Raw genomic sequence first — 255,308 nt, 5'->3', positions numbered from 1 at the left:
GCATTTGTCAAGCTGTCCAAATTAACACAGTCAGCAGGTACTAAGGTTTATATTAGCACTAAATCATCTCATGTTTCTCCACCCCTCTAAGCTCCCCAAATAGTTCACTCCTCATTGTGTGTATAAACACCTACTCAGGGAGCTAAACCACCTGGCTTAACCCTAGTTTAGACTTACAGGCTCAGGCTTACTTTATGTGTGAGCTTCAATAGTGATTCAGTAAGTGTGTTTTTAGTTCTGTAGTTGCATGTGGCAGAGATGAAAGCTGCAGTTCTTCAGTGTGGTTTTATAGAAACTTGAAATTAGATATAAAGAAAAGCTTAACATCTTTACTTTCAGAGACTTTTTCTGGTCTTTGTTGTTTTCTCTGCCACATTAAATGCTTGTTTTCAGGTTTCAACATTAATTAAATTGAATCCTGACCCTTCTTAAGATAATATTTTGGCTGTTAGGAGGAAATTCAGGTTATTGTTCCGCTCTATTTACACTGTGTGGATTTCAGATTCAGTTTACACTCTTGTACTAACCTGAGTGTTGTGATAAAAAGTTAAACTGGAAAATATTTTTTTTGTTCAGTTTAACTAAAGTAATCTGAGCAAATGAAATATTTTCTGAAGACATGTGTCCCACTTTTTTTTTTTTTCCTGTACTGGGTCCAGCTAGTGGGCATCATAGACCCCATCGTCATGAGCCTGGAGCAAACTGGAGTGATGATGTAACCCCCACACTCCTCTTCCTCCCCCTGCCCAGCCACACTCAAGCAGAGCAGTCAGAAGAGAAAACGAACCCCGGGCCTAACAAATACATGAAGGTTTTGGTTGAACTAAATCCCACAGATAATGGCTACTGTGTCAAAGACTAAAGATAGCGGGAGGGGCGGTGGTGGTAGATGGAGGGGGAGATTACTCTGGTGTTTTGCATCAGTTGCTTTCTGCTGGGTGGCCCTGCTTGTCAAAAAAAAAAAAAAAGACAGGAGAGATGGATGGAAAAGAGAGGGAGAGAAAAGCATTTAACACAGCACATTGAGAAGAAGAGGGCTCTTAATGCCATCAAAGCAAGGGGAGAAATCAGCCATTAATTTATTCTGGCCTTCTCACACACACACACACACACACACACATATGTATGCTAGGACACACACTATGAGGTTCTGTTGTTTCCTCCATTTGTTGATTATTTCAGTAACTTCTGGTTCACGGCAGTCCTGGAAATCCCACCAGGACCCGCACTGACTAACTGATCCCCTTTCTGTGTGTGTGTTTGCACCTTACATGGTTTGTGTGTGGACTGAATTATAGCCCTGAAGTGAAGAGAAAATTTTTACCCTAAGATTCAGGAGGAGGAGCAGATGACTACGCTATTCATTGGCTGATAAGAACTGATGGAGAGGTTAATAAGCTACACACCCAGGTCATCACAGGCTTTTTACTGGGCTACAGAGGAGAAAGGAGAATGATGATGAGAATGTCTGTTGGAGGAGGTGATGGAGCTGGAAGGAGTGCTCCTCTTGAATCTCTGTATGTTTAACATGCCTTAAAAGGTCTGTCAAGCTTCTTTCTGTCGCACTGAATGACAGAAGTTCTGTGTTTTGCAAGCAGGAAGGTGTGTGTGGTGCAGAGAAACACAACCAGTCTATTAAATTACTTTTTATATTTGCATCTGTTTATCAAGTACCAGAATATCAAAATCTCATATTTGTTCCCTAAATATAGACACTATATGATCCCCTAATTGATTCCCAGTCATTTAATTTGCCAAATTCATTCCAGTCATAATTACACCTGCTTCTTATTTCACATTCATTTAGAAAAAGGAATTTTTTTACTGAACATTAGCTAGCTCAAGCAAGTGTATTTTTATCTCACACTCTATACACTAAAGTGATGATTTATCCTTTATATAACTAGGAGGATAAAATTAAGAAAACAGTACAAGAAAGAAGAAAAAGTATCATACACTAAAACAAAGAACAGAAGGAGTTATGAAAATCTACTTTGTGTAAACGGTAAACATTTAATGTTCACAGCTCTGATTTAACTGAGCTGACAGGCATCAAATATCTTGATCCACAGGTGGGAAGCATAAAAATTAAAAGCTTTTCTTTTTCTTTTCTTAGTTTAGTTCCTGGGAGCCCAGAATTAACCTGTCTCAGGTGTCCTGAGGAGTCTGGATGCTTCGTAATATGCATGTTAATTAGAGTTTTATTTAGTCCCAAGACCATTTAGCAGGGTTTTAAACCCTCCCTTCAGAATTTGGCCTTAAGTGTCTCTGTGTTTGAGTTTGTATGTTTATTGATAAAACAGCTGCAGGATAAGCTTCAGTCTGTTACCAACATCTCATATTTCTACATCAGCTACAGAAAAGTGTTTGCAAATGAAAAAGTTTTACAGTAATTATAGCTCATGTACAGAAGTAATGATTATAAAACATATAATCTGTCAGTATTTCTCTTTAGCAGCAAACACATAGCCATGTTGGGCTTTGCTGTCATTTACAAATACAGCTCAGGCTGCTTTTATATCCCACAATTCCCTTGTGTAACCCGAGGCAATAGGCAAGCACCCCCACTGAGCCGAAGACAAAACACTTGAACTGAAAAAACAGACTAAACTCTCATTCTCCCCCCTCACAGAGCTGCTGGATACTCACTAAAAACTGCTGTAAGTCTACAACTGAAGCCAGCAGAAGAACCAGGCTCAGATAGGGGACTGTACATCCTTTTTTATCAGTATCAGTCAGTACATGTACATGAATTTCTAATTAGTATACACACACACATTTGTTTTGACCATGGTGAATCCATTGACACAATGCATTCTCCAACTCCTCACCCTAACATGAAACCATAACAGCCTGCCTAAGCCTAATTTTTAAATCAAATCAAATCAGCATGATTATCATTGTGTTGCCCATCAGGGAGTTGGACTGTGATCATTTTGAGCCTTTGAAGTTCAACCTGCGTCCAATATGAATGAGTCGGTGCTTTTTTGTAGTTTTTCTGATCATATATGATAGAAAAGTCTACTGTAATCCCGTAAAGTGGTCTTGGTAATAATTCTCTAGACTTTCTGAAAGTCTTCCAAGGTTTTTGTTTGGATGTTGGCTGCTTTTTACTCATTTCCAGTCCAGTTCTTGTACCTGACCATTTTCATTGTCTTTATTTACTTACTTTTGTATGTAGTTAGTTAGAAGCAACTTAAAGATAGCCTAAATGAAGTTGGCAAAGAACTGATATTAAATTGTATCTTTATTAATTTTGTTAGATAACAGTTTGACAGAGACAAGATTATATTTTTGTAACACCCAAGTGACTCCCAAAAAGTTAGGCAAAAACTGGGAACTGTCCTACTTTATTGGGACCCTATTTTTGGGGTCCCACTCTTACTTTTTTTGACTGTAAAGGATGGATCGATAAGATGTTTAAATACACTGGGGCCTTTTTTGTTGAAACCACATGCCAAGAAAAAATAACACAAGCTCCTGGATGTCCACCATTCTCCTTCTGTCACATTCTTCATCGTTATAATTCAAGGACGGCGTTGTGCCACTATGACGTCACGTTATTACATAGCTGTCGCATCTGTCGCTCTCTGGCTGTTACCCTACCTACCAGGTAGGGGTACAGTTGGCTGTGGAAACCCAGCAGAGAACTGGACCGCTTGTTGGAAACTGGTGTGCACTGTGTCCTTAAAAATTTTGAGGAAACTGAGGGACAAAGGAAGAAAACGTGTCAGGCCAATAAAACTGTCTATAGCAAGTGAACAGTATCTGAAAGTGATGTTCTTAAGAAATAAGGGGGGGGGAGTCCAACAAAAAACAACCCATGACCTGAGAAATGCTTGTTAGAAATTAAACAGTTTTTGCCTTTTCCTTTATTTTCATTTATGTTTGCACACATCAATAAACATCTGCAGACATTTCCTGTTTTCTTTGCAATATATAAAGCGCAGAGCTGGTAGCCTTATAACCAGAGCTATAAACCGTATATTCCTTCAGAGCTGATCCCTGACATGCATTACATTTGAGGTGAAACCAGGATGTTTTCCCAGTGATCATCACCACTGGTATTGTGGTTGTTGATAGAAGAATCTCAACCACTTTGTTGTGACCTAACAGACGTCATCCCCAAAGGGCCATGTAAAAGCTCTTCTTCTGAAAACAGAAAAAAAAACTCCAAACAGGACCTTAGCATGGGGTCTCTCCTCTCTTCTCTATCCTCTCATACCTACTCTTGTCCCAGAGCTAATAGGGAGGCGCCAGGCGCCTTTCCTTCTCACCCACTCACCTTAATAATAAAAGAGAGCCCCCTGTGGAAAGGAGCTAGCAGGAGCTGGTGAAGATCACGCCAGTAATAGGATGATGCCTTTTTGCCTTTTGTCATGAGATTATGAACGGGGATAGCCTCTCCTCTGCCCCTCCACTTCTCTTTACTCTTCCCACACACAGCTACAGACGTCCTGGAGGGCCCTGTCGACTTGGAGTGGAGACAGGCGTAACCGAGGCTTTGTTGTGCTGCTTGTATGGTAAAAGGCTCGCTAATGAAATACCTTTTAGGGGGTATCGGCAGGTGAGCTCCCCAATCAGGCATTTCAGCAAAAACACACATAGACGTCCGTACGCTCACATATTCCCCATCTCCTTTTCTGCCCCCTCTCACTATATTAATTACCTGAAGTACCCTGGCCTTGCTAAAAAAAAAAAAAAAAAGCTCTTGATTCTGCCGCTCTCCTTCCTCTCTTCATCCAAAACGACAGCTAGCTTAAAGTGGGGGTGCAGCAGAAAGAAATGATAATAGTGGTAATGAACACGGGTGACAATAATGAGAAAGGTAATTGAGAAATGGCGTATGGCAAGGCCTCTGATTTTCCTTTTCCAGCCCCAAGCTAAGTGGGGACAGGTTGAAAATCATCTTATTTAGAGCTCTGTTAAATGGTTTGTGTAGAGTGTTGGGGGAGAGAGAGAGAGCGCAGGAGTTTCAGACGCTGAGGCTAAAGTGAGCTGACAGCCATATAGAGGTGATACAGAGGCCTAATGTGTGAGAGAGTTTAAAGTCACTGTTAACTTCAGACTCATTTCTTTTAATTTCATAATTCTGTGCAGTTATTAAAGACTTGACTGTGATTTATTTTTTCCAAGTGTCTTTATGTCTGTGTTAAAGATCACACTCTGCAGGCTGGTGCATGCTCCAGACACCTGCTGTATGATTGTGTAGCATGCCTGTGTGTAATTATGGCAGTTTATTTTTTACGTTTTCAGACTCTCGGTTTTTCTCTCATGTGTGTGTTCTGTTTTTCTCCTGGCCTTCTCACCCAGCCTGTGATAGAGACAGGGCGGTCTGGGCTTTAACAGACAGAGGCTGCCTCCACTAGCCCATAGTCTGCCACTCTCTGATAATGTTTATTGATTTGTAGCAAAAACACAATTTGATGGAGCAGGGGGGAGGGGGGAGGAGTATATGTGTGATTGTTACGGCTTGACTGGTTCTGTTAGACAAATAGAAAAATACTCCAGGAGTCAGAGTGGTGTGTTTGCTTTCTTCAAATCCAACCAGGTTCATTTTTTCTTTTTCTTTTTTTTTTAAATAACGTTAGAAAATTAAATGATCAAGTTTAAAACAAACATTTAATTGAAATGGCTGAATGGGAAAAAAGAGACATTGACATAAATGTCTTGTGTAAATACACACTTCATCCTTCTATTTAAGTAAGAGAAAATGTGTGTGTTTCTGTTTGAAACTCCATCTCCAGAGTCAGCCCCCCACCCCTCTTAGCCTCTGAGGTGGGGGAATGAGAGGTGTCTGGAGGTTGATCTACTGTTAGCTCTAAGGTCAGATGTGTTTGCTCAGTGGTGTGTGTGTGTGTGTGTGTGTGTGTGTGCGCTCTTCTGTTTCTGTGGAAGAGTCTGCAGTGATCACGGCTGCATGATTTCTACTGAAACTTTAACATTTGTTACCTTTGCAGTCTTAAATATCAATCACAACCGCTAGGCCCTCTCTCAGATAACAGATTTGTCCCCAAGATGAAGTAGATTTTATGTGTTTGTAAGAGTAGATGCAGCTTAAAGTAGGAGACTATTTATTTATTCATCTATTGCCAGTTTAATAAAGTTCTGCTTTGCTTGATCAATGCATGGAGGGGAGTGGTAGCCTAGTGGATACAGCAGTGTGATTTGTGAAATGCATACTGACAAAGATTACTTCTTCTTCTTTAATGCAGTCTCTTAAGAAAACTTGTAACGTGGTTATCTCCAAAATTCATCCAAGATTATAATTTGTGGCAGCATATCTGTGGGTCATCGTCCACAAGATCCATATGAGTAGTAACGTTCTAAGAGGTTTTAAAATATGTAAACCTTAACCACGTATGTGTATTTTTTACCCCTGCCAATTTGGAAGTGAGAGTTAATTAGTAAGTTGAAAGGACTATTAAACGTGACTCCTTCACATTAATACTCAGCGATCAGCTGTGTCAAAAGTGCGTGCAGTCATTTAGAGACGTGTGATTGTCGTCACGTGGAGAGAACATCCTGAGACACTGAATGTGGACGTTGTGATGTCCTGACCCATCAGCTGCATCTCTGCAGTGCAAAGTCAGAAAAACATGGTCATTTTGTCAGATTTCATAGTGAAACTGCAACATTTCAGGTTGGCGTTTTCCTCTTATTTAAACCCCAGTTGTTCATTTTTACATACTTCCAACTTCAGTTATAAATGGTTGTACATGTTGTAAATAAGCTTGTTTACAGAAACTTTTTGACTTGTAAAAAGAAAAATGACATGAAGGAAATTATGTCAATGATGGCTCAGTTCTATTAAATATTCCAGGTAACTGTAAGGCTAACAAGGTGTAAAATGCACCCTGCAGGCAGAGAAAATAAAATGTCACATGGGCATGATCCAACAGAGCAGCCATGTTTTGCGCTAAGCGAATAAATGAATAGATATTTAAAAACTTACTGAATTTATTTAGTTTGTGAATTGTAAATTCATTGTACTCAAATATGACTACAATGAAAAATGAAAAAATGGTGGTAAGAAATCATTTTCTGCTAAATTTTGCCCTGATTTTTTTCTTCATTTCCACTTTCCTATGTCAGACTTGCCTCCTAAAAGTAGTGTCTATGTGGAGCGAAGCATGTACGAGGTATGCATATTCTAACTCCTTTCTCCTCATTACTGTTAAAAAATATATATATATATGTGGTTTCTGTTTGTCTGATTCCTTCATTTATTCATCCATTTATTGTTATTAAACCTTTATTTAACTGGGCAAGTCATGAAGAACTAATTCTTCTCTACAATGGTGGCCTGGCTACAGACAAAGACTTGATCACATTGTGTTAAGACAGTTAAGACAAAAGTACTAGTTATAAACTCATTTAAAACACCCACTGCTTTCTTACAGTTACAATAAACATTGTTAAGTGACAAAAATGTGGAAATAGTAAAGTAGGTCAAGCAAAAAGATGTACTGTTAATGCACTAACCTGCTGGTGTGTAAGTTTATCTGTCTCAGTTCAGACCGGTGATGCCTCATTCCTCTGTTGTCTTTCAAATGATCAGTTTGTCTACATGTCTGGAGTATTAGTACATTTATTTATTCAAGAATGAGCAGCTAAAACAGTTGTTGTAAAATGTTTCTTGATATTTTTGGCCTGTACAGGTAGATTAAACTTCTTTTTCATGTTGGAATCTTTTTCATTTTTCACAATTTTATACAGAAAACATAAGAAAACTACACAGACAGAAATAAATATATATTGTTAAATAAATAATTATGCAGCCCCTTTTATAATAATAAAAAATGAATTAATTGATTTTGTTTTCTCCAAATTTCTCTGTCACTGCCCGCCCTCATGTCTCCTGCTCTCTCCACTACCTCCACCTCCTTTGTGAGTTGTAAAGCAAGCAGTGGTTGACAAATGACACCAGTGGAAAAGGCACTCATTGTACCACAGTGTGAGAGTAGTTTTCTTTTATTTCCCCCCCTCCCTTTCTTTTTTTCTCGTATTTTACTTTTCTCCTTTTTCTGTCTGGGGGAGGAAGGGGGTGAGGTGAGAGCGTGAATCGGGTAATGTGCTCCATTCAGGAGACATTATACACAGATTCAATAAAGCAGGAATCTGCTCTATACGCTGCAACCATTGTGCCATTGAGGACGAGTAAAAAGGCCTCGTCCAAGACTCCCTGAAAAAAAAGCCCTCAGCACCACTTCAGGAGAGAGCAGCAAAGAATAGGAGAGAGCAGGAGGAATCACAAGTAATGTAGACAAAACGGAGTTTTATTATTGCACACCTCATGAGTGAAATAATGTTGTCGTGAATCGCTGAGCATTGCTTTGATCCAGACTTTTAGCAGGTAGAAAGAGTGACGGGTTAAGCTGTTCAATCTGATTTACTTAAAATAAAAATCTCCAGATTTAAAGGGTTTTAATTATTTCTTTTTTCATGACCAGAGATGAATCTGAGAGCTTCTTAATCTTTGTTGCTCTGAGTCTTTCTGTTCTCATCCTAACAAAACACTCACATTAATTAAATCGAGTCTTCATCAGGCTGCTTACACCCCCCCCTCTCTCTCTGATTAGGCCGGCCCCCGTCATGCATATTCACATCGCTGCAGTGACAGCCTTTTAACGAGCTCTTACCTAATCACAGGAAACAATGTTCATCCTGTTCTTTTTATTCCTCCTTTTCTCATGTCCTTTCATGTGTCTTTGGCTTTCATCTTCCTGATCCCCGCTGATAGCAGACGGCCCGGCCTTCGGATGAAGGAAATGTTTGGAGAGACACAAGTGCGGCTCGGGCCTTAAATAAACCGCAATTGAGAAAGTGACTTGAGCACAGAAAGAGAAGTTCGGCTCTATCTCCTCCCTTTTTCCTCCTCCTCGCATGTCTCCTCCTCCTCCCCGCCTTTATTCATGTCCGATAGACAAATTGGATTAGCAGCTATTGGATTAAAAAGACAAAATGGTGGGATAAGAAATGAGATGAATGTGCTGTGATCACAGCTTTTAATGCGTTTCTGTTTCATTCATTTTCTTTTGTTATCCGCGATCACTCCTTCAAGGCACAGAGAGGGGACGGATGAAGCTTCTCCGGTTCATCCAGTTACTGTAATTCATTGTATTTAAACTAATGAATGTGGATAATCAGTTGTCACATGGTCATATCTTAAAATAGCTGATTCGAAACTAAAAGACCACGTTAAAATGTTACTGATCTCAGGTTTTCTTTCAGCTTAGAAGATGCACAACTTTTTAAACTTGCATGTCAAATAAATAACAGCTTGCTGTTAACTTGCTCTGTTCATATATCCTAAAATATTAAAAGGTTGATTAATATTTATGAAGAAAACGTCTGTATTCATGTGTTTAGTGAGATCTTTTTTCAAAGCACAAAACCAGAGCAGCAGCAGCCGCAGTTTGACCACCTCAGGGTGGGTTTCATTATTCCTATCTACACTGAATGGAACAGTGGCCCAGATGGCTATCTTAATCTTATTTGGCTACAGAGGCTCACTCTGGTTTTTCCCCCCTTTCTTTTTTCCCTTTCTTTCTTTAATTCTCTCCTTTACTATCTCTCCTTTGGATTCACACAAACCCTGACTGACCTGTGCTAACCAGCCTTTTCTTTATGCCTTAAGGATCTCCCTCCGCTTGTCGCAGTTTGTGTTCATGGGTGAGACGGAGTGAAACAAGAGAAGAGGGAGACAAGCAATCAGATAGAGGGGTTGTTGGAATATGTCTATCAGTTGTATCTTACCTCTGTGTGTGTGTCTGAGCTGATTATATCAGCTGTTTCTCACCACCACAGCCACATTGATAGCTGAGGTAACACTAAACATGATATTAATGACGATAAAGTTTCCTGTAGGTGAGGAAACCCCATGTATCTCCATCAGGCATATTTCGCTTACCCTTTGATGTCCTGATCAAACATTGTATCAGTGCCAAATTTATTGCTTCAGCCTCAGTAGAGTTTGGCCTGCTTTCGCTCTGTGTTGAACATTGAGAAGTGGCGTGTAAGGCGAGCAGCAAGACCCAGAACACAACCTGCCAAACTGCCAGATGCTTTGATCCAAGATGGCCCCCTGAGAGCCAGCATGGCTCCACAGCATCGCCGAGCCAAGGCTGGGTTCACAGACACAGTATCAGAGCTGCTTGCCAGGGATATTTACACCATTTGTTTTCACATAACATTCAGCATTTTTTTTTCTTCCTCTGTTGCTGCTTTGAACATATGGAAACCCTCATTACTGCCAAGCAAGTAAATACATAAAAAGGTGTTTCAGTTGGACTTAAACCTCCAGTCTGGATTAGCGCTTCAGCTACAAAACTAAAACAACCAACTTAACTAGTTTTAGTAGATGTTGTGTAATTTAGCTTTAACTAACTTATTAGCTAAAATATTGAAATACTTGATTTAATAATTTAAGAACCAGGTTCTTAAATAACTAGATATTTCTCATACCCTTTTAATGTCACACAAAGAAAAAGTAATGGAAAAATTATCATTTTATAACTTTCCTTGGATCAATGATTTTAGATGGTAGATCAGGCTGTTAAAGGGTTCATTTGAACATATAAGATTAAAGAGATGGAAGATGAGTGTCATCTCTCAGTATGTTTGCTCAGTAAATGGTGGAATAATGATTTTTTTAGTCTACTTGTACGTATCATTTGACACAGAATATCATAATACCACACTTGCTTTTACCTATTGTAAAAATTGTACTTTTAGTTCACTTAAATTGAAGTATGGATATAAATAAAGCTGCTTGTCTGTTAAATAAATCTCAATCTCTTTAAGATTCAGGTGGCATCTGGAGGTCAGAGTTCAGCTCTGGAGAGGTTGACTGAAGGGAGGATGCTGAGCAGCTGTTGAGAGTCCCAAAACCACTTTTCCTCCTTCTGTCCCCGTCCCTCCTCGCCCCTTTCTCCTTCTTGTTACCCTTTCTTTACCTCCTTTTCTCTCCCCCCCCTCGTCTCCTTTATCTTACCTTTCCTCTGACCTCCCTGCCTTTCTCCTTCTCTCCTCCTTTCCTCTCCCTCCCTTCCACCCTTTCATGAAATGCGGCTGCTGGCTGGCTAACGGTGGGGGATATAGCTTTATAATCCCTCCTCGTCTTCCAACCCGCCTCGCCACAATGTCACAGGAGCTTAATATTTGCCATTATTATTTGCTTGTTTTATTTGACTTGGAGGCAGCACAATGACCTGTCAGCACAGGCTTTATCCCTCCTCCGAGTGTCGTCCATTTCAAAGTTGACTACAGTAATCCACGAGCCCCGATTCTGCTAAATCCCGAAGCTTCTTTTCATTCGCTCGTTTTTCTTTCCTCTCACCCCCCCTCCCCACTTCCACCTCCTAAATGAAATTACATACATCTGCTGGCTCAGAGTATCACAAATGTCCACACACTCACCGGTGTCCACACACATCCACGCGTCTGCCTTTTGTCATCCGTGAACCAATACTCCCTGTGCTCAGTGTGTGTGGATTCCACAGATTACGTTCTGATAAATCACTCATTTGTTTACAGGTTGTCATCATATTCAAAGTTTCTTTTATCCTGAATGTGTCAAAGTTAAATCAGCTTGACTCTGAATTCTTAAAAAATAAATTGTATAGGGGTATGATGCACAAGGCCTAGGTGTATTTATTTATTTTTATTTTTTTTTTTTGTGTGTGTGTGTGTGTTAATTCTGTTATGATCCCTGTTGTAGTTTCCCAGCTACTGAACCGTCGTCTAAATAAAGGAAACAAAAACCAGCAAGAGATAATAACTTAAGCCCCAAAAACAATCCTGCATCTCTCAGTTTCTTCTCTTCACAGACGTACTGAGTGGCGGATTAAAGATGCTGTCGCTGGTTAACTGACCTCAAGTGCTGCAAAGCTCTTGTGCCAATTCTACACAAACACAGAGCTGCATGATCTGACCACAGAGGAATTCATTCATGCACAAAATACCCTACTACTCCTGGTTTAAAGATTCAATTGCATTTAAGTTTCTAATCTGATTCATGTGAGATGAAAGTGGACAAAACAAACCAAACAGATGGAAAATGACATGTGACCAACATTTAACCTACTGCTGCTGCTCAGCATTTACATACAGTTTTAAAGGACTGATCCTGTTGTTTTAGCTGAATACAACTGATAGACATTGAGAAATATTGAGGACTAGTATGGATTAAAAGTACTGCTTTTTATTCTTGTTCCTTTTTTTTTCTTTTTAGTATGAGCAATTTCACAACTTAAACAACGCAGATTTATTCATCTCGTGCCTGTTCTGCATTAGAAGACCTTCAGATCTCTTTGGGCTTGAACCCAGATCTTAATCTATTAACAAGTTTTGAACCATTTAAGTACAGATGGATAATCTATTTTTATAAATCCTCATGATAATCTGAATTTGGTGTACTGAGGCCAGTATGACTCTAACTATGGGTCAGACATGATTTTTTTTTCTAACATTTGATGATTTCATCGGATGTGCTCGGTCTGTATCAGCTGTGTGCGTTCCGTTGTACCGTGTAAGCAAGTTAGAGCACAGAGCTTTAACCCCAGGTTTGCATTAGCCATGCATCTGAGCCTTGCTAGCGCTGTGTTGGACAGCTTTTTTTTTTTTCTGAAGCCCGCTGAGTGATTGGTTGGATATGTATTGCCCTACAGTGAAATGCTTCACTGTGTAAAGGTGCACAAAGTAATCGCTGAGTTAATCCCGCCCTGGTTGAAGCCGTATTGACGTTGTGAAGACAAGCCATGAAGTATGTGAATGTTTACACAAAGACTATAGCAGAGGGGTGTATTTACACACACGCACACACATAAATATCAGGCATGCTGACTCTGCAGTGGCACAGAGTTGTCTTTCATGCGTGTTTCATCTACCTTTTGATATTGGAGAATTTAACGTGGTATGTTATTGATGATGTTTTTTGATCCTTTTCTAGGCAACAACAAGGAGGAAGAGGAGGCCATGATGCAGGAGTGGTTCATGCTGGTCAACAAGAAGAATGCCCTCATTAGGAGACAGAATCAGCTCTCACTGCTGTATGTATAGTTTTTCTCTCTTTCTGTTCATTATTTCGTTCCCTTGTACTAAATTAAAGAAGTTTGAATCTGTGGGAAGCTTCTCTTAGCACCTGCTTGTGTTTGTGAGACACTAAAATCCTGGAAAACATCTCTTCAGTCTTCAAGCATCGGGTCAAACTCGTTGAAGCCACACAGGGCGGAGTGTCCTCACCACTCCATTCACCCCCTCTGTCTATACACTCATTGATTTACTTGTGGAAGGGATATGAAATCAATAGAAATGTGACGATCGCTACTCTATCTCTAGTTTCTTTGTATGTGGTCAGCTGCGACAGGTGGAGACACACACACACACTGCCTTTTTCTTCATTTGCGGCTGTCGGGATTTCAAAGCGCACGAGTGGAGGAGAGATTGAAGTATTCATAATCACATTATATCGTGGGAAAGGGGAGGCTTTTAAAGTGGCCAATTGACAGAAGGGCTGATTATTAGCCCTTTCTGTTCTCTCTTTGTGGAGGCGAGGAGAAAAGGCGCCTGTGAAGGACAAATTCTATTAGAGACCAAATTAGTTCATTTTTTAATATGGCTGAAAGAGGAAAGAATTCAATTTGCGCTGCGTACAGGCACACAAACCTCACAGAACACGGATACATGCAGGGCCACAGAGACTCGCATCCGTGGGTACACAATTATTCTGTTTGAATGCATTTTCACCTTTCTTTGAATATTCTTTTCTGTCCTCATGCACAAACACACCGGTTCAGTCAGGGCTGTGTGAGCGCACTATGAGTATCAGTTATGTGCAGTAGATTAATGTGAAGCAGTAGAAGGTTCAGGCGAGTGGCTGAATCGATGTTTATTGCAGGTTTCTTTAAGTACTTAATGATTTAGTCATTAACATATTGATGAACTTTGGTGTGTGTGTGTGTTTTTCTCTAACTTGCCACAGGGAGAAAGAGCACGATCTGGAGAGACGATTCGAACTGCTGAACAGAGAGCTGAGAGCCATGCTGGCTATCGAGGGTGAGTTAAATTAGAGTATGTTGAGTCAAACCTTTAACATGTTGCTGTGCAGTTTGACATCACTTTTGAGTTGATAATGTTAATGATTGCTAACCATCTGTAAAGAAATCTCTTTTTATTTTGCATATCAAGTTCATTTTGTTCTCTGGTGGACGTCTCGCCACTAGATACATATTTAAGAGCCAAAATGGCTGCTAAAAGAGAAAGCAACCTCTGGACAGTTGTTGTGAGTCTTACTCAGATTTGTGCAGCTGTTGTCTGCTGATCAGCCTTCATCAAGGGCCTGAAGCAGGATGATTTGAATTCTGCATCTGCTTCTTGATGAGGATTAAGATGCGAGCTTGTGAAGGATTTTGCTTCCTGATACATCATCAATACTATCTGTTTCCCAGCCAGACCCAACTAGCTGAAGCCTGATTTGAAATCTAGCCACAGCTGCATTAAGGAGGTTTGTGAAGTTTTAAAAAAAAAAAAACCTGCAGTTTTATTATCAAAAGCTTGTTAATGACACGGCAGCCGGTAAAGCAGCCATTGTGTCGTATCAAAGTTGTCGGAGGGCGGGGAAAGTTTAATCTCCTTCGACTACGTCCTCTTTGGCAAAATGAACCTTTTGCCAATCAATGCTAATTGATTTTGCTATTCGACATTGACCACCACCCCCTCCTTCTCACAAACCCTCCTTTTCCTCCCAGCCTTCGGACAGCCATTGTCATTTCACCTGATAAGCTACCTGGTCCATAATAAATCAATTGTAATTAGCAAGTAGGTGGACCAAGCAGAGCGGGGGTCGATGAGGGGGGAGCAGACCTGCATAGCTGAGCAGGAGCTGCTAACAGGTTGATTTCCTGTTTTCTCTGGTAACGTCAAACAGATGGATTTTAATTTTTTTTGCCGTGTTTGTTTTGAATGTGCTTTAGTTTTGTGTATAATCTTTGTCTTTTTAAATGTGTGTTATTTTTACGTGTGGCCGTGGGTCTCCCTGTGAGCACACTCTTCTTTATACATTGGATTTATTTGATGTGTCTGCCTGCTCACCTGCATGTGTGTGTGAGAGAGCAGAGATAGTATGTGAGCTGAGGTGGAGAGGTGGTGTGTGTCGTGTCACTGCGTTCCTCTCTGCCTTCATGTGGACTTGTTGGATTTGCAGCTGACTAACTTATCAGTCAGCCTTATTTTCCTCCCTAAGGGAGGCACTTAACATTCACAGGCTCTTCCTTTCTGTAGCAGCCACAGATAGTTCTGAGCTGCTGGGAGGAGAGCTGCTGGTGTGTGTGTGTGTGGATGTGTGGATGTGTGTGTGTCAGGATCTGTCTGCATCTGTGTGTTTACACCTCATAGGTGTGTTTGTGTGTCCACCTGTGTGTCTGTCTTTTTCTGTGTGTGTGTGTGTATGTGTGAGCACACAGGTGTGTAGCCCCCATTTGGTGCTTGGGCAGGTCTATTGAGCGATGGTCGGAGTGCGAGTAATTGCTGATTTGGTTGGCCAGTCAATGACACAGACAGACAGAGATGAGAGAAAAAAACTCGCATCACTGTGATTCAACTGCCCTGACACACACACACACACCCTGCTGAGAAAAATATATACCTGCAGTCAGTCAAACACACCACTCCATCTGTCCCATCCTTTCAGTCAACCTGCAGTCACACACAGACAGTCCAGGTCAGTGTGCTGCAAAGCTCACAGACTAAAAAATAAACCAAAACAAGAAATCATTCAGAAAGAGCTTCTCTTTAATTATCTGAGCTTTCTAAGCATTGATGAAAAGTTTCCTGCTTTGCTTCATGTACATGACACCAGAAAAGAAAACTAAATATTGCATTAGTCAGACACATTTAAACAACTAAAACAATATTTAATCAAACGTCTCCAATCTAAACGAGCTAAAGCAACTTAAAAGATCAAATCTTCAGTGAATTCAGCTACACAAGCAGGAACGATGATCTCACAGAGAAAAGCAGCAGAAAGTCTTGAACATCTCGTCGTAGACCACAGTGTTGCAGCATCAACCGTACTTCGATCAGTAACTTGATTAGATGTGTCTAATTAAACAGGTTGAGCTGCAACTCTAACTGGACTCAACATGCAGTGTGTTTATGCTGCAGACTGAAGTCAAACACGTGCCTCCGGGATGCCTAAGTAGCATAAGTATTTTGTCCATACTTGTCTTGCTAACTTGAATGGCAGACACAAAATCAACTTTGAAGCTTAGATCAGGTACTTTAGCTGTAAAATCTGTTTTACAGACGGCAGCATAGGTATTTACTATTTTTGCTGTTGACTGTGGCTGATGAAATACCTTTATGTGGCTAAATTTTTTCTGAGTTTACATTAAAAAAAAAAGATTATTACAGACATAAAATGCATCTCAAAAAAATTAAATCTATGACGAAGATTAAATCACACGATTACAGGTTTAAATTTGGGATCAGTCTGACTATCAGACAGAAGATAATATTGGAAATAAAGTAGTGGACAAGATCAGACAAGTCATGACTCAGAGACTGTTTCCATGCCAACATCATCATGAGCATCACATACAAGTCATCTTTAAAGAAAAACATTTTAGATCTGATTTGGTTTAAAACAATCAGATTTAACATGGAAGAATAAATAATTTAAGAACGAGTGGAGACTTTCAGGGCGGTGTTGATGTTCGTTATGAGCATGCTCAGTGATAACCACCTCCTTGTACTGTCCTGGTGTAATGCCAGGTGGGAAAATGCCATCTATATGCCACACTCTCATCTCCCTGCCACAAAATTGATCCACTATGCCCTCTTTATCTGCTTGCCGATTCACACCTATGTATGCGCACACACAAAACTGTGTCTTGGCTCACTTCAAGGGCCTGTGAGTGTGTGCGCGTGTGTGTGTGTGCGCGCGTGTTTTAAAGTGGACGCCCTCTCGCCTTCTAAAAGGGATTTATGCATAGCCGGGTCTCCGAGTTTTCCCTGTTACGGTTTGATATGATAAGCTTTTTTATATGTTTAAAATCAATATGTAATCCTATGCAGGAGCTTATCCCTCTCCACACCCACGACACACACACACACATCATTTGTAAATCTATTTGGGCTTTGTAACACATCGGGGCGGTGCGCTACAAACCCTGATTGATTAGGTGCACTCTGCAATCCTATCACATGGGCAACTTTTGATGATGTCGTCGACTCTTTCAGAGCGGCAGGTTGACTGGAACAAACGATAACAAGTGTCTTTTGGAGAAGTCAGGAAATCAGGGTCCCATGCAGAGCGGATGTTTCTGCTGATTTTCAGGCTGTTTTTGTCTCCACTCGGTGATCATTAGCCATGTGCTAAAAAGTCTGACGTTACATAGGTTATTTCATTTAAAACAGACCTGGTCGGTATGGGATACAAATAAATTGCTTGAGATTTTAAAAGAACTTAAAATTATTAAGTGGGGACATCATATAATCAGTAAGTCAATAATCAATATGTACATGGAGTGTTTGCACCATTTCTTCTTCTTCTACTGCAGTTTCCAGAAAGCCAGACAGATGTTTTGCAGATGTGTAAAAATTATTTCAAACATTTAATCAGAAATCTCAAATTCTGGTTCTCGAGATCCACAGTCCTGCAGGTTTTTGATGTTTTCCTGCTCCAACAGACCTGATTCAAATCAAATGAATCCAACAGCTTGTTATCAAGTTCTGCAGTGACCCATTAATTTGAGTTAGTTGCGTTGAAGCAGGGAAACGTGTAAAACCTCAAAGATTAGAGATTGAGATCCCTGATGTAAACAGACTTCGGAATAACTTTTTCAGGGTCAATGTGAGCAGGTCTGATCAGAGTTATAACCCGATTGAAGAAATGTTGTGCATATAAACATGACTAATGAACACGGTGGAGAATCTTTGGTTTTCATCTATCAGCCGTTTTTTCCCTGAACTTTCTTCTGGTGCCACTTTTTGTCTCTTGATACTACTATTACTACTTGGACTTGTGCCAAAACCAACTTTCAGGGGCCTTTTGCAGAAGAACAAGAGGCGGAGAGAGCAGTGGAAACGTCTTCGGTTATTGTGATCTATCAGTTCATGAAACTGGACCAGATGCTTTAATGCCCCGCCGTCGTATTTGGCGGAAAACAGAGAAGGAAGACGTGCAGATGCATGTCGGACGCTCTCGCCTGGCTTTGAGGGGGCTGCAGCTTTGGACCAGTTTGCACTCTTGAATAAATTTAGCTTTGGAGAGCGCGGGCTGGTGGCTGAGGGAGGGTTCATGGGGATTTGAACCAGCACATTCTTGTGTGCCTTGGGCAGACTCACATGGTTACCGTTGGTTTGCACGGTGAGGTTTATCTGAATACCATGTGAGTTGTACACACTCCACTAAGTCTTTAACCCCTCTCTCCCTCTCTCCCTCTCTCTCTGATCGAGGGGGCGTGGCTTATGTGAGGGGGGCTGAGAGTGGCTGCAGGGTGTTTTGTTTGTTCCTGCGTCTCTGGTTACCCAGCCTGCCCCACTCTGGTGTTGCCTGGTCACGTCTCTCATCGGCTCTTTTTATTGTTTACCTTCCTAATGAGGGGGGCGGGGCTTTGCCACATGTGATTGACAGCAGTGCACACCCCTCCACCCCCTCTTCTCCCTGCTCCGGATCCAGGACTTTGGCTTTTTGGCTGAAAGGTACTCTGAAGGAGGAAGAGGACAGATTTTTTATTTTATTTTATACCTTTATACCTCTCTGTGTTTTGTTTTGTTTTTTGTTTTTTTTTTTGAGGAAGGGGGGTATTTTCTAATTTTCTGTTGTAGTCCTGTTTTGTGAAAAGGAAAATTGTGGGAGAGTTATGACGGATGTGGCTGCACACATTCCTGTCTCACAATTATTCAAACCTGACTCACATGATGATTCATCCACTTTTCTTCTTCACAGCTTGGCTCGGTTCCTCAGTAATCTAGATTGTTTAGAAAAAGGAAACAACCAGCGTTCAGAAGCAGGTTTGGTGACATTTAGTGGTTTTGAAGTGTTTGTTGCCTCCCACGCAAAACCAGAGGGAGGGTAAATTTGCTTCTCTGCGAAGGAAAAAAGAAGAAGGGAGTAAGGAACGTACAGGGCCAAATATTGGGACTGTGTTCATTTCGCTCTGTGGTCGACTTCAAAGGGACGAGCGGGGCCAATGAAGAGAGTGCAGACCTTTCAGGACAAACACACTGGGCCCAGCGTGACACGCTAACACACACACAGTCTGACTGCCACAATTTGACTCAATGAGGAGGGGGGGAATATTTATTTTTAATAAAGCCACACTTATTTTGGGGCTGACATTTTACAACATTGCTTTTATTCTGGAATCAATAGCCGGTTAAATATTGATAGAGGCCTGACGATGCCTACAGAAGTCAGCTGTGTTTGAATTCTCTCTGGGACGAAGCAGTTTTTTTTAAGAAACGAAGGAGGGTTTGGAGGGGGACACGTTCTCACACTGAGCTGAGAAGAAGCTGGAGATTTCCCTCCTTTCAGCCGTGAGACAGCAGAATGAATCTGCACGCTGACCTGTTCATGCTTTTCATCTGAACCTTTCCAACAGATGAGCAGAGGCAGTTTTTTTTTCCTTTTTTTATATATATATAACTAATGAAGTTAAATTAAAAAGTTGGTGCAGGGCGTGTCGTTCTGAAATAAATAGTTTACATGGAGCATCGATGCTGTGATGACATTAACGTTGAGTTTTGAGGAGGGAGGGAGGAAGTGCTGCGCTGCTGTTGGCTGAATGTGGAGCTGAGGGCGCCAGGCGGATATTTGAGCCCCAGGGGGACTGAGTGCTCTCCTGTGGGCAGCCCCCCCTCCTCCAAGGGGAGGCTGAGGGGATTTGGATCAGGGTCCCACCTGGACCCTGTGGGGCCCCTTCCTGGAAAGACCCTGGAGAACTGAGAGACTATAGTCAGGGGCTCACCTGCTTGTTTGTTTGTTTATTTAGCTCAAGAATTGAGGAACCTGTTTGTCTCTGAGGTGACGTTCAGGTGATAGAAATCACTTAGATGTTTCTGAGAAAGACTGAGTGAGGTGACTTTTATTCCTAAATTATTCTTTTATTTTTAAAAGTTGGGTGAAAAATGAAACGATGTCAGGCTTTTTAAGGTACAGATGAACTTCACAGGAGTAGCATTGTCTTGTAGGAATGTAGCCATGTCATGAAGCTCCACAAAAACATGACAGTATGCTTCACGTGTGTTTGCTCAGGACTCTGCATCATCACTGAGCACACACGCAACCTGATGGAGTGTGTTTACACATCACATTCACACACTGGAGATCAGAGCAGCTCTGGGTCTCCATCTTGTTTTTCTTCTGCAGGATGAGAGGATGAACTTTCATCGAACTGTTCCTCTTTCCAAATACCAACAATCTGAAGCTGTTGAAGCGTTCAGTGAGGAAGCTCCAAAGTTTTCAGGTCACAAACAAGTGTCCTGTGATGAAAATGATTTTAAAACTCTTAAATCAGAAGTGTTTGTTGTGCAGAAACGTCTGCATCAGTCTGAACATTCAGCAGTTTTCCCAACACAACACAAATTAAACTTTTCCTTCAGGTTTTTAAAATGTGAAAAAAATAAAAGGTTCTCCATTTGTCCAGCTCTGAAGGATTTTGTTCCTCCGGTGTTTTTGCAGACTGGCAGAAAACCGAGGCCCAGAAGAGACGGGAGCAGCTGCTGCTGGATGAGCTGGTCATACTGGTCAACAAACGAGATGCATTGGTCAGGGACCTGGATGCCCAGGAGAAACAGTAAGTAGAAATAAGTCTCAGTCAAAAATACAAAATTATGAAAACACACAGAGGTCCAGCTGTCTTCGGTGGGTTGTGGGGGTGGCCTGCTTTTCCTGAAGTTCCTCAGCAGCAGCAGTGAAACATGCCGTCAGGCCCGTAGTGTTCCAGCCGGCCTGCAGCACCCCCCCGCAGAGGCGGGATCCCTTCCAGATTGGCGGCACCGTCCGCCAACAGGGTGCCAGGCAGGTGAAAGGTCAGAGCCTGGCCCCTGGCACGAAGCCACTCCACAGGTGCCGCAGCAACCGTAGCCATGGCACCGACAGTATTACCTGTGTATCTCCCTCTATCTCCTTCCCCCCACCCTTCAAGACATCTGACCTTTTGACGTTTTCCGTCCGCAGGGCCGAGGAGGAGGACGAGCACCTGGAGAGGACGCTGGAGCAGAACAAAGGCAAGATGGCCAAGAAAGAGGAGAAGTGTGTCCTTCAATGATTGTCAGAAAAACACAACCAACAAATGTAGCCGATAAAAGAAATGTATCATGATTATTATTCAGATTTTCTATTAAAAATATTATTTGATAGAAGCTTTTAGAATTTCTGTCAGTCGTTGAAATCCTGACGCGGTTTATGTTTGGGGCGGATTAACTGAGACTTCAACTTTATACTGACTCTCTGTCCCACTTACATATTTTAAAATGTTAATTCTGTTTGACTTTACTGAGAACGGTACCTGGATGTAATATAAATACACTATATGAGACGAGAGCAGGTCAAGCCCTGACAAAGAGTTTGATATTTGTTTGTAATGATGATGCAGCACAGCCTCTGTCTGAATGTGTTCGCCAGTCAGTTTGAGGTACAGCACAATAGGGTTTAATGAGGGGAATTTTACCTTTTTATTCTTTCCTTCATCATGTTGAGAAAATGATGAAGACCTTTGTTTTTTTTTTAAGGAAAAAAAGAGTGACATCAGACTTTTCACGCTACTTAATTACTTGACTGTGTACTTTTAATTACTTCACTTTTTACTTGTAAAGGATCTTAACTGCTTTACTGTTCGTAAATCTTGCATAAATCTTTCCTATTGCTTTTTTTAAATGGCTTGGCTTGAAAGCAGTTTACCAAAAGATCACGTTAAAAAAAAAAACACACTGTTGTATATTTCAGTCACTGCTCTGACCCATAGCTTCCCAAATCCTCCTTTATACTCAGCAGTCAGAAACAACAAATATGTATATTATTTATTTCCGTTTGTCCTATAAGCTGCTTGGAACTGAATCTGCCATCACATATCATGTGCATTTTGCTCAACAACTTTTGGTTTCTATTTATTGTATTCAGAAGAGGATAAATATGCTTCCATAGCATCTCTTAGAACTCCAGACCTGGTGCAGATGTCCTTTATGTGTGAACATTTATCTGATTATTTATTCCAGTGTCATAACCCAAGTCTTCAGTAATAAAGTCTTTATGATTTCATACACCATGAGGCAGAGTGTGGCTGGTTTTTTAATCCTCAGACACTAGACAGATATTTAAAACTTTACTGACACAGTTTTGTTATTGTGTTAACATTTGAGATTGAATTTTAATCCAGTTGTAGCTTTCATTGAGATTTTTTCTTTTTCTGTTTCATAGCTGTACATAAAAAACTACAGTCTGGTTTACTTTCAGACTCACTTGATCCAAATCTATGACTTATTTTTTTTTTCCTTGTCACATTATTTTAAAGTTATTTTAATGTATGCACGCCTTTGGCAGCAGCACTGCACATAAGTGGCCCCTATCAGCGCCTCCACCAGCCCGCGCTCCGTTTAGCGATGCTTATTATTCCGGGATCTGTTCAATTCCCCCGTGCGTGTTTATAAATTAAAATTGGCGTTAGGGTCTTTCTTTTTTCTCCCCCCTCTTTTTTTTTTTTTTTTTCTTCTCCTCTCTTTCTTTTCTTATGGTGAGGTTTGTGTCGAGCAGGAGAAACCACCTTGTCCGGAGCGATGTTTCCTCTGAGCGCCGGAGACCAGGGGAGCGGAGCTGGAGAAGCTCCGGGGAAACTTGTTCATTTTGAGCTTTCTAAAAAAAATTCTATATATATACATATATATATTATACTCTTTAATTTGAAGTTATTAAAATGCACTAATTCGCTGACGGATAAGAAATATGGATAAATTATTAATGGGAAAAATCCTATCCGCGCGGTTTAACCCTCCGCTCCGTCTCTGCAGGCGGCCTCCTGTCCCCGATTTTGCAGTAAAATCGGTTGTGACAGCAGACGTCCTCCCCCGACTCTCTAATACTTTCCCATTAATTTGCTGATTCGTTTCTTATCTGCTTGGAATTGACTGTAGACGCAAATTACGCACATTACGTCCCCCGAGGCGCTTTGTTTTAGTTTACACTAAAGAAGAGAATGAAAACATATAAACAAGTCAGGACGTTTTTTTATAGATATATACATTATTTCTAAAAATCACACCTGTACAAGTTATTTAATATTTAGTCATATAAAGTCTGTTTTATTTTGTCCTAACGGAGCAGCTCGTGCGTCAAATTGAACTTTTCTTAATGCTGCAGAATTAGTTCCGAAGTTTTGTAGCTCCGGTTTAAAATCCACTTTAGTTTTTTTTTCCGTTTTCATTAGTCCAGATACAGAAAACCCACTCCAAGGCTAAATTCTAAAAGTCATTGCAGATGATTATTCAGATGTTTTAACGTGTTATTGAAACAGAAAATCTGCTCCGTCTTACCTCTGCAGCATCACTCGGGTTTCTTTAATGTTTCCAGCAGAAAGGAGTGAAAAACATCTGGAGTCGGTTTCCTTTTTTTCTCTCTTCTTCTTCTTTCTTTATTTTCGGTGAATAAGAGCGACGCGGTGGCTCGGCGCTGCTGTGCAGCTGAGGATCCTTCAGCTGAATGGATTATCTCCTGAGCTTTGATGTCTCCTGGCCTCACCTCACAGGTGCCGCGCGCCGCTCGGCCTTCTTCGCTGCTACACCTGAGGGAGAGCGGTCTCTGCGTGCAGCGCCGGAGCTACAAACTCTGTGTTTTATGCATCATCGTTTTAATAAGCACCGACATCCCCGCAGATCCCCGCTTTCAATCCTGCCGGCTGAAGGGACAAAACTTTTCCCCCTCCTCTCCTCGCCGCCTAATCCCAGGCTTTACCAGCTCAGCATTAAGAAAATTCAACTGCAATTTGGGATTAGACAAAATACTCTTATTACAAAAGGTTGGTGCAACTTGATAACTTGATACTTGTTCAGGGGTTTATCTCGAGGTCTCACATCGAGAGAGGAAGAAGGAAAAAAAACATAAATGCTGGGAAATGTCAGTATAACCCGTTTCTTTTGTGTTGTGTGGGCCATATTTGTTGAATGGCCTTTTTGCATAATTTAACGGAGCCTGTGTGAGTGTGCGTGTGTGCTTGTGAGCAGGAGGGGTGGTGGTATTTGGGTTTTTACCGGCCCTCTGACTGCTCGGACCTCAGATGTGAGAATTAAAAACAGAATACTCAAATAAAAGGTGTGTGACCTCTCGAAAAACACACCACACCGCCTCTTCTCTCGCTGCACATCCTCTATGTCTGATTTCGACCTAAAAACACGGATTTACTTCATTCCTGAGCACAGGGTTGCGTTCAGGCACTTCCACTGACTACTTAACAATCAACATCACTGCAGGCATCCAACATTTCTCCAAGTTTCTCTGTCAAAGTTATTTAGTCAATGACTTAAGTCCCATCAGCCTCGACTCTGATACCCCTCCTCCTCCTCACGCACACGTAAAAATGTCATTTCTATCCCTGCTTCCTCTCAGACTCTCAGACTTACATTTGATTTTTTTTAACAGATCCACAGCGTGTTTTTAACCGCATCCCCCACAACCCTCACCACCATTTACACCAAAACATGCGGCTTGTTTATGAGTGTGATTGACTAAAAAAGAAAAAACATCAGCATGCTGCTGGATTTCATTCACTGACCGCAGTTTCTGCTGCTGACTGAGTTGAGGTCTTTCCCTATTAAACTTTACGTCAACCATCCTCAAATGTAATTCTAAATGGGGATTAAACCTCATTAATATTCATGAGATTTGTGTGTGTGTGTGAGAGAGAGAGAGGGGAAAAAAGAGGAGGGAAGGGGGTATCACAATAAAAATCAAAATGGATAAATCTAACTTTTCTTCTCCTGTTTTTATTACTCTCAGGTCACGTTCATCCAAAAAGGGATGAAAAGGCATAAAAGGAAAGAACAGAAATAAAAACTGCTGAAGCTTTGACGGCCTTCCCTCAAAATATGTTACTACAAAAGCTTTTCCGCATCAAAACAACAACTTTATCTCTGTACTACCCTTTTTTCCTCTTTCAAACATCCTCTTTATTCAAGGTGAAACTAACAGACCCCAAGAATAAAAATGGATTTTTTTAAATGGAAGAAAAGTCCGCAGGTTTAAGTTTTATTTGCTCCCAGAGTCCCTTCCTTGCATGCAAGTCACAAGTCCTCTAAATTCAGTTGACTCCTTTGCGCACTTTGGCGCACGGCTTTGCGCAGGCCGCTCTGTCCTGCAGGCCTGTGAATCGTTTCCATCTTTTTAAAACCGCTCCGTCTGGTCTTGGGACCAAGAGGAGGAAGAGAAGGAGGGGAGAAGGAGGAAGAGAGGGAGGAAGGGGTCGTCAATAGGAGTGGGGTCCCCCGGCTGCCTTTTAATGTTGATAGGCCGCCTGCGCCGTCCGTCAAACCGCCGCAGCGCTGCGATTGGCTTCGGGAGGCGGATCCGCAGGTGATCCTCCGCTCATAGAGGCGCGGGGCGGAGAGAAGGTGATCAATCCTCCATCCGTCTCCATTAGAAATCACCTTAACAGTCTGACAGACAACGACAAGCCCCCTGAAAGCAAATGAGTTTGATTTGTTTGGCCGTAAAAACGCCTGGAACTGCAGCGAGGACGCGGTTTACGCCCGTGTGCTGCTGACCTGTTTGCAAGTTCCTCCGTGATGTTGCTCGATTCGCGCGCGGTTGTTTGTTTTTGAGAAAGTTCCTGCTCGACTTTTGTGCCTGCAGACTCCTTACTACTGGATAATTTTACTCGCCTCTTGTGGTCCGAGGGCTCTGGAGAAGGTTTGGAGGAGAAAAAGCTAAGCTAAACAAAAACAAGGTAAAGTTTCTTAATTGTTTTTCTCTCGTGAATTTAAAAGGGTCGGTTTCTGCGCATTATTACTCTAAACTATAACAGTGTTTAAAAAAAAAAAAAAAAAAAAAAAAATCAAACATGTTTAAAAAGTAAACAGAAAAAAATGCATTTTAAAGTATTTAATTGTTAAACTACGATGCGCCTCATTTCGATTTGCGCCGCTGCAGGTTTGTGTGAAATTTTTGTGCAGATTTCAATTAATCCGCACCGCGGAGGACTTCAGCTCCAAACGAATAAATTGAACCAACTTCTTTCAGAGTAGGCTACATCATTTTCATATTTCTATTCCAGTTACTCCCTGTCAGGTTTTGAGAGCAATTGGCCATTAAAGCGTTTGAAGCACTTAGTAGATAATTGGAGAGGCGTGTTTTGGTTTTTGTTAATTTATTTTGCTGATAAGAGCCCTTCTGAAACGCTCTCTCCCCGGAGGTCTAATCTAAATTCTAATTGAGTTCATTTGCACCGAGATCTCGCCTTTTCACTCCGGCCTGGCAGAGCTGGAAATGCGCTTTAAAGAGCCGCTGGAATACACGTTTGGTTTGCTGGGTTTTTAGGTTTGGAGCTCATTGTTAAAATGATCTCACTAATTTAATTCTCACTTTTCACACTTCACGGCTGCGCGTTACAATCAAACTTTCATCAGCTACCACAGTAAATTATTTAGTGAGGGTAAGGCTGCAGATTACTTTAATGTTGGTAAGATTACCTTATTTATTTACTTTAATTAAAAGCTGGCATATATAAATAAGAAAACTGTTTATTATTTAAAAAAATAACATATGAGATCATTTTAAAAGAATAAAAAGAGCTTGCTGTCCGGACAAAATGATTCCCTGTATGGTGGATTTTAATTCAGCTGGCCTCAGCCGTGGACTGAGGATCCACAGGGATCCTGGTTCTGGTCAAAATACACACAAAGTGCGACGACCCGAAACAAACAGGAGTGACCGACTACAGAAAGGCTTCAGCTGTGATTTTTATAGATTATCAAACCACATCCATAATCCATCTTTTTATGTATGTGTGAGTGTGAGAAGGTGCCGGCAAACACACACACCAAACACACTTTAATAACTCAGCAGGCTGCAGTTTTAATCTCAAAAGTTGGCTCATGAATTTAAAAACAAGCCATGAATAAGGAAGCAAACAACTAAATTTGTCTTTTTAGTTTTTGAAAGTTTCAATAAGCTGTATTAATATATTAATCCTATATAGTTTTGGACAATAGGCAATAAATGTCACTGCATTATCTGTAATAAATTGCTCAGATTTTACATTTTAAAGTTAATATCACAAAAGAGCGCGTTTCGATTATATATTTTAAAATATATAATTACTGAGCGGTTCATGTTCATTCATAAAGACCAGCATGTGTGAGCTCTTGTAGACCACGACCGGATTTATAATAACTGTTTTTTATTTATACAGAACTTCTTTTGTTTGTCTTTTGTCAGTGTAGCTCTCGGTTTTTATATTGAGAATAAATCCTGCTTTGCTGAGACATATAATTTCCTTCCCTCGGCTGGGGTTTTAAGGCAGGTTTTAGCAGCCGTTTGACCCCCGTTATCCTCCCTGAGAAAAACCTCAGACTGCTGAAGGGTTTTTTTTTTTTTTTTTTTTTTTTTTGCTTTATATATATATAATTAAATATGAGAAGTCCATCCCACATTAACCCACGGTTTTATATCCCACTGCCACTGAATAATTACAGTATCGATTTGTTGTGAGTTTGACGTAATGTTTGAGTTTGAATACATCTGCAACAAAACGAAGTGGATTTGTAAAGTAAAAATAATAAAAATGGGCAGGATGCTAATCAACGTTTCAGTATATGTAATTTCTCCCCTGATTAATTTAATCTGTCAAGTCCCGCTTTCTGAAAAGCTTTCTGGCCTAATTTTCTTTCTGAACTCAGGTGTTTATAATATTTTCTCTCGGTTCCGTGTGTGTACAGTGACTTGGATCGGTCCCCTGTCCCGTCAAGCTGCAGCATCGGGGGAAACCGAACCACTGGCCTGAGCTGGGTGGAGCAGTGACCGCCTGTAGCATGATGTCCTACCTCAAACAGCCCCCCTATGGCGTCAATGGCCTGGGGCTCAGCGGCGCTGCTATGGACCTGCTGCACCCCTCGGTGGGCTACCCAGGTAGGCGCCTGAAACACTCACACGCGTGTGTAACTTTCATACACACTTTTAACACGAGTTTGGAACATTAATGCACTTTTTTTTGTCATATAAAACTTAATGCCAGTTTGAGTCGCAATATTATCTTCATTATGTCGGTTGTTACAACTAAATAACTTAAACATTTTAATTGTTATTATTTGAATGGGAATAAATACGTAACGCTAAATATTCTTCAGTTGGTGTATAATTTCCCTCCTTTCTCATATATTTCCAGAGCTCATTTTAACACACAGGGATCAGGCTCATGGCTCCTGGAGTATGCTATTTTCAGTGTTATATACCACTTTCACTTTTCTTTTTTGACGTCCTTTCGTGTCGTTTCTTTGCCCGCAGCGACTCCCAGGAAGCAACGGCGGGAGCGGACTACCTTCACCCGCTCGCAGCTCGACGTCCTGGAGGCTCTTTTCGCCAAAACCCGGTACCCGGACATCTTCATGCGAGAGGAGGTGGCTTTAAAAATCAACCTGCCTGAGTCCAGAGTCCAGGTAAAAAGATGCGGCATTTTAATCTCTTCCTCCGACTGGTGCACATTAACCTTCGCTATTTTTATTTATTTTTTAACGCAAATTGTCTGACCCACAAGGGAAAATTTCTGTCTTCAGTTTTAGCTCCTAATTACCGTTAGTAGGCCTATTCGCTTTTAAAATTACGTCTTTTAATTCTGGAGCCGTCTTTGTTTTCAATTAGAGGGCAGAAATAAATGAGTAAAGTTCAACATTTCGACCGTTAGTGACGTCACGCGTGTTAATTAACAGTTACTATAAGCTAGCTAGCAAGCTATTAACTACTTTAATGATTTATAATTTATTTATTTTTGTCTGTTTATGCTATTTCGATTGTTTAGCATTCTTAAAGCAAATATTTAAAAAAATGGGATATGAAGTAAAATTTGGGCATATTTGAGAAATTTCTGGACTTTGAGAGTCTCTTGATAAGTCTTTTAAATTGGTAATGCTTTCATTTTAATTATTTTAAAACATTACTCGGAAAGTAACTCCAGTAATTTTGTTAAACAGGAGCATTTTTATGTTAATCTCATTTTATCCACCTTTTGTTTGAGGTTTAGCTCAGTTGACTGGTTCAGTTTGCCTTCTTCAGTCACACACTGACAAAATTCAATTTATGTTATCCTATTAATTTTAAACAAAACTTTTCAGATGATCGGTCATAAATTACATTTGTGTTGGTTTTATTATTTGATGCAACCCAAATGCAATTTGGTCAGAAATATAATGAACAGGCCAGAAGTTTCCCTGTAAACACAGCTGTATAGTGTTGAACTAGTAAGCCATGGGGGGAAACCAAGGCAGGTCTCTCTCTCTCACAGTTTAAGTTATTTTCAGAATGTGTGTGAAACAAAATGCTCTACAAAATCCTACCCTCTTGATGCTCTAGAGTTACCCTACTGTGTGGTGAAACTCAATAGCCTGTTATCTTAGAGCCGTCTACCAGGTATGAAATTAGACCCCTGGCTGATCCAAGCCAAGGGGCCGGGGTGGAAATGAACCTTGATGGATAATAACCCTCAATTTTCTTCCATAATGTACTCCCAGCATGTCCCAGGAGTTTCTTTTTTTTTCCGTGAAAAGATGAGATCGTGTACCGTTGCTAACCTCTGTCTGGTGTTTTTGGTCATAGGTGTGGTTCAAAAACAGGAGAGCCAAGTGTCGCCAGCAGCAGCAGAGCGGCAGCAGTGCCAAAGCCAGGCCGCCCAAGAAGAAGTCTTCTCCGGCCCGGGAGAGCACTGGATCGGAGAGCAGTGGCCAGTTTACGCCTCCTGCCGTCTCCAGCACGGGCTCTTCTTCATCTTCATCTTCATCCACAAATCACACAGGCCCTGCAGCGCTTAGCAGCACCTCTACCTCCATCAGTACCGTCTCCTCCATATGGAGCCCAGCTATCTCCCCCGGAAATGCCCCTGCTCCTGCTGTGGCCCCACTCCCTGAGCCTGGACCCCCATCTAATGCCTCTTGTATGCAGCGTTCAATGTCAGGCTCGGCTGCCGCTGCCACCTCCTACCCTATGTCCTATAACCAGACGCCAGGCTATGGCCAAGGTTACCCCACCCCATCCAGCTCCTACTTCAGTGGTGTGGACTGCGGCTCCTATCTAGCCCCGATGCACTCCCACCACCACCCCCATCAGCTCAGCCCCATGACAGCCTCCTCTATGTCAGGCCACCCGCATCACCACATCAGCCAGTCGTCAGGGCACCACCATCACCACCACCACCAGGCCTATGGTGGCACCGGCCTGGCCTTCAACTCTTCTGACTGCCTGGATTACAAAGAGCAGACTGCAGCTTCCTCATGGAAGCTCAACTTTAACACCACAGACTGCTTGGACTACAAAGACCAGGCCTCCTGGAGGTTCCAAGTCTTGTGATCAGCCTTTTTTTTTATATAGCCCCTTCCCTGCTCGCCTGCTCCCTCTTTTTATTTGCCAGATTAGCTTGTTGCTTGTTTTTTAAGACAAAAGAGTTTATGAACCATAACGTAACACGATAGCAGCAGGAATGCACAGAAATCGGACTGTTTTTTGCCTCCCTTTCGTCCTCTTCGGCTTAAACAGAGAAAGAAAAAAACCCTTCAAGTCCCGTAAAGCATCAGGAACAGTTTCCTGATGACGAAGAGAGGGTTTTTTAATCTTGGAAGAGCTTAACAAAACTGTTTTTAAAAAATGACAAAAAAAAAGTCATTTCAACCAAACTCCTTTGACCACCAGCTGTCTGGATGGGAGGAATATTTTCCCTCTGATGCACCGACAGGAACTGCCTGCAGTGCCCTTTTACCTCCAACCCAATCAAATCCTGTACAGTTTTTATTTCTGAAATTTGTTATTTTAGGATGACAGAGATTTTTAGTCAGCTGCACTGAGGAGCTGAAATATGTAAATATGTATTTGGGTCAGTTACAGTGACCATGTTTAGTTGGTGTTTTTTCTGAATTTGAAAATTGTTTATTACCACTTTGGGAGAAAAAAAAAATAGAAAAAAAAGAAACTGTATGTAACTCTTTTCCAAAATTCCAAAGAGAACAAATTGGCCATAAAGTTCAGCTTTTATACATTGTTTTACTCAGAAAATAAAAAAATGGGCAATTTGAGATGTCTTTTTGGGAGGGGGGGTGGGATCTAAAACATAGATGCAGAAATGTTCTGGGTATCTTTCCAGGATCCAGGTATTATTATAATTATTATTATAGCCTCTACATTTTCCAACCAAACCTCCTCCTCTCTTGGGCTTTGTCGTGATTTATTGGACATGTTTGAACCACAGCACTTGGCTTGATAATGGAGTCAAAAGCATTTTTCTTTTTTTTTCTTTTTTTTTTTTTTTCTTTTTTTTTTCTGGAGAGGAGAGAGGAAATGTGGATTTATAGCTCCAAAATGACAGTGAGATGTTGAATGTATCTTTAAGGCTACCACCCTTACATACATGTTCATCCAATAAAGATCCGTTAAGTCATTTATTTTTCTACAGTGGATTCTGTCTGTTTGACTCTCATCTGGGAGTCAATTTTATTATTTATTTATATTAGATGCATGTACCAGCAAATTACAAACTCAATATAGCTGTTTTTCTCTCATTTGAACAAGTCACACTTTTATTTAAAGGCTTGTTTATTCTGTTTCTCTCTAATTATAGCAGGGTAAATGCAAATTAGTCCCTAATTAAAACAAGCCGTGAACGCATGTAGGCCTGCATTTCCATTTTAGAGAGCAGCCGTTTAATCCTCTCCGTCTCTGCCTTAAATTGAAATACTAACATCTCTCCTTGCTTTGGGGAGGCGAAGTGTTTTATTTATTTATGTTTTATATTTTTTTAGACTCCGACATTAAAGTGTTGAGCCGAGAGACATTTGATCGAGGCGTAATTGAATGCAGCGCTGTAATGGCGTGATAATTACTCCAGCGCCCTGAGTTGGTTTCTCCAAAATAACCTGCAGGAATTTCACCGCCTCTGATGCGGTAATTACGTAGGTGGGGCCAGGTTAGAGGGTCGCATGTAAAGCGTGTGTGTGTGTTTTGTGTAAGTGTTTAATGCGTTTATGCCTGCGAGCATGAGCGCATTATAAAAGACAGGGAAGTTAAATAAAATGCACCGCGTCAGTTCGCCAGCTGCAACGAGGGTGCGTGAAGGCCGCACCGGGAGCTGAAGAGGCAATAAAATCAGGATTCACGCTAATGATTGCGTCACTAAAACGCTCCTTTTTTTTTAAAATCAGCTTTTTCTTTTTTATTATTCCTATTTTAATAGCAGCAGTGTTTGTGGCTTTTTATACTCTGTGTTGATCTTCATGTTTTCCCCCGTAAAACACACACACATTATTATCCAAGTTTCCCTGTAAAATGTGGAAGATTATTAAAAAATAATAATAATAATAATAATAATAATAGGCATAAAAACTGTGCAGTTGCTTTGTTTTCTAATAGAATTTCTGCTGGGATATTGGGCAGTTTGCCTCCTGATTTCTTGAATCCGCTTGATTTCTATTTATTTTAAGTGGCGCCAAACTTAAAATAAAAACGGTGGAATAAATCCTTTTTGCAATCGGCCTGATCAGATCCACATCCTAATCGATACCGGCTCCCTGTGCAGAGTTTCAGCTGCAGCCGCCTCTGTTGTCTCTCTGTTTATGTAAATTAATCTCACAGCAGCTGAACAAATATCTGCCAACCAGGACATTAAACATGTTTGCGCCAAGACGCGCAAACAGCGCAGCGAGTGTCCACCAACAGCGGCGGATTTGTTCGGATTTGCATCAAACAAACATTTGCGACCAATCTTGCGCGATTGTTTGAAGGAGCCACAGGTCTCGTGAGGCAGCTGCGACAGCGTCGAGAAGATCCGCGCGAGAGTCCCTGATAAAAAAAAAGAGGAGATCCGTTATGAAGTGTTTCCTGTGAGCATGTGGAGCCGCAGACGTCCAGGAGACGCTTGTCTGCAGCCTTTAGGTTTAATAATTAAACAGCTGCACGTGGGGTAAAAAAAGATGGAAATCAAAGTAGAAAACGCAAAGAAACGACTTTAATCAGAGTTAGAATGAACATGGAAGGGATTAAAATCAGAGGTGAGAGCAGTTGTGGTCTTTGGGGCTTAAATATCCTGCAAATATAGTTAATTTAGCTCAATGTCAGGAAGGAAAATGGGACAAAAATTGTTGACAACCTCAAAACTAAACCAAACACGAAACAATGTCTTGATTTAATCATGAAATTAAATTATTTTAATATTTTTTTTAACTAATATAAAAGCTAATTTCAACAATATTTCACTTTGCTTCTTCAGTAGGTGGATGTTTCTTTTTTATTTGAGGTAAAATAAAATAGCAAGATGTTATGAGATTATAAATATATTCAGATGTTTTTTTTAAAAAAAATATTTAAAAGCTTAATTTCACCAAACAAATTAAGAATTATATGTTTAACAAGGAAGTAGCAGAAATGATTTTAACTATGCCAACTTTATCACATTGATTTACGTTTTTTTTTTTTTTTTTTTTTTTCACAGTAATTTTGTTGGTTTAATGTAAAAAAAAAAAAAAAAAAAAAAAATCAAACACACTGGATAGAAAACCTTCCTCCAACCTTCAAATGATCTCATACAAATATAAACAGTGCATACAAATAATCGACTCTATTGGATGGAAATGATTATTCAAAAAACAAGAATACATTTAAAAACAAATGATTTAAAAAATGTCTTGAAGCATAATTTAAATGACTTGTTTTCATCTCACTAGATTACATTTTTCTCATACTGCTTTCATAGAATTCACCTCTGAAACGCATTTAAAAGAAAAAACAGAAAAGCAAATTATGTTGATAGCAAAGTGTCTCCAAACATGGCCTCATCTGAACTGTGACAAGCCTCACGAGTGAAGGAGTAAGAACAAAAACAACCTTTACACTTCCAAAAGGTTCAGGCGATCCAGCTGATGATGCCATCAAGTCAAACAGTTTCTCTCTTGGCTCTAAATGCATGTTTTGCAATCAGCATCCAAATTCTTTTAGTGCTTTGGGAGGATTTTAGGTAGACATGAGCCTGGGGGTTTTTGAGGACACTATTTATTTGACTGATGACCATCTCCACCTTTACCTCTAAATGAAAGCCTTAAAAGCTCTCTGAATAAATGTTAAAAGAGGGGAGAGTTCCCAGCAGCTGCACCACAGAGAGCCAAAACACTTATTGAACCAGATGTGTGTGTGATCTGTGTTTTAGCCTGAGCCGAAGGTCTGACACCTTCGTACTCTGTCCAATAGTGAGATCGACTGCGCCACAACATCGCCTGTCAACCGTTTGACCTCTTGGCCTCTCGTCTGCTCTGGTGAAAGTGTGTGAATGTGGGTGGACTAGAAACGGTTGACATTTGGTTCACACTTTGTCCAGGAAATGAACTGGAACAACACTGGACTGTTTTTGCATGAGTGCTTGCGATTTACATTGAAGAGAGAGATAAAGACAGAAACCGGCCTGATCCTCCAGTATTTATTTTGTGAGACCTCACAGGCCTTGATAAGTCAGCGTGTGTGTAAGAGAGAAAGAGATTCGAAGGACCAGGAGATGCACTGATAGCAGCCTGCATGCTGGGGCTGTTTTCTTCCATTTCCATGCAGGATGAGAAAAAAAAAACACCATGATGCACTTGTCTTTCATTGGCTGTTGATTGTCGCCAGACCTTGGCATCTTACTGTGTTTATAGGCTGAGCAGAGACAGGTGATACAGAGGAGGATTATATTTACCTGAGAGGTTAATTTGAGGTCAACTTTACAGTGGCATGAATGTAGTTTAGGCCATGGTCTCTGGTTTCTCTGCTTTGCCATGTGAGGCATCTGTTTTCTCACTTTTCCTCATGCATCTTACTCTGCTTAACATCAAGTCTGAGCAAGTATTTTTTTGCCTCCATTTGACCCATTTTGTGATTTTCAAAGCATTCAACAAAGCCACTAACAACTTCTTGAATCCAATCCGTCATCCAAACTCAAAGAATCTGGGAGTACCAGTGGTCTCTATGAAGGGATTTCACAGCCGAGTCCAACATGGCTGAGCTGGTGGAGTGAACGCAGCTTAGACACCCTTTAGCACTGAGAGCATTCATGGCATTCCTCATAGGTTTGGATACAGGGCGTGTAGTTGAGAAAACGTCCTTTTTCTTTAGCTGGGTGGAATTACAGAAGCGCACTGGTTACCTGATCCTAAAGTGTGCAGGGAAATTTGGTCACCTCTACTTAAGTCAGGTAGAGTGGTCACTTTGTTGGCTAGAGCTTGTAGCTGATTAGTTTCCACATGATGAGACAGTGAAGAACTTAACAATTCCAATATCCATCCCATCACGTGCAGAAGCTCAGTCAGGATTACCTCTGCATAGTTTTTAAACATGAAGCAGAGTCAAACGTCTGGAACGGAAGTCCTTCTATGAAACAGATGCCGTGTGGTTGCGGCCAAAAGTTCCCACTGATGTTGTCACTCTCTCAGGATGCACAACACGCAAAACAAAGAATATACATCAACTATACTTAACATATACATAACAAAAAAGGAGTGCAACAAACTCCAGAAACGTCTGTCTGTCTTGTTGTTGTGGTACTTCTAAAAACACTGTTTCGTATCTTCAAACCTTTGTCCAATCAAGACCTGAGTTTAACATGACAGTGTTTCCCTAAAGTGTGATGTTTCTCAACCTACATATATTTTTATTAATTACTCCTCAGTTCCCCCATAACCCCTCCAATTCTCCAAATGTGGACATATAGGTTCTTACCCTGCAAGATGGAGATGTAGATCATGATGACATATGATGGTAAAGAGGTCCCTGCTGTCTTAAAATGTGACACCACTGGTTGATCAGTTAGCTTTTTTAGCTGGATGATTAGTTGATTCTGAGCTGAGCTTAAAGCTGGTAGGTTGGTTAAGATCTATGTCAGCTATTAAAAAAAATAACAGTTTAAATGGAAACTAAGTTTAAAAACAAAGTACTTTCAGCAGCAACAAAGTATGATCATTGTCAAAAACCAAAGTTTTATCAGAGCAAACACAGAAGTTCACAGAATTCAGTCTTCTGAAAATGTCAACCTTATAGTCTTAGTCTTGCTACAGCTGCGATTGTCAAAGGAAGTTTTTCGCAAGTATAAAATCTTCAGGTGCCAGTGTAATGAAAGGTGTTGCTCAAGTCTCAAAAAAAAAAACAAAAAAAAAAAACAGCAACACTGCCTCTGGAGTGAAACACAGCATCAACATATTATGCTAACTTTTTGGCTCCTCTGAGCGATTGTTTAAAGTGCTATTAAAATTAAGAAAAGTCAGGTAAATGTCAGTGATTACAGTCCATCCACTACTTATTGTAATATTTTACCATTTATTCAACTATATGATCAGTAGAGTACCATGGGTCCTTATATTTGGGAAATGTTAACTGCTAACATTGAAGATTAAAATTTAGCATGCATGTTAGCTAGCGCTGCCAGAGTAAATCCTAGATGACCTCCTTGTGGCAGTAAAAACTCCACAAGGGGAAATCTGAACTCCACTGAGGTTCTTGAATGGCAATAATTAAATGATTTGAGGCTTTCTGAGGTCAGTGGAGCAGTCAAACTACTTTCTTTCTTCCTTCCTCTACTTCAAAGCAGCTGATGGTAAATCAGACAAGTCTTGGCAGTTTCTGCAGAGCAGAGGACTCCTTCATATCTGACTTTAGACGACTGTTAACACGTTTTGGCGACATCCTTGCTTCCTCTTTCCCTCCTTGCAGATCAATTTTGTCACAGACAAGTGGGATGGATTAGAAAGGTATTTGAGGTGAATTATCTCATCTGCAAAGGATGCAGCAGACCATCGTCCCAACTTGTCTTCACGCTCCAGACCTGGGCGAGCTTAATGGAGGCCTGCAGGCTTCAGCATTTCCCACACTCAGATTGTCGTCTCCGTTTTACAACTGATTGCTGCCTGACACGTTGGCCACATTTCCCTTTTCATTTAGTTTGTTCTTCATTGACGAATTTCTCTTCGTATACAGAAGCAGAAGGGGGCAAATGAGGAAATGATCTAAAATCAAACCCTATTTGTGACCTTTAACCTTAGAAACTTGAGAGATAATCACAGTTGTTTGCTTCTTGTAAACAAAGCATGCAGATAGTAAAGCATTATCTATGATGCCTGCAAAGTTAGCTAAAGCAGTGGCTCCTAACATGGGGTCCCCAAAGACCGCCTAGGTATGCAAGGTTTTGACTATACAGAGCCTGTGTGATTGTTAAAATGAAGGTCATGTTCAGAGATGAGTTGATGTGTATCCACCCCCCCATCAGCCCCCTTCACGCGGAGTCTGAAAACACAGATTTTTAAAACCCACTTTTATGCATTATAGGAATAAATAGGAGTCTTCAAAATCTGCTGTACAAGAACATTTTAAACCATACTCTGCCTGGCCAAAAAAAACAGTCACTACCTAGATTTAACTACGCATATTGGATAATTACTGCATGGGCCATTATCTTTCGGTGGGCATTAAGTTATTTAACCCCAACTGATGCAGTAACTAGCTTCTCATTTCTCAAACAACACAACTCGTGGTCATGGAAAATATGTTTGTCTGTTTAAGAAGGGTGAAATCAAGCAGAGAAAACAACTAAGGCGATTGCAGAAAATATTAACACTGGGTTTGGAACTGTCCAATACATTATTAAAAACGGGAAAGATAGTAGGGAACCTTCTTCTTTGAGGAAGAAAAGTGGTCGGGAAAAAAAAACCTGAATAATCTTGATCGGTTGTCATATTTCAAGAAAACCAACAGTAGAACTTAGGGCTATGTTTAATAGTGAAAGTAAGAACATTTCCACACTCATAATGTAGTGATATAGCTGTGTAATGATAAGAAAATCACTTATCAGTGAGGCTATCCAGAGAAAAGGGCTTCATTTTTCTAGGGAGCATAAAATTGGACTCTGGAGCAATGGAAGAAGGTCATGTGGTCTGATGAGTCCAGATTTACTCTGTTCCAGAGTGATGGGAGCATCAGGGTAAGAAGAGAGGCAGATGAAGTGATGCAGCCATCATGCCGAGTGCCTACTGTACAAGCCTGTGGGGGCAGTGCTAAAGGCAGTCCAACGAAATATTAAGAGTGTTTGCCTTTTTGTTTTAGTGGCGACTTTGTCAGGTAGTATACCCTTTGTCAAAAATAAAGAAACTACTCAGTAGGCCAAGGTTATTCAGGTAACCTTGATTTGTCTTGCACCATTTCATTAATAAAACATTCCTGAGAAACCACTGTGCAGATGATTTGTCCCTATTTCAAATAAAACAAAACTAAGTATGGCTATATGTTAGGTACCTAAACTTTGGTTTTTATCAAAGGATGGGCATTCAAAAAAACAATTTAAGAGCTAAAAAGTCATTTAGAGATCTATAAACTTGAAGACACTGTTCAAATAAAGTAATAATAAAAATCTTAGCTGGTCTTTTTCTGTAGTTAAACAGATCCCAGTTCTCCAGAGAAGGAACGTTGGTGTTTCGTATATTTGTTGACTTAAAGATGCACTATGTAACTTTACGACCTTAAAACATCTCGCTTCTGATTTATTTCTGGAGTCATCGCAATGCACACTTGTCGCTGCGTGACATTACAGTTAAGTTTTACTTTACGCACCGCGACACACGCTAGCAGGCTGATATCAACACACTGCCTGTTCAGAACGCGCATTATGGCTGATTCAGCAAACCTCAGTTGGAGGAACATTAGAGGAAATATTTACATACTTTGTGTGTTGGAGGCTATAAACCCAATGTAAGCATTTTCCTGATGAATTCATTCAAATGTGATTATTGTGCAAAGTCCTGCTCATTTACTGACTTAAGGACTGAGAAAATCTAACATTTCTGCTCCAAAAACTCATAGTCGTTAGTTAAATGTCTCTCTGATGGTCAAATTTCTCTGATATTTTAGGGGTTTGACTTGTGCAGATCAGAAACAAATCTATAAATCAAAACCCCCTCTCACCCCTCGGGAGAGATGGTATCAGTCCAATCAGGGTCATCATTAGATGTGATCTGCAGAAAGTGCACAGCTGTTGCACCGAGGAGAACAAAATAGTGATTGCTGGAGGCTTGATTAATTTCCAAAATGTTAACAAGGCCGTTTCACAGCTTCAGCACCCAGCGCTGTATGTTAATACCACTAATAAGCCTATCTCTGCAAGTCATCTCGGATAGTGAAGATTTGAGGCGGTGTTATACAACAAAAGCTGCCAGACACGTTTTAAATGAAGCATTTGTGATTTCACAAAGCCGACATAATTGCTTAAAGGGTAACTGAGGATGGCGTTTGGTCTCATAGTTTGTTTTGTGTATTATCAAAATTTCTTTTTATGAGATTTGCCTGTTTGCGTGTCAAAAATGCGACTGTGTCGGGGGCATCGGGGAGATGGGAGGAACCCATACTGCCTTTTTAGGCAATTTTGCAGCTTTTTCTTCAAGCTGTCAAGTCAAACAATCAGGAGATAATGCAGTCTTGGTTTTTAAATTATGAACGTGTCAAGAGATGCACTAAAGGCAATGACAGATGCCACTTATCTGGAGCTGCCTCTGCAGTGTGACTGTATCATCAGAGGGGAAATGTAACATTCTGATGTTTACATAAGAGAAGTATTAGTATCAGTCAGAAATGTAATTCCTTTCACCCATCCCTCTCACAGGGGATTGACTGCCCAAAAAACATACAATGATTTTTTTTTTAAAGCTAACAAAACAACAACAAAAAAAGGAGCAGAAAAGCATCCTCGCTGATCTTCTGTCCATTTCCAACATCGCTTCTTGTATATTTTTTGGTGGAAATCCTCTTAGAATGCAAAGTAAATAGATTACGATACAGTGAGGGATTAGAGCTCGCGCGGCGCTGTCAGATTAGTTGGTGAGCGCAGCGCGTCGACAGCTCTGACACGGCTATGGCTGCTGTTCAGGAAAGGGGCTCCGCGCGATGCTTTAAAGTCGCTGGTTGGCTCATGTTCATGAATAAAAACTCTGGCCCGTAATCTCTGCCAACACACACACATCTGCACACCGCACACACGTGCACAAGAACCCTGCAACATCCCATATCAGTGTGATAAAAGTCTTTATTTTTTCAGGCTGATTAATGGCAGACTTAAAGCGTTTTCTGTCATGTTTTTAATAGCAGAACCTGCTGTAACTGTTTCTTTTTAAGGCTCAACCTGAATTCACATCCAGTGAATTTCACAGATACACTGTGACAAGTCTGAAAAACAAAGGCTTTGGTTTCTATTTGCACGTTTACATTTGTGGTGTACAGTATAAGTTTTCTAGATTCTTCGCAGATAACAATTCAGGTGAGTAACCAGTCTAGAGATAAAAATATCTGTAAATGACCATCTCATTAGTTAAGTCTCCCATCGCTTGTCACCTGTTGGGATAAATGAAGTCCATTTGTCAAACCATTCCTAAATGAACCACATGCAGCATCCCGAGATCTTCATCATCCTGAAAGTAAACAAACAGAACATTCTGATTTATAAACGTTTATGCTACATAAACACAACACATAGTTATCTCTCTCTGCCCTCAGAAGCGTCAAAACGTGAATATTATTTCAACCTTTATTGGACTATTACTCCATGTGGCAAAACATCTAAAGGAATGTCCATAATTTCTCCGTTTTCACCGATTAATGGTTAAATATGAACGACATATCTCATTTTATGTTGTCTACAAGGAAAACCCTGATCAAATTCTCATGTTTAAAAAGCTGTAACTTAATTTCCAGATGTGTTTATATAAACCACACACAATGTTAAAAAAGAATGCACTGATGAGCAAATCATATAAAGCATCAGCTGTAAATAGTGCAACATATCAATGTGAAAACTAGGACAACAAAATAATGGAAAATGTGTGAAGCACTAAAACACAAGAAATAGTGGTGAAGCAACACATGAACTAGCTTGTTAATTAGCAACAGCTTGAAAAGAGTGTTTCATCATCTCATTAAGATTTAGAGAATCCAGAAATTGTAACTGTGTTGGATCAGCATATGCAGTAAAACAGACCGTTTTCAGGTAAGATTCAAAGTTATATTTTACAACAGTGTGGCTTATAGTATCATTACATAATAATCCACAACATTTTAACCGTTTTGCAGCAACACATGCTGAAAATAGATGTTTTTAAAGGAAAATCCTGCTGATTTCAGCAAGAGTAAAAGTCTACAACATATTACAGCAGCGGGGCCTTGCAGTCCTGCTGCAGTCCAGACCTGTCACCCAGAGACAACAGTGGGAATATCATGAATTTGAAAATTTGACAAATAAGACCTAAAACTGCTTCAAATCTACAGCTACTGGTTGCTTTGGTTCTCAAACATTTACAGAGAATAAACAACACAGCAGTAAATGCCCCAGACTCAGTCTTTCTTAACGCTCCATGTTGTATGCTCATGCATCAAATTCAGAGGTAAGTAAGTAAGGAAGTAAATAAATAAAGACATATTATCTTATATATAATATGCATATTACTGCATCCTATTTATAGTCGCGTTACACGATAAAATTGCTGCAGATGTATTCACATAATGAATGACAGGACTCATTTAGTGGCCGCTTTGTTAGTTCCAGCAACTCAAACAACTACTTGCTATGTACATTTAACATATTATTTATTTAATTTAATTTTATATTTATTAGTGAAATCATAGCACGTAGCATCCCTGTTATTATGTTTATTTAGTCATTCTATGTATATGACCACAGTTTATGTATCACAAACAATTAAATCTTTAACAATAACTGCATTTAAAAGTTTCTATATCTGCTCATAAACACATTATAGTGCCTTGCAAGTCATTAATAAGATTGAAGTTGTTCTACTTTTCCCAGGACTTGGATCAACTTGGATCAACTGTACCGTACCTACCTACATTAACTCATGGTCAGTTTTTGGTGATTTTCTGATATGATCTGTTAGACTTCTTCATCTGATCCATAAAGTTAATCAACTTACACTCCTTGTGTCTCTGTCACCTCCGCGGCTTCCTGCTGAACGAAATGAAACCACAGAGTGATGCTCATGTTAACCAGCTCTGACACTTCAACATCCAAACATTAGACATGCACAATCACACAGCACAGCCCTACAGCACATAAACACACAGGCAACTGAATGCCTGAGCAGGTTATATGCTCGCTCAGTAGGTCGGACACATTGCCTTTTCTGGGTTTTTAACGAATGTAAACTGTTGTCACTCATAGCAATCTCTCTGGCTCTGAGCTCTGCGTTAATAAGGTTGTGATTGACATTAAAACCCCGGCGTGCCTTAAACAGATATTTAAGTCGCTGATGCAAATTCCCCTCAATAGCCTACAGTCCGGATTATTAAATGACAATGCGATTTGGTGCCGAGACAATTGTTAATCACATGAAAAATGGAATAATTACGGCGGAAAGAGCAGGAAAGAGGAGAGGAAGAAGCAGAGAAGAAGAAGTGGCTGTGTTTTCTTAATGGAGAGTTTTCCTTAATGACCAGTTAGTCATCTCGGACATCTGAGACGGAGAGAGCACTCAGGCTACGTTCAGAGAATAAAACAGAAAGAATGTCGCCTGAGAATTGCTGCCGGGCTTAAACTGCAGCCCTGAAATGACATGTTGGACATTATTAGCTGTGACTTGTTATAAGACACTGACTTTTTCAATCAGCTGTAGCCTTCTGAGTCATCAATTTTCAGTTTTGGAGAAGAAATTAGTTCAACTCATGAGGAAGAAAAGCAGCAATTTCTGCTAATCTTGAATCAAACAATAAAAGATAAATAAGAGAAAATATGAGAAATTACACATGTAAATAATTAAACAGGATTCATATTTCTAAATAGACATTTCTAATTCTTTGACCTACAGAGTATTAATCTCTACCTGTTTGTCTCAGTGTCCTGAGCAGAGCTGGGCTGATGGTCACACGTATGGGCTTGGCCTGTGGTCTCCTCTCGTTGGCTCTTTCATCAGTCCTGAAGAACAAAAAGAGAACAAAGGAAAACTTGCTGTAGATGAATGGATAACATGCTCATAAGCTGGACCACAGAAGACCTCAGCAGCAGATCCCTTAGCTGTCTGAAACATCCCGGTGGTTCGTGGATATATTTCACTCATTTCACTCATCCAACACACTGGCTTCAAGATCCAACTATTCACTTAATGTTTTGCTTCAGTCTGACTACTCTGCAGCAGAAAGTCTGAACAGAAACTCATTTCTCTAAAACAGAAACTCAAAACTCTAAAGCTTTTCATGCAACTGGTTTTCTATATCCAATGCATAATGAAGTTTCTATTTCCAAGAATACATTTGGAGAAAACTTGTAAAAATGTAAATTAGGAATAAAAAATAGCTTAATCAGATAGTCAGACCTACATATGCACCATTTAATGGTTTACTTGGGAAATTGTGATCAGGGAACTGAGTTTAACTGTCCACCATCTGTTGTGAATCCTGTGCATTTATTTTTTTATTCAACCAAATTAGTTTCTACACTTATTTTAGGCATCAACAACAAGAGCGACATCAAGTCTGACTAAAACAAATTAAGGAGTTTGAATGGGGGAAAAACTGCTTTAGAATGAAGCAGACAAAAAACATGTATTTACAGTTACAAGCAGCTCTAATAATACAGAAGATAAGTTAAAGTTTATTTAAAGGCAAAAAGCAGGTTACATACTTTAAAAAAAAAGCTCCACCAGACCACCCAGATTATGATTTACAATAAAGAAATATTAATAAAATCATGCATGTCATCCTGTTTACATCCTCTGATTTTAATAGCAGAGTTAACTTCCGATTTTGTTTGCTAATCTGTTTTTCTAAATCCATAAAAACATGATAGTAAACTGTCAGATGTGAATCAGTGGCTCCTTGTTGGTAGTAAAGCATCACATTAACTTTGGCCTCCACTAATGAGAAAAGAAAATCTCCTCTGTTCTCCTTACTCTACTGACAGAGGAGTGTGTGATGAGCAAGAGGCCAGCAGCCATCAAAAGAAGGTTGGGATGCTTCCCAGATTTGCGTCTCGTTGTCTCTCACGACTCCATGAGCAGATTCGGATTTGAGAATGCAGGAATCTGCGAGGAGCCCCCAAACTGCCATTGTACTCGCCTCCCTCTCTTTCTCTGCTCTTTTCTCAGCGAGCCAAACGGGAGAACGCCCGCGCTATAATGCCTCCCCTACTCCATCTCGCCTAAGCTGCCACTGGCTTCACATGAGAAACAATGAAACTTCATTGGAGACCAGATTACAAAAGGGGAGGGGGGGGGCTCAATATAAAAATTATTCTAAAGAAGGAGGGGGTTGAATTGTGAAATCAAAAAGCAGAGGCTTTGTCTCTTCCGCTCCGTGGCTGTTATCTTTGGGGAGGTTTGCTTTCTTAGCTTGTGTCAGCGGTGCAGAGGAAGACCTGGGGTAGTAGGACCAGGCTTTTGGCTGCCAAATCGCCCTAACCCTCTTTACTACTTTTTTTCCCTCTTCTCATTCCTTTTACTGTTTTTAAAAAGAGCTTAGGACACAGCATCTCTCTTGTCTCACCCACCCTCCCTTCTTCTCCCCTGTCTCTGGACCTAGCTTGTTTAAATTGGCCGATAGAAAGGGATTTAGGATGGATGGAGGGGGCTTAGAGAAACGCAGAGTTGAGGGGTTGGAGGTGGAGGGGTGCAGAGAGTCATCAGTGTTACAGTCAAACAGCCATGAAAAGCCTATGAGGATGGAAAGAACAAGAGCACATTTTTATCTAATGCACACAAATCCCATATAAATACTCCAGTATGTTAGTTGGGGTATGACAAGGAATGCCCCCCCCATCCATCCCACAATAATAGAGACATGGATGGCTATATTTATACGTATCTGTTTGTGTGTGCATGAATAGAGGGATGCTTTCAGTGTGTTTTTAGTCACAGTGTTTCAACATGTCATTCAAGTCTACGATTGTGTTAAACAATCGCTCTGAAACAGTCAGTTTGGTCTGAGCTCTGGAGGCTGAACGCTGCTGAAAATGGACCCTGGTGGCACTTTAAATCTGGCTCGAGGTCCCAACGAGGGGATCACTGGAAGCGTAAGACCCGGAACTGATGCGGTTTTGACATTTGAAATGTCGCAGGGAAGCGAAGCCTTTCAGGCTGCGGCTCGGTCATTCGGCCATAGACGCCCTCATATGATTCATAACCAGAAAAGGTGAAATCGGAGAGTGAGAAGAAGCACACACAAATGTGTCTGGAGGCCATATTTATAGGAAGTGGAACCAAATGCTTTGTTTGCCTTAAATAAATAGTTTTTAAATTATGATGTGTGAAATGAGGATGAGAAAAGTGACAAATATATTAAAGAATGTGAAGCTCTACCGCACTCAAATAATTTTATGTTTGTTGTACATCTCTTTGATCCATAAATGGATTGTTTTTGTACATCCTGACTAAAGTTAAAGATAAAAACACCACAGCTGAAGGCTACAGTTATAGAACCCACCTTGTATGGGAGCTAATAATTTTTCTGTTGACTAATTTGTCTGATAAGATGGAAGAATTTCCAAACTATAATTAGAAATTACATATTTCTCCAGTAATTTGTGGAAAGATTACTTTTCTAATCCATGACACTTCCACCTCCGTGCTTAACAGATGGAGAGGTGCTCCTTTTATTAAATCTTAAACTATTTTCATCATTACTGATTATAGTTTTCTCATTTGCAACAACTGATGTTGAATATCATGGGATGTCTTCTCCATACAAACAGGTGTGTTTGTCAGGCCTAGGATTCATTATGATCCACAGCTGCTGCAGATGCTGCTCTTTAGTGCTAATGTTTGGTACTGTTCTTGACTGAATACTGGACACACTTTTCACTTCATATTAAACTCTAAAAAGAGTATTTATTTTACAAAAATCCCACTTAATTCTTTTGGTTAGTGATAATTGGTGCTTTTTGGTATTTGATATTTGGTTGGTGATAGTATTGGTTTGGCATCACTGTGGGCCCTGAGCAAGGCTATTAACCCCCCAACCAGGCTGCTGACATATGGCAGCTGATTGCTCGCTACTAAATTTAATAAATGGGTACAACGCAGAGCCTAATTTCATAATCAGGATTAATAAGGTAAGAATTAATATCATAATTATTAAAACAATTTACTTTGATGAAATTAAGTTAAAATCAAGAGAAGTGTAGAACCTACTTAAATTAATTGCTTCCATTTGCAAGAAGTGATTGAATTAAGTTAATCCAAGTTCATTTATAAAATTAGTTCAACTTGGCAGTCAGACCTACTCGTATAATTTAAAACGAGTTGTGCAAAGATTGCAAAGACTTATGAGAAATTAATATATGGGAGGAATTTAATAATTTTGTAATTACTATTTTATAAATTTTTATGTGCTTTACTTACTTTGTTATGTTTACTCTTAAACAATGTTGTTGGACAGTGCATGGATCGACACCCACTGTCACTTACAACTGGTCACTGAGTTGCTCCAGCAGCAGAAATCAAGCTGATGACTGACATAATGTCACTGCTGTGTCTCAATAATTCTTACTGCAATAAAAAAAGGTGAAAGTATAAAATTAGAATACTTTATTTTCATGCTATATTATCAAGTATAATTTAAATATTAAGTTACTTTGGGATAAGTCAAATATTTCATTTGGAACAAATAGAATTTTTTAGTTGACTTTCCATGAAATTGAGTAATTTAGTTTGTTTATTTGAAAGAAACTAAATGATTTGAGTAAGTCTGACTCATAACTGTCAGTTTGCATGAACTTAAGCTGGATGAACCCAATTCAATACTTGTTACCAATGGAAACAATTCATTTAAGTTGGTTCAACTATTCTTTTTACAATGTGGATCATACATATAATGGAATATATTTCCTTTGAAGAAAGAAGGTTTTGGTTAAAATACAAACTATTATTTAAAAAAAAAAAAAAAAAATCCTTTTTGCAACAAACTGCCGAGGATGAAGCTCCATTGAGGTCTGTGGTGTAGCATGGACTGAAATATCTGAATGCATTAATTATTAACGGACTATTATTTTACCCTTGAGGTGCTATAGCATTTTTACATTCTTTACTTCATATTTATTTATTTATTTATCATTTAAATCTATTTATTTTTCCTTTGCTGTTGATGGAAGGATTGTTTATGTTGGTGTGGGGACAAAACAAGCATGTGTGGATATAATATAAGGATTATATGATTGTATGTATGACTGTACCTTCTTTGGTTTGTTAAAAAACAATAACAAAAAGACCTGACACAAAATTTACTTTAGTTATCAACCAATGCACGTGTCACATCAACATAATCAAGACAGATGAATGATTTATCATTATACAGTACCAGTCCAAAGATTGGACACACTTTCTTATTAAATTTAATGGGAAAGTGTGTCCAATCGTTGGACTGGTACTGTATAAAATAAAAATATAATAAAAACTAGAAACACTCAGAAGTGCAGACCTTGTATTTTTTATTTATTTGTTTTTTGCCAATGATTATGGGCATTAGTTTTTGAGTTAGAAGCTCTCAAGGCAAAATTAGGCCTATCTCCCTAAAGGGCAGGCACAAACCAACGTCACAACCCAGTGGTCATGTGACCATGCACAGCTTGCTGTTGAAACCAAACCCTGCGTCATACCAGCTTCCGTGTTGGACAGGTTGGTTCAGATAAATAGGCCATTAACTGGCTTATACAGAACTTGAAGATAATCTGTTGAGGAGATCCATTTAATTAAAATCTAGCGTGTTAAAACAGGAAACATCTAAAACCTGCATGGCTGCGGCCCCTAAAGACCAAAGATGAAGAGCCCTGCCTTAGGTTATAAAGTGTTATCTGATCAGTCTCTGACCTCAGACGTCCAAACTTTTGCATGCTGCTCCTTCACTGTGAAATTGCAAGAAAAGCAACAAATTATATGCCAATTTTACTTAAACTGCAAAAATTAAAAGTTTTATCTCAAACTGTCTAGCAATTTAGATCAAAATTTGGGTAACAGGATTAGGGAATAAACTAATGACAGGACACAAAAGCAGAAAGCTTACACAAACAAGCGTTATTTGAAAGACAACATTCACATGTACATATGCACATACAACACATGCAACTTACCGTGTTGTGAGGTTGTCTGAGTGTGAGCTGCCTGTTGTACTCTGGTTCCTCTCTGCTTGTCTGCCATTGAAGCTGGACCCACGCACATTATTTCTGCCTCTCAGAAGCTCCTCTGAGACACAAACATGAAAACACAAAGATAAGGAAGACATGCATACCCTGCACATGAGAGTACAACCCAAACAGAGTCAAACTCCTATAAAGTATAAGTATTAGTTTTAGATCAGAATTTTAACATTGAAGTCGCCGTTTGAGCATTTTTATGCTTCTAAGCTTTATAATTTTCCCTTATATAATGTTGGTATTAACTGATATAAGCATGTGAGTGCAAGTTAACACTGAGAAAAATTTCTGAATTGAGACAAGAAGTCAAACAGTAACGGAGGATGTGCGAACAAAGCCGCCAAGGAGAGCTGAGAAGGGAGTAGAAACAAACGCCGCTTTCCTTCAACGCACACCGGAGCTAACAGGCTTTCACCAGAACGACAAAGAAGAGATAGAAAGGCAGGGAGGAGGTGGAGAAGTGAATCTTCAGATAAAGCTCTCGTCTCTGCCCGTTGAAAGGCCCTGCAGTCACATCAGCCTTTGTGAGGGGGAGACACAACGATCAGCAAACCAAGTTGGCTTCTCCTCCTGGCACTCGAAAAAAAAAAAGATAGAAGGGAAGAGAAACAGGCCTTCCCTCGCACTTGTTCGCTGCTCTGCCTCTCACAGCACCATATCAATCCAAATCAGCACACTTGTCAGCCAGACAGCTATAAGCGATTTCCAACGTTATGAAAGGAGCCTTTTCTAAGCTGAGATCTGTGTTTTCTATTGTCTGTTTATGTGTGTGTACAAGCAACAGCAGAATCTCTGTTCATCTGGATTTACAACAGATACACATACATATGAGAAGAGGTGCATAGAAATATACGTTGTCCGTGTTCAATCTGATTCCAAGTCTAACGCTGAGATCCACCTTAAACAACCACTCAATTTAGTATGGTGTTTTTTTGTTTTTTTTTTTGGAAAACATTTGACAAATCATCCAAAAAACAGCAAGAGACATGTTTCTTCTTGCCGTTTCCTCTTTTAAATGTAAATCAGCTTACTTGTTTTATGTTTTATGTAAAATGAAATAACACAACGGCAGCGTTTTAGATCGACTGCTGTTAGTCCCTGCGCCACAGGGAAAAAAACAGTCTCCATTTTCAGTTCAACCAGTCCGGTCGCTGCAGATGGCTCCAGGTATAAAAGCTGCCTCCGGTTATACATGCAAACCAATAAAACAGTGATTAATGGTTTATTAAACATCTGGACAAGGAACAACAAGTGAGACTTGACCTTTTGGCTGACAATGACACACAATGATGTTGATTAATGTGCATTAATCTAGAAAAGATATTGATAAATGTAAGTAAACAAGTAAACACAACCAAACATCCAGATTTACTGTTTTGTCAGTCAAAATTGGGAAACATCCTCTCTGACAACTACTACACCCCATGGAGCCGCATTCAATTACTGCTGACTCAGCAAAACTATTCAGTGGTTGTTGGAACTCCCACAATCCAGACGAGTAGCTCGGAGCTCCATCTTGAACATATCTGCACTCCCTTTTCTTCTGATTTAAGCTGGAATTATGAAGTTATTTAGATGCATCTAAGGCTATGTTCACACTGCAGGCAAAAGTATCCAAATTCAACTTTTTTGCCATTTTCTTTTACTCACTCAGACTCTTCACACTGGAGTCTGATGATGGTTCAAATAAATTATAATAATCAGCAATCATGCAAACAATGTTATCTTAGCAAAAATGTTATCTGAGTATTATGATCTGCAGTGTATAAGAGCAATAATTGTCTCCAGCAGGCGTTTAATGGTGAACTCAAACTGGAGCAAAATTCATTCCTCTAAAAGTCATCGTACAGATTCCCACTGAGACTAAAACTTTGAGTTATCAACTTAATGAAGGACTAAACTTTGGCAGATTTTCTCATAGAGGAGCCGGTTAATTCGGATCCATCTTGCATCCTACCTGTACTCTGAGCTCAAAGAGTAAAAATCAGTCCATGTTGACTCTTGTCTTATCTCTTGCCCTTTTTCTTTTTCTCTCATCCTCTAATAATGTCTTCTCGCGACTGCTTGATGAATCAGCCACAATATACATTCAAAACAGCTGCCATGTTGATATCCAGTTGCTAGCATTTTGACGGTGTCTGTAAATTGAATCTTAGCTGTAATGAGATGCTCCAAGCTGAAACACAAAGTTGTGAATAGCTCAGCCTCAGGATGCTGCTATAACAACAGCTCCAAGATGGTCCATTGTAAATGTCACTGTACCATCAAAATAATTCAGAAAGACATCATTTTAAGGTCAGAAGAAGTTTTTTTGTTTTTTATTGATCAGTTATTTAACAACCTATGAATCATTCATTGAGAACTGAGAATTGCATCTTGAGGCACTTTGTAACATATAATTTGTTTTTGTCTCTTAGTGGTATCTATGGAAAAAGTTAACAGTTTGAAACATCCATCCATCCATCCATCCATCCATCCATCCATCCATCCATCCCTGCTTATTCTATTCTATTGATTTACACAGTATGTGGAGGGCACTGACATTCACTGTTTTTTTGGTGTTTTGTTTAGTTTTTTTTCTGATATTGATTTATGTCTTGTTGTTCTTTTCCTTGTGTGTTTGTAAATATGTAATCATGGTATTTCTGAACAAAAATCACCAGGTTGCTGCAGTCTGCAGATACATGTCAATCAAAGGTCAGCAGAGAAATTTGCTGAGAAATGGGGAGGGGGAGCTCATGCTTCTACTCCTTTTCAGACAGGATGTGATTGTAATGTTTTTCTTACTGACTTGTAAAGTGTTTTTCTTCATGTATATATATTAACATGTTTGAAATGTTCTTTAAAACTAAACAAACTATTCTGTCATGAAAAAACGTCTTTCCCACTTAAAAGCAGAATGCACTTGTAGAACTACGAGGAACTGTAAGGGCATGAAAGGAGTTTCAAAACTCTACATGCACACGCATGCTAATCCATGTGTAAATGTATGCTGATTTGTGCACATCATGTGCAGACACTTAACAGCTATACACACACGAAGCTTCTTGCACATTAAAATTATGGCATCTGTTAAGCTGAGGGTGAAATCTCTATGTTAAATATTAATGTCTGTGCAGTTTGTAATGTGTGCATGTGTGAAGTTGTAGGTGAATTCAAACACACATTTGCACCCAAAATGACATTTTTAACCATTCAGAAACTATGTTCACCCCATACGATTACATCAGACTCAGAGTGTAAACATAAGAAGAGGGGCATGATCTTTCCTGCAGTCTTGTTGACTGTTGTAGCCTGTGGACATGACATGAAGTATCTTGCCGTCTGCAGTTACATGTCAATCAAAACCCAAAGATGCTGGCTATAGTTTGAAATCACCATAAAAACATGTTTAAGTCTTAAAAGTATAAAAGAGCAAAGAACTGGACTGTGTTAATGAAAAAAGACCATATTTAATGTGAAAACATGAATTTGTGAGGGCCTGTCAGTGGGTGTTTAAAAGGGTTCAATAGAATTTTTCACAACTTGCAGAAAAGCTGGATGTGCAAACAATAAATACAGGTTTGCAGTGAATTCTGTTCTGTGTAGCATATTAAAAATATGCATCTGAAAACAAATATCTCTCACTAAAACTCAAATCTTCACACCAGTAAATCGCATCGTCTTCTCTTCTGTGTGTTTAAACCTAAAATGCTTTAGGCTGCTCATTTAGCTCACCACAGCTTATGTTGCTAATGATAAATGTGTGTAAGGGCATTCTGGGTGCATTTGTATGTGTGTAAAGTGAGACATCTGTTCACTGGAGGCCTCTGCTTGAAGCGAGTCACTCATTATTAATGACTTGCCTTTTATGTGTGGTTAATATGCACTGTCTGCCTGTCTACACATTAACACACAAGTGGACAACAAACACATGCACAGATGTACACACACTTAAAAACACACAGACACTTAAGAGAGGGATCAGTTTAGCTATTGTCAGCGATGGCTCAGTCATGTAGGATACTGATGACTAGTACTGTACTGACTCAAAATACTTCACTGAGAAGGGAATATTTGGTTTTTCTACAATATTTTGTGCCGTTTCAGTCTTTCAGTCTCCTGCTTTTTCTCAAATATCTAAAAAGTGCCTGAGGCGTTCCACCACAGTTTGAAACAGCTTGATTTCTGTTTTTGAAGCAGATGTGAAAAGATCAACTCCCCCAAACAGAGCTAGGATCAGGTGGTTATTGTTTACTAGTCAGAATATGTCAGTATATACAGGAGAAGGAGCTGTTAAATACCAGCAGCTACTGCAGAAACATTTGGCATTAGATCGAATGCTGACTTTATTCTTGCCAACAAGACAAAATCCAGTTATCAGTGAGTGAAAAGAGCCAAAGTGTGTCTGACGAAAGCATAAGCTTACAACAAAATAACATGCTTAGAATTTATATAAAAATGTTTTTAGTTTGTGTAGCTCATTTGCCATTTTGTATTAGTGAGGGCTGGGCAATATGGCAAAAAAAGATTATATTACTTTCTATATATACTGATCTACCTCGGTTTTAATCACAATTTAGTTTGTGAATGCTGTCAATTTTAAAAGTATACTCAAATTGACTGCAACATAAGACAACTATAGCAAAACTTTACCCTCTTCTTGACTAGAGCCCCCTGCACAGGTGGCAATATGAGATAAGCCCAGTAAAGAAGATCTTTGCACATTCTAGGAAGCACTGATCCTAACATGTAGCATACCAAAATCAAGGTGAGAAACTCAGCTAAAAGGCTTTACCCAAACATTGCCCCCCAAACAGTTCAAACCCCAAGCAAAAACACGAGAACATCACTGTCCACTTTAGAGCTTCTACTAATTTCTCCACTTCAAGCAAACCATACAAACAAGGTGTCATATGAAAACTGAGGCTCTGATGATGTCTGTCTCATCACAAAAGCTCTGGGAGCTAGCAGCCAGAGTCAGAAATCATGTTTTCCTTTTGTGTTTTGTGGTCAAAAGTTTTATTTTTTGTTGCATTCTGGCAAAATTTAATTTATTTGGTCTGTTGAAGTAAACCCTTTTTCTGGTGAAGTATTTATGCCATTAGCGAAGATGCAGAGGTTACATGCGTCAGATAACTAGCGGCTGACAAGCAGCGCTTCTGCTGTTGTGTTGTGTTTCGTTGGCCTATGAAGATCCACATCTGTGTGTGTCATTGTAAAGTTTCACTGCCCACTAGAGGCCTGGCATGCGCACCACATCATTTCTGGTCCTTTTTGGGTTTTCTCCTGCAAACGCAAAGGAGCATCAAAGGTGCGTTACGTTCACCTTCTTCAAATCCCGTTTTAAAACAGACCTTTTTAGCCAGGCATTATCTCTTTAATTCCAGGGGCTGGAATGACGTCAATGTTGCATTTATATTATTTTCTTTATTATATTGCTTTATTATATTTTCTTATATGGTATTATGTTTTTTATTGCTATTTACAATGTTACGCTATATGATTTCGATTCTCTTATCTTTTGTACAATGATTTTGAGCGTTCTGAAAGCCGCCTATAAATAAAATGTATCATTACAACTAGTGGAGTGTGCTGAGGGACACATTACTGGTTCTGTAGTTGTGTCAACAACATATTTAAAAATGTTTTATTTTCTTAATAAAAATGACAAACAACACCTCTGTCAACATCCTCTTTCCAGCAAACAAGAAAGTAACATTTGTCTTTAACACATTTGAAATGATATATCTAAAATTTCAGCTTAGATTTTTTACCTTTATAGCTAGATAGTCTTTATTTTTATTGTTTGTTCATAATAAAAACAGAAATGGGCCCACCTTTACAGCATAATTGAAATTTTTGATGAAGAGCAGAAGTCAAAGACAATAAATTAACACATGGACATTTCTTTGTTCTCTTTACTCATTCATTTTTAAGATTTCTCCTTTCTTACTATTTAATTCTTTCCTTCCACCACCTCTTCCCTCTTTTCCTGCTGCCATCCCTCCTTCTCTGTCTCTCATCTGTCCCTTCCTCACGCTTTCTCTGCAGCACTGTTGTCCAAGGATAGGACATGCTGCAGGTGATGAAGGTAAATCATCGAGGACATAATTAAGGGGCTTATGAGGAGGAGGGCGCGTGCTGGGCATCACATTAGGAGAGAAAAAAATACAGGAAAAAATACATGCAAACAGGCTTCACAGTTACACAAATGCTCATTTTCATTCACGGCCACATACACAGACACTCAGCCTCGGGGGTTTGACCTTATACAGTGGAGTTAAATACCTCTCTTGCCTCATTTGGTTGTCTGTGAACACACAAATGCGTTCGCACAGCCTTCTGGTGCATTTTAAGCACCAATGAAGGACTCATCCGACATGTTCATCTAGTTCCCTCACAAATTTGAATGTTTTCTGCTAACCCGCTGGCCCTTGAAACCTCTGTGAAGACTTGTGTGTGTGTGTGTTTGCGAAAATGTGTGTGTGTGTAATCAGGAACTCGGCTTGATCCCCTCTGGTATGTGCTTTTGGGAGTGTTTGTCAAAGGGCAGCAGCACATTCTGGGAACGACAAAAAAACTGGCCTTTGGCAGGGTTTCCTCCCAAAGAAACATACTTTTTTCTGTTTATTTGTTGTTGTTGTTTTACCTTTAGACCTTCACATTTTTTATTACAAAGGTTTTTTTTATTAAAGTTAAGAGAAAACATTCAAAAATCTGTAGTGTCAAACTGTAATTTGCCTATATTTTTATTATCTAAAGGTTTGTATCACCTTTCTCCTCTTCCACTTTCCATACTTCATTTTAAAAACATGTATAGTCATAAAAAAGACCATCTGTTATGTTATGTTTTAGCTGGATATTTCTCTATCAGACATGATCAGATTTAATTCCCCTTGGTGCTTTTAAATGAGGGTTAAAGCCTGAGAAAAAAAATGGTCTTAGATGTGAGAAAAGTGTGTCACAGTGGGTGAGTTCGAGGGTTATCATGCACCCACCTCCCATTTCAGATGTAAAGAGAAACGAGTTGCATTTGGTGTCTTTTTGGTTTGACATGTGATTATTTTCTTACCATTGCCTGCGATGGCCTCGGCCTCGATTTCATTAGCTTTCCTCTTGGCCACATCTGCTAGCACCACCTCGCCCTTATCACTGGCGACATAATGGAGGTCCTTTGAAGGTAATGCAAGAAAGAAAGAAACGTGAAAGTTAATCTAAAATGAATCTAGGCTCAGATGACAATAGTTTTTTTCCCCCCATTTTTTAGAGTGGTGGTAGGCGGTGGTGTGGGGTATTTTGGCAGGAGGAGGAAGAAAAAGATGAAATGAGTCGTTTGAAGCCGAACATCAGAAAGAGCACCGGTTTGGATGAAATGCCAGTTCCTCAAAAAACTTTGAAATCAGCCTTCTTGCTGCTTGCATCCCCCAAACCACGCCCACTCACACACATGCACACACACCCACTTGTCTCTGGCGTTTTGAACTGGGGAGGATGTTATCTGTCACATTTCAAAAGTGGGAGAGAAGATGAGGGAGTGTTCACCTTTCAGAGACGCTGGTATTCTCTCTTTACAGAAAAACACATCCAGCTGAGCATATTACTCTATCAGCCTGGGACAATATTGGAAACAGCATGTATCCTCTGTATCTCTCTGTTTGAGTCTCACATGGTAATAAAAAGAGATAATACGGCTAAATGATGTCTGAGGGTGGCCGATTAAAAACTCAAGGCTGCCATATATTCATTAGTGATCATACTGCTTCAGATGCCTGATCCTGTTTAAGCCTTAACTCTGAAAGCAAAATTAAAGTCTATCTTCTGTCCAAACTGCTGGAAAATACTAACCATACAATAAAAAAAGAGGCTTGATTTTCTTATTTTTTTATCAGATGGCTGTTAGTGTAGATTCTCAGTTATTTTATCAGTCATGGTAATCCTAACAGCTTAACTAAACCCAACTGAACTTTTTTTTCTTGGTCCATTTGCTTTAGTTCAAGCTCTTAGAGTAAGAGAAAATAAATGTTCTGAAAATGGTTCAAAAATAAAAAAAAATGTTTTTTTTATTATTATTATTTATTTTTGATTGTGCGTTCTTACAACAGCACTACTGAACTTAGACAGATTTTCTGACTTTTGCGACCCCAACAATGGCTAATATAGCATTTGTCTTGCATCCTGTCTCTTCTCTGAGCTCTCTCCAGCCAGTAAAACTCAGTCCTATGTTGGTTCGTCTTATCTTTTGCTGTCTATTTCTGTCTTTCTTGTCGTCACTTCCTCTAATACTCTCCTTCTGGATTTATTGGCTGATGTGAAGTGCACAATGTGTTGATATCCAGTTGATGGCCTGTGACACGGTGCCATTAAAGTGACACAAAATGCAGGGGTCACATGCTGATCAGGCTGGAAAAATAAGATGTTAAGTGCTAGTTGAATCTGGGCTTATGAATGAGGTGGGACAGCTTCACTCTTCCAATTTAATCTCAAATTCAAGTGTAGTGTAAATGCTGAAAGGAATGTCCATGATGCATAACAAGAACTGAAGATTACATTAACACTTAAAACAACATTAATAACTAGTGATGGTTCTACACTTTTGTAGTAAAATGACAAGACACTGTTTTCCAATCTTTAGATAAAAGAAATTAAATGATCAAATGTCCAGAGCAGCTCAGCGTGATTGTTTCAGTCTGACATGGAAGCATTAATGTGCTAAAAGGAACAAATATGTATGTTATTAGAAAAAAGAAAAAAAAAAAAAACAAGCTGAGAATGAATCCAACCCTCGTTCTGACACTCAACAAGGGGCTCCTCAGGGCCGTAGGGTTTCCCTGGGCAGAGCGCAGGGCCTGAGGGGCCATCAAAGGGTACAATGTGTTAAGGAAAGTCTTCCGCCTCAGTAACATCACAGGACATCACTGCCACGACTCAGGTCTCGGCATGGATAACCCTCAGCTGGCTAAAGCCAGCCCCCAGCTGAGCCTGCACCCGGCCCTAATACCCCCATATTATAACCCTGCTTTTGTAGCTCCAGAGGAAGAAAAAAAAAAAAAAAAAGAAGGGGGAGTGGGGGGGCTGGTTTCCAAAAGAGGTGGGATTGAGGCAGGAGAATGAGAGAGGGAGAGGTGCTGAAATTGAGGAGAATGAATGGGAACAGATTGGGTAATTATAGTGTGGTGCCTGCCCTCTGTGGAGAAGAGTTAGGAGGAAATGTGAAAATGGCCGACAACAAAATGGCCTCAAAAGAACCTAAATCGGCTCCCAGGACTGAGATGGCTGATTCAGCCTCTACGAAGAAGGACGCAGCCCCTCAATTAGATATGAGTGAGGGTCCTTAATTGATAACAAACAGAGCAGCAGAGGATTAAACCGACGAGAAGGAGAGAAGGCAGCACAGAAAAATGACAGTGAGGGTAGAAAAAGGAAGGAGTATAGCAAGAGAAAGAGGCTACATTTACGACGAGGAGAAAGAGTCTGTATGACGGACAGAACAGAACAATATGAAGATTTGATGCTGGGGCACTTTATTCCAGCTTAGCTCCTGATAATACTGTCTGAATCTGGAGAAAGAGACCCTGAGAAAGAATCAACGACTAAACAAATGTGAAATGAGAGAGAGAGAGGAGTATCAACACGACTAAGAAGGGATAACAATAATACGGCATATAAAACCATCAGATATTACACCTCTTATTCCCCAACGCTCAAACGCGACACTAATCTTATTTATATAAGAGCTTTAGGGGTTGCAGTGAGCCAGCTAACTGTGCTGATAAAGAGGGGCGTTTTAGAGGGCCATTTTTGGGGAATAGAGGGGAGGGAGGTGGTGGACGCTAAGAGCCCGATATTGACTGATATTTGGGTTACCTCCAAATAAATGAGGGATTAGATTAAACTGGCACACAGCAGCGCTTACAGCATATTAACCAACAGGCTCATGTCTGAATGTCTGCAGTCTGCCTTGGCTGCAGATTCCTGTCAAACAGAACTGATGGAAGCACATATGTGAACGTACATTCTGCACACAGGAGCGTGTTACACAGCGATTAAGCTCATATCTACAGAGACTGAAAGATGCATGTAATCATGGGAAATTTGCAAAGTTTTAGGACAATTTGCAGACTTTGAGGCTTAATTAAGTCATTTTTAGTGCGTTCCTTGGGCTGTTTCCTGATTTCTGGCTTTGATGTTTTAAGCCTGCCAGTGCATCTACAACTCTGTCCTTTGATATATCCCATAAAATGGTAGGCAACTTGTTGCATGTGGTGCAGAACAGAATAGGAGTTGTGGCAGTTAAATAATCCAATGTCGGATTAATGTTGAAACAATTATTTATCTTGTGGCTGTACTGCATGCATATGTATTAGCTCTATCTCTTATGTAAAACCAAAAGCAGCCTGTTTGCAACATAATACTTCAAACCAGCATATTTACTGTTCACATGCACGGTAAAATAAAACAAATTGGTCTAATTACAGAAAAATATGTGAACTTGTTGCCTCAAAAAATGTTTTAGAAACTTGAGTTACTGGAACAATTTATGTTAGAACTTAATAATTTGAAAACTCAAATAGTTCTTTCAGTGTAGTGTAGACGTGGTTTGTTGCCACCTTAATGTAAGACCACCGGCCTCTCTGTTAGGGAGCAGCAGCAGCCTGTTCAGTTGTTTTAAACACATTAAAAGTTATCCAGCACTAACTTGAGACACTCCCAAATCAGGATTAATAATAATAATAAAAACAACACTAATTTTCCTCATAAATTAACTTTATAACAGGTAAACAGAACCTTTTAGGCCTATAACTCATTAATTGCCTGCTCAATTGTTTGGTAGAGCAAATTTTTTCAGCAACTATAATGAATGAAATGTGTGGCGTAAACCTGTAGTCATGTCTACCACTTGGTTTGTGTAGCGCCTAAAGTAAGTGTTACACTGAGGCTTTCGGTGAAGCCTCATTGTCGGGCGTGCACCACGGCTTCCCACGTCACATGCACATTTATTAGTGCATGTAGTGCAGTCAAAAATATGGTTACTACAAGAAAAACAAAAAACTCTGCTACTACTGTATGCAGCTTGTTAAATCAGAAACAGGGGTGGAAAATTCTTTTAACAACCACAAAGGGAAGCATATAAAGTGTTTGTTGAAGCTCACAGCACACAACAAACAAACAATGCTGCTGTCCACGGTGCTAAACGGATCACCTGCACCGTTTGGTTGGGAAGATTTAACTAACTCAATTAAATAAATGAATAAACACACAAAGCTGACAAATTATTGCTATTCTTTTAAAAAATATCAGGAACTATATTAAAAAATTAAAAGTAACCTAAAAGTGGACTATTTTAGGGCTCCCCCTTCAAGTATCAGCTGAATGTATGTAGGGGAGCTTCTCTGCCTTTCAGGGGAGCTGAGCTCCCCTTAGCTCCCCTATAATTCAAACCCTGTTTGTTATCCCATTAGTGTATTAAATGTTGACCATTCCACTATTGTTTCTGTATTATTAAATGTTTTCTCAACCATTTGTTAAAAAAGTATTTAATCTAATTATTTTTTCAAAGGAAAATAAAACACTAAAATTATGGTAAACGGTGGATTATTGTTGATATGAGGTCAATATTGTGACCAAAAACCCCTTTTCATGTCTGTTTTGCTGAGAACTGTTTTCCTCACACAAGGAGCTTTGGAGGTAGAGAAGGAGGGGATGAAATACATGCTTCTTTTTTTACATTTTATTCTTCCAAAGTAACTCTGTTTTATGCATCAAGATACAACAATGAGAAAAAAGAAAAACAAAGAAAACCAAACAAAACTAACTTTGGGACATTTTAGTTTGTATAATTGGAAAATGGACATGAAATGAAGTTTATTTAAAAATGTTTAGCTCTCACCAAAATCCTTAGAAACTTTTTCTTTTGTGAATTATTATTATTTTCTCCATCCATCCATCCCTGCTTATTCTAATGCAGGGGGCAGGAGTTTGTCCCAGCAGGTACGAGGAGACAGACAGGTACACCTTAAACAGGTTGCCAGTCCATTGAATAGTCATTATTGATCAATCAAACTTAAAAAAAGAAAAAATACAGTACTTAGAAAAATCAGGGTGATTTAAATAGTTATTTAGCTACCAATTTGTTGTGCTTAAACAAAAGTCAGCTATCATATTTTTCACATACTTATCAATTATTAATTAATTCATTGTCACCGAAATCATTACATTGATTCAACTTCAGTATAATTATTTATTCAACTATTTGTTCTTCAAAGTACATCTGACTTATTTAAGATACATGTTTATACCAACTTTATTAAATGAAGTTCTATCCACATTTAAATCCATGATTTATAACATTTCCACATATTTCAATATTACATTACAAGTTAATCTCTCAATAAAGTTTATTTAATTTAGAAAAGAGCTCAAATATCACCATTATTATGTGAGGTTTCTTACCCTTTAAAAAATGTGTAAATAATAGTTTTGCACCTGGAATACACCTGTGAGCAAAATCTGAAACCCATGATCGTTTATAAGTGTGTGAAATTTCAATATGAAGGGATTAGTGAATGAGTAGATTATGGGCAAAGCCTTTAGTCTTTGATTCTGTGGAACTGGCAGAAAATCCTGATGATTACTTATCAAGGTATAAGACTCATTGCAGCAACTGAAAAATACCTAAAGTGTTGTCGTAAATCTTTTTTATTCTCGGTGACACCAGAAATACATAGCTAACAATTCGTTTCACAAAGTCAAACTCAAGAAAAAGTATCTTTTTTTTGTTGCTTTTTTTCCTTAATCAAATATTTAAGGGTAGAATTTTCCTTTAATGGTTGCCAATGTTGACAGTTCCACATAACAAGCACAAGGATGCAAACATGAAAATACAGATTTACAAATCACCATAATTACTTTCACACTTGTTTTCTGCCACTTGGTATCCAAAAGTCTTAAATTAGAAAGGTGTTAAATACTTTTTTAAAAAAAGGTTAATTACTCATCTGAGTAAAAACAGACTTATTGCCAAAGATGAGCAACACCTCCGCCTTTCTCCACTCCTTTGGCATCACTGAGCTTGGCATAAGATAGGCGAGGAAGATAGGGAGTTGAGCCCAACAGAAGCAGTGTATCAGACAAGAAACAAGCACAAGCCCTCTTTGGGGAACACAAGAGTCAGCATCAGATTCAGCTATCACACATTTTGATTTAATTAACAAGCTATATCAAGAGCCAAAGACTGAGAGAAGAAGAAAAGGGGAGGGAAGTGTTAAAAAAAAACTTGGCTGACAAATGACCTAATTGGTTACATTATCAACTCATTATCAAAGGCTAATTAGGGAGCTACAGAAGAGCACCAGTTATGTAAAAAAAAAAAAAAAAAGAAAAAAGAAAACGACTTGGTAACCCCCTACCACTAAACCTCCACCTCCACCAAAACACCCCCCTACCATCAGTGCCACCTCCCCCTCAATTTAGCCCGACACTAAAGTGTTGCATTTTAACAAAAGCTTTCTTTTTTGGGGGAGCAAAGGCTTGAAGGGCCTCTATTGTTAGTTGGAAAACAATGGGGCTAGAGGGGTGTGTGTGTGTGTGTGTGTGCGTGTGTGTGTGGGGGTATCATGCTGAGCATTTCTTGAAGAGGTGAGGGGCATGCATGTTATCTGCAAATGTGTGTGTGTGTGTGCATTTTATCAAGTCGACGGTGCGTTATTGAGTTCTGTGGGCACATTTGTAAGTTACAAAGAGTTTTGGCGAGGGTGGGGGTTGCCCTCATTAACCCCCTTCACCTCAAACCAATCAGCCAACCAGCAGGTTAAAGCAACAACACAACCTAATTAGACCGAAGGACAGAGTGAGGGGTGAAATGTCAACATCCCCCTTTTTCTTCCTCTCTTCTATTTTTGCCTCTTTTCAGACAATGACTTGCTGCTCTCTTGGTCGCTGCTTGACACAGCTCGTTGTGAAAGAGCATTAACTTTGTTACAAATCTGGGATGACGAGGATTTAAGAGTATTTGTTGTTTTCGTTATTTATGTGGAGTTTTCACCTCACGGCCACAGAAGGACTCGGCTAATTCTTGTATATTAATTTACAAAGAAGGTGAAAAGATGTATGATTAATAAATGTGTGTTTTTTAGTCTTTAATGGTGGTTTAAGTGTGAGAAGAGCTCAGAAAGGTCTTACCTGTAGAACATCTATACCACATGTGTTTTAACGACTGTTCATGTGTAGCATTTGGACAACAGGAGAGCATGAGATACAATTCTTAAACAGTGAAACGGATGAGTGAACTGGCTCCATAATAGGAAACCTTTCATACTTTGTGGTCAGTCAGACACTGGATAACGACATACCAGAGATGGACAACACACAAGCTTTAAACAAAGAAACTTATTTCAGTTTTGCACCTAAAATTGAATTTTAGTTTACATTCTTGTGAACGCCAGACAAAGCTCTCATTATGGTTATTACCAGCAGGTTTAGAAATCTAAAGATTAAGTATGAAGCTGGGAAGATTTACAACCAGCCCACAGTTCTGAAAGCTGACAGGATGCTAACATTTTTAATCAAGTCAGAAATTAATCAATGACAATGAAACTTTCCAATAAGCAGCTCCTGCAGGGAAGCCAGTACAGAGGAGTGGATTTAGTCAAAGTTTATATCTGCAGCACATTTAAAAATGACCAAATTTGACCAAAACTACTCTGCAATTCATTTAATTATAGATAAAATAATCACTATAACTGCAGTTTCCATTAACTTACTGGTGCTGGTGAGGATGTTACGTGGAACAGTTTTATGTCTGTAAATAAGGTGATATGACGTAGATGTTCATGGATTTATGTCCTTGTGATTTTTATATTTAGATTTACATTTGCCAAATTCTGTCTGTATATGTGTGTGCTTTCTACCAAATATAGCCAAACCAACTAACTTTATTTATAAAGCACTTTAAAAACAGACCAAGGGACTATACAGTAAGAATACAAAAAACATTTAAAAGACATAAAATAACAAACATAGGCGTATATTATTTTCTATCAAATTTTTGTGATTTATATTAAATTGCCCCTCATCAAATGAATTTTAATTAAATAACTTCTTGTTATTTAAAAGTAGGGATTTTGCCTTTATGTCCTGTCTCATGGTCAGTAACTTAATTCAGAAGAATTTCTTAATATTTTATTCTTTTCATTCATTACTATAGGCTAGAACACCTAATAAAAAAACAACAAAACCCAAAACAAAATAAAATAAAAATAACATATATATAAAATAACATCACATATATTTGTAGTAGAGCTTAAGGATGTATCTATGATGTTCTGTCTGTTTTTTTTAATCCCTACTTTGTAGAGAGTTCAGGATTGTCCTGATGTAACCGACTCCTCTTACTGAAGCCAGTTCAAATCCCACAGTTGGATTTATTTGCAATGACTCCAGATTTTTCCCTCTAAATTTAAATTTTAACACCTCCAAAGTGACAATGCAGAGATTTGTTTCCTCTTAATCCCACTTTTTATATTTTTACCTTTTTTTTTATTTTTCATTTCACTGCCCATTTACACCATGATCCCTCCACCCCACCTCTTCCCCAAGCCGCCTCTTTCCTTTGCACTCTTTCAAGGTTCACAGGCTCGACTCCACCTTTTCAATTCAGCTTCCCAGCAGCACTACTAAGTGGGGAGGGAAATGGAACCAGTGGTATCAGTGTGATTGAGCAGCCCTGTGTGTGTGTGTGTGTTTGTGTTGATGAAGCGTAGAGCAAAGCGGGCCCCATGAAAAAGGGATTCAGACCCTACAAGCTACATACAACTTGTGAAAAGACAGGGGCCCATACTGAGATCACACCTGCTCTCTGACATGAAACACACATATAAATGTACACACATACACACACACACACACACACACACTTGTATGGGTTACAAGTCATGTGCAAATTAAAGTAAAGATGGTTCAAAAGTGAATGAACAACTAAAACAGGTTGTAGAGCACAAAGAAGCCTGCAGTACAACTAAAGAACAATTTGTGAGAGCAAACAACCAGCTCCCTGAAGTATATAAAAATGAATTAATAAATCATCTATAATATTTATTAGGAAAAAAAATTATATATATATATATGTGTATATATATATATATATGTGTGTGTGTGTGTGTGTGTGTGTGTGTGTGTGTGTGTGTGTGTGTGTGTGTGTGTGTGTGTGTGTGTGTGTGTAAACAACATTACAGTTTTACTTCCTACAATGCATTGCAGTGTTAGGGTGAGTAAATAGCGAAACAATATTTTCACATCGCATCACTGACCTGTTATAATTGGGGGCTGGATACTACTCTCTGTCCACAACTAAAGTCACCACCAGGATTTAATGAAGCAACCTGGTAAGGGCCTCCCGTTGGATAATTACTGCATAGATTATGTTGCAGCTGGCAACAAATTGTTTAATCCAGTAGCTTCACATTTCTTCAACTAAAGTGGTTTGAGTGGTCAAAATGTGACTAGAAAAGTGCTATATAAGTACAGTCCATTAACCATTGTTTACTGTTAGCTCCCTAACGCTAACGCTAGGTAAAGCTTCCCTTTGCTAAAGTTGATCGGAAGCTCTGAGTTTTTCTCTCTTCTTGCTCAAAGAACCAAGTTAATGTATAGTTTGAATATTATTGACGGTATTGATCTGTTAGTATGGTGTAAGCAATAATTCTGCTTCAGAAGCAGAATTATTCATAAATTAATTCATAACCCATATCTCAGCTCAGTTCCAAGTAAAATAATTCTATTTGTCATGAATAAACCAAGTAACACAACTTATCTGCAAAACATCCTGTTCTCCAGCATAATCTTATCCCTGGAGCAGCCATCTTGGTGAGTTTAAAAGACTTCAGGCGCATGTGCAGTTTGTGGAATCGATTTATCTCCGTGGATAATATATGTGACCCCATGACGTATTTTTGACAGTTGCATCCCAGCTGTGGTTCGTCAGTTCATAATGGAAAAAACTGTAATCATGAATTACATTTTGTATTTGTAGTTTTTGAAGTTGTAGCTTTTTAAATTGTATTCTCACAGACTAAATACACAATAAACATTATACGTGTGATTTTACACAGACAAAAATTTACAAATTTGTATTTATGCACAACTTTAGATGAATATGCACAGATGTGTACTTGTGCACACAGATCCTAATTGACAGCTTTCTAACACCATATGTTAGATGTTAATAAATGCATGATTATAATTTTAGAATCCTGTAGTAAGCCTGGGTGCCGTCATGCTGTGTGCCTGAGCTCAATTCGTTGGGAGAAATTGGTGAGCATGATGATCATGAAGAGACGGAGACGTGTCGTTACTGCAACCATAGTATGTAAAACAGTTTGCATTCACTGGATATTTATACCCAGTATTATTATCATTACCTCTTTCAAGGTCATGTATTCTGTTTGTCTGTTAGTAAAAATATTAAAAAAAGTTATAGATGGATTTTTATTACATTTTCAGGAAATCTCAGACATGGACTAAAGGAACAAGTAATTACATTTTGGGGTGATCTGGATCATTGCCTGCATCCAGGAATTTTTCAAAGGATTCTTTACTATAGGAGAATGGGATAATTTTGTCATTTGTGCTTCTAACTCAAAAATAATGCACACAGTCATCGGCAAATAAAAAATTACAATGTACTGGCGGAGGTCTGCGCTCTCTGAATGCTTCTAGTTACAATAATGTTTTTCAGTAAGTAGTGTTTTTTTCTTTTTGTCTTTTTCTCAAATTACTTCATTATTGCTTAATGTACTACTTAACCTGTGTTATGTTTATTATTTTTGTTATTACCATACTGTTGAACATTTTTTCCTAAAAACACAAATGTTTACTTTTGAATTTGTATTATGTAATCTCATGATATATCTTCATATTTTGATACGTAGATTATTCTGATGAAAGGTCATTCTGCTTAAAAGAAGGACAATGGAGGTGAAAGAAGTGTAAGGTTGGGCCCTTAACCTGGACAAGAACTGGTTTACTGACTACTGCAGCTGAAACCAATGCCTTGACATGAAGAAACAACCTGTAACATGGACACTGAAAGCTTTAGGTAAACAAAACTGCTTGAGATGTTGATCATAACTATACACTTAAATGCATTTATAACCTACTTTCTTTCAGTTTCATCTTTTTTCATACAAGTCGGTAATTTGTCTTTACGTGACTGTAAATTTGTAGCTAGAAAAACATGCAATGTCTCCATGGTACATTTCATGTCAAAATACTTTTTGCTCAGACAATAACATAAACAAATTTCTTCCTACTCACCATGAATAAATCTCTGTCCTCTAAATCTACAGCGAGGAGGAAGGCCTTTTCAAAACGTTGATGCCTGCAGAGAAAACAGTCAACAAAAACAGAAGTGAAGACAAAAGCCAGACCAAAACCAAATCTAAGAAAATACACGCTTTGGATGCATATTTTGGCTAGATAAGTCTGAGACACATTTGCTTCCTTGCCACACTTTGCACACAGACACATACATAAATCCACAAAAATGCACATACACGTCTGCATACAAAACTGTCAATAACTAAGCAAAAATGAGTGAGCTCTTTTCTTATTATCCAGAATTAAAGCTGGAAGGGAGAGCTGCGTCCCCCAGTACAAAACACTTTAACTTTAGCTGTCTACAGCAAACATGAAACAAACAAGCAAGCAAAGAGGAGAGGTGCGGGAAGGGTGCTTCCTTCATTTGATGTTGATGGAGAGAAAAAGAATGCAGGTAGGTGATAAGAGAGGAAGAGGAGGAGGGATGCCAAACAACGCTCCAGCTCTGCTACAGGGGAGGAAAAAGAAAAGGGAGAGAGGGGGAACGGGAGGTAATTGCCGGATGGAGAGCAGCAAGCAGCAGTGTGTGGGAACAACAGGGTCTATTTCAGTCAAACAGGCATTTCAAAAGGCTCTCATGGCAAAAGGGAAAATGTAACAACAGTCTAAACAGGTCTATGTGTGGTGCTTTGCCTTATGAATGACTCAAAGCTGCATCAGAGTGTATGTGTGCAAGATGAAATTCAAAAGCCATTTCCTTTTTAGATATTTTTAAATAGCAAGTGTGAGAGGGAAATAAGCAGTGTTAAATTGTTTCTTCAATGCATGTCATTTTATCAAAGGCGTTTTTGGACAGCTCATATTCTGATTCTCCACTCGACATTGATAAAATGACAAAATGTTCCAGCAGCAACTTAAAAATAGCCCATAAATGTGTGTATGAAGACTTATATAACAATTTACATTACTGATCTGGAGCCTGATTGAGAAACATACCCTTGATATATATATTTTTACCCCAAAAGAGGCTGATCCCTTGAAGATGTGCATAAAGCAAAGTTCTCATCAAATTATGACCATAGCAACAGCAATGGAGTGTGTTGTTACCTGAGGAGGTGGTGAAAAAAGCGTCGGGCATACTTGCTTACTGGCTCCCTGTATTCCAGTATCACTGAATCAGAAAGAGGGGCAGGTGGGGCATAAAAAACACCCAGAGCTGCTTCCAGCTGGGCTGCAGACAGAAAAGCACAAATAGTATAATTAAACTAAATAATATTCATCAGGTTTAGTAGAAAAGACATTGTAGCTTTACCACATATTAGAGTGCTTCCTTGAATATATTCAACTACTATAAAAAAATATCCTAAATATCCTAAAAAAATTCTAAAAATCTGGATTTAATGACCACAAGTGTTTGATCCAGAACCCACCTTCCCTTTCTGCATTCAGCTGCAGCCTCAGCAGATGGTTGGTGACCGAACTCAGGCCTCGGTAGCACTCAACCCCCATGGTGCTCCAGTCCATGGCCTCCAGGATGCCCAGCGCCTCTCCAGTCTGACCACAACGCAGCCTCTGCTGGAGCAGCTCCCCCAGACTCAGCTGGCCCTCTGTAAGAGCTCCTGCCACATGGAGTCAGTTTTGGTAAAGTTTATCATAAAATCCATCAGCACATAAAAAAGTCTCCTGATTAATAATAAGTTTGATGAAAACATTTTACATTTACTGCACATATATATACATTGGAGTGGTGCACCTAATTTTTGACCACACAAGCACTTGTGCAAGTATGGAGAAAGCCTGTATCATGCAGTGTTGCTAACTTAGAGATTCTATCGCTATGTTTAGTGGGTATACAGACCCCCTAGCATCTCTCTTTCTTTTTTTAAAGGGACTGGCAACAAATTTAGCAACATTTTTCTTTCCAGATTCAGTCAAAAGCAGGAAATGTTTACCTCTGCATCACACCCAGACAGAAAATTAAACGTGCATGAACTTTGTGTTCATCACTGTTATAAAAGAAGAAAATGGAAAAGTCAAGTTCAGATCTGGTTTTAGTTTGGGTGATGTATCAGGACTTAGTATTTAAAGGAAACATACACTCCCTGGCCAAACAAAAAAAAAAAAAAAAATGAAGTTGCCACCAAAAAAGAAAAAAAGGACACACTATTTTGTTCGACCAGCATTAGCTTTGATTATGACATGCATTTGTTGTGGCATTGTTTTGATTCGCTCCTGCAGTGTCACAACATGTATTGCCATCAAGTGTTGCATTATTTTTTTTTTACAATATTTTGTATTGATGATGGGGGATTCCAACCACTGCCAAAAGCCTTCTCCAGTGTTACGACCCACCCTTCAGGGGTATGAGGAAGGGTGTAACAAAGAATAAAAACATTGAGGACAGATGGTTATTTAAAATAAGCACATTTTATTAAAACTCGTGAACAGTGAATGAAACCTGTAACGGAAATTACACAAAGTAAACAAGTGCTGGGGTTAGCGGACCTGCTGAAAGAAACAAACAAAACCCTATACCAAACACACACCGAGTGCAAACGAAACACAACCGCCACTCGGTGGTGAAACTAAAAACCAAACAAAAAGCAGCAGATCCATAAACTAAGGTGACCGTCGTCACAACATAACACGCTAACCTAGCCCAACACAGAACTAACCACAATTAAACTTAAACACCACAACACACACCCAGTGCACAACATTCCAAATATTCTTTTTGGGGTTCAGGTCTGGATTCTGTGGAGGTCAATCCATGTGTGAAAATGATGTCTAATGCTCCCTGAACCACTCCTTCACAGTCTAAACCCTGGCATTGTCATCTTGGAATATACCTGTACCATCAGGGAAGATGGAATAACCTGTTCATTCGGAATATTAAGGTAGTCAGCTGTCCTTATGAACTTTAGCTCCCTAGCAAATTAAACCCTTTTTCTCCAGTTAGCACCACTCATTAGTGGTTTTCTTATGGACACACAGCTGTTCTGTCTCAATCTCTTGAGTTCCCTTTACATTGTGCATGTGGAAACTGCCCTCTAGAGGGAATTCAGAACAGTTCTTAATTTCAATATTAAACACAGCCCTACATTCTACTGTTGTTTTTCTTTGATTTGATTTCACCAAATGTTTAAGTGATCACCAACTGCCATTGTTTTTCCAACCACATTTCTTCCTGGTAGACAATGGTTCCCCACTTTCCTTCCAGTTTTTAAAAATGCTTTGGACAGTTCTTAACCCAATTTTAGTATTTTCTGCAATCTCCTTAGATGTTTTCTCTCCTAGATGCCCATGAGTTGACCGTTCGTAAACAGAATAACATCTCTTCCACGACCACGGGATGTCTTTACATGTGGTTGTTTAAGAAATGAGAACCTACTCATTGCAACAGTTGGGGTTAAATAACTTGTTGCCAGCTGGAAGATAATGGCCCATGCAGTAATTATCCAATAGGAAGCTACTACCTATTTGCCTAGCTAAATTATTTCCCTTAATGAAAAGTCTGTGGCATGGTTAAAAAAATAATTGTATATATAAATTCTGACTTAACTCCACTCTGCCCCTCGGTTTCTGACTTTTGCTTTAGTTTTATTCTTATTTTTTAGTTTCTGTTGTCTTTGAATCTAATTTGGTTTCTTGTCTTATTTTGTGGTCATGCCCTTGTATGTACTGTTTTCTTTACTTCCTGTTTAGTACACACCTGGTCTTACTTTGCTGATTGATTCACCTACTTGTCCTTTAGTTATTCCTCCTCCTCTGTGTATAAATACTCATTGGTTTCTTTTTTTCTCTGCCAAGTGGTCATTGTTGCTTTGTCTTACTTTCATTGTCTTCACAAGTTTTACCTCAGTCCAGTTAGTTTCTCTGTTTATTCATACAATTTGTTTTGTGTTCCTATAACCTGCGGTAGCACTGCCTTTTGTTGTGGATCATTACACTGCTGATGCATTCATCTGCTTTCCTAATGCCTGCTTCCATATTTGGGTCCTGTCCCCAAACCCACACCAAACCGCGAGACAGGGTCTGCCTCTTTTGAGATCTGTAGCACCCAGTAACCCTCGAAGCATGTTATTATAATTTATTAGTTAAAAAAGTTATTACAGTTATTATTATCTGCGATGGACTGGCAACCTGGCCGAGTTTACCCTGCCTTACACCTATTAATTGCTGGAATAGGCTTCAGCACCCCGTGACCCTGAACTGGAAGAAGCGGTATAGAAGTTGGATGGATGGATGGATGGATGGATGGATGGATGAATGAATAATAATAATAATGGATTAGATTTATATAGCGCTTTTCAAGGCACCCAAAGCGCTTTACATTGTGTGAATCCATTATTCATCCACTCCTCACTCATACCTGGTGATGGTAAGCTACGTGTGTAGCCACAGCTGCCCTGGGGCAAGCTGACGGAAACGTGGCTGCCAGTCTGCGCCTACGGCCTCTCCGACCATCACCGAACATTCATCCACACATTCATACACCAGCGATGCCAACACTGGAGGCAAGGAGGGTTAAGTGTCTTGCCCAAGGACACAACGACAGATGACTGCGGGAGCGGGAATCGAACCACCGACCTTCCGATCATTGGACGACCTGCTCTACCGCCTGAGCCACTGCCGCCCCGAATGGAGGGATGGATGGATGTAGAAAATGAATTAATTAATAATCATTATATGGAAGAAAATCTGAAAACCACATAATAGAAGTGAATTTCTTCCAAATGAAAAGACAAAACTAAATTGTACTGAACTGTGAAGTTAGATCATTAAACAGTTGCTTATTGGGTTTTCCTTGGTTGATTGGTTTTGTGCAAAGCCACACTAATAGAAAGATGAGGATCTCCATCAACCCCTCCGTTAATATGGCAAGGCTGATTTTCTCTGGCCAAGGTCTTGCATGGTCAGCAGGAAATGCCAGCTAATGAGTGTGCAAAAATGCAGCTGCAACACTTGAAATTCCCCTTAATATAGAAAAAGCTTAAAAAAAAACACTGGTGCTTCTCAATCATACAATAATATCCCGGAGCACTTACCTGAGAATCTAGTGGATCAGCCTGAACTCTGAGGCAGCACTAAATTGGTTGGACTGGAATAGACTTCTTAATTAATTAGCCCAGAAGTCCCCTCAGTGATATGCACTTTGTGTTATGAGGGATTGTGTGCAGATGCAAAATGATGTAATCACTGGCTATTTACACACATCAGGAAATAAGACTTTACATTCTTTTATCATCATAAGATTGATAATATGTTATTACAATAATTTACTCATACATCTGAATAATATTCAGATGTTCGAGTAAATTTTTATAGAAGTGACATATGGGAAGTGATGGTGTTGGATGCCAGGGTTAATGGTGGTCCATTGTAACTTAATCACAGCAGGACAAAGTAGAAGGGACAGATAATTAACTGGCTTGCTTTGAGAGAAGCTAATGTGATTTGTTTCCATAAAATTTGCTTTGACTGAAACTGGTCTCACTGGAGTTTACAATGCTGTAAACACCAACCTGAATCATGAAAAATCTATCTAAATGCTAAGATGTTTTCACAAACATACAGCTGCATACAAGTACACAGTGATGTAGTTAGGCTAATGTAACTACTTAAAATTATGTAGTTATGTCAGTAGCACAGTTAAGGCAAAGTCACCACTCTTATTTAATAAATGAAGGTGTGTGTGTCCGTGTGTGTGTATAGGTAGGGTGGGGGTGGTACAGGCAATTAAAATGACAAGCTGGCAATTAGCAAAACCCCAAATCCCCTAAAGACAGGGCTAATGTGGCCAATACATCGCCTGAGCAGCCTGTGTGTGTTTTTGGGTGCTTCATGTGCATCACTGTGCAAGGGTCCTGGAGTTTGGACATTTAACTAATTCTGAGCACAGACAATGGATCATTGTAGTGCTAAGGGTATGTTCATTCGCTACCACACCTGTCTACACCAACTTATTTGACAAGCTCGGTTCAATGTCACTGTCGGACACAAAAACAACAGCCAAGAGGAGCGAGAGTTCACTTTCTGATTTAAATGACAAAACTATTGGTGAAAGTTCAACTCAGAGGATAATTAAAGTAGGTTATAATATGAAATTAGAAATTGCTCCAAAGTGTGCAGTTGTTCAGTAAATAACCATTCTTCAGAAGGACAAATATGAAAACTAGTCACGTAGTTTGTCTAATTGGTAGGCACAATGAGGGAAAGTAAGCTTTCTTCAACTGACACACTGCCACTTTTTCCAAGGAGACACTGATAATGTTGCTTTGGAGTACAAATAAAAGTTACAGATAGTTGAGAACCGCATGAAACAAAACAGAGATAAAGTGAAAAGTAGAATGTTTTTTTTTCTTTCTTTTGTTTGTTTAAGAAAGTGAGATAGAGGTATACACAGGGCTTCCCTGCAAAATGCTGGAAAGTCGAGGAGGATTCCTAACGTGACCATGATCAAGTCGAGCTGAGTGGCAAAAACTTGGAGTGAAAAATAATCCAGTGTTGAAGTAACTTGAGGTTCTCTCATTTCAACTATGTTACAACTTTAAAATATGTATTATTTTAAGCAGGGATATTTGGAGTGACAGCAGGGGGACATAACTGATACACTGATAGAAAATTATACTGGATGCAAACCAGTGAGTATTTTACAAGAATGTCCATATTCTTTTTCATGGCTTGTGGTTCAGACACACCATAAGAAAGATAAAGATATATTGATCCTAAAGAAATACTACATATGCTTCTGATCAGGCTTTTAAACAATGTGAACAGCATTTGACAATTATTACTTATCACTTCTAATCTTTTAATGCTGTGGTCCTCTTGATGACCTGCAGATCTGTTCCTGTGACCTGATTTGTTGCACTGACTCATCTTGAATGTTTGTGGTTATGTTATTGTTTTATCTTTCTTTAATTTAGAGTCAATTGTCTGTCAGGGATTAAAAAGAGTTGTTTGAATTGAAATCGAATTGAATTGACCTTAAAGGTCCGTGCTTTTGATTAATTTTGATGGCACAGTGATATTCATTATGCACATTCCTGGTCTCATCGTTGCCTTACACCATCCTGAGGCTGAGAACCTGAACTTCACAAACTGGTTTTTTTTCTAGGCATCACGGGACAGCTATGTTTTGCTTCACAGCAGTGCTTTACATTGAAGCAAATGGATATCAACATATTTGCCTTTTGAACGTGCACCGTAGCTGATTCAGTACAGAGAGGTATGAGGAAGAAAAGAAAGAGAAAAGAAAGCGAGAAAGTGACAGAGAAAGAGACAAGAGTCAACATTGGACTCACTTTTTCGGGCTTCAGAGAGCTCAGAGAAGAGACGGGAGGCAAATGGATGCTGAATTAGATGTCGTTAGGGGCTGCCAAAGTGTGAAAATCTGCCAAAATTTTGTTTTAAAAGGGTAAGGATGACATTACAAACTAATCCCAACAATTCCTCAATCTATTCTATTCTTGCTGGATCCAGTTCAAAACTGTGGAACACTGGAGCCCATCCCAGCTGACACGGGGTCAGAGACAGGTTACATCCTGGTTCATCAGAGGATTACCCATTTCTGAGACTAAAATAGTTTCTTTTTGACCTAATATACTTTTTCTATTATCTTGATGAAGTCCAACTTGTTTTGTAATTACCGACACATCAGCTTGGACTCTTAATTTAAACTGAACAATAACCTTGTTATTCTTGTGATATTTTACAACATTTCCATCTCAACCAGAAAATGTTGTCTTTTTCTTGCACTGCGTGTGGCACATTCCCCGGTCTGCGCCTTCACAGCCTGTTCCGGTGCAGGCCCAGCCGCGGCCAACGTGTGCCCAGATGAGATAACACGGTGCAGGCGGGGGTGTGGGTGTGTGGGGGCACCAGGGAGACCTGCCTCCTATGGAAAAAAGAGAACTTGGAGCTCGGCCAAGTCTTTCTTCCTCACCGCCTTCCGACTCTCTCCTTCTGCCATGTAGCGGGCCGTATGAAACAAGTCAATACAGAAAAGCAGCACAAGCAAACAAACAAATGAGTTGGAGAGAGAGTGTGTTTGTGTGCATAGACACACTGAAATAGAGTGTATATGTGTGTGTGTGTGTGTGTAGGGTGGGGGGAGAATTATCATAGAGAAAAGACGTGCAGTGACTTTCTTCATCAAAAACCTTGGCAGACGATCAGAGGAGCGTAAGCTATTGTTGGAAGACACCCTCCCCTTTCCCTGTGCACACAAGCAAACACTGTGGAATACACACAGTCAGACACACACATCTCCAACCTTCCACTCTCCACCCCCACACTCCTGCTTTCAAACTTCAGCAGAGTTGCATCCCACTGTCACATCTTCCCTCCAAAGTCACAGTTCAAGATGCTGGATGTGTGTATGAGTGCTTGTGTGTATGTGTGGATGTGTTGGGAGGGCAGGTGGCTGCTTCAGAAAAAAAAAAAAGTTTGATTGGCAAACTTTATCAGAGGGGCCCAAGGGACTGCGCAGCCACTGTAAACGATTTATCGGAAAAATGCATCCCAGAATGCACCTGGGGGGCCCGTGCCCTGGGGCGATTATTGAATGACCTCTGAGAGAGTGACTCCTGCTAACCTTCCCGCCCATCAACAAATTAACTTCCTTTAGCAGTGAAGAGGTAGCAGGGCGACCCGCTCAGCAGCCATATTTACACAGCCGGGATGTGACACGTGTCAGACCCAAAACAGAGGGAAAAGGGGGGGGTTCGACCAGCATTATGAAGAGGTGACTGTGACGGTGTGCAAGTCCTGGAAATTATTTTCTATATAGAAAAACGTCATGTGATGCTAAAATGATAGAACTGTAACATGTAACATGCACATTTTTTAAGGTTGTTTATTTGAAGATGAATAGTATATTTTCTAAAGTTTTGAGTAAAAAAAAAAAAAAAACTAAATGGTTTTGGAGACTGATATAACTATATGTTGCTTATAGTTTTATTAATAAAAGAATTTAATTATTATGCCTTTATTTTGCTGCAAGAACTTCAGCAAAAACTGATATATTTTATCCTAGGAATTGAACAATTAAAACAAATTAGCCCATATCTTTGGACTCAAATGTCAAATGGCAATTTTTAATCGTTTACCTACCTAGTTTTAACTTCAAGGCAGCTAGTGGTCCCCCATTAAAGGTCAATGTCAGCACATCTGTTCCCTCCGGAACTCCATCTAGCCCAGTTCCCCACTGCAGTCCAATCAGGCCTCCGGAGCAGTGCAGGTACTGAGTTAGTCTTAACGTTGCTGTTGGAGCTGCCTCTTCTGCAACCAGTGCCATGCTTACAGGTGCCAAGCCCACATCAAAGCACATCAGCTCCTCCTGTCCTCCTGCTACCATGACAACAGCACCAGCAGGGTGCCAGGCAAGGAGAGTGGGTGGCACAGGGCAGGAGGCCAGAAGCGAGACTCCCCGTCTTTGGTCGTAAAGGACTAAGGAGGAGTCACTTAAGCCCAGGAGAAGCATGGTGTCAAAAGGGTGACGGGAGCAGGAGATGGGATGTGATGGTAGCGGGATGTGGGTCACTAACAGGCGGTGCAGTCGCCCTCGAGCATATTCATACACGCAGGTGTCAGCCCAGGAGCCTTCTCTGGAGCCTGGAGGTCCGGCAGGTAATTCCACTGTTAGCATCTGGTGGGGCTGAAGTTGGCTGAAGTGACAGTCCAAGGGGCTGCCTTCGGTCCGGACAGAGCTGAGGATCTAAAGGATTGAAGGTAGAAAATAGAGGATGTATCCAGTTAGTTCAGCTGATGCAAACTTGAGCTTCTGCTATCTGATCCGCAACAGCTGAAATCAGAAGATTCTTACAGAGGTTTTCTTAAAGTCATTAGCTCTGTGAAATTTATAAATAACATTTTATTCATGAAACATCAAAATAGTTTAAGGAAAAGCAATACTGAGTCCACTTACTTATCTCACCACGTATTAAATACACAGCCATGAAATTAAGGGTATAATTTCGGCTCTGACTTTTCTTAACACAACATCAGGTCTTCATGTTATTTTTTAAGATTCAAGATCTTTAATGTCATTATGCAAGCACAACAACATATTAAGAAAATTTTAATTCTCCTCCTCCTCAGCTGATCTTTAAGTTCACTGCTATGTTTAGACACCAGTATGCTAAACAAAATTTGACAGATGATATTTTCTTATGGTATTTGTGGTGGAAAATTAAAGATGCATTATGTAGAATTCTACAATCAGTAAAATGTGGAGGTTTTGTTTGAGAAGTGTGTGCACCAATATGTTTCAGATCATGATGCAAATAAATTCCACTTTTGCATCGATACGTTAGGTATCCACTAAGGTTCCTAGTTAAATAAAGGTTTAATAAATCAAAATAAAGATTGCTCAGCAAGCACACGCAGCAGTATGAAGCAGCAACTTTTGCCAGCTCACACTGACTTCATGATGCCCTCGAGCAACAGCATCTAAGTCCAAAATGAACAGATATATTGATAAAAACAAAAACCGACACCAACTTGTACTTAAACACTGTGGTTTTTTCAGTGAATAAAAACTTAGAACCTTGCTCACTCTGTGCTACGCAGCTAATGAATGCACAGGGTCGGACCGGCTTATACAGCACAGGACACATAGGTACAAATTACAGAACATAAAAAAAAAACAATCAACTCCTGGGAAGATCATCACACCCCTATATCTTCAAATACACACACACAAACACACACACACACACACACACAAAAAAAAGAATTTCCTGTTCATTAAGATTCACTTTTACTTTTAACTTTTAAAGTAGTACTAAACATTACTCCAAACATAAGGTATAATGAATCCACAGTTTAAATTTTCAGTCATTTATTAACTAAATTACACTAAAATGTGTGTTAGTGTCACTAAACACTTTATCAACACAACCAGACCTTTTTCATGTGGTTGTTTCTTTAACATGTTCTTTCTAACTAGCAAATTTAGACTTGTGCTAATATTTTTTTAAATATTCTGTTTCTGAATAAATAAAATAAACAAATATAAAGCAAAGGAGAAAATCAGTGAGGAAAACAGAGATACAAATAAATGACACCATGGCAGCAGCCCCAAACCCCCTGGAGAGGAGGGAAATTGGGTCTTCCACATTGCTCATAAGCACACAGCTGTCAATCAAGACAACTAATGATAAGAGTTTCATTTTGACTCAAGGTCAACAACATGTTCTCCCTAAGCATGCCACAGCTTGGCACCCCATGATAAACAACCTCCACTGTTTACCTGTGGAAGGAGCCCAGGAGCTCATCACTCGGGAATGTCAAGAAGCAAGGCTCTTCTATGACATAAGAGGGAATCTTAGAATTATTTGACCAAAAAGGTTAAATACAGAATGTAGATTATTTGCTCCTGGCCTATGACCAGTTGGTGGGCACACAGGCCCTGTCACAAGCAGTGACAGTAAAAGAGATACGCGGGTGGTACTGTTGATAAAACACCCACATCTAACAGGGACAGAAAGTGGGATGACAGAGACAGCAGTCTGTGGTAAACAGCAGTCAAACAGTTCCACAGTTACTAACAGAGCTTTTTTTAGAAAGGATTTCACCTTACCAAAGCCTCTATCAGAGCCTTACATTGACCGTGGCAGCTTTGGCTAAATGAGCCCATTTCTTTTTGCCATGTAGACAGAAAGGGGGATCGGCTGCCTGCCCGCCTTCTTTCCTTTTGCAAAGCTGCTCGGCCCAGTTTTTTTGGCACGCATTGCCAAAAAGGGACTTAGAGGGAGGAAGGCATTTTTTTTTGTCTGCCCATGGTCTACAGCAGGAGAGAAGCAGATGACTGTCCTCCTGAAAGCTTTTTTTCTTCTCTGTAATCCCCCAGAGCTAGCTCCTGCTGCTCCCCAGGGGGTGGATGCTGTGTGTGAATGTGTGTGTTTATTTGAGGTAGCAGACAAGAGGCGCTCGACTCAGGTAAAAGGTGGCAAAACCTTGGGATAGCTACATTTCTGCAGTAACAATCAGACACATGCATTAAATTAGATGGCACACAAGCACATATCAGAAGAGGGTCCATCAAGTCCGGCCTGCAGAACGCTGTCAGAGGAATCACACGACCCACTTTGGTAACACAAACCATGACCCCCTCCCCTCTCCCCACTCTAAACCACATTGCATCCCCTCAGCTTTTCATCCCATGCCCGGCCTGCTGGTCCACACAGCCCACTGTCCCAGCATGCCAACATGGCACAGTCAGGGGGAAGAGGTGCAGCTGATTCAGCCATGTGTCCACTGACAGGTGACCCTCAAAGGAAAGGAAGAAGAAGGACAAGATCAGCAGTTATACTGCCCTGACTGTACAATGCATGACAGCAAGTTTTCCAGAAGTTTTGAGATGTTCTGAGATCATCCTATGGCTTGAGTTTAGATAGGTATTAACTTATTTTTTCCGTATGATTCTGATACATTTAAAATTTTAGGTTATTTTCCTATTAATGTAATTATCAGTACCATAGCATTAATGGACATGAAATATTATTTTTGGAGATACATTATATTACAGCTGATTTATATCTGCAATGGGAAGTATTAATGGTATAATAAGTCATTTGATTATGACTTATCTGACCGACACTAAATCTTTCAGATTTAAATGTTCGGCCTTACAATCTGAAGCTAGATGGGGACTCAAATAAGACACAGGAGGTCTGATGATAAATTTTAGAGTTAAACTTACAAAACAGAAGAAGAAGAACAAAAGACTGGAAGAAGAATAAAAAAGATCAAGTGCCAGGATGGAACAAAAGCGCGTGTGAACAAGAGAAAACAAGTGGTGACAATAATGATGAGGATCATACAATAGATAAAGGAAAGAAAGGAGAAGATACATCAAGAGAAGTGATGACAAATGTAATGAGAGTGAGCAATTATAAGTAAACTCAGAGCAGGCGAGTAAGGAGATTTTTTATTTATTTAATTATGGCTGCCTGGTTGTATAAGGGTGCATTCACACTGGCACTGTGTGGTCCGCATTAAACAAACTCTGTCTGGAGCAGTGTGAATGTCCACTGTAACTCTGCTGCACATCAAAGAAGCAAACTCTGTTCCAGTTCTAAACCGGCGGTCTCACTTCACTTGACCGAGGAGGGTCAGAGCTCCCCTGTGTAAGCGTAAAAGATACAAAAACTCCTTGATTCCTTTATCAGTTTAACTTTTAAATGATCAAACGGGAAATGTGGTATGCTTTTATTGATTATTTATTGACTTTGTGTAATTGTTGTGGAATTTGTTCTGTGTTGATTGTATTCTATGTTGATGGGGTGTGAAGTGCAGTAAGCCTCTCCCATACTAATCTCTCCCATGGGAAAAAAATGAAGTGACCTTTGACCTTTGAAAGCAAATCCTGGTGCAATTTGCTTGCAGTGTGAAACAGACCACCAACTGAACCTAAAAGAGGAACATAGAGCAAGTTGTTGCAGAACATCAGATAACTTGCTGCCTCTCCTGCTGCTCATACCAGACAGATTATAGTGAAAAATGCATTAGGTTTTAACACCAAAGTAAAAACAGAAACCCCAAGACTGCATAAACTTGGTGCTGCTCCATTGTTTACTTGCAGTAAATGACCCGTTTTTCTGTCCTGACCAATAAATGAGCCATATTGTCTTCTTTCTTCTTGATCAGCGATTGTTTTGGGAATATCGCTCCAAGAGCGCAGTTGTTGTAGCTGCGTGACGTTGTCCTGATGTGACTGTTCGCCAGCTGTTGACTGTGTTCTGCAAACGCACACTCTCGGTTACCTTTATGAATTTTGCAGCAAAGCAACCTATCTGATAAAAAATGTTAAGTATTATACATAAACGAAAACACTTAACCTAGTATCAATGAAAGAATCTGCTTAGCTTGTCTAAAACATATCTATGCACCCCAATAATAGCATTCATGCGATTGTAAAATTTATTCACAAAGTTCTGCAATCTCTGTGAAGTTTATTGTAGCATGTAAATGTAAGTTGGCCACAATTCTGGTAGCATAAAATAGAAAATAATGAACAGGGTTAGATGAAGGAGTGAGAACAGTGAAAGAAATGGATGCAGACAGATGGGAATATGCACAAAAGATGATGAGAATGAGTGGAAGTGGGAAATAAATGGATGGAGCATAGGGCGAGAAAAAAAGGGAAATGGGAGTGGAGGCATGGAGAGAAAGATGCAAAGAGAGCAGAGACAGGGAGAGAGGGAGACAGAGAGAGAGACCTCAAGTAAGTAGCTTTCTCCTGGTTATTGGTTTCAGTGACTGGTCAAAACTATTCTTCTCCATTCTTCTCTTCTCTCTCTCGCCGGCACCTTTTTTCTCCCTCCATGGCGTGAAAGATAAAGCGGACGGGCCCAACTGTGTGGCTGGCCCTTGTTCACAGCAGTGGCCTTTTGAAGCCAATTTTCCAGCTCACGGAGCAGAGAAAGACAGGGAGAGACGGATAGAGAGAGAGATGGAGGGACTTGGAGAGTAGAGGGATGAGGGCTGTTGAAAGAGGAGAGGGAGGGGGGGCTGCTGTGTGGGACTGGGAAGTTTTAGGCATGTGAATTAGGGTTAAGCTGGATTTATACTCGTGCGGTGTCTGCGTAAGGTTGGTTATGGCGTCACCAGCGTAGGTCCGTGGAGGCTTGACGCACACCTCTTCCAGGCCTGACGTACACCTCTGCTACGCAAAACGGTAACGTGGAAGTACTCCCTTGTGATTGGTCAGTTTGTGATTACGTGTTTCCGGATTTTCTCACTGAATTTGTGCGGTAACTGCCATTTTTAAAAACAACACACTTCTCATTTTATTTGCGGTGTAAAATTTTTTAACAGAAGAATTATTTTTTTGCTTGCTTCCAAAGCTTGTGAAGACAGTGCACCATGCTGGCCACCATTTTTGTCCAAAAACAGGAAATCCCTGCCACAACTGAAGTGAACCATCCAAAGAACCACCCTGTTTACCAGCCGATACCAGCCCTACTGCCACCTTCAGATTTTGGAGAGAGACTGCAACACAACGCCGTAACCCTATGCTTGAGTGTGAGAGGACATTTCAGAAAATGCATGTGCACAGTGGGATTAGAGTCCAAAATATTCCTCACACCTCCACTGCTGAACACAGAAGAGGAGCCAAAACTATGCAAGCAGTGATTCCAGTGTGATTTTTTCAAGGCAGTAGAGGTGGTGGTGAGTGGTGGTTGTGGCAATGAGGGGGTAAAATCTGCAATTTGGATTTCACACTCGACCCTTTCGTGGTCCAGGTTATTTTGCAATGCACTGTATTAAATTTAATTTTACATCTTCATATTAAGATTACATGTTTACATGTTGTAGAAGTAAATTACAGCATTAATTTAGCTTAAAAGCACCTCTTCCCATACTCATTGGCTTCTAAAGGAAGGAATGGAGATTACAGATTTTTTTTTAACTTCTGTTTAATTGTATATACACATAATCTGTTCTTAAAGAATCTGTTATTAAAAGACAGCAGAAATGACAAATACCAATCAAACAAACAACAAACGGTAAGGGGATAGATAACAGGATGTCACACGGTTTATAAACAGAAAAAGTGTGTTCACAAAAACACAAACAAACGCAAAAAAAAAAGACTCTTGAATTTGAAAAAAGTGAATTAAGATGAGTAAATTACAGCAAATGGCATGTTTGTTGGGGGGGGTATGAAGGAAAAATTATTAAAAATGTTAACTGCCCGCATAAAACTGCATGTCCCCGTCCCCCCCCCCCATACCCCTGCATGCAGTGGCTCCATTTATCAGCGTGAGGAGGATGAAGAGGGGAGGGGGGGTATGAATTAAGACCACATAGGGAAAGAAATCAGACTTTTTTAAATGCCGAGAGACTGGCTAGAAAATTGGCTTAGTGCGGCAGATAGCGAACTGAACAAAAGGAACATATATATGAGCTTGAAGTGATTGAAGTAGCTGGCGTCGCCCGATGTGTGCCCGACGTTTGATTCCCCGCTACGGCTCTTACATAAACTGCTCGCTTAATTTCACACCGCGCATCTGAAAAATGACAACAAACGCTTTCATTAGAGCGCAATGCCGTAGCCCTGCAAAGAGACTTTAATGTTCTTGAAGCAAGGAGGGAAAAGAAGGAGGAGAGGAGGATGGAGGGGAAGGGGAGGCGGGGTGTTTGGAGGAGACAGAGAAACTTAAACTAGGTGAAGGAGTGTGATAAATGTGAAGAGCGTTCCAAAAACAAGAAGCAGAAAAGGCAGCAAACAACATCTGCTTTGATTATTATAAAATTCATGCCCCCTCCTTCCTCCAATCCCTCCCTCATTCTCTCCTGCGTGAATTTGTTTTCCTAGCATGCAATTGGTAACGCTCATCTTTCCTCCCTCTTGCAAATTCTCCTTCTCTCTCTGCTGTGGTGAATATTTTGCATATGTTTATGGAGGTAAAGACACGAGGAGTGGAGTTAAGCTTGGTTTGGTAATTTGGGATCTTTCATCTGATTTCGGCAGGAGGCCAATCCCACGTTGACAGAGAATAAGGAGTTGGTTAGGGTTTTGCCACAGGCCACGAGGATGTGTGTGTGTGTGTGTGTTAGAGAGAGAGAGTGGGAACATGTAGGCGTTGAACCACAGCTTAGCTCTCCAGCTTATTTCATATGGTGATGCATGAAGGTGCAACACTGAGGTACCACCCTTGAGGTGACTAACACACCATCCCCAATCCTATCCATACAACACAGGTCTCCACTCAGCAGCTTTGTTGCCTTTTTCACTGTGTGTCTGGTGTGTGCCTCAGAGTTTGTAGGTAAATGCAAACAAAATGGAGATAATAAAAATAAACAGCTGAAGTAATATTTTATGTGGCTGACTTTAAGGCTTCAAACGACACGCAAAGGTATTAAAAACGTTTAAAGTCAAGAACTTTCGTCACGGAAACTCGTGTAATTTTATGCTTCTTTCAAGCTTAAGGCTTTACTTGTTTTGTTGTTGCTGTGTTTAATTATTTGTTAAAGTTAGATTTAGCATAGCTTTTACTTACATTTCTGTGCCAATGTAAAAATAGGCTGTTTCATACAAAAAAGCATCTATGCCTATCAAGTTACCAACTACTTAAAAAGACAAGAAAAGAGGCTAATATAATTACAGAAGGGATTCCCTCAGTAACTTCTTTTTTAATTATGAAAAATGCTACAGTGAGTTGTATAGATTTTGAAAAATCCCGTATTGGGCAAAATGAATAAGACGTCTGGAAGAAAAAGTCCTGCTATTCTCAACATGACACAATGGAAACACATGAAAGGACCAAACATATTTCAACACAACCAATTAAGTTTAGATGCATCTAAACACATATTACTGTCATTTATCCAGGTTTGAGGTATGCAGGGAAGTATGAGATCTTCAAGCCAGATTAAATATTAAATACTTACAGTGTGATTTGAGTTAAGAGATCTCAAACTAATCTGAAAAAATAGAAATAAGTCAAAAGGAGGTGTATAGGAGACATCCTAATCAGACGCCTTTCAGCAGGAAAAAACAAGCGCTGTATTTTGAACATGTACGCTTATCACTACCTATGAATCTTCTGTAGCAGCAAATTTTGATTGCTGGACTCAAGAATCTCATTCACTCTCTCCTGAAAGCTCATGCTACATCTGCGTCAAAATAACATCTCCATGCAGTGCAACTAATGGACTAATACACCCCACAGGTTGATCTCAGTTTATGTTTTACAGTTAGTTGAGTACAAGACACTTACTACACTTCAATAGGGGAAGTAACTCACTCTGAAAAAGAGACAAAACCAACCTTTTCTGTAAATTTGTGATTAAACTAGGAGCAATTGATTTACTCCTGAGAATAGTCTAAAATACATTAATTCATTTTAATTACCGCTTATTCTAATTCAGGGTTGCAGGGAAGCTGGAGTCCATCCCAGCAATTAGGGAGTGACAGACTTAATAAATAACCACAGCTGGATTTTGTTGACATTCCAGCAGTAACTTCAAAGGAGCTTTTGGACAAAAGGAGCTTCTTTTTTTAGTTAAATATTACTGTTGCAGGAGGTTCTCTCTCTTTATGTCCATATTTAGGTAACAGTGGAAAATCATAGTTTTATTTTTATTCTTTTACAGATGATCTCAAAGAATTGTAAATGTGAATTTAACAGAGGAAACATGACAGAATATTGATCATTTCTATCATCTGCTGGCTGAAAAATATGCATGTTATTCAAAAGTTCCTATTAGTTGCACAAATACAAGCAGACAAAAAGACGTTAAAGGAATTGTTGTCCTCTTGGTGGGGTTTCACATTCCCCCAGTACTCAAAGGTAATCCTTAACACCACTTTAGTCAAACAGCACCTCATGAAAACTACATCATAAACATTTGCCAAGTCAACAAAATCTCAAAATAACATCCAACATCCATCAATCCTCTAGTATCGTTAGTTATTTCCTTACCCTTTCAAACCGTCTTTGTATTCTATTAAATATGAGCACATGCCTTAGCTGATCAATATATGTCTCATGTTTTTCTCTTAAACAGTGCCAGATGAACTAACAATTATTGGACTATTGTCCTCGTGTGGTTGCTGATTTGTGGCGTTTTCTGCTGTAAAACTGAGAGGAGACCCTTTCAAGCACCAAAGAAGAAGCTGGGCCCTTTATGTTTTTAAGATATGTTGGTGGCATGCAAGCTTTTTACTGGGAAACGTGGTCAGTAAGCAGCCTGCATGTGTACCTTGAGGCCTTCAATAGGTGAGAGGCTGATAAGAACCAGGTTGTTTCTGTTTGTTTCTGTGGGAGTCCATGGCCACAGGTCCTCGCCAGGCTCATCCAGGTTCCACCAACAGATCGCCACATCCTGGAGATGGTTGAGACGGACGTTTCTGTGGATCCTTCGACCCCACCCACCCACCTCCACACACTCCACCTGCACACAGAAATACACACAATAAGGTGCACTGACAAGAGGGTGGAAATAGGCAAGGAGTTGAGAAGCGAGAGTGCGCCCCATAAATTTAAAACATATCTCATCAAGATGGGGAAGTTATTAGACTACATTAATGATTATTCTATTTGGATTCACCCTTCTGGCCGGTTTCAGCCCCTGAAGGTTCACAAACACTCACATCTGTAACCCCCTATGTCTTCCTTGTCCTTCCCAGATTCTGTTTTTGTTGATGTCTAAGGTTGTTTTTTATCTTCCATTATTAATGTCTGTGTGGGTTTTGTTCTATCGGGCTTGTTGTTTCAGTGATGTGCATATTTTTGGGAAGGTCCGCCACGCTCTACAGGCCACAACAAAGAGACGCACAGTAATGAGCTCTCGTGGCGCTTTGAGTGGTGGTGGGGGGGTGCACACCCACACAGACACACATGCATGAGTTTCTACAAGTATGTACGTACACAAACACAAGTGCATATACAAGCAGAGGCAGTGATATAAAACTCTTTTATAGATAAAAAAAAGAGCAGGCACACACAGTATTAAAGCACTTTTAAAGGAGGTGAAATTACAGGTCTTACACTTTGACTCAACCCTTTCACACACTACAGCTCATTCCCTCTTCATACACACATGCATGGACTCTCACACCCAGTACCATATTCATACAGGCCTTTCATACACTCTTTATCTTGCACTCACACTCACCAACATAAAAAGAGTTGATGGCTCTCTCAAACACATATACATCCATGATAATATCATGATGCAGAAGACTGGAAGATAGAGGAGGTCAGATGAGAAGGAGAGAAAAGACAGAAGAATAAAAGGTGATAATGAGGTAAGAAGCTGATTGTTTGGGTTTGAAAAGAGGGGCAAGATATAACAGCTGCTTTTATGCACGATAGCCTTGGGGAAATGGGAAGAGGAATAAAACATGCTTGAATTAATGAATGAATGAAGGACAAAACTATGTACACAAACAGAGGAAAAAAATCTAGAATTATTGGAATTTTGTAATAGATCAATGACAGGTTTTGAACCAAAAACAAAATCAAGGAAAAGAGCAGTCAGTCGTAACATCAAAATCCAACTAACCAGACATGTTGTGAGGAGCACGAATACGGGGATGTTTCTTTATAATGTGTCAGTACAAAAAAAAATTAAATAAAATAAAAAATCAGGTTTAAAAGCTCAGGAACTGATTAAAATTGGTCAATTGACAAGCTTTGCTATATGAGTAGAGGAGATTCGAGATTCAGTGGTCCATGCCAGTCCTCCTTGCCCCCCTTTGAAGAGGGAAATTTGCTTTGGACACAAAATATGCCTGAAAATGATGGAAGTACATGTGATGATAAAGGGAACAAAGAGTTTCCCCAAACAGCTGAACAGGAGATCACTGACAGATTAGAAATGGAAAGGAAAGAAGAAAAAAAAAATCTGAAAATCACTGGGTTAATAACACACTCTATCTCTTCCCCATGTGCCCCCTCCACCCCTCCATCCCAACCCATCTCTTCACTCTTTTTTACTGCTGGCGTTTGCTGGTCAGCAATAATCAAAAACCACTTTCTGTGGGCCGGATTAGTTTAGCCCCCCCTCAACGCCCCCTACTCTCCCTTCTCCAGCTTAGCCCACTGGACCAGGGCGATGTGTATATGCGTTTGTGCATGTGTGTGTTTGTTGTCGGGGGGATGGGTGGTTGATTGTGCGACACACGTGTGTACGTTGCAGGTTGCATGCATGCATGTGCATGTACACTGACAGAGGTAGGTGCAGTATGGAGTGGCGGTAGCGGTGATGAAGGGGGTGTCTTATCAGCGCTTTGCTTCTGGAAACAGACGCACGGCAGGAACGATTGCTTTCACACACACCACCACGCACGCGCCCACACACACGTACCTCAACAAAAGGGCCTGGCAGTAATGTGATAATGCCAGGGTTAGCGGTTAGCCAGCTAGAGAAGGAGGACACAGTGTAGTGCTGTTGTGAAGGAATATCAGGACCCTGCATGATCAGATCTATTACTAACATCTACAAACACCTCCAGATCAGACGCAGCGACACACGTCTAAATGAATAGACATGAACAATAAAAGCTACAGAGAATCTGGCAGCTTGGACACAGTTTAGCTTAAAGTTCCCATGAAATAAAATCTTTTAAGTCAGGGTTTGTCATTTACTAGAAAATGTTCAAAAATATTGACCAGTCATTCTGCACTTTATGGCATACACTAATGTAAAAAGAAAACATTTTCCTAATTCTTAAATTTCATCAGAGCTGCTGTGGATTGGTAGGCCGTGGCTAATTAAAACCACTTGATCTGACCAGGCTAGACTTTGTAGGGCAAGGACAACCTCTATAACTTCTGTTTTTACACGTAATAATGATCTTTTTACTTTTTTTTTTTTTTTTATTAAATAATAATCTTTATTTGGAGATAAAAACGCAGCAGAAACTAGTTACTACATAAGCACCAGTACCATAACCACTGGTAAAATTAGGGACATAAATAATAAAGAAGTCATTTACAATATGATGATGAAAACTTGGTCAGGCGTAATGGTAATAATAAGGATTTCAAAGCTGCGCTACTGAACTTTAGCAGATTTGGCACCCCCTAAAAAAGGCTAATTCAGCATCAATCTGGTATCCTCTCTCTTCTCTTTTTCTCTCCAGCAAGTAGAAATACCTCCAACGTTGACTTTAGTCTCATCTTGCTGTCACTTTCCTCTTGGGTTTCTTTGCTGAATCAGCCATGGTGTGTGTTTGAAATGGCCACCGTGTTGAAATTTAATTGCAGGCCTGTGGCGTGGTGCCATAAAGCATAATGCAGCTGTCATGTGATACTCCAGGATGGAAAACAAAGTTGTGAAGTATGGTTTCTCAGTCCTGGATTGCTGCTGGGAAATGATAGCCCCAGTAAGGACTGAATATTCAACCCTGAAGCCAGGCAAGTAATTGTTGAGAGGTATCCCTGGTCATGTTATTAGAACGTTAAAGACTAAATCTACGTACATAAACTGTATGATCGTTGTTGGAATTCAGAGATACGTGTGGACTAAGAAATCCACATGTAAATAGATTCTGTTTGTGGTTAGCTATAGTAACTAGTTATCAGCTGAACTGAAGTAACATCCTTCCTGATGTAAAGCTAGCTTTTGTAGCATAATACAGATAAATGATTGCAGAAAAGTGAAGGTTTTAAAGTATGCATATATTTAGTTAAAATTTAGTACTGTATGCAAACTATCCTACTTGGTGTGATCTTTTTTATCTGCTATTAGAAGGTCAATAGCAAAGCAATATAACTAGAGGTCATATGAGAAACTCTTCAGAAACAAAAACCTCCAGCTTTGTCCAGGACAGTCACTGTGTCACATGGTTGTCATTAAAGACCCGCCCCTTCAGGAAACTAACAGCTGGTCTATTAAGAAACTCTGACTGATTCTTTGCCCCATGAAATCAGAAGGAAATATTCTGCACATTTTAAGCTCATCTGACACTTTTTTTTTTTTTTTTTTGCTTTTTGCTGCTTTTTTTTAACAGTGTTTTTCTTATGGGGATCCTGTGTGCCAGGAGATATGCCTGCTCAGTCTGCCGGGTTACTGCCGTGGTAATCACCCTTGTCTGGGTGGTTAAGGGGTCCTGCACTGCAGCCCAATGGTCGAGGTGTGGGCCCCAACCAGCCCTGATCTTGACGGTTCCTGTGGTGGCGGCCTCTGTGGTCCTGGGAGGAATGACCCAGTGTGTACATATCTCTAAGATATCGCTTCCTAACAGCAGCGTCAAGCCAGATGTCAGGGATTGAAGTTATGTTTGTGCAAAATGGAATTTTTAGATAGCAAAAATGGTTGTTTTATAATGTAAAGATCTTTATGCTGCTTTTTGGTATGAAAAGTGCTTTATAAATAAAATTTGGTTTGATTGGATTTGATTTGAAGAGCCATTTTTCGTCCCAAAAGTGAAAATAAACTTTGCTCAAATCCCATCCGTCTCACAGTACACTCTCAGGTCTGGCAAAGGAAAATTTAAATATCTAAACTGGACAATTTTAATTCAGTTAAAGATGTCATGCAAACCTCTTGCACCTCTCTCACGTCAGAGATTCAACATCTGTAAAATTACATGCGATTAACCAAACCTTTTTTATATATTTAATTTTATCTTTTATTGGGTTTTACAACATGTGATACAGCTGTGTTTTTAGTATGACTTCTGATACATCCATTATTGTATGTATTTTACATTTCAGTCCTTACTGCTTCCTTCTCTATAAAAAAACTGAGATTTTCTTGTTGGATGAAGACATTTAATGACAGAAAAGAGCCTAGTAATATAAAAGCAACTGAAAAAATGATGTATGAGCAAAGTAAATGGCAAACATAACTTAGATCAACATCAAAACAGATTTCTTGGAGTAAATTGTCAATTTGACCCCATCCCCCATCTTATTACTGAATATGATCTATGATGTTGTAATGGTACCGTTTGACAGATTAATAACTGAATTCTGCTTTGCATCTTAAATTTTAGTGACCTGATTTCATGTGACACTAATCAAAGAATTGCTGCAGATTAGGTGGAATGAAGAAAGAAACTGGGCAGTGATGCAGGACTATGTGTTAACACTTTTTTTCTACTACTGCTTTGTTTTGGTCTCTTTCTTTATACTAATTTCTCCCTCACAACCACCAACCTAAAAATCACACATGCACTACACATGCACTGCACACAGCATCAATGTGCTCTACCATACCTTGATTTCAGAGGGTGACAATTTGACTGTTCGCTTGCCAGTCTCCGGGGAATCCTGGTTCTTTTTGTTCAGGTAGACTGCAGCCACTTGGCTCTGCTCCAGGAAGGACAGCAAAATCAGCCGGTCACTCAGAACAGCTGGGGGATGACATCACCACATTTAATGTCATGATTAAAAGCAAAAAATACAACAACAGCTCCATACTGTTGGTATGGAATTTAAAGAGTCTGCTATCTTCTCACATAACCAGGTACTGTGTGCTGGTATATACTTTTTTAAAAAATAATTGGAATGAATGGAGAGAAGCTAAAATTAGTAACGACAATGATTAGTAAAATGACAAGTCAGGTGATTTATGATGTATTTTTAGAAAACTTCTAAGCTTAAAAAAAAACATTAAAGACATGAATAGGTTGATTTGGTACTCAGAGGTAGCTATAACAGCTTCATAAACAGCTTCACAGTCTCAGAGATTTTAACATTACAAGTGTTTTTAATACTTTCATTGATGTAAAGAAGGTTTTAGTAGGTTTCCATTCAATTAATAATTTCAAACTGATGCTCTAGTTCATGGGGTTGTTTTTTTCCTCATGTTCTAGCAAACTTTCTGAGAACAGCATCTTTAACTGAGTGTCATTCTGTCATTCGAAAACTGAAGACAATTTTGTTGGTTTATTTGTACCTACTGTTAAATGACCTGTTATTCAGCTTACGGCATTGTCTTTTGGTAAGTAAAATGAAAAGAAAAAACAAAAAATTTTAAACTCTTGTTGAACTTCTGCCAGCAATGTATTGAACATAACATTTAGTTTTTCCCCTATGTTCTCAACTTTGTCTTTTACAGCAGTTTGGTGCTTTTCTCCTACGTTTTCCTTTACACCTAGTTTACTCTTTCCCTTCCCAACACCTTCTGTCTTCTTTGTATCTCTTTGCTTCCCGTCAGTGTGCTGAAGGCTGTGAGGCCTGTTTTTGTGGTTAGAAGAACACACTTGATCCTGTTCAACTCTTCAGGAGCCGCATGGAAACGCTGATTAGCAATTAAGCCCCTCTCTCCTTCAAATTAATCTGTTTATGAAACCAATTAAATGGAAAAGAGGGGGTTGTTACACATGTCTCTCAGATATCCTGTTTTGAGTTAAACGAGTGAAGCTGTGAAGATTTACAAAAAAGAAAAAAAAAATCTTACCAGCAATTAACCATGCCGTGTGTGTATTAATAAACAGGAGGGTATTGGAATGATTACACTTTAAATTATCTTGTTGTGTGAAAATTTTAAATTAATATGCAAATATTTGGGAGTAAGGAGAGAAACATCTCGAAATACAGAAAAACTAGCATCCTAAATCAGGTCAATTGAGCTAGTCTGTCGGAGTTGCATTATAAAGCATTTGTAATGAAAACTGGTTCAAAGCTTAAAAAAAAACCATACAGCCATTAACAAAGCCTTAGCTTTCTGAAACAACGTTTAATGCAATAGTAAGCGTCTTTGTCATAGATTACAGACAAATCAAGTTAAATGCAGTTTAGTATTGATCTCTATGGGTGTCTATAAACGGGATTAGGATTAATCCCATTCTTTTCCAAATGGAGTGGATCCGAAACCAGTCTGTGGCCCAATCTGGGACCAGGTGGCTGATTTAGTATTAAGGGCCAGATCTGCAAGACCCACCCCGAAACCACCCTCAGACACCCAAACACAGAGGAGCATGTATACATGTAAAGTACCCAAAGAGACACATGCACAGATAGCTACATATGCATTAATACATGCCTGCAACCACATTTTATGCATTCACATTTACACACACCAACACATGTACAAATGCATTCACGCCCACATGCAGAAAGCAAAGAGTTTTTCACCACATACAAAAACACACACAGAGTCCCCTAAATCCATTTAATGCCATCTCTTCCGCAGCATGTTGACATAAGAGGCCAATGAGCTTAAGCAAAGCACATTTAAACATGGGTAAATGAAACCAGCTATGAAAAATCACTTAAGGATGCTTAATCGCAAAGCATATGCGCAGCTTGGCCCAGCCATCGGCTAAAAGGAAGCCGGTAATACTTTGATGGTGTAAAATATTTGTAATCTGCCGCTCGGCATGATGCAATCAGAGCTCACGGTAGAAACCCAATGGTAACTGGCATCCAGGTTGTAAAGTTGAACGCAGAACAGTAAGCCTGCTTCCCGAAACAAAAGCAAACCTGGCTGCAGCTGCTTCTTGTCTCAAATATACAAAACAAACTAGGCCTGACATTTAGTTGAATCCATGCAAATCAGAAAAGGGATTTTCTCCTGCATTCAAATGCTCACAAACCTCTTTCTGCTTTAAAAAGTTGTCAAATCCTGTTCCGAAAATGAAAATGAATTCTGTCATTACACAGCAGCTTACAGTTTAATTTAAGATTCGACTGGAGCTGCAATGTTTCGTCATTTAATTGCTTGAGAAAAAAATATGAATATGCAACTGCTCTGATCATTTTTCAAATAATAGAGTTTAATATTTGTTGTGTTGGACCTCTTGAGCCTATTTTTATTAGCCTATTAGATTTTTTCATATTTATATACAACATGACTAATACACACACACGCACACACACACATATAAATATATTATTTTTATTTATTTTTTCTTAGTATGAAGAGTTTCTTTGACAAATTTTGGAAAATATTTTTTATGTTTTTGTATGTTTTTTTTTTTTTTTAGGTTAATCAGTAATGGGTAATCGGACATGTCTGAGAGTAAATATACAGGCAATTAAACAATAATAATTTATTCCAATCAGACATATGTGACAGAACACACACAAACACACACATTACAACTTGACTATAATTATAAACTGTTTCTGTAATTGTGGATTGTAAATGTATTGGATGGTGTGATCTGGTCTGGCTCTCTACTCTAATTGTCTCAGGCTAATTTAACAAGTGGCAGATGTGAGAACCTCTAGCCTCCTACAAACCCCCCCACCCCCCCAACGTTCACACACAATCCCCGGAACCCGCCCTCTCACAACCATTACTCTAATAATTAGTGCCTCTGAGGCTTTGAATAGAGCGCAGCAGGAGGTGACTGTGTACCTGTGTGTCTGTATGTGTGTGTGTCATCTTGCATGCAAGCGTGTGCATGTTAGTTCTTTTTGTGTGTATGTGTGTGTGTTTCTAAAGGTGAGCAAACCTACAGTAAGTGTTTGTTCGTTTGTATTTTTTTTATGTGCCTTAGTAATTACATACAAATGTGTGCATGTTTGTATGTAAGAAAGTGTGTGCTTGTGTGTGTCTGTGCACTATGGGGGCTTTATCAAGTGTCTGGAGACCCCGGGTGGAAGTAGGGAGGGCGGTGTTATGAACAAATAATTGATACAGAAAGAAAGAAATAATTAGCAGATTTGGGCTAGTGTCCACGGCCTCTTATTCTCTCCTGCCAGGTCTGCAGAGCGAGACAGTGCAGCGCGAAGGGGGCGGTGCTCCCTGGAGGAACGTGCGATGGAGGAAAAACACTGATGGATGCTCTTAAGGGAAGGCCCCTGGACACACGCAGCACAAAAGGATTTGCCCGCAATTAGCTAGCAGAGTCGCTTGGCTCACCTGTGGCACCTGTTATGTTGGTGAGAGAGTGTTTGCGTGACAAAGTGTTGAGGAGAGTTTGGTGTGTGTGTGTCTGGAGGCTCCATGTGGGATGAGCAGGTGTAAACAGTGCTGTTAGAAGAAGAGAAAGTGCGTGGCAGTATGACGTCATATCTTTTGAAACACTAAACATTTAAATGCAAATGTCTTAAATGAGTTTGTAGGTTTGTTTATGTGAGGCTGTGGGCAGACGTTAGTCAGCTCTTGTGGCAGAAGCAGTGATGAAATCTGTTTTAACTGCAATGAGCATATGACTCATACATAAACCATCATTTATTTTAGTGAAAATTTTTAGCCATACAAGGGAATTTTTAACTGAGGTGATGAGCATGTTAGTTGCATCAGCTCTGATAAGCATGAACAGAAATAAGCACATTTACAATTTTCTTATAAATCATAATGCATACTAAAGAGTAAAGAAGAGCCTTCTGATGAATCATTCAAAGACTAATCAGACAGTTTTTTAATAACCTTATCATGTCCAGCATCATAGCAAGCAGAATGACAGTCTGGCTGCTGGTTGAGCTGAACAAATGTGCTTTACCAAGACGGAGCTTATTTGATATAAAGAGAACAAAGCTTTGTGGATATAAGGTTCCCCTTGACATTTGAGTGTTGTTTCTTTTTTTTTAATTTGGTTATTGCTAAATTACATAATAATGCTGTACTTAATGGGGAACAAAAGAAGGAGGAGCATGAGAAGAGGAGAGAAAGAGAGTGAAGAAAAGAAAAAAGGACACAAACATAAAAAAAAAGTTAGAAAACAACAACTGTACATTCAAAATCTAAAACAGAAAAACCAGACAAACAGCAGCTACAGCTTATAGAAACTTAAACATCTTAAGGCTGCTGTAAGAAAACAAAGCAGAGAACCATCAGGAGTACCTAAAAGAAGACTAACTGTGAAAAACGTGAACAAACATAACTGTAGCTATCAGAGATTAAACCTGCAGTACAAACGAGTGACTAAAACATGGGTGTTAGTGAATGAGTGAGTATAAAATATAAGAAATTTGTTGTGTTTAATGATGAGCATGAAATGCAACCCCTTTTAAATCAGTGTTTAGAAAAATATTGTAGAAACTAGTTTAATTAAAAACACACTTTTAAATATGCTATTAAATACTTCTCGAGTCATTTGGGAGAAAATTTGACTTCTGTGACTGTAAACGCAGCACCAGAAGTGATGTAGGAAGATGGAGAGCGGTCAGCTTGGCCAACAGAAAACAATAGGTCCTAATGTCGGTTCTGACACCAAAAAACAATTTAAATGTGTAACTATACATATGATGCACCACAATATTTAGAAAACACACAACATTTGGTCATTGTGACTTAAAAATGTGTTTAAATAGAAATGCGTGACTGTTTGAGGTTCAAACTTTGGAAGTAAAACCTTTACAAAAACTTTGTTTTAGGGTTAAAGCCAAGTTAGAGTTAGGCTAGTGTTCCACAAGCAGCTGGGATGTAAAGGTTAGATGGAAAGAAAGATTCTTTGGTCTCTGTCTTTATACTAATTTTCTCCCTCACAACCACCAACCTAAAAAACACACATGCACTCACACATGCACTGCACACAGTTTCACCACTTGTTTAAGATATTTCTCACTTCTCTAAAGCCAAGATATTTTTTCTTATTTCGGGAAATATTACCAAGTGCAATTATCTTACTGTGCTGGCAGATTATTTCACTTGATTATACTCTGAATCTTCTCAAGTTGTTTGTTTTTGTCTTTATAATAATATAGCTAATTTTTGCAGTGAAGGTAGAAATAAACATGTCTTTAACTCACCATCAGTCACTGTGTTGGCTGGTAGTCGGCCCACTAATGTGCGGTCTATACACACTTGTTCAAGCTGAGGTCCACTGAGAGTAAGGGTCACCAGGACTCCACTGCTCATCACCATCTAGAAAACACCAGCAGTTAATGTCTGTTCCACTCATATCTAAAGATTATTTAAAAATGGAGATCAGAGTCAGAGGGATGTTATAGGGCAGGATTTTTATCAGAACTACAAAATGCCGGTTCAGCTACATAAGTTTTTAAGCGGAAACTTGAACCATGTTTTACAGTAAGGAGTGATAAGGAATACTTTTGCAATTATTATTATTATTTTTTAACTAAATTTAATTTTTTTTAATCACTTTTCCAATAAAAAAAAGAGGCATAAATGTCTTAAATTATTATTGAAATTGAATTGTAGGACTTCATAAAGTTGGAATTAGTCAATGACTCTAAGGTCCTGAACTGGGTTTTTGATGCTGAACAGATGTTAAAGTACTTTGAGAAAGTTTTATTTGTGATGTTGGTTAATGAAACAATGATTCTTTAAAATCTTCTGTGTTTCACAAGTTACAAAGACACAGCTGAAAGTTTGAATGCAGCTTTATTCAAGCTCTAGGGTTGGATATAGAACCCATGAAATCATTTGATAGAGTTCCTATCCAGTCCTAGACAAATATAATTGTAATGGTTACATAGGGCTGTAATGAATCACATGATTTTCATATAGAACTGATTCATTTCTAACTTGTCTACTTGTAACTTTTTATCCTTAGTGCTGGTATCCTGCTTAAAATAACATAGCAGTTAACATATATTTCCTGTCATACATGTTTACAGGTAAATAAAGCCTCTCTGCACCTGCTGCAGCTGCTTTCTATTATTTCTATTATTTGTGCAGAGGCGCTTACATGCACATACACAACAAAACAGTTCGTATGCATGAAAAAGATTTTTTTTAGACATATTTATACACAGACATCTGTTTTTATATGGGTCAGAAACATAATAATTAGAAAAACTGATTGTTTGAGATGTTTCTTTAGCTTAAATTATTTAATAAATGATATTACATCCTGGGGACTGGTCTGGACTAGCTAAGACGTTTTGTGATTGTGCGTTTGTGTCTATCTGTACATTGTAGGTTGCTGGGTGGGGAGGGTGTGTACCTGGCAGCAGTACTTGTTTCTCCATCTGGTGTGAATACAAGTGTTGCTCTGCAACAGCTCCTGAATGAACACGATGGAAACAGATGAAGAGACAAAGATCAACAATACAACTTCTAACAAGAACACACAGCTGTTGCAGTTTTGTTAGATAAAAACAGAAATGAGACATTTAAAAGAGACATGACTTTTTCAAGTCAAATCAAGTTATTTTTAAGCATGTTTAAGAACAACAGTGTTGACCAAAGTGCTGTACAATTAGAAAAACAACAAGTGACCAACACAAAAACATATATGGACAAATAGCAAAACTGTGTCAGCTTATTCCACAAGCTGACACAGTTCTTGAGATCTTAATAAAATGTCTTTTACATATGTTGGTCCAAATAACAGACACTGCAGCAGCTCCTTCCTCCTCCATTAATTTACACCTCTATTCAAGAAGATCATTTCTGGTATGGTGAGTGACCCACAGCTCTAATGTGTCCCTACCTTCCTCAGGGTCTGCCTCTTTTGAGAACTGTAGTAAGTAAACCTGTAAAGCATGTTACAATGTCTGAGAAAGCATACAATAAACAGTCTCAGAGATCAGACCACACAGCAAACTGATTCTCTTTCTCAAATTCTAACATTTCCATCTACAGCTGGACTGTGAACAATTGGAAGACTTTGGATCTACCTTTTAGTCCTGGTATTATTTTGAGTCCTGTGTTGAACTGACCCAAGTTATTAAAGCAGTTATCAATGTCACTATAACTTCTCCATGACACATTGGCTCCATAAACTTTGGACTTCATTTTTGCTCCATTCCTCTGTATTTAAGTTTTTTAACTTTACGACTATAAAACTCTGTGTTTCTAAAGCTGTCATTTGCCTGCAGCGTCCTGAGACTGAGAAGCTGCATTTCACAACTTTTTTCCATCCTGAAGGATCACTTTACAGACACATTATGCTTCATGGCAGTGCATCACGCAGTAGCGACTGACGATCAACACAGTGGCCGTTTTGAACGAGCACCATGGCTGATTTTGCAAAGAAACCCAAGGGGATATTACTAGAAGAAGCAAGGAAAAGAAAGAGAAAGGGACAGAGCAAGAAATAAGAGTCAAACCCGCACTGACTTTTACTGAATGCAGAGAGCTCAGAGAAGAGACAGGACACAGAAAAAGGATGCTGAATTAGCCATTGTTATAGGGCACTTCAGTGAGAAAATATGCCAAAGTTTGGTAGTTGGGTTTTAAAAACTGTTGCTTATATCAGTATTTCTCAATCCTGGTAGTGAGGACCCACTGCCCTGCATGTTTTAGAGGTAACCCTACTTTACCACACCTAATGAAATGAATGGCTTGTTCACAGGCTGGCTGAACTTAATGAGGAAGTTCATTCATCTAAATTAGGTGTGTTGGAGTAGGAGCACAACTAAAACATGCAGGGTAGTTGGTCCTGAGGCCCTGGATTGCAAAACACCAGCTTATTTGGTTATATGGTCCAGGTTAAAAACATTTCTTTTCTCATGCATGAAATCTGCACGGAAACTTTTTAACTTATCTTGCTTTTAATCATTTTAATGTAATTTATTATTTTATTGTGAATATGTGTTGATGCCTTTTACTATTTATAAATATCTGTAATGCTTTTGTTTTATGTAAAGCACTTTGAATTGTCCTGTACATGAAATGTGCTCTTCAAATAAACTGCCTTGCCTTGCCTTGCCTTGCCTAATGTGGCCGATGCTGTTTTTGTAAGAGCAGTTACTGGTTCCATACTGGTAATGCTGTACTTATAACACTTATGGCTATTAAACACTTATCTGTTTAATAGCAAATTGGATCATTCAACTTCCTACAGGTAAAACATTAATAAATGCCAATTAGAGGTCTGATTTCCTTGGTAGAGCATTATTAGCCACTTGATTACTTTAACCCTCTGGTGCATGAGTTATTACAAAACAAATAAAATATTTTACTTCTACAGACATGCACATTGATGTTTTTCTTTTTTTATCTTATTTTAACTTTTACTCAGTGTATTGATTTTTCTATATGCTCTATGAAAACATTTATAAAATTATATCTTGTCATATTAATATAATATAAATTTTCTATGAAAACACCTGGATCATTTTCTTGTCCTGTTAATCACTGAGGCAAACTTGGTAATTACAATGTATGTATATATATACTGTATCAAATGTATTTATTCTTTATACATGGCAGAGTATTGGTGACTCACTAATGTCCAGTGAAGTTGCTAATGTACGATCCACACCCATGCATACATTTAAAAAACAGACTTTAAATATGTGTCCTCTGTAGTGGACACTATGCACCAAAGGGTTAATTTATTGAATGACAGCTAATCATTGGAACTGGTGATAATAACGCAAAACGTAAGATTAATGGAGTTTCTGTTTCCCATTTTGGAGGTACAATGAATGCAGAAGCATCTGAAGCTAAAGTTAGGGGGAGGTACTGAGGGAGGAGGCTGAATAACTTTGTAGAGCATTTCAACTTTACACTGCAAATCTGAATGGCTCAGTTAATGTTACATTTTCAGATATAGCAAGTCCCCAGACAAAGTGCCAGAGCTGTGCTTGTGCACACTCAATGCACAACTCTGGCAAGTTGTGAGTTTTTGAGTTGGCAATTACTTCAGGCACCCAGATAAGTGCTCTCCAACATTTAAGAAGTAATTTTCAAATGATTTGTCACCTATACATAAATAAACATGGTATCAGCTTGTGTCTAAAAAGGCTATAAAAAGAATGAGGAAAAAATGTAGTTTCCACAGCTACCCGTGGTTGTGTAAGTTTGTGTAGTACGCAGTAGTAGACACTTTCCACCACAGGTGGTCACTGCAGCAGCTCCTCCTCAGAGAGAGGTGGGAGGGACTTGGAAAAGGATGCAGGTAAGCAGCACTGGTGTGTGTGTGTGTGTGTGTGTGTAAGTGTAAGGTCAGTCATTCCTGCCACATTCCAAACCCAGCTGGAGCGATTGGATGGGAGGAGAGAAGGACGGAGGAGGAGGAGGAGGGTGGGGTGTGGAGGTGAGCTGGGGTGTTTCTGGTTTCAGACAATGGTTACGGGTGAGAGGAGGGAGGTGGATGGGTGGGGAGCGTGTGCATGTGTGTGTGTAACAGCCATAGACAGGTTCCAGCAAACAAAGCTAGGTCTGTATTGCCACAAGTACAGAGGGGAAGAGAGCGTGGGGGGGAGTGAGGGAAGGAGGGGGAAGAGAAGGAGGGAGGAAAAGAGAGGATGGAGGAGGAGGAGAGCCTGCAGCCCCCTGATCCCCTCAAATATCCCCTTCGATGACAGAGTTCGGCCGAAAGAGAGGTGATGAGAGAGCAGAGGGAGAGAGGAGAACAAACGGGAACGATAGGGAGAGTAAAGGGAGAGGGAGAGTGGCAGAGAATGCCCCTATTTGTTAATCAATCGGCCGTTTCGGAAAGGGAAAACTCCAAAAATCCCCAGAGGGAGGAAGAAGCCAGGAGGGATGGTGGAGTGTGTGGAGGAGATGGGGGTGGGGGTGCACCTAAGAAGGCGGTTACCTCCAACTCCTTCAGCGAATCACGTAGCTTTTCTGGTCGGCGGTTCCTGGGGGTCCACAAATAGCCTCGAGCTACCGAGAAAAAAAACAGCTGAAGAGTCAGAAGCTCATGTGACTTAACACTGACATAAGAGAAAATATCCTTTTAAAAAGGCACTCGTGGGAATTCACAGGAATGTGAGAGTAGATAAAAAAAGAGTAGACTGTCCAAACTTTATATCTTTGCTGAGATTTAAGTTTTAAAAATGGATTAAAGGTCACATAGAATGAAGAGATGCAGGTACATGAGGCAGGTGCCCCAAAGTGCTGGTAATCTGACCAAATGGAAAAAATTCCAACTTCCAATTAATGCCGAAATGTCCAGCATAAATCAGTAAGTTGAGGACTGTTTGTTCAGTTTGAACAATCTACTCACTGTTTTTTGACAGTTAGACAAAACAACTAACTTAAAAACTATAATTTTACCAGACTGTTATTCAGCTTGCTATGATGCTGGACAGGACAGGCTTAAAAAATAAAAAAAACAAAAAACAAAAATTTTGTCTGTAATGTTTTTACTCATTCCTGCTAATTAAAAATATAAAAATAACATTTTCTGTTCTACTGATTAGAATAATGACTAAGAAAATACTAATTTAAAGTTCTTAAAAATTCTTAAACATTAATTAAATTTCAACACTTTTCATTGGAAAGACTACATGAACAGTGTTATACAGCAACCTTCACAGTATGGGACAGTGCTAGTTGATAAAATGGTCTCAAAATTAGATTGTGATTAAATTTACATCAATCTTGAAGAGTCTTCTTTTAAGCCAGCTATGTATCCCTCAGTACACTCCAGTCCACTAGTCAGCAGTAACGCACCTTCATGCTAGTTGATAACTGCTAACAAAACCTAAAAGAGGAAAATGCTGGCGAAGATTCTCAGTGATCCAGATAATGATAACCATAAGAGCTTGAATAAAGTAAACTGGACTTCTGTTTCTTAGTTCTATAAGACGCCTCCCTTCTTCATCACAGAACAAGCCTTTTGAATGAGAGACGAAACATCTTCAAGAACCAAAAAATTGAAGTCCACTTTACCTTATTTAAGCTTTTTTGACCAAACAGGTAAAAAGAAACAAATAAACAATAAAAATACAAATGACCTGCCAGCAGACTGAGGAAGGAAAGTGAGCAGAAATGTTAGAGAGAATGAGTTTAGCTGAAGACCTACAATGAACTCATGCAATCTTCTCAAACTCTCAAAGCAGTTGACAACATCAGCCCCACTAGGTGAGCAATATAGAAGTGTGTGTATTCAGTAAAACTGAAAACAGAATTATACCATGTGCAAACTTGTTGATGAACACCAAAACAGGAAATGCAGCAATTGTGTTTAATTGCTTGAAAAGGCATCACCACAGTGACTACGCAAATACGGCCAATGCAACGCTCTGACTTTGCAACAAAGTTCTTGTAGCGCAAGCATCAAACAGAAATGCATCATCTTATCATTTGTGGCTGTGAAGACTGAGAACGATCAGTATAGAAATAACATTGTGATAGTGTGTTCTGCCATATTGCCCAGTCCTTTTATAGGATGTGCTTCCCCTCCTTAAAGTAGCACTATGTAACTTTCTAACCTTAACCCTTTAAGGCCCGAGCCATACAAAAATGTCTAGAAAAGTCAATTTTTTTTTTAAATATGAGGGCTTTATTTGGCCCTTTAACAAAATGTAACAAAAAAAATATAAACATATGTTTTGGGGGGGATGTCTACCATTTATTACCATGTGATATTTTAAAAATATTATAATGTGGTTTTCTGCTTCTGGGTATTTATTAGGGGGCACAAGACAAGTATTAGATTGTGTTCAACAGGATTTTGAGCAACATTTTAACCATAAAGTGAAGCGAAATGTCTCAGAAACTATCAAACAAATCTGTCACATCAGGCTCTTATGGGTTCACAATATGTGTTTCTGACTAGTCTGATGGTACAGTGATATTTAGTAAGTACATTCCTGGAGCCATTATTACCCAGCAGCATCCAAAGGCTGAGAAACTGCATTTCACAGCTTTTTCTTCCAGGATAATGCATCACTTTACGGCTGCATTAGGTCATAGTGGGTTAAAAACTGTTGCAACATGGCTTTAAAATACCTCCAGGCATTATACAACATACTAAAAAGTTAAGAAATTTAAGGTGAAAGTCCAAAGTCATTTAACCAGGAACTTTACTGCAAAGCATGTTTGATGAAAAGACAGCGATGGTGACCATTTTTCTTTGATGTCATGATTGCACAAGAATTTAATTGACATCAGTTAGTAGAAGCACATAAAGCCTGATGCTTATTTCTGTGTAAGTTTATGACTCAACCACTGCTTACCCTTGTTACCAACAGTTATGAGACTTTTTCATTTTTTATTTGTAAAGCCAAATATTCCACTGAAAGCAAAATGTCACTTCAAAACACACAACCCGATCCTTAAGGAGAAGCAAATATTTAATCGTGAGGACTTGTGGCGCTTTTGAGTTATCTCCCAAATGCAACCAGAGTTTGCAGCACATATCTCAACACAAACCACACCAAGGCCCCATCATTTTAATTTCTCAGCCCTCCATTCCCCTTTCATCAATCTCTAGTGGTTCAACAGAGTGAAGGAAGCATATATATAAATAAAAAAATAAAAAAAACAGCTAATTGAATTTGTGCATCTGCCCACGCATATACAAGAACTTAGGTGGGAGGAAAAATGAAGAGGAAGGGAAAAGCTGCTGCTTTAAACGTGGTGCAATCACTCTCCTATCTGTTTATTTCAGTCTCTCTCTTCATCCTTACAGAAACACGAACCATTAAGGAGTAGAGTTCTCTATTAAGAATGAGTGGGAAGATGAGGTAAACAAATGCATGCAAATGAGGGTGTGGAGGGTGGGTTGGTAGGGGGGGTCAGAGGAGAAAGGAGGGAGGGGAGGGCAGGGGGATGAGTGTTTGTCTCCTGATAAGGCTGTTTGTGTTCCACTACTGGGTGAAATGCAGAGAGAGGGAGGGAGTGAACAGAGGAAGCAGGACAGTTGAGTGACTTGGGCAGTGATTTCTGGAAGATGGTCATCCACTAGTGAGATGATTAGGGCTCAAACTCACACAAAGCTGGTGGATAAGAAGGGGGAAAAAAGAAAAAGGAGTCAATCAGTCTTTGGGTTTCTGTGTTGGAAACTTACCTTCACAGAACTGGAGTTTCTCCTTGTAGTAGTGATGCTCCAGGGAATTTGCTGGGGGGGGAGAATAAAGGGGCCAAATGAATGGATTCGTTTGAATACATAGAAACAACACAGCTCAGATAAATGAGCCTGGTCTCTTTTTGTGATGTAGATAAGTAAAAAAAAAAAAAAAAAACAAAAACTGAAAACTAAGCTGGAGCTCAAACATCCCCTTAGGTCCAGGGGGGCCATGTTGGCAAAGTGCAACCCATAACTGTGCCTCGTGGCCTGGCCGCCCCAAGCAAGAAAGTGGCCAGTCTGGTGGCTGGCCTCTCTGGCAGGCAGGAACACCTCCAGGATTAGTAGTATTAATCAGATAAGGGGGTGAAGGGCTAGACAGGCCCAGACATGGGCACCTGCTCTGGGGCTGGATGAACAGGGCCAGGAGGGGTGGCGGAGGAAAAGGAGGAGGAGGAAAAGGAGGAGGAGGATGGGGGTGTTGTTGGCTGCTGGGGACCCCCGGAGCCACTCCAGTAAGTCTAGGTCTCCCTCTAGTGGGGGCAGGTGGAAGAAAGATTTAACCTTTCAGATGAGTAAACATAAATATCAGCGGAAGCTGATATAAAAAGATAAAATCAATACAGTCTCACTGACACACACAATGTTTCATGTAGCTTTCAGCATGAAACTAATTTTCATCTGGATGTTCCCTAAACATCAAAATACGGCAAATATGTAGAAATAAACAGGAAGTGTAGAGGTCTGATTCAGGATTTGTTTTCTCCCTATTTAAATGTAGTCAAACCATCCCCTCACACTTCTTATAGAGATTTTTAGAGAAACTAAACATATACAGGGATGACATTTCAATCTTGAAAATGTGTAAAGCTAAGATTTTAGAAGCTTTAAGTGCTAAATAGCCTCTTTTTCTTTTTTTAATAAGAAAAACCCAGATTATTACTGTCTGAGCACACTGCAGTTTAGTATACTTTGTAATCTACTGTATATGGAATCACATCATGACCCAAACTGTTGTTATACTGCTGTGTGTGTGTGTGTTATGATACTTTTGGATTCTGATTCTGCTCTCCTTGCCCTTCCTCTCTTTCCTCTCCTCCTCCTCCCCGTTCTCCTCCCTCTACTCTGATATCAAGCCACACTTTAGTAATCCTCCAAATGAAAGGATTTGGGAGCAAGAGCATCGTTTCTGTACTGAAGATTGGAATGAAAGAGAAGGCAGCTTCTCGGATGAGAGAGAAGGGAGAGAACCCTGTGATGAGAGAAACGGGATGAGACGGGGAGACTCACGGTACACAAAATGAGAGAGAATTAAATAAACATGGTGGGAGAATTAAAAAAGAATGGAGAAAAGGAAAGGGAAACTAATGGAAGAGAGAAACAGAGTATCATAGAGGCAGAGTTAATGGAAAACATGCAGATGGTAAGAAAAATGCAATAAAAAGCACTGATTAAATAAATATATTTATATTTTGCATTATGAAGAAATTTTGCCACAAATTCTCATAGACTCAAATAATTTTGTCTAAATTAAACTTCTTTATTAATATAAGTGTTTCTTATTTTAATTACTCACTTGATTTCAATCCACATAAGTTACATCAGGAAGAATTTAGAACGGGTAAATATATAAGGGCCAAACATAACACAGCTTAAAATGTAATTTAGTCATTATGTTGCATTACCCTCAATGAGACACATAAATAAAGATGAAAGCTGTCTTTACTATTTCCTCACAGATTTATTTCCTAAGAAAAAACACTGCATTTGATTGCGTCAAACTAAAGAATTTTGAAAAAAAAAAAAAACAAAAACAAAACTTTAACTGCACTGTACTTAGTTTTGTTCAGTGTTTAATGATTTTAGTTTACATTTAGTTTTAGTGCATTTTTACAGAAGCATAGAGCTGTAACCTCAATCAAAACCATATTCGGACTTTATCACGTCATAACGTGATACGTTCACGCTTTTACAATTACCTCATATTTCCACAGGGTCCGTGTGCGTCGCGTTCCGGCTGCGCCACATTTTTGTTCCGTTTACATGGTTCAGTGAGCACAAATCTGCACGGGGGCTTATATTTAGAAAATTACCAGAGGCTTTTACACTGTCCCTGTGTCTGATTTCCTGTCCGGCCCAATCGGAAATGCTGAGCTTGATGTGTTCGTGCTCTGTCAAAAGTAAACTGGGCGCACACGCACCCGGTGGAAATTGCAGGTAAAACTTTCACGTCATGACGTGATTAAGGTCCAAATTTTTATTTATTTATTTATTTTTTGGGTGACAGCTCTATGCTTATGCACATTTTCTGTTTTCTATTAAGCATTCAAACTCTAATGTTGTGTAATTGTGGTTTATACACATATTTCCCATGGAAGTCGAGAGTGGTGATTTTTTCAATGATTTTTTTTTTTTCATGTTGTTATCTTGAGATAACGAAGCTCGTTTTCACATGATAAGTTACATTTTCTGGTTATCTTGAGAAACAGGCATTTCCTCAAGAGCATGAAATAATGAAACTAGTAACTAGTTTTGTTTCCTTGAGATTTGATCATTAAAAGTTAGTAGTTATCTCCAAATTTAATTGGTAATTGTTGCAGGTTATCTGAATCTGTAACAATAATTTGAAGCAAGTATGGGTTATTCAGTATGCCTACTGACAATGTCTTTTAACAAATTTAACAAATACCCTTGTTTTTTCACAGTTTTTAAAAATAATTAAGTATTTACCTCAAGATAGCTTTACTAATTGTTCTTGCCAAAAAAAAGCAATGTTCAAAAAATGTTCAAGCACAGCCGTTTCCAGCTTCCGTAATTTCCATTTGTTTCTATAAAATAAAGGAGTTTGGCAAAATCATCAGTAATAAAGGAACTAAATTAAATACTTTCTCCCGTAATTAAATTTGTAGTGAAAATGTAATAGACCTGCATTTGAACCAGTGTTTGGTTTTTTCATGCTAGGCTATGGCAATTGGGCAACCTGTGGCATCGCTGGTCATATATCTCTTTACAATTTAAAATTTTATGTAATTCTACATAAATGACAAAAGGTTTCCTTCTGAAAACTGAGTCCTGATATTTTTGGTGGAAAAAAACTAGAAGTGGACAAATTTTACAGATGTTTTCAGACAGGAGGGAGCAGAAGCTGGAGCTGAGCCTGAAAAGTTCACCACAGGACATGGTTAGATACTGAGCATATGACAAAAATTCTTTGGTCTGTAAATCTGTGCAGATATTGACTTTATGTTCATACAGATCCATTCATACAATTAATTTACATTTCTAACATCTGAAAAAAAAAATCATAATTCTGAAGGTATGTTTTTTTTACTTTACAGTGATGATGCCCATAATCATTTATGCTGATGAAAACCTGAACACATTCGGCTTCATGTTAGCATAAAGAACATACTTGGGAGGCTGAATAGGTTAAGTTAACATAACAAGCCAGCAACTCCAAAAAGCAAGTTATCAGTAACCAAGCTCCTGATCTTATTCCACAATACTGAATTCTTGATCCTCAGTGTTGCTTCTGAACAACTCCGCCAACTACTGCTCAATTACTGTTTTCGGATGCGTATTTTACTACCTGCAGTTTGTAATCTGCAGAATAGGATTTTATTCTTGGGGGTATTTTGCTTGTGTCCAATCTTTCTCAGTTGTCTTTAAATTATACGTTTAAGTTCCAGGACCAGCCAAACTATGAAAAAATAGTGTGACTTACAGTAACGGAAAATATGGTAGACATAGCATATATATATATACATATATATATATATATATATATATATATATATATATATATATATATATATATATATATATATTTGGACTGCTATATAAAAGTACTATAGACACATACAGAAAGGGATTGGGGGGGAGCAAAAGAGGCTGTGTAGCCTGGATTTATGCTGCAAGGACTGCTGGGAAACGATCTGAGTACTTCCTGATTGTAAGGGAAGCCTCCTGGCCTCAGGCAATATGAGGCTGGACTGCATGGGGCCTCTTGCTATGTGATCTAGGAGAAAGTCAACAGTTTAGTTTTCCTATCACTGTGTGGCAGGACCCTGGGGTCAACAAGAACACAGGGAGTGTAAGAGATAGAATTGCACAGGCCTTATAATCTGTGTGTGTGGTATGTGCATAAGGTTTTAGGGTGTAAATCCTTCATACTAATAGCCTCTGTGTGGATAAGTATATATATATGGTTAGTGGGTGTAAGACAATGAAAGGCCCTGGACCGACAGTCTCTGTATCAGCAGGCATCAAAAAACCCTTCTTTATATATGAGGAATTCACATACATTCCAAAAACAAGACAAATTCATCTCATCTTAAATACAAACAGACATCCAATAAAAACAGTATTTACCTGGCTCTCCTTTATCGTAGTACTGATAGGTGCCAATATCTGTATCTGTGGGGTGAGAGAGAGAAAGAGATGAACATCTTGCTGTCAGGGAAAAGCAGAAGACAGATCAGCAATTTCGAACCGTAGGATAAACAATCGCTATCAGCCAGTGGCTTGTCCTGTCTGCCAGCACCTCAGTTTAGATAAGACTCTGTGTAGGAAGAGGGGGGTCCAAGCCAGAATGGAGGTGGCATGCTGAGGGGTATTAATAAAGACGAGGAGTGCATCCCATCCCGGCCCACCTGAGGGACAAACTCTGATTTGCAAACATGCAACACACACATTTAAAAGTAGATGTGCAGAAATCTGCGAGCAGGTACAGAAACACTCAGCATGCAACAAGCAGAAATACACACTGATAGATATGCACACAAACACACAAACTGCTGAGCTGAGGCTTTTTCTCTTTTTTTTTTTTTTTTTAATGTGTTATTTCTGCAGGCCCAAAACCATAAGCAGCCAGGCTCGGATTCGCACAACACATCGTTTCTTTATCACTGCACTACTGTTGCTGCCTCTGCACCAGCTCCTGAGGCCAGGTCACACTAATACAACAGGAGAGCTGTCAGTAGACACACACACATACACACTTCATATATGGAAACAGATAAAGCTACTCCTCTACAAGTTACTTTTGTCTGATGTTACTGAGAATTTTAGCAAGCAAACACCATCTGTGGAAAATAAAAATAATTAGTTAGTTAATGAGGCAGCATTAGTTAAAGAAAAATTAATTTTATTTCTTAAATTGAAAGTTCTCGAGAACCTGCATTAAACCAGTAAAATATTAAGAACATCATTATCACTAACATTAGCATCAGCAACATCACCATGACATGACATCTGATAGGCTAACATGATCATGTGACAAAGAAAACGTGAAAGACATGGAGGAGCTACACCAGGGATGATTTTCGCATATAATATTATGGCCTAAAACTCTCTGAAATGAAAACAAATTGCATGTTATGCATTAACACAGTTGTATTGTGATATTTAAAAATGTACAGAATCCAATATTTTGACTGACAGATATCAAAGCATCAATTCCACAGTATTTATATGCCCATACCTAACTGCAGCCTCCCCTGTTCTGTGTGTAGATACCCAGACACACAATCATCCCTCAGCAAATCATAAAACTAAAATCTAGAAGTTATACTTTATTTTCTAGATTAACTCCTCTGTTCTGTGATCGTGCCTTCAGAACCAATCATATTGGCAGAAATGTAGCCAAGAAAAAGGGGGAGATGAAATTCATTTGTAGGCCAGATGGACACATACAGAACATATGGTTGTTGATTTAAATAGAGGACGACCCAGACATCTTATAGGAGCTAAAGCTAACGAACAGTCCTGGAGGGATCAAAATAATTAATGATGGGTGTGAAAAACTCCTTGTTTTTTCTTCTTTACATCTACACTGTAACATTATGTCTAACACTGACAATTAAGTTGTTTTTTTTAAATATTTTGTATCTTTTTATTTCCACTGTGTTAGCGATTTTATTGAGACTTGAGTGGCAGTAAATCACATATCTGTAATCACATATCAGCATAGCAGAATATGGATCCTATGTACATGTTTACCTGTCTTATGATACATGTTATCAGCCAATCATGCTTACACTTTGTGATGATGAGCTTGTCAACTCATGACGTGAAGACTGCGGGAAACATCACAACACTGCAAAATATACAGCGGAAACTTTGATATGAATTACATTTGAAAAGTAGATCGAAGCAGCTTGTCCTATGTCCTTAAGAATGCCCTTCAAAATTTGATGATTTTAAATATGAGATATGACACCTAAAACATTTCTTATCTGGCAATGCTAATGACCCTTGCCTGTTTCTTCAATCATTTTCCTCACAACACAAGGTTTTCTTGTTGAAAGCTGTTAGTTCTGCACATCTTTGTCTGTTCCTAGTCCCTCTGACACCTGGTCGGCTCATAACACTACAGTTAAGGTCCATAATTTGAGCATTAAAATAAATATATTACCTCTTCACAGCAAAAACTGAGTAGTATTTTTATTTCTTTATTAAACTTGACTTAGCACATCTCATTGATTACATCATGACCAAGAAACATTATTTAAGGGCAAAATGTATTTGGCACAGTTTTTTAAAATTAGTTTAAATTATCCACCAGTAGTCTCCGACAAGTTGTAATTAGCTTTTTTAACCCTTTAACCTACTGGCACCAGACATCCTGTGAGGAGGATGAAAAATGAGTATGTATTTTACTCAGTCTAACTTTCAATACCTATACGTTATACACCATTGGAAAGCTAAGATTCTTGAAATACGAATGATGTACACTATTCCAGGCTACAATCATAACTAGATTCAGTAGACATTTATGTCAGGCCAGTTGCAAATCATTTTTATGCCTGCAACAAAACAATCCCGGTAAATCAGCAATAGTCTAAAAGTAATCCAGTAAAACCGTTTTCTACCATTTTGTAGAATAAAATTTTCAGTGACTATAATGAATTTTATTCACATTTTGTGGAAATAAACCTCCCCAAGCCATCTTTGCCACTTGTTTTAGGTATGTAATGCCCAATATAATCTGATTGGATGCATCTACACGCTCTTCTAAAACGCAATATTTAAAAACTCCTTGTCTACATTTTTATAGGGTTTCTTTATGTATGTACAAGCGCAGCAATATAATTTATTATTTTCAAAACATCCAGTCTTTGTTGAATATGCCCAGTTTTGTCATTGGCAGCTAATGAGGGAGCTAAAAAACCTGTAAAATAGTTTTTTTCTTTTGTGTACTGTCCATGTTGTGAGTTAGCTTCCATTAAAAAGACGCAAGTGAGTCTTTTGCACATGCACAGATTTAGAAAAATTAAATAATTCAGATATACAAGTCTAAACATGGAGAGTATTGGGAAGAAATCTAGAGTCTGTTAATGCGATTTTACATTATCACATAAAACAGATAAGGTTTTGCTGTCTACATGAATAATCTGATAACTCCAGAAATTGGATAATGATCAGATTTTTGTTGTACATGTAAACAGGCTCATTGATTATCATTTTTATTTTTTCTTGCTTTTTTCTTATTGTGAAATTAAAAGGGCTAAATTGTATTCAAACATTAAATTCTCCAATATAAATACCCTAATGAATAATGTCCACTAACACTCAATTTCCTCAATATTATAAGCCCAGACTAGCTCATTTCATCCCAGCCTGACCATTCAGGGATTTTTCTGAATACACAATTCAGAAAAAGCAAACGTAGCATAGAATAGTTTCTGATGAATAAATAATTCACTCAATTTTAATTTGGTTTTCTTTAACTATACTGCTTTGATTCTTATCAGCATTTTCTGCCGAATATATTAATATTTCTTTTCAAATTTCAGAGATTATCATCCTATTCAGAGATTTTGGTTTGTAAAAAAAAAGGTTGAACTTTAAATTTCTGCCTGAAATTATCCTCTATATTCAAATAAAAAAAAAACCAAAAGAACCAAAGAAAAAACAAAACAAAAAAAAAACAAAACAAAACAACAGCTTCACATCACTGCACCAGTTCAGCATCCTGATTAATGAATGAATGATGTCTGCCTGTAATCACGTCTGGTGACATCTCTTTCATTTTTAACACATTTAGACAACATCCCCTGACGTTACATTGTAGAGGCTGCTTCCTTCAATCTATCATTTTTGTTTTTAGGTGGATGTGTAATGTGAGGAAGGTGATGACAGGGAGAGTCACACCTCAGTGACCAGGTCTTTTTTCCTCAGACATATCCATCCACATTCTTTGGAGATATCAGACAACACACACACATACACAACAGAAAAAAAAACAACAAACAAATAAGGATATGTCACCTTCACCTAAGATATATGCCCTCTCCTACCTTTGTGTATACACATGACATCACACGCATACATGTATACACACACACACACACACAGACAGCCTATGAGAGACACTATCTTCTTTAAAAACTCAACAGACTGTGAAAGACAAGTCAGAATGGAAGGGAGGAGAAAACAAGAAAACGGAGAAACAGAGCATTTCCGTCTGACAGAGGAGATGGACTGATAGGTGGCGAGCAGAGACACACACACAAACTGCCAAAAAAGTCTAAATAAAACTACACTCGGTCTGACAAGGAAGTAGTTTCTCGATGCTTGATGAGGATGATAGGTTTTGGAGAGTACTGCTGCATATGAAAAACATTTAACTTTTCTTGGAGATACACAAGTTTTTTCAGTTAGTTTGGTTAAATTTTTTCAGTCACAGTTTGATTCATCGTCAGATCAAACTTGTGAGGCAGCTGTGGGACGGGCACATTTGTTTTTTTCTTTTTACAACACATAAATGTACAAGATGATCAGATCATTAATTTTCTCTCTTTTTTACTGCTAGCATAGAGTTAGATTGGGCCACATTTTGACATCATCCAACTTAATGGCTTACTTTCATTTTTAATTTAGGGTTTTCAGGCCCAAGTCAGATGAAGGATTTTGGTCCCTATTCTATCCTCTTTGTCAGTGGCTCAAATCTAATCTTACAACTGAAATTCTTAAACTTTTTAATGGACAAATATGAACTATTTCTTAGTTATTTGTTTATCTAAGCAAACCAGGGCTATCTAGACGAGGGGATCTCAATGTGTATCTCAGTTTGTACTTCCTGGTTCAATAAAGGAAATATGGCAACACTTTACAAAATGGGCCAAATATTAGTTTAGTTACTCAGTGAATGATGAGGAACAAATCTGAGACTAATGGTTCATTAATGATTACATAATCTTTACATTCTTGTGAACTTTAATGAAATATCTAATAATTAATAATAATGCTTACTTAATAGTACATTAATAATAAAATTATAAAAGAATCAGTAATTAATTGCTAATTGTTGAATCTCATTTACTTCTGCCAAATACAATCAAATAGGTAACTATTAGTTCATGATTTCTTAATGATTAGTTAAATGTTAAATGAGTGACAGTTTAACCAGGGATAAAGCTGGGACTGCACCATCACTAAATCAGTTATACTCCCATATTCAATGGATTAGGAAGAAAATGGCTCATATTTTTTAAATATGAACTGCTAAAACAGACTTGATTTGGTGTGAAAGGCCCCCACCTTATGGGACCTTTCTTAAATAAGTCCTTTTGGACATGGCCAAGAAGGGTCTGCTTACTATTCCATGATAAAGCCTCATGTTGGAATATACTATCTGTTTAGTTCATTTGGGAAAGTGACATGGGGCTGCCATTCACAAAAGCAAACTGGCATAGAATATTGAGAAATGTGGAAAAAAGATTTAGAGAGAACTCCAAAGTAGACTGATTCAATTAAAAATTCTTAACAGAGTTTATTGGACTCCATCTAATCTGAACAGAGGTGGCCTGGCAGACAGCTCATAGTGCTGGAGGTGCCACGTTGAAGGTGGTACCTTTGTGCATATGTTCTAGGGCTGCTCTAAAATTTAGCAGTTTTGGTTGACCATACACGCCACAGTCAAATAAAATATAGGTTGCACTATCCCCTTTACTCCTAATCTGTTTATTCTGGGTGATCCTGCTGCATTATATCACCTGTTCCCACTTGGCGGACTCCACTTGTGGGCGCTCCGCACCTGACACGCTCCCAGTGTGGATTGACCATGTCAGGGGCAGGACATATGTCCCTGTGTCCACTCAGAGATATGAACACCATGACAATTCTCCAATCAGTCCTAAAAACCTGGATGAGATCATTGGACATCTGAAAACCACCACTTGCTGTCTTGATGTCCTGCCTACTGTTTTTTTTAAAAGAATGCTTAAGAACACGTGGTCTTAGATATCTTACAGATTGTAAACACATCTCTGCTTTCAGGTGTTTTCCCACAGACCCTAAAAACAGCTGTCATTAAGTCACTACTGAAAAAGAAAAATCTAGACTCGTCACTCATGAGCAGCTACAAGCCAATATTAAACTTCACCTTTCTTAGTAAGATTATAGAAAAAGTTGTATTTTAACAGCTACACATAACTAAATAACTGTTTTGATGTCCACCAGTCAGGTTTTTTGGCCACACCACAGCACTGAGACTGTTCTAGTTAAGGTCTTTGATGACATCTGTTTAAGCACAGATAGCAGAAGGTCTCAGTGTTGCATTTGACACGTTCGACCATAACATCTTACTAGACCGGCTAAATGAATTGTGCAAGACTTTCTGGCACTGCAATAAATTGGTTTAAGTCCTATTTAAAAGACAGGGACTACTTTGTGTCTATAGGTAACTATGAATCTGAGTGCACCAAAAAAACCTGTGGAGTTCCCCAAAGCTCCATCCAGGGGCCACTGCTGTTCAACATCTACAACTGCCACTCGCTCACATTATAAAAATCAACAACATATGTTACCACAGTTGTGCTGATTCAGGATCTTCTGGGTCATTATGAACCAACCAGATCCCTCAGGTCAACAGGGTCAAATCTACTTTCTGCTCCCAGAGTCAGAGCTAAACATGGAAAAGCAGCATTCAGCTTTTATGCTCCTCACCTGTGGAACAAACTCCCAGAAAACTGCTGAAACTCAGCAGTTTTAAATCTGAGTTAAAAACATTTTTTAAAAAAAAAAAAAAAAAGCTAGGACTGTTTCTTTGTTCCAGTCCAGCCCTGTATGTGTGGTCTGAAATAAAAACTACATAGATCACATTGTTGTTTTGGGAGATGCTTGTTTAAAAGAATGACAGTTTAAAATTTCAAAAGAACATCAAATTTAATATGATGAACAGACATGGAAAGTGTTGGAAAGTGAAAACAGATGTGGTGAGAATGGATGTTGACTAGAAGTCAGATTGTTGAAGCAGATATAGGCAGGGAGGAGAAGGTGTGAAAACAAAGTGAGTGTTGACAGAAATGGCGAGAAGAAGACAGAGTGAGGAGAAAAAGAAAGGGAACAAGGAGAGACTTCGTGAGGGGGCAGGAGATTGAACGCGGTGATAAGTGGTACCTTTAACTTGGAGTGAGCTCTTGGTGGACCACAAGTGCAGTTCAGCCAGGCAGAACGCCATCTGACGGAGGAGTGTAACCCGAGTCTGCAGAAAGGGACAAGAGAGAAATGAAAGTTGGGGAGAGAAACAGGGCAGACCAAACATGAGCACAGATGAATATCTTGATGAGGTGACAAATAACCAGGGGTCTCATTTATAACCGTTGCGTACGCACAAAATGGGGCCTGAAACTGGCGTACGCCTCTTTTCACGCAAAGGTTGTGATTTATAAAAAACAAACTTGACGTGAAAATGTGCGGTCTTTCACGGCAGCTCGGACCCATGCGTACGCTGGTTTTGGAGGCTGGGGGAATTGGCGACACAGATGGAGAGGTGGGGAATTAACAACACACTGCATCCAGAGTTCTCTTGTGGCAGTGTGGGGTCCTGTCACCATGTCTCCAATTAATTTTGCGCTCTGGCTGTATGACCGCAGATGTGATTTCGGCTCACTGGTCAGCGTGCATGACTTCAACCCGGCAAGAGTTCATAACCCGTCTCCGCTGTCTATGCGTCCTGCTACACTCTTCCACATCTAATTTCCCTAAATATCAAATATTAATAGATAGAGAATAGATATACTTTAAAGTATAAGAAGGATTCATAACAGCAGTGTTATATGCTGCACAGATGAGCTATAACCACACAGCCTAAGGACCTTCCAAATAAATAGAAAGCTAAGAAAAATAAATCTCCTATCAACATATAATCAATTTGCCCACCAACGCATTCTCCTCCCCAGTGATCACCAAGGCTCTGTCCCGCTCACAGAGTTAACTGAGGTAACTATGTGTTGCCACTCACGACACTTACTCTTATTTGTCACGCCACTACTGTGGCTACCAAACAAAATAATTTTTCGACTCTCCACCTCACTCACTAATGCATCGATTTCTGCCTCTGTGAAGTTGCGTTTTTTGGTCGCTTCCCTGCGGTTGCCATTGTTCATGGATCACAACATGGATCAGCTGGCTCATTTTAATACACGCTGAGGTACTTTGCATTGACCATTTATGGTGGAAAGTGGGTGTGTAGTGGGCGGAACATGAGCCAAATTCACCTGAGCAAACTTCAAGGACGAGTGTGATTTATAAAGGAGAAATTGCTTGCACCTGTGCGTACGCACGGTTTTATAATTCAGAATATTTTATGGCGTACGCCAACTTCCGGTTTTGGGCGTAAGTACACTTTTAGTAAGAATCCTACGCACAGTTTTATAAATGAGACCCCAGGTCTGTTTAAGTCAAAGAGGTCAAGCAGAGCATGCAGGACAGAACGCATGCTCACAAATATTAAAATTTGGGGCTTCTAACTGTTGTCTAATCAGACAACAGGTGTCTCGATATAATTAATGTAATTCAAATTTGCAGGCTCAGATTTAAGTCTTCCTTTAATGATGGCAACTGTAGACATGGTTGTTTTTGAAGTTGTTACTAAAATAACTTGCATCAGCAGACCATGAGTAGAAGTACTGGTATTTGTAGTAACTTTAGTCAAGGGTGTGATTTAAAGTATAATATGACAAATAGCCTGCAACATAATACTCTTCTGCCTCTTTTACGTGTTAGACCTGTATTACAAGTAAGAAGGAAAACACGGTAATAGCTACTCAGCAGGTAAAAATGTGTGAATCAACTGCCAGACGTGAACTCAGACTGACACTGACACAAGGTCACAAGCGGTGATGCTAGGGCCATCATTCACATATCACAGGCGGGCAGTGATGGACACCCAGTTTGGAGCTGACAACTCAGACAAAGCGGCCGGCATTCCTCATATCAGCTAATGAATGCAGAGCTGGTCTGACAGCTGCTGCTGTCTCTGCGTCTTTATTACACACTTTCCTCTGCAGCCAGTTCCCCCTCTCTTCCTGGAGGGATAAGCTGCCTTCTTCCAGTCCACTCTGTGGGGTTTCCCCTGAAGTATTGATGGTTTGTTAACATTGCTGGAGTATTTCACTGTGTTCCCACTGTGCTTTTTTTGAACTACGTATTGAACCACTTGAAGGGCTTCTGTGATAAAAAACAGACTCTCCCATTCAGAAATCAATAAAATGTTTGAACTGCTATTACTACTTTTCCTACAACCAGAACCCATACTGTTCTAAATGCAACGACTCACATCTTAGCTACTGCTATTACCATACATACAACTTCTGCTAATACAAGAACATTATAACCACCAATGTTTTTCTTCAGTATATGAAGCCTAAAAAAATTATTCATTTTTCTTTTCTATTTTGTTCTATTAAAACCAGTAATTTAGATGAAAATCTTTTGAATATGACATAACTGATCTAAAGATAAAAATAGAAAATTTGGTGTGCATCTATGCCTTCTTCCACTATCCTAAATTAAATCAATTATGTTAAGAAATGACATAATTAGTAAAACTTACTAAAGAAACCAGGAGGGCTCTAATCAGAGACCAAAGGTAATGAATATGTCTGTTTATAGGACCTCTTAAAAATAAACCTTATTAAGCTAGACTTTAAAGAGCAGTGACAAAAAAGAAAGTGGAAAAACAAACAAAAAACATAGTTGGACTATGTTTGCAAACCCTCAATGTGCCGTCATCCTGAGGACCCCCATCCTCATAGTGAAACATGGTGGAAGCAACATCATGATGTGAGGCAGCATTTTTCCACTAGAATGACCATAAAAACTATTGAGATTTAAATAAATGAATTGTCACATTTTTCTGAGAAAAAATCTTTTTCCGTCTTCTAGAGAATTTAGATCTGCAAATATAAGATACTTTTTCAATCCCAAAGGTACTATCCCAATTCTAAAAAAGTTGGGACACTATGTAAATCAAATATAAATATATAAATAAAAACAGAATGAAATTTGCCAATTTCATAAACCCAAATTTTATTCTGAATAAATAAACAATATATCAAATGTTGAATCTGAGACATTTTACTATTTCACGAAAAGTATTTTTCTAAAATTGTCCTGCAATTTTCAGACAGTTTGTTGAGATTGCTTAACCTCTACCCATCTTTACATCTGAAAGGCTGTACTCTATGAAATGGTCCCTTTTAAACTCCGTCATGTGACTGACCTGTTGACAATTTAACTAATTAGTTGTCTAATTCTCCTTTAACTGTTTTAGATTGGTGTTTGATTACCAACTTTTTGTTCAAATGTTTTTGAGATGTGTTGCTGCCATCAAATTCAAACTGAGCTCATATTGTCCATGAAATGGTCATTTGTCTTAGTTTCAACATCTGATATGTTGGTTATGTTCTATTGAAATAAAAAAAATGGATTTATGTGGCTTGTGATGCATCGCATTCTAGTTTTATTTACATTTTACACAGCATACCAACTTTTTTTGGAATATATAAAAAATCTACACACACACAGACCCTTTACCAGGGTTGAACCAAGGTAAGCATAGAGGAATATCAAGGATCTCAGCACAGTGTAGCAAAGGTGTAGCACTAATGCTGTGTTAGCTCTTCATTTTTCTGCTGTGCAGTAAAAACTCTCGCTCTCTCCCTCTCTCTTTCTCTTATTTTCTCTTATTAATGCTGAGAGGGGACCCTCTTATCTTTACCTCTTGCTCTTCTTTAGGGGAGAAAAAAAAAATAATTTTGCTACTCAAGTCCCAAAACCACAAGTCACAACAAAAATACACATAGATAACAGTGGGTGCCATGGAAACGCTGGGGCTAGCCTGGCATGACAGTGATGGCGTAACGAGCTTCCTGACATGAGAGGATTCTTTCATTCCCTCATAACCAGCCTTTTTTTAGAGGAAGTCAGCCCTTTTAGAGTGAAATCCTCACTTTAGCCAGCTTTCATTCAGTTATTGCCAGTCCAGCTGGTCTAAAAGTTCTGGAGACATTGTTCAGGGAGCTGTCGGGGTATGGGGGCTGGCAGAGAATCGGAAAACAATAGAGAAAATGTGTGAGTGTATGCTGGACAAGAAAGACATTTCAGTGAGCACTGAGGTCACAGAAACAACATTAAAATAGTCTGCTTAATATCATGTAGATCCCGTTTGTTCCAACTAAACAGGTATGTCCTATTGGGTACACACCCTCTGGGTTGGCCAGTCTGGAACCAGGACGTTGGCAATGGGGCCTTTTGGTTCTCTGAGTTAGCCTTAGCTTGGAACCTGTAAGCATGGTATTTACTTTATATAGTTTTATGAAGCAATGTTTTATATTAGTACATTAGTTATAAATCACAGGGGAATAGAGTTTTTTCAGTGTATTTAATTAAAGCTTGATTGAAGTTGGAGGGAGATGGAGGCCAGGGGCATCATTTATCAAACTGTGCGTAGCAAAGCAAACTACAGGTGGCGTCTGCAGCACAAAAAGGAAATACGGCGCACTTCAACTTTCAGATATAGGGGTTGAGGTTTTTATTAATATCATCTCCCTTTTTCTTGAAACTCCTGTTTTTTTTTCCCCCGAGTGTGCACTCTTGAGAGAATTAATATTGAACGTGCCTTGTTATTCATTTCTGCATACAGCTTTAGTATATAACATGTGGTGTGAAAGGTAATAGTGGATTGTGCACAAATGTCTCAAATTTCACAGCATTTCCTTGATTTTTCAAGATTATGTGCGTATGCCTGGGTCAGAGTTGCTTGGAGGTAGGAATATTTTCCCGTCAACTTTGGTTTTCAGAAATCCCAAATGCTGACTATGTTTGGTGTCCGCCGGTTTTTGTTCCTGCACCAGGTTGATAAATGAGGCCCCTGGCTACTGCTTTTGGCCTTTTGTTTCCTGGCAGACTACAAAACTCAGCAGACCTGAGATTTGTCACAACTGTGTTACATTTAAAAGTTTCACTATTTCCAAAAATAAAAAAAAGTTTCCATCTGTGGACTTGATCTTATGTCGGTCTGTAAATGGCTTTTTCTTTAGACAATACACTTTTTCCTTTTTTTCTCTTATTTATATTTTTAACATATTTCAACAACAGTAAAAGAAAAATAAAATTAGCTGAATAAAATTAGCCTGTCTTGACTTTTTTAAGAAAATCATACATGAATAATTAGAGAGCAACACTAGCAGTAACACCCATTCAAGCTTGAGTGGTAATTCAATGACAAACCTGCTATTTAAAGAATGCAAACTAACCTACAGAGACATGTGTGCATACACAACATCACATGCTCATTTGCACACTTCAATTATACACATCAAGATAACAGGGAGTTCCCGGATTTATAATCTGATGACACTGACATACAGTACAATATCATGCTGAGGTCTTGATGGTAAGAGTCGCTTGTCATTTTGAAAAAATTGATGGCTGCATGAGTGATGGATATACGACTGCTCAAGTATAGGAGCCAAACTGAAGCATGCTGGCTTGAACAAAAACACACATGAACACACGGCATACTGAACAGGTGCTGGATGCTGCCATGCTCATTCTGATTTCTGGCTAGAGTTGCTGTTGGTTACCTGTCCCCCTGCAGAGCTTTGTAGGCATGTACAGAGGTGGGCAGTGTAAAAAGGGCTGGGTGAAAGGTTGGAGGGGTGAATGGGGGGTTATTGTATCCTGTCTTTACACTGGTAAAGAGACAGCTTTAACATCAAAGCACAGGAGGGAAAACATGCGACTCGGTTTTCAAAGACAGTCCACAGGAACTACGACCTTGTCTGCTCTGCATCTCTTTCTCTGCTCTTCTTTCTCTGTCCCCTCTGGGTGGATACTGAGTGTGGGAACGCCTATCTGCATGTTTGAAAGCAATTGCGACAGAAAGAAAAAGTCCACTACAGCATTTTTCTGAATAAAAGAGAGAAACTATCAAGCTTTTCTAAGATATCAGAACTGTAGTACTATTTCAGTCACAGCTGTTCCCTAAAGTGAGAACTAAAAGAATTATAATACTGGGTTAGATTTATATAGCACTTTTCTGGGCATTAAAGCAGTTGAGAGTGAGTTCATGCCACATTCATACTTGGTGATGGTAAGCTACATGTGTAGCTACACCCTGGGGCTGACTGACAAAAACGTTGCAGCAAATACACACTAATGGCCTCTCTGACCACCAATGAACATTCATATACATTCATACATGGAGGAAAGCTGGGTGAAGTGTCTTTTGCAAGGACACAAGGGCAGATTGACTAGGATGAAGCAGGCTTTGAACCACCAACCTTCCAGCTATTGGACAACCTACACTACCACCTGAGCCACCACTTAAGAAAATATGCTTTATCTTTAAATGGTTAGTAAAGACTGGTTCTGAAGAACAATTTTCAAATGGAAGTATGGCCGTTATACTTTTCTTTTAGCGGGTATTTGCCACATTTATTTCTAGAAGTCTCTAGAAGTTCATGGCTTCTCTCATGATTAAAAGGTTTTCTACTGTGAAGCAACGCAACATAAGTTTCTGACCAGAAAACTTTTACTTTCTGACTTGTGATGGCACAGTGACCTTTATTAGGCGCATTAATAGAGCCATAGTTCCCCTGCAGTGTCACAAAACCGAGAAACAACTTTTCACAACTTTATGTTTCATTCCAGAGAATCAGGTGACGGTACCGTCTCACATGCCAGTAACTGGGTATCAACACACTGGACATTTTGGTCATGCACCATGGCTGATTGTTATGACCCGGGGCGATCTAGGGGATCTGGGTCCCTAACAAAACAAAGTCAGACACCTTGCTAAAATAATAATGTTTATTACAATTCCCAGGTTCAAGGGTAAAGAAACAACAAAACAAACAACAAAACAAAAGAATGAACTAAAGGAGTCCGTCTAGTACGGTTTAAACAGTAATACCAAAATAAACTAAAAATGTCCGTCTTGAGGTATAAAGTTACTAATAATTACAAAAAGGAAACTTAACCAAAATCTCTGCAACAAGGAATAACGTAAAGCGACTCACAAAAGGTGAGCGTCTATCTAAATCCAAACACAAAGGAAACTTAACACAAACAGAAGGTGAGAGCTTCTCCGCTCGTTATCACCCGTGAACTCTCTGTTCACAGTTCCAAAGTTCTAGCTCCAAGAGCATCCAACTCCAATACTAAGCATGCACGAAGACCGATCTCTAAACCACCACAAATCCCAGCCTGACACACTGTGATCCTGAAAGAACACAGCTGCCTCGATTGCTGTATTCCCCTCCCTTTTGAAGTCCGGGCAGGAGTGACGGATTGGCTGGCGGAGAGGGGAGGCGGGATCATCGCAGCTGACCAGGTGTAGAGGGAGCCTAATCAGGATGCAGCCAGAAGGGCGTGAGCGGGTGGAGCTGCCATCTCTTGTTGAGGACGCTGCTGTTAACCATACGACTTCGGCCAGCAGGCCTGGGATCGTAACACTGATTTAGTAAAGAAACCCAGGAGGATATTATCATGGGAAACAAGAAAAAAAAAAGAGAGAAAGCAACAGAGCAAGAAACTAGACAAGTATCAACATAGGACTGACTTTTACTGGTTGGAGAGAGCTCAGAGAAGACACAAGATGCAAGACTGATTTACACTTAATTAGGGAATTACACTTCGTTAGGGAGCACTAAAGTGCAAAAATTAGCCAAAGTTTAGTACTGTTGCTTTGCTTTGATTTTATCTCTCTTCATTAGCAACAATTCTTTTTTGAAAAAGGCCAAAAAGAAAAAACAACTTAAGTGCGAAATAATACTTGCTTTTAATTTAGCATATGCATGATGCTCATGGCTGCTGTATGCTGACGGTTTATTTTGCTTAATATTTTTGTCTTTTATACATTTATGTTGTGTGTGAATGACTGAATGATCAGGTGGGTGTTTTTAAAATTGTTATTGTGTTTTTATGTAGAACATTTTGTGCTACTTTTTGTATGTTATATTGATAAAGTGCTTTATAAATAAAATTTGATTGGATTTGATAATAAGTGTTAGATTAAATAGCAAATGAGTAAATCTAAGAGAGCACAAGGAAATATGTCCAAAACTAAGGCAGACATTTTGTCTGACATCTCAAGAATCTGACAGGGGAGCAGTCCTTCTCTTCACACACACTCACACCCCAGAGGCAGTGCTTTCAACCTGTGCAGTGGTTCGATCAGTGCTAGAGGAGTGATGTGATAAATTACAGGGTCACAAAGCTGCCATAGGGTGACTGACACATCACAGGCTTGTCTCATTCCCTCGCTGTGAAACACACACAACCTTTCACTTAACATCACACACTCATACCATTCTCTCACCTGCCTCGCTTTGTGTACATTTGTCTGTCCCTTTTCTTCTCAGTTGAACTTCTTTTTTTGTGTGCACCTTCACTTATCATCCCACTATGTACTTTTCTCTTACCTTTTCTTTCTGTCTTGTCTCATGTTTCTCTGACGTACATCTTATTATAAACGAATTAAGCTTTCTGACCCTGACTACAAGCATCTACTCTCTATTTGTGGTCATTTTTTTCCCCATTTCTTTATGCAGTCACTCTCATATGACTGTATTTCAGTGTTAAAATTTGTGTAAAATTTACTGCTCTCAGCTACTGTGTTGTCGTGTTTTGGCTCTGGGAAAAAATATTTGGTAAACATGAGCTCCATACAAAGAAAGACCAGAGTGTACAACCCCAAATAAAAATCTGTAGAGTAACAGTAATATTGTCCATTCTAAGCAGGCTTGTTTCCACCGTGTCTTGTTTCAGTAACACACTGCATGAAGTAAACACACTCTGGCATTTAGATCAGTCCTAGGTTGCATGCTCTCCAATCTCTCACAGCCTCGATATGTCAATTCACACATAATACAAGCATCTCTGCATACATTTACATACATATGGTAAATACACATGGTATGGCATCTTCAGCATATCCATGTGGGGCAAGTGTTTGAGTTAGCAGGGTCATGTCAGAGCAAGGAAAGGTGGGCAAAGATCTGGCATCAACATGTTCTGAAAAAAAAGCAATATAATCAGTAGTAAGAAGCAGACAAAAGAAAAACATAATATACATGACAGGCTATGACTATTGTTATGGTCTGTGGGATAAAGAAGAGACTTGTGTAAACTCAAAAGTGGATAGGGATATAAAAAGGAAGCAGAATAATGTGGGCTACACATGTTTCTTGTTTTTCATCAATATTTGTTTTGATGAGAGCAAGTAAGCAACATCTGAAGTGAGCTGAATTAGCTACTACACATTTGTGAGGTATAACCTGTTTAAGAAAAAAAAAAACGAAATGTGAATAAAAATATTAGTGAGAGGGACAATATTCCTTATCGCAACAGCTAATATCTTAGATGTAGGTTTGGGCCTTGTTATTTAGAGGTGAAGTGCAGGTTTGAATTGGCAGCCTTATTAGTATACTATAATCCAACAATTGGAGATACCAAATACTTGTTGCTGGTAACAAGCCTACTAAACCTAGGTAACAGCCAAAGTAATGTTTTTTTTTTCCAGCTTTGGGTAATACATTATAAGAACTCATATATTTTTTTCTTTCTAAACAGAGGAAAGGAACAGCCTAAACAAAATGTGAGCAGAGAATAGGCGGATGAAGTGAGGATCATTTTACTCAAGACTCATTAGCCTGCTGTATGTGTAATAACATATTTAAACTCAGTGTGATGTACAGACACTGACCCCAAACATCTGAAAACTAGACCAAATATGTGTTTTGTTTTGTTTGAACCCATTTTAACTGAGCCTGTTTAAAATGGACAGCGGCAGCCAGGGAAACCAGCACCAGAACAGGAATAGTTCCCCCGCTGATCAGACACAGATCCAGCCATTTACAAGCAGACAAGAACTGGAAGACAGACTTTGACCCAGAGTTTATGTCAAAAGAAAATATTACAGATTGTCCTTCTATTCCAAAAAGTTGTTTGTCTGTACCTGCAAGTGGGATGTAATACACATTGTAGCCTCTAGATGTCACTAATGTGGCCTCCAAGGTTTAGTCATGTTCATGTCAAGTACTATTCTTTTTTTGTGTTGTTTTGTTCCTTCTGTCTGTCTTTCTATAAGTCACTCTACGTTTTGTTGAGGACCTGAGGCATTAAAGAACTCGACCCACTGTGAAGTCTACACTCCCACTGTGAAGACGACGTTCTTCGGAGTGGTAGTGCTGTGAAAGCCTTGCGGCAGACATACACCACAACCCAAGAACAAGTACAGTGTATCTTCTCAACTATCCTAAAGAGTGTTTGGTTGAGGGTGGGCAAAGTGGCGCCAGGCAGCAGGCCCCAAAACCTTCTATTCACACACATACAAAATCCCACAGGAGTCCATTGAGTTGTCCCAAGAAGAAGAATGGAGGTGATGGACAGGTAGAACAAAATGAGGCAAAGGTAATTCTATTCAAAAGAGATGACAGGTACAGTATGTATGCATGTGTATATATGTGTGTTTTGCAGAACATGTCAATCAGTGGGAAAATGAATCTAGAATGACATGACTGCCGGGCAACCTCAGTGTTAAGTGAGTGTGTGCAACGGTGCATGCAGAAGAAGCCAGAAAATCACTGGGAGCACCAGTTTATGACTGAAGGGCATGGAGAGGTGAGCAGTTGAAAAGTTCAGCAGAGAAACTGCAAGAATGTTTCTCCTTGAATGGAAGCAAACCAAACAATAAGGCAGCAACACAAAATTAGATACATAAAAGGCACAAGCAGAAGAAATATGAGAAGACAAACAAAACCCATGCACAGCACTTACTTTTCCATGAGCTTTATGAAAAGAAAAAAAAATACAACACACTAGACATGCTTCTGAGTGGAAAGATGTTGTGCAGCTATTTGCCTCAATTGTAATCTGTTCATCTTCCAGTAAATAAAAGAGGAGCCACTGTATGACTTAAGTCCGTTACAGATAGGAAAAAGAAATTTGTTCTTTGGGTAGAAAAAAAAAGAAGGGTAATTTTATTCTTCTTCTTCTTCACAACTTGTTCTCAACATATCATCTGGGCACACATTTTTTCTCCTGTGGTGTCTGAGTGGGTGTGGTTCCTGTGGCAAAGCATGAAGCAGGAACTTGTTTAAATGCTGAATTCTGCATTATTATGCATAAAAAGACATCAGTAGGATAGAAGTAAACTCTGTTAATAGAGAAAAATCACAATGAAGTTAAAACTTTTTATTTTGAACCAGGGACCTACACTTACACTTTCCAAGAACAAAGAAACTTGTTATTTTTCTTAAGGTGAGAACACCTTCCACCCCCTCGCCTCCCCCCTCCACAGATGATTTGTCAGGAACATGTGGCTACGAGAACTCCCTAACCAGGACTGCAAAATGAGATCACCTTGGTCTTAACACCTTCAGAACAAGAACAAATTTGTCTGTTAACAGCCTTAAGACTCTGCATTTTCAGAAATCCTAAGCAGAAATCTATAACAGAATTCTGTATATCCAAAAAGATTATGAGATACAATAATTTTAGGAAATTTTTGGCCAAATTAACTGATAAAAAAACTTGTGAAAATCTTTGAAGATGACTCTTCTGTCCAAAGTCCAAGGTTTAAGGTTCTTTATTTGTCATTCTTAACATTAAACATGAAAAAATGAAAATTGTTTCTCAAGTCAAAATGTTGTTTATAGTCAGTTAGCTATAAATGGTATCTTCAACTTGAAAAGTAAAAACAGCAAGACTATTACAAAAGTGGATAATACAGTATAATCAATCCAGTTATCTTTGGATCCACAGATAAGATAAAGTCTTTTCTACTCTTCATGAGACCCTTATTCTCTTAAATTCATTTTCAGAAAAGCACATTAAACCTAAAAATCTTCAAATCATGTTCCATATGAACAGTAACTCCTTGCTCCTTGAAAGAGAATTTAAAACTACTTTATTGTCTGTTGTTAGGCAGCGAGTGTATACATTTCTGAATAGTATGGATATATTGAAATCAGGGAGATATCAAGTAAGCAGTCAAAGTGTAAAGAGTATAATTTAACTTATCTTGGAACCTCTGTGTGTTCTCTGTGCTTGTGTGTGCATCTGCAGGCAAGTCAGAGAGAGAAGGAGGGACACAAGGAGATAGAGATGAGATGAGGCTCTTCTAAGCAGATGTGTAAACGTCATTAGAAGAGGTAATGGAGGGAGGAAGGTGGGAAGTGGGGGGAACCTACTCCAGAAGAGGTATTTACCCAACGCCTAGAGCAGAAACACAAACAGCACCAGTAATGACTGAGACAGAGCGGCAGCAAAAGACTGAGGGGGAAAAAAATGTTTGATGGAAAATGTGCAATCAGGTCTTGATTGGGCAGGGAAATTGCTAGAAAAGAAACACTTTAAATTAAGACTTTAAAATATTTCACCAATCCAATATTACTGCATTTAGTCAGGATTCCAATAAACCTGCACTCATTTCCTTCTACTCCTGTTCAGCTAATAACCCTAATCTAGGCAAGAGTTTCACTAAAAGCTTAGTGTATCTGCCCTGCAGCAATGCCCAGGGCCAGGAAAGGGAATACTTCCAAACCAGCAGCACAATTGCTGACTAACTTGAAGGAGCTTCTCAGATGAGACACGCCTCTTCTGTGTCTGTTCCCTTACACAGAAGGTGAGTTGTAACCCACTCACTGCGGTTTTATGTACATTGTTGGACATTTTCTTTTCATAACAGAGTTTGAAAACAGAGTTTGAACAGAAATAATGGCATATCCGTGTGGAGACACATATGAAAAAAGTCATTGTAAATTTTTTAATTTTGTCTTTTAAATTATTATTATTAAATTATTATTTTAACTCCTTTTTAATTCCTTTTTCTTTGTGTGTAAAGTGACTTTCGGTGTGGAAAGGCACCAAGAAAGAAAATGTATTGTTATTATTATTATTATTATTATGCAGTGTGTTAACACTATATTCATTCAGTGCAATAATTTCTTAAACATACCACTTAGCAAGTTGAAATATTGCTTAAACATATTTAAGGTGCATTTTCACTACTTTGAAGCAAAAAAAACTGGGCTGCAGATTCTTTCATGTTCGTGACTATTAGCAGCGCTTATTAATGATGATTGATATGACTAGTTATGTCAGTAAAATGTTTGCTAAATCAGAACTTATTTACAGAAAAACATTTCTATCAGGGTCAGACAAGTTGGATTCAAGGAGTGCAGAGCCAGATAGTGGATTGGTGAAAAAACTGGTGTTTTATTCACAACAAAATTCCCACCAAAAACTAAAATAGCTGTGAGGGAAGGAAGACAATAGGACATAGATGAAGACAGTTAAGCAGGGAGGGAATGACAGGAGGGAATCAAACAGGATGTGGGGATGACAAGCAACCCTTTCAAAATAAAAAAGCCTTACAAAGACTAAAAAGGTACCAGGTCCTGACAGTTTCCATCTCACATTATGCACTATGCACTACATTACTGCAGCTGTGAGGGTTTTTTCATTTTTTCTTTACACACATCTTAATGTGTGTACAGACTTAAAGGTATAGCTTTCTTAAAGACACCCTGACTACAGCTGAGCACTTTACAGTGCAGGTTCACACTTCAGGTAAAAGTGACTCAAATCTGACTTTTTTGCCCATATGTGACCCATATCGGATCTTTTTGGTACAGTCTGAACAGCACAGATCTGATTTTTTCAAATCTGACCCAGGAAACTTTCATATGTGGTACTAGATTGGATACATATCTGATCTTTTTCAAAGCAACCTCAGTTAGAATGGCCTTATTGCATTTCATCTGACTTTTACGTTACTGACGTGAGACAAATAGCACAATTCTGCACAGGAGGAAGTTGAACACGACATGATCCAATGTAAAAAATGGGCGGAATATTGTTATATCATAACTTTTCCGGCTCTGACTGCACAACTTCGAACTGATTCATTAAGACATATTCATTACAGAAATATGTGGGGTAAAGTTTGGTAACATCACTGTATACAATGTCTCTTTATTACTGTTCTGTCAGATTGCTGCACTATATTGAAAAAGCTTAACGGAAGACATTTAGCCAACATACTGCTAGATACGGCTGAAACCTTAGCAACCATTTCATGTCATTACCCAGAAAATATTGCAACCTAATGAGTAATAACAATAGAACAGAACTTTATTGTCATTGCAACAAGTGCAACGAAATTACAAATGTCAGATTACAATCTGACATACAATCTACTGTATTTTTAAGCACAAGTTTATCAAACAAGGTCGAATTATTCCTCCAGTTTAGGGTTCTTTTTAAAGCTTTCCTTGTGTACGCAACTAGAAACAGGTACACACAAACACACCTGTCAAGGGCTTAAGGCGATGAAGCTTGTTAAAGTTGTGGTCAGATGTACAGGGTGAGATGGACCCTGGCAAAACGAAAGGTCACGATGAACGTCCCCTAAAACTCTCAGTGGTCTTATTTACCCGTCATACACACACACACATGCTGTCTGTCACCTCCCAGACGAGGATATGACACCTTGCACACCTCTCTGCGGGCAGAGCCTAATGCTGCCTATCTGTGTCTTGGACAGGTTGACATGGCACAGAGCGGTCGCACGTCGATGGCACCTGGACCAAGAGGTTTGTTTTCTCTGGTGTGACCTCAGATATGGATGCTGGTCTCATATCTCTGCTTTCCTCTTTCTGCAGTACCCTCCTTTTTGGAAGGTGAAATAAAATCCTTTCTGGCATCTACTCTCAGCTCTTCTTCTCTTTACCTGACAGCTATCTGTCATGCTTCATCACTGTAGGGTCAAACAGTCAAACATCCTGAAGGCAATCGATTGATGATGGGATTAAATCCTCAAGTTTAAAAGGTGTTTGATAATTTACCTGAAAAAAAGGACTAAAGGATTCATCATATGTTGTACTATCTTTGCACAACAGCAAACATTTTAAACTACTTTATTAGAAGAAAAACACTAACTACTAACATAAATGACTTTTGCCTTCAATTTGACTTTAAATAGAAACCTGTAAAGTTCCACATGTTTTATCATAGTAAAGTATCTTACTGAAGACACCTGCTTTGGCAAAGACTACAACCAAGAAATACTGCCTCTGATAAACCTGCAGATCTTTTTGATTCTGGAGTGTATACTCATGTACGAGCAACCAAATGCCTGGAGGTGGAGGTGGAGAAAGTCACAAGACCCATGAACATAAAACCAATTTTTTTTATGTTGTTGCTAAAATTAATGAGATCTAAAGATAGAATAGAATAAATTTTAATTTATTTATTTATTTGACAGGGACATGCGCAACCTTATTTTGACCACAAAAGTAAATGTGTTTTTGTGCAAGCTTTAGCCAAGCTGTAAATTTTCTCCTGCAGTCCCTGGACAGGCAAATGTTGAAACACTCACTAAAATTTAAAATATTATCCACAATGCATTCAGAAGCATCCTAATGTATTGTATTTTGAAGAACTGTACATTAATAAATTCAAGAATGCCTACAACTGTAAATAACAGAAAAAGCAGCATCTTTTTAGTACAAGTGTTTAGGTGGTGTCTGTGTGTACCATAAATATGAACTGGTTGACACAAAAGTCCATAAAGTTTTACTTTATCACTGCATTTCTACATCAATGTAGAATCCTATGGGTCTACGTCGTAATGCATCCTAGGTCGTATTTACACTTAGTAGTCCACTAGACTAGGTATGATTGTTGACTCAGAAACCCAGTTTTTGTGTAATTTAAATTTTAGTAGAGGTCCAATTGAGATATTAATGGGATTCAATCCCTGATTACTGTATGAAGTGGTGGTGAGAGCCAAGAATTCTTTGGTATTGGGATTCATTGATCTTGTCAGAAGTGTAAAGATATGTAGCCACAGTAAAAGTAAATGTAAGGGTTTGAAATAATTTTTAACGGATAAATCTGGATGCAGGGTTCTGATTAATTTATTAACTTTTATTCAGTTTCCAGACACTGAGAAACATTAGGAAAGTTCTTCCTTTCTCTTTCAACATTTATCACAGACTGTAAGGAGCTTATTCAAGCTGGTGCTGAGGTTTGTAATCAGTTGAAAGCAAGTGCAAAATAATATAACTGTGAATGTGTGCACAAGCAAACAAGCACACACACACACATCTGGCTATTCTCCACCTGTCAGAAAGCCCAAACATCCATCCAGGCGTGAAAACAGCCATGCCCTGTCCAAGCCTCGTCCTCTGAGAGTACAGTCATTATGGAACTGAATGAACACAAGCACTTGCACTGTTTATGTTGGTGTTGAGCTTTGTTTGTCCCAAAGAAGTCCCTTTTCACTTCACTGTGACTCCTAAGTACACACATAAACACACTCTCCACAGATGGGGAAATTCTCCAATACTGATTTCTGCTCTGAATTCAGGATAATAGCAGGACTCTGGTTCAAGACACGTCTTGTCAAGAAGACCCTGTATCCTCTTTCCACTGAGTCTGACTATTATGAGGACCATAGGGGCCAGTACCAGGCCCCATGTTAAATCTGTCTGACATCAAGAATGCAGGCTCACCTTACATTTACAATTCAAATAAAACTCATCACCTTTAGTGTCAGACTTGTCTATTTTGTCTCTCCTTCTTTCCTGCACTCTATAGTTTGTTTTTTTTTCTCTCTACATTGATTTATTTTCATTACAGCCTGTCAAGCACTTGAAAGATTAGCCGTTAAAACAACACACAGCATTAAATCGTCACCTGGAAGGGTAAAAGATATTTCTCACACAGCAAAGTCAGGGTTTTACCAAAGGATATGCTACCTAAGTGTGAAGTTATACCAACAACACAAGCTGTTACAACAGTTTTTTCAGTGTCACGTGTAGCTCCAGCAGAAATGAAGCATATTTTAATAATTGTGACCACCAATGGACTGGATATTGCTTGGCCTAGATGCTCTGCTTTACAGTCACACACTCCCAACTTAAAAAACACCAGCAGGCCAGAGCAACTCTTCAGCTTTTTAAGTATGCATGCATGTTTGTGAAGATGATCACAGAAAAGTGTGCAGATGAATTAGCGTGTGACTACTGTGAGAAATTTTCCCACTGCTTTCCTCTTTAATGTGTGACAAGTCCTTCTTTTGCCCACAGCTCCCACCCCCTCACCCTTCGCTCCCCATACATGTACATAGGCTTAACGTTGTCTGTGCGGGCCAATCCTGCCACCTCGCCGTCGGCACGGCAACAAGCACTATCCTTGCTAACATCTGCTGCACGACCCAGGGCCACTCAGAATGGGCTTTAATCCCCACACAACCTTGTTGTGGGGGAAAACATTCTTTCCTTTTAGACAGTGCAGACAAACAGGGACAAGCGGTGTTGCTGGTAACCTGCAGGCAACCGGCCTCTTGGAAAGACCTGGAATGTTGTCGGTTATGTGGCCCCCCAATTGTGCCACAGACCATTATGGCTGTGCAGAGGGGTGTGACCGCCAGCATCGGCAGCGAGTTGCCATCACTGATCCAGTTGGATGGATTTGGGTTTTCAAGTTAATGAAAGGTGGTGCGAGACAGCTCGCTGGGGTGAGTCAGGGGGAGTTTGTCAGCCAGTGTTGTTATGTTTTAACAACAGTTGCACTAATAATAATAATAATAATAATAATAATAATAACATTCTGCATTCTTCTATGTCGATATTTTCTGCCACATCAACTGACTGTGGATGCAGGAGACTGCTGTAGCTGCATTTCTAACCATCCTAGTGAGTTTTAGTGTGTTGGCTGCTTTCAGTCAGAATAGTTGCAGAATATAATCGTGTAACAGTGTGGTGCCCTCTGGTGGCCGCAACAAAAAAAACACTGACAAAAGAGGACAGAATACACCTTAAAACACACACAAGTCAAGAATCCTTCAAAGTCATAACACAACAAGAGAACATCCCTCCTCTCCTCTCCTCTCCTCTCCTCTCCTCTCCTCTCCTCTCTAAAACAAGTCAAGCCATGATCCTTTATATTACTGTTTCTGATAAAGAGCTTCTTTGGGGGTGAAGCTCAGAGAAAATGAAGATGCAGTCCCATCAATCAGTCCATTGACTGCTATGAAATATGTATTTGTTTTAATATGAAGTTTGATCCCATCTAACCCATTTCACGGACCATTTCCCTATGCAAACCCGTCTGGGTAAATAAAGATGGAGAGAGAGTTGTAGAGTACAGATGAGGCTTGAAATGAGGAACAGACAAAACGCTGAGAATGGCTCAGTGTGTGTACATTATGAGATTTAATTGAATAGTTCTGCATCAGTACCAAAAAAATCAGTGTGTTTGCAGATGTCTGTGTTCTTTCTGATTGAGGGTTTTTTTTCTGCCCCCCTTAACAATTTACCAGCACTTGGCTAGAAACAAAGTCATTCTCCAGTTTCAGTCATAGACAGATTGTTAGAGGTAGTAGGTACACTAAGGCAGACTGGAAACATTTGAATGCCTTCCGGCCATGTGCTAAAAGAGCCAAAGCCATCCAATGAGTACAGCTCAAACAGATCTGCAGGGTATTTCTGGAAACACTTAATTGGTGATATCTCAGCTAAAAAGAAAGATCTATTTAGTAAGGATGGGTGTGTCCATTCTCTGGAATCAATACTTCAATATCTGCCAGTCAAAATATTGGATTTGAAGATGTTTTTAAATATGGAAGTACAACTGTGCTAATAAAAACGTGCTATTTGTTTTCACTTTATGAGATTTTAGCCAATAAATTTGGGTGGAAAGACATTCCCACTGTAATGGGCATGATTATGTAGCCTATCAGATGTCATGATGATGATGAGGGGTGGGAATCTATAGGCACATCACTATTCAATTAGAATTCAGATGGCCATGATACAATTTCACAAGCATTTCTTTCAAGTATTTAAATGCAGTCAGTATCAGTTTAATTCACATTTCATATTGCCCCTGCAATAAAGATATTACTGCACACTGTACAATCATGTGATTTTCCGTTAAAGGGCAAAAAGTATCAGTGTTGATATCAATGAAAAAGTACCATAAACTAATTGTATCATATTGACAAGATGAATATTGATAAATGGAAAATATCCAGTACTTAGTGCTTTTCTAGTCTTTTTGAGCACACTAAACACTTTTGCATTACAAGCCACATTCACCCATTGTATCGCTCATCGCTGCTATTTAATAAATATGCAGTCAACCATTTTGGCATAGAATTATTTACATTTCCTTATTTTTCCCCCTCTTTACTTCTATCAACCCTCTGAAATCATTGGAAAAATGTCTTTAAAAGCTAGCATAAGGCTTCATGTGTGCCAGATGATTTCTTTCCTAATTATTTATCTTTTCAAATATTCAATTTTCCGCTGCTTGATTTGCAGGTTGAGGCTTAGATACATACATATTTGGGATTATAATAAATTTCACCTTTCCCATGTCAGAGAAAAATATGCTTCAGCCTTTAGTAGATGCAGAAGTATTCCAGATAGCTTAATATTGATGTTGCTATGCCATTGATATTTTGTTAAACAAAGCAAAAACCTGTCAAAATCCCTTGTTTTGACATAGTTATCACATTTCAGCATAAGGTTTTGAACTGACACTTTCCCCTCATAATCCAAGCTGTGAAAGGTAAGACCTCTGCTTCAGCAACAAGTGATTTTGGCGCTTTTTCAATACAAATCCATCAACACCCCTTTCCGATTGCTTTTGTGAAGTGACATCCAGGTAAGGCTGCTCAGCAACAGCCATATACTGACATCTACAGTGTTATTATTGTTACTGCAAATAGGAGAGAAGCGACAGGATGAGGACATGCAGATGTATTCTGCACAACTACCGTCTACATTACTACTCAGATTAAAAGAAAAAACAAAAAGAAAAAACTTCACCATGTGATCTAAAGCTTCAACTAATCTAAGACAGGGACATGACACTGCTACCACACAAATATGCTACAAAGTACAAAAGATGGTGGCACAGGGAGACAGAGGTGAGTATGATGAGAGATAATAGTGATGATGATGCATTTGTGTGCTGCTTATGTGTGCTTGTGTGTGAACGAATCCTGCTATCTCACTGTGTGCTGGTACTCTGTGAGGGCTATTTGGTCTAGCAAAGTAGATAAGAGGGCGATACTGAGGCCGGTGGGTGTGCTGACGCTGGCTATCTGCTTCTCAGCTGCCATTGTAACAGGGTCACTCAGGTGCACTCTGCGGTTACAAGTGGAGAAGCAAAATACAAGGAGATAAAGTAGGAGAGGGCGGAAATGAGGGAGGTGAAATGATGAAGGAACAAAAAAGTGGAGATAGAGTGGACTAAGGGCATGCCATCAAAGTCATCGCAGCTCAGAGCATACGTATGCACATGTATGTGCAAACTCCAGTCAATATTGAGCTTTAGGGATCTTTAATACCACAGAATTGTATATGTGCACACGTGCGAGTGGCCTAGGATTTGGCCATGTGTGAACTTTGCCCACTTCCCTTGCCTCTGTGCACAGGGCTCCAGGTTTTGCCTAATGGGTGGGATAAAACATCCACAATGCTGATTGTTTTCACAGAACACACACAGAGGATCAGGCCAGCGTGCAAACTGGCACCAGATATTATCATGTGTCCCGCTGCTGTTTTTGGTTTCATTCCGATTTTCTTTTTACAAAGACAAAGTATGCCTAATCCCCCCATGTCAACCTGACTGTGGAGGCTGCCAGAGAAGAAAATAAACACTGGAGTCTGACAATCGTCACAGGCCATTTTTATCTTAAAAAAGGGGGGGGCTTTCAGCGATTTTGTTGAATATGCACGTTCATGGCTGCTCCCTTGTGGGCTGAAAAAATTTGTTGACAAACAATTCTTACAGAGTAAAGGTTGTGCTAAAAATAAGAATACAAAGGGACTTAAAATAAATGATCCCCATTTTAATCAGGTAAAAGAGATCATTTAAAAAATTTGCTACAACAAGATATGGTTTACTGCAGTGGTTCCCAATCTGGGGTTTAGGACCCCCCCAATAGAGGGTCCCTGAAGCTTTGAACATTTGGAGCCATTGTGATTAATGTCCACATATCGTCAATATTTTAAGAAATAAAAGTAAGGCTATATGCTGTTAATTTAACTTTGGCTTTATTGGAGAATAGGACTCAGCCAGATTACATTATTTATGGAGAGAATCTCACTTTTGAAAGCGTAAAACCAAGCATGCTTACAGCACGGGGTGGGGCACGGAGTCCATGGCTTTTTAGTAATTGCATTAAGGGGGTCCCCAAGAAAAATAGGTTGAGAATTAACCTCTGTGTAGATATATACATGTAAACCCACATGCACTCATCTTGTTATTCATTTTAAGAACTAGATCCCAGTTCAAAATATAAAAAATGTGTCACGAAACAGTCGTATTTTTTACATAATTAACAGCAGGTCAACTCGGCCAACACAAACAGCTGATAAGCCAATCACATGGTAGCAACCGGTCACAATGACTTGCTGAAGTTTAGACTGAATATCAGAATGGGAAAGAAAGAGGACTAAAGTGACTTTAAACGTGGCATGATTGTTAGTGATAAATAGGCTGGTCTGGAAACTGCTGATCTACTGGAATGTTCATGCACAACCATCTTCAGGTTTTACCGAGAATGGTCAAAAAAGGTGAAATATCCAGTAAGCAGCAGTTGTCTGGACCAAAATGCCTTGTTGATACAGAAAAAAGAGGAGAATGGGCAGACTGAGTGGAAATGATAGAAAGCTAAAAGAGATTCAAATAACCACTGATTACAACCAAGGTACGCAGAATAACATGCGCTACATGTTGAGCCTTGAAGCAGATGGGCTACAGCAGCAGAAGACCACACAGGTGTCACTCCTGTCAGCTAAGAACAGGAAACTGAGGCTACAATTCACACACCAAAGCTGGGCAATCAAAGATGGAAAAATATTGTCTAGTCTACAACATTCAGATGGTAGGGTCAGAATTTGGTGGATACAACATGAATACATGAATCAATCCTGCCTTGAATCAACAGTTCAGGCTGCTGGTGTAATAATGTCAGGAATATTTCCTTGGCACACTTTGGGTCCCTTAGTACCAAATAAGCACTGTTTAGGCATCACAGCCAACCTGAGTATTGCTGCTGACCATGTCCATCCCTTTATGACCACAGTGTACCATCTTCTGACAGCTACTTCCAGAAAGATGTACAAACTGGTTTCTTGAACATGGCAATGACTTTAGTGCACTCCGATGGCCTCCGCAGTCACCAGATCTCAATCCAATAGAGCATCTTTAGGATGTGGTGGAACGGGAGATTTTCATCATAGATGTGCAGCCGACAAATCTCCAGCAACTGTGTGATGCTATCATGGTATCATGCTACATGGAGCAAAATCTCTTAGGAATGTTTCAAATACCTTGCTAAATCTATGCCATCAAGAATTAAGTTAGTTTTAAAGAAAAAGGGGGTCCAACCTGGTGCTAGTGAGGTGTACCTAATAAGGGTATAATCCAAGGTGTATAATCCAATACTAAATATTGACAATGCAACAACATCAATAAGCTATATACAGAATAATAACACAACATATTATAAATACCTACTATATGCTACTATCACATAAATAACTACTTGATATACATAACTATCTGGGGAGTGGACAAAAAGTTTAACTTATTTTACAAAATAGATTTACATTAGAAAAAAACATGTCTGTTTTGTCAAAAGAGGTAAACTAACATTCTTCAAATTAGCATCACACACCCACAGTGTGACCACACAGCAGCAGTATGCCACAGACAGTTGTGAACACCCGTTTCTCTTATACCAAAACCCATGAAAAACACAAGTGTATGTCACACAGAGGGGTAAAATGATAACAAGAGCTGAGAGGAGCACTGACAGGTTGCAGCAGCTGCTTCAAACAGCTATGAATTCAGCTATCAAACGCAGGGCCTTTTTAAAAGAGATGCATCTATGTAAGCCCCTTTCAGTGGCAGATGAGCACATAAAAAACCAGGGCCAGTTTTTGGCCTCACATGATTTCTTTGCAATTTGTTAAAAACAAACAAAAAAAAAACAGCAGGGGAAAAAAGATTTAGCGCCACTGTGTATTCTTAGCAAAATATTGAGGAAAATAAAAACACAAACTAAAAAAATATTGTTTTACCTGGACTTGAGGACAATGATAATACATATAGAAGGCTGTGATTTAGAGTGCTGGTTACTGGTGCCTTCAGATATAGTTTAATCTAAACCATACATACATTGTTTTTGTTTCCTAAAATAGAGCAATGGCTAGGGGATTTAAAAGAACAACAATTAGCTAAACTTGATGCCCAAGTTTTAAGGTTAATCTGGAGTGAAGCTGACCATTTAACAGTGCTAAATACTGAACTGGGGATAAAAGTGTTCACTTATGCACAGTCTTGAGTCAAATGTATTCCTAATTATGTATTCATGTGTTCAAATAATAATAATAATAATAATAATAATAATAATAGAATGTGTGAAATGAAGAACAAGTTGAGAGAGAAGCTCACATCCTGTTTACTTTCCTGACCTCCACATGTGCTGTATGCGCTTGCATGTGGGATTGCCAGTTTTGGAAATGTAGGAATTGTTGTAGACAGCCCCCTACAATCCTGTCCTCAGAAAGGTGTGGAGGAGGGGAGTTTTACGCAAATTCCTGATCACTTTAGTTCACACTGACACTACACAAAATCGTTCACTCTATCTTAAAAATCAGTCCTAAACCAAACTATGATTGATTTTCTTTTTAAATACCAACTTCAATTTAGATGTTATTTGAGCTTTCTATCTTGAAAAACAGGATCCTGTTAAAATCCTAAAACATGTCCACATTCAGTCAAGCCAAACCAGTTCAAATCTGGTTGAAACTATAACAAAAATCTGGTGCAGTGTTCTAAACATCCAGTCACAGTCAGGTTATTCCAGAGTTGGATAGCCATTTAAAACCAGTGTAACCCCATCTTACATGCTGTTTGTTCAAGTCATGTAATGAGACTGTAATGACATGAAATTTTGATGACCACGTTCGTTTACAGTGGGGTTTGTCTACTGTCCACTCAACTACAAACAAAATATTAGAAAGAAACATACAATCACAAATCAGTAATAACTGAAAGCCTATGTATGCACAACTCGTGCACAATTTTGGGATTCACACATACAGATACAGTAAAGGAAATGAGAAAGAAACCGACAAGATGCTAAAAATCTGTCCTCACGTTACCTTATCTGTTTCAGTGCTGAGCGATGCGACAGTCTTCTGCTCTCAGATTCAGATTTCTTTCACTTAATTTCACAGGTCGACCATTTGGTTAAGATACAGATGTGAACATCTTTAGTCGCTCCGGGTAGTTAGCTTGCATTATCAAAACTTATCCTGCTTTTCACTTAAGACGTTTCCATTTAGACAGTTTAATCTCATATGAACAACCTGTATTATAGTAATTGGTTAGCCTATTCTTACTGCACACGCCCGACTTCAGCTAATCTTTATGCCATGTAGCTGAGTAACAAACTAATTGTTACTAACTAGCTAGTTTGTGCTATTGGAAGCAGGTCGCTAAGCAACCACTAGCGGTTCCTTGTGGGCTAATGCTAACAAGATAGCTCATTAGCGACGCCTTAAGAGCAACCAACTAGCTCCTTATAAACAAGATATAGATGCAGTTTAACAGCACCGATAAGCGCATTTTCATATATATATATATAAATATGTATGACAACTGATAAAATAAGCTATGACACTACATAAGGAACTACACGTGTGATTTAAAACTACATTTACATGGATACCCAATCTGCCGTGTTTCCGTTGCAAGTGTCGTAATGAACTAAGGACTTAAATACGAGTGGACCTCCGGCTTGAGCCAGACGTGGGGGAGAACAGTCCGAGTAGTCGTGTCAACATGGTGAGTAAAGCTAGCGACTGGCCACTGTTATGATAGGTCACTGTCAGACCAGTTGGTCTAATTAGAAGTTGACAAAGTTGAGCGAAGTTTGTCAAACTTCGCTTTGTAAATTAATTTTAATGGTTTACGGTTGGATGTAAGCAATTCAGAGATCCCTATTTGTAGAAATTTTGTGCTGGTGTCCATAAAACGCTTTTTAAAAGTATTTATTTATTTATTTATTACTTGTTTATTTAACTGGCTGAATGAATGATAAAGATGGCGATGAACTTGATAACCTTAGTAAACCCTGCTTTTGTTATGTAACAGTGTGTTATTAATGGACTTTATGAGGTCTATTTTTGAACTGACCCCCTGCTCTAGTAAATCCTGTTGACAAGAATAGACACCCAGCCCAAGTGCATTGCATAATTTTACTGCTTCTGTCATACTCAGTGAAATCAATATTAATAGTACTAACGGCTGTCTTCTTTGCCTCTTATCTTGCAGTCTGAGCCTATTAGAGTTCTGGTGACTGGCGCTGCGGGGCAGATTGCCTATTCCTTGTTGTTCAGCATTGCCAAGGGAGATGTCTTTGGCAAAGATCAGGTAAAGAAGGGCTTTGTCTTACTCTTATAACACACTCAGTTTCCCGATCTTATTAGGAAGTGTAACGGCTGTGCATAAAGCTGAAAGATATTGACAGCTACCAGTGAGCAGCTGTGAATGTCATGAATCTTACATGCCATATCTGGAGGAACACTGAACATTATCCCTGTGGAAGTTGATCAGATTGCACTTGCTTGTCCATGTGGCCTTGGACGAGCCAGGATTGTCCTTGAAGTCAAGGAAGTGGATCTTGTGCCAAGAGTCTTAGTCCATCTTTAAAACCACTTGATCCACTTGGCACATGCTGTTGTCAGTGAGCCTTATGGCTTAGGCGTTTCACACACAGCCTCAGCAACAACCTTGTTTCTTAATGGCATGATTTTATAAATCAGAATTGTTATCCACAATTAACTGACATGGCTTCAACATGTGTCATTCATCTTACTCCATTATCACAATGCCTTTCCCTTTTTTCTGCCAGCCAATCATCTTGCTGCTTTTGGACATAACACCCATGTTGCCAGTTCTGGAAGGTGTTGTCATGGAGCTGCAGGACTGTGCCCTCCCACTTCTGAAAGGTAAACATTTTAATATGTGTTTAGGTAACTGAAACGATAACACTGGTGTCAAATATAACTCATTTAACACAAGAGTATAGACCATGAAATTTTAAAAATAGTCTGTTTTTTAATACAAAGATATCCAAAGAACTAATTAGTTATATGTATTACTCCTCTAAAACATATGGGCTCTATAGGGCCATCTTTTTGTCAATTTATAGCCTTTTTATATTGATTTTACACTTCATCTGTGAACCTACAAATAATTCACCATTCACCTCTTGAATCTACAACTCTAAACTTTCTTAAATATACAGCCTCTAGCTGCTTAATAGTATCTAAATTATTCTTCATTTAAAATTCTAGCAAATTATCACCAGTTTATGCTCAATTTAGTTGCCAACTTAGGGCTATGAAGTTGGTCGGATCTCACTCACTGTGGGAGTGGATGTATATCGCTTTCATGCCATTGTGTTTCACAAAATTATCTTGGAGTGCTTTTAGTCTACATACATACCATGTACATGTATTTTATGCAGGCTTAATCTCAGAGAATTAGAGCTATATTTTAGCATAATTCTGTCTTTTTTAAATTGCATTCTGTGCAGAGAATAAAGATTTTTTTTATGTAATCTTCCACAGCGCCCCTGTGTCAGTCATTATGCATGCATCACATTCGGATGCATTACTAATAATCTAATATAAAAAGTTATGAAGAGAAGTCAGTTTATTTACAGCTTGGTGTAAATAGTTGTTTTTTTCATTCAATCTACACAGTTTTGTCAATTAAGATCAGCTGATATCAATAAAGAAGCCTATTTTTATTCATTATCAACATTGAATTAAACCGCATATATTTCTAAACATGTCAGTTATATTTCCCAGCCATTGGGAGCTGATAATATCAGCTGTGGAGTAATGTCAATGCTGGAAGAGATAGTTTTATTTTGTTTTTTCTTTTTACTTTACCGCTTCAAATACTTTTTTAGGACTTATTATCTATTTTGAAGCACTTGACTCTACTTTCTAGTAGTCTTTTTTGCGTCATCATCACAACTTCTGCCATAAGTCGTGAGGCGGCGGCACCATTACGAGCCATCTCCATTGTGACCTGGAATTTTTCCTATGAAATGGTGCTGTCCCTTGTTTTGTTTTGACAGGGGCTGTGAGAGGCCCCAGTATTAACCAGCTACAGTGCAAAGACAGCGCCTCGTGCATGAGATAGGCTCAGCTACATACAATGCTGGCTGGGCAAGGGATGCGTCCAAAGTTTAGAGTCAGACAGACAACTTCATTAACCCCAACAGCCAGTTTATTTGTAGCTTTTCAGTTTTTGTAAAAAGGACCAACCAAAGCTTTTCTTGGGAGCGTATGTGTGTATGGGTTTGTGTGGGATGGAGGAAAAGATAATTAGTTAAAATTAATTTAAAAGGACCAGTGTCCTTTTAAGTAAGGTATGGTTCAGGAATCCCCTGTATTAGAGTTGTGCTCCCCGCTGCCAAATGACAGCATTAATTTTGGCACACTACCTACCCAAGGCTTAATTTTGCGTGCATACTTCTGGCTTTATTACACTTAAATATTGTAAAAATTGGCTGCTTAGAGATTGTGTCAAATGCTCTTATCCATGTTTAATTCCTCCTTTGTAGACAAAACTATAAAACCTGAGCGCCCAAAATCATCTCAAGCTTTTATTGTTAAATAGTTAAAACAGAATGCAACAACCTAAAAGTAATTCATTTTTTTCTTTCACAGAGGTTGTCCCCACTGATAAGGAGGAGGTGGGCTTTAAAGACCTGGATGCAGCTATCCTGGTGGGCTCCATGCCCAGGAAGGATGGGATGGAGAGGAAGGACTTGCTCAAAGCCAATGTGGCCATCTTTAAGAGCCAAGGAGCTGCCCTGGATAAGTATGCTAAGAAGTCTGTCAAGGTAATGATGTGCATATTTTCTGAGGCATCTGCTCTGCTTCTTTCTTCTTTAACAAGAATGAAGGAAACTCTTTTGTTTCTAGACAAAATGAATGAGTTATATTTTTCTTACAAGTTGTTAATGTTGGCATACCACTACATTTCACAAAAGTGGGATTTCATTTCAAGATGGTTTCACTTAATGAGATAAATATTTACTCTGTAAATTTTACAGATATTATTGGTGGGTTGTTAATACCTTGATGGATTTACAATGCAATAGATCAGATCAGTCCCCAAGATTGTGTTTTGATGTGTATTTTACAGGTGCTGGTTGTGGGAAACCCTGCCAACACCAACTGTCTGATTGCAGCCAAGTCTGCTCCCTCTATCCCCAAAGAGAACTTCTCCTGCCTCACCCGTCTGGACCACAACAGGGCTTGCTCTCAGGTTTATTCCTTTTAAGGTTCATCTCTGCACATGCTGCACACTCAGACTTTTAGCAGCTAGAAGCCTTAATTTCCTCTCGGTCCTGCAGGTGGCAATGCGTTGTGGTGTTCCTGCCACTCATGTGAAAAATGTTATCATCTGGGGCAACCACTCGTCCACCCAATACCCAGACGTGCACCACTGTGTGGTCAACATGTCTGGCAGTGAGCTCGCCTGCTTTGATGCAGTGAAGGATGATGTTTGGCTCAAAGGAGATTTCATAGCTGTGAGTTGATTACTTTTCTTTAAAATGCAAAATTATAAATTTTTTAAACTATGGAAAATTATATATGCAATAAAATTGTTGCATTTTCTAAATTTTTTAGCTAAATTAGCATTTAAATTCTGTGTATGAATGAAAGTGTTAAAATGTGCAATGAGTTCTTTTTTTTTTTTCAAGCAATATTTCAGAGAAAATGGCCACCGACATTTGAGCCTTAGACTTTGTGTCCAGTTCTTTTGCTCCCAGTTTTTTTTTTTTTTTTTTTTTTTTTTTTTTTAAAGTAATCTAATGGTCTTTGGTCCTTCTTTACAGACAGTGCAACAAAGAGGCGCTGCAGTCATTAAGGCCCGCAAGCTGTCCAGCGCCATGTCTGCAGCCAAGGCCATCTGCGATCACATGAGGGACCTCTGGTCAGGCACCCCCTCGGTAAACAATATGTTCTTTTCTTGTATATTTATGATCTGGGAATGTTTACCTGGTTCTCTCCTTCAGACTTGAAGTAGCTGTTATGTAATTAGACTCAAAATCCTTAATTTTCACTTTAATGATCATGTCAAAATAAAAATAAAGAGCCAAATAAGAGCATCTTGCTACACATTAAATAATTAAGAGGATGGATATTAAAAGTATATTTAAAAAGTAGCTTTCGAGAGTTGCCTATCATTTGTTACTTTTGGAGAGATAAACTGACTTGCTTGTTCATAAATGTGGTTAACACCGGTATTTCTGTTGCTTCTACACTGGTTCCTCTACATCATTATCATGACATCGTACTTCCTCACATCTCTGATTGGCTTTGATTATGTCTTCCTGTTTCAGCAGACCTGATTAAGGCATTAAAAGAATCAGAACACTGTATCTAGACACTAAAACACATTGAACCGTTCTGGGGTTGCATGAGCAGTGAGTGTCTACATGCAGCTACAGTGAGGCAAAAAAGTATTCAGTCAGCCCCCCAATTGTGCAAGTTCTCCCACTTAAAAAGGTGAGGAAGGCCTGTAATTTTCATCATAGGTATAACTCAACTATGAGAGACAAAATGAAAAAAAAAAAAAAAAAAAAAAAAAATTTATTTTTAAAAAAATTGCAATTTATGGTGGAAAATAAGTATTTGGTCAATAAAAGTTCATAAAGTTCATCTCGATACTTTGTTACATACCCATTGTTGGCAATGACAGATGTTTTCTGTAAGTCTTCACAAGGTTTTCACACACGGTTGCTGGTATTTTGGCCCATTCCTCCATGCAGATCTCCTCTAGAGTAATTATGGTTTGGGGCTGTTGCTGGGCAACACGGACTTTCAACTCCCTCCAAAGATTTTCTATGGGGTTGAGGTCTGGAGGCTGACCAGGCTACTCCAGGACCTTGAAATGCTTCTTACGAAGCCACTCCTTCGTTGTCCGGGCGGTGTGTTTGGGATCATTGTCATGCTGAAAGACCCAGCCACGTTTCATCTTCAATGCCCTTGCTGATGGAAGGAGGTTTTCACTCAAAATCTCACGATACATGGCCCCATTCATTCTTTGCTTTACACAGATCAGTCGTCCTGGTCTCTTTACAGAAAAACAGCCCCAAAGCATGATGTTTCCACCCCCATGCTTCACAGTAGGTATGGTTTTCTTCGGATGCAAATCAGCATTCTTTTTCCTCCAAACACGACAGGTTGAGTTTTTACCGAAAAGTTCTATTTATGTTGCATTTGACCATATGACATTCTCCCAATCCTTTTCTGGATCAAACAAATGCTCTCTAGCAAACTTCAGACGGACCTGGGACATGTACCGGCTTAAGCAGGGGGACACGTCTGGCACTGCAGGATTTGAGTCCCTGGCGGCGTAGTGTGTTGCTGATGGTAGCCTTTGTTACTTTGGTCCCAGCTCTCTGCAGGTCATTCACTAGGTCCCTCCGTGTGGTTCTGGGATTTTTGCTCACCGCTCTGTTGTAGAAAAATTACCAAGAGTCTGGAATGGGTAAAAGTATATAAGGTTTATTTACAGGAGAAGTATTGAAAAAAGAATTACTTGCAAGTAAGAGAGTGATCGTCCCAACTCGCATGAAATCGGGAGAGACTCTGATGATTCATCAGAGAGAAACAGTTTTATTCAGCTGGTTCCCAGCTGAAGGTCAAACAGCAAAATAATAATATGAGGAATAGAAGACTTAGTGGCACCACTTTCTTCCAGTTTTTTAGACAAAGCCCACATACCACAACAAGCTGATATCCTAAACAACTATTGCTATCTAGCAGGTGCGAAAACCAGTCTCAACTCTACCATATCAGAGTTCTGGGAAGAAAGTGGTCAGTCTGACCTCACACACGCATACACAATGAAAACTGTAACTTCAGTATTCTGTAAAATGAGAACACAATATGAAAATATAAAAGTGAATGGATTAACAATATTAAATTAATAAAGAAAACTGAATATACATGTGATTATTATGAGTATATATGAGTGATTACCATATGCAGCTAAATTTCTTTCACAATTCTCGTGATCATTTTGACCCCTCGGGTGAGGGAGATTATCAGTGGTCTTGTTGTATGTCTTCCATTTTCTAATAATTGCTCCCACAGTGGATTTCTTCACACCAAGCTGCTTACCTATTGCAGATTCAGTCTTCCCGGCCTGGTGCAGGTCTACCATTTTGTTTCTGGTGTCCTTTGACAGCTCTTTGGTCTTGGTCGTGGTGGAGTTTGGAGTTTGACTGTTTGAGGTTGTGGACAAGTGTCTTTTATACTGATATTGAGTTCAAGCAGGTGCCATTAATACAGGTAACGAGTGGAGGACAGAGGAGCCTCTTAAAGAAGAAGTTACAGGTCTGTGAGAGCCAGAAATCTTGCTTGTTTGTTATTGACCAAATACTTATTTTGATTGTAATTTTCTGGATTTTTTTTTCCTCATTTTGTCTCTCATGGTTGAGTATACCTATGATGAAAATTACAGGCCTCTCATCTTTTTAAGTGGGAGAACTCGCACAGTTGGTGCTGACTTTTTTACCCCACTGTATATTACTGCCTAACTGGAGTTTTTTCGGGAGAAACTTGGTCCACAATCTGAATCACAGTTCTCTCTAAAATTTAGTTGAGCTCTTGTAAAGTTGTAAAAATATACAACCCTCTTTGTCTATTCATAGATGTGGTGAAAGTGTGAATGTGTAATACAAGAGAAAGGGAGAGCAAGAAAATAAACCAATGTTCTGGAAGCAGTCCTGCAATACAGTAACATTTTATTATTTGGGATTGGAAAAAAAAAGTAAATTAAATCAATATTTAGCTGTTGGTGTTTATCTTCGCCTTGGGGTACAGAATTTGGCCAGTATTGTGGGTAAAAAAGCCTCTATATCTTGTGGCCACACTCTAAGACATAATCTCTCATGCAATATTCTATTCCCAGTAGTAGCTCCTGACCATGTCATATTTTTCAATATGGAGGAGAGAGGAGTAAACATGAAGAGAACTAAAAAAAGTCTATGTCTGTAGATACTTAACTGTATATATATAAAGAATCAGGATATTTCACTCTTGAATAAAAAGTGGAAGCACACTTCCTTAAGTTTTAGTCCAGAATCTGTTCAGACTTTGATGTTTTTGGTTTTTATTTGGCCAACAAATAAAACTCAGTTGAGCTTCTGACAGGATGTGTGTGTCGATGATATAATAAATAAGTCAACAGACTGTACTTGGATAAAGCAGCATTGTTCTAACCTGCATCATTTTCTTATATTTTTTTTAAGGGTGAGTTCATCTCAATGGGTGTTTACTCCAATGGAAACTCTTATGGAGTCCCAGAGGACCTCATCTACTCATTCCCTGTCCAGATCAAGGTAACACTGATCTAATCCTTGTTTTCAATTCACTACCAAGCTATAATATGTTCATTGCATTTTATAGTTAGCAATAAAATATTCTGTTTGGTCTCAGTGTAAAAATTTGCTCCAAGAATTTAATCTCAGTTTTATTCATTTATTATTTATTCATTTCATAAATGGTAAAAATAGAAAAACAGAAGCTTGTTTGTTATCAAACTCAAATGATGGAGATTTCTTTCCTCAGGACAAGACCTGGAAGATTGTGGAAGGTTTGGCCATAAACGACTTTTCCCAAGGAAAAATGGACGTTACAGCAGCAGAGCTGATGGAGGAGAGGGACACAGCTGTGGCTTTCCTGAGTGTATGACTATACCCACCTGGGCCACCACTCCAACACATAGACGGTCCCGTAACTCCAGACGCACGCCTGTGATGAAACACTCCCATCAACCCTCACGTTACTGTCTGTGGATATGTAAAAAAAAAAAGTGAAACAGTTCCTATGTGTAAAGATGGGTTTATATTTGTGCAGGGAATTGAGTTGGACCGGAGCCAAACATATTCTTTGGTGTAGATAAACAAAAAATGTATCTTTAGTTTGGCTACAAGTGATTGGATGGGATTAGTCTATTGTTCAGTAGACGTCATGACACATGTATAACTCCACCAGTAGTTTACAGTTCTGGAAGACCACGTTATTGCAGCTATTTTTCAAAAACTGTTAGCTAAGGGCGAGTGAATGGATGACTGTTACATATAGTCAGTGATGCACTAAGTTCTAAAACACTGGAATGGATAACTTACCAATAAAAAATTAAATAGTATGGTTGTTTCTTGTTTTTAAATATCCGTACATAAAAAAAAGATTACAATGATGGATGGAAGGTCTGGTTTCTTATTGTGAGGTCTGATGAGTTAGTGCTACCTCTTTCACAATCTCCATGTGTCTGTCTCTCCACAGTCAAATCATATGCATGTAAAGGTTGTTGAGGCTAAATTCACTCAAATTTCAGATTTATCTTTTGAAGAGTTGTACAAATATACTTTTTGGGATATATTTTTTTTCGATTTTCATAGACTACACAATGGCATACAAACCTGTCATTGAGCTACAAAGTTTGAAAAAATTAATGTAGGTCACTAAAAATGGCATTTTAGAAATCATTCATTTACACATTGGATTGCAAATATTTTTATTCAGGCAAAATCTTGCTATCAGCTGTACTTATCAACCCGTGCAGTGTAGTTACTATACCACTGGCTGACAACCTCATTTGCAAAAACAGTGGGATAATATATCAAACTGCAACAAACTTCAAATCTGTTACAAGCTATAGAATCCCATATTAGCATGGTAATGGCACTCTGCACAAACTAATCTTTCCTAGCTGCACGACATACCACAGGGATCACCAACTCCGGACCTCTTGAGCCAGTGTCCTGCAGGTTTTCACTGCATCCCTGCTGCAACACACCTGGTTCAAATGAAACAGTAAATAGTCAAGGTCTACACCAGCCTCTTAACGACCCATTATTTGAGTCAGGTGTGCTGCAGTATGGAGATATTGAAAACCTGCAGGACACTGGCTCAAGAGGTCCGGAGTTGGTGATCCCTGACATACCAGATGCTTTCAGTGGCTGATGAGTCTAGGCCAGGGGTGCCCAAGTCCGGTCCTCAAGATCTACCATCCTGCAAATTTTAGATGCAACCCTTCTCCAACACACCTGAATCAAATGACTGGCTCGTTACCAGGCCTCTGCAGAGCTGAATGACATACAGATGACATCTGATTGAAGTGTGTTGGAGAAGGGTTGCATCTAAAAGTTGCAGAATGGTATATCTCAAGGACCGAACTTGGGCACCCCTGGTCTAGGCTGCAGGCAGGCCAGACTTATAGGCCAGACTTATGTTTTGTTATAGTGACTCTTTATAACCATCATCACAAACTTAAATTATACAATTTCACCACACAGGGGCAGTATTTCCTCACGTGTTTTAAGCTAGCTGCATATGGAGTGATTATGTAAGAACTATAGTACATTACTTAAATTTACAACGTGTCATTGTTGATAAGCACTGCCATTAACATCAACTGCACTAGGAAAATTAACAGTGTGCAGTATAAACAGATGTGGATCCGGACCATTGAAATTAAGTATATTTTGAACATTATTTCATGAGGTTAAAATGCTATATATATATATATATATATATATATATATAAATATATATATATATATATATATATATATATATATATGTCATGCAAATTTTAAGGTCTGTTGGACAGACGATGTTATTAAGCTGTGCAAAATTTCAATCACCTTCAAGTCGGAACTGCCAGAAACTACATGGAAAACGTCGCACAAATCTATTGGTTTACCAACTATGCGTCACGAAAAAGGAGCTTTCTTATTGGCTGTCATCCTCGTCCAAGGTTCCCATTCACCCATGTTTGGAATGGCACTGTCTTGTAAAATACCTTGAAACTAACTGATCCCCCTTTTTTAAGTTTATTTACTTGCGATTGTGTAAATTAGGGATGTCGAGAGGAGGCAACTACACGTTGCTTTAAGGTGACCACTTGTTTAAAAAAAGGAAAGAAAGAAAGAAAGGAAGGAAGCATTGAACTGTGCACCCCTCCGTCTCGTCTGCAGTGTTGCTGTGGTCTCTCAGACCTGCAGGACCAGGTCGACCCCATCGACTTTTCCACCGCCAGCATCCTACAGTAACACAGTAAGAAAAAAAAAGCAAAACGCCTCTATATCTGATTTTTTTTATCACTTCGTCACCCTGTATTGTCCTCAAACATCCAGCGAAGTGGAGCTGAGTTGCTTCCTCTGGTTAGCTGTAGCCCGTCGGTTTTCTTCCGCGTGCTGTTTAAGGAACCGACATGCATTTGAGTTATCCTACTAATAATGATCAGGGATCCTAGAGGACACACTGTCCCTCTGAATCCATCCATCATTTTCTCTCCTTGGTCTCAAAAGCCCCCCCCCCCCCCCCCCCCCCCCCCCCCCCCCCCCCCCCCCCCCCCCCCCCCCCCCCCCCCCCCCCCGATAAGCAGGACATGTGGATGGTGTCAGCTGTCTGCATCTGAGCGGTTAATAATTGACAGGATTTATGCTGTCAGTGTCTGAGCGGACTCTGCTTTAAGGTTATAGAAACGAAAGTAAGGGGCGAGGCATTAAAAAACCTGAGAACAGAGGTTTGAAGTTCGAGGCTGGATTTGTGACGTGGTTTACAATAATGGGGCTGGGAAGGCAGACAAACGCTGGCGGCAATGAAAGATCCTGTTTCAAGATCTGATCGAGCTTCATTTCGGGGCGACGTTTAGATAAGTGATCGGATGAATGTGCCCTTCCGTTTTGTGTCATATTTTTTTTGAGTACATGAGGTTGCCAAGATGACTAATCATCTGAAGCTCAAGAAGTGAAGGCTGGAATACGTCCCGAATGAACGAACAGCTGACATTTAGGATACCACAAGAAAAGTTTTTGCATTCATTTACAGGATGCGTGTTTAGTGATACTTTCCTTTTTCCCTCTTTGTTTGGAATATTTAACTTGGAGCGTTTTCTTGGTAATATTTAACCATATTTATTGCTGAACTGGTCCCTACTTGGCAGCTTTAAAATGACACTTTATGTGGAGGGTAAGTGTTGTAGATTTGTTTACTAAAAATGAAATTACATACTTCTGTTGTGGGTTTAAATAACCATATGTGTTTTTATTTTTCTTTTAAATGACCCGGGAACCACTCTGTGGACCCAAACACATGTCCTGATTATTTATTTATTTATTTATTTATTTATTTTTTCATTTCTTCAGGCAACATTTTAGGTTTATGCTCCAAAAACACATCTTTGTTTAATTTGGATCAGAATTTTCATTTTGAAAAAAAACTTGCAGATTGAAATAATTAGTCACTCAAAACACACTGCTGCCTTTATATGAAACTAGATTTGACTTTTTCTTCGCTTTGCCCTTTAAACAGTAATCAATTAGACATTTTTCTTTTTGCTAGACAGCCCACTGGATTTCTATTTAAAGTTTCACAGGTATTTTTTTAGTTTTATGTAGCTCCTCTTTTAATCCATCTCCCCCATTATATCCCCCGTCCATAGTGTCTAATAAGCTACCAGGCAACTGGCAACTTAACTCACAGCCATCAAGAGCACTCAGCCTTGCAGGGTAATCCAAATGTGCCAGTTGTAGGAGATTTCTGGCCACAGCTGCTGTTAATTTTTCTGAAGCATTCCTTTGTTGCGTTTAGGTTCTTTTCAAGGTTTCCTCAGTTAATAAAGCTGTGGTTTGAACTGGGAAGAAAACTTCACCCAGTGAGTGAATAGGAACCTTTGTGGAATTGCCATCACACCTTAAATGCACCCATAACAGTCAGGACAGGACAGCGGGTCTGATCTTTTTCCTTTCATCAGCCCATAAGCTGCTCTGAGGTGGTGATGATAAGGAGGTACAAATCTCTTTAATGGAGGAAGAAACGATTGCCAGTGGTGGGGTAGGTGAAATGGCATCGATCCCTCAGAACTATCAAGGTGTGTGAAAATGAATCATTTACAGGATGAATGTGCCACAAATAATAAAATAAAATCTACAAGTTAAAGTTCAGTCTTTATGACTGTCGCAATTCACTGTGTACGTTTTTTTATCATGGTTGAATTATGGCTATAACTTTATTTATCTGTTTAAATATAAGAGGGTGAAAGTGACAGAAATGTTCAGTTGCCATGTTTTCCAACCTTGTCAAAGCATTGCTGTCATCTCCTAGCTCCTCTGTCGTCTGCAAAGTACAATTTTTTGGGTGAAAAACTTAGAAGGTAAACAATTTTTTCCCCTCTTTTGTGTGTCTGTAGCCATTTAGAATTAAAAGATGTTTATTATTTGAAAGTAATTGCATGAGGTTTATGGTATAACAGCAGCATAAAAAGAAAGAAACGCATTTGTACCATTAATTGCTCTGATTTAAAGGACAATCTTACGCTTGTGACAGACCTTTAGCATGGCGTGTGAGATTTTCACCCATTAATAATAAGTAACCACAGTGAATTCAGAATTTCCTGGTGTAATTGTACTTCCCTGATCTGTTAATATTGTGTAACTGTGGTGTTTCAACACAGTCAACTTAAAAAAAAAATTAAAATCTGAGGGGAGAATTCTGAACATTTTTAAACAATCCAGTTTCTCTTTCCAGTAACGGTGTTATGGGATTTCTTGACAAACTGTGAAGTCAGTTTGACTATGTGGCTGAAATTGTTAATAGTTTTATTTTAAACAGTGTCACATGTATTGACACAACTTTTCTGTTGCTACGGTTACTCACAAAGTCAGTCAAAGGTTGCCAGCTCATTCTTTATTATTTGACTTATTTGGAAAGCGACTTTAACCGCATCATAGTAGAGCTTGTCATGAGGGTACACATCAGGAACTTTTAAGTGCTCTGCATTTGCTTGCTTTGATTTTTACCCAAGCTTTATTGGCACTGGTTATTTTGACGCCATTGTTGATGTCTAATAACAATGATTAACATAAATGACTAACTGGATAGCAGCAATAATTACCCCACAGGTAATGTAACCTTGAGCTTTAAGTGAGTAAAGAGCCAGGATGTGCATTGAGGGGAACATGTTACTCAGAAGTACAAATTATATACTGATGTGTTTTGCTGTTTTATATCATAAAGAACAAATACTTGACATTCTTACCTGCATATGCTGAGGTTTATTAAAACTCCTAAAGATGCGCCTGATCATATTTATTCATCTCTAAGCCAGAATCTTGCAGAAAACCCCAAATAAACAGGGTTCCTTGATGATTATGCCCCCAGAGATAATAAGAATTACAGTCATGCTCCTTAATTTTTGGTTGTTCTAGAAATGGTTCCCACATTAACATTTTTTTTCATCGTCATTAAAGTAAATCTGAAAACAAAAAAACTGAATTTTTGTGGCGTAAATGCATCAGAGAGTCAGAAAAAGAAGCAAAACATGTCTCATCTGAAGCTCTATCATCCCCAGCTTGCTGTTCTCTTTTGGAGTCGTCATGCTGAGATCTAAACAGCTCCAAAAGATATTAAAAGAAATATTTAATGCTTAATGAGTCTCTCACAAGACTTAAAAAGATCTACAAATGAAATGCAGTAATAAAAAGGAAAATCCATATGAAGGGGACAAACATTTTGAACAACTTCTAATTTATTTTGAACTGGTTGCTCCAGTAGTTTCAGCCAAAGGACTCTGAACGTGATGCAAAGCTTTTGTTAAACTTGATTAGCGGGTAACTCTGGAGCTGATGATTGTCATCAGATGAAGATGGAACATTTCAGGAAAATCAACTTAAGTGCAAAGCAACTTAAGGTTTCTCATTAGCATGCAGGAAATTCAAGGCCTTTGGAATAATGTGGACATAAATTTAGGCAAAGTAACACCAGGCATATCTGTTACAGACCACTGCCTCAGGACAGGGCAGCTTGTTGTAATTGATTCAGCTATAAATCTTGTATCAAAGATTGCTTAAGGACAAAGTGAGACCAGCAGTCAAAATATTGAAGATAAACAAGAGGTGGACCCTGCAGCAGGATAATGATACTCATCACACCTTAAAATCCACCTAGATGTTGTTCAGGAGGAATCAGCTGGGAATAGCTGAATTAAAGCCCATTGAAATGTTTAAGAAGATGCAGTAGATCGTGAAAAAGATCTCTAGTTGTTAGATGATTGGTCAAAAATATGGCACTAGAACATACTTTATACATATAAATCTTCATTAAGCTGTAACAATCAATCAGATGTTTCCATCATGATTAGGGTTGCTTAATATATCAATCTAATTATTTCCTCAATTTTTTGATGAAAAATTCTGTTTAGATTGCCAGGAAGCAATAAGACGTGAAGATTGTACTACCCCGGAGAGGCTCGCGGCTGCTTTAATTTACTTTGCTTATCACACCAAGATACCAAAACTTATAAATATCAAATTTACTGACAGATGAGACAGATTTATAGCAAGACTAGTGAACTTTGGCAGATTGTCACACTTTGGTGTTCCCTAATGAAGACCAATTCGGCATTCTTCTTGCCTCCTGTCTCTTCTCTGAGCTCTCTCCAGACAGTAAAAGTCAGTCTGATGTTGACTCTTGTCTTATCTCTTGCTCTGTCACGTTCTCTTTTTTTCTTGGTTCCTCCAATAATGCCCTCTTGCATTTCTTTGCTGAGCCATGGTGTGCTTTCAAAATGGCCAATGTGTTGATATCCAGTTGCTGGCATGTGCCATGGTGACATAAAACAAAATGCAGCTGACAAACGATGACCCCGGCTGGGGGAAAAAAACGTATTTTCTCAGCTTTGGGTTGCTGCAGGGCAACGAAGGCACTGGTACCACCAAATTAAGTCAGAAGCTTATGTAGTGTTGCTTTATAAACCTTAAATCATCACATGTTGCTCTTCTTTTTGTTTTCACCACAATTTTTAAGTTGGAACTCAGATTCTTTTTCATTTCCAACATCTGTGTGATGAAATTAAAACATTTTCTGTCTGTATTTTATTTTACAAAAACCCCACGTGTATAATGTTCTCTGGGTTGGTTTAAGTTGATATAGTGAGTAAGGACCTTCTCTCTCTCTGTCTTTGCAGGTATAAGTAAAGAACCACCCAACAAAAGGATGGCTCAGTTCCAGGAAATGATGCGGCAGCAGCTGGAGAGCTCCATGCACGCCGAGCTGGAGAAAATGCTGGACACGGCCACAGGGGCGGAGAAAGAGGTATGCTGTTTCCCTCCCTGTGTGTTTCTCTATTACCATCTGGTTGTGATTTAAAAGGAGGGGTTGACGTCACAGAAGTAATGCTGGGAAAACACAAAAGTGACACATACTGTTGAACAGTCCCAGAAAGCGGTCCACCTACACGATTACATTCAGACATGTGCAAGAATCAGTAATTATTCACTGAAGCGACTGAAACCCTGAAAGTGAAACTTATCCAAATCAATTCAAACAATGGGTAAAACAAATTGTCCTAAAGTTATATTGCACCACTGAACATTTCATCCTTTGTCTTTTCTTTGGTGTTAAACAAGCACAGCTCTGCAGACAACGTTAAATAATGATTAGTAAATTGCAGCCACTTTCACACAGGTCTAAGCAGCAGCCTCACACAGTCTTTAAATAGCAGCTATTGAGCTGCAAGCAGCAACAAAAGATGGAATGCAACACAATAAAGAGGTCAGAAGTGAGAATCGGTCACACACAAGCGTGATCTGCACTTCACAAACTTTCAAGCAAAAGCTTTTGGGCTTGCAGAAGGCACAAAGACTTGTGCATGTCTCTTTAAGCACTTTAAATTCATCAGTTTTTTATCATACAAGCATTAGTGATTTATTCCTCTTTTTTTTAGGTTGCTGTTTTTCTGCAAGCATTTGAAAAACTAGCACTGCTGCAGCTTGAGTCAAGGTTTTATAAATAAATCATCAAAGTAGTTTATGAATCATCTTTATACTTAACATCCACATTCTGTTTTATCTTTGTGTTCAGATACATTATGGTTTAATTAAAAACTGAGCTCGGTGTGACAATGAGGAAATGTCATAATTAGGATGGAACAACTGGTTTTTTGTCTTTCATCCAGGCCACTGCTTTAATTAACTGCTGTTTCTGAAGAAAACATGACCAATGAAGGAAAACCTGGTTGACAACACAGCTGTTTTCTTTTTGACTCAATTAGCTGAGTCACACAATACTGGCACAAGGACAAAACGTTCAGGAATCAGGTTTTTTTATATATATATATATATATATATATATATATATATATATATATATATGGCTTTTAGGCCTTCCCTGATAAGATAAAGGCTTCACAAGCTAATGAGACTAGGGTTATGTGAGGTTCTCAGAGCTCTGTGTGGCACATGGCTCATTTTTGTGCTTTTTTATTTATTTATTTATTTTTTCCTAATCAAAAAGTGTTAGAAACAAAATGACACACTGATCCCACCTAAAATTATGACAACCTTGTCTCATGTTGAACCGATTTAGCCAAATCAGTTTACCTTTACCCTCAAAAACAAAGTGTAACAAGGCTGAAATCTCACTGCAGCATGTGCAGATTTACTAGACTGACTTTCTCTGGCGCATAAAGCTTAAAACAAAATGAAATGTTTTTTTTTTTTTTCTCAGGTTTCCAGGAAAGATTTCGATGGCTTCAAGAATCTCTTCCATAGATTCCTGCAGGTGAAGGGGCCGTCGGTGGAGTGGATCAAGATCCGGAGACCACCGGAAGAATCTGTAAGTTTGATTCATCTCAGAGAAAATGAAAACCCTGGATGTATAAATCCTCTGCATCCCCAGTAAGAACGCGTGTTTATTACTTGATTTTTTTTTTCAGGTGCAGAGGGATTAGGCTAAAAAATAACAAAACAGACAAAAAAAAAAACAAAGGACTCCACAGAGCAATGTTGTTTTGCAGGATCTGCCAGTTTAAATAGTAAGGTGTTAAATGTAGAGGCTGTAGAGGTTTCAGTCATGTTTCAGAACTCTAGAACAATTGTGGTAAAGCCACAAGGAATGCCTCTCTGCTTCCTGTCAGGCTTCAAATCACTCAACAAACGTGGTGCAGTTACATAAGTTTGTTTGCACTGGTTGCCTCTCTAGAGCACAGGTTAGATCTGATCCTTGAACTTTTTTTTATGTTTTTTTTAAACCAAATGCTTTTTAAGGGTCCAAGATGTTTCAAACTTAGCGAGTAAAACAAAAAAGAGTTTTGGGATATTTGAAGCACATACAAAGTACAAAGTCAAGTCTTCTGTTTACCTACTACTGTTTAACTTCTTTCTCCTAATGGCTAGAAACTCTGTACCAGTGCCAACTGGAAATACAACTTTCCTCCAGGGCTGGTTTCCACAAAAGGACTTATGGTGTAGCATTAACGTGATTGACTCAGCCAACGTGGGCCTCTACGGCTATATGGTTAGCGCTACGCCTTCAAAATGTCGAGAATTAATAAAATTTTACATAGACGATGTCAAAATTTCTTAATTGAACCTGCATTGCTCAGGCGCAGCAGCGGTAGGCTACTCAGACATCCATTTTTGATCTGCCTGCTTTTCTTTTCTTTTTATTTTCTTCTTCTTTTTTTTTATGTAAAAATGCATGTAGAAGCTCAACCCTTTTAATCAGACTTTCTCAGGACAGCCTCAGTTGTCAGATTATGAAGTTAAAATGATGTAAAATGAATGTATCATAGATAAAGCATATTTTTGGGTTGAAAGCCAACCCAAAAAATATTACTTCGTAGAATCAAAAGCATTTTCTCATCTGCATATCTTTCTCTCAAGTCTTGGCTTTCAGGATAAATAATATTGAAACAAACACACAACTGAATCTATTTACATATTTACACTTTTTCCTCCAGGTGTAGTTTTTTTTTTACCTACTACTTTTGTTCCCCTACTATCCCCACAAAACCGGCTCCTCCCTGAATTCCAGCCATATATAACTATTATTTTTTATCTTTTCAGACAGAAATATAACTTTCTTATCAATTGTTGATCTTTAGTGGCAATGTCCAATCAGGAGCAGCCAGTCTAAGCTATTTAATAATTTAAAAATGAAAAGTTTAACAACAATTTCTAAGTCAAAATAGAGGTCTCTTAGCAACATAGTAGCTATAACATATGAAAATGTGATAAATTATCATGGATCACTCATTGTGGATTTATCATATAGTCACTATGAATAGACATTACATTGTGTGGTTTGATTGTAAACCTCTTGGATGCCTGGAAAAATTCTATAGATCACCTAAAGGTTAAGCTATCCGTCACAAAAGTGGGGTGAAGAAAGTTGTTTATCCCAGACAGAATGATCAGATTAAAGAGAGAGCAGCAAAAATTTAGATTAGTCTTGTAGATGTGAATCTGATCTAATTCTGGTCAAATTAAATCTCTCTGGCACATCACCAGAATCAAGAAGGTCTCTACATGCATTCTTGTACAACAGTGTATCTGTACTTAGCCAACCTTGAAAGATAAATTTCTTTTAATAATCTGCAGGTCGAGATGACTTAAGAGGTTGCGTGCATCTGCCTATAAATAATGAGCTTTTCTGTAGCCATATAATCAGAAAAACTCCTGTAAATGTTGACATGTGGTTGAGTAGAGGTATCAAGTAGAATTAAATTACAGAAGAGTTATCTTAGAAACGTGCAGTTCTGTTTACCTAGCACACCTCTAACTACACTGGCAATCCTTTTGGCAGAAACCCAAAGTTCCTTTTTCACAGAGCTACATGTCACCCACTTTACCAAGTCAATCAATTCCTTATTTTACATTCACAAGGGAGGCTTTGAGTGCTCTCCTTCAGTTTCCTCAACACTGGGTTTCCATGTTCTGCGGGAGCTTCAAAGCACAGGATTGAAAAGTTGAAGTGAGTTAAAAGTTCAAACTTTTTTAAGTTGGAGCCTGATCCCAACGGAGTGGGTGTTTTGAAGTCTGAATGGGGGGGTTTGTATCAGTCAGGGTTGTTGTGTAGTTGGGAGCAGCATGACAGTAAGCCAAGTGGAGCAGAAGTCCACAAGTTTGTTCATTCACAAGCTGCATCTCGGACTGGGTGAAAGTTTAATGTCTTTTTGTATAAGATATTACAAATAACAATCTTCTTATGATATATGCATGTGATGCATCAGCTCTGCACTGGCCTGATAACGAGCCATTCATGTGATTCAGGTGTGTTGGAGAAGGGACATATCTAAAAGTTACAGGATAGTAGCTCTCAAAGACTGGACTTGGTCACCTCTGCAGTAAATGGTTTTTAACTGAGACCACTCCTAACATGGGGACGTTGTGTGTTATTTTTTTCTGCTTTAGACAGTCCAGTTTCAGTGTTAAGACACTCCAGTATGATGTCATGTTAGCAGTTTTCTGCTGCTTCAACAGGTTGAAGTAAATACGTTAAATGTAGAAGGGTTAAAGCAGTGGTCGGCAACTGGCGGCCCGCGGTCCAAAACTGCTGCCAATAATATCTGGCTTGCCAGATTACATTAATTAAAAAAAAAATAAAAAAATAAAAATAAAAATTGCAACAGTTATGTCTGTTGTGCAGAGACATGATGGTGTTTACTGCACTGTTAAATGAACAGTGTGGCCCCTTTTTAAAAATGCTCAAATTAGAGAGGAGGACAGATGCATAGAGGAAAAGAAGGAATGTCGGAGCAGAGAAAGAAAGTTACTGTGAGAAATTTCCTCTTTAGCGATGAATGTTTTGTACCAGCTTTAGGAATAAACACCACACAGCTCTTCTAGTTTCAGCAGAGTCCCACATCTGCTTCACCACTGCTGGGTAAACTGAAGGGAGCTAAACCTGAAGCTAGCTGCCAGGTAAAGCGAAGGGAGCTAACCCTGAAGCTAGCTGCTGGGTAAAGTGAAGGGAGCTAACCCTGAAGCTAGCTGCTGGATAAAGTGAAGGGAGTTAACCCAGAAGCTAGCTGCCGGGTAAAGCGAAGGGAGCTATACCTGAAGCTAGCTGCTGGGTAAAGTGAAGGGAGCTAACCCTGAAGCTAGCTGCTGGATAAAGTGAAGGGAGTTAACCCAGAAGCTAGCTGCTGGGTAAAGCGAAGGGAGCTGTACCTGAAGCTAGCTGCTGGGTAAAGTGAAGGGAGCTAACCCTGAAGCTAGCTGCTGGGTAAAGTGAAGGGAGCTATCCCTGAAGCTTGCAGCCAGGTAAAGCGAAGGGAGCTAAACCTGAAGCTAGCTGCTGGGAAAAGTGAAGGGAGCTATCCCTGAAGCTAGCTGCTGGATAAAGTGAAGGGAGCTAACCCTGAAGCTAGCTGCTGGGTAAAGCGAAGGGAGCTATACCTGAAGCTAGCTGCTGGGTAAAGTGAAGGGAGCTAAGCCTGAAGCTAGGTAAAGTGAAGGGAGCTAAGCCTGAAGCTAGCTGCTGGGTAAAGTGAAGGGAGCTATCCCTGAAGATGTGTATATATAAAAAGTTATACTTTTGGCCCCCCAGGCCAAGTGTAGCTGCTGACCCCTCAGTTAAAGGGTTTTCTGTGTGAGGCAGCATAGTGGAACAAGCCATTAAATTGAATGTGTAGAAGATTTTGTATACTTTTATGTAATTTTATGTAACTATATATTTAAACGTAGATAACAACCATTTGCTAAGCTAGAAACTGGAGTTTGATCATTGTGTCATTTTAATGAAGCTTTCTGTCAGTTTTTTGGATCCATCCTGACATGAGTTGCTAATTTGTGATGTTGGTGCTCAATTCTTATGGAGCTTTATAATAATAAATTCAAATTAATTTTAACTATGCTCAGCTGGAAATGTGATTTCTACTCTCTTCTTTCCAGAGGCAGAAAATGTGGCTGGTGAAAAATAAGAGTAAATTATGTGCAAATAAGATAAGATGGTTCACTGTAACGGTAGACTATGGTCTACAGCAGTGGTTCTCAAATTTTTTGAGCCATGACCCCCAAGATAACATATGTTGGTGTTTGTGGACTTCACGTTGAGCTGCTTAAAAGGGTTGCGGTTCTACAAGCATTTTACATGAAATAATCAAAACTAGCATAAATCTTTTTGCTTTTTTTGTTTTGTTTTAAAGGTTAATTTGTGACCACCTAATTTCTTCCTTACAATAATCTCTTGCTTGTTAAATATCTGAAGAATTCACGTTTATTCAACATGAATTTATATCCTCTTTCCTGAAAATCCTCATCTTCGTTCTTTCTCCAATTCCTGTCATTGCCCACTAAATGAATGAATGATTATTCTAATAAAAAGGTATAATCTTAGTCTCATCAAATTTGTGATTAGATCTACACTGCTTCAGAGTTTTTCCTAATAATGGTCTTCATCTCTGATCTGGTTTTGATTGGGGCATAAGTCCTGATTTATTTCGGTTTCTTTCCATTTGCATAGATTCATGCCAGACATGTTTCTGGCACTTGTTAATTAATATATTTGTAATTAATTGTCTTAAAACTTTTTTTACAAATTTTTCTTTTAACAACAGGCTTGGGAAACAAAACAGAGACATAAAAGATTAAAGATGAAGAAAAAAGCAGAAAAATATGACTGCTGTGCAAAAAAGAGGAGGTTTTACTGTGAAATTAAGAGTTGCATGAAGGCGCAGAAAGTTTTTTTGGGGAGTTTTGGGGGATGGGAGGGATAAATGAGCGAGAAGAAGTTTTCTGAGCGCCTGCTGCCAAAGGAAGTCTCTGCTTTCAAAATCTTCCAAATTAAGTAGATTCTTGTATTGTAACGACGGTTTTGACACCGATTCCCTCCTCGTAGATGCAACTATCAGAGATGACAGGTTGACGTTTAAAGGACTACAGATGGAAATTAGCACTTTGTTAAATTCAGTATATTTAAGGCAATATTTTACATTCATTAATATGCACTGTCCTATTTAAATGGATTATAATTATTAACTATATTTCTTATAACTTAAGATGATTTTAAACAAAAAAAGCTACTGCAGATGAGAGACGGAGCTTCTGAATGTGTTGTCATTCTTATACGGAAATGTTTTTAATTCAGATTAGATCATTCTTTATCTTCTTGATATCAAAGTTTGTGTTGCTATTTAATGTCTGGATTTTATTAAATCATTTTTTTATTTTTTGTCTGACCTTCCAAACTTTAGCCTACTAAGCTTGGTGTGTTTGTATAACAAAGAGGAGCAAGTTCACAACAGTGCAGTTAGAATGAGAGAAGGAGGTCATGGTATTTTAGGCTGGGTCACTGCCGTCAGTGGCTGTTTTTAAGTGCTTATCATTAGACATATTTCCTCCTGGTGATTCTCTGTTGGGTGAGTCTTTGCTGATCTGAGGTCAGAGGATCACACTAACAGGGAACTGCAGTTGGTTTCTTGTTCACCAAACCTGTATTTCTTCATAAAAACCTGAAATAACTTGGGTTGTGAAGTAGGTCTCCTTAAAATACTGTTAACATTTGTCCAGCAGTCATTCAGTCAGTCACAGTAATGTCATTGTTATGTTTGACTATAAAACACCTCGAAATCTATCCATCCATCCGCTATACCGTATATTATAATGCAGTTCATCACAGGGCCATCATCACGAAATACATTCGATTATTTTCAATTAAACCAATGGCATGACCAAGATTAGATTCTTAGCTATGGGGCTGTAGTATTTGCTGTCCTTCTAGGCTTAAGCTGCACTCTCCATGTGTTATACTGGAAACCCATCCATCCATTTTCTATAATACTTAGTCCAATTTAGGGTCACAGGGAACCTGGAGCTTATCTTGGCAATTAGAAGGCGAGAGGCAGGGTACACCCTGGACAGGTCGCCAGTCCATTGCAGGGCTTATACTGGAAACCCATTATGCAAAACAAACCATTATTAATTTTACAAATATATGCAATAATAATGCACAAAGCATGTGTGTGCATATCGAATCACCACTACAAGTAATCAAGACACCAAGACCTGTATGTTTATAGGTCATTTTAAAAAGAGGATTTCTGTTGCATCAGTACGATCGCCTCCATGTAGTTTGTTGCACATGGTACATGCCGTGTCTGCTCTATAACAGCATTTGGGCACGCAATGTTCAGTGTTAAATGCCAAGGGAGCAGGCATGTGGTAACACCAGTCTTTCAGTAAATACGCCTAGATTAATCTGCCATGCTATTGTTGTTCTAATGAAGGTGAAACTGGATGATGTACACAAACATTTGCACATTGTTAGAATACCTGCTCATAACCACACACATAGTCTTTAAAGAATAAATAAGGGTTGTTTATTACCTGTGGCAAATTTTTAACCCATGATAACGATTTTTTTACCTTTCACTTTGAATCATCAGCATCAGTATTTCCAAAACTCTGACTACTTTGCGTTTTTTTTAAACATTACCCAACACGATGGGGAAGTCAGACATTTATTAAAAAGCTGAATGTTCAGCCTTCTTGACAGCCACTCTTCCATGGAGATGACGCATCTCTCAGCTCCAATGTCGGGTTTTTTGCTGGATACTGTTCATATGCTGTCATTTTTTTAGGCCTGACACTAGTTTCCTTAAATTTCCTAAGGACAAACTACACACCAAGCTGAGATACGACATGTTTTCAACTAACAGCACTTTGGGAATCCCTCTGTTGGTACAAAAATATGATTTTCTATCAAACATTTTCATTAATGCCACAACTAAAGAATGAGTATTTCATGTATTATTGAGGTCAAGATATATTTATGGAACAAACTACCAGAGGGCACTGTTTTAAAGGTCAGTGTTTGTGGTGAATGAAGTCCTCATGAACAGTGTTTTTGTTATATAATGCACAATGGTGTTTATTCCATGCTATGATAAGAAGGAAATCATTTTAGGCCATACTGAGTTGTTTTAAGGTGGAATGAGCTGCAGTGAGATCTCTACATCAGGATTAAAATGGACAAAACTGTATAAACATTGAAATAAGTCTGTGATATGAGTGAGTATATTGTTTATGCAGACAGTAAATAGTGGGCTGAGTACACCTGTGGTACATCCTTGTTTATTAAAAGAGAGTTTATCTGAGAGCTTAAGAAGTTTGGGTACTGCTTTGCATGGGTTGTTTATGAACTCACTGGATCTCACTGGATCTCCAGTGTGTCTCCAATAAGTCAGGCTCTGTGTGGCAGCTTTGCATTAAAGGAAATGCAGACCACACTGGCATGCTAACACACAACCAGCACAAGCTTCCTACCATAGAAGCATCTTGGAAGCAGTGGACTAACTTTCTTACCGTTGCTGCCAAATCAACCGCGAATAAAAACTTTAAGTAGTTCTTGTCACATCAACAGTACTTGCACTGTGCCCCTGTGGTAATGGTTTGCAAATGTCCTTCCTCCCACACCGATGCTCATTAATATCATGTAAGTTGTGTAACATTTCAGATCAAGCTGCCATCTATCAGTCAGCTATAAACTTTAATCTGAGTTTGTTGCTGCAGATCAGATATCATGTAGATTTCTTTCACGTCCTCACTCCGGTTTATCCAATTTCCTGGAGGTTACTGAGGGTTGAGTTAACTTTGCAGGAGAGTCTGAATTGAATCCCATCTGTGTGCTTCAGAGGGGGAAGGGGGAATCAGCATCTGGGTGTGGAAGCTGTGTTCCTCGGGGGTACAGGGATAGGATGGAGGGGGATCTCTTTTGAAGAACATTTAATTTCACTTCTTATTTCCTAACACCAGCGAGGGTCTGATCAGTAAATGATTGGATGTAATTTATATGCACTTGTTTCCTTCAAGTCAGTTAACACGCCGTGACACCTCGCTGACCACCAACCGTCTCCGTGAAGGACGGGGAGTGAGCAACAGCTGCATCCTAGCCTGTTTGTTTGCATTTGTAACCTCATCCTCTGTGTGTGCCGAGTGAGGGGAGACAAACTCAGGAGGAGGTCTGCTGTGTGTCCTCTGTCACTGATTAGTTAACTCTGCACTTTCAGCAGGGAAGGAAACGGGATGACATCTGGACTTTTATGAGTCACACTCATCCTAACAAGAGGAATCTCTTCTTACTTCTGGTCAGAATTTCGTGCTCTTGGGTGTTTCAGCCTGATTTAGAAATAAAAATAAGAGATCTTGGTGAGATAATGAAATTTGTTTAAGCTGTGTGAAACTTAACAGGAAAATAAGTTTTTCTTTAGCTTTTCACCAGTTATCTTGGTTGGTTCTAGTTCCTACTATCACTTTGTGCTCTGTGAAAGAGAATAAAACAAGTCATTTTGTAAAAAGTGAGTCCACTGATGTGAGAGAGGCATTATCGATCCAATAATAAGGGTTTAAACGCAGACAGACGCAATAATCTGATAAGTCAGCTGCTGATCAGATTTTCCCTGTCACCTCTAAACCCTCTACAGTCTCCCCTCTGCATCTGCTCTGATCTTTAAGACATGAGCACCACAGCTGATGACAAGCACCTTTACATTTGCCATTTCTCCAACCCTTCAACAATCTTTCTCTCTCTCTCCACCAGATTCATCCCTATGATAAGATTGCTGCTCGAGGCCTGCCAGACAATGTGGCCCACAGCTTAAACAAACTTGTGGTAGTAAAACTGAATGGAGGCCTGGGTACCAGCATGGGATGCAAAGGCCCCAAAAGCCTGATCAGCGTCCGCAACGAGAACACCTTCCTGGACCTCACCGTGCAGCAGATAGAGGTACAGAAACTACAGAGTTAAACACCTTCAGCACTGATGTGGTTCTTTATTTCAATCCTGACATCATGCTATCATGCATAAGAGTTTGATCATTCCTTTTTTTCACATGTTCAGTTTGGCCTTTTAGATTTAATGCCCTGTTTAAGTAATTTAAACCAGCATTAATTACTCAATAACAATAATAATCATTTAAATGGTTTGGATTGTATTTTATCTCCAAATTATGCAGTTCACAGAAGCTTTAGAGCTTTTCTGCTCATAGTTTTGGTTTTATGGCCTGCAGCTTCACTGGTCAGGCAGTTCTCCTCAACCACTTTTCCACTAGCAGGAATGAGAAAAATAAGCCAGAATGTGGGGGGAGACAACAAACTCCAGATGGTAGACATAAAGGTTTCATATTGCTTGTGAACATAGTGGAGCATTTAATAGCTTAAGAGACAGATTTTCTACAACAGAGCAATATCTACCTATTAGATCAGAAATCTCTAGATACAGTCATGTCCACCCCTTTTTAATTCAGAAGTTTTACTAATCTGGACATAAGGAGATCATCTGGTCATTTCCAGCTCCTAAAATCAAGTGAACCATACAAAATGTAATATATTTGAGCTATATTTATTATAACCTAAGCTGAAATAAGAGACAGATTCATCCTTGTATGTTCTGAAAGAACTGTAGATAAATTAAAACCAGTTGGTGCTTGAAGTACCAGAATGATGAGTTCACTTGGAGTGGAGCAGCAACTTTCTCTATGTGGGAGTTTCATTTTTAACATTTTCACTGTTTTAACAGTAAAACAGGTTTACATACTGTAAAGTAATGAAAACATGATTCTTGGCAATAAATCTTATCACTTATCAATAGCCCATTTTTTTCTCTTTTAAATGGAGCCACATTTGTAAGAAGAAATGCATTTGTGGGATGAACAGAAGAGTTAAGTATGTGATTTGTGCCCCAAAAAAGTTTCTCTGCGGTTCTGTTTCTTTAGACTTAACTCATCCAATCCAATAAACAAAAACCAAACAAGAGTCAGTAGCAGAAATAAGCTGTTTGGCATTGGCAGAGAAGAATTTCTTTAGGTACAACCCACATATTCAACTGTGCTGCTCATCCCACAAATGCATTTCCCTCACAAATGTGGCTCAATTTAAAGGAGACTTAAACAGGTTTTCTGTCTGTATAAGATTTAATGCCAAGAAATGGTAAACCAAACACATTCTCTTTTGTTTTATGCTAAATTCATATATACATGTATTTCAGTTCCAAGAACCAATCAACTTGTGTATAACAGATCTGTCTTAGATTTTTATTTTTACTAATGTTTTTACACCAGATAAGAGACAGAAATTACCAGTTGGAGTTGATGTTTGTGAAGAATAGGAAGGGAAGGAGAGAGAGTGTGTGGGTGTGAAAAAGATAATGATCAGGTGTGTAGAGGCTTATTTTATCTTTATTGTATTTTAATATGTGTTTTTTCTGAATTGTTTTTATTATGTGAAGCACTTTATGTTACTCTTTGCATAAAAAGTACTTTATAAATAAAGTTTGATTTGACAGATGTTTTTTGAGACGTTACCCGACTTGGCAGAGACCCAGCCTGCTGCCACATCAGCACACATGACGCAGCCGTGATGAGGAAGGGATGAATAATCTGACGTAATGAACATCGCTCTGTGTGTCCTTCTGGAAAAGATTAGCTTGTTTTTCCTTTTTACTAAGATAGAAAGGTACCGAAGTAAACCCATTTAAAAAACATGAGGAGAAAGTGACCACATCCTTCAGGCCTCTGTTACTGAATGCGTGTGTGTGTGTTTTTTTTTTTTCTCTCTATTTTTTTGTTTTGTTTTGGTTTTTGCAGTTTTTTGAAAAGCGTTCAGTGAGATATGTGGAGGAGGTAGTTGCAGTGAAAGGGGATCTGTTTATGTGCTGGCTGGCAGGTCTGCAGGACTGGCAGGGAAACAGAGATGGCTGTGTACTGGAGGAGCGTAGTGTGTGTTCATGTGTGTGAGAGAGTTTATTTGGACCAGATCACGCTTTATCTCCTACATCAGCAGCAGTTACCGCCTGAGTAACTGCATATTAGTTTAATTAATAATAGCATCACACATTTGAGCTGCTTATTCACAGAATTGATGGATATCCAGCATCATTTAATTTATACAGATAAATCTGATGTTTTCAGTAGTTTGGAGTCTTGTTTGTTTTCTGTTCTGTGGTGTGTGGCTGGGTAGTATTTGTGGATGTTTCATAACCATCTCATGGGACACTTCTCTCAACACACACTGCTTTCTTCTTCTGCTCAGGTCTGGTCAGATTACCTGCACACTGAATTATCCTATTGAAAGAGAATGAAAATGGATCTCTCTCACACACACACATGAAACCCTCAAAACAGCATGTCCTGTGTGAGAACGCCCCTCAGAGCCACAGAGCTGCTTCTTGAACACTTTTTAGAAACTTTTGGAAAGGCTCACTGAAATGGCACCGTCCGCCTGCTGAAGATTTACTGTTCTGATCTGTAAAAGTATTCATGTTTAGAGAACTGCACATTGTCCACATTAAGATTTTTTTGAGAAGATCGGCTTTTATTTTTTAAAAAGATAATGGGTAACAGATCTGTGCTTCAAGAATGCCAGTTTAAAACAGCCGTGATAAAAGTGCATTGTGTAATTTTTGCATAGTGGTGCTGAAATATGCTATTCATTTCCTGCAGTCATGCTAATTATTCAGCAGTATTGAAGTTAGATTTTCACATTTTGGTGCCTCCCATTGAAGGCTAATTCGATATCTTTCTCGCATCCTGTCTCTTTTCTGAGCTCTCTCCAACTTGTAAAAGTCAATCTGATGTTGACTGTTGTTTTGTCACATTCTTTTTCTTTTCTACTTCAAATAATGCCCATGGGTTTTATGGTGCACGTTCAAAATGTTTTGAAATCCGGTTGCTAGCATGTGACGTGGTGCCCTAAAGGAAAACATGATGCTCTGGTTAGGAAAAAGAAGTTGCAAAGAGCAGTTTCTCAGCCTCAAGACCATGTGGGGCAATAATGGCTCTAGGAATGTGAATACGAATGTCATCAAAACAAGTCCTAAGCATAGAGTTTTAGGGTCAGAATCATATGTAGTGTTGCTTTAATAGACTGCACAGATGTGGACATCACATACTTGAATGCATCTTCAAACCACTTGGGATCCTGTATGTTATACTCTGTGTTTAACAAGCTGGATGATTCTTCTCTTCATAAACGGGGGACTCACATCTATGATTTGCAAAAACAATTTCAGATTTTGATTTTTCAGACCACTGCTGCGGCTCCAAAATATGATAGAATTTAATTTAGTATTTAAAGGTGCAGCAACCATTTTAACTGATGATGGTTTTTGAGCTAACGCAGGGATTTCCAGTACAGAAACCTGGCTTGCTACACCTTTGTCGATGCAGTGAAGTAAACACATTGAAGGTCATCTGTATTCAATACAGTTTCCAGCTTTTTCCTGGATTGTCTAAATATTTTGTACTGAAGATTGAGAAACTTGCCACTTAAACTGCTGAATTGTTTGCCTACATGTCTTTCCCATGTCTGTATTTCTAAGTCTCTCTTTGCCCTTTTTTTTATCTTCCCGTCACATCTGATGTATTTTCAGTGAACCTAATTAACCGATCACTTTTCCTCTTTTTGCTTCACAAAATGCAACACAAAATATTAATGTTGCATCGCAACATTTTAAGGCTTCTTCTCAGGGAAATGGAGCATTATTACCTGAAACAGTTATTTTACAGGCTTTTATCATCAACGTATTAATATGATATATCTGAATGATTGACAACTGAATATATTGACCCATTTAGTTATGTTATAGTGTGTATGTATATGTATGTGTGTGTGTGTGTGTATATATATATATATATATATATATATATATATATATATATATATATATATGATGAATGTAATGAACTGAATATCTCTGGGTTTCGAGCTGATGTTATCTTGACTTTGGGAGGATATGATATGATTTTTAATTTTGTTTTCTGACAATTTTGAGCAAAATTGAAATTACATATTAATCACATAATAAGCATCAGTTGTCTCATCATCTGCTTACAAACACTAAATAAAGATAAGATATTCAGCTTTAAGAAACTTGAAGATTGCCATGTTTACGCACATACACATTACATTATACTTGCCTTTGCTTCCATCTGTCCACTCGCAACATACTGTAAGGCTAACTTGTAAATTTGCCTTTTATCTATTTTGTTTGCAGTAGATTATGTGTGTGTGAACACAGGAGGGACACTTCAGGATACAAAAGAGTTGTATTACCTAAAGAGTCATAATAGTACCATTGTAAGATGTAGGATCATTATACACAGACCGTTTACTCACTTATTTAACTTGGTTATCAGTGTGTGTTACACCCTGTGTGACGTCGCTGGCCAGCCAACACCCTTCTTAAATGTTTTTTCCAGTGTCTTTCACTTTAGTTTAGTCATAAATACAAATGTGTTTCAATGTGGTATTCAAAGTGTGGCCACAAACCACACACAATGACTTTGATGACAAACTCTAAACTTTAAGCTTTTTTTTTTATTATTTTTTATTGTATATTAAATGTATTTTAATTCCAAAATCATTCCATGTATATATTTCTGTCATGAGTGTAAATCACAAGTTTGGTAAAGATACACAAATTCTGCTAAGAAACGATTTCAGTTCAGTTTGCTGCTGGTTGAACACGTGTCAGTGTTTCTACTAACATTATATTAGGCAACCCCCCCCCCCCTTACTGTCACCTTACTCGCTTGCTCCGCGAATGTGTGCTTGTACCTGTGTTCTGCACTGTGTATAATGACAAATAAAAAAAAAAAAATCTTCTTCTTCTTAAATGGGTGAGTCTGAGATCTTTCCCTTTGTTACCTCACAAAGAGAAATAACTAGTCCACCCTGGCAATGGATACTGTCATTGACCCATTGAAGAAAAGAGAAGAGGAAAAAGTTAAGGCAAGAAAAAGGAGACAAAGATAGAAAGCAATAGCAACAACTGTACAATCAAAACCTGAACCAAAAAACCAGACGACCAGCTGCTACACCTGTAAAGAAAACATCTTACAGCCTCTGTAAGAAAACAAAGCAAATAATCATCAGGAGCACCTATAAGAAAAGAAACTTTAAAAACAACATGAACAATAACAACAATATCAGCATCAAGTAAATGACAATCACTGGAAAAATTGTTTGTTTTTCATGTTCTGCAGCATCTGAACAAGACGTACAACACAGATGTTCCCCTGGTCCTCATGAACTCCTTTAACACAGATGAAGACACAAATAAAATCCTGCAAAAGTACATCCACCACCGGGTCAAGATTCACACCTTTAACCAGAGCAGGTGAGCGCATCATCAGGATAAACGAGTTCTGAACATCTTGTGATTCAGCCAAACATAGCCACATATAGACAGAAAAATGTCATGAAATGTATAGAAAAAGGTTATTTCATAATTAATGCCAGGGTGTCTCCAGTTTGTTAGCCAAGCGGAACTTGCTTTTTACTGTTTCCCTTAAATTATTCATAGAACTTATATGTTCTGTGTGTCTCAGGGAGAGCAGTACAAAGCATTTTGGGACAGCAGCACGGTAGCTTGAGGATTTAACGTTGGCACAAAGAGAGTGGTTGAATGGTTAAAATGTCAATTAATGAGAGAACAAAGAAAAGTCTAAACCATGACAGTAACTCATAAAAATCCAATTAAGGTCGTCTTCTGTGTCACATTGACTGGTGTTCCAGTGAATGGAGGGAGGACTATTTGTTTTGGAAGCAGGAGAAATCCATAAACTATTCAGCCACTTTGATTATGTTTTTGCTAAAAGAGAAAAGCAGAGCAAATAAACAACATTCAAAGGTCTTTGATTTTAAATGTGTCTATTTAGAACCAGCTCCTGGAAAGAAATGGAAAATCAAGTTTTTTTGACATACAAAGTCAAAATGAACAAACTGGTCTCTCTCTGCTGAACCTGCTAATTAAGTGCAAATTCAGAAAAAATAAAAATAAGAGAAAAAATAACTACACACTCCTTGCTGTGTGCTTCTCTTTGCATTGTAGTAGCCTTTTAGTGAGCACTGTTTTATTTTGAAGCCACTGGCTAAACCTAGTTGCTCAACTTCAGTTCCAAAAAAGTTTGGAGGCTGTGGAAAAAAAATAAAATAGAAAATGCAGTGTTTTAAATTACACAATATAGCGATAATAAACATATCCAATGTTAAAAGTGAGACTTTTTTTATTAAACTTTTCACTTTAACTTGAATATGACGGCAGCAGCATGTCTCAGAATAGTTGGGAGGGGCAACAAAAGGCTGGAAAAGTAAAACTAAAACTACTAAGTTCACATAATCATGGGTATTTTACAAAACTGAGTTTTTCCCATTTACAGTCTCCAAACAAATCACATCTACATGGCACAGTTTATAAAAACATCCTTATTTGCATGAAAATTTACAAACGGCATCAGTCAGGAGCACGCGCGACCTGAAGGTGGCGATTTACCCGGTGTCTGCAATAATGCGTCATGACGCCTTCGTTCTGTGATAAATTCAGGGACTAACTGTATATTTATATGTAAAAAGTCCTGTTAAGATTAGTGCCGGCACAGAGTTTGCTGCAACTGCCATTACCATGGAAACAAACAGTGTATATTATGATGCAAACCGCACAGATAGTGCTGCACTATCTGACGCTGTAAGCCTGTTATCATGTCCACACATAAAAGCACTGCTGGGTCATGTGAAAATCTTCATCCTTTATCTAATACTTTTGCCTAAAAGTTTGTTTTCAGTGCCTCAAATCTGTTTGCATGTGGAGGGGAGGCATAACAAGGCTGCAGTGTATAAAAGTAGCACCTAAGAGAGGTAGAGTCTCTCAGAAGTAAATATGTCAAAATTTAGAGGTTCTTTTTATTTATAATGGATAGAATCAGATATTGGACAAGAACGGGGAAACATTCCTCTTCTAAGGGACCAGAACCTGGTCCTCTTCATTCATAGATGTTTATGGAAGATTTATAAAAGGAGGGATGCTACATGGAGAACTATTTAGAGATGTCGCAGCCATCCAATTTAAGATAAGGTCATATTCATATATGAATATATAAGAAAATGTCTCTCTTTCAACATTCGTTGTTTTCCATCCTATACTGTAAATAAGTTTTTGGTTTATTAGATTTACAAATTATTATGTTTTTAACTGCACATCACCCTAAATTTTTCAGAATTTGGGTTTTAACTACGCTTGGACTTATTTTTAGAATAAAAACACACAAACACTGATCTGACACAAAGAACTACAATGAAAAAATTAACACAGGTTGTAGTGTGCAATCTGCAATCCAGGCACCTTGCAGCTTTTTTTTAACATTTCCAGATGTTTTTACCAACTTGTATATGGTGCTCAGGTTTGCAACACTAATTTTGAGCTTGGATGACTTAAATTTGAAAGCTCACCTTCTCATTTACCACTGTGTATTGCAGCCAAACTGTCAAACATATCTCCCCTTTCTTTTCAGAATACACACAGCATGTATTTGTTCATCTTAAGGCAATATTTAAAGTGAAGAAAGCTTTATTCCTTCTTTGTGTTTACTGGACGTGGAAATACAATCTCCATAAACATCATTATTATGTATGACAGCATCACTCTGGTTTAATATCCTGTTTGGTTATTTTAGATGAACACCAGTCTTTGGCTTTATTTAAGAAGGGTTAGCTTCTATTCAAGCTTAAAAATATATCATATAAAGGTGGGTGTACACCATAAAAACCAGGCCACAGCTGCGGAAACATTAAGCATGAATTTTAATACCTTAAGAATGAATAAAGCTTGTTTAAAACAAAAAAGGATCATAGTTCTTCGAGGATTATCGGCTGAGATCTGCTAGAAATAGCTGCAAATGCTGTTTTAAAATGTAGATAAAATAACAGATTTTTGTGCCTCAAAGAGAATCGTCCAGGAAAGAACAAACATCATTTTTAAGGTATCAAACTGTTCTTAGATTTCAGGTCTAAGGTGAAACAAACCGAGATTGTGAGCTTATATCAAAACAATCATCCAAAAAATCCTCCTAGAATTTAAATTAATCCTCCATTAAGAGGTCATGCCTTTTTTTTCTGCAGCTCCTCTCACCTGATTAGCTCATCTGTATCCGATTTCTCCTCAAACTGCCAAAAACCCCTCTGCCCCCCACCCGGCGCCTCTCCTCACCGTGAGGTTTGCTAACGTGACCTGACGTGGATCCTTCTCAGAAACACTTTGATCACTTTTAATGCAACCAGCAACGATGGCTGCCTGTGTTGGCCTGTTGCCTCTCCTGCCTTGGAAAACTGGGAAAAAAAAAAAAATTCCCGAGGGTCTTGTTTGAAGTCCTTGCTGTGGTATGAGAAGAAGAAATTTACATGGCACTTTTCAAGGTTTTACCTTTTTAATTTAGACCAAAAAAGCTTTCATACTTTTTCTTTGTATCGTTTTCAGCTCTGCAGCATGAGAGATAAATGTGGAAATAAAACTGAATACTTATATGCTGGTGGGGGGAGAATATGCTTTGAAGATTGTCATCAAGAACAAGAAGACACCACAATGTTATTTTTATCTTGACAGTTAAACACTTAATTCCCTTCTATAGTATCATTACGAGTGAGCTGCTTTTCAATTAGAATTCAGTCATATCAAATTCATTTCATAATCCACATTATTTAATGAACTTGCTTGTGTTTATATAATCAAATTCATAATAGATCGTTGCCTAGCTACAGAAACCAACCGACTGCTTCTTCTTTGATTTACTCCCCCATCCTGAGCATGCAGTGGAGAGGGAAAAACTCCCTTTTTAACAGGAAGGAAAAATCTCCAGATCCAGTAAAGGCGGCCATCTGACTCGACTGGTTGGACGAGAAGTGGACAGAAAAGGGGAGTCGATAAGCATCATAACTCCAAGCTGGATACACAAGTTAATGATGACAGTGTCATGTAATTATACATGAAGGGTACAAGTACAGAGAGAGGAGAGCAGAAAGCCGCTCAGTACATCATGGGACATACCCGAGCAGCCTAAGCCTCTGGCAGCGTAATGAAAGGGAATGTCTAAAGGTCACCCAAACCAGCCCTAACTAAGCTTTATCACAAAAGAAAGTTTTAAGCCTAATCTTGAGGGTAAGTGATGGTGTCTGCTTCCTGAACCCAAACTGCAAGAAAGGCCTGATAATGAAAGCCCTGCCTCCCATTCTACCTTTAGAAACTCTAGGAACCACAAGTAAACCTGCTATATGGGTGAAGTTCTCTGTTGGAAAAATATGCAACTATGAGTTCTTTTGCGTTATTTGTTTATTTTTAAATTTAAATTTAAACGAAAAACAAAAACTGAGTTCTTTAAAGAAGTACTAAGGAACTTTGGCAGAGTTTCTCAGTGACACGCCCCCTATCTATCTATCTATCTATCGATCTATCGATCTATCGATCTATCGATCATTCTATCATTCTATCTATCTATCATTCTATCTATCTCCTGTACTGTGGACTCTCTACAGTAAATAAGTCAATCTGAGCTTGACTCTTGTCTTATCTCTTACTCTGTCCCTTTCTCTCTCTTCTCTTCTTCCAACAATGTCTTCTTTTCTTTGCTGAATCAGCCACAGTGGCCGTTCAAAACGACTGGTATGTTTATATCTACTTGCTAGCGAGTGACGTGGTAGGTAAAGTGAAATTCAGCTGTAACATCACGTGGCATCCTGGAAGTGTGCTTCTCAGCTTCATGACGGCTCCAGAAATGTGCATAATAAAACAAATAATTAAAACAAGTCAGAAGTGCATTTTTAATATTTAGCTCATTAATAGCTTATGTATGAGAAGAATTTTGGATTCTAGTCTGGATTTAACAGGGAGCCAGTGAAGAAAAGATCCAAATAGAGAAATATAATCTTTGTTGCTAAGTTTATATAAGGTTTTATGATTTTATGATTGTTTCCTTAGACCAGTGGTAGAGGAGTTCGGTCCTAAAGAGCCACAGTCCTGCAGGTTTTAGACGTTTCCCTGCTCTAACACGCCTAATTAAGTTAAATGGATCCAACAGCTTATGAATTTCAGCTCAGTGACTCATTTATATGATGGATGTGTTGAAACAGGGAAATTTCTAAAACTCTCAAGAACCAAACTTGCCTACCCCTGCCATAGACTTACACTGTAAACCTTTCTAAAGTTCAGCATCACAGGAGGCAGGTTTCATTGAGTAGAAGAGCTTGCACTGATGACATGATAAACAGACAATAAATAATGAATTTAGTAATAATCTACTTCAACTTCTGTCCATAAAACAATACTCTCACAACTAAAATGTACATCATTAACAAAATCAAAGGTCAATAATAAAAAAAAAATGCAATACAAATAGAAACAGTTTCTATTTGTATCGAATCACTTTATTTTATAACATGTTTCTATTCTCTTAGAATAGTCCATTTATATCTACTTGCTGTGGTCCACATACATGGCAGCTGCCATAATTGTGCCACCATTTTTACTATGTTGTCTCTGAATGGACAAACAACTCTTGTGTGAAGTGAGAATGGACTTTGATAGGTGCTAGAGCACTGTTTGGGATAAGTAATGCCTTAAAAGGCACCATAGAAGAAGATGGTACACATGTACACTATAGCTGTGTCCAATTTAGGGTCTGCACACTTCAGAGTGTTCAGACTACGTAGGCTATGGGGTGTCCTACATAATCTGCACACTTTAAAGTCTGCTTACTGTTTGTGAAATGGGACAGCCTACTTAACCAACAAGTATTTCCCATAGCAGCAACGTAGGATGCTGGATCACTTAAACCTCTGAAATGACTAAGTTTGCATATCGTCGGAGCTGGTACACACTTAACCCCTTAAAAATCCACGAATATCAAATATTACAGAATTTTAATGCCACCATTTCACAAACATGTTTCAATGTACTTAAATTTTGCATCTTATTTTGTCACGTTTCTACTAAAGTGTAGTGAAAAAAGAAAAAGAAAAAGAAAAAAAAGCACTTCAGAGCGTTGTTGCTCATTCGCCATCGTGTTGTGCGCAATGAATTCTGGGAGAAAAGAGGCCGCAAAGGTTGCATCACCAGCATCCTTTGTTACAGGCCAAACGAAGTGCAGATTTGTTGGGTGAATTTGGAAGCTCATTACAAATGGGACACTGCTTGGCGCACCGCTATGACGTATGTGGCTGACGAATCTGCACTTCAAAGTGTGGAGACCCTGAATTGGGTCACAGCTTTAATTGTAGTTACCTATAGTGCAGCCATCACAGTACCTGAGGTAACATAATCCAATCACAGGTGAAAAGTTATGTCTGGAAGGATTTTGGTCACTGACAGCCACCATCCATTTAAAACCATGCTTGGCATTTGAACTCATTTTTTTCCCCTTAGTAATTCGTACACACTGTTCCTTTAATCTGAAAGTCAGCAGAAACCTGCTTACTACTTGTGTCCGTGCTCTGTCCAGGTACCCTCGCTTGAACAAAGAGTCACTCCTTCCTGTGGCTACAAACCTGAGCATGAGTGGTCAGAACGCAGAGGGCTGGTACCCCCCCGGTCACGGCGACATCTACGCCAGCTTCTACAACTCAGGCCTGCTGGACCAGCTGATCGCAGAGGGCAAGGAGTACATCTTCGTGTCCAACATTGACAATCTGGGCGCCACCGTCGACCTGCACATCCTGCACCACCTGGTCAGCCAGCCCAACGGCAAACGCTGCGAGTTCATCATGGAGGTGACAGATAAGACACGTGCTGATGTCAAGGTACGTTGAAGAGCAGGAAGAAAGTTGCCTGAAATTCTGGACACACAGACTGACATTTATAAATGCAGAGTGTGATTTTTTTTTTTTTTTTTTTTTTAAAGGGAGGCACACTAATCCAGTATGAAGGAAAGCTGCGTCTGCTGGAAATCGCCCAGGTACCCAAAGCCCACGTGGACGAATTCAAGTCCGTTTCAAAGTTCAAGATCTTCAACACCAACAACCTGTGGATCTCTTTGGCTGCTATCAAGAGGCTGCAGGAGCAGAAGGCAATGGACATGGAGATCATAGTCAACCCCAAGGTAAGAAGAAGAAACCAAGCAACACAATACACACACAGACTCTCTGCTGTTAGTGTGCTACAAGGAAGAATGAATCAGCATTATAGCAGACATTTTCAGATTTGTATTGTTTTTTTAAGAAGAATAAAGACCATCTAGGAACTGCATTAAAGCTAAAAACATCCATAAAGATAAGTCAGCAAAGATTAATGAAAGATAGATTGTGTGTTAAATTAGAGGTAATGTCTGATACACACATATGATTGATACACACAGCTCTGAAAATCAGAGTCTCTCTGCTGTTCTGCTTGATCTACATTCTTACCCTTACCTGTAATCACAAGCAGTGTGCAGTAACGGGTACACGCGACTGAAATGAGTTTCCTTTTTGTAGGGTGGCGTCTGGTAAGAATGTGACCTGGTGTTCTGGGCACATCCCAGTGGGAGGAGACCCTAAGATGGCCCAGGACACACTGGCCTTTAATGTGTAGTTCCCACACTAAATATATATATAGTTATGAAGGTGTATGTTTCCTCAATAACCATCAACCCTCTGAATATTAGATGACCTGCTCTACCCCCTGAGCCAATATGTGTGTATATACATTTTTATATATATATATATATATATATATATATATATATATATATATATATATATATATATATATATATATATATATATATATATATATATACAGCTTTATCCCAGCCATTCTGGCATTGCATTTTACCCACCTTCCAGTGTGAATGAATGTTTGAAAGTGGTCAGAGAAGCTGTAGCGATGGATTAGCAGCCATATCTTGTTGGTCTACAGGGTGGCTGTAGCTACGCATGTAGCTTTCCAAGAGTGAATGCGGAGGGAATAATGAATAATGGATGTAATGTAAAGCACTTTAAGTGCCTTGAAAAGTGCTAAATCTAATCTATTATTATTATCATCAATATTATTAATATTAATGTAGACTGAATGGCTGCATTACGACCTTACTCTGTAACATCTTCCTGTGGGAAATGTATGTCTGTGAGAGGAACACTGTCAGCTTCTGCATATATCTGCATGTTTTCTCTTCTTTCCTTCCCTTAAGATAAATTATGGAAGCCGTCAAAGTGAAATGACTCATTCGTCCTTGTAATAGTCTGCTGGCCAATTTAAAGATGGGCCACATGAGGATGACTGAGTGTGTAACGCTTGTTCAGAGGAAACATACATCTTCACTGACCAGTCAAATTCCCAGGAAAAGGTCATCAATTCAGTTTGACCACACCCATCGGTGTAAAGTGGATCTGCACTTCTGTCCCCCTGCAGAGACCATCAATACTTAATAAATCAAACCCCCCCATCAATCGGAGAGATGTTAAAGCTGCATCTCTTTATGTTGTAATCATAAACGCTAAAAACATAAATGACCTTCAGGAAGGTCTGAGTAAATACTTGATAAGTTCATTTAATTTTGGAGCATGATTTTAACACTCCACATCTTCTCTGCACATGTTTGCCCTTGCAAAGCTCTTGTTTGCTGCACTCCTGTTAAAAGCCTTGCTGCAAACAAATTTAACTTAATGTGACTTTGTGTTATTTTGGTCGTGCATACTCAGGGCCTCAACAAGCCTCTGTTCCCCCGCTCAGTGCAGAAATATTGCCTCAGGATATGCAAATCTGCCACCAGTGTAATAAATGCAGCACTAAAGTGCTGGGTCGCTACTGATTACTGCTTTCTCGTCCTAACCAGAAGATACAGATGTAATCCTCGTCCCTAAACAGAATCTCTCTGTGACAAAGCCAAATGTTGCATAACTGGTTCCAACTTTGCTAAGCTGCATGCTTTCCATAAGATAGAGTTTTTGGCTCCCGTTATAGCCTGACGCATGTTAAAACTGTGCACTCAGAGCTGAGATGCACTTAAGACAGAAACACCACAGAGCAGTGGATGTTACATAAGCACCTCTGACAGATGTGTACCTGAGTCTCAGATCATTAGAGCTCTACATCACAGAAACCTTCCAGAATCTAATTTTAGCTCATCATATTCACCTCTATGTTTTAAGAAACTTCACCACCTCTTCAACTGCAGCCTTGTTAGCAGTTCAGTGATGCAAATACACGGCAGTGTTGAGAGACCTGGAAAAGATTTTCCATGTTTACCATCCAGAGCACAGACATGGCTGATGGGAATTTTCTTAGTTCAGCAGTCAAGGGACCATAAACATCATCATTCTTCATTTGGAGAATAAAACTGTAATAATGCTATGACATATTTTTGAAACTGAATCTGTTTTTATAGGTATCAACAGAATGGATTGAAAAACCAGAGTCCAGTGGGAGTTTTATTCCGTATGTTTTCATGTTCAGTCATGCATTTATTTCCATCCAAAGTTTTTTTTTTTTTTTTTTACAATTATCCTCGTGGATGGTTGTTTTCTTAAGGCCGCACATCTGTTTAGTCCCAATCCCTTGAGTTCCAACATACTGTAGCTGTGAGTTCTGCTGTTTTTTTTTAACAATTTGATTTCAACCAAATGTTTAAGTCTTTGACCATTTCTCACCACATTTAATTTTTAATAATGCACTGGACAGTTCTTAACCCAATTTTAGTTGTTTCTGCATCTCTTTGGATGTTTCATTTGCTTGATGCCAATAATTTGACCCTTCTGAAACAGATAAACATCTTTTCCACAGCTACGGAATGTGTCTTCAGATATGGTTGTTTAAGAAATGAGAAGCTACTCACTTCATCAGTTTGGGTTAAATAACTTGTTCCAGACTAAACATCCATGCAGTAAGTACCCAACGGGAGGCTCTTACCAGTTTGCGTGATCTTAAGATGGGTACACACACAAGGATTTTCTAATTCTGGAGATTTTTTTTTTTTTTTTTTTTTAACTTGTCCTGTCCAGCATCATAGCAGCAAAATGATAATCTGTTTGCTGTATCGTGCTGAACAAATTTGCTCTGCCAAGGGAAGGCCTATGGGTAAGGCTCCTCTTGATAATCTGATTCATTTATTAATTTATTTACTTTGAATCACGGAATCTATGTAATCTTGCTGGACCTGACCGGAGGGGACAGAAAAAGATGGAAAATAGCGAAAAGAGCAAAAGGGAAAGAAGAAAGGAGACAAAAAGATCACAGACAGAAGGAAACAACCCTTCAATTCACACCATCACCAGACAACAAGCTGTTACACCTGTACATGAACACACCTACAACTTTTACAAAAACAGAAACACACACAGAAAAAACAGGGCTGCTAGTCATTAAGAGTTTTTAAATAATAACCAAAAAGACATAACAGCGACCAGATACTAACTCACAGGAAAAAAAAATAAAAAATTAATAATTATCGCTTAGTATTAAAACCCACTAGACAACTCAGTGACTGTGTCAGCATGCAGAGCATGAGAAACAAGCATGAGAAACAAGGAGTGATCAGTGATGAAGAGTGGTGAGTGAGATCATGCAAATGCGACCACGCCTCCACGGAGGCCAGAGGCAGACCAGGGCCTGGGCCGGGCCCTCTATCTGGAGATTTTTTTAACGTAAGATAATCGGACGTTTGCCGTTCTTGGCCGGGCAGGGGGAAATCGGGACAAAAATAAACCGATAATCTTTTTGTGTGCCCCACTAGTTAAATCCAGGTGGTGACCCCCCCTCCCTTTTTTTTTTCTTTTTTTTTTAGACGGGCAGTGTAGCTGAAAATGTGTTGATTTGTAGTTATGGCCAGATGAAACTTTCCCCTAGCAAATGGGTTAAAAATGGTTCATTTCTGTTCCAATTTTCGCTTTTGCCTGTTTGTTTTTTTTTTTGTTTTTAGCTCTGTTAGCTTACACATTCAAACCTCTCATGCAAATTCACATCCATGCACGAGAACATGCACATTTGCATCTGTGCATGGATTCCCTCCAGCTATTCCGGGTTCCTGCAACAAAAACATGAATGTTTTTTCATGGCACACTCCCCTTCTTGTCTAGAAGCAGCTGTGAACCATTTCTAGTTTTATTTCAACTTGTTTTGATTTTTGCTTTTATTTATTTTACACCTGCTTCAGTTGAACTGATAGCACTACTGGGGAAAAATAAAGCATTATAAGGTTAAGCATGAATCTTTCTCACATTATTGGAAGTTTTTAAATCAGAAACAACTGACACGTCCCCTCTTTTGTTTATTGCAGACGCTTGACGGTGGGCAAAATGTCATCCAGCTGGAGACGGCGGTCGGAGCAGCCATCAAATGTTTTGACAACGCCCTGGGAATAAATGTTCCCCGCAGCCGCTTCCTCCCCGTCAAGACCACATCGGACCTGCTGTTGGTCATGTCCAACCTGTACAGTCTGGAGGCCGGCTCCCTCACCATGAGCCCCAAGAGAGAGTTCCCTTCAACGCCGCATGTCAAACTAGGCAGCTCTTTCACCAAGGTAACCATGACAACCCTGTTTGTTGTCCATTGTGGGACGTTGACACAGGATCTGTTTTCTTTTTAAATAACCAAGGTGAATTGCACAACTTTACTGAGTTCTCAGAAATTGTAAAGAAAGAAAAAAGATCAAATTTACACGACACACCATTTAAAATATAGTAAGTTAGAAACTTCTGGTAATCGATTCAACAGGATGAAAGGATTAAAGATGATGTTGATTAAGCGGATAACGCATTTCTTCTCATGTTGGTCTGTATTCAGGTTCAGGAGTACTTGACCCGCTTCGAAAGCATCCCTGACATGCTGGACCTCGACCATCTGACCGTCTCTGGAGACGTCACCTTTGGTAAAAACGTGTCACTCAAGGTAAATTTTATGTTATTGTGTAGTATTATGTCTCAAACTGCACATCAAAAATGAAAAGGTTCAATAGTCTGTTAGCATGAGCATTACCCAGAAATATAATCAAAATAGTTTTTCTGTTGCCGACACTTAGATCTGTGTCATGGTGAAGCAACAACAAAAGGATCTCATCCTTCTTCTTTGCAGGGCACCGTCATCATCATCGCTAACCACGGAGATCGGATCGATATACCAGCCGGCTCCATGCTGGAAAACAAAATTGTATCTGGCAACCTCCGTATCCTGGACCACTGAGGCCTTTCTCCCCCATCCCTGATCTACATCCTTATCATGTGACCCCTGTTTTCCCCACATTTTTCCTGACACCAACAGATTGTGAAGGAAGCGACTTTTCCCCTGTGTGTGATTGCATCTGCAGTGCTGCTCTGCAAATCTCTGCAAGCGTTTTACTGGTTTGGATCGGTTGGGATATACTTCCCCCTGCTGGCTGAGTATAACATGTAGAAATATTAACCATGAGCTTGTCATTATTAAATGGTTTTAACAAAGACATCAGATAACAAATCTGATGATTTTATCATGTGCACGTTTAGCACTGCTAATGCAATCACTTAGTGTACTAAGATGGAGGGAAGTAAAGTCATGGAAGTTACGAAGAAGTTTTTACCATTTATTGAAAGCACAAGGATGTCATCACAGCGTGCATCATGGTTCCACAGTTCAGCCACAAAAACGGATTATCTGTCTCATATCAACATAAAATTGGAGTATGGTCTCCAATGCACTTAGCAGATGTGCTCTCTGATTGCTCATCCACAAGGAGGAACCTTAGCAACAGCATATCATAGGAGTTGTGTTTAATTCAGTGTAAAACATGTTCACAGTGTCACAAAGTTGAAGGACACTGTTTTTCTGAGCTGAAGCCACAAAGATGGAGCAGTTCTCCAACTAGAATACTTTCCCATCTCATTGATTCATAGACTGTGATCCAGATAACAGGTAAATAAAATCATCATTTTAGTGTAAACTTGCCTCAGGTTTACTGTTTGCCTAATAAAAGACAAAAAAACTGAGTGGAAACACTAGAAATCTGCTTTGAGGTGACAATGAAGATGTGTTTTTCAACTAGTTTGAGAGTCTTCTGTCTCACTACATTGAGGTGAATGTTTTTTTTTTGTTTGTTTTTTGTTTTTTCCTTTGGTATGAGCTTCCCAGTTATAATTTGATATGTTTTGTTTTTTTAATTATGTGGAATGAGTGTCTGTGGAACCATGAATTCTGAGGTGAAGTTTGTGCTAACAAATAATTGGGTAATTTGCCTCCAGAGCCATGGAAACTGTGAGAGAACTTACTGTACGTCTGTACTTCCATTGCAAAGATTCAATGTCCTAACTAACCCGCCTTGACTGGAGTACGTGCCATAGAGGAAAACGTGTTGCCTGAACCGGTTGTTTGCTCTTTTGTTTTTCATGTTATTACCACAAGCTGACTGTAAGGATCCATATCCAGGCATACTCACTAAGACATGACATGTATTATTAAGTGAAGGCCTTTGTTCATTGAGTCTCATTACATTTGTGTTGATTTTTACGTTAATATTTTTTACTTCTCCTGGTTCTTCTGTCCATCCCTCATTCCCTGTTGTTACTTTATGATACGAAAAAGGAGGCACACTGCTTTCTGTAATGTTGGTTTACACAGATTTGGATTTATTTACAGAGAAAAATATGTACAAGTGTCAGTGTGAGAATACCTGAGATGGGTCTGACTCATGCCGACCAGGAGCCCGAAAGCAATAAGTGTTGATCAGTGACGGTAACGAGGTCTCAGCCAAGTTTAGCCTCTTCAGAGCTGAATAAAGTGCAATATGAAGTACTAAGCATGTGTCATCTGCTGTGTTTTTGTCTGTAATTAGCCAGTCGTTACATGGGAATGTCATGATGTGAAAATACAAAAACCCGGAAAAGCTATATTAAAAAAAAAATTATTTAGTCCAAGATATGCAATTTGTTTTTATGTATTTATGAAAAAGACTAGACTGTAAACACAACAGACCAGTTTTTTATTTATTTTTTTACTCGCAGCATAGTGCATACAGGACATGAGCTCCCTTTGAAAATCCTTTTTTTTTTTTTTTTTTTTAAGATAGTTGGGTATCTTATTTAAATACTTTAAATATGAACCTATTAAACATTACAGAACATCTTAATGTACCTATGTAACTTTTCTTATTTCATGATTGACCATTGCAGTGGATTGAAGTCATAAAGAGATGTATTTTAAATACTAAAACAATATTTTTCTATACCTGTACTTCGGTAAACCTAAAAAGATGTAGTACAGGATAAGAGTGAAATAAAGTGACAAATTATACTGGATAAGTTCTGAAGTAAACATTGCTTAGACTCAAATAATACAAAACAAAAAGTTAATAGGATGACTCACTTGATCTCACCCCAGATATATTTGTTGAAATTCAAAACTTAAAAAAAGACAAATGCAGGTACAATAAAATCAAACATTCTGATGGCTATCAAAATGACCTACGTCACCCATTTAGTCTGGACTCTTCTAACATAATGTGGTCCTTACATAGCCAGGATCAGAGAGGTCACCATTTACTGTGCCTGCATTATTATGAATGCAGACAAGTGTTTTCAAGATTTTGTTTGTTCATCTTCATGCAAAGAAATGTACACTAGAGAAATGTAGACTCTCCCCTTGCAGACACAGATTCTGATGGGTCTCACACACACACACACACACACACACATATATATATTGTTGCAAATATTTTTATAAACATTCTTATTCATTTACTCATTTATATTTTATCCTTAGATTTTAGTAACATTCATTAGGCTCTGCTTTTAATTAATAGAGCTACATTATTATAGTGCTGCTAAGGTCAAACAGATTAACAACACAGCTTACAGACTCATACAGAGTTACTGAGTTCAACACTGAGAAAATACCAAGGGACCTTGAAACTGTTCTGGGTGTCCGGCAAGGGAGTTGTTGTGAATATTGTTATATTCCCTTACTTATCTACTCACTCCAAGCAGAGCGGAATTTCCCAGTAACTCAGAAAAATTAATAAAGAACAGCCTTTGTGTAAAAACTGTGGGAACAGGTAGAAGGGAGTCAGCACAGAGACAAACAGATAACAGGACGGGGAGAAGTGTTTCTTTTCCCCTCAGCTCTGATGCACCCCAGAAGGAGGACCTGGAGGAATCAAATTCCCTGAAGGAGGAGGGACGACACCTTTGCAAAATACACATTCACATGAATGCGCACCACATGCACGCACATAGCCACAATGCATTGTATCAGTATAAATGAGGAGGATAACTTAGGTACAAAAGATAACTTTTGGCTGAACCAAAGCTCCCGACACTTCGTGTATTAGTGGACCAGAAGCTAAGCTAACGGACCGCCTCTTAAGAGATATGTATTGCTTTCTTATTACTGGCTCAACAAAGAATTGTCAGTTCTACTCAATCTCTGGTGTTTTTGCCTTCTTTTAAATACGTGGATTTTTGAACACTCTTCCTTCTGATGATTTATTTACAGGTGGTGAACAAATATTTTAAACCAACAATATATATATATAACTTGTCATTTGTTGGAATCTTTGATGTTACGTTTTTTCCTTCATTGGTACTTTTGACCGGTAAAATTGTGCACATACATTTCCAATAATGGCCATCTTGCTAATGAAAATCTGACAATTTCACAGATAATTTGTCTAAATCATAGTCACATTTAAATGCACACATGCATTAAAAAATGTTAAATTTGTTTAAAGTATAATAAGTCAGAACATTTTGTGCAAAAGTAGACATCACTAAAAATCCACTACTGCTAAATAATGGAACAATGATCAGCTAATGATTAAAACAGGACCGTATGTTTACGCTGAATGTATGAACACATCAGGGGAACTTTGTGGCTGTTTTTAAACTAGATTTCTCATACAATAAAAGCCCACACATAGAAAGATTTATCACTTTTACACTTTATTGTTTAAAGTTGTTACAAAAAAGTGTTTGCTGGAAACATTCTGTGCTTTTGCCTTTTACAAGCACAAAGACAGAAGAAGAGTGAGTAATGGCGGCAGGACGGGCTGATGCGGGTGTTTGTGTAAAAACAGGGCCAAGATAACAGTACAGAGACCAAGGGAAGCCCTTTAATTACACAGTCCATGAAAGAAAACCAAACAACACTGGGTGAAGGAGAGGAAGAACAAAACTGGATATTCTTATTTGTGAGGTATCCTCAGATGACTATAGCAGTTTCTCCCTGAGGTGAGTTAGTGTGTTGCAGTCTGAGGATACAACTTCTCTACAGAGCTACTGAGTGGACAGATGGACACAAACTGCACACATACAATCAACATATAAATTACAATCGTTCTTTCTCACATGCACACACATTACTTTAACCTGCAGGTATGAGTGTGTTCAGGTCCCCCCGCTGGCCTGAAGCTCAGTGGGAGCTGTTTGGAAGTGGCTGATCAGTAAAGCTGCTTCACTGTTGGGAAGTTTTACAGTTTGAGTTTGTGTCTCATTTAAATTTATTGTACAGATTTGTATCAGAATCTGATAAAAATATCATGACTGCCTTTTCTGAGCGTTTAGAAAAATTAAACTGGACACTACTCACTTGACCTGTCTGTTGCATTAATAAATAATCTTACAAGTCTATAATTAAAGTAGTACTCTGGCTCCACAGGTAGCCTGGGGATCAATGCATAGATGACAAACTGCACAGTTTCTGGTTTGCAGGGGATAAAATGTTTTTACAAACTGCTCACTAAATAAATGACTGTTTAACCTTTATGACTGTTATTATATTGTATAACCACATTTTTAATATCATATTTTCAGTCACCAAAAACTAAAAGTAAGAACAAGCAGCCTTGATATTTTGTACTCACACAGAAGAACTCATTACCCTAAAATGCTACAAGGGAAGTCACAGAGACTGTTTAGAAATCACAAACACTAAGCCCTGATGACTGCAAGCACATCCCTTAAGAGAATTTTGTATCTTGAAGCTGTGTGAGTCAAACCTGAGTCAAACATCTACAGTTGTCTTTATCCCGTGTGTTTTGTTGCTCGTTAACAGGACTTCCTATACTGTGACAATTTGGATATGAGAAAAAGAAAATGACTTCACTTTTTGAAGTGTGATGAAACAAATCATGCATGTGTTTCAGAATGAAACATTCTCAGCATTAAGTTGGTCATACAGTTAGCTGTGGCAAAAGAAAATAAAATATCTTACCTCACTGATGAAATTAATACTTAATTGAATACTGTATATGACAAAATAGAGACCATGGTTTATATTATATCTAAAACCCACAATGTCGCAGCAACCAAGCAGACTGAACAAGACACTGTCCACATCAGTTTAAACTTTCTGTCTGAGAGTCCATGTCCACTTAAAACTAACCAAACAAAAGCAGGTCTGGTTATAAAGTGAGTCTGTGAGATGTGTCATTAGCTACATAGCTCTGTTAACATGGCTAATGCGTGATCAGGAAAAATTCACTCTTTAAAGGGAGGGAGTAGTCATTCAGGCAGTCCTTTTTACAAAGATGCCGTGAAAGCTCCCGTAATGCTGGAGGAGATTTCTGCTGCATATCTATTGCTCTGAATGTGACAAGTCAAGTGACGATGCCTGACTAGACAGAGCAACTCATGAGTTAACACGTGATTGCACACAAAAGGCTGTATAAATATGACAAATGGCTTTAAGAGAAGGAAAGACAGGACACACCCAAAACTTTATGTATGATTAACAATATACTGAATTTTAAAATTAAACACTAAATATTATTGAAGTTAGGCATATCTGATAGGTAAAAGATGAAGTAATGGTCCTGGGCCATAAATAAACATCTTTGTTTAAATAAGCTCTAGATGTACACAGATGTATATTGCAACAAATAGATGAATAGAAACCGTATCTTTGCAGTACGGTATGTTAGTAATTTTGATAAATACTGTTGAAAGTACTCTCCAAAAGACAAAGTTTACCCAGCAGTGTTCTTTGTTTGGTTTTTGTGTCTCTGGTTTCTCATGAAAATATAGAAATCTTTGTTGTCATTCATGAAAAAGCAATACAAAGGTCACTTAAAAATGAGAAAGAGGCAAAAAGTCCAGAAAAAACAAAATCTGAGCAGGACTCTGCTTCAAATGCAGGATCAGCATCCAAACAAAACCTCCTGGCCCTGCCTCCTCCAAAAGAGACTGGGAGGTTCTCCCTGCTAGTCGAGGGGTCCCTGGAAGATGAGTCTGATGTAGCCCTGCTCACCGCTTAGCTGCTGGGCACAGAAGGGGCAGGCGGCGTGGAAGGTGTGAGTGCCATGAGGAAGAGGGATCTGACTCCAGAAGGCCGCCGTCTTGTCTGAACAGACATGGCCGCAAGGGTTGAAGGCGTGAGTGGGTGGTGCTGCGTCCACATAGAAACCAGCCTCACAGCCCAGCCATAGGGGCACGTATGGCCCTTTAGCCCGGCACATGGGACACTCCCTGCTTCGGCCCTCCCGGCCCTCCCTCTCCTCGCGATGGTTGCCCCAGTTGTGGTAGCCATGCACGTGGCCACACTGGAGGTAGACCCACGGCTGCTTCTCATCTGGCGTATCCTTGCGACGCATCGAGGGGAAGGCCAGTGTGTTGAAACCCACAGGACACTGTGGCCGGGCCGCGTTGATCTCCTGTCGCAGCGCCTCCAGGTGCTTGAGGGTGGGGGTGCGCGCAAGACCTTCAGCAGTGCGCCACAATAGAGTAGCCCCGCAGAGGTCAATAAGTGAGCCGTCGACAAGCTCCTGAGTCTCAGAGTCAACCTGGAACACAGAAAGACAGCAGCTTACAAACAAGCTCAACTCTACATCTGATATATAAATACTGAGGTCATTTACATTTTTTATCAAACAGAACGAGGAAAGTCTGAGTAAAATAGATCTGACATTTTGTGATTAAATAAAAAAATAATTCATGCATTCATTCGTTTTCTATATAATTTATTCCAATTCAGTTTTGCCGTTAATTAATCAAAAAATAAAATAGAAATTGAGTCTTTTTACAACAACTTTTCAAACTGGTCCTACTGTCAGTTCAGAATGATCATATACAAACAAACTAATCTCACAACAGCTGATCAGTTGGCTGTTCTTTCTGTTAATTTCATGAGCAGATCTAATGGAGCACTCAGCCTCAGGTCCATCCTCTGCAAACCAGTTTGAAGAGGAATCTGCACTCTAGTTCCTCCTGTATCCATATCAGTGTCATGTACTTTATTTTTCTCTGTTCTGTACTCTGAGGATCTTTGTTGTGACTCTCCCTACTTCAGCCATTCCTCATGTAAATATGAAAAGATGAAAAATTCAGTAGAGCCAAATATGTCAAAATAACATCCATGTGAATGCTAGGATGCAGGTTTCCACAGCTGGCCATTGCATCGTACTGAATCCAGCTTGTCTAGTGAACTTTCCTGTGTGTACACCACCACACACCTCACCAAGTGCACAGTGATATATGCTCCACCATCCTCCAACCCTGAAGTATACGAGCAGATCAGAGAAAGGTCAGATGGGTGCGTGATCGCTGGCTGATTTTTATGTGAAGCACTCTGCAGTGCTGCTTTAAGCACAGCAGGTGGCGGTGCAACACAGACATCCCCATGCCTGCATCAGACAGACGTGCTCTTTAAAGAGGAGGCAGGAGACTGACAGCTGGAGGCAAGATGACACGAGGAAACTGAAATGTCGGTGCCGGAGAGGCGGGTCAGAGAGCTGCTGGAAATTTTTGAAAACTACAGAGCTGAGGAAGCATTCAGTTTGTCTTGGTGAGATCAGACACAGTGGGAAATTCCATGTTTAGATAACCAGAGGACACTGGGGTAGTAAAAATAGATGGAGAGAGAAGGGAAAAGCTAAACCACATAAGAGAGTATTTTTATGAAGTGACAGAGATGAGACACGGAGCAGCTCCCAGGCGGTTTGTTAAGGTCACAGTGTGTCTCAGAGGGAGCACAGTTCTGTAGCTGCTGATGGCTGACGTGTCCCTGCTGGCGACAGTTTATAACCTTCATGTATGCTGGGATTGTTTGCTGAACCCGTGTGTCAGCAATGTCCTTTTTCACACTGATGCAGAAACAAACGCATCTGCATCTGCTCAGTAAAAACATCTTTCTCCTGCTGGCCAGCGGATCCTCAGCGGATTTCAAACCAGCAACGTTCTGGTCACAAAGTCACTTCTTTAATTATTAACCCAGATCCACATCAGAAAAATATCTGACTGCCTTCAGTGATCTGAGTGCCTCAGGGTCAGTTCAATCCATGTAAAAACCGACACTTCCACTCCCAATTTTATTAAATTAAACTGAAACAGATCATTTATCACCACAAGGGCTTGTTTTAAACATAGCAGGAGGTCAGACACTGTACTCTATTAATTTATTATCCCCACAGCAGGCTCTCTACCATCTTTGTGTGTGTAAGATATATTTAATTATGCTGGTATAAACATTTTGTCAAAGTGCTGAAAGTCTACCAGCTGCCCTGCTCTCCAGGTTGAGTGTGTCAAACCAAAACTATAATCTGTACCTCACATTATCAAACAACATTACTCTTATGTGATATTTTTAGCATTTTGTCCAATCACTCTAAAGATAAACACAAACAAGACCCATCAAACTCAGCTTAGCACACAGATACAATACTTTTAAGGGGGCTGAAGAAAGCTACAACAAGACAGTGTACTGTAAATTAAATGCAGTGCAGATCAGAAATATCCAAACTATGATGTTATAAATACTAAAGGTTTTCAAGGTTGATTTTAATGGATTCTGACCTCCAAGTGGCTAAATGCAGTTCCAGCATCAGTGTGTACTTGCAGGGAAAAAAGCTCAAGGTTCCTGCTAATTCTGTTGTTTTAGTTACAATATATTAAATAAAAATTAAATCTGTGTTCTGTGTTTTATTGCATGGCAGAGGTTGTTTTCAGTGTCGTTGGTTGTCCGTCTGTCTGTTAGCAACATAACTGAAAAACTTACGGACGGATTTTGATTAAATTTCCAGAAAATGTCAGAAATGAAATAAAAGAACAAGGGATTACATTTTGCAGTGATCACCGTCTGGATCCAGGAATTTCTTTTGAAGGATTTAGGGATAATTTTGCCATTACACCCTCTAAATCAACAGATAATGCCCAGAATCATTGACCATAAAAAAAAAAAAAAAAGAAAAGATGAAGATGACATTATGGTAGATGTCAAATACACTAACAGCTAACCCAGACTGAGGCTAACACAGATTGCAACCATTAGAGAAAACACAAATTTCTTCAATAACTTCAAGACTATTATGGCCATTTGCCTTATCCTGGTGTCTAAGGTATGTTTCCAGGGTAAAGGATTCTAAATAAGCTGTGGCATCTATCCTGATGATGGAAGTAAACATAAGAGTGTTGGCATGCGGTTGATAACTGGGTGGACTGTTGGGCCTTTTGGGGTTTTTCTCAGCTGGGTGACCCTGCCCTCTGCGCTCTCTGGGTGCTTCTAGTTCATCATAGCTTGTATGCAGACATATAAATACAGCTTCAGAGGTTGAGAGATACCTTGTCTGTGTGTGTCTGTATTGATGTGCTTGTTAACAATGGTAATAGCTAAATGTAAGAAGTGTTTAAGATAGACTTCATCTTTTTTAAAAATTAATTCAGAGGGAATAAAGCATTTTTTTTATTTTTTTATACACTTGAATGATAATGTAATATTATTTATTGTTGTCATAAGGTTTTCCAAAGGTAGATTCCAGTGTAAAGGTTACCAGAACATTATTACAACCAAATATAAATGTTCTGCAAAAGTTGCTCAAAGGTTTCCACATTACAGAGAATGTTTGGGAACTAAAACATGCAGCTTAAAAGCTTGCATTGATTAAATATCTGGAGACCATACAACAACCAAAGCAAACATTTCTGAAATGTTCTGGTGCAAATGATTATGTATTTGCATATGTAATGTTTTCTTTTAGAATCAGATGACTACTTCAAGTCAGTAAATGAGAAAATTAGCAACTGTAAAATACTGACACTGATTGTTACTCTGGTTATATTTTCTCTCATTGTTTGAGTATTTATATCAGATGAGGCCTCTGGCCTCTCAGGACTTAACTATGCTATCACTCGTCACATAAATGCATCCTCCCTGGCTGATAATTTCTGGATGATGGGATTCAAAAGTGTATTCATTTTACGGGGATCCCATAGAATCAAGTTATAATTTTTACACTTTTTATTCAAGGAATTTAACAACATGAAAAAAAAAAAAAAATAAATAAAAATATATATATATATATATATATTCTGTTTTGTCATGTTTTTTTCTTTTACGTTTCTTTTTAGTGTTTTATTACAATGAAATATAACTTTCTCTTAGATCTTCTGTGAATGCATCATCATTCAGAGTGACAATAGACAGCACCGACAGGTAAACTTTCCTGTGTGCATTCAGTCTGACAATTAAACCTAATTATGTTCTGTCACCGCATGTAATGGAAATATGTGATCACCCCACAGCTGACAATTCAAATTGTCAATCAACTGTGAAATGATAAGTAGTCGCTACAGTGTAAAGAGGATTATGCCCTCTGTAGATGCTAAAGGGCAGGAGGACATTGGAGAGCAGTTAATTTGTGCTGTGCTGCAGAGACTTGCAAACAGGTGGGAGACCAGATAAAGAGATGGATTAATATTACAACTGCTGACATGCTGACTGTGCGCTCATTGTCGATTATGTAAATGTTGGGAAGGAGGAGAGAAAGAAAGATGTAATTAAACGAACTGCCAGCATCCTAAATCCCTTCGGATAAACACCTTATGTGGCCATGCTGCTGAGGCAGTAGGGGTGCTATGATTGGCTGAGAGACTGTGACATCAGCTGGAGGATCCCTTACAAGGCCCTGTTACACACAAGCTTTGACAGACAAACTGTTGCCATGGAGATGGAATCCTAGTAACCTCCTGGTGGTGTTAATGTTTAACTAGCTTCAGTCTGGTACAGGAGTGTGAAAAAGTGAGATGGTGTGAGGGAACAGAAAAGAAGGAATTGAAGGAGGAAGATGTACTGATTTGAATCTGTTTTTCTACAATAACTGCTCTTATTACCACAACATACCAAATTATTATTTATAAAGCACTTTCACACAAACACATCTGAAACAAAGTGCTGTACATCAGTAATAAATAAAGTGTATAGGTGTTTATGATTGTAATTAAAAGCATCAACTCTCTGATTCACAGCAAGTTTCAGCCCAATGTGTGCCTCTCAGCACTCTCATCGCATGGATATGAGTGCAAAAGCATTGAAAATTCAGTGTAAACTCCATGCTCAGGTAAAAAAAAAAAAAAAAAAAGACAAAGGAAGTGACCAGCTTCCAAACAGAGTAGAGCATGTAGCACTGAAAGAACTAAATATTTTGGTGCTTGGTACATCCTCACCATCTTTCCTCGCTGTTGAGCTGAGCGTGTCTCTCTGAGAGTGAAGACGTTGCCACAGACTGAGATCTCCCTCCATACGCCCGGTTTGGAGTCCTGTGTAAAGCCGTTGCGAGGGTGCATCACCAACACGCCGTTGGTGGTCAGCCCATCCATTTGACCATCAGGCGTTTTCCATTTTGCAGCTTTCTCCTGGTGTGAACGGAGACATGGGAATGTGTGACGTGGATGGTGAAAATTCAGTTCAGATGCTCATTATGCAGCCCTGAGCTCCACATCTGCACATACATCAAGAAGTTGCTAGGGTTTTTTTGTCACATGTCCAAACACATGTTGCCGATGAAAAAACAAAACCAAAACATAAATCATTAAATTTCACGTGAGCTCTGTGTTCACAGAAATGAAATATATGTCTGATATTGTCATCTATGAACTTTTTCTCATTCCTTTCTTTGTTCTCCTGCTTTCATTTGAATCTCAACTTTGCCAAAACACGTTTGAGGCACGAGATGAAACACTGCTCACCCCCAGGAAGATGTTCTTGGAGGAGTCGAAGCCTGCAGCATAGATGCGAGCTGTGTAAGGCGGTGTGCGCTGGCACATAATGCGGCAGGCAAAGCGAGAGATGGTGCTCTGGACCGACTGAGTGTCTGCGTTACTCTGGCTGCCGGCCACCGTGTCCGTCACTACAAAGTCTATGGGACTCTCTGTGGATCGACCGATCTGGAGACGAGACGTGGAAAGATTAGTCAGAAATGATGCCCAGTTTTGAGATGATATCATAATCTGCTCCCTCTGGGGAAGCAGGTGGAAATAAAAACACATCAGAAAAAATAAATAGATAACAACACAGGCAGAGAAAAAATGTTTAAAAAAATAATATATCTTAATATCAAGAAAGAAGCAGGCAAATAAAGAACACTGGTTGTGTTCTACAAAAGTTGGTTTAGTAAGAATAAATGACATAAAGTTTGCTAACATGTATTACTAACTGTACAATAACCTTGAGGATGTTCTCTGCATTGATAGTAGGTATTTTTTCTGCCCCCGACAGAAACCTGTATCACCACAGCATCTTAATAACTGCACAGGATCTCTCCCACAGAGTTAATGTTGGTCAAACAATGAACATGATGACTTTGGAAAAATACTGTTTGAATGCCCTTAACAATGCAGCAAGAAAATCTTATCCACGGCTGACTACAACATTATATGTGCTCATGTTTAAAGCAAGAATATACAGAATATTCCTAAAAGAAGTACTGATAGACATATCACAATGACATCTGTACCTTGTTGTGTATTGTTGTGACTTGCTGAGGCACAATCAGATGCAAATTAGCTGCTTGGCCAACTCTGTTGCACATTTACATTTGTGCATTTATACTTATGTTCATTAACTCATTAATTAACCCCAATGTAATTCTTTTAATGTTTTATATAAAGCACTTTGAATTGTCTTGTATATGAAATGTGCTATACAAATAAATTTGCCTTGCCTTAATATGCAATATTATCCTTTTTAGATAATCAAATAAATCTGGATCATCCCTCCATCTTGGTGGTCATCTGCAAACACATTCATGCCACGTGTTTAAGTTCGTATGCCAGACTTTCAGAGGCATGTTTATTTGTGCTTTTTAGTGTAATTACTTTTAAAAACCTGGGCTGTACGATGTTGTGGTGGCCTCACAGAAAAAAGGTCGCTGGTTTGAGGCTCAGTTGGGGAGGGGTTTGAACAGTGGCCTTTCTGTGTGGAGTTTGCATGTTATCCCCGTGTATGCGTGAGTTATCTCCGGGTTCTCTAGCTTCCTCCCACCATCCAAATACATGCATGTTAGCCTAAATGGTTTCTTTAAATTCTCCCTAGGAGTGAGTGTGAGCTTAAACAGCTGTTTGTCTCTCCGTTGGCCCTGTGATGGACTGGCGATTTGTCCAGGGTGTACCCTGCTTCTCACCTGATGGGATAGATTCCAGCTTCCCTTTGACCCTGAATTGGAATAAGTGGTATAGAAAATAGATGAATATCGTACAAAAAAAATATCCCTCCATAAGCTTTATAGCTGACAGTTCCAGGACTGTGGTTGTTTCATCGACTGTTTCTGAGGTTAAAAAAATAATTCAGTCAGCAGTTTTAAGCGCTGAAACTTTTTCATTTGTGATAAAATTTTCAATAACACATATTCTGATATTTACAGATCTTATCAACCTCTCAAGTTCTCTTTACTATTACTCCAAAAGTATTCAAATAAACCTTGTGGTTGCAGAGATACACTAATTTTATTATAGGTATGCAATGTTTGAGCAGAAAAATAGGCACAGGCACAGCGTTAATGTTGACAAGTTATATGGAGGCCACAACTTGATCTACACTGGTTTCCATGTTTGCTTACATTTGATAAAAGACAGCGATTATTTCAGTACTTTGATGGTGAGAAATGGAAAAAAAAAATCTCTAATGTAATTTTGGTTCGTACTGCCACAATCAGGTTTAAATTAGTTTAAAGTATCTTCCATGAGCTGTTGAGCTGCTGAGAGTGGTGATTGGCAGGTCAAACCACAACAGAAAATGTCTTCTTCTAAGCAGCGTTGTGCACCTGTCCGAGTAACCACACGCTGTCTCTTACAGCTTGACGCTTTGATCTCACATTTTAAGCCCTCTGCAGAAACAGAGTCCAACCCCTGTTGAATCAGTAAATGCGAGTGTAGCTGTGAAGTGGAAAAATAAGGATTGTTAATCTGTTGTAAAACTCCAGGCTTGGTAAAAAAATGTGGAGCCTGTTACCTGGAACATGTCTATATTGCTGTCATGGGTGTACTCCACCACCACCGTCTGGGCTCGGGACAGAGTGTAAGAGATGCTGTGCTGGTCTTTGTTGCTTATGGCCTGGTGAGACAAAAAAAGAGAATAAATTATTATTAGTAAGGTAAACAGAAGCAGAAATGGTCTGAAATCAAACCAAAATTAGGCTAATTATGTTTTAATGGAAAAACTTCTCTGATATCTGCTCAGTGATCCTTATAGAGGACAATAGATTCACACAAGAAGGGTGAGGTGGATGAGATATTCAACAACGCAGTCACTAACTGAACTTAATGGCTTTATGGCTAGTAGAGACCACCCACAGGACAGAAAAGGACAATTACTCTTCCAGGTTCTTAAAATTACTGCAGGTTAAAGCTTGAGTTTGTGTGTGAGTGAGGTTGTAAAAGTGTGCCCACAGATAGCACATTAGCTACAGATTTAAAACTGTACAGTTCTCTGACCTTTTACCAGATTTCACAGGATTTCTGTGGACTCTGGTTACTGATGATGGAAACACATGAACATGTGTTTCCCAGGCAAGAAAACGCTCCGTTACCTTCCAGTGGACCACTCACATTTGTTTCTATCATAAAACTGTCAGCGTGTTCCAGTTAAATGCTGTGTAAAAACCTTTGTTCAAATACCTTTTAAAATCTCCACAAAGCCTTGTACCTGCTTGTTTTTGTTTTTCTGCGAATTCAGGGAAGCTAAGCTGAGCTTTTTCCTTCTTTCTGTCTTGTTGATAGGGTGTATGTGTGATTAATTGTGTGCTGGATTGTTATATCACAGAACAGAAAGCAGACTTTCTGCTTTCTGAGCCTGTGGCAGAGCAGCCAAATCCACTAAAGTGGATCCGTTTTATTTTATGTTGTCAGAAAAACAAATTTAAACTGGTCTTAAGGGAGCAAGGGAAGAATGCCATTTTTTTTTTCATACTGCCAAGTGTTATCGTTTATCATTGGACATTTATAAAAGCTACAATAGATCCATGAAACTACATCGGAGCACAAATTACCACTAAATTTTCAAGAAGAAAAGGCTTGAATCAGCTGTACATGAGGATTTGATGCTAGCTGAGGATTTTGAACAATACAGTATTGTGAGTTTGCGTGGGTTTTGTGTGTGTGTTTTACCTTGGCTGCTTGTGGAGAGCAGGCAACGTGAACTGTGCTGGGTTTCACCCCATTTGCCTTCGGCCGTTTGCAAAGTGCAAACCGGCTTTTACGACGGCCTCGGTCCCCATTGGGCAGAGAGCCATTGTACCTGCACATTCACACATGTGCATGCACACACAAACATAAACACACATGCAAACACAGAACAATAGGACATTATTGTCTACTTAGCTGTATAATACACTGGAAAAACAGTCATTGTCATTGTGGAAATTGCTTGAGGCATTTCAGTGCACTCTTTAAGTCTACCAGCACACACGCAGACACATTAACACACTGCAGCCTATACTTTTCATACATGCTGTTTAACAAAAGCAATCATGTCCATACAAACAACAAAGGCCTCTAAACATAACCCCAGAAAGGCAGAGGAAATAAACACACACAGAGACTCATTTAGTCTGATACACTACTGAGGAAGGGAGGATAAACAGAGGCGTTCCCTCCGACAGAATGGAGTCTCTGTGGCTCTGCTCTGTGCATGTCTGAAAGAGTGTGGTCCCAAAGAACAAAAATATTCTGAAAACATTCATTGTCGCTATCCCCTGACATGCTCCATCTAGTGAAGCTCACTGAATCATTTTCTGAATTTACAAAAGTGATATTCTTGCAAGCACCACCTTTGACTTCTCCACTATATTGTCACTATCACCCTAAATGAATGCACTTTGATAATTCAGAGAGAATCTAACCTAAGCTAGTCTAAGATTAAAGGCAGTGTTTACAGACACTTAGCACTGTCATGGTAATACTGGTCTTGTTACAACTGCTTTGAACAGGTGGCAGGATTATTATTCAGCATTTTTTTACAGAAATATTGTGGGTTTTCTCCAATCACTACATTTTACATAATGCTAAAATCATAATGAAATCAAATGAAATTGAAATGGCCATATGTCATTTTACAGAAGCCATTAAAAGTAGTTTGGATCAAAGTAAAGTCGTTGGAGCAGTGTTCTTAGACTTTAAAAAAGCTTTCAATACTGTCAACCACGAAGTACTTATGATAAAACTGAAACAACTAAATTTCTCCCAACAAGCGTTAAATTGGTTCAAATCTTATCTTGAATCTAGAAAGCAATGCGTTAAAATAAATAATATCAAATCTGCTACACAAAAATGTAACCTAGGTGTACCACAAGGGTCGATGCTGGGGCCTCTGCTCTTCTGCTTCTATGTAAATGATTTACCTAACATCTGCAAAAATGCTACCTGCCCACTGTATGCAGATGATAATATCATTTATGTAACAGCAGACAATCCTCAACAGGCTTCAGAATTACTAGCTAAGCAGTTGGTTGGAATATCTCAATGGCTGCAGGAAAACTGTCTAACTTTAAACTATACAGGAATTGTTTCAATGTGTTTTTCTTTAAAGAAAAAAACACAGAAAGAGTTTAAAGTATATATAGACCAAAGGGAAATTAAGGACGTTTCTGAGTTCAAATATCTTGGGGTAATTCTAGATTCTAAACTTAGGTTTGATGCTCATGTTAGGAAAATGTCCAAAACTATCAAGACTAATATAAACTGTTTCCATATGATAAGGCCCTATATATCTACCAAAGCAGCTCAAATGTATATGCATGCAATGATATTATCACATATGTCGTACTGCTCTATCATCAGGGGTCAGGCCTCAAAATCTGTCATTATGTCATTATATAAGCAAGCTCTAAAAGTATTTGATCAGAAACCAGCGAAGTGGCATTATTACCAAATTCTTAAAAAATACCACTTACTGAGTTTTGAAAATTTTCTTAATTTTTCTTTTGTGAAAACAATATTTAAGTGTATGAATGGTCTTGCCCCTGATGTGATTTGTCAGTTAATACACAAATATAATAATGAAGGCATGAGAACAAGAGCTGGAGTGAGTGGGAACTGTAGAGTCAAAAGGTGCAGAACCACTCTGGCACAATCATCGTTCTCAGTCAAAGGATCACAGTTATGGCACACTTTACCACAGGATATAAAGTCACTGTCAGACATGAGGCTCTTTTCTATAAAACTGAAGCACTGGCTGAAACAACAACACTGTGAACACTGAAAACCTAATTTGGACATTTTTCCTATCCATGTATTTTACTTTAAATGTAACTTGTAATTGGACTGTACTTTTACCTTTGTCGTTAATTTTTAACTCTGTTTATCTAGATCAAAAAGCCCAACCAGGGACGGGGGCTGTAAATTAGCCTTCGGCTAGAAGCCTTGTGTACACTGCATCTGTTACCTAATAGTAATGATAATGTTAAATTGTACTGTCCCTGCAAATATACATACATAAATACATAAATACATAAATAAATAAATAAATAAATAAATGTAATGTTTGTCTTTTTTAGAACTTCCAGTCATACATGATTGCCTAATGATTTTTAACTTTTCAAAAGCTTTCCACATACCCAGAATTTGGACTGATGCATACTACGCTGCACAGCAGCAACACCAAATGTAATGTAATGCAAGTAGCAAAAATATACCAGCACAAGAGTACTACTCATGCTGTGTAAGACCTCAGTACAGCTGATCCATGTCTTTGACCAATCAGGGTCTTGAAACGAACCCACCCTCTCTACCGAGTCCAGTAAAGACGGCACAGGCATGCTGTAAGGACGCCCAACCGACAGCTAAATGCTTCTCTGTGAGAGCAGAGCTGCAGGGATCAAACAACGCTGGGCGGGTTTGTACGTAACCATGGTGAGGGAACAGAGCCACAGCAACGTTTGGGCAGAGTAACCATGGCAAGAGTGTAACCATGGCAAAGTTTAGTCCGTATCCAGACAGAGGGCAGGGCAGTCTGCAGGAGACGGCTCACAGAGTTATAGGCAGTTCAAAACTATGTTCCCATGGGGAGCAGAGAAGTGTGCGTGCACATACATGCATCCAAATATTCCCAAAAGGAAAGTGGAAAGGCCAAAGGTTACCAACAAGTTAGTGTGTGTTCCTGATTGTGTGCATATTTGGACTGTTCATGCAGTAAGGTGGTTGAAACAAGAGTTAGGAAAAAAGTTAGTGTAAATGTGTAGAAACATAATGAATTCTTGATTTCCTACAGTTAAAAGTAATATGTGTATTTGCCTTTAAACACAAACAAACTGAAGTCTAGCGTGCAGCAACAAGCAACCATTTATATAGTAACCCAACAAAAACATAATGATACCGTCTGGGTAATTACTGCTGATGCCTGAGTCACCTGTTTGTTTGCTTGTTTACAGGTGGATTGCAAGGTTATTAAACAGAGGCTGATTTATAGGTGTTTATTTTCATGGATACAGTGCATGAAAAACAGATATTACAGTGACAAACGGATTTTACAATTAATCTTTGTGCCAAACAGAATTTTATGAATGTCAATAAAATCCATGTCCACTTGTTAATCTATATGTCACAGAAATAAACAATACTTTGCACTGCTGTACTTTGCAGTTTAAACCAAGCATATGAGAGGATTAATCTCACTCAGATAAAAAAAAAAAACATTTGCAAAACATCTGTGGGCATACAATTACTACGCAAATGTAGACAAATTGCATGCAGACAGATAGAGGTGGATTTGGATTGACGTGTATCCAGCTATGTCACACCTGTCTAAATGAAAAAAAAAAAACTACACGGACATTCGGTGTACTTGTTAAAAGACCCAACAGATGCTGCAGCTTTGCTACAGTACTGAACTTTTTCTACAGTAATGTGGATTGGAGTTAGTGGAGAGATCATCTGTAACACCATGAAATGGATTAATAGTTTCCACAATTAGTGTTTGTGAGGTTGTTTTTAATGACATAACTAGCAAAACAATAGATAGATCAACGAATGCGGTGAGTTTACTACAGCTAAGCCTCTGTGTCCCAACCAAAAACAAACCACAACTAAACGATCCAGCTATTGTGACAGTAGTGGTGTCCTCGCATGTTCACCACTCATCACCATGATCATGATTCTGTTTGTATTTTATTTGTTTTGTTTTGATTTTTTACAGTCGCTTTTCGTAATTTGGTTGAGGGTCACAAATGTTTCTAGCTTTGGAGTATGCTTTAATGAGTGGGTGCATGTGTTGTTTGTACTGTGCTAGTGTGGGCAAGGATGCATAGACATGCAATGCTGTATGTGGGCCGTTTCTGCTGATCAACAAAAGTGCTTGTAAAGACCTGGAAAAAGATAGCAAGCCAGCAAATATGTATTCAAATTATGTATAATTAGAGATTTTTTAAAAATTATTTAGCATATGTTTATAAAAAGATCATACTGCTGTGTAATGTGGTTACTGTTAGTTTGCTGTTTGCAACTATATTTAGCAACTTTTTAGAGAGGTTCAAGAGGTCCAATGGTCCCCTTTTCACATTTTAGATATAAGAAGTGCTACAAGTGCAAATTTACTCAGAACAAGTTGTTGTATTCAAACAATAAATATCTCTGCATCATTTAATGTTCTGGTTGCAGTGTCAGAGAAGTTAATAAAGTTGTTTTCATTCCTTAAGAAGGCTTCATATTGCAGACAGAACAGGTTAATAGAACAGGTTGTGACCACAGCCTTGTTTCACCTTCCTGTTGTAGGTCAAAGGACACAGGGCAGGATTCAGTGAACCCTTTAAACCCTTTAAAGATCAGCCTTGTAGCTTAGTGTGCAATTCCTCAAGTCATGAAGCAAAAAGGGCCCAGATTGACCTGTTAAAAAGGGTGGCCTGGGCTAGAATCAAAACCTACGAGCGGAAAAAGCACAGCAAACGGAAAACTTGGGTTCTCCCTTGTAATTGCATGTACTTGCATTTACTGCTTCAAGTGTTTTTTCCACTAGGGAAAATTTCCACGGTCATCTCCCTGACAATATTGTTCCAGTGCAACTCAGAACAACAAACTGTGAGTCAGCTGTGACTCCAACTGCGTGAGACATGAAAAATGTGTGTACTTGTAAGGAGTCTCTCTGCATTCCTCTGTGGAATAGGCTAGTATGGGAGCAAAGAGGAAGAGCCCTTTGGGAATAAACAGGAGCCAGACAGATAGAGGAAGTCTGTCATTGCTGGTTGTTACTCGGGAAACTGTGTGCAAGTGAGTGTGTGCATGTTGAAATATATGTCTTCTATGCTGAAGATGCAGCCTTTTCCTAAGGCTGACACAAATGTAAGACAATGTGCTTAAGATACATCAGCTGCTGATGCCAGTCCAAACTGAGCTCACCCTGCATTGTGGTTAATGTCCTCATTCACACTGTTCTAAGTGCATGACCCTGTGCAACTGGACAAAAATATCACCAGTGTTTATGCTGCTTTCTGGAAACACATTTCTTCTTCTCAAGCTTTCAACTTACTGTCATACATTATTTTTAGAAGATATCTGAAGGACAACAGACCCATGAAAAGGCCTCTTAAACCCAACTGAATTTATTCCTTTGGGGTACTTGGTCACTGCTCGCAATCAGGGATTTTTTTGTTTTGTTGTTTTAATCATTGATACTTTTTACTGTGCATCACAACTACAGTCAACCTGCAGAACACAAAAGCCATACACCATTCTCAGCTTTCGTCTCTGATCACATGACTTGCCCGTCGGCGATGTTTGTGGGTGGCAAATAGACAAACCAAGCTGGTGTATTGCTACCCGGTTTAGCTGCTACAGCTAGCTTTTCAGGTTAAAAAAAAAGAATAATGGTACATCCATGTGTGCCTTTGGATGTTCCAAACATCCGAAAAACGGGATTTTAATTTAAAGACTGCCTGAACGACAGGCTAAACGCATGCCATCAAACGAGATAACTGGAATCTATCAGAGAGCTCTCAGCTGTAAATTTCATGACTCTTCCTTGCACCAACATGCTTTGACTCAGAGATGCATCAGCTTTGACCGCAGTTGTGCTCTGCCTCTGATTCTTAAAAAGAAGGGAGTGATGTGCAACGAAGGCGACACAGTCACACCCTGAAAGGTGCTGTTCACTGCTTGAAAGGCAGTGTGAGAATGGCAGGGGTTACCACCAACAACTGTAACAACCATCCAACGATTATCAGCCATAACCAACAGACCACAACCAACACAGTAAATAATGACCAAAACAGAAAACGCACAACATAAAGTGGACAAGGAAATGGTCCAGATCTCTCCAGATGTATATAATCAACAATTGAAACAATGATGATGAAACATATTACTGCATGAAGTAACCTACGGCTGCCAGTAGAGCTCGGATTATCTCCCAGACTAAGCTACTGGTCAACAAATGTTCACAAAAATGGTAAGAAATCCCCCCATCATACTATTTGAGAGCCTTCAATAATTGCATCAAATGACACTTTTGTTCCATCACGAGTTTAATGCAAAAGATAAAAACTGATGTAAGACAGAGAACGGATTAATTGTTCTATAGTAGACTTCCTCTTTGTTGGAGTTTTGAAATAACCTACATGTTTATAGAATTATGGCAAATTATGAAAGATGCTAGATGCTAATCTCTAGATGAGCATCTAATTTATGACATCATCAAATCGTTACAAAGCACTTGATTTAAATTAGAGCATTTCAGCCTCCAGCTCCTCTGACCTGATCAGTATTAAGAACATAACAAGCAGATGGTGATTCTGACTCTTTAACTGTGTGTTGTTTTTTTTAAGTAAATATTAATACATTTACTGATGCAAACCGCTGACTAACGTAGTCACACTACATTCTTTGTACGTGGTGATGAGTTGGTTTGTTGTTGCCTACCCCAGCACAATTAGCTCTCCATACTTGACTGGCACTTTGGTGGAGGTGGTGGTGGAGATGTTTTCCTGCTCCGGGGAATACATTGGACACTGCTGACTGAAGTTTGGAGGAGGCGGTGAGGAACAAAGGGTGAGGCCCAACAGGGTGATGGGAGGGCAGGAAGGGGACAGGAGGGGAAGGGAGAGGGGGAAGGTGCTGATCAACTGGAGTACAGGGGAAAGGAGGAGATGGATGGGGAGGGGTCAGCTGAGCCTCAGCTCCACCCTTTCATGGCTCATCTGTTCGTCTCTCCCAGTGCTGCTTGTCTTGCCCTGCAGGTTGGCAAAGAAAGGATTAAACCAAAGATTAGTGTGTTTACTCAAGTTGACCTAAAAAGAAGAGACATGCTTAGAAATTCAAAATATTCAGTTTCAGACATGTACACAATACTCACAAACTTATAAGCTCCCTCACTTTAAATCATTAATTCCTTTTAAAGTTGAATACAGTGATAAAAGTTTTTGTTGAATGATGAGAAACGAAAACCTAACTGAAATAGTCTGGTAGTATTCTGATGTTGATTATGCCATGTTGGCTCACCAACCTCTTAAATGCCGTATAAGGTCACCAGAATCAATGTGGGCATCTTGGATAGGCAGAAAATGGAAACATGGATCCATGGTTTTTCAATATGCAAGGATTTAAGGCTGCAAGGTGCAAGTACTGCTAACATTGGATGACAAACATGTAGGAAAGAAACATTTTACAAGACAGGTGCTTTGGTAAATTAAGATTTAAAATGCTTTAAAATGTGAAAAACTACAGATCCCCTCATCCCTCTCTGCTGTGCTCCAGCTCTGCCTGATAAGCACCTCCCTGCAGAGTAGCAACGTGTTCATAAACAAGCTTGTTACAGCCATTTTGTAGAGCTGACGTCCGTAGAGGAAAGGCAACTCTTTAAAAGGGATGGGATTTTATTTTGATGTGCTATCCATGTGAGGAAAGCATGGATCATACCATTATGTGAAAGAAGAAAGGGGGTAGACTCTAAGAAGACAGCAAATGTAGTAATAAAGATCAGGTTCAGAGAAAAATTAGTCACAATCTTTAGACTCTGGCCTTCATTTATTTGATTTGTTTGTTGTGGTTTTGTTTTCAGTTCATTCAAAAGGTTGACTTTTATTTTTACAGAAAAATGCATACAAATTTGGCTTTTATGAAAAAACTGAATAGAATATTGCTACCAGCATACAAATCATTCATCATGGCTACATTAGGCTAAAATACAATCTATGAGTGATACAAAATGACGAGCAACTTGGGAACCGAAAGAGCTGAATCTTTGAAAAGACTTGAATTTCACATAAATACTTGCAGTCTTGTAAATGTAAATAAAGCTGCAGTCATGCATGTAACCACAGTAGGAATGGCAGTGACTAGTTAGAAAATCCTCCTGATCGACTTCATTAAGACATGAACATAAGGAAGAACCAGTCGAGCCCAATTCCTTCCAAGATTTTGTGTACTGTGTTTTACTGCTGTGACTTAGTGGCTAATTTAGGAAATAAGACAAAAAGTCAGTTTACCATATTCCACTTTAATATTATTAACTACATTTACCTAAATTCTGATTAGTCATAACCCTTTAATAGTTCAGTTTTAATAGTAATCATATAAAACAAATTAAATACAAGAAAAAGGCAGGAAAAAAATACTAGAATAAAATGAAAGTATATAAGTATATAAGAAATAATATAATATAAATACAGAATTAAGAGTAAATAAAGTTAAATAAATTGATAAGATCTAAAGAAATAAAATAAAGGCCAGAGGTAGTCTGTCACAAATTTGCAACAATAGACATCAAGGGGTTCATTTCTATTTCTATTACTGTTTGACCCTGGTACAGCTTTGTGTCTGACAAACCTTAAAATATCTATTCAAATATGCATCTGGATCTATTCTACATATATTTTTATGTTCACATATATATGTATTTATTCATTATTTTATTACTACTATTAACTTTTCTTCCCTCATTATTTTAAAGTTTATTTGATATTTTTTTACTCTTTAACTTTTTACTATTTTCCAGTGTTTTCCTTATCGGGATCCTCCATGCCAGGGGCTATGCCTCAGTCTGCAGGGATGCTGCTGCGGTGATCACCCTTGTCTGGGTGGATGCAGGTTGCCATGTAGGACCAAGCCGGCCATGATTTGGGTGGTTCTTGTGGTGGCGGCATCTGTGGTCATGGATTCTTTCTAGATATCGCTTCCTCACTGCAGCATCTAGCCTGATATTAGGGATTGGAGTTTGTTTATGTAAAATGGGATTGGTGGGTGGCCTTTTGTTTGTTTTATCTGTATGAGTGTTTAAGAGAAAATGAATGATTAAGTGTCTTTTTTAATTTGGTTAGATAATATGATTGGGAGGACTTATTTTGATTTTTTTTTTTTTATGTAGAAAATTATTTAATTTGATATTTAATTATTGTGTAAAGCACTTTGTGCTACTCTCTGGTATGGAAAGTGCTATATAAATAAAATTTAATTTGATATGATTTCCATGACATTGATGTGTCATAGAATAATTATTTCATTTAACCACAACCTCAAGCAAAATTCCCACCCAATAAAATTACACTCAATAAAAACCCTTCTTTTAAGTGGAAGGTAGATTTTGGTCTGTAAGCCCCCTAAGAATAAAAAATACAAGCAAACTACTCATTAAAATGCAACCACCCAATTGTGGTTTGTAAACCAGCAAAAGGGTGGAATTTAGTTCTTGTATGACAACTTATACAGGCTGGTCCAAGGCTTTATACTGGAAGGTATGGGACCTCTGGCTATAATGAATGCACAAAAGGATTAAATACTTTTAACTGTGAAAATTTTAATGCAGAAACAAATCCATCACTATAAGCCCAACACAGCTACATTTTGATATTTGAAAAAAAAAAAATGTTTGGACAGATTCATTTAATCCTCTCATGTTGTTTTCTTGCTGAGTGAGGTGGGTGGCTACAGTTTTTTTTAGTCATCCTCTGAAGTAAGCATTAAAACACAACTTCATACATATGCAGAAAGTCACACAAAACGGGACGTGTGAGAAAAGAGGGCATGGAAAGGACTTCCTGTTAACAACACACTGAAACAGTTTATCGTGGGTTTAAATCATGAACTTTCTGATATATCTTCACCACTCTTACGCTCACTAGTAAAAACTAAATGAATAAATAAAAAAGCAGAATATATTGTACGTAGCACAAGCTGTCTTTCCAAATAATAACGTCATCACTTCACTTCCAGGCAATGTGCTCCATTTGAAGCTGAACATATCTCATACCATACCCAGAGTGCCTATTTGCTAAGAGAATACAAACCACACATGAATAAAGTGTGGGACGTAAAGTGTTTTGATGATGAGTGAGGGTGGGTGGCGGCAGGAAGGCTGATATAGTCCCACCAGACTGAGTGGGATAAGTTCATGCAGGGGCCTTCCAAGTATAATTTTAAATATATAATATCAGACAAAAGCATTACTGAGAACAGACTCAATGCATTAGTTGTATGAGTATTTGTGTATATCAAAAATGGAAAATAAACTCTGTATTTCAGTCATGTATTTAAGTAATTTATGTAATGCATTAAACTATCATCAATACCACCTCTGTTGTAGACATCTAGAAAACACTTGAAAATGTCCCCAGTTCAAAGACTAGCCTGTCTGAATACATGCAGCCATACTTTTATCCAAAGTAACTTAACAGCAATCAAGCCTTAGTACAGTAAGAAGAATCCCCAGCATTAGGCACTGAATCTATTTAAAGAACAGTGTACGAGGAGAACACGTTAAGTGCAAACTAAGTGTGAGTTAGGCATGTTAGAGGTGTTAGATGAGGTGTTACTGGAATAGAAATGTTCAGGAGAGTTCAGGAGAACACAGAGAAGGACACCCTAAAGATTATGAGGAAACATACATGCAAACTTCCATGACAGCATCTATTCCACTGATTTCTAAATAGAAACTAAAGCAGAGCTTTACTCTATAGTTTAAGACAAGCATCCAGTACAGTAATTTATCAGAGACTGAGATCTTTGAGAGTGTGCTTAGCAAAGATTGCTCCATGACGATATATAAAGCACCCATAACATGTAAATTTAAATATCTAAGCAATGTGTAAATATAAGCAGACATTTTTAAATAATATGGTTTAAAAGAAATAAATATGGCTGTACAAACTCACCAGAGGTTGATTTTATGCAGCTGTGTTCAAAGTGTAATCATTTTTGTCGCTGGACTCACTCATCATGTAATATTCTTTACCTTATCACCAGGACACTGTATGAGGATTTCCCATCTTTGCTTTATATGTTCAGACATAACGCATTTCTACTGAAATTAGATTAGGTGGTCCCATGATCACACCTACACTTCTTTGCAATACACTGTAGGTGTGTCAGTTCGCTTACTGACACAGGAAGTAACAGGGTCTTTACACAACCCACGGCTTTGTTTTTAGGGGCCAGTTGTTATGCAATCTGACTGAATGTTGAGTTTTACTTGGTTTTGTGCTGAAAAGTCTTGACTTGTACATAATCTGATGAAGATAAAGCTCACAGCAACAAGGAACAATAGGAGGAGAACACAGTAGATTATGTTCACGCTTCTTCTGTTTATAATGTATTAACATAGTTTAGACAGATGGTGAAAAATGCATTTGGAAATGTTTATTTGTAAGAAAGTGCAAGGTGCAGAATGACTGGTGTTCATCTATTCAACAATCTTAAAATACCAGAGAGTAGACAAAACATGCACCAGATGTAGTTTCAGAACTGTCTTTATCTGCATATATGAACAAGCCAAGATGCAGGTAAGGCATGCATCTCCTATGACCATACCAAGACAAGCATTTCAAACTGCAGTATGCTTCAAAAACGACATAATACAGATAGTAAAAAAGATGTTAACTTGGCTAATGACTTCAGATAAAACCTGCCTGCTAGCTGACAGCCTGCAATTATGCAAACTGCTTCACAGCTTCACAGCAGGTAGTGTGAAGAGGTAACACTGACTCTTAACTCAAATCTCACTTCCAGAATGTGATCTATTGTTACTGCACACTGACACTAATGATAATTATTAACTACAATCTAAATACTTACACAACAGATGGAGAACACAGAGATAACCCCAGAGATCAACCTATATAAGTTTAATATATTAATTTTGATCGTTCAACAAGTTACCGACATCCTGAATTCAGCAGGTGGTGGGAATAACTGCAAATCCTCCCTGACAGCAGATACTACATGAAACTACATATAAGCCCTGAGGCCCACCTGCTCCCCACACAAGATGGGTTAATCCAACTAACCCCAACTTACACATGCATGTGGCATAATTACAGTATGTGCAACACAATGTGTTGAACTGTGTGCATATCAAGTCGTTGCTGCATATGCACACTCTTATGTGCACAAAGTCAGTAATATCGAGAGAATCGTTGGCTACCTTGCCAGAAATGGATTTTTCCGTATGAATTCAGACACTCAAGGAAAGAAAGAAAAATAGGTCCGGGTGCTGTGGGTTGTGTCCAGAATGCTAAATTATCTTTCTGTCTCAGAGCTGCTGAGAGGTCAACAACTCACAAACAATTGAATTAACACTTGACCTAGCAGTAATTTCACCAATTTAGAGACTGATCCTTCTTTTTAAAACATGACAGTAAATACTGAATTACTGTATGACTTTCTGGAGAGAATTATCCCACAGGTGATGTTTACACATGTACTTTACAGCAGGATACACAGTATTTGCTGGAGATGCTTTCCTGCAGCTGGAAAAACTACAGCTACAAATATATAAATACAAATAAAGGAGATGCAGAACACAATGCTAACAGTGCGTTATGTAAATAACTTTTTGTTTCCATCACACTGAGAATGGCAGATTCAGTTCCTTTATATTGGATGTCTCCACTGTATCCACAAAGCAATAGGTGTAGCAGCAGAAAAGAGAATGAAGTCAAAACTCATCAGCATGCACAGTTGCTAGCATGTTGCTAGCAGCAAACACTTCAGTCCAATTTATCTGCTGTATTTACACTTTAGTGCACTCTCATCATCCTAAACCTGAGAAAAATGTTAAAAACTTCATATCTAGTGTTTTTAGTTTGCAGGAATGTTTAGCTCAGTGTAGAAACTATTTGGGATGTAACAGAAAAAGCTCAGTTAAACAACACATTACCATAAAACAGTTCTTAATGTTTGATTTGGAAAAATAATCAAATCCCTAGAACTGTTTGTTCTAAAGCATCTAAGTAATGTCTGAGAGTAAACGGCATCTTTAAAAGAAAAAAAATGTAAATCGACTGATGCTAAAAGATTTTCTTACGTCTTTATTTAGTTTGAATTGAAACAGCCCATGTCATTTATTGATCTAATTGAATCATTAAATTTAATTATTGTTCATTAAGGGAGCTGAAGACTAGAAAGTGGGATTTTTATTTATTTATTGCATGTGACATCCACAGTACAAATGTCTTACATGTATGGATGTGTATAGAGTTTCTTAAGTGTGTGCCTGACTAAGCTGTTGGTCAGACAGCAGCTCAGAATGACACAGCCCGATGTGGCGGCATGCCAACTGCTGCTTAGCTACCGAGACACACAGCACTATAACAAAGGCCCTGAGCTCAGTAAGGCTGACTTTGCTGGCTGGGGTCACGGATTATAGCAGTGTGCTGCTGACAGCACAAACGCCAACTTCACAAAGACCATCAAACTTTACAGCAATGATGACATGGATGACACCTGTCATTCTCACTAGCCACCAACAGAACTTATCACATGACAAAAATACTGATATACACCCAGACAGGAGGCAACATAAACACATCTCTTCATGTCAAAACGGAAACAAGATCACAGCTGCACTTCTTTATCTGAATGCATCTTCAACTTAACAACAGCAAAACATGTTAAACTGTCCTATTTAGCATAAGGACGAAAAGCAACACATAGAGCAGCCTCACCTGATGAAAGGGAGATTTTCTACAGGGTTGAATCCAACATAGGCTCTCCGGTTGAGTTAAATGACAAGTAGTGTTTGAAAAGGCTAGTATTATGGTAAGTTAGACTGTGACACACTTTCAGGATCACAAACAAAGTAACCAGAAGCTGTGTGTGCTTCTCTGCTGGGAGCCAAAAATGGGTCAGTAGATACACCCACAGGGTAATTGACAAAGAGGAATGTAGCCCGAATAATGGTTAAAATATTGGTCCATGTGAAAATTTAGCTTTAGCTAATAATTCTAAATCGTCTACCTAAACACCATTCGACTTAAGAGTGAATATTTTGCTCAGTAGCGAGAATAAGTTAATTTGACCTGTATAAAAACAGCTGGATCATATACACCAAAATGAGACAACATATTGCAAAAAAAAAAAAAAAAGGCAGTTAATAGTGCTGATACAGCTAATCATGAACAGCACAACAAATACACATTCCAACTAATGCCAGACACTTAACCCTTACAGGTCTTTATTAACGTTTTTATTTTTCGTAAGAAAAGGTTTATATGGAAAAGATTTTTTATTTTTATTTTAGATCAACAGAACACCAGGTACAAATTTCCTATCCTTACAGGTCATTGGAGGACAAAAAAGTCCTCTCCCAAATATTGATATATAAAGATTACGGAAACACTAATTATTGAAATTATTTAACCCTTTAAATGCAAATCTGATTACATGGTGTCACTGTTTCCACATAAAATTAGTTATTTTCAATATAATACATGTTGGGAAGCAGGGTTGATTTATATTCTACTTTTTGAAAATCAGTCCATATATATATATATATATATATATATATATACATAATTTTTTTTTTTTTTTTTTTTTTTTTTTTTTTTTTTTTGGAAGATAACTTTATTGTCCTTCAAGGACTCAAGGGTGCAGTAAATTTTAAATCTGACACTAACAAAGCAACAAAATTATGGTTTGTTTATAATTTTTAGTATATTTAAAGACTAATATGAAAAAAAAAATTTGAGAAGAAAAACTGGCTCCTAAACATGTATTACATGATGAATAACTATATATGTATATATATATATATGTATATATATATATATATATATATATATATATATATATATATATGTGTGTGTGTATATATATATATATATATATATATATATATATATATATAAATATTTAAACATATAAAGCATAAAAGCTGAACGCTGCCTCTCCATGTTTAGTTCTGACTCAGGGAGCAAAAAGTCGATTTGACCCTGATGACCTGAGGGATCTGGTTGGTTCATAATTAAATCAGAAGATCCCCTGAATGGATTTTGGTCCTTTATAAATTAGCAAAATTTTGAAGTCAATTCTTTGACAGACAGGAAGCCAGTGTAAAGATCTGACAACATTTATATATAAGCAAAGTAAATTCAGGAACAAATCTGGAAAAAAAAGAAAAGAAAAAAGACTGAGACATTTTTAAAATACAATGAAATATTAAATAAATTAATAACAATTAATAAAGGGAGATAAATAATAAATAATTAATGTAAAAAATAAATACATAAATAAGAGTGAGTAAAAGCAAATAGATAATTAAAATAAATCAATCTGATAACAACATATAAACAAAAGCCAGATATAAACAAAAACATGCTGTTTGTTACAAACAGCATCAAACAAATAACTAAAACAACTTTAAATTGTACATAAAGATAAACATAGGAAAAGTGAAAGCCCAATAAATTAAATGCCATTGGTATTATGCATTAATCCAGTGCCTTCAAACATTTATTGGTCATCACAGGTTAAAAACTAAACTTTAACTTTGACATGTTTGTTGGAACATTTGCACATAAACCGGTCATACATTCCCTCAACAGAACCAGATGGACACAAAGAGGAGAGATCCACTGCCTCCTATGTGGTGTAACATCTTCATTACTGGAAAGTGGTAATAATATCCTCCTGGCAAAGTGGGTCGTCAGATCAATAAATAATTAAAGATGCTTGGAAAAAAAGTGAAGAAGGGATGACTTGATTCTGGCTTTCTGAACATGCAAAGCAATTAAATATGAAACACAACAGTGGCTGTTTGAACATACAAAATAGTGGACATGTTTTTTATGTGAAATGGTATTTATAATTAGAGCACTGAGAGTTTTACGAATTATGGTCTGAAAACAAATTTGTCTTACTTCAGTCATCTATTTTTTTTTATTACATGTCAGCAAATTCACCATTCCTCTCAACAAATGTGTTTAGAAACTTGCTGGTTATGTTTTCACTCGATAACACTCAAAAAGCGACTCATATTCTGCCTGCTGGGCTAAAATTTGGTATCAGTGCAAGCTGAAAGTGGATGACAGTTTTGTTAAAGTGAGCATGTGTGTGTAAAAGTGAGAAGTCTAAAGGAAAAAATAGGCTCATCTCATAACTTGTGGCTGCTGTGATCTCTGTCAAAGCCTTTCATGAAGAAGATCATCAGGCATCTAATCATCCCGGTATTACTGCCTCTCACCACATCCTCAAACACTGCGGCTTTTAGGCATCTTGCACCTTTCATGTTCCCGATGAGCGTCATGCAAACACGAGGCGATGAGCTCCCTGGCTGTTTCATGCTGAGCAGCAGAATCACATGCTCTTCAAAAGCTTGCAGCAACAATTTTCCAAAAACAGTCTATCTCTACCTTTCCCTCCTCTTCAGTCTTTTCATCTGTCTTCCTTGACTATCAGTTGAACCCATTATCACATGAGGTAGATGAAACGAGAACTATACCTTCTTTTTCTTATCTCTACACAAAACTGATGTGTGAACATAAGGTCATTCTTGAGTTATCGCCTCCCTTTCACAGCGTAATGATCAGTTCTAGAAAGCAGTGCCAAAGCCGACTCTGGAATCAAAGAACACAAAGCTAAGTCTGCTGTTAAGGAAATAATGGACCAAAAGGGATTTTAAGATGTATCATTGACTTGTCTTTGTTACCGGACAGTGCTCATGAGATTATGTTGGAAGCAGAAACCAGCACCGGCAAACACAGAACATGCTGTAGGGAGTTCACCTGGAGGTTCATGTGTCCTTGAAAGCAAACATCTGCTCTTGCTTGGGCAAGACTAAAGCGATCACTGCATGAACAGTAATGGAAATAAAGACAAGAGTGATGCACAGCAGCATTTTAGAAATGTCCCTGCAGATATCTTTAAGAGTAAAGTGAGCAGAGGGTGGACTCATATTGTGATTTTATTTTTAACAAGAAAAAAATCAGTCTTATTTTCACTGTCTCAGACTTCTATTAATTTGTTAATTATATATCTTGGACACAACTATCAGAAAAGGTCAGAAATGTGAATTTTAAGGCTTTAAAAGTACCATGATTCAGCATTTAGCAGTGATAGCCTCCTTAGAGGAGCTGCCTTGCCTTTTGAAAAATTAAACAATTTAAAGAAATAAATTTTTCTGTGTTTCAGAGGATTTGGGACCTCTATATCTGAAATTATGACATTCAGTTAGGTGTTCAGATTTTTAATAAAGGTATGTGACACTAGAAAGGTTGTACTCTTTCTTTCTATATCACCACCTTACTTCAACTTCAAATTATGCTGCATTCACTGTACCTCAGAAGTAAGAAGTTGAAACTGTGTTTTTGCTTTGCTGTTATCAAATCTTATGTTATATAGTTCACTTAGTAAAGAAATAAAAAGGTTTATCATGCACCACCAAAATTTCTGTTTTCTATCCCAACAAGGAAATATTTTGTAATTGTTTTTCAATTTTCTTTGCCAGCTGGACGTTAGAATTTACAGTTTGTCATTGAATGTATCATCAGTTAAGCACTAGTGTCTGAAAACAAACATCAGTGAAATTATAGCCACATAAGAACCAGCTCTTCACCATTCATCAGGCACTCATTAAATACTTGGAAACTTAAATTTTCAACTATAGAAAAGAGTGTAAAAAAGAGAATTATGGGAGGATATTACATTACTTTAAAAGTCTGATACTTTTTTCTGAAATAAGTTATACAGTAAGTGGTCAGTGGACAGTTTTTTCTCATTTTTATGCTTAAGACTTTTCTTATTGAAGTAACTGGGAAGTAGCCTGATCTGTGATGATAATGTGGAGAACTTAGTCTGTTTCTGTAAGCCCAGACCAGTGGAAAGGCGGATACAAACGCAGGTAGCAGTTTAAGTAGTTTTAATCCAGCAGAGTCAGAGGAAACCAGTAGAGGAACATGGAAACAAGTGTACACAATGACTAATGTGAACTGAGGGTTTAAGTAGCAGGGTGGACAGGTGTTACTCATGAGACTGATGATGATTGCGCACAGGTAGAATCCAAGATGGCAGAAGCAGAGGAATCATGGGTATTGTAGTCAGAACCGATAATAAGTAGCTAGGGGAAGATTTGGCTGGTTCAACATGACTTGCAAGGCCGTGGTTCAAAGAGGAATCCAGAGTCTACCAACTGCCCATGGTCCAACTACAGTTCAAGATTTAAGATTTAAGGAATTTATTTCTTCACGTAGGAATGTTTGTGCAGTTGCTTAGTCAGATAAAGACACAAAACAGACACATAGCTCTAAAGACCTTAAGAGACACGCACACACGCACACATATATATATATATATATCTGAAGAGACCTCTGTGGAATGCAGCATCATGACTCAAGAAGTACTAGTGATGGGTCTGATGACACTGACCTTTCTTGCAATACTTAGCATTGATATTGTCATTATACCAACAAAAATTATCCTGTCCACTATGATTTTAATTGCACATTCATTTCTGGTATTTCATAGGCATTCATTGTTACATTGGTTTTGATTTAGAGTTTGCCTATAAAGAACATTTGGTTTGCAAACTACAAAATCATCAGAAATGAATGGTGGTGCGTTCTTCTTCATTGCAGCGCCACCTACACAAATTTGACCTTTACACAAGAGTGATCAGAAGGAAATCTGTTCGTTAAGTACCAGCACGTTCTGGAGGAACACACAACACCATCTGTTGAGAAAACAAAAAAGAAAAAAAGATAAAGAGGATAACTTTTACAACTGGGTAATGATCCCAGATGACCTTAAGGGCTGTAAGATGAAGGTTTTGTCTTGTCCTTCACAGCCACTGATTTGTTTTTGGAATTTTCCAAACAGAAAATAAATAACATTTCATACCTGATGGCCCACAGAGGAGGGAAGAAAAGCCCTCAAAAATGAAGAAATCAGGTCACAATGAGAATTTATACATATTAGTCAAGTGTTTTCTGTAAATTAAACTTCTAAAACATGAACCTGTAACCCCACTGAATTTAGTACTTTAAATAAAAAAAAATAAAGGTTGTACATCAAGTTAAGAGTAAACAAAAAAGGTACGAATTTTCAGCTAATTGACCTCCCGTTGCTAGGAATCCGCCTGACTTCGCCTCTTCACAAAAGCTTTCTCTGTCAAATTTCCACTCAAACCAAGGAGCTGCAACCCACTTGACCCATGTCCTGTTTGTAAAGTGGGATAAGTCGGGTTGTTCAGCGGAAGAAAAAAAGTCATATCCATGTGCTTAAATTCACAGCCTTAAGGAAACAAGCTTTCAAGAAAAACAGGTGACTGCTGCTGCTGTGGGGAAAAGGGCACTTGGGAAGCACAGCTGTGAACTTAACAGCTGAATTCATAGTATGGCATGCATTTATAATAAATCTTATTTACAATAACTACATGCAACTGCTATGATGCACTATTATGTACTTCTATAATGAAAACATAACACAGTGTATTTGTTTTTCCAAGATGAGAGGCTGCATACTCATGCAGTTAGAATATTAGAGTAAAAATTCCATTTTTGCTAAAATTTTGCAGCAATGAATACCACCTTTTAGACCTTTAATAACTGAAAGGTGATTATAAATTCTGTTTGACCTACAGGCTATTTAAAACCTAAACTAAAGGCTTGACCATTAACATATGAACCTAGAATATCTTCAATCAAACATTTTTCACTGAGAGGTCCTCCATGTGAGGTGAGCCAGTCCCACGTCAATGCCTCAAATCAGAAACTTCAACTTCCTGCAACAACAGCTGCTCGGTGGGAAAGCCAACTAGTCAGCAAGTTCTCAGGCAGTCAGAAACAAAACTTTAAATGTCCGCTCTTTGCCACATTATGATTTCTCATTCAGAAAACAGGATTCCGGTTTGCCCGCAAGACCTGAATGTGCCCAGTTTAAGTTTGTGGATGAGTGGTGCTACCTCTGGGCAGAGCTGACATGTTTGTTTATTTTACAGCTTTAAATAAATTGTTAGCTACATCTTTTCAGATTCACAGACTGAGCCATGCCAGATGGTCTTTTCTAAAACTAGCTGGTGTTCAAAGTATTAATATCTGTAAAATCAGGTCAGAGTGTCATTAACCAATAAGAGAATGAAACCCACAGCAAGCTGTAGCCAAATGCTAAACATAATGTAGGGTTTGGTGTAGATGCAAGAGTGAAAAAAAGTACATTTGGTAAAAAAAAAAAAAAAAAAAGAGCTTTACAGATTTTGATATCAGACATCTGTTTAATGGCGTAAATTAAATGGCTTCCTACAGTTTCTTGGAATAGCTTTCATTGTTTTTCCAAATGATGACTAAAATGGAGCATTATGCACCACATAGTCCTTAAGGGCTGCAGGGTCTGACCATAAACCTCATTCTCAGTGTTGGTCTAAAAGGCAGCTTCATCTGAACAACACTCAATAACAAGTCAAATCATGTGCTATGATTTATGGTTAAGTATTTAGGAGATTTCCGTTTGAGAGTGGGAGGCTGTGTGTGAATGTGTGTGTGTGCATACAAAGAGAGTATTTATAATACAATGCATGTGTGTGAGGATTTGTGTGGGTGCAAGCTTGATTTCAGACGCTCTGGTTCTGGCCTCTGTGTATAGTTGCATGGCTGGGTCAGGGGAGAGGGATTGGTTTGCACACCCTGAAAACTAGATATTTGATGACTCGAAAACTGATCTGTGAGGAGAGGAGGAGAGTGAACTGGTAAACCTGATGCCAGATACTCCTTTTTTTTATTTTTCATTCTGTTTCCTTGGTTTAATTAGTCTAATCTATGATATCTCAGTCACATTGGACATGAAAGGAGAAAGGGGTGTCCTTCAAGACTTCACTTTTTTTTTTTTTTTTCCTCTGAGCATGTTTTGTTTTTGTTTTTATTGTTCTCGATGTAGAGAGGATATGCACCAAGTCTTTTCATATAGAAAATATCAGAACTTTTCAGGGCACCAGTGTCTTCACCGTAACTTCTTTCCAAGCAACCATGAGTGGAATGTTATACCCTGGCAACCAAGAAAACACAGGAGAAACGATTCTGGCTGTGTTCATCATACATCGGTTGGGGTGATATTACTTGTCTGACAGGATTAATCACAACAAAGAGCTCATTTGTAGGAGCAGACACTTAATATTTCTAGAGAATCTTATTATTACAAGTCATAACCTTGCTGTGAGCTAGTAATAAATTGTATGAGAGCACTATTTAGAAGAGCCACACCTCTCCTGAGTTCCATGCCAGCAGTTCTTTAAGGGTCCATTCACTGGTGCTATTTGGTCTGGTTTAAACAAACCCTGGTCCACTTCCACAGAAAGTATGGCTCATTTAAAGCTGTGCGGACCAAAGAAGTGATCTCTGGTCAGCTTGAGATCTTAGATCACTTACAATTCAACCCTGGTGTGGTTTGCTTGCATTGTAAGCCATAGAGAGGAAATGAAGTAGGATGCATAATAGTGCATCATGTTGGATACTTAATGCCTCTCCTGCTCATACTGGATGGATTCTGGTGAAAGCAGCATTAGGCATGAACACTAAAGTAAAAATAAAAGCCCTAAGACTGAATAAATTGATTGTTGCTCCATTGTGTTCTAGCTGTTTTCGTCCTGACCGATCAATGAGACAGATTTTTTTCTTCCTTCTTCTTAATCAGTGGTTGTTTTAAGGAATATCATCCCTAACGAGCAGTTGTAGTAATGAAGTGACATTGTCCAGATAGCCTGTGCAAAGTGCAATGTGAGGACAAACCAAACCCCCCAAAATTGCTGCATTTTTCATTGTTATATGTCCAATCGAACCGAGTACCCCTGACTGTTGTGGTGTGAATGCAAACATAAATGTGGACACAGAGAAAGAAAAACAGCAAGACAGAAAGATACTTAATCGAACCAGTGATCAAAACTGTTTTTTACACATTAATTTTCCTGAAGAGCCATATTTAGTCCACTCTCACTGGGTTCACTCTCATTTTGGTCAATTAAAGAACAATATTCCCAATATAAGAAAAACAATGACAAAATGTAATAAATGTACTCTACTTGTGTAATATAGGTTCCTGTGTCTCAAGCCTTTGTTTAACTAATGCAGCTAATCAAAATTATTATTAAACTGGCCCCATTTGACTAACATGATATATAGGTATGATTATTCTAAATAATCTGTCTCTTTTCATCTTTATTCACGTTTAATAACTGATAGATGAAACATACAGGAACGTCATATTTCCACAATGTTTCTCACCTTATGATTGAACCAAATGATTAGCTGATAGGTTACACCTTTCCAATAACACCATCCTGTCAGCAACGCTGTTGCATCATCAGCTGATAATTAATTTGGACATACCTTAAAAGCATGTTTTGTTTTTAATTTTTTTCTGAATTTGTTTCTAATAAATGGTTCTTATTCTTATATAGGTTTTAAAAAGCAATGCCAAGACGAGACAACTAAATCTTCCATTACAATAATTTGTAAACTAAAATTCAATAATCATGGCAGTATTAGGCCAAATTAGGAACATGCAAATGGGATCCAGAGTCTCTGCATGTGTGAAATGTTTTACTGTATAAACAGTAACCCTGCCTGTAATATAACACATTTTATGGCTGCTTCAAGACACAACTGATTAACCTCTCATTTGCGTTGAGGAAATAGATTTCGTTTACCAACACTGTGGTTTTAAAAACTAAACAGATCTTCAAATGTACTACTGGTTACCTTCCAAACTGGCTGGATGAAAGCACACCCTTGGAGACAAAATCTCAAGTCTCTGGCAAATGACAAGTGCTAATTTTTCATCCTGCTCACACTTTCTTTCAATTGGATTTCAGAAAAAAATAGCTTTAACACTTCCTCTATTTTGAAATTATAATTTATTTCTCTTTCCAAATAAAGATTTGCATGTGTTCAGCTTCTGCAGCTAGTTCGTCATCTCTCTATTTCTCCTGAAGTGACGATAGGATCAGACTAATTTCCATTCACACACTAGATCTCTACTTTACTGGCTTTAAAGTAAACCCACAATGAGAAATGCCACCCTGAAACCCTTTCCATCCAAAGAAAGCGTAAATCAGCAGAGGACCTTATGAAAGGGGAAATCACTGGCTGATGCAATGTTACAGGAAATTAATGTAGTGTGAATTACATCTCCTGAAGCCCAGCAGGGTGTACACAGACAGATAAGACTTCATTATCAATACAAACCAGAGTGTGAATTCCTGACATGTGTTGCTGAGTGGCAGCTAGAAATGAAATGTGAGTGTGCATGATTTGAGTAGATCTTCATATTTATACTGTACCTATTATTCTTAAACTGAATACACAGACTTTACAGGATAACATAAATATTTCTGTCTCACCATACATGCCTGCATGCTCATTCTGCTCAGAGGTGATTTACAGTGTCAGCATGTCGATGCAGGTCCATGTACTTTCAGGCAGCTCATTTCTTTTCTTTGAAACAAAAATGGAAAAAACAGTAAACCACTTTTTTTTTCATTTGCTAAACCAAAAACAAACATGGTGCAGAGATAACTTCCAGGTTATGTTGCTTTTCCATTTTCGTTCTGAGCATAATAATGCACAAGTTGTTTTTTTTCCATTTTTCTTTTTTCATTTCAAAGCAAAAAATGGATTGGTGCAAACAGGAAGCCCCAATTCCCTACCCACTTATACACTGCAAATTTAGCAGTGTATATTTAACACTTTAGGAGTATATTGTACACCAATTTCGGTGTTTATTTGGGTCCAAAGTGTCAGTGTACATTCTACACTGTTTGCAGAGTTTTTTATCAACACTAATCTAGAGTTAACTGACCAACACTATGAGAGTAAAAATTAACTCTCAGAGCATATATTCTAAATATATTTCAGTGTTTTTTGGTCACTATAAAGAGTAAAAATCTAATACAACCCAGTGTTTTTTGGTCACTATAAAGAGTAAAAATCTAATATAACCCAGTGTATGTTGTTCACTACAAAGAGTAAAAATCTAATATAACCCAGTGTATGTTGTTCACTATAAAGAGTAAAAATCTAATACAACCCAGTGTATGTTGTTCACTATAAAGAGTAAAAATCTAATACAACCCAGTGTATGTTGTTCACTATAAAGAGTAAAAATCTAATACAACCCAGTGTATGTTGTTCACTATAAAGAGTAAAAATCTAATACAACCCAGTGTATTTTATTCACTATAAAGAGTAAAAATCTAATAAAACCCAGTGCATTTTGGTCACTATAAAAAGGGTAAAAATCTAATATAAAAGAAATTCAGCGCATTAAAAAAAACAATGACAGTATAAATGCAGGGCACCTCACATTTTATTAACATCCTGGCATATGCAAACACAGTTGTTATAATTCATAACATAATATTCATATTTGCAAATTGTATTACATTACAGTGACCTAAAGAATCGGTCTCTTCACATAAACACATGAACAGGAACGATATAGTGATCATCTCTGTCAAAGCCATAAGTTGTCTGCAGGTCAAATGGTTTAAAGAACTTAAGCTGCTCGACTTTCAGCAAAGATAGATTTCCCCCATCTCCCTCCAAGACATGGTAGGAATGAAAATGCTCTGCGAAGCCAAGTGTTTCAAAATCTTCAGTTACCAGAAAATATTGTCCGCCAAACCCAACAATGTTTTTTATTTGACTAAATGTCGGCATCCCCTCCTCTATTTTTGAACAAACCAAGAGACCTGGGCGATATTCTGTACCATAACAAGTGATCCAAGAGGCCACATCTACTTCTGAGTCAATGTTATCATGCGTCAAACTTTCTGCAATCATTTCACCATTTGCAAAGTTTGCAAGTTTCACTGTTTTCATAGGTCCACACTCAATACTTTTAAAAGGTAATGATTCCCAGTGGAATGCTATAGCCATTTGATGTTTTTGGGCAAGAGATTTTGTTATGTTTTTGAAATTTTTGACAGTGTTTTTGAAAAATTTATGTTTTGCCTCAAATCTCATTGCCCAAAAATGCAGAATGGGGCCTATTTTTCGAATTGATCTTGCATAATGGATCATGAAGTGGTGTTTGGGGATTAACCTGCGATTTGGGTACAGTACTTTGAAAAGACGATGATGATCAATAATGAGGTGTTTCAGACATATGGTCATGCCTTCACTAATGACTGGAGAAAATATGATATTAATAATTTGCAACAACAGCAGTAGCAGTCGCCAGTGTGCATTTCCTTCTTCCACAACATCTCCAAACATCAAGGGCACATTCCGGATCAAACAAAGAGTCTGAATAGCATTGAGACCTATTCCATTGCCAGTCTGTTCTAGGTTTACTCTAGTTGGGCGGTTCTTCCGCTCAAGATAACCATAGTTATATGAGTATATCCTATTACTTATGTCCTGGTGACATAGGATGTTGTTCTCTGAGAAGTATCCAAAAAGCAGTTTTATCTCCAATTGTGCCACTCCCTCCAGCACATCGTGCATGATATCAACTGCGTAATTGTCAGATACATTGAAGTACTCCAAATCATTGAGTAAGCATGTTTGCTTAACTCCAAAAAGTGAGGTCAATGTAGGGTTTTCTACAACATCCTTGCAGTGCAGACCATGTAGATCTTTACTGCGTAATGTTATGTTTGAATCATCATCACTGAAAATAGTTTGACACATTTCCTTGTCTGCCAAACAAAAGCGGCAGAAATAGTTTGCACTGAAAGATTCAACGTATCCAAGAAGTGTGTGTAAACCCAAGTTGTCCCCAGTTACTTGTGCTATTGTCCCATGTAATGGTTCATTCAAGAAGGGAACATGAATTCCTTGGGACTCGAGGATTTTAAGATCATGCACAAGAGGCTCCAATATTGCACTGAATCCATATTTTCTGACATCCTCACTATGAAAAAGTGAAAGAAGATGAATATTCATGAGAGCAGAATTTATCTTTGGTGACAGGTTTCTTAAAATAAAATAAATACTCCCAACCTTGTGGATACCATGCTTGGACCCGAGAGGATTTGCCATTTCAAATTCATCATAAAATAACTGTATTTGGAGAGAATTTTGTTTTTGCGAGAAGAGGGGGTGATTTTTAAAATAGGTGCCATCACAAAAATCTTTGTAGACCCCACTCTCTTTGCAAGGCTGGACTATATGGTTACAGATTGCTTTATTGGAAAATATAAATTTTAAAGTTTCCAATAAGGGCACATACACAAATTTGTCAGTTACAGGAACCTGGTCATATGTGCCTGAAGCTCGATTCCTTCTGGTGTCATACCTCACACCTAGGGGGATCTCAATGGGATCTACCACACCCCACTTGTCGTGGAAGTATTTTTTCCACTTTGCCTCTGTATTCAAATCGGTAAATGGATTTTCAATGCTCTTAAAGTAATCATGAAACTCATCCTGTATGTTCTCATCATCAGGGAGTAAGTTTGCAACATCTTCTTTTACATTTGAATGTAGTTCGTGTACCAGCTCTTCCAAGCTCTCAACAACTGATTTGACAGTGGTAGTTGCCACTCCACTGCTTTCAAGTTTAGCAATAATGGATGCACACATTTCTTTAGTGTTTCGCCTGTTGGCATTACTACTTGTTGAACACTCTGATTGCTCTACTGGACAACCAGAGGCTACACTTTGTTGATCAGACAGTTGAAGTGGAGGGGAGAGTGGCTCATCATAACTGTCAGCTGGAGTATTGTTTCCATGCTTCATATACAGATGCTTTCTAAAGCCTGAATAGGTCAAAAATTTCTGGTGGCATCCACCTTGATCACATGTTAGTTGAAACTTCTTACCAGGATAAAATGCATGTGTGAACTTTAGGTGCCGAACCAACTCTTTAACATTGCTGAATATGGACTTGCACACAAAACACCTTAACATTAACTCAGTTGAGGAGTTTAGATCTCATGTCCTTCACCCTTGGACTTTCATGACAGAGGCCCACATCGATGTTGTAAATGGTGGTCTGTACAAATGTGTACATGTTGTTAAGGGCCTGGTCATAAGAGATGCCGAAAACATAATGTGTTTTGAAAAGTTCATCAAAGGCAGACAGGGAAGACTTAGCCTTGCAGGGAAGGAGTTGCCCATCCACCACGATGTAGTAGTCATGAATACTGCTTTTTGATGTCCCAACTGCCAGGATGTAGGGCTGTCTCCCCTTGTCTGAGCTGGTCACCTCTTGAAGGCTACGGCAAGACTGTTTAGGAAAAAAAAGCAAACATTAACAGCATCCATTGCCTGACTAATTCAACCCTACTCTTATAGACCACTTAGTGGATACAGAACAGCAGCTCCATGTACAGTATCCTCATTGCATCCTAAATTGTGTGTGTGCAGTAGAAGGTTAGCATAGTGAATGATAACAGAAAGAAGAAAAAGAAGGGGAAAAAAAAACAAAAAAAAAAAACGCGCCCAACAAAAAGCAGTTAATTGCTGAGTGAGTGGAGCAATATGCCAAAAATTGAAATTAAAAGAAAAATTTAATGAAAGACTTTGTTCACCCAGAGGGAACTTCAATAATATTATATTAATAACAAATAGATTAAACAAAAAAAAAAAGGTTTTCAATGTGCTAAACCCTGGAGTCTCAAAGGAAAGATATTGGTGTTGACAGACAGACATTATTTATTTATCCCCAAAGGGAAACTGGGTTGTTACAGTAGTCCAGTGGCATAAACTAGGAATGAAAATAGAAGTAAAATATACAATATAAGTGGAATAAAAATAGCAATAAAATATAAATCCAGAGTGGAATAAAAATAGAAATAAATAACATATGAATATAGAGTGGGTTGGCAGATAAAGTGATGGAATAATAATCAACAGAATATAATAACAGTATGTGGTAATTATGGTAGCAGCATAGGTAAACTAGGAAAGGTCATATGTAAACTTGCGAAAACAGACAAAGCTTAAGTTGTCTTCCGATTTGCAGTTTCCGATTCGCAAAATGTGTAAAGGATAATTCCACAGAATTTTGGAGACTTGACGTGCTTTCCACATGGTCACCCCCCCTTCCCTGTTTTCCAACAGGACCAGGTCTTATGTGGTCTTGATGCAGGAAAATAACAAGAAATTAGGTTAATTTTCCATTTCATTTTCACAAATAGAATAAAAAGGCTTCACAAATAAGAAACTGTTTTTATAAATCTCCTTACAGTTTAGAAAATTTGAGTCCAGGTTTAAATAGTTTAAGTGCTGTAGTTTTTCAATTGGACCTGCTATAAAGCGGGCTGTGTCTCCAAAATTCTGTGGAATTACAATTAACGCATATGGGAAATGGCAGATTGCAAATCTGAAGCCAACTTCAACCTTGCCAAAATTAGGCAGAATGAGTATTTGTGTCAGTATGTGTATTTGCACCCATCATATTCCTGTATGACTAAACTCAATTGCAAATGATTTTTTGGAATATTACTATCAAAATTCCAAGCTCACTGACCTTGTGAAACTTGACAACGTGATCCACTGCTTCCCGGACGCTGATCTTCACAGGTCTCTTTTTCCCACCAGGTGGTGGAGGCAGGAGATAAACCAAGAGCAGCAGTGAGGCCATGTCACTATCCCAGCCTTAAGAAAGGGGAAAAATAGCACTGGGTGTAAAGCTCATGTGGGAGCCAAAAGCAACTTAAAACTTGTTATTTAAAAAGACAACAATAACTGAAAGTTACTTGGGACATCTTCATCTGGGTTCTCCTCTGCAGCATGGATAAGAGAATCAAGTGTGGGTGTCTTGGTGAGGTTCCGTGCTTCTTTTATGATTTTTGTCTTAAGGAATGTTCCCCACTTCTCCAGGAGCTTTGAAGAGGTCTCCTCTCCAAACAACATCTGAAAGTCTTGCAGGACCTGTAGATGAAGACACAACACATAGTACATTTGCCAGTTATGGTGAAAAACGTGCATTTGCAGTATATGCATCATGATGTTTGAATACTAGCATTATTTATCTTACACACATCATTTTGTTACTAAACTCACCAGTCCTTTTGTGTTCAGGAATCTTGGGAAGACAGTAAACACCGTGCTGGATTTCTCAGGATTATGAATCAATTTCTGTCTGTACTGGAAGGTTTGTCTCATTTTCATGAAGGTCTGCTCAACATCTGTGCTGTGCTTCAGTAGAGAAATGGCCTCCCTACACTGGTCTCCATCCAACTGATGAGCAGTAGTCACCTCTCTTTCAAACTCTGGTCCTCTTTCTTTTGTTTCCCTACTGGTGGTGGAGCTGCTGCTGCTGCTGCTGCTCCTCCTGCCAAGGCTAAATTCTCGCTGCATGTTTTTTAACTTCCAAGCAATGTAGCCCTCATTACTGCTGGCATCAAAAAAATGCTCCTAAACACAATCATAAATCTCGTTAAAGGCACATAGGCCTCTAGTGAAAACTCTAGTAAGACAAACAAACACAACGTTACTTTTGTATTTAATGTAACTGTATACTCACATATCCTTTTTGAGAGAAAGGATCTTTAAGTGATGGGAAAAGTCCAACAATCCCCATAGCATAACGGGTCCTGATGTCCATGGGTGGAGCATTCCTGAATGGGGGTATGGGAACACATTTTAGAATATTCATTCCAATTCAAAGCTATTTATCAGAACTTTAAAAACTCAAATGATACCAGAGGAAAAATGTCATTTTATCTTTGTGCCAGTTTCAATGTTGGTGGAGATTTGCTATATACTACAGAGAGGTTTCAAACTCTTCTCAAGACACACTGTAATAACAATCTGCCTATGACAAATTTGACCTATGTTGTAACTGAAATGATGGGGAGCACATGACTTGTTTTCTCATACAGTGAAATACTTACCCGTACTTCTCAACCATATCAGCAACAACAATGTTGACGAGCTTCCGTCGTACTTGGTCTGTAATTTCCCTTGTCTTGCTGTATTCTTTGAGTATCTTCTCCCCTCCTGCCTTTGTTTCCAGGACTGTTCTGATAAGCTTGGCAAGGAGCAAAGCAGACACAAATGTCAAACAACAATGAAGCCCAATAACCAACTACACTAAAACAATTTAACATTGTGCAAAAAATATACCTCAACAGCTTAAATTGTGGTATTACCTCTTTCGCCTCTATGCTGTCATCAATACGCAGCCTCTTTGGTGATGTGAGGGACTCCTCAGTCTCAGATGACTGTGATGAGAGAGACAGGGTGTCTGTACAGGAAGACTGTGCAGGGGACTCTGAGAAGGAAATATATTATGTAATTCATAATCTATTGTGATATAGATCAAGAATAGCACTGCTTTGGTTAATTGTTAATATCTAGCCGTTGTGGTCACTGTAGTTTGCATATTCTGTTCTTTCTAGCAAATATTTTCATGTTTGCTAACCCATTCCTGACTAGAAAAAGCTGTTATTGCATAACAGCATGTGTGAATGCTGTCATGCTGAATGATTGGAATAAAATGCTGAAAAGTGGCTGAAAAGTGGCTGAAGATGGTTAAAAAAGGCTGAAATGTCTGTTGAATAAGTATTTATTAAGCTGAAGTGAAAAGTTAAAGTATTTAAAGCTCAAAGTGGAGTTAAAAGGTGCTGAACTGGTTTAATGTAGAATAAATCATTGTAAAAGACAGAAAGAGCTGAAACAGAGTTGAATTGGCAGCATAACCACAGTCCATGTAAGTGAGCAGCAAAGGACATGATTAGAGGACAGACAGAGGAGGAGAGATAGAGGAGGACATGTGGCCTGTTGTAATGAGAAGGACAAGGGGGGGACAGGAGAAGAGGACAGAGGGACATGCCTGGACTCAATAGGAGGCCAAAACCAGGTGAGAAGTCCATAATCTGGATCAATAAAACTGAATGAATTAGGTCAAAGGTCAGCTGTCTGCTCACAGCTGAGAGCAGTCAGTGAGTCGTCATGACAACGGCCCCTCACTCAGCTGACAAACAGAGAGCAGAACTGCACTGATCCAATCACTTTGCGCACCTCCTGAACAACTGTTCATTAAAAGAGAACTATAAAAGTTATCCAAATAATTTTTTCACCGTGAGCGCCAGGAGGGTCTGGGGAACGCAGGGATGTGGTTTATTTTACTGTAAAGTGAACAGAATTTAAATGGTGACAAGTTAAAAACACATGAGAAATGCATTTTCCTCTTAGAATCCAGATTTGAATGGAAGTCTATGGGAGCAAAAGTAGACTTTTCCTTGCTTGGAGAGGCATAGCTCGAGATCTGTAAATCCCAGCTCTGTCATTCTTGGTTCTCTTCGAAGCCAACTAAAATTCCTCCGTTTTGATGTATAATTTATGTCTCTACGATGAAAGTTGTAGGAGTTATGAGAATTTGTTTGGAGTAGTGGAACAGGCTGAAAGGTTAGAGTGAGGGCTAGAGTGGGAGCGAGTGGAATGAACATTCTAAAAGTTATTGATTTTTAAACTGCCATAAATCAATAACGCTAAAAGATATCAAAAAGTTGAATAGAAGTTTAATAGCCCAATCCCTTGTGAGTTGTTTAAAGTTTGAATGGTGTTTCTAGCTGAAAGTATGCTGAAGTTCTAAGAGCTGAAAGAGCTGAAAGTTTTGAAGGAGTTGAAGGCTGAAGAGCTGAAATCCTATTGATTTCAATGGGAGCTGAAGATCAATAAATGATCAATAACTTGAAAAGTTGAACAGATATCAAAAAGTTGAATAGAAGCAGGAATCTCCTGAAGGAGCTGAACGTTTTGATACCAAAATTGTTGAAATCGGCTGAAGCTAGCTCAAGATGTTGAACGTCAAAAAACGGCGGAAGAATAATAATAATAAGAATAATAAAGAAAAACAGGAAAACTATAGTGTGAATGCTTAACAGCATTCACACAAATATCAGTTTAGTAGCTATACATTAAACTGAAACCCTGATATATGTTCACTAGGGCTAGGCAACAGCAATCTTTAAACTGCAGGGGGCACAATGTTTGGCCAAGAGAAACAAAAATAAAGAAATAAATTGTTTAGTATATATCCCTGCAAAAAAAAAGCACCTTGTGCACAATTTCTTACCGATCACTGAATGGGCATCAACAATAGTCCAGAGAATGTCTGATTTTTCTTCTATGACATCACTGAAGACTTCTTCATCAACCTCTGTTCCCGTTTCATCCGTTAGATACATGCTGGTGTCACTGGGAATCCCAAACTTCTCCTTAGCTGAGAACATTTGTAAATGTATTAATATAAATGCACTAAAAACTTTTTACTGATGTGCTATGGCATCCCATTAACAAGTCTCACTGTTTTATTATGTACTGTGAAACAGTACATAGTAAACAACTGAAAAAAAAAATAGAAACCAGTAAAGAAGTAAATTAATAATATATTAAAATAATAATAGCAATAAAAACTGAATACCCGATTAATCATTTTTCTTCGATTACAGTGTTTATAATTTTGAGAAGGCAATATTTTAAACATGATTAAAATCAGATTAATTATCCAGCCCTAGTTTAACCAATAAAAACATATTACCTTCTTTCAAGATTGCAGAGTAAGAGATTCCATTTAGTTTGATGTACTTCTTCTTTCTTTGATACTGAACTTTGAAGAGCATTGCTGTTTTTGTTCCTTTAAAATAAAAAACAATCACAACAGAGAGTTAACATTACTTATCTTATACACCTTGTACTTAAACTGAAATACCTTATTGTATTTATCTAATTTACATAATAGTGTGTAGTTGTTGTGTGGAATGATGTTTGTTCTCTAGCAGTTCGGGATCTTCCCCATTTAGGCCGATGTAAACATGACTCACACAAACTACACCGGTTGCTTATCCACTAAAACACATACATGATGCTTAGATCGCACGTTCTTGACAAGAGAGGCCTCAGTACCAGGAACGCCTATCAACACACACGTATGAACGTTCAAAGATGGCGCGCTCCGACGAAGGAGGCTAAGCTGATCAGCCCTGCCCTGCATTAGAACTAACATGACACTGTTAGCTTTGGTCGGGTGATTTTAATTTTTGGAGCCCAAACCGTTAGCATGTTTTACTACCTGGGTGCGCGTGCACTGCTGCGTGACGCTGGTTGCATCAGTGGCCGCCGTGGCACATGCGCGCCTGCATCGTATAAAAGTATACTAAATTATGTCGTTGCGAGTAAATTATGGACGCTACCCACTCAGGACACATGGATTACATTGAACTGAAAAAAAAAAAAACTGAAAGTGTTCCAGAGTGTAAATCAGCATGAGGGTGAGTAGAAAATGAAGGCACATCATTCTGAGGGTGAAGTATTCCCTTAAACACTAAACCCATCACTCTCACACATAGAAAACACTCACTATTTTATAAGCGTACATGTTTCTATATGTGGGGCGAGCAAGTCTGAAGCAAGTTGGAAGCAAGCTGAGTAGCAAGTTGACATCCCTCCACGTCGGTTGCAGACACAAACCCACTTCGCTTAGCAAAACTAAGCTAGCAATAGCGCCTCCAGACAAACACAAAACATGCACTGACACAAAAGAAGGCGTCTGCCCCCTTACCTATCACTACTACGCAAGACCATGGGACGTGAATGCAATTACGAATCATTGTTATCCAAGCACAACTTGGCATCTAAATAACATGTCGCAAAGTAAGTGACAACATTACTTTCAAAGCGCGTTGCTACTCCGCCCGCTGTGGCAAGGAGGGAAGGTAGCCACATTCCCTGCACTCAGGTGCTGCATGCGCATAAAACACAGGTGTACGGTAGAAAGCAGAAGCATGAACTACATACACGCGCCAAGATGGTTTTGCGCGCGGTGAATCCACCCCGCTTGGTTAGCTAACCCGAGTTCAATAGCTAAGGCTAGCTTAGGACGCACCATCTTGTGTTTGTAGGCATGGCGGTGATTTTTTTTCTTTTTTTCTAATGACTGAATAGACGAAAGAAAGAACTAACTATTCGCGCTTTATTATGGCATTCAAAAATCGAATTTCACTCTAAATATTTTGCCTCCAGATGACTGCTAATTCATTGTCATCCATACCCAGATTAACCGCACGAAGTTAAAACACAGATACCCGAATAAACACGGTACAAAATAGGCATTCATGACTGTCTAAACTATTTCAAGCAAGTGACAGTGATAAAAGTAAGCAATTTCTTACTTGGTATACGGTGCAAAAGTCCTCCGTGTCCGTCAGCTTGCAACAACGATCCGCCAAAAAATAACGGCTCTCAGCTGGGTGTGGCAAAATGTAACGTACAGCGACGTCATCACGTCGGATTGTCGAGATGCGGACCGAGGAGACTCAATCAATAAATGCACACTGTAGGATTACAATGAACTCTACAAAAACTACACCAACACCACACCAATAATTAACACCACAAAGTGTCACCTGTTTACATACAGACAGAGTGCAGTACACCCATTCAACTCTACAGTGTTAAAAATCTACTCTGTTAAGGAAAACTCTGGAAATTTAACACTATTCAATTTGCTGTGTAGAAACGCACACTCATCTCATGATCACTAGTCCCTGGAGGAGGTGTTCCCCAGTGTGTCTCAGTAAGAACACACACACACACACACACACACACACACACACACACATATATATATATATATTAGAGCTGGGCAATATATCTAGATTTTCAAATATATCGAGACTTTATCAGACGCAATATAGAAGGAGGGAATATTGTTTATACCGAGATAGCTTGTTTTGAGTTAAAAGCATCTTTTCTTTGCATTTTGCACAGCTGTATTTTTGTTATGGTCATCGAAAAGTGTTTTTAATTTATTTTGTTTTAGGAGCAAATGCAATTTAATATGAAGTCAGCTGTTTTAATGCACATGTTCTGCTGATCTTTAATAAAAGTATATTTAGCACTGAATGCTGTAAATAGAACTGTCTCTTTGGTTGCATTACAAAAAAAAAAAAATCAAGATAAATATCTTATATCGTGATTCAGGTAAAAAATATAGATATAAGTTTATATCGCCCAGCACTAATATATGTGTGTGTGTGTTTATATATATATATATATATATATATATATATATATATATATATATATATATATATATATACATACATACATACCTTCTGTTTAAAGAAAAAAAGGAGACTAAAGGCCCATATATGCTGGAAACAGAAAACGGATACGCAGACAGACGGACAGTTTCATAATGCGTAACTGTCCGTTTTCAGGGAGCTTAGCCATCCTTTGCTTGATGCAGAAGATGGAGCAATAGAGGGGAACAAAAAAAGAAGAAGAATTAAGACGAGCACAAAGAAGAAAGAATATATGTGTTTAGGGTGTGTTGGACGTTTGAAACAACTTTATAGCGGTGCATTACCGCTGCCAAACGGTGTCTGAAACTGACGTTGGCTAACAGGAGTGAATGTTGAACCTAGCACTGCCAACTAGTGGAGGAACTGACTTAACAACCATGGCAACATAAAAAACACATTTAACTATAAGGACGGCAACGAAAGACAATGTTTGAAACAAACATCGCTATTTACATACGTAAGGGAGCATAAATTGAGATAGTTAAGAGGTAGTTTACTTTTAGTTTTAGCCATGAGATTAAAAACACAATCATGAGCACGCAAAAAACTTTGCTGCTAGAAAAATGATCAGAAATCTTCAAATTTAAATTGTGGTAAAAGATTGAATTTAATCTACTGACTGAAAACCTGAATGTATATGCATGTTGGCACTAGACTATTTGGGTTGTGGGGTGGGGCCCACAATAACTTAGCATCTGACATGCTATTCAAGAAGTCCTTGATTAATTTTTGCAGCGTTGTGTGTGTACTGTCATCCAGGTTGATTAATGTGGTGTCAAAGAGAAATTTACATGAATGCCATGACCCAAGACTTGACCAATGTTGTGGTTTATTAATAAATCAAAAGTAAAAGTAGTTGGTATTTGTGTAGTAGACTTACAGTGTCTCCTAGAGTTGGTGAGAACACAGCAAGGTGATGACATATGGACTTGCCCAGTAAGACTATATTAACAAAGGTAGACCCATCAGGCTGACTCTATTAAGTCCAGTTCTTCCCATCCAAGCCAAGGTATGTGTCCTAAGTTTATCGAATCGCACTTTGTCTGGCTCCTCACCCAGGACCAATTTGCCTTGGGAGACCCTACCAGGGGCGAAAAGCCCCCGACAACATAGCTCCTGGGATCCTTGGGGCACTCAAACCCCTCCACCACGGTAAGGTGGCGATTCACAGAGGGGATTTGGAAAACTTTAAGGGTGTTAGGGTGTTGTTTGCTGGTAAAACTGAGTGAGAGACTGACATGCAGACAGAGAAAACATTTGTAATGTGAAGCAACAAACTATATGACTACGGCACACACACACACAAACACACATACTCTGGACTCATTTGGTTTTGTCTGTTTGAATCATGAAAGTTGAGCAGAGCTATTATTCATTCTCATAAGAGAGTCTGCCAAATGGCATAAAATAAATAAATGGTAGACTTACAGTAATGACTGATGAACATTGTGATCATTCAGGATGGTGCACACATGTTTTCTAATATGCCAAATAAAAAATTAATTAGCTTTAGCCCATCTGTCATTTTATGTGGGGTAGGTTAAATTTCCTTGCTTGTTATTGGAAACATGGTATTTTAAGACATTCACACTATCTGGGCTCTCGGGACGAACAAATAGCTTTCACCAGAGATCTTCTAAACTTACACACAACAGACCACTTCCCATGTGGTGTTAGCAAAACAGTGACTCAACACAGACAATAAAATGGTCAATATTAAGTCAAGCTGAGCTAATTTTAAGAGGATCTCCCATAGCTGTGACTATGTCGGAAAACAGGAGCGGTCTGTAACGAGGCCGAGTAGAATAATCTACTTGGGCTGATGCCAGACACTTGACCAGAGGAAGCGTTGCCACAACAATACTCACACCCATCAGCTATGAACAGTCAGGCATGAAATATGTGAAGCGGGTCAAGAAAAGGGCTTTAACATTAGAAAGAAGGTGAGGAATGTAAACCTGAGTTGTGTTGCTGAAAGTAAATGTGAAGATGGAATCAAAATCTGCTGGACTTCTAATCTAAAACAAAACTCATTCTTCAATGTCCCATTAATACTTCTTTAAAAAAAGCATCTTTAACTTAAAAAAATATGTTAAGTGTACCAGTATTAGTCCCTTTCTAGCCAAACTGTGTCATCTCCACTCATCATTTCTGAAAAGGCAGACTAGAGTCGGACCCTTTGGCGCCAAATTCCTGCTGTGCATGAAATTAACTTAATAATAAATTATCATGTTCTATGGGACTGGCATCGTCCCAGAATCCAGTATGCAAGACTGTCCCCACCAAAACAGGGTCCCCAATTTAAGCCCAACACACTATTAGATTGGTTTACAGGGTCAGACTGCTGCAGCAGCATACAAGTGAAGTACTGAAGTCACAACACCAAGAGGTAAATCTGACTCATAACTTTTGTGTCCTGTCATCTGTTTCATTCCCTCCACTATTCTCTCCAATGAAAAGAGCTTAGGAGAGCAATTAAAAACACTGGTGGTTCTGTTTCTGTTTTCCTATAAATAAAGTTGGGATTATGTTCAATCTACTTAATTCAAAATCCTCTACTCATAGACTAGAGCTACACTTATACAACATTTCTACAAGATGGTCTAAAATTATAAGTTGATTTACAGCATGGATTATGGTTCAAGCCAAAGTTACAAACACAGTTCTGTCTAATGTTTTATACTTTTAAATGAGATTAAATGTCTCTGACAGAGATGCATCAATCTCTTGGTTAGGGAATAGAATTGGTTGATTTTAAACTCGACTGGCTATGATGATCAATTTGAGAAAAAAACAAAATAACATTTTAACTGGTTGAGCAACAGAAACCCACACATACTTGTCCCCCAGCATGTCTTTAGTGTAAAAATTTTTCACTATATTTATGAGGCATTAAATTAAACTAAGCTGAGGAAAAGAAGCCATGCAGAAACAACCACAACATTTGAGACTAAAAAATTAATCTGCCACTAAACACAATGTCAAGTACTGACTGCTAATGAAGTGGCTAAAATTAAAGCTAAGGAGAGCACACTGCCAGCAGACTCTGTTTTCTTGTACTAACATCAGCAAATTAAAAACAAATCCATCATGAAGAAATTCTGTAGCACTGGATGTCTATCTTTTCTCCAATTTCCACTGCCCTCCAGCAGGAAATACTTCTCATATGTTGAATTAGTAGCATAATTTAACCATATATCAGAAGTTTGAGGGGTGTAATGTAATTCCGTTTCACTTGTATCATGCTTGTACAAATAATTATGACTTATTTTTACTTTTAGAAAGACACAGAGACAAAAGATTTAACCTGCTGCAGTTTTGGAGAGTATGTATTTATTCAGTTAAAGGTTTTACCATAAATATAGTTGAACTTTAAGTTTAAACAACCGTAAAACAAGTTAAATGAATCTAAAAGCTATCCTGTATACTTCAACACTTAATAAGAAACAAAGCAAATATTTTAATTTGGACACCAAACACAACAAAATGCTGACATTTTTGCCTGAAATAAAGGCACTTTTTAGTTGACAAGAAACACTTCTGAAAGCTAACTTTCTCCAAACAAGCAGACCCAGACTGGGATAGAATGAGAAACTGGAACTAAACTGCCAAAAAGAAGAACATGCTAACTGTTCTGTTCTAGAAAGTTCTTCTGTTTCTTTCTGAGGTGCTTTATCCACTTTGCAGCAAATAGTGTTTTCAGTTTCCAAGGCAGGTCCCCTGTCTGGGCTTTGATTGAGCAACACACTGGTTTTCCTGTAAGCTGCGCTTGGAGGAGGCTAACTGATGACAGAAGGCCGAGGAGAAATCGGAGGGATGCTGTTCGAATTACAACCTCATTAATGATTCAGTGGGAAGAACGCAGACTGGTGTATACACATATACAACAAGCAGTCCTGTCTGTGGACATACAACAAGGCACACACCCAAGAAAAGTCTCTGGTGCACAAGAAACATGACACAATTCCAGATATAAGCACCCAAGTGCCTGTATGTTTCATGCCCTTATGAATGGGGCAAACACTGCATAAAAATGCATCGATTTATGATAATGTTTTTCTCCTTTTTGGGAAGTTTCTTTCTCATCTGAATTAACCCTCATGCTCTCCTTGGGATTTTTTTTTACCATTTTCTCAACTTTCTTTTAACTTGGGGATCATTTTAACTATATTGGTATAAATCTTTGCAATACCTCTTCTTTTTAGACTTTTTTTTTCTCTGTCTTTTATACTTTGTTGATGAATTTAGTACCCTCTGGTGACCTTCGTGGTAAAAGGTGTCCACACAAAAACTAATATAAAATCGTCATACATCAATATTTTTTCTGCTTTCTATTTTTTCATTAATCATTTAGCTTCCATCCTGCTCAGAAATACCAAACATTAAATTATTTTTTAGGATTTTAACCCTTTAAATGCCTGTTTGACTATTGAATTATTATTTATTTAAAAAACATACAAAACATGAAATATTTTCTATAAAATAAAAAAAAGCTGAAAAAATATCGATGTATGACGATTCTAAAACAGTCTTTTTGCATGGACACTTTTGGCCACAAAGGTCACCGTAGTGTCCTAAATTTGAGTAGGGTTAAGACTCTAAGAACACTAAACAATTTATAATTTGTGATGTGTTAACTGAATGAGTCCACACAAAAATATGTCCTCACAACATCATGGTGTGCTTACCTAGCCAAGTGTTATCTTTTAACTGTATAAAGCATACAATGTGACCTTAGTAAAAGCATGTGACAGCATGTGTAGAGATCAGAGTGTGAGAGAAACTACATTCAGCCCAAGCTTTTTAAAACTACTTCAATACATTTTTCATTCAGAGATTTTTTCAAAAAAGGCTTTATGACTTCAAATTGTAAAAAAAAAAGTACCCATGAACCCTCTTTGTTGAAAGTGTAATTAATTTGAGCAATTATCTTGTAGTAAATGCATTGCTTCACAGGAGAGGCATGTGACTGCAGCAGTGATTATTAGATTTTTCAACACAGGCATTTTCCCATTGAACTTATCTGTTTTCTGTCACTTCAGTGTAAAAACAGAATGTCTGCTGTGTCTTACAAGCAATTTCATTCCAGCTTTATGACTCATTATTAATAATTACTTACGACCACATTCTTGTGTTGTCATTTTTCTAACAAAGACATCCTCCAACTTATGGTTAAAATTTTGTTTCTGTCATATTTGTGAGCTGCAGCTATGCTGCATAAGTTAAATCAGTTTTCCAGTCCTCAGTGGTCCAACAAGAGCTGCCATTTGTTCCACAACAATGCCGTTAACTCTAGGATCTGGACTGGGGTGCGGGCCTACAAATCATTAATAATTCAGAGCATTTGTGACGGAAACATTTCAGGCATGAGATTCCGACAAATATTTCCTCGCAAGCTAAGCTAAAAGTCATTGTTAAAGTCCCTCCAGGGGAAAACAGTTCCTGCAGTTGCTTGATGAAGGTTGATTTATGTTTCTGTTCACCCTTCTTTCCTGTTTAGGTCCTTGCATTGTTGATGAGGGTTGCATTTTTCTTGGAAGGTAAGAGGGAAGATTTTGTTTAGGTCTAATTGTGCACCTGGCCAGGCAAATTAAATGAGCTGGTACTCTGTGCCGCTGCTGATGCTTTACTGCATTTAGTTTAGATCTTTGACACTGATTCCATTTCCAATTTCCGATGAATTTTGTTGAATATTTGAAATAAGTGGCATTAAAAGACTATGTTTGCTTGTCTTTCTGATCTCAGCAACTTCCAGTATTTGATTTGTTGAGTACAAGGATGATAAGACCTGCTTGCTTAATGGATTTTCAGCAATTACTCGGTCTCTGCATTAACAGAATCTGCAGCACTCAATAGGGAAGCCACAGCGTCACTCAAGTGTGCGTGTTAGACGATGTACACCCAAGCTCATTTGAGACAGGAAGGTTGGAGAGCAAGGCAGGAAATGGTTATAGAGCATGATCAGAGGGGCTTTGATAATTACAGGCTTGAGTGTTTGAAAATGCTTCTGCAAGTGTGTGTCTAAAATGCTCAATTATATCAGCAGTTTTGGCTGTAGTCGCCTGTTACACAGCAAAGAAACCAGTTTGCATGCTCTGCCTGTGTACAGTATGTGTAAGTTCACACAAAGGATAATTGTTGACTCTAAAGTCTCGAGATAGCAGTGAGTGTAAGTGGTTGTTTTTCCTCCCTGTGATGGACTGGAGACCTGTCCAGGGTGTACACTTCCTCTTGTCTAGTAGCTGCTGAGATAGATTCCAGCCCCCCGTGATCCTGCATCGGAATGAGCAGGTACGGAAAATGGATGGGTGGAATTCAGACTTCCCAACTAAAGGATGAGTGGTAGAGAAAACCTAAAAAAAAGTGAGGCAACCAGCTATAAAGCACTAAACTCAACAAAAATATTTGTGCTGTGTGAACCTACAAGAAGTGGCTAAATCAAAGTTGGAATTTTAAGTAGCTTAAACTTAAAATTATTTTTTTAGATGCATTCTCGAATTGAATAGACCTAAATATCCTATCCTATCCTAACTTTGTTAAACTTTCATTAATCCTTTTAATTTAGTTTCGCACAACCTAGTCGTGTTTATTTAAAAAAGCTTTGCAGCTGGCTTTACTCAACCTTTTTTTCATAGTTTGGTATCTTCACTCACAATCCTTTTTTATTATATTGTTTTTATTTAATTTATTTATAATCCTAACAGCACTTGTAGTTTCTGTGTACAAAAGTGAAAAATGTGAAAAAATATGTCTTTACGGCTGGGAAAAGGTGTTGCACACATAGACGCTCAAAAAGAAAAGTGAAAAGTCAAGTAAGAGCTCTGCTTTGACGGCTTTTGTCTGACATTTCTCAAGCGGCCACTTTGTTACATAAGAAACCAGTGTCATGAAGTTCTGCCCTCCCATTAATCCATTATGCTGGTAAAACAGGAAATGCACTCAATTTTCCTTCATGTGCTCTTTCCCTGTGGAGGTTACAGAGGTACAAAGATGTATGTTTCTTTATAACATTTTATATTAACATTTTTAAGCCTCTTACCAACATTTTAAACTCTTGTGTCAACAAAACCATTAACTTTGACATTACTTTCCCAGAATGCGACCAAATTCCGTGAATAAGGATGGTATTCACGAATCCAACTGGCATCCCATTAAATGACTAAAGCTGCCAAAAAGGACTGAACTCCCCAACGGCTGTTTCATCAACACTGAACAGCCTCACTGTGTTTTACTTGCTGCTCTACCTCTCTTTTCTGACTCAGTTATTTTCAGCACGAGAAAAGGAGTTTGTGAAGATCTGAAGGCAAAAGATGTGATTAGAAACATGTTCTTCATTCTTAACAAAATATGGGAGGGGGTCCATACTTACTGTGACAAAATGATGCTACAAATATAGCTCCTTAAATAAAAAACTGGACCCTAAGAGGAGCTATATTCAGAGATGTGAAGTGGTGAAACAGGTGTTGGCACAAACAAAGTACTTTCTCTTGCCTTATGTCCTCTTTAACTGTAAAATCCACTTATGTTTTTCAGCCATTACATTTAAGAGACAATATTATTCCATAATCCACATGTTTTACATTAATAGTGTCTGTAAAGCCTGAGTTTACAGGTCACATGATAATGAAGATAAGCGGTGACCAGCAGAATTACAAAATTACCAAATGAAAACAGATGAAAAATGAAAGGATTTTCCTGATGCTTATTTTTCTAAGCATCTTTTTCTAAAAATCACAATACTGTGTGAGATATAGGTTATCTTAATAACATATAAACTATTCCAACTTAGACAACACTGCAGAAGTTTCCCAGTTGGAACTTGAATTCATTTTGCATCTCAAAATATTTACCTTGATAAAAACAAAAGGTGTGTTCAACCTGAATTTTAGGCAGCATAACATCCCAAAACTTTAAAAAATAGTTATGGTTTATTTCAACCCGGTGGAATTCCCATAAACATGAGTTTTTACCAGCTATCACCATTCTAGAGATTCAGGAATACCAGAGCTATCAGGACAAGCAATGAAATCCTCCTAGAGCTGTCAAAATGCAAGATTTTTACATGAATTATTACAAACACTTGTCCCTGACTGACCAAAAGCAAAGCAGCTGCCTATAAATGAGGGCAGTAATATTTATGTAAGCCCATCTTGGCCTACAAATAAAAAGAAAGTCATACATTGAACACACTGTATGTATCATTGAAGCATGCAACAAAGCTACGTATCATCCAAATGACTTGCATATCACAAAATGTACAAGACTATAAGAAATCTGTCCAGAGCACATGCTGCCTCAAGCTAAGTTATGGAAAACTGTTGGTGGTTTAATGCTTCCCACTCCTCTTTTATTTGCTACCTTGCAGAAACAAGGCCATAAAATTGTGCCCACTGTCTGACCCACTTTCCATGACAGACGTAATCTCCCTGCACAAACTTCAGCCTGTTTACCAGCCCAGCAGAGAGTAAGCTGGACCAGAAGGAGCGAGCCAAGCTTCTCAAACACAGCGAGAGCAAAGCTGCTGTTCCGCTGTATAGATGATTACACCCGTCGAGCTCACCAGCGCTCCCTCCACAGACTACGCATCACAGGCATGTGCACACTAACGTCTCCTCTTGTGATGAACGTAATCAGCAAAGTTTAAAATGATGCAGCTTGTTTAAGCCTCACATCAAAACTATAATTCCAGTATGTGATTAAATAGTATGTTTTACACACACTTAACTTACATTAAACTAATTAAATTCACTTCTCCATTACTTGTTATCAGCTGCGACAGCACTTTGCTTTCAAGCTGCCTGTCTTTGTGGTCGATTGTGGCCACAGAGATGCAAAAAAAGGTCTTTTTGAGTACTTTGACAGGTTTCTGTTAACATGTCTGTCTGTCTGTCTGCAGGCAGTTTGTCAGTGTGATAACATCACAACCACACGACATGTAACAAAAGTTTAAAGGTGTCTTGCTGAGATCAAAATGAAGATCAAGTTTATACTTTACTATTCTACTATAAAGTATGCATTACCATTAAAACTAAATTCTTCATCATGGATGTAAACACAATGATGAATAAATTTACTCTTCGAGATTTCAAACATTGAGAGGAATATTTATTAGATAACAACAAGTAAATGTTTTTCTGTGAAGGTATTCTGAGTGTTATTGTCCCACCTTAGCATAAATCTTGCAGGGATTATGCTAAACTTTAGATGCACACATGCAGACATAATTGATTAAATAATTATTAGATTATTTTTAACTTTGCTCAGACTAGATCAAGTTGAGACTAAGAGGCCTCTCTGTGTCCCCACAGACCAGGTTACTAAGGATACAGGCAAGGCTGAGCCCCCATTAGGACATCTGAGCTCTCTTTGCACTCCTGTCTCACACCGCTGGCTCGGGTTTCCTCGCTGAAATAGAGACTCTAAACCAAGCAGAATATACACACACACATACACATACATAGGCCTGAAGGAAACATACCTTACAAAAATGTGCAAACGTGCACAAAAAACACCTGCACTCTTCCTGGTTACACAACAAAAACACAAAACCCAACAACTTTGCTGATTTTACCACGTGAAATGCAGACTTTTAAAAGGCTGTGCAGAAATATTGTAAATTTGTTCTTAAAACTGAGCAACACTGCTGTACAGCTTCATCCAGAAAATCTAAATTGGTTTGGTTCAGTGACAAGTGACACTCCAACTTCTGTTTGCAGTAGATTCATTGCAACAAAGCACTTTATATGCAAAAGACCTTTTCTATTTGTTGTCTGCACAATGTATCTGCAGTATATAAGTTATTCAGTTTACACTACGTTATAACCAAAACACTAGCACATGGAATTTTATTATACTGTTTCATACAGAACAAAAAGTATAAATATTGATAAGATGACAGTTGTGTATTTTACTATTTCCTCTTCTTTGTAACTTTCTGAGCACATACCAAAATAGTACAACAGAATAAAAAAAATTGTTGTTTTGTTCTTTGTTTCACTTTCAATTTGCTTCAATGAGACTTTAGCTGGCTTCATAAGACTTATTTATAATAATAAAAACAAGGAAAATCTGTCTCATTACAGCTTGATAGTCATATAAAGCAAAGGTTTCTAAGTCTGAGCCATGTTTTTCATCCAGGGGACAAATAGGCACCTACAGTCACTGCACTTTATTAATTAGTTTTCATAAATTCCTGGATGATCATAGAATTTTGATTATGTTTTTTAAACATTCAAAGTACACTACATTTATAAATGGCCTGCCAATTTAGAAAACAGTCAAATTCCCCCCAGAACTAAATAGCCAATAGTAAGACAAAAGAAATTAAGGCCAGAGGGCCATCTTGGTGGTGCTGGTTCCATTAATGTCTAGCTTTTCCCTGACATTTCAAACATTAAGGGGGAGGAAGGTGAAAGCAGTCAGATCTATCAGCTTTACAACTTATCAAATTATCCCTTATAAACTAGGACAGACTGATCCAGAGAGAGGAAGACCACATGTGGTGAAGAAATAGTGGGGGAGGAAGAGGGTGAAAGCAGTGAAATGAGATGGGAGATAGAGAAGCAGTAGAAAGGGGCGGATCATTAACTGGCAATCAGGCTTAGGTAATGGCAAGAGTAGCTATGTGCATATGCTTTAATTCCTTCTCAGGTAATGTTCCTTCTTTTTTCAGCTACCCCTCCCTGTGACAGGTCGATACCCAGGATGGATGTGGTGTAAAGTAATACCTGCATCTCTGAAGCCTACACGAACACACAAAGATACAGTCCCTGACATACAGCTTTATCTCTACAAAGCTTCTGATTTTCAATGTGACAAAAAAAGAGAAGAAAAAAAAAAGTCAAAGCAGGTGCATGTATGAGACTCTGTGTGCACAACACTTGACAAAGATCAGTACTTTGCAGCTGCAGCACTGCCTGCGATGATTTACCAGCTGAGTGGTAGGGTATTACCAAATGAGGTAAGGTAGCGTTAATAAATTACATTGTGTCGGAGCTGGCAGGACAAAGCAGGTGGGACTTAATAACAGAGCTAAAAGGCTAGCCTAAAACGTCGTTACACCACTGTGGCAGTTTCAATTATGAAGCTAAATCAGGTGGTTTGTTAACATGTACTCACTGCGATATAAATGATGAAGTCCTCTTTTTGTTCCAACCCTCGGGTCGGCCGGATTTCCGAGCTTTTCCACCAGCTTTTCTAACTTGCTGATGCTAGCAAGCTAGCTAACGTCCCACCGGCACAAAAAAAAAAAGGAAATTTCACGTTAATTTCTACGTGTGTAAGCAGGGAAACCTACATTTAAACCGAGCAACGTAACAGAAAAATAACAGAGGCAATATGAGGATTTGTATTATTTGTTATCCCTGGCTTTGAGAAATGTGTTACAAATGTTCGCCGTATGAAGAAAAAGAAAAAAAAAAACATCCACGCTGCGTAATTTTAAATGACAGCCTCTCCGCGGTGTGCTGTCCTTTGTTGTGAGCATCTCAACGTAAACACAGAGCTGATCCGTTCTCTGCCTGCGAGCGTGCGCTGTAGAAGGAGGAGACACCGCAAAGAAAAAAAAAAAAAAAAAGGAGGCGACGCAACAGACGTCGCTGCAAAGCATTTAGGGAAAGGAAGTTTTACTCTTCGCAATTAGCCTACAGCTGTATACAAAGGAAACTTGGAACTCGGAATTTTCGATTTTTCAGTGGGAGAAACACAAAAGAATCGTCACAAGAACCCAAGCCCGTTAAGGTAAATTAACCTTAATTGACTTGTTTAATGGGCTAAGATTATCAGCCTCCGCAACTTACGTCATTCCTAAAACGACCATTCAAGTGGAAAACGTTACATCTTTTGCGGTGTAACTCTTTCAATAGAATATTATACAAACTCTATTTTAGTGGATTTGTAGCTCACCTGTCACTTCAGCTAAGTGAACTACTTAAATGTTGCTAATAATAAAGCAACAATGTGAACATGCAGGGTTTTTTTTCCTTTACTTTATAAATTAAACAAGGTCATGTGTTACTAATTCCTAGGTTCATTGAATGCAACATACTTTTAAGCGGTGTAAATATATATGACTACGTCTATCCTAAGTACAATTTTAAACTTCAGTAAAACTTGAGGGTAAAAAAAGATTTCACTTTCATATTGATATGCAATAAATAACATATTAACAGTTCCTCTTAGAAAAGAGAAAACTCAAGAGGGACATTTTCTCACGCTCCTACAACCTATAGCATAAAGCATTATTGATAATAGCCTAGAATAATTAAAGTAGTTGCTTTTTTTTCAAAGGCACTGTTCGAAAAACGCGCAAATTAGAATAAAATCTTTCAGAACATAAATAAAAATTGTCACTAAATGAACAGAGTGCAAAACCAAACCAACAGTTCAGATAAAAAAGTAGAATTAATCAACTAGTAAAATGCTAAATATCATAGCTTTTCTCAAAGAGAGCTTTAAAAAAATATTAAGAAGGGGGCCTGTGTCTGCATTTACATGCACAGTGGTAGTATCAGTATTTTATAATTGGATTTGTGGCATAATTATGTGTTGTAAATATTTGAATAATCTTGAAGAAATCTACATAAAATATTTTTGTTGGTTTTGACAAACCTGGAGTTGCTAGCTGAAGCACTTTGATATGCCATGCTGCAGCATGAAAATACATCAGGTAGGATACAGAGCATTCTCTGCCAGAAAACATCATCATTGTTTGTAGATGATAAGAAATTGAGACGCAATTGCACAATATGATCAAATTACTGGACAGTGATCATACCTCTTATATCCTGTGCAAGGTGTAGTACAAATTCTCCTTTTAAACTTTGATTCCTAAATCACACACAAATAGAGGTACAAACCTTTAAGCGAGAATATGTACTTAGAAGTATGTAGTCCTCTGTTGTGTGAAAGTGTTTTGATTTAACATATACGGCATGTTGTACTCACCAGCAAGACCTTCAACAGTTTCACTGCTCTACCTTGATGTAAATCTGTGAGACTCATACCTGACAAACATGCATGTCTCTCCTGCAAACAAACAACTCACATACCACAAGTGTTTAAAGGTTCAGCCTGGGTGGATCTTACTGGAATGAGACTGGACTTGTATAACTTTATCTTTATCTCCAGAATACTGTGTCCCCACTTTTTCCTCGTTCTTCCTGTACATATAAGTATGCATGGCTGCAAGTGTGTGGGATGTTTTCAAGAAATAACATCTTTTGTTTTAGAAACCAACATTTCCTTCTGTTGCTTTACTTTCTTCAAAATGTAACATCTTCAACTTTAAAATGAAAATACCAATTTGACCAATATTAAAAGGAAATTTTATGTTCATTGTCCACTGCTATCCTACTTTTAACCTGTTTTATTCTCTCTTTTGTGTTTGTGGGCAGATCCCACCAATAATATAAGCAGTATTTACTTTATGAAGATATAAAACAAGTATCTTGTGAAGTGTATATTCATCCAGCCTTTTTTCAGCATTTGGCACAATTTCCTGAGATCTTAATGAAATGTTTGTCACACGCTATGGTCACAATTTTACAGAGATGCAGTCCAATAGCTTCTTTCCAGCCATGTCTACACAGATTTGCTCATAGCTGTTGGTTTTAAGTGATGGAAGGAGACTCTCAACTTCTCTCCACCTATATAGCTTTGCACATCTATGCAAATGTTTTTTGGACAACACATATGCTCAATAACCCTTGAAGCACATTATTGCTGAATGAAAGAAGAATCAGTAATGAGAGAGCCTGAGAACTCACATCAGCACAGGTCAAAATGGTTACTTTACTGGCAGTTTTCTTCACAAGTACCCACATTTCCTACATCTGCAATCACCCAAAGGAAAGTAAGTACTGATTCCTCTTGTAGCCATCAGACAGATAGAAAAGCCAAATTAATTGTCAAATAAACCAAAGGTCATGTCATAATACTTTTGTCACATAAAAAAACTAAAAAATAAACCAATACAACATTGTAATAAAGTATTTTTTATTTAAATTTAGTTCATATGAGATGCACTGTTGTTTGATTGCTCTGTGTTTTTTAATGTTGCAGGATTTATGCTCAAGAGTAACTTTGTTATTTCATCATTTATTCAAGATAGTCTCACTGTAAAATCTTTTATTCCTAGTCCGCTCTAAAACATATTCACACGTCATTGACCCAGGTTCCAGATTTGACCTGAATTTGTTAAATTATTCTTGACATAATCTTGAAACAATGCCAAGGTGAAACATAAAAAAGTGGAAGAATGAGCCATACAAACTTCTATTTCTAAACAGATGTTAGCCTGGTAGTTAAGCTTGATTAAGATGAAGGATGTGCAGCAAACCTATTAATTTCTTTTGTAACATGGTCTCTGAAATGACTTTGAATACTGCACATTATGTAATGTTTAGAGGCTGTTGTTTATTGTTAAATATAGTTAGAACATTATTAATCCACAGAACGGGATCTAGTTTGGTCACCCAGACAGGTTATAACACAATACATATGAAAAACATACTGACATAAATAGTTCCAAATATGCAAACAGTTCAAAATGACTGATGAAGAGCAGAAGGACATGTGGTTATTACATTAAATACACAAATAAATAGATGTATTTACCCTTTAATGAGTAAAAGCAAATAAAAGAGGGATTAAGCATAAATTTAAACCTTAAGAGTGAACACAAGCAAAATCACACAAATGAAATCAACATTCAAAGAGCTTTGAGAGAATCTCTCCCAGATGTTGGAGTGACTAAGGTTGTGTCATTGGTGGTTTGAATCCCACCCCTCCAGTCATCTGTCGTTGTGTCCTTGGGCAAGACACTTCATTCTCCTTGCCTCCAGTGTGTGAATGAGTATGAATGTTTGGTGTTTGGTCAGAAAAGCTGTTGGCTGCCACGTCTCCATCAGAGAGCCCCGGGATAGCTGTGGTTACACATGTGGATTACCATCACCAAGAATGAGTGAGGAGTGGATGAATAATGGATCCAATGTAAGCACTGTAAGTGCTGTAAGCAGTAAAGCACTGCCACAGCTTTGTATACATCACTTCTGGCAGATCAGTTTTACCAGAAGATCACTAGATTTTCACAATGCATGTGTTTCAGCATATATAAATATATCTTGGGCCTGAGAGGGAGACAGCTTCTTCAGAAAGAATGAGTGGAAAAATCAGGTGAGGCCAAAAACAAATTAAACACATCTCCGCTTCACATTAATCACAAGTCAGACTCACACATGCACATAGAGACAGACTTATTTTTATACCTTTGAGATGGTATAAAGCACACACTTTTGCTAATAAAATGCACGCCTGCTGCTATGCTGGATGCCAGACATGAGAAGTGGGCGTTGCAGGTTGGAGTGGTTTTCAACAAGCTGCAGAGACTGAAAGGAGACTTTTTGTTTAAGGCTATGACTCAGGAAACCATGTGTTCCTGTACATTTACACACACACACACACACACACACACACACACACACACACACACACACACACACACACACACACACACACACACACACACACACCTGTTGCATAATCTTTGCTCTCGTTTTAATCAGTGTTTGAACCCTGCTGTTTACGTTGCTACGGTGACAACACCAACACCTTTCCTGCCCGTTTCCAGGGCTGGAAGCAGCGGACACACCTTCCTTTGATTCCACGGGTGAAGTTGCTGCAGTCAGTTCATTTCCCTCATGATGGATGTTTTGACAAGTGTTTCTATTTCTAACGTGCTGCACTTCTGCAGGAAGCATTTAGAAAATTTGGAAAAACAGACATACTGTATATGCACACATATTGCGTGTGGTCTGATAACAACCCTCAGAAACACAGTGGATCCTTTCAGCACTTCTGTTTTCACACAGCTAGATGCCAGAATTTTAGAGAGAATTATCTGTTATAGGTTAGTTTTGTTATACAAAAATAAATCCACAGTTATTGTATTTCTTTAGGCCTGTATTTGCCTGAAACCATTAGTTAGTAAACATAATATGATAAAAATGGATTTTGCATGGCAAGAGATGACAGTAGGAATTTAAGTTTTCCAACTAAATTAATGAATAGAGACTTTTCAGTAAGGAACATTGAAATGCATTTTAAATCAATGATGAATCTTATTTAAACATACACCACTTAAACGTTTGGTGAAATAAGTCAAAGAAAAACAACAGTAGAACTCAATGTTATGTTTAATAGTGAAAGTAAGAGCATTTCTACATGAACAATGGAAGGCAAACTCAATGGATTGGAACTGAACAGCTAAGTAGCCATAAGAAAACCACTATTCAGCGAGGCTAACCAGAGAAAATGGCTTCAATTTGCTAGGGAGCAAATAGATTGGACTGGTGCAATGAAAGAAGGAGATGTGGTCTGATGAGTCCAGATTTATCCTGTTCCAGAGTGATGGGAGCATCAGGATAAGAGAGTCAGATGAAATGAAGCAGCCAGCGTGCCTAGTGCCTACTGCACAAGCCTGCGGGGGCAGTTTATAATCTGGAGTTTGGTCAGGTCTAGATTGAGCAATATTATGTGCCCAAAGAATGAAGTTTCCTTTTTCACTATGTGGATTTTTTTTTTTTTTTTTTTTGTGATACAAGATCAGTGTGTAACCTCTTGCAAACATTCTGAAGATACATGCACAACCAAATATCAGACCCAGGGGTATACACAGTATTACATACTTATTATGTGCATTTATCATTTTGCTAAATGATGTGGAAAATAGCTTTTCGCTGGTTTTTGACATCTTCTGAAAAACAGTTGTTAAAGTGAGTCAAGTATTACTTGGACCACTGCCACATACAAAAGTTGCTGGATGTTATTGGATGTATGTCAGACGGCAATTACAAGGAATATAGGTGGGTGAACGGTGACTTTGTCGACTGGTGTGAGACCAATGCTCTGCAAATCAATGCCAGCAAGACAAAGGTGATGGTCATAAACTTCAGGAGGAATTTTCCCCCCTAAACACAGGTGAACATCCAAGGAAAGGACATCGAGACAGTGGACTCTTACAAGTGCCTGGGTTTTCACATCAACAATAAACTGGACTGGACCACAAACACAGAGGTCCAGTATAACAAAGGCCAGAGTCAACTTCATCTGCTGAGGAGTCTGAGGCCCTTCAGAGTCTGCAGGACTCTGTTAATGACATTTTATGATTCTGTTGTAGCATCCACTCTCTTCTATGCAGTAGTCTGCTGGGGGAGCGGTTGCACCCACAGGGACAGGAGAAGGACTGACAAACTGGTACAGAGGTCAAGCGCTGTGCTTGGATTTCCTCAGGAGCCTGTGGTGGCGGTGGGCGATAGGAGGATGTTAGCAAAGCTGACATCCATCATGGACAACCCCCATCACCCTTTGCATGAGACCATGGGGACACTGAGCAGCTCCTTCAGTCAGAGACTAAAACATCCTCACTGCAGGAAGGACAGTTTTCGTAGATCATTCATCCCGACAGCAGTTAGACTCTATAATGCATCATGATGTTATGAGTCACTTGGACATTTTACCTCCACTGTTGACACTGCACGCACACATAATGCACCTCGTGCATGTAGTTTTTATTTTATTGTATTTGTATTTAATATTTGTATTTTATATTTTCTTACTCTGCTTTACTCTGCTTTTCTGTAGCTGAACTGTAGTAACACAGAAATGTCCCTGTTGTGGGATTAATAAAAGTCTTATTTTATTCTTATTGTTATTTAAATGCACAAATGGATGCATGCAGTCAAACAGTCTTTCACAATCAGGAACGCTTCCTGATTTGTTTCTCATTTGGAACATTGTAGAATTTAATCAAATTCCTTTAAAGTCATGCTGAGAGCATAGAGGGAACCAACAGCCTGCAGGAACACAGACATGGAAGCTTCATGTCCACCATATGTTTGCTTGAACACTAAAGCAATGCAAAGATGTGAAATAAGGTACACCTTTGTATGCATGTAAAACTCAAGTTAGAAGAGTTTCTCATGCAACTAGAGGAACAAAAATTTAATTCTGACTTGTTGAACTAAGCAAGATGCTGCTTTTGATAGCAAGAGTGGAAAAATGTTTTATCTGAGAGTGTCTTGGTATTAAAAATGTATACTTCAAGTGTTTTTCATCCGATTTTGCACAAGTTTCACTCGCAGTCTGCTACTGATTGTTTTGACAGGGACTGAACCATGACCTCAGCTTCTTGAGAAAATCTGTTCAGCAACTAGGACAGCCCGAGCTGATTTAAAACACACTTTTGAAGCTCTGAGATTCTGCTGTTTTTGAGGAAGTGCAGATCAAAATAACTCCCACTCTAATTTTTTACCAGCTGAAGTCTTACTTTTGCATCAGTCTCCTCAGTAACTGCCACACAAACATCTGCTTCTGCCCTGACTCAATTAACTTGATAAGGAAAACATCCTTAAAATGATGAAAGTGCCCTAAATCTTCACGGCATCTGTTCTCATCCCATGTGATGCTGACGGTGAACAAAGTGTGTGGGATTGCATGAAGGGCAGCCTGTTCTCAGCCAGCATATTATCCTTTGTTGTTGTTGTGTGATAAGGCCAAAACATAGCAACAGCTGGGCTACGTTCAGCTGCACAAGGGAGCCAGAACGGCTGCACATAGAGGTCTTCACTGGTGTGACAGGATTATGTGATAGAAACATGCTGTGCTCATGTGTAGCCAAATATTAAATAACACTACTGTCCCGTGTCTGAGGGGCCGAGCTAAGCGCTGTTGTCATGCTACCATGGCGACAGTAACCATGCGCAGGGTAATGTTTACAGAATGTTTAGCGTATCACAAAGCAGACTACAGGCTGACTGGACCAAATAAATCAAAAGTTTGTGTGTGTTTGTGTGTGTGCTGCCATTTACAAGACCGAGTAGATTTTTAAATGACAACCTTCAGAATTGATTTATGTGTGTGTGTGTGTATGTGTGTGTGTGTTTGTGTGTGTGTGTTCTGCAATACATATTTGACTAACAAACTGAAGCAAATTACTCATATGCTAAAGGGTTTCGAGTAAATCCATGCTGCATGTTTGGATGATTCACTAAATAAAAAAAAGTATATAATATCTGATGTAATTAAGAAAGTGTAATGTTTGCTGTTATTGTGTACATATGTTGGAGTATGGTTTCTAACTCACTCCAGATGTTGTTTTGTAATGAATGAAGCAAGACGGTTGCTCAGTGACTTATTGTTGCGTAGCTTTGCACTGAATTGCTTAATCACTCTGCAAATGTTTGAATGCGGAGAGTCTTATCCTGATGCCATTTCAACTATCTGCACACATCAGAGCTTTACTCACATACAGGCCACAGCGATATTTTGCAACCCTTTTGAGTATCCAGATTGTAAACCTGTTATGAGTAGTTATAAAAGATAAGTTGGCCAGACAAGAGGCAGACAACTGGTAAGAAGTTTTTTTCCATCTCAGCTGTCTGACTGTGCTTCCAAGATGGTTGTATGCATCTGAAATAACTTAATGAAATTTAAACTGTACTGTTGCATTAAACACTGGCTAATCAAAGGATTACAAGACACGTGTGAATTAAATTTGGTTATTTAAGGTTTAATCTGAAATATCTGAGAACTTAAATGAGCAAGTATTTGTTGATGAAAATGTGCAGTGGCATCCTCACAAGAGAAAGAAACCAGACTTTCTCTTTGTGTGTTGATTTCTAAACTTTTTGGCTCTTTGTGATTTTCTTCCTCATAAACCACATTTGCATGCTACAAAGCATAAGAAAATAGATTTTTATTCTCTTATTTTTTTTGCATGTAAAGTTAAGAGTATTTGTATGTTGGTGCATTCACATGTTGGACAGATTTGCACAAAAGTTTGAGTATATACTTATTGTGCCCTGAGGCTGCGGAGATGTCCTTAATTCTCCTTCATGCATGAGCAGCCATTACCATGTTTGTGAGCTTATCATAACTACCTTGTTTGCTATTAATGTGTTGCTGTGAACTTCCTCAGAAATGAACCCAACACACATACATTTATCAGTACATAGATGACCAGTAAAGACAATATAGAGTCAAATATGATTCTTCATACAACATCTCCAAATGAAGACCAATCCCAAATCTTTTGGTCTCAATATTAACCCAATACTAGCATCCTTTATTGTTGCCATATTCATTGCTTACATTCTCCAAACTTAAATGCTGTTTGATTTTGCTGCTGTGTGCAAGCATTAGGTTTGATGCAAAGCCTAGAACTTAAAGTGTAATGTACAGGACATAAGTATAAGGTTGTAAAGCAATTATATTCCCAGCAGTTACCTTTATTGACCCCTGGTCATGAATCCTAACAACTTTTCTTCCAGTACCATCTTGATGTGTTCATTTGCCTTGAGTGAACTGTCTCAAATGCAGTTTAATGGACTTTGATTAAATTCATTATGTTAGTTTTTAATCTGTTTCATGATCCAAATTAGATACAGAGATAATTTAAAAATAAACCACAATATATTATAATCACAACAGCATTCTTACTTAATTTTGCTAAATTAGTAAGTAGTTGGACCATCATTCCCATCTGTCTTTTCTGTACAGCTTGATGCACTGTTTGTTGATGCTGTCTACACCATGAGCTTCTTTTAAGTGCTTCACTTCCTTATTGTGCAGGTTGGTTTGCTCTGCTTTCCTGGTTAATTCAAACAGATGACACCCTGTGCAGCTGAACCATAAATACTGATAAACCCTTTCAGATAATGATATTTCAGATCGGGGCCCCCACAGATGTCAAACCCCATCAGATTTCCCTGAAGGAAGTGTCTCTGGAATCATGATAGCAAAGAAGTAATAAGCTGAGGAAAGTGGTTAAGTTATTACTATGGCTGAGTATCACAACACAGGAGATAAAGATAAAAAAAGGCACCTTTTAAAATCCCGAGATCTTCAGGAGTAAATATCCTGAGCAGCCTTGATCTAATTTCAGCAAATGGGTGGGATTTTGCTTACAACTCAAACAGGCAAGTGTGTAAATACCCTGAAGTTTTCATGCACCATTGTAAACACAAGTATTGAATGCTGTCATATAATGGCATAAATGTTTGTTATCTCCAAGGAGACATTAAAATAAAGCTTTCATTTAGTTTAATCAGGTCGGTTTGTTGATAATTTTCCCAGTTCAAAGGATGAAATCATCCTTTAAACACAGCACATCATAACCTTTGTCACCACATGTACCATGTCATCACTGCCCCTTGTAGGCTGGGACAGCAATCAACATCAGGCCAAGGCTATTTCACATGAACCAGCTCAGTGTTTTCAAGAAGAAAAAGAAAGAAAAAAGGATGAAACATTTCATAAACATAATCACATGACGTGTTTTAAAATGATTGGAGGTAATGTAAACCAGATGTGGAAAGTTGTAAATTGAGTTTCATCAGCCTTGCAGTAAAATGTTTGACTCCCATTTTTACTAATTACTTGTACATTCTGTTCATGTTGCATCATTATATAAGTTGCGATGGAGCTGTGTGTAACATGAACATCTAGGAGTCTGTACTCCTCCGAGACTCTGGGTGTCATTGCATAATTACACGGTCATTGACTATAATTAGCTATGGTGTTGTCACTAAGCTCACCAACCTCCGTAATTGGTTGTGGACAGACAACCAGACTCCTATTTCATATTGAAGTGGAGGATGGTTTTAATAGTAGCCTGTCAGAAAGGGTGGTTTTTGAAGTGTTAGATACTGAACAGCATGACAATGCAGATGATGATCAATTAAAAAAAAAAAAAAAACAGCCAAGTGCTTTGTGGATTTAATTTTTTACAGCTAAAACAAAAGGATTTTTTTTTTTTTTGTGGGGTATATATTTCTTGTAAACGTTACCTTCCTCTATGTTACTCTATGTTATAGATCAGATGAGCTCTAGAAACACACCCACATTCTACTACTTCATGTAGGCAACAATTGCAACTTAAGACAACTAAATATTATCAACACAGTAGGTTAAAGAGGCTTGAATATGTCCACATCTTGATAATTAAGATTAGGCTTCAGGTCAGGTATTAAGACTTAGATGGATGAACCCTGTGCAATAAACTTGAGCATGGTCCACACTGCTCTAGGTTTGTGGTATGTTGGCTAAATCTGCTTATTGGGAGATGGACTAATGCATTGTTGGTTGTGATGTGATAATTCAATTTGAAAGAATTTGAAAGAAAGACATCTTTAAAAAACAATCACACAGTGTAGCATTTACTAGTAACTAAATATAATAAATAATCACAAAAAAAAGAAAAAAAAAACAATGTTGACAATTAATGTT

General features: G+C 38.6%; 7 protein-coding genes across 17 annotated transcripts in view; 4 read left to right on the top strand and 3 right to left on the bottom strand.

Annotated features, from left to right (window-relative positions):
* ehbp1 (EH domain binding protein 1) overlaps window positions 1-22,274 on the top strand; it is a 148,855-nt gene extending 126,581 nt beyond the window's left edge. For all 6 annotated transcript variants that reach the window (XM_042009941.1, XM_042009945.1, XM_042009942.1 and 3 more), the window contains 4 exons: window positions 12,953-13,052; window positions 13,985-14,058; window positions 20,687-20,801; window positions 21,185-22,274. In XM_042009941.1, the coding sequence (XP_041865875.1) occupies window positions 12,953-13,052; window positions 13,985-14,058; window positions 20,687-20,801; window positions 21,185-21,275 (380 nt within the window). In that variant the 3' untranslated portion in view covers window positions 21,276-22,274. The remainder of the gene's footprint in view (window positions 1-12,952; window positions 13,053-13,984; window positions 14,059-20,686; window positions 20,802-21,184) is intronic.
* A 3,319-nt stretch (window positions 22,275-25,593) lies between these two features.
* otx1 (orthodenticle homeobox 1) lies at window positions 25,594-31,278 on the top strand. The gene is made up of 4 exons (XM_042009484.1): window positions 25,594-25,937; window positions 27,928-28,117; window positions 28,493-28,644; window positions 29,798-31,278. The coding sequence occupies exons 2-4, from the start codon at window positions 28,021-28,023 to the stop codon at window positions 30,542-30,544; spliced, it is 996 nt and encodes a 331-aa protein (XP_041865418.1). The 5' UTR covers window positions 25,594-25,937; window positions 27,928-28,020; the 3' UTR covers window positions 30,545-31,278.
* An 8,969-nt stretch (window positions 31,279-40,247) lies between these two features.
* On the bottom strand, window positions 40,248-139,716 carry LOC121655805 (WD repeat containing planar cell polarity effector). 2 transcript variants are annotated; one of them, XM_042010651.1, is made up of 18 exons: window positions 139,176-139,716; window positions 115,087-115,171; window positions 108,055-108,099; window positions 103,687-103,737; window positions 100,483-100,553; window positions 96,937-96,996; window positions 95,777-95,891; window positions 90,347-90,483; window positions 85,380-85,571; window positions 75,777-76,380; window positions 68,090-68,278; window positions 67,767-67,890; window positions 66,657-66,720; window positions 55,420-55,519; window positions 48,303-48,414; window positions 43,069-43,160; window positions 42,163-42,194; window positions 40,248-40,647 (listed from the first exon to the last, which is right to left on the bottom strand). In XM_042010651.1, the coding sequence occupies exons 2-18, from the start codon at window positions 115,145-115,147 to the stop codon at window positions 40,597-40,599; spliced, it is 2,100 nt and encodes a 699-aa protein (XP_041866585.1). In that variant the 5' UTR covers window positions 115,148-115,171; window positions 139,176-139,716; the 3' UTR covers window positions 40,248-40,596. The 2 variants fall into 2 exon arrangements, with proteins under 2 accessions (XP_041866585.1, XP_041866584.1); XM_042010650.1 differs by lacking the exon at window positions 139,176-139,716 and adding an exon at window positions 132,677-132,697.
* A 58-nt stretch (window positions 139,717-139,774) lies between these two features.
* Window positions 139,775-147,978, top strand: mdh1ab (malate dehydrogenase 1Ab, NAD (soluble)). Its single transcript, XM_042010652.1, has 9 exons — window positions 139,775-139,860; window positions 140,350-140,448; window positions 140,930-141,026; window positions 142,764-142,939; window positions 143,245-143,367; window positions 143,456-143,632; window positions 143,942-144,055; window positions 147,368-147,457; window positions 147,687-147,978. Exons 1-9 carry the CDS (start codon window positions 139,858-139,860, stop codon window positions 147,807-147,809), a joined length of 1,002 nt encoding a protein of 333 aa, XP_041866586.1. The 5' UTR covers window positions 139,775-139,857; the 3' UTR covers window positions 147,810-147,978.
* A 1,883-nt stretch (window positions 147,979-149,861) lies between these two features.
* On the top strand, window positions 149,862-184,402 carry ugp2b (UDP-glucose pyrophosphorylase 2b). Of its 3 annotated transcripts, XM_042010078.1 has the most exons (11): window positions 149,862-150,019; window positions 150,101-150,179; window positions 155,092-155,219; window positions 156,633-156,740; window positions 165,447-165,632; window positions 170,890-171,023; window positions 177,169-177,466; window positions 177,568-177,765; window positions 181,918-182,160; window positions 182,424-182,528; window positions 182,712-184,402. In XM_042010078.1, the coding sequence occupies exons 3-11, from the start codon at window positions 155,121-155,123 to the stop codon at window positions 182,817-182,819; spliced, it is 1,479 nt and encodes a 492-aa protein (XP_041866012.1). In that variant the 5' UTR covers window positions 149,862-150,019; window positions 150,101-150,179; window positions 155,092-155,120; the 3' UTR covers window positions 182,820-184,402. The 3 variants fall into 3 exon arrangements, with proteins under 3 accessions (XP_041866012.1, XP_041866011.1, XP_041866010.1); XM_042010077.1 differs by having other exon boundaries at window positions 149,862-150,179; XM_042010076.1 differs by lacking the exons at window positions 149,862-150,019; window positions 150,101-150,179 and adding an exon at window positions 150,681-151,097.
* A 2,121-nt stretch (window positions 184,403-186,523) lies between these two features.
* Window positions 186,524-234,127, bottom strand: peli1b (pellino E3 ubiquitin protein ligase 1b). The gene is made up of 7 exons (XM_042010267.1): window positions 233,905-234,127; window positions 204,710-205,020; window positions 197,972-198,101; window positions 196,818-196,919; window positions 194,558-194,755; window positions 194,036-194,224; window positions 186,524-189,381 (listed from the first exon to the last, which is right to left on the bottom strand). Exons 2-7 carry the CDS (start codon window positions 204,790-204,792, stop codon window positions 188,803-188,805), a joined length of 1,281 nt encoding a protein of 426 aa, XP_041866201.1. The 5' UTR covers window positions 204,793-205,020; window positions 233,905-234,127; the 3' UTR covers window positions 186,524-188,802.
* On the bottom strand, window positions 224,900-244,535 carry LOC121655533. Of its 3 annotated transcripts, none has more exons than XM_042010265.1 (10): window positions 244,143-244,535; window positions 230,480-230,575; window positions 230,015-230,161; window positions 228,087-228,208; window positions 227,829-227,965; window positions 227,459-227,552; window positions 226,996-227,349; window positions 226,689-226,863; window positions 226,460-226,587; window positions 224,900-225,214 (listed from the first exon to the last, which is right to left on the bottom strand). In XM_042010265.1, the coding sequence occupies exons 2-10, from the start codon at window positions 230,559-230,561 to the stop codon at window positions 224,900-224,902; spliced, it is 1,554 nt and encodes a 517-aa protein (XP_041866199.1). In that variant the 5' UTR covers window positions 230,562-230,575; window positions 244,143-244,535. The 3 variants fall into 3 exon arrangements, with proteins under 3 accessions (XP_041866199.1, XP_041866198.1, XP_041866200.1); XM_042010264.1 differs by lacking the exon at window positions 244,143-244,535 and adding an exon at window positions 232,110-232,593; XM_042010266.1 differs by lacking the exons at window positions 226,996-227,349; window positions 244,143-244,535 and adding an exon at window positions 232,110-232,590.
* Between the last annotated feature and the right edge of the window lie 10,773 nt (window positions 244,536-255,308).

The sequence above is a fragment of the Melanotaenia boesemani genome, chromosome 16, assembly GCF_017639745.1.
Source record: "Melanotaenia boesemani isolate fMelBoe1 chromosome 16, fMelBoe1.pri, whole genome shotgun sequence".
NCBI lineage: Eukaryota > Metazoa > Chordata > Actinopteri > Atheriniformes > Melanotaeniidae > Melanotaenia > Melanotaenia boesemani.
The sequence above is the reverse complement of the archived record's forward strand: the minus strand, read 5'-3'. Positions and strand labels throughout refer to the sequence as shown.

Excerpts from the sequence above, each read along its gene's own strand:
- otx1 (XM_042009484.1), top strand. The coding sequence starts at position 28,021 with ATGATGTCCTACCTCAAACAGCCCCCCTATGGCGTCAATGGCCTGGGG. Across the intron at positions 28,118-28,492 it reads CCCCTCGGTGGGCTACCCAG|CGACTCCCAGGAAGCAACGG; the intron begins GTAGGCGCCTGA and ends CTTTGCCCGCAG. Across the intron at positions 28,645-29,797 it reads TGCCTGAGTCCAGAGTCCAG|GTGTGGTTCAAAAACAGGAG; the intron begins GTAAAAAGATGC and ends TTTTGGTCATAG.
- LOC121655805 (XM_042010650.1), bottom strand. Across the intron at positions 100,554-103,686 it reads GAAACTCCAGTTCTGTGAAG|CTCGAGGCTATTTGTGGACC; the intron begins GTAAGTTTCCAA and ends TTTTCTCGGTAG. Across the intron at positions 40,648-42,162 it reads GTGACAGAGACACAAGGAGT|GATGATGAAGATCTCGGGAT; the intron begins GTAAGTTGATTA and ends GTTTACTTTCAG.
- mdh1ab (XM_042010652.1), top strand. Across the intron at positions 140,449-140,929 it reads ATGTCTTTGGCAAAGATCAG|CCAATCATCTTGCTGCTTTT; the intron begins GTAAAGAAGGGC and ends TTTTTCTGCCAG. Across the intron at positions 143,633-143,941 it reads TCAAAGGAGATTTCATAGCT|ACAGTGCAACAAAGAGGCGC; the intron begins GTGAGTTGATTA and ends CCTTCTTTACAG.
- ugp2b (XM_042010076.1), top strand. Across the intron at positions 177,766-181,917 it reads AGATCATAGTCAACCCCAAG|ACGCTTGACGGTGGGCAAAA; the intron begins GTAAGAAGAAGA and ends TGTTTATTGCAG. Across the intron at positions 182,529-182,711 it reads GTAAAAACGTGTCACTCAAG|GGCACCGTCATCATCATCGC; the intron begins GTAAATTTTATG and ends TCTTCTTTGCAG.
- peli1b (XM_042010267.1), bottom strand. The coding sequence starts at position 204,792 with ATGTATTCCCCGGAGCAGGAAAACATCTCCACCACCACCTCCACCAAA. Across the intron at positions 196,920-197,971 it reads GCTCTCCACAAGCAGCCAAG|GCCATAAGCAACAAAGACCA; the intron begins GTAAAACACACA and ends TTGTCTCACCAG. Across the intron at positions 194,225-194,557 it reads CCAAGAACATCTTCCTGGGG|GAGAAAGCTGCAAAATGGAA; the intron begins GTGAGCAGTGTT and ends CGTTCACACCAG.
- LOC121655533 (XM_042010265.1), bottom strand. The coding sequence starts at position 230,561 with ATGCTCTTCAAAGTTCAGTATCAAAGAAAGAAGAAGTACATCAAACTA. Across the intron at positions 230,162-230,479 it reads CTCTGCAATCTTGAAAGAAG|CTAAGGAGAAGTTTGGGATT; the intron begins GTAATATGTTTT and ends AAATGTTCTCAG. Across the intron at positions 226,864-226,995 it reads TCCTGAACACAAAAGGACTG|GTCCTGCAAGACTTTCAGAT; the intron begins GTGAGTTTAGTA and ends CTTCATCTACAG.